At 41.4% G+C, this 228,228-nt stretch overlaps 13 protein-coding genes across 39 annotated transcripts; 6 read left to right on the top strand and 7 right to left on the bottom strand.

The window, feature by feature from the left end:
- Positions 1–604: 604 nt before the first annotated feature.
- On the bottom strand, positions 605–4,157 carry LOC309696369 (uncharacterized protein). 5 transcript variants are annotated; one of them, XM_082517555.1, is made up of 13 exons: positions 3,961–4,157; positions 3,811–3,874; positions 3,665–3,737; positions 3,545–3,572; positions 3,146–3,286; positions 2,927–3,058; positions 2,647–2,827; positions 2,532–2,572; positions 2,381–2,431; positions 2,161–2,294; positions 1,969–2,082; positions 1,630–1,740; positions 607–1,542 (listed from the first exon to the last, which is right to left on the bottom strand). In XM_082517555.1, exons 1-13 carry the CDS (start codon positions 3,970–3,972, stop codon positions 1,437–1,439), a joined length of 1,188 nt encoding a protein of 395 aa, XP_082373681.1. In that variant the 5' UTR covers positions 3,973–4,157; the 3' UTR covers positions 607–1,436. The 5 variants fall into 5 exon arrangements, with proteins under 5 accessions (XP_082373685.1, XP_082373681.1, XP_082373682.1 ...); XM_082517556.1 differs by having other exon boundaries at positions 2,381–2,428; XM_082517557.1 differs by having other exon boundaries at positions 2,662–2,827.
- A 905-nt stretch (positions 4,158–5,062) lies between these two features.
- On the bottom strand, positions 5,063–7,033 carry rpl10a (ribosomal protein L10a). The gene is made up of 6 exons (XM_082518985.1): positions 6,921–7,033; positions 6,419–6,490; positions 6,255–6,335; positions 5,628–5,776; positions 5,368–5,540; positions 5,063–5,272 (listed from the first exon to the last, which is right to left on the bottom strand). The coding sequence occupies exons 1-6, from the start codon at positions 6,923–6,925 to the stop codon at positions 5,102–5,104; spliced, it is 651 nt and encodes a 216-aa protein (XP_082375111.1). The 5' UTR covers positions 6,926–7,033; the 3' UTR covers positions 5,063–5,101.
- A 1,424-nt stretch (positions 7,034–8,457) lies between these two features.
- On the bottom strand, positions 8,458–13,536 carry fance (FA complementation group E). Of its 2 annotated transcripts, none has more exons than XM_082518982.1 (10): positions 13,172–13,536; positions 12,191–12,752; positions 12,013–12,057; positions 11,869–11,925; positions 11,252–11,395; positions 11,051–11,174; positions 9,824–9,899; positions 9,622–9,697; positions 9,406–9,531; positions 8,458–9,313 (listed from the first exon to the last, which is right to left on the bottom strand). In XM_082518982.1, the coding sequence occupies exons 1-10, from the start codon at positions 13,519–13,521 to the stop codon at positions 9,209–9,211; spliced, it is 1,665 nt and encodes a 554-aa protein (XP_082375108.1). In that variant the 5' UTR covers positions 13,522–13,536; the 3' UTR covers positions 8,458–9,208. The 2 variants fall into 2 exon arrangements, with proteins under 2 accessions (XP_082375108.1, XP_082375109.1); XM_082518983.1 differs by having other exon boundaries at positions 9,631–9,697.
- A 421-nt stretch (positions 13,537–13,957) lies between these two features.
- On the bottom strand, positions 13,958–18,421 carry mkrn4 (makorin, ring finger protein, 4). 2 transcript variants are annotated; one of them, XM_082518798.1, is made up of 8 exons: positions 18,252–18,421; positions 17,148–17,276; positions 16,819–17,066; positions 16,682–16,749; positions 16,340–16,593; positions 16,141–16,248; positions 14,868–14,967; positions 13,958–14,765 (listed from the first exon to the last, which is right to left on the bottom strand). In XM_082518798.1, the coding sequence occupies exons 1-8, from the start codon at positions 18,323–18,325 to the stop codon at positions 14,640–14,642; spliced, it is 1,107 nt and encodes a 368-aa protein (XP_082374924.1). In that variant the 5' UTR covers positions 18,326–18,421; the 3' UTR covers positions 13,958–14,639. The 2 variants fall into 2 exon arrangements, with proteins under 2 accessions (XP_082374924.1, XP_082374925.1); XM_082518799.1 differs by having other exon boundaries at positions 14,682–14,765; positions 14,850–14,967.
- ppardb (peroxisome proliferator-activated receptor delta b) lies at positions 18,414–27,517 on the bottom strand. 4 transcript variants are annotated; one of them, XM_082518793.1, is made up of 8 exons: positions 27,117–27,517; positions 23,072–23,467; positions 22,845–22,996; positions 22,599–22,737; positions 21,634–21,836; positions 21,328–21,534; positions 20,995–21,238; positions 18,414–20,528 (listed from the first exon to the last, which is right to left on the bottom strand). In XM_082518793.1, exons 2-8 carry the CDS (start codon positions 23,406–23,408, stop codon positions 20,281–20,283), a joined length of 1,530 nt encoding a protein of 509 aa, XP_082374919.1. In that variant the 5' UTR covers positions 23,409–23,467; positions 27,117–27,517; the 3' UTR covers positions 18,414–20,280. The 4 variants fall into 4 exon arrangements, with proteins under 4 accessions (XP_082374919.1, XP_082374921.1, XP_082374922.1 ...); XM_082518795.1 differs by having other exon boundaries at positions 23,072–23,442; XM_082518796.1 differs by lacking the exon at positions 27,117–27,517 and adding an exon at positions 25,261–25,423 and having other exon boundaries at positions 23,072–23,442.
- A 2,352-nt stretch (positions 27,518–29,869) lies between these two features.
- LOC309697064 (differentially expressed in FDCP 6 homolog) lies at positions 29,870–41,076 on the bottom strand. Of its 5 annotated transcripts, none has more exons than XM_082518700.1 (12): positions 40,970–41,076; positions 39,261–39,504; positions 37,464–37,604; positions 37,164–37,349; positions 36,129–36,356; positions 35,890–36,036; positions 33,080–33,188; positions 32,690–32,988; positions 32,438–32,604; positions 31,931–32,129; positions 31,007–31,097; positions 29,870–30,668 (listed from the first exon to the last, which is right to left on the bottom strand). In XM_082518700.1, exons 2-12 carry the CDS (start codon positions 39,354–39,356, stop codon positions 30,478–30,480), a joined length of 1,854 nt encoding a protein of 617 aa, XP_082374826.1. In that variant the 5' UTR covers positions 39,357–39,504; positions 40,970–41,076; the 3' UTR covers positions 29,870–30,477. The 5 variants fall into 5 exon arrangements, with proteins under 5 accessions (XP_082374826.1, XP_082374829.1, XP_082374828.1 ...); XM_082518703.1 differs by having other exon boundaries at positions 39,261–39,501; positions 40,970–40,984; XM_082518702.1 differs by lacking the exon at positions 40,970–41,076 and adding an exon at positions 40,748–40,815 and having other exon boundaries at positions 39,261–39,501.
- Positions 40,206–51,208, top strand: troap (trophinin associated protein). Its single transcript, XM_082518698.1, has 14 exons — positions 40,206–40,284; positions 41,754–41,852; positions 42,161–42,398; positions 42,491–42,923; positions 43,108–43,226; positions 43,347–43,398; positions 43,706–43,851; positions 43,958–44,012; positions 44,117–44,205; positions 44,301–44,372; positions 46,813–46,908; positions 47,009–47,312; positions 47,633–47,835; positions 50,799–51,208. Exons 2-14 carry the CDS (start codon positions 41,791–41,793, stop codon positions 50,859–50,861), a joined length of 1,932 nt encoding a protein of 643 aa, XP_082374824.1. The 5' UTR covers positions 40,206–40,284; positions 41,754–41,790; the 3' UTR covers positions 50,862–51,208.
- Positions 51,209–53,849: 2,641 nt separating this feature from the next.
- LOC309696800 (ATP-dependent 6-phosphofructokinase, muscle type-like) lies at positions 53,850–70,901 on the top strand. The gene is made up of 23 exons (XM_082518216.1): positions 53,850–54,128; positions 55,614–55,897; positions 56,843–56,916; positions 57,064–57,141; positions 61,616–61,805; positions 62,400–62,565; positions 62,736–62,780; positions 63,103–63,211; positions 63,306–63,401; positions 63,493–63,585; positions 64,322–64,447; positions 64,550–64,614; positions 64,967–65,030; positions 65,138–65,284; positions 66,288–66,358; positions 66,429–66,516; positions 66,630–66,782; positions 66,878–67,042; positions 67,241–67,302; positions 67,821–67,932; positions 68,028–68,127; positions 69,562–69,667; positions 69,757–70,901. Exons 2-23 carry the CDS (start codon positions 55,807–55,809, stop codon positions 69,896–69,898), a joined length of 2,343 nt encoding a protein of 780 aa, XP_082374342.1. The 5' UTR covers positions 53,850–54,128; positions 55,614–55,806; the 3' UTR covers positions 69,899–70,901.
- A 1,751-nt stretch (positions 70,902–72,652) lies between these two features.
- larp4aa (La ribonucleoprotein 4Aa) lies at positions 72,653–85,823 on the top strand. Of its 3 annotated transcripts, none has more exons than XM_082517552.1 (17): positions 72,653–72,724; positions 75,404–75,521; positions 75,871–76,029; positions 76,759–76,843; positions 76,959–77,095; positions 77,194–77,297; positions 77,397–77,507; positions 77,602–77,655; positions 77,750–77,959; positions 78,648–78,751; positions 78,954–78,995; positions 81,164–81,403; positions 82,011–82,062; positions 82,171–82,329; positions 82,433–82,566; positions 82,661–82,862; positions 83,202–85,823. In XM_082517552.1, the coding sequence occupies exons 2-17, from the start codon at positions 75,455–75,457 to the stop codon at positions 83,601–83,603; spliced, it is 2,262 nt and encodes a 753-aa protein (XP_082373678.1). In that variant the 5' UTR covers positions 72,653–72,724; positions 75,404–75,454; the 3' UTR covers positions 83,604–85,823. The 3 variants fall into 3 exon arrangements, with proteins under 3 accessions (XP_082373678.1, XP_082373676.1, XP_082373677.1); XM_082517550.1 differs by having other exon boundaries at positions 72,668–73,226; XM_082517551.1 differs by lacking the exon at positions 78,954–78,995 and having other exon boundaries at positions 72,668–73,226.
- Positions 85,824–87,142: 1,319 nt separating this feature from the next.
- asb8 (ankyrin repeat and SOCS box containing 8) lies at positions 87,143–114,288 on the top strand. Of its 3 annotated transcripts, XM_082520124.1 has the most exons (14): positions 87,392–87,626; positions 88,469–88,645; positions 88,740–88,844; positions 101,413–101,484; positions 104,911–105,007; positions 105,211–105,323; positions 105,740–105,904; positions 106,089–106,237; positions 108,096–108,189; positions 108,292–108,411; positions 109,395–109,538; positions 109,839–110,027; positions 110,486–110,591; positions 111,296–114,288. In XM_082520124.1, the coding sequence occupies exons 2-14, from the start codon at positions 88,517–88,519 to the stop codon at positions 111,526–111,528; spliced, it is 1,716 nt and encodes a 571-aa protein (XP_082376250.1). In that variant the 5' UTR covers positions 87,392–87,626; positions 88,469–88,516; the 3' UTR covers positions 111,529–114,288. The 3 variants fall into 3 exon arrangements, with proteins under 3 accessions (XP_082376249.1, XP_082376250.1, XP_082376248.1); XM_082520122.1 differs by lacking the exons at positions 87,392–87,626; positions 88,469–88,645; positions 88,740–88,844 and adding an exon at positions 94,615–94,685; XM_082520123.1 differs by lacking the exons at positions 101,413–101,484; positions 104,911–105,007; positions 105,211–105,323; ... (6 more) ...; positions 110,486–110,591; positions 111,296–114,288 and adding an exon at positions 89,507–91,799 and having other exon boundaries at positions 87,143–87,626.
- Positions 114,289–118,240: 3,952 nt separating this feature from the next.
- On the top strand, positions 118,241–166,171 carry dip2ba (disco-interacting protein 2 homolog Ba). Its single transcript, XM_082520121.1, has 38 exons — positions 118,241–118,522; positions 145,158–145,229; positions 146,543–146,698; positions 147,223–147,348; positions 147,476–147,712; positions 147,809–147,937; positions 148,741–148,860; positions 149,051–149,248; positions 149,577–149,668; positions 149,748–149,858; positions 150,067–150,190; positions 150,356–150,465; positions 150,649–150,751; positions 150,837–150,901; positions 151,007–151,100; positions 151,296–151,415; positions 151,533–151,647; positions 151,913–152,052; positions 152,206–152,342; positions 152,858–152,938; positions 153,023–153,150; positions 153,402–153,516; positions 153,602–153,803; positions 153,957–154,069; positions 156,005–156,085; positions 156,241–156,364; positions 156,499–156,620; positions 157,284–157,395; positions 157,777–157,886; positions 159,481–159,611; positions 159,700–159,868; positions 160,319–160,489; positions 160,698–160,759; positions 160,873–160,930; positions 161,059–161,133; positions 161,307–161,481; positions 161,719–161,842; positions 161,938–166,171. The coding sequence occupies exons 1-38, from the start codon at positions 118,438–118,440 to the stop codon at positions 162,188–162,190; spliced, it is 4,740 nt and encodes a 1,579-aa protein (XP_082376247.1). The 5' UTR covers positions 118,241–118,437; the 3' UTR covers positions 162,191–166,171.
- A 646-nt stretch (positions 166,172–166,817) lies between these two features.
- Positions 166,818–173,041, bottom strand: LOC309696901 (transmembrane protease serine 12). Of its 2 annotated transcripts, none has more exons than XM_082518422.1 (5): positions 172,983–173,041; positions 170,971–171,154; positions 170,555–170,832; positions 168,083–168,225; positions 166,818–167,993 (listed from the first exon to the last, which is right to left on the bottom strand). In XM_082518422.1, the coding sequence occupies exons 1-5, from the start codon at positions 172,990–172,992 to the stop codon at positions 167,757–167,759; spliced, it is 852 nt and encodes a 283-aa protein (XP_082374548.1). In that variant the 5' UTR covers positions 172,993–173,041; the 3' UTR covers positions 166,818–167,756. The 2 variants fall into 2 exon arrangements, with proteins under 2 accessions (XP_082374548.1, XP_082374547.1); XM_082518421.1 differs by lacking the exon at positions 172,983–173,041 and adding an exon at positions 172,201–172,612.
- Positions 173,010–221,571, top strand: scn8aa (sodium channel, voltage gated, type VIII, alpha subunit a). Of its 9 annotated transcripts, none has more exons than XM_082518415.1 (27): positions 173,012–173,247; positions 176,007–176,340; positions 180,702–180,820; positions 182,041–182,130; positions 182,580–182,708; positions 183,554–183,645; positions 186,493–186,714; positions 186,973–187,036; positions 187,204–187,345; positions 189,505–189,711; positions 189,802–190,083; positions 192,684–192,965; positions 194,538–194,673; positions 194,911–195,149; positions 197,375–197,548; positions 198,085–198,441; positions 199,518–199,991; positions 202,137–202,254; positions 202,816–202,970; positions 203,453–203,626; positions 208,498–208,620; positions 214,249–214,533; positions 214,901–214,954; positions 215,409–215,546; positions 215,635–215,739; positions 215,842–216,112; positions 216,235–221,571. In XM_082518415.1, exons 2-27 carry the CDS (start codon positions 176,062–176,064, stop codon positions 217,389–217,391), a joined length of 5,868 nt encoding a protein of 1,955 aa, XP_082374541.1. In that variant the 5' UTR covers positions 173,012–173,247; positions 176,007–176,061; the 3' UTR covers positions 217,392–221,571. The 9 variants fall into 9 exon arrangements, with proteins under 9 accessions (XP_082374544.1, XP_082374541.1, XP_082374537.1 ...); XM_082518411.1 differs by having other exon boundaries at positions 192,684–192,998; XM_082518416.1 differs by lacking the exon at positions 183,554–183,645 and adding an exon at positions 183,253–183,344.
- Positions 221,572–228,228: the final 6,657 nt, after the last annotated feature.

The raw sequence follows: 228,228 nt of genomic DNA, 5'->3' as shown, positions 1-228,228 counted from the left end.
AAGTTACAAGTACGAATTTTGACCCTATTTTTCTTCCTTTCATCTGATTGGCCAATGTCATGTCAATCACAAATTTAATAATCCAATAGGAGAACAGAGGGGTTTGGCTATTGGAGGGGTGCGTTATGGAGCTTCAGGTCCTAAAATGCATATACTATTATATATTGTACATATATTTATTAGTTTCAGATGTAGCCATTCTTGTATTTTGCTTGTTTACATTCTTGTATTTTGCACAACTCTGTTGCTTGTGAAGCTCGCACACAAGAATTTCACTCACATGTGCTGTACCAATGTACCTGCACATGTGATGTGACAATAAAAGTGATTTGATTTGATTTGAGGGAATAAATGCTTTTACATGCCAGTCCAGCGTTTTCCTTCATCACCTTCATGGAAAACAGTCTGTGGTGATTTTTGTTTCACAGGTTTACCTGCTTAATACAGGGACCTCCAAAGCCTGGGGGGGGCAGTGTTGTGGAAATGACACAGTCTTCACTAGTGGAGATAGTTACAAAGCTTTCTTCATTATGAATTAACGATCCATGTTTTTATTGAACATTTGAAGATAAAAAACAAACAAACAGAAACTCTTGTAGAGGACATAAGGTCAGAGATAGAAACGACAAGGAGCAGGTGCATCTAGTACAGGTAGAGCTGCTGCAAAAACCCACAGAGCTCAGCAGCCAGCGCAACTAATTCTGGATCCTTTGCTATTAGTTAGCATTAGCAGCACATGCTGCATCCGATGTGTAAGGACCTTTATGCTGAGCACTGTGACTCACAGCAGTGGTCCTGGGTCAGCCCTGACTTTGTGTTAAACTAATCCTAAAGTAACAATGGTATTTCTAACCACTGATATACCACAACTTTTTCCTTTCAACAGCTGCTGAAAGTTACGGGACCTAGCTTCTATCGGACATTTATATAGAGATCCTCCAGCTTCAAACTGTATTACCCTTCAAGGACCTGCAGTTTAAAAAAGCGCCCCTCAAACAGCCAAACCCATCTGTTCGCTGATTGGAATGTTAAATTTGTGATTGACATGACATTGACCAATCAGCTGAAAGGAAGAAAAATAGGGTCAAAATTCGTACTTGTAACTTGAAACTTGAGTGCAGAGTTTCACACGTACTTTTTGGCTAAGTCCACACACAAATCTTTTTTACGGACACACAAATTCTTTTTACACACACAAATCATGATTTACAAGTACAAGATATTTATGACCACAATTTGAGCCCATATTTATGACAGCTGAACTGGATGAGCAGCAGAAAATGGATGGATGTTACCAAAATGTATGATTCCCTGTGACAAACACAATGAACGACCAAAAGCAGGGCATCAAAAACCATTTTATGTTTGTTTACAAATAGCCTTCAATTGTCGACGCACTAATTCACGTGAAGCACTGATGACTGTGTTTCATGAAACTACCACAAGAAGTAACTCAGTGTTACGACACAGAAAATCACAAACGTGCACAGGAGAACCAGCCGGCAGCGCTGCAGCCAGTGAGTCAGAGGATGTTGCCTCCACCTGAAGAGAGCAGTCGGTCAGTGTTTATCCAAAGTTATCAGAAATAATACACTTTTGAAAAAGAACAAACATGACGTGTCCACTTACATCCCCACTGTGGAGATCCGTCTGCAGATATTTGCCATCTTTTTCTCCCTTCCTTTGTTGGATAAGACTGCTTTGCCCCTGTGTCTGTGCCGCAAAGTATCCAGAGAGAAGCTGTAAATATAAAAGCACATTCCTCAGTTCCAACTTCTTGAAGCTTGTGATGCTTTTTTGTTGATAAAGTTGCTAATGCTGACTTTAGTAAGAGCTGTATTTGTCAAACTAGACACAGGCCCCAGGGCCAGCAGCAACCAATACTGACACGAAACGCTTCAGAAATTGGTCAATACTGCAGGCTGTTGTGCCTCTCAGTTAGTCCACCTCCTCTGAATAGTGCCATACTTTTTGTTCAGAGTCTTGCTGTTGTTCACTGGTTTTGATGGGGGGCTCTCTGGGGTTAGGATGGGAGCGGGTCCTGGAAGAGCTTCTGATGGAGTTTCATCTGGATTGTGCGGCCTGAAGTAAGACATGTTCGTGATAAATGTTACCATGTAGTTAGGATACCAAAAAATATGCCTGTTGGCTCTAGTTCACCTGTCCTCCACTGAGTATCTGTCGTCCTTGTTCATGAAAGAGCAGCTGGACTCTGAGCTCATGGGAGACGGGCAAAAAGGGACAGCCTTCTTGCTGGAAGAGAGACGCTTTCTGGAGTCTTGCTTTTTCCTATCCTGGAGACAAAGAAGACCCTCCCTGTGGTTTATGGCTGATAACATGAGAAAAAAGCAGGAAGGTTTATTCAGGAAACCTCCCTTACCTGAGTTTGGCTGGAAATTACTGATACACAGACCCTTCTACGGATGTGCTTCTTGTTAAAAAACAAACAAACACACAGATAAAAGGCAGATTCAAGTTCAAAAGATTGCTTAAACCTACATTAGACGTTACAAGTATCCAAATATGCATACCTGCTGAGTATCTTTCTTTATGTTGTCACTTTCCTCTTGATCTACAACAATAAATCCAGCAATTACTCAAACTTTGCACACAACTGCAGAAGAAAACAAGTGACAAGAAACACACCACTGATGCAGAAACCTGTGGAGGCTCTGGGATCTGTGATGTTTCTGCAGGAGCTCTGCTGCTGCTGCTGCATCATCATCCTTCTGGCTTCTTCCAGCTCAGCTAGATTTCTGTCATATCGCTTCCTCAGGTGCTCCACGTGAGCCACCATGAGTTCCACTGCTCTACTCACTCGAGCCTCCTAAACAAAGCAGGAAATAAATAGAAAACTCCTACTCCCAGTGCTGGTCCCAATATAGCAGTAACACTTGTTTTTAACTGAGCCTGACCCATAGTGTACCTGATGCACGGCACCGAGCACCTCTGCTGTGTTAGAGATCCGTTCCACGGTGCCTCCGAGGATGTCCAGGGACAGCTCCAGCTTCTGCAGGATCTCGCTGCGCTTGTTGTCCAAACACAGGCTCTTCAGTATCTGAAATCCCACAGGATTACACTTGTATTTGCAGCCTGCTGGGACCAAAAGGACTCACTACAGATAATAGCCTGCTACGTACAGTACCTCCAGGGTCTCCCTGCCTCTGCTCAGCTCTAGCTGGATGTTCTCCTCAGCCAGGTTACGGGCGTGCTCCTCCGCCTGCAGCCTCTGCTTCAGGGTGTACTGATCACAGCGGAGAGACAAGGCGATCTGAGAGAAAGCTGTCTAGGAGAAGAAACAAAAATATAACAACTTCATTCAAGTTCTCAGCGTCCTCCTGCATTTCAGATACCAGTGGCTCTGCCTGCTGTTGAGATTTAAGGATAAATAAACTTTAATGAAACCGTAGCTGTTCAGAAATACAGAAATCTTGAACTTATAATCAAATAATCCTGTATGTAAATTTTCAAGTGCAGCACATTAAAAAACAAAGTTTAAAACCTACTGAATGGATTTAATGAAGGGGAAGTGTAGACTACTTACCTCCAAATCCTTCTCTGACATCTCTACACTGTTAGGAAACAAGAAGTCTGACAGTTTGATATCACTTCTAATTAAATCTGGCGGTTATCATTTGGTTGTATTTGTACGTATGAATGTTACCTATTGAGGCCGACGCGCTCTATGATGGGCAGCTCACTCCAGCTTGCGATTGGCGGCTCCTCTTGGCTAGTTTCTGTTAAAAAGTTCAAACTGATTTAGAAACTTTTTAGACCTTTTAAAAAAATTATTATTCTTAAGCCATTAACCTTCTCCGCTGTCGTCACTGTCCGGCATGTTGGGCAGGTTGTAGCTGCTTATCTCTGCCTCTGGCTGAAAATATTTGAAAGACATTATCAGCCCTCCGAGGTGTTAAATGACTGATTAAAGGAACGGGTAGGACAGCTGGTTAGACTCACCTCAGCGCTCATTACTGCGTCAGCCTCTTTCACCAGAGTTAATCCAAATGTCAGAGAAAGCCTGATTACAGTATTCAGATTCACTTCAGAGTTCACAGTGGACTCTTCATCATTTGTGAAAGCACAAACATATTCTCACGGGTCAGTGTTTGGCTCATTTGCTCCTCAGCCTTTCTCCAGTCCTGAGAATAGATAATCCTATTAAGAGATCCACAATCAGACCAGAATAGGACGACTGGCCCAAGAGGCTCATGGGAAGCTGTGTTTTTGTATGTGGTAAATTAAAACTAGTGTTGTACCAGTTAATAAATCAAATGCACCAATTCCACAGTTCACCCTGCATCCATACTATATAATACACCATGTTATACTACACTCTATATTCTTGTAGGAGCAAAGGGAGTAGCTTGTTCACTTAATCTCATGAATAAATAATTAGGTTTTAAAGGTTTCAGCAGGACAGGACACAAGGGTACACGGGTCCCATGAGGGGATTACATAGATCAGGAACCGTAGATCTTATTAACACTCCGCTTCCCGTTTTTCACTCTACATACACATTTGTGATCTGCATCAGTCGAATATTAGACCTTTATTTACCCAAGGCCATTGGAGGACAGTTCAAGCTTTTTGCACTGTAGAGGCTGGTGAGAAAAAGTGTTTCATTTCAGGCTGTGTCCATACGAAATGACAACAAACATCTTGAGGTCCAGCTAATGCACGCCAAAGCAGACCGACAGAGACACCTAATGGCCATGCACCAAATATTTGGGATGAATACCCAGGCTCACTGGACTGGGTTGGTGGTTCAATCCCAGGGCACTCTGGTATTCCCGCTGAGCCCTGAGTTGGCCCTGATGTGTTCATAGAAGGGTGCATGTTGAGGGAAGAAGCTTAATGGTAGAATGAGGCATGAAAACCTGAGGCCCTTCCTGTAATTTCTCCCAAAACCTGAATTTCACTACATTATACAGACTAAAGTTAACAGAGTTATGTAACTATGTATTACACCGTTACACACAAGTGAATTTCAGATTATCAGTTAGTGATACAAGACCTCAGTAATGAAATCTAAAAAAATAAATCACTCAGAGCAGCCGACTTTGGAGAATCTCCACTTTTATTAATAGAAAAACTGTATTTAGTAGAGGCGCTGGGGTTTGCCCATGGTGCTCTTGACGTAGAGGGCACGCACGTTCTGCCAGTTCTTCTTCAGCAGCGACACCAGGAAGTTGACAGCCAGGTGGATGTTGTACACAAGTTCGTCTTCTGTCATCTTCACATGTCCTACGGCCACAGCCAGACAAAGCACCTACAACGAGCAGCAAGGTTACTCCACACTGATCAACTTCTTCAAACCAAGTGTTAGATCATGAAACCATAAAGCCAGGAAGCAGCAGAACACACCTTCTTCATCTGGAATTTGATGGTGGACTTGACTTCATCCACCTTTGTGTTCAGGTTCTCATTGTGGGTGAGCAGTGAGGGGAACTTGCCGGCCTTGTTCAGCCCAGGACCCAGGATACGAGGGATCTGCTTGATCAGAGACTCAGAGGCCAGGAAAGCATCATACTTCTTGGCTGGAAGAGGAAGAAACAAGCACGTTAGGAAGACTTGACAGACTTTGGTCACAGATGAGGCAGTTTGTAATCTTGTGGACACCGTACCGAGCTTCTTGACCAGCTTCTTGTTCTTGTTGAGCTTCTTCAGAGCCTCGATGTCCATGTGTGGCATGTCGGCAGCTTTGGCCTCGTCGCAGTGCTGCTGGTCTCCCAGGATGCACACGGAGAACTTTGGCCTGGGCAGAGTCTTCAGCCTGCATGTCAACAAAACATTTTTAGTGACTGTGCTCACAACCACTTTTCAACCTCTGAGAAATAATCAACTCATTCAACATGTGATGATATAATTTGACCCTTTATGAGACCACCTGACTTTACTGTGGAGTAGAAAAAGTCTTACCCATACCACCACAGGGGCTGGCGTCCAGCTGACCTCTTAGGTGATACAAAGCAAAGTGGTCGGCATGAGGGCGTGAACTTAGCAGCTCAACCACTCAAAGCCTCCCCTCATGTTTTAAGACCCAGGGTAGGGGTCCGCCTGCTTCGCCTTCCCCAGCAGAAAGCTGAGTAAGCTCAGTCAGACTACCCAGAGTACTTCTCCATGTCTGCTCCTGGCCTGTCTGGACTTTGATTTTTAATGTACTACATGGCCGTTAAACAGGCCGCTGTGATAATCAGACAGGGCTGGAGACGCACAGGGAAAAGGGTGGGTGAGACAGTAAAAGGTCGAACCTGACAGTGCCGGAGAAACGCTTGTCCTTCTGGGGATCATAGTTTTTCAGGCTGATCTGAAGCTCCACCGACTCCACAAACCTACAAAGAGATGACAGGTTACACACATGTCCGGTATTTTCAGTATTACACTTTGGTTATCACAGCTGTTCGGATCTGCTTACTTCCTCGGCTTGGCCACGGAGCCCTGCAGGACCTCCTTCACGGCTTCATATAAAGTATCCCTGGAGACCTTACTGTAATGTAGAAAACGTCAGGAAAAAAGTTAACGTCACTAGAAATGCCACCAAGAGAAATAAGACGGCTAATGATGCTAAAGCACAGCGCTAAAAATTCACCAAGCAGCCACAAAAGTCGTGAAAAAAATATGTGCCGGTTATTTAAGAGCATTAAACTAAACAGCAGAGATTAGATGAAGACTGTAAATGTATTTTAAATACGCGGATGACGACGGATTACATTTGAGAAACTTAGCGCGCTGACGGTGCACCGGCGATGAACCGGTCCCATGCCGCACCTTTAACGTCAATAAACTACAACATACCATGAAATACAAACAAAGCCGGACAATATTACGACTCTACGTATCTAGAAGAATAACACAGTAGAGAAAAGCGCGTTTAAAATGAGGTTTTTAATCATTTATTGGGAAAAATGCGGCCTGACCTCATCTTGGTAGCTCGTCGCTCTCGTCGTGCTACGCTGGAAAAGGAAGTGACGTCGTACGTTACGCGACATAAAGGCGATCCGTGACGTCATCAGAAAGCGCGAGCTTTTTTCCCAATAGAAATCAACAAAATCTATATCATAAAACAGCAAGCATAAAAATATCTATTTAGTAGTAATTGAAAAATGTGTGCCTGTGAAGAAACATATACATAAAAATAAAATACCTGTAAAACTACATAAAGATTCTTACCTACTTATAAAGCTAAATAGTTACATAATAGCTACATAATTCAGCTGTCTTTGTCAAACTTTGTCATTACAGTTTTTATGCTGTTGTAAATTATAATATCAAAAGTTGAGCTCTGGCTGTTTCAGGTACTTTTTTTTGTTCCAAAATGATAGTCCTGTGAAAAATCCCTGACAATTTCTATAAGGATAAAGAGTGTAAATGACAACCAAGTACTGTTAATCAGATGCATTTGCTTGAACTCCCTTATAAATCAGTTTTCTTGTGTGGAGCATTTAGGTATGTTAAACCAAACAACATATCGGCACAAACACCTCATACCAACTGGTGGAGTGATGATCTGTGCTTGTTTTGCAGCCACAGGAGCCTGGGCACCTTGCAGTCATTGAATCGACAATGAACTTCTCTGTATACCAAAGTATTCTAGAGTTAAATGCGAGGCCATTGGTCTGACAGCTAAAGCTTGTCACAAATTGGGTCATGTGACAGAACAATGAGCCTAAGCACATCAGCTAATCTGTAACAGAATGACTGAAAAAGAGTCAAGATGTTGCAATGGCCCAGTCAAAGTCCAAACTTCAACCTGATTGAGATGCTGTGGCAGGATTTTAAGAGAGCTCAATGAAGTGAAGCAACTTTAAAAAAACAAACAAAAAAACAGTGGGTCAGTATTCCTCCACAATATGAGATTCTGATAAAGCAAAACAAAGCAGAAAGACTTCAAGTTATTGCTGCTACAGGTGGTTCTAGAAGCTACTGAATTATGAGGTGTGTATTAATAGATTTTGAGGCGCTGTAAGACATTTTTTGGGAACCCCGAAATTTGAATAACTTTTTTTAACCTTTAAAAAAATGGAGGCTTTGAGACAGTGTGGTCACCCGAATGCCAATCACTCTCATATCTTTTGGACGTGTACACAATTGACCTCATTTTGGGACAGTATATCCAAGTTAACAGATGACATCATGTCCTATGCATCCCTAAGGATCTCAGGATCTTCCTACTGGGTTTGCTACCCAGTGATTTGATTCTAAAAAAGGAAAGATATATTTTTTAAATCCCGTTGATCGCATTTGAAAAGGCCATAACAAGGAAAATCCTTAAGAAGGATCCTTCCCGAGTAGAGCAAGTGCTAGAGATTATAGAGGAAATACATCTGATGGAGAGACTGACTTTCTTTGTACGACTTAAATGTCATCTTTTTCAACAACTTGGACTAAACGGCATAAATATAAGCACAGGCTTGAAGATTCTGTCACTTAATTCATGATGCTTGGAACAGTGCCCCAATTTGTTCCCCTTTTATTTTTGTTATATTCTTGTCACAATGAAAATTCAAAATAAAAAGTTGCAAAAAAAACCCCTGAGGCTTTGAAAATGAATACAATTAATTGACATTATGATCTAATCCACCCATCCATTCAGCCTAGCTTCTGCTTATCCAAATTCAGGCTGTGGTGGCAGCAGGTTATGCAGGGCCCTTCTTCCCAGCAACACTTTCCACTTCCACACGGGGATTCTGAGGCATCCCCAGGTCTGAAGACAAGAAATACATGCAACAAATTTGAGGTCTACCCCAGGGTCTCCTTCTAGTTGAGTATGCCTGGAAACCATCCAATTGGAAGCCCCCATGAGGCATCCTCACCAGATGTATAAGCCAACTCAATGGAGCCAGTTATAATTTATAATAATTATAAAAATAAATACCATATAAGTAATAATAATGTTTGCTAAATGAGATATTGCAAAAAAAAATTGCAAATATTTGTAAAGACTGACCAATAAAAGTCTGCAGGTTACAGTAATTCAGTATCAACTTTGTCCTAATACTAGATTGAGTTAGATACATGGGTGTGTTGTATTCAGGAGTGCAAGGATTAGCATTTAGGAATCGTTATTGTAGGACCTGTGAACAGTCAGAGTAATAAAAAATAATATCAGCCCTGTCAGACTGGTGAATTAAGATTCTTCATTGTCAGTTTAATTTATTTATACAGGGTTTTTTTTTAATGTAAATTAGTTGAAAAGGTGGTGAGGTCATGTGTCTGCGATTCGTTTTAAAGCAGCTTGTAGAGACTTCTTCAGGAAGGTCTCATTTAACATCAGGCAGCTGGACAAGGAGTGTTTGTGTGCAGCAGTCACCTGGAAATGCAATCATTTATACGCAGAAGGTTATCACACACCATTTCATCCACTGTACAGACGTTATCTGTGATCCCAATCTGCATACTTACATCAGTGCTGTATTTGGTGAGTACTGTGAGCATCATTTTTGCAAACTTCACAGACTTTGTGAAACGAGGAGCCTGACTGACGAGCTGTTCTGTGAACTGTGTGAAAAGTTCTTCATTCAAGACAGGCTGTTGGGGGGAAACAGGCAAAACAGGTGGCTCAGTGGCAGTGAGTATTATGACTAACAGCTCTTGCAGCTCTTTCCCATGAATAATCACCTGGATTACCTTTGAGTCTAGCAAGCTGTGGATAATAGACAGCACTGCCTCACTCCATGCAATCTTCAATGTCATTCTTTAAAAACAAAACATAAAAAAGCAGGAGTGTTAGTCATTTACTACTAACCATGTGTCCGTTATTATGCGAAGCTTCTTTGTCGCAGCAGTTACAAGTGAAAACAGAACGTAACTTTATACTTACTGAACCACCAGCAGTCTGTAGTGAGAATCCAGGCAGCTTTCTATCAGTCTGCTTAGCAGCTCAGCCTGTGGAGGCCCTGAAAACAAAACAATGTTCAAAAGGATTAATTCATGCTGGGAGCAAAGCCTGAGTAAAAGGAGCTCTATCACATCAAAGCATCTGTCCTGTTAATGTGTACTTAAACCAGAGCTCTGAATCCGTGCCTGCTCTGCTGCTCTGCAACTCTCCGATTTCCCTGAAGCAATCAGTGCACATACACGCTCACCAGCTGGGTCATGAGGTACATCTTTTCAACTGCTTGTTAGCATACATTATCAATCAGTATGAGCAATTGTATCCGTAGAGAGATGAACACATGACCCGCTGAAGTTATAACTGAGCATCGGAGTGAAGAAGAAAGGTTATTTTAGTGACTTTGAACGTGACATGGTAGTAGGTGCAAGCTGGTCTTGTCTGAGTATTTCAGAATCTGTTGATCCACTGAAACAGCTGGAATCAGAGGAGAATGGACAGACTGCTTCAAGCTGGGCACGGCAACAGTAATGTAAATAACCACTAATTGCAACCAAGGTATGCAGAAGAGCATCTCTGAATGCACACCACGATGAACTTTGAAGCAGATGGGCTACAGCAGCAGAAGACCACACTGGGTGTCACTCCTGTCAGTAATCTCCAAAAGTTGATTCTGTTCATCTGGACGTAGCGTTTTGTGGGAGAAACGTTTCGTCACTCATCCAAGTGACTTCTTCAGTCTCAGCTGACTGCAGGTTTCCCCAAATCTTATAAACAGTACATTTGCTGTCAGTAATAACAGGAAATGGGCTCAACAACACTGGACAATAGGAGATTGGGAAAAATGTTGCCTGGTCTGATGAGTCTCGATTTCTGCTGCAACATTCAGATGGTAGGGGGAGAATTTGGTGTAAACAACATGAAAACACGGATCCATCCTGTCTCGTATCAACTGGTCAGGCTGGTGGAGATGGTGAAGTGATGCACTTTGCAGAAAAACTGATTGACATGTTGCATCACAGTATTAAGAAAAGTGCAGGACATATTTATCACTTTTGCACATGTCACACTGTTTTAACTGAGTGCTTGTAAACACCAGACCTTATTAAATCACATACCATCTTAGCATCTGACCAAGATCACAAACCCGAATGAAGGACATCATTAAGTCATTTCTGTAGTCACTTTCAGTGAAACGTTTTCCTTTCATCTCACCTATGTTCTCTTTCTCTAGTACTGGTCCGATTAGAGCCTGGCACACTGGTCTGGGATAGCGGCTACACAGTGATGTCACTGCGGTAACCAGACACCTGGAGGCCGGCTCTGACAGGGACAGCACCTGTAAGGTGAAACAATATTCTGTCAAGATGAAACACAGCAACACATGTTGCTTATTTTTCATATTCGGTGTTATACCTTCTCCAGCAGAAGGCTCTTGATGAGCGTTGCAGCAGTGCTGTAGCTGAGGTCAGGAGAGAGGGCCAAAACACTGCTGCACAGTTTAGGCAGCGCCTGGTCAGGTAAGCCCGGCAAATTCAGCATGCTGCATAACACCTCCACCTAAACAGGGCAGGTAAGGACCTGGGTTCAGTCCAATCACAACTGCAGATTATACATAAAATATTGATATATTCTCTGGAACCCAACAGAGACCAATAAGAAAATGCCTCTGATACTCACTTAATGGTCCCAACCACTGGTGGTCCTATATTAAATATCTTTTATTCCTCCTATAAATATGATCTTGTTTATAGGAGTGTGTGCTTAAGATACACCCTCAGCTCAGCCCTAAGGATTTTAAATAGTATAACAGATTTAAAAGATTGCCCTGCACCTTCATTCTTTTTAATGAACAGCAGGGGGCGACTCTTCGGGTTGCAAAAAGCAACTCTGGTTTCATGGAAATGTGTGAAAACAGCTCTTTTGCACTTTAATCGACAGTTTCTATCTTGTTGAATAGTTTTATTTTGTAATTTAAGTCAAATCCACCCGTTTTCGAAGTAAAAGCGCAGGTTAAATTATTGAGGACATACTTGGTTTGAGTCACAGTTGTTCAGCACTTTGAACACATCTGTGGAGCTCTGGTCCCACTGAAACACACAAAAAGAATGACAGTGAGACTAAATGTCACTTACTGTCTGCACTGAATGAGCTAGAAGAAAATAAAATCTTCTTACCTCCGTCTGACTCTCCAACAACTCTTTTATCTGAGGAATACAGACCTAATAAACACAAAAACAGTAAATCAGCTCATCGTTTTACAACTTCTGCTTCTCTAAGGACAAAACAAACATTGGAATTGGCAGAAAGATTTCAGTGTGGAGAGGGTACCCTTCTTTGTATAGTGGTTTTTACCTTTATCTGTTCAGGCAGGCCACCACACGAACTGTCTGAGGCTGGAGTTTCTGCTGCAACATCACTTTCTGGCGCTCCCGACATTTCCTTGGGAACTCTCAGTTCTTCAGCTGTGACACACTCATTATCATCCATCTTTATCCGTTTACTCTGTGATCCCGTTTCTTCACCATCAGACCCCACGCTGACAAAACTGCCCTTTCTCTTCCTCTGTGTCCCCAGCTCAGATAAATCAGATGTACTCTGGGATTCAAATTCTGCCGTTTGACCACTGAAGCACTTGGTCCATCCTCCAGTTTCAGCAGATCCGATCAAACCCTGGGAGAGCTCCTTTAGTCTTTGGCTGCACGGTGTGGTGTACAGAGGCACCTCACGGTGGGTTTCCAGGTCTCTTTCGAGTTGTCTGCACAGAGCAGTCACCCACGGGTTTGGACGAGAGTCCTGGCTGAGACATTTGATCAGATGGAGTACAGCGGTCCGAGGAAGAACAGAATGCACCAGGTGGATGAATGACAGCAGGTTTTGTTTAAATAAAGGTGGAAACAGGCAGACTAGTGGTTTACTAGAAGAGGTAAGGAAAAACCAAAGAAACCGTCAGCTGGTCTCTGAAGTTGTGTAGACAAAGAAAAAGTTCATGTTTAAGAAAAAAGCAGGAGTTAGAAAAAAACATAAAACTGATTTGTGACTATCAGTATTTATGACACTTTTTTTCCACAAATGTAAATCATTTTGGGGGAGATTTGTGCTTGCTAAATACTGATTAAAGGGACTTCTTAGAAAGGAATTTTGTGAATTTTTCTTAATCAGACTGCAATAAAAGCAAGGAAATGTGGCAAAGGACCCCAGATCTAACACAAAAGAGGTTAGGAAACACTGATTTGATCTTCACCCTACTTTTCACACGTGTGTGTGTTTACCCTAGAATATCTATGTGAATACTAAACTAACTCTACACTGTTTTTTTCTGTGTACTTTACTCACACGGTTAGAAACTCAGTGTCAGCCTCGGTGTGGGTTATTTCGTCTCTGCACAGTGTTTCTATGAAGCCACACAGTGAGCTCTCGGGGTTAGCCCGTTGCTGCCTGTGGAAGACGCCCAGCGCTCTCGAGGCCCCGGAGGTTCCGGACATCAGTGACCGAAGCAGCAGCCTCGACTGCCCGTCAAATCCGCTAAGAAACATGCCGGAGTTCAGACAGCTTTGTGCCCCATCTCCGGGTTTGTCCTTGCCGTCTCGCCCAGACACCTGTGGCTTCATCCCAACCTCACTATACCGCCACTGCTGTTTACATTTCTTCTTCGACACCGGTAAAGGGCTAGATGAGTTCAACATCGCCACCTAGTGGTCAGATGTGCCACTGGCGACACAGCACGATTTATCCTGCGGCGTATACTAGTTAAACAAAAGCCAGAAATTCCTGAATAGAACGAGATTGCCATCATCTCTCAGTCGTTTCCACTTTAAGTCTTTATTTGGAGACCACAGTGGAGCTACTCAACAGCATAGATAAATGTATTTTTGTTTGCTTAAAGGTTAGACTCGTCCAACTAGCCCATACTTGCCTTTTTTTTTTTTTTTTAAAATGAAAATTCATTACGTGAATTCATTGTATGGTGTGATTTAGGCACATCCTGACCCCCAGGCCATGTGGGAATACCATTCAGGGAAATGCCCCGAATAGCACAGCACCAATGAAGAAAACAACACTTTAGTGAGACAAAGTGAATCAATGTTTTATTTTTTGTGTACAGGTACAATTTGGTTTAAAAAAAAAAAAAAAAAAAAAGGGACATAAAATCATTTGTTCTTGCCAAAACTGGGAAGTGTGTGACAACTAATCATTTTTATACAGATATCAGACATTAGGACAGTACACTTTTTTTTTTTTTAACCCTTGGGCAATTAAAACTACCATCGACATAACACTTTAAAAATATCTAAATGGCCCAAGCTACTAGGGAAATGTCTACATTGGCACGCTCAGAAGTTGGAAGAGAAGCTGACAGTTGGCTAAACACTTAACACATAACAGCTGTAGTATTTAAAAAAAAAAAAAAAAAAAAAATTATAAACCCCAACTAGAAACAAAGGTGTCTTACGCTGAGACCACTAGCCATGAGTTCTGGAGTGTCCAAGTGTGCACAGACTTGGAGACAGGTTCCTGTCTGAATTTAGGAGTCCTTTAAGTGAGATGTACTTTCCACTCGATGATCCTGAGTCAAAGCTACTCGTAGGCTGTTTCAGTAATAATTTCATGAAGACACAGGTGGTTTTTAAAAAGGAAAGAAGAAGAAGAAGAAAAAAAAAAAAAAAAAAAAAAAAGGCAGCAGCCATGCATTTTCCAGGGACCAATGATGGTTATAGACCCCATTCAGTGGTTTCAAACACTGACCAAAAAAGGGAAAAAAAAATAAAAGGGGGAGGGAGATGAGCACTCAAACTACACTGTTTTAGTAAGGTAAAAAAGTAAATTCAAGGTCGTCATCATCATCATCACCAAGAAGGGTCATGGCTATGAAGAAACTAATTAGATCCACTCCATCATCTTCATCCTCAAAGTCATCTTCTCCAAAATGCTGCAAGGACAAAGAGAGTGAGGGGAGAGTAAATACAACCTTATCTTAGACACACTAAGAGGGAGGAGAACGTAAAACACTCACGGATCACCATGTAGTTACCAGAAAGGACGCGCTGTGTCGACTTTTGTCATGTCGGTAAAGGCACTCGCTTTTGAAGGGGCAGCATTGGTATCGAGAATAGTAGGTGCAGGATTTCTTACTGGAATCAAACAAGAGGCAGCAGGGAGGGGTCAGTTAAATGTTTATACTGGCTTGAGATGACAAGCAATTTTAAAATCTAAAAAATAAAAAAATAGTGTGATTTAAGTGAAATATGCACAGGGCTTTGAGCAGTATATGCATATTTAATTTGTTGTGCATCAGCATTATAGATCCCCTTTCAATTAATACCTAGAGTTCTCCTTTGCTAAATTTTTCGTCATTACTTCTCTTCACACCGATTTCTGTTCCTTTTGCATAAATTTGATTCTAATTGCCATGTTGTAAAAATCTGTGCTGAATCATTCACTCTGTAGCTCCCATTGTTAATTAGTTAGCAATGCTACACACCTGTGTTTCAGTACTCTTCCTTAGATATGACATCTGCTGCACACTCCATACTGTTAATATCAGAATGACCTATGACCTAATGAAAATCTTGAAAACTGGTGAACTGTGCCGAGTCGAGTACGTACTAATGGTAAAGGGACTTAAAGGCGCAATAAGCAAAAACAAAAGCAAGTTTTTGCTGAATGGGAGATCTGTAGCAGCTCAAGAGATTCAATTTATTGGGAGGAGTATATTTATTTAAAAAAACAAAACAAACCTTTAGAAAGCAACTTTGGACCAAGTTACCATGGCCTAACCCATAGGTGTCAAACTCTGGCCCGCGGGCCAAATTTGGCCCGCAGCCTAATTACATTTGGCCCACGAAGCCATACCAAATTACTGTTAGAGCTGGCCTACTGGTATTATACAGCTAATATATATATTGTTTAGTATTAAGCTTTGCTTGTTCCATATTCAGTTTTCCAGCAAAACTTATTTGAGTCCATAAGAAAAGATTCATTCTTATATCTGGAGGAAGATTTTTTTTTTTCAATAAATATTAACATTAGCCCGCGACTTTGTTCCAGTTTTGAATTTTGGCCCACTGTGTATTTGAGTTTGACACCCCTGGCCTAACCAAAGGATTTAGATGAGTAGTTTAATTCAGGAACCTTAATCTACAGCAAGACTCACTATATAATTTTTTTTTTTTTTTTTAAATCTATCTATAGTAAGAAATCTGAAGAAAAGGCTGGACTATTGAAACTAACATCCACACAACATACCCAGGAAGACAGACTCAAAGGATTTTCTAAACTCTGCGGACATGAGATCTATTCCTCACCTGAATTTTTGCTTGAACTCAGTAATTAGATCTTCCTTTTCTTGTCCTTCAACCCAGTATTTGTGCGGCACATAAAAGGCAGACCTCACGCGGCACTGTGGGCAGCGTCTGAGAAGAGGGAAAAAGTCAATCAGAATCACTTCGAGCCCTCTCTGGTTTTGTCAGATCCTGCTGCCTCCTAAATATTACAGAAACCTACTTTATCACATCCAGGCCGAGGTCTTTGGTCTTCCTCCAGGTCATTATGCATTGTAAACAGAAGGAGTGATTGCAGTTGGGCAAGATGCCAAAGACACCGCTTTTCAGATCAGTCTTTTCATACACTTTGTCCATGCAGATCCCACAGGTCACGTCTTTGCTCCTGAGGAAGGCCTCAGTTTCCTCCTCCCTTCCCTGAGAACCAGAAGCTGCAGCGGCAGCCCCATTCTCTGGGGTTTCAGATGGGGAGATCTCCTGAACATTAATAGAAGGCTTTGGGTTCAGCCAAGTTCTCCTGCTGAATGAGCATGCTTAAGATAACGCAGTCAAATTAAATGCAAACCTCATTTCTTCCATCGCAGGCACCTGCTTCAGCAGCTTCTGAGCTTTGAGACGATCCCAGACCAGATTCTGTAGAGGAAAAGCAAATTAATTAGATCAACTTCTACGTTCAGGTCCATCTACAAACTCATGCAATACCTTCTGACTGCTCCTCAGCGATATTCGCTGGCAGGTGCCCAGTGTCGCATTGAGGGTTTGAGGTATCAGCTGCCAACTCTGATCTGCTGCACTCTTGTTCAGATGTCACCTCAGCTTGCAGAACTGCAGGTTCTGACCCTCGCCTATCAGGTGACGCGTGAGCCACACTGGAGGAGGAGACCGTAGGTACTGAAGCCCTTCTTCCTGCAACAGTTGTGCCAGCTTCAGACTGAAGAACATGGAAAAACCTAGCAGAGAAAAAATATAAGGGATTAAATGATGGATTTTCTTAAATAATAAACATGGGGGGAGGGGGGGGGGCAGCTTACCTGCAGCGCTCACCATACCAGCATCCACCTTTCTGATAATACCGACATATTTGGGATGAGTGTATGGTTGGCCATTCATGACGATAATTGCATCTTGAACCAAATCTGCAAGAGCCATTTATGAAACGCCTGCAATGAGGTGAAAACCACAAATCGCAAAGTAAATTTCTGCCACAAACCTTTTTTTTTTTTCTTTTTTTTTTAAGTAGCAAGATTGGTTTTACATGCCGCTCCAGTGATTTGAACTGTGATGACTGCTAGTGTTTATAGGGTTATTTAGAATGCAAGTTCATAACGATGAGCCGCTGGTATTTTATTCTTTATAAGTGAAGATGCTCAGATTTTTATTGAGTGTAACCAGAAAGTATAGGATTAGGAGTGGATCAGACAGCTCAGGCTGAGGTGTTTGGAGACAAAGTTTGAGAAGCAAGGATGAGATGTTTGGACATGTGAGTGAGCTGCTCTGGCCAAGCCTAAAGGAAGAAGCTGAAAAGAGTAGTCGAGCCGTTTTTATAGTTTAGTAAATTCTTACAGGTGGGAGAGAGACTGAAAGCCCTGCCTGACATTAACCAATTTTTTTTATTTTAATTTTTTTGACGTAGTAAAATTAATAATCTGACTTGAGCCTCAACTGCAGAACACATTACAAAGTAAAGAGCGAAAATTTTATACGTTGAAACAACATCGGTACTGTATATGCACATCATTAAACAGCTTCAAAAACCGTATTTGTCAATAATAATCATCGTGTACTGACGCGTTTCTGGATTAACTGACGGAGAAGGGCCAAATCCGACACAGAAGTGCGGTCGTAAATCCCACTTACCAACAGCCACTAACTCAGTTAGCTCAAGTTTTGGCTAACATTTCAACATTATATTTAGTCACCTAGCAACACAAAATTTGTACGAATGTACTCACACAGCAACATGGTCTACCACACTTTCTTCCTAAGTTGATGTAATCAAAAGTCACTATTTCACTTTAACGTGTATATTAGAACGCCACACGAAGGCATTAAACTCTGACAAGCTATTTCTCGGTGCTTGGTCCACACTTTCCTCATTTCTAACCCACTCTGTGGGACTGTGAGGGGCTGCTTACCGACAAATGTTTCTACTACGAGCCGAGTCCATCCTCCGTGTGTTTTGAACGAGCCGCCGCCAAGCCTTCACCATCCACGTTATCTAAATAGTTGACAGCTGGTTCCTCGTACCAATTAACCTGGCAACGAACCAATAGAAACGTGACGCTGACGTCAGCACGTTACGCACTCCATTCAGAGAGTTTATTGAAGGACGCCAATCACAGCAGGGAGCAACTTGAAAGAGTTGTATGATCCACCTCATGATAAAAAAAATTCCAACAAAATAAAAAATAAAATAAAAATAAACCGAGAAAATCACCGTTGCCGCTTCTAATCAAGTTTATAAGTGAGAAATCACTAAACTAAACGTGCAGATAGGTTACATGTGACCATTAAGAAGAAATCATTTCAAGTTTTGAACAAATATGTCAGTCCATCACTTACACAGGCATAGAGGTAGCTTACATCAACTTCTTTTTTTTTCCTTTCTGTTTTTGGTGTAATTGCTCCTTTGCCAACTTGGCACACTGCACACCAGCCAGTAACATCAGGATTTCAATGTGTAGCAGGAATTTAAGGCAAAAATAATATATGTCAAGGATTAGATGAGACAGCGGAATAATGTCACAGATCATACATTAGAGGTAGATAGGGATCAAGACAGAATAAGAGCAAAAGAGGAGACCTGTGCTCACACCAGCAGGGACAGTAACAACAGAAAAGGGGAAGAAATGATTAGAAACGTCTGGATCCTGGCTACTGTATCGCAAGGCTTTTACACTCTATGCCTCACCTTTCAAGACACATCAGCCTGTACATAAAAAGAGCATTAATCTAGGACCGTGTCTATCTCCAATACAAAAGCACCCTACGATATTGGAAGATGTTCAATTTTCATCAAGTATCCCAGTAATAATGACATGGTTAAAAATGCTGGCTTAAGGTAATTCCTGCACATGAAACCATAAAATCCAAACTCCTCATTGGGGAGAGGTTTGATGGTATTCTTGGTGATATATTTGGTACAGTCTAAAACTAAAACAGGCAGGCATGTAATATGAAAGAACACATATGAACTAATATATGAAACAAGTTGATAAATTCATGTTTTGCCCTTAGAAATACAATCAAAAACTACAAATAATTTGTTACAGAATTACAAAGAATAACCTAACAAATATATTTAAATGGTAAATTCATTATATTTTGGATATCAAAAGGAAGAAAGAAAACATGCTGTCCCTTGTACTTCAATGGGTCATGTATGTATGCGTGTATAGTGTCAGATTCAGAAATAAAATCTTTGCAGCATAGTCCAACAGTTCACACTTGGCTAGATGGCTTTAAGACAAAACCTAAATAAACTGGATCTCACATTTATTGACAAATGGCAAAATGGTATTGCACACATTGCTGCATTAAGAGAGAGCTCTACACTGCTGGAGCCAGCCCAGTTTGTGTTCTTTATACCAAATGGCAAAGTGGTGGTCAGTGATAATGATGATGATGATGATGATGATGATGATGATGATGATGATGTAAACAAATACCAGCTGCTGCATCTCTCCCGTCAGTTAAGTCTGAAAACACAATACAATCACTTGTTTGTTTGAACGGTGCCACTGGTGTGAGAATGTGAAATGCTTTCCCTTTGCAGCACAAACACAGAGCTGAGGGGAGCGAGGATGAGCTCCCTCTGCACACTGCTCTGGGGTCAGCTTCGCTAACAGGATGAAACAGGAGCAGCCTCATTGAGAAAACATATCATTCTTCCTGTTACGTGACCGTTGTGGGAAACTGGGACTCGCAGCAAATGATTCCAGATGCTCGTCACATGCACGCGCACACAAACACACGCATAACTGTGCTGAGGGTTACGCTGACACTGCGAAGACTCTGCTGATTGTATTAGCACTACCAGGTGAATTTGCCTCATCTGCACCTTAGAAATCCATCCCGTACTACAGTGCTTGTACTGAATGCAGTGTTTCATTATAAAATTCAGTCTGTAACAGTATTGCTAAAAGCAGTTTGTGCTGGAGACTGCTAATACATGTCCTTGTAGATCTCCTGTAGTAGAGGGTGGAGCGAGGTCTCCGACTCAGTCTTTTTGATCTTTTGGACGAGCTGAGCGTTCTCTGTAACCAGCTGACGGAGGTCAGCCATCTTCTGAAGCAGTTTTGGGAAGAGGTAGACAGAGTCAGAGTGATTTGCGTGGAGGTGAAGGTCCAGGGCCTGAAGGATGTTGTCCTGACTCTGCTCCACCTGCTTCACGTTCATTAGCCCGGGACGATCTAGTGCAAAAAGAGGAAAAAGCCTGTGATGAGTCACAATTTATGCTGGGCAAACAAGACATGCAAAGACAAGTTAAAACCCGTTTTAGAATCTTACTGGCATGTAGCAACATGATAGATAACCAGTAGCTGTTATGTGGCTGGTTATAGACAATTTCTTTCTGGTGGAACCAGCCCCGAAAACAGACACCCTCTCTACTTTTAAGATTAGCCTTAAAACATTGCTGTAGGACAAAGCTTATAGTTACAACTGGATCAGCTGAACAACCCCTTAGTTGTGCTGCTACAGGCTCAGTGATTACTTTTAAATCACTGTCTTATCTTTTTCTGGATGCTATAAGACTCGAACCTTAATTGTACCTTCTAACAGTTTCAATGCAGCACTTTCAAAGAGGTTTCAAGAGCTACAGACACACTTCACAAGATTTGAATCTTCATACTTGATCAGAAAGCTGCTCAGGCTCACCTCCACAGAGAATAATGGCAGCAACAAACAAGGCCAGATCACTGTCATCCAGCTCCAGAGCATTGAACTTAACAGCAAACTCAAACTTTGGCTCCATGATCTCACTGAAGGGCTTCCGTAAGCTGCGCAGAAACTCCCGTGTCACAAAGCCTTTGCCATTGGCCACCAACAGTCCATCTTTGTTCATGAGAGATGGCAGCATGGCAAAAATAGCCTCATGCACACCATACTTTAACAAAGTCACCTGCAGTAAGCACACAAACAGCTGTTTATTTGTGCTTTCCTAAACTTGGATATACTAATAATTCTTTGTTATATGAGACAGCGGCTTACCTGGTCATTAAGGAAGAGGTCCACAAACCCTGGAATGCACTTGGCAAACTCTGTAAGCTCTCGCACGGTCTCCACCGTGGTGCACTGACAGCGGTAGAACACATGAACCCCAATCTCCTTGGCCAGAGGCGCACCTGGAGTTAACTGGCTCCACACCAAACCACTCTCTGCTTTCCAGAGGGTGTCCACATCGTAGATCACAAATGGCTAAAAGGAAAATGTATTAAAGGGAGAAAGGTCTGAGGGAAAAATTCACATAACTGAGTTTTGCATAAAGCCAAGCACGGCTGAAAGACAGGAACATACTGAGGTGCTGCTGGTTTTGCCCATCAAGATGCTGCGGGCTCTCTTCTTGGTCATACTGAGGTTCTTCAGGTAGGCTGTATTGACTTGTTTGGCTAAAGTCTTCAGGTCTGAGCCACCTGGTTTGCTGACGTCCAGCTCCTCTGCGAGTATGCCTGCCACCAGCTTCTTCCTCTCCGCCTCAGGCATTCGTCCATATCTGATTGCTGAGCAAAAACACCCACAGAGACGGTGTTACTCTGAGAGGATATTTGCAACACTAATGAGTTCTGAAACCTCTTTGTGTTTTGGAACAACTCAGAGCATTAACAATGCAACACACCATCTATGTGCTACAAAAGATTGGAAAGGCTTTGACATGAAAACAGCGGATTCGTTTCCTCCTTTAGACACAATAAAACTCTTGGATCTCTCAGGCAGCCCATCTTCAGCTGGTCAAGAACGTAGAAGCTAGACTGGCTTCAGGTGAAATTCAAATTCATTTTAAGATTTTATTACTAGCATATAACGTCCTACATGGCCAGACTCATTCCTGTATAGCAGATATGATGACAGCTTATTCCAGCAGTTGGCCTTTCTGATCGTCTCATCCGGGTCTTTTAACTGATCCATGCTCTTATTTTAAAGCTAGTGATGACCACACTTTTGAGGCTGTCTCCCCTAAACTCTAGAACAGCCTTCGTCAGCACATCAGTTTGGCTGAATCTGTGGTTTGTTTTAAACAACTGCCCATTATTTTTGGCTCTTGTTCTTCTAATGCGTGTATAGAAGTGCACATGCAAGAATGAATGCATGACCACATGTTTGACTTTACATTTCTATGACTGGACATGCACAGTTATCTTTAATGTGCGGTTTTACTCAAACAGTGAAGCACTTTGTAACTGTGTTTTAAAAACTGCTATACAAATAAACTGATCATCATCTTAGTATTTTAAGTGAATCTCAGAAAACACTTAAGCCCTCACCATCGTGGGACATTCCCAAAGACAGGCACTTCTGGAAGCGACAATATTGGCACTTGTTACGATTTTTCTTCTGAATCTTGCAGGAACGCTCACAGCGCTCATATTCCAGTTTCATCCGCACAGTACGCCGGAAAAAGCCCTGCACAAAGCAAAGCACATCTAGTTAAGCAACTCACACAGTTTGGGGGGGGGGCACAGAACTTCCCACTCAATAATCTGTTGTGGGTAAAAGAAAAAATGTTTTACCTTGCATCCTTCACAGGCATGTACGCCGTAGTGGAAGCCAGAGGCCTTGTCCCCGCAGACCTTACACTCCACACTGATCCCGGAGCTTGTGCTGTCCTCTTGGCCCAAACGCAGCTGTTCTGAGAGCGAAGGTGATGAGGTATGGGACAGGTCTGCATATAACAAAAAATAATAGCATTTCAGTTCAAGTACAGCTTCTGAAAATTTAAGAGAGTGGAAAGTCTTACCTGTGTAGCTCGATGATGCGCTGCTGTTTTTCTTGTTGCCACTGTTCTCCTGATCTTCCCCTTCTTTCCGTCTCTTCTTCTGGTCCCTTTTCGGGTATTTAGAAGCAGGGACTACCTCCTTCTCCTCCTTTTCCTCCTCATCTTCACTCTCCTTGCACTTTAACTCTTTCAGATCTGCCACCTCGGAGACGCTTGTCGCACCACAACTGTCTGAGCCTACAGACTCTGCCTGCGGTGGCGTCCACCTGACGTCAGCTGCGTCCTGGGGGCACTTTGGCTCACAGTAGCCGTTCACCCCGTCATGCTCCTCTGGGGCAGTTTGTTGAAACCCGTCCATGGTTCCTGTTGCAGCTGATTCAGCAGCTCATCTCCTGTCACGTAGCCACCATAGTTGCACTATTTAAAAACAGAATCAATCTACTTGAAATACACCTTACTAAAAAAATATATCTGTTAACATGAGGTTTATTTACACAACTAGAAAGAATAGCTAATCACACTTTAGAGCCCACATATCATCAAGGGTTCCATTTAATCCAGGATGCCAGCGGTTAAGAGTCCAGTTTCAGCTTGCCATAACAAACCAACAAAGCCAAAATAGAGCCCTATTTTTTTTAAATAAGCACACGGGTGAAACTCACATAAGTCTTGTATTCAAATTAGTATAGCAATAATAAATGAGATGAATGCTGTTCAGTAATCTTCAACAGAGTTTGTTTAGGTGCCTTTCAGTCAGTTAGGTTTTGTTATAACAGCCAGGGAATGTCTTTTAAAGAAATAAGCTCATGACCTGAGACACAGATGTTATGGAATCACGCTCAGTTACTTCAAAGCCAACGGAACAGACAGACAAGACAATAATAAGGATATATCTACATTTTCAATCCTGATTTAAAATATCACAGAGCACTTTACAGGAATATTAACACAGACACTGTTTGGGGTAACTGTTGCTAGGTTCGGTTAGATTTAAATACTTTATTATAAATGAAAGATTGATTTGCTTATTTGCAGCACTGTCCAGAAAAGCCTGTACATACATCCAGAGATGCCATCTCAGTATTACTCAGTAATTACGTATTAGTTAGCAGCATGTAGAACGAAGCCGTGTCTAACAGTCACACTTAAACAGGGGTTTTCCTGGCTCAAAAAGGGTGGACTGTGCACATAAGGACAAGTTAGAGCTGGGCGATATGAGATTTTTTCATATCACGATATGTTTTTTTCATTTCAGGCGATAACGATATCTATCACGATATAAGCCAAATAACTTGTAAGAATTTGTAAGATTTAAATGTGCTGTTGCTCACAAGTAAAATGTGAAATAATCAGCAGCTTGTTTTTATTTAAATATTTATTTCCCATAATAAGTTCAACAGGGTAGATGTACTTAAGGAACATGAGACTTTTTCAGATAAATAAAGGCAAATATTGCAAACTACACAAAAGGCAGCCGCTAAAGCGTTTAAGTTTCAAAATAGAACAAACGAAACAGACTAAATTGTCAATTCCACTTAGAAACAAAATATTAATTCTAAAAATAAATCTTAGTTTGTTTTACAGAAGAACAGACAAAACTGACTAACTTTTGTCAATATCAAATAAACTGAGAACTAAAAGGAAATTCTCAATCTCTCCTTGTTGTATAGCTGAGCTTTTCAAACAGTTTTAACAGTTACTTTAGTCTGACAAAAGCCGAATGACGAATTAGCGCTTCCAGTCAGAGACTGAGGCTACGTCCACACGTACACGGGTATTTTTGAAAACGGAGATTTTCCGTTTTCGTTTTAAAAAAATAATCCCGTCCACACATAAAGGCAGAAATGAAGGAAAACGCTGCTATGAACATGCCAAAGCAGCAGGTGGCGCTAGATTCCTAACCGTGCAGAAATGTTGGCCAATCAGAAGTCTAGAAGCCTCGGTGGGAAAAAGTAAACAAAGCTGGGGCATAGAAGCAGAACAGAGTCGTATGTGTGGAGGGACAGTAACTGTGTGTATATGTGAGCATTTAAACACTGCAGAGAGTAGAATTAACAGTAACAGTATTGTAGAAATTCATTTCACCGAAACAATAACGTGGCGCACAGTGTGACGCATGCACCAGTTTATTGTATTTCCAGACTTGTTTTCGGCACAATTTACAGTGCACGCTACTCTGTTTTTTGTCAGACTTGAAATAGTCGAAATACCTTCACACTACGGAACTTCTATGGCTCTTCCGTTCGACAATCTCTCCGGCATTGGAACCATCATCTGTTTTCTCTTCGGTCACACTCGGTTGATTTTTCTAGTCATTTCCTCCATTACCCGCTGGCTCCATTACCCGCTGGCTGCTTCCCAAACAAACACACGTGCGGCTTGGCACTTGTGCTGTACTAACAAGTCACGCGACGTGACGCTGCGGCTGTGATTGGTTCAGCTCTGCGCTACTTAATTTGGATTGGCTGACCTTTTTTTTTTTTTAAGAGGACAAGAGCGGCGAGGTCTATCGCGATAGCTTAATTTCTCTATCGAGTAAAAGTTATATCGCGATACATATCGTTATCGTTCTATCGCCCAGCTCTAGGACAAGTGGTCTGCAAATAGTTCAGACGAAAAGTTTTCTGTTACCTGCATTTTCCTGTTATCTTTTGGCCTTTTTATGAACCATAAATGTATTTTTAAATAAAGAAAAATCAAACACCACTTGAATAAACATGTTAAAAATCACAGTCCTGCGAGCTTTCCCTTTATTGGAAGGTCAAAACCTCTTTGGTAACCACTGTAAGTTCAAAGCAAAAAGCTACTTTCAGCTTCTCCCTTATTCATAATAAGTTGCCACAGCGGGTAGCCTCTTCAGCAGTTTTTTTTCCTCCTCCAGATGGCAAAAGGACTGCCACTCATATAGTGCCTTTCTACTTAATTTGAGCCCTCAAAACACTTTCTACTGCAAGTATCATTTGCCTAATAACACACACACATATATATATGTAAAATTTTGCATTACTTCACATAATAAGATGTTTAGTATATGCCTGTGGTACCTTTAACAAAGTTATTTTTTATAGTAGATTATATGGAGATTATCTATTCTTTATGCAGCTGCAACACAATGATTTTCATTGCGGGATAGAGTATCTATCAATTTGTGCACCGGTGTGGAAAAAAAGAAGCTGAAATACTACTTTCAAAATCTTCAGTTTCATAATGAATATTCATTTATTTTGCCCCTGGAACATAACAAAAGCAAGAATTTCACAACCGCTGCATCACTTTTAATCAAAATAAGGGCCCACCGCATTTCCAGCACAGTTCAGCCAGTAGATCGTAATAGTAAGGGCACTAACTTTATCTCTAACCGAGCTTGAAGACATCTGTATTATTGTTTGCCTCACTTGCGATGGGGTGCGGGGGGTATTTGGCGGCTGCTTTTAAAGGAACAGGGTGCATGCACTATGTACACACTGAGCAGTGCAGCTTGCTGATGGAGGCGGTGGGGGAGAGGGCTTTGGGTTGAGGGTTACAATTTTTTTTTCTACCCCGGGGCCCTCTAGCGGATTAAAAAGTCCTTGTTTGTAGCTGTGCCTTAACAAACAGCTACAGTGTTGATATATTAGAAATAAATGTTGTTGTTTTTTTCCATAAAGGACACACTCATTGTAATTCAAAGGCTACGCGCTGTTTTCATAATGCTTAACACCAAATTAGGGGTGTTAGGACTTGTCCAGTAGACAACCTGTCACACTGGTTCTCGGTAGTCTCTGCTAACATTACCGTGTAACTGCATGAGTCACTGACAGGACTGTAACTGGATACAAGCGTTTGAAAAATGAAAGGACAACCGAGTTACAGACATGGCTGCCGCCAAACTTTCTTATCTCACTTAAAGTTTAAACTGTATAGGCTTTAAAACTGAGCTCGTTCAGCCGTCGGCTCGGTTAGCAGCTAGTTAGCCACTACCTTGAATTGTGACTGAGTCCTACTATCAGCTAGCCGTTAGCACGGCTGACCCAAATTCCCGTTTGTGCCTTTAAATCACGTTAGCTATCCTACCAGGTTAACTTACCTCTCCCGGTTGTGCTGCTGCTTCAGAAGATGTTTATGCCTCCCGGCTGAGGTAAACAAGCCACAAAAGCAGTCCCGAGTCCCGTCCCGGATCGATCGGCTGTTGACAAGTTTGTTTGCTTGAAGCTGGAGTTAGCGATCTGACGTTAGCTCTTGCTGTAAGCTAACTACTATAAACTTAGACCGAGTCAGGCCTCCGTCCATGTAGAAACCGGGCTGACGAGACGGGAAAAACAATGTGGAAATCTTTGTGGGCTACCATGTCACATGCAAATAAGTGGAGTTAACTAGTAATCCCTCCCCGAGTCTATCCCTGGCTTTGCTTTTACTCTGCTTTGGTTTGGTTTGCTTCACTCCCCTCTCTCCTCCCCCTCCTTCTCCCTCGTCACATGCCACAGCACAGCGCCCCCGCTGCACACATACACACAGAGCGCACAACCGACTGGATGTAACTACTGCAAACAGAAGAGTCAAGGTCTCGGTTGAGTTGTTTTTGACATGGACATATATTCAGCTTTGACTGACATTGACCGCATCTGCCTTAATGGAGACACACAAAGAGCACGTGGCTGAAATCCGTATGGGAAAATGTGCGATTTATAACTGTAGAGACTGAACTGGGCTGCACGCTTTTGAATCTGAATGAAATGGCTATTGTTACTCTCCACTACCAATCAAAGAGCCTTTGAGGAAATAAACATGCCTTACAACTAGTTTATACATATATAATCAACTTTACGCGAAACCGTAAGTGACCATGTATCGAAGAAGAGGTTTTATTTTTCGTTGGTTTATATTTCTAAATTAATTTCTGTTCAAATAAACATTAAGGCAACATCTAATATTAAGAACGACATAATATAGAAGGAGGGAGGGTAGCAGCTTATTTCTCCTCTCAGCTGACACTGCTTAAAAATGTAACACTCATAAGAAAAATAGGTCGTCTCATCAGCTGTCTCGGAAGCTTTTTTCTGCCACAGATTTATTTTATTCATTATTTATTTATTTATTTTATTTTTGTCAGTTTGGGGGGTTATGAATTCAAAATGTCGAGTTTGGGGTTACTATCTGAAAAAAATGAGTGAGAAATCACAAAATATGTAAGGAATAACTCCAAATTTTGCCCAAAAAAGCAAAAACAGAAAACAAAGCAGTCTTTTATGCAGAAACAAGCTTCCATTTAGCACTGTATGCCAAATGAGAGACACAGCTTAGATTTTGCTCTGCTGCACCAGAAACTGCAGTGAAGAGAGATTTTATATAGATGATATCTCTAAATTAACTGTTGTTTAAATAAACAACTATCAGGCAAATCTAATATTAGGGAAATATTAGAGTGATTATTCAAAAATTGAAAAAAAAAACCCCCCCATAAAATAGTCATCAATTGCTCTCACTGTGCAACCTTTTGGCAACATTTTACTTTAACTTCCTACATTTTTAAACCATTATCGGTACTTTCTACTTGTTACTTTTGGTTTAAGGCATTTGAAGAGAGTTATTATTTTGTCAGCGTGGGCCTTTAAACATCAAACCGAGTCTAAACAGTAACACATGAAAGGCAGTCCTGTTCGTGTAATAATCACCAGGGTATGTGGCACAAAAAGAGAGGAAACAAGCAAAACTGTGTGCCAAAGTCGGAGGTTAAACTGGGCTGGTATTTTTAGTTATTTATTTATTTTTTGGCACAACACGACTGAGGCTGTCCATAAGTTGCGGTTGTGGTACTTCCGGCCCTGCAAAAAAGGAGCGAACATAAAACGAGTAATTTTTTTTTTAAGTGGCAGGTAATTTCAAATGCAATTTTTCTATCCGATTAACAAACAACAGCAAACACACAAGCTCAGTGGTGTTTGATAAACTGGAAGATTAAACAGTGTACTGTCAGTAGAGGATGGAAATCAGCCAAGACAACTCATGAAACATCAGCTAAATTCAGGTGTGTAAATCCACAAGGCGCAGTAAACCTCAGAGCAGCTGCAACAGCACAGGTAAGCAGATCACAGCCTCATTTTTTCTCTGCTTGTGTTCTTCTTAACTGATTCAAGCCGAGCCTTTATTAGAAATAAAATTTTAACAGAAATCAAGCTGGTTTTCCTATCTACTAATATTATTTAATTATTACATTAATATAGCACAGGGTTCAGTAAGATTTGCACAAAAGTAGGTGGAAGAAATGTTCTTCAAAGAGCTGCTTTTTACTCTCTTACTTTGAGAATATTTCAGAGCCAGTACTTTTCCACTTTTACTTGAGTAAAGAAGTGGAAACAGTACTTCTGTACTTTTACTGGAGTATGTTTCAAAACTACTATCTGTGCTTCTACTTGTTGCCACCTCTGCTTAAAACTGTGCATTAGTACACTGGCACATACAGCAGTTGGCATGCAGTTTGCATTACCTGTCAGGGGATGTCTCTGTTTGCTCATGTGAGCCAGCTGAAGGTTTTGTCCCCGGAAGGCGTCAGATTAGTCGGAGATGACACATTTAAGGCCTCAGAAGTGAAGCAGACTCCAACTCAAACCGAAGCGGATGTGCAGTGTGCAACTTCAGCAGTGTCTGCGACTCTTACTTCCACACCGTGTGGTCTTTTGCATTTCTGTCACGTCTGCGTCACTACAACTTGTTTTGCAAACTCTTATTTAGCTTTTCCACTGTGTGAAGCACCAGGTTAAGATTTGAAACAAAAAGTTGCCTTAAAGTTTCTTTGAATTGCACAATGCACTAAGTTTAACACAGTAAAGATGCAGGTACGGCTTCAAACTTCACTCTCTTTATTTACAGTAATGTTAAATGACATTAAAAACAGGAAGGTCATGACAGTTTTTTTTTTTCTTTCACGCCTCTTCTTTCTCTTTCCTGTTTATCAGGAGTGAAATTGTGGTAAACTTTAATACTGAACCAAGTTTCTAGATCAAAAAAACCTAAGCCACCTCCCACAACCTCGAAAATTGTACCAATAGAAATGAAACATTGGTATCCGTCTAAGTTACAGAGCTGCACAAAAATGAGCTTCCTGTGTGCATGTAGGCTTTTCTCTTTGAACACCAGAGCTAACCTTATACTTTCAGGATCTTTCTTACCGCTCATTTTCTTTCCGCTGAGGTATCAGTTATGTTCACGTCAGGCCTCACACAGGCGGCAGAAAAGGATTATTTGAGAAGGGGAGATATTGGAAAACGCACTCTCGTTAAAATGTTTTTAAACTGTTGCTGTCTGTGATACGAGGTCAGTAATATTTCAGCATTTAGTAGACGTGGTAGTACGGTAAATTCAGCTATATCCCCGCCGCTTTCATATTGTTCACAAACATGACAACCATCTCTTGCCCTTCCTGTGACGAGGCAGTCTCTATGACTCATCATTTAGGGGATATCCATGTCGCCATTAGATGCATGAGAGTGACGTTTGTCTAAATCACATCCAGCTCTGCTGTCAACATTTTCTTTGCTCTCCTCCCGATCCCCCGATCCCGAACTCCTGAGACGCAGCCCGGGGTCTCGCTGCGTTGGGATCTGGAAGCTCGTGAAGGAGCTTCCCAGCGATGGTCTCTTCTCTGAAAATGAAAGCAACAAAACGGACAATTGAAATCAGACTTAGGCTGAAACAAAAACCAAAAATAAAAACAGAATTCACAGTTAAAATAAAGTATAGTATCAAATTTAAGGAAGTATATTTGCAGAAGTTCAAAATGAAATATATGAACCACCTATTTTGACCTAAACTTCACAGCCCCTGAGCTAAGCAAATGGTCACATCAGTCCTGGTTGCAACACAACAGGGCTAGAAGTGGTTAACACTTCTCTGCTGGTATAATGCAGCAAGAAACATTTGAAAATCTGGTCTTGAAACGGTGCATGTCTGTCATGTCTCTGAGCAGGCAAGGACACATACCGCCAGGTCCGATCGGCCGCATCAGTCTGTTCATCTGGACATTCCAGTGTTTGACGTTGGTGCTCGCCTGCCGAAGTTTCCTCTGGGCGGCCTGCCGGAGAAGAAGAGCTTAGCGGCTACTGATAAACAAGTGAACTGACAAACGCTTCCCAAAAACCTCGATCTGTTGAAAAGTACCCAGAAGAGCCACTAAGACGTGAACTCGCTTCCTTTTTGCTCTTTGTCTGTGACCTGATAAATAAACAAAGTGCTGCTGGTATTTTAACCACTAAAACTGGTCAATTTATTAAAAAGTTAAACTTTGCATCTCAATAAGGATAAGGTTCACTACTGCCACTCTCAAGGCCAGATTTTGTCAAATAAAATCAAATATAATGAAAGTAATAAAAAGACAGAGTAGCCACCACTCAACAAGAGAAAAAAAATGGTGTCCTGTTTGAATCCTGTTCATAACTGATGTGCTTTTGAGGGACTGATCACGATGGCAGTCTGTTTAGTCTCATTAAAGTCTCTGCCATCTGGCATCCTGTCTTATCATTATGAATTTCAAAGTTATACTTGCAGCACTTCCTGGTTATCTAACTTTATCTGATGACTAGGGACTGTGATGGGTGGGTGGTTGTTTTTTTTGTAGCTCGTGAGATGCTTTCGTGTGTTGTTTTAAGCGCCTATTTTGAACTTAACTTCTGTTTATTGGTTTGGTGTCAGATTGTCAGTGACTCTTGCGACAGGACAGCCTCTCGCTGATCTCATCAACACATTCTGTGGTGATTTATTTAAAAACGACAAGCAGCAGAAGCTCACTTATTTTTTTCCATGTTCAGGGGGTCTGCAGTGGTATTAGGGGCCTGAGGCCTGAGGGGTATTAGCTTCGATAACATGCTGTAACTGAGTCACACGGTCAGTGTCAGGGTTTCTACCTACCACAACGTCCTGGTCAACTCTGTGCCGGTTGGCTCGAACCTCCTCCAGCTGTCTCTGCGCCTCCTCCAGGGCCCGGGATTTGGCCTCCATTTCCTGCTTCAGCTCCTGCTTCTCCCTCTGTGTCTTCGCAATGTACTCCTCCTGTTCCTCCTGCAGGTTCATCAGAGCCTTCATTTTATCCTCCTCCTCAGCCAACAACCTGAGCATGATGTAGAATGCAAAGAAGTTAGACTTTGAATAGATCATTTGTGATAAATGCAGGGGGCTCATCAGCGAGGTACTTTGGACCTGGGATGGGATAAATCGAGAGTGCAATGACAATGGTCTAGGTGGCTGCAGCGTTAAACAACTTCCTCTTTGCAGCTCAACTTCCTCAGGAACATAACGCAATGTGAACTAATTCAGCAACAGAGTTTATTAAATGCTGCTTGTACACAACACAACCTCCACCACCCTGCGCTAAGCTTTTTGCACTGCACACCTGGCTAGCTGCTTAAACAACTTTACCCTGCTTGAGCATAGCGGAAGGCCTCCTCATCAAGCCTGGCTTTAATCTCTTGCTGCAGCGCCTCCTCCAAACGTTTCTGCATCTCCTCCAACTCCAGGATCCTCTTCCTCTGCCTCTCTGCTTCCTCCTCTTTCAAAGCCATCTCTGCCTGCATACTGACTCGGGCCTTGTAACACACAGAAAGAAGCAAGTTAAAGTCGATCTGCATCTTTATGCTTTTAAAATCTTTCATTCTTTGTTTCCATGCTCACCTCCTCAGCCTCACGGAGCTGAATCTCCAGGGCACGCTGAAGCTGTTCGTGTTGCTGGCGCCTCCTCTGCTCATCCTGCTCCAGGAGGGCCTGAGCCTGCTTCTGCGCCTCCTTCAGGAGCTCCAGCTCCGCCAGCTTGCGCTCCCGTTCCTCCTGCAAGGCCCGCAGCCTCTGCAGCTCCTCCTCCTTGGCCTGTCGCCTTTTTTCCCGAAGCTCACGCTGTTCACGTCGCTTAAGCTTCAGATCTTTGTGGAGGGATTTCTTCCCCTCCACATGCAGCCTGATTGCCGTTTGAATGGCTGCAAAGAAGACACTGATGTTTAACATCTAAATAAATAATTAAAGCTTTTAAAAATTGATGTGAATTGATGAATGAGAGTCTCTTTTAACCTGTAGTCCACTCCTGTCGCTGTTTGGTGTCTGACGCACTCATTTCATACGTCTTGGAGAGGGTTTTAAGACAAAACATGCATCTCTTCCCATCTCGGTCTGGCAGCACCTGTTCAAAAAAGGGACACCCAGTTTATCTCTTAATACTGAGTAGTTAACTGTGAATGGTTTTGCAGTTTTTGAGTCTATTTTGTAAAAATAAAGGAGAAAAACATCAATTACAGGAAAAGGACATTTTTCTAACAACTCTGAAAGCTCAAAAAACATCTGCTTCCTACAATATAACACAATTTCAGCAGCTTCCTTTGAAGTATCACATGCTGGGTGAAGTGATGAACTTGTGACTCAATTAGTTATTCATGCAAGAATTTATATTGCCAGGATTTTTGCAATATTGTGGTCTACACTTATTCCAAGTCACCATTGTAATGATCATAATCTGAGCTGTACTTTAAATGTCTTTTATGAACACAATGAGTCATCAGTCACGTTCCAGGCTGGAAACAATATGCAAAACTTTTTGCTCGAGATTTTTCTTAAAAGAATCCTCTTGCAATAAGATGTTCCAGTTAAAGGTGTGACCCATGCTTCGATCACAGTAAATTCCTTAGGGATTTATAAGAAGCATAAAGAGAAGCAAGAAAATGTTACAACAGCTTTGCTAGAGGCCTCAGTATTTAATCAGTCCACAATAAAATACAAGGCAGGGATATTAGGAGTGTTGCTAGTTCCCTGGGGCCTGGCGTGCTGCGGTGATCACAACAAGAGAACAAACCTGAGTATTCAAAGAGGTAAGAAGAGCAGCTAACAGCAAAGCACCTGCACAACTCTCATTTCCTTAGTTAATGTGTCCAATGCAGCATTTACACAAAACCGAAGTAGTGTTAACCCTCTGAGGTCTACATCATCTACACAGGTGATAACCTTAACCGTACCATAACCTTAAATATTAGAGAAGGCCAAAATGGAAATCAATATTTTAAGATAATGACCCTGTATCAGGTAGGCCATCAAGTTTTTGCCAAATCAAACGTGGTTCATCAAGAAGAAGAAAGAAATAGTTAAAGGACTCTATAAAGAAACAAGTGCTAAAACAAATCAAGTCATCGTAATGAGACTTTGTCATGATTACGTTTTGGCTTCATTCATGCTTAATAAAGTTTTTCATGCTTTATTGTATTATTCTGTGAAATAAACCCTCATTAGTCCTCATATGAGGAAATACCTTTTGTTTACAGCTGATTCTTACTGTGTACTCATCAAGTCCAACTAATCTCAAAAACCATCGTAAAGACGAGCTCATGTTTCTTGAGGACCACCTGTGTATTCTGTAATAAACCTGGGGTGACGCTGTGTGGACTGCCGAGACAAACGTGAACTTTCATGCAATGTGGGGGGGAAAGGGCACTGCACACCCACGATGAAACCTCCTCCTAATTGCAAAGCACGGTAGGTGGAGTATCGCTCATCATAGTCATAGTTTGGGGCTGTTCGGCATGCGTACTTCGCCATGATTAACGCCACAATGACTTGCACGCGTGGAAGTCCAGACACCGAATGCGACCAGTCAACAAATGGTCTGTGGCATGAGCTGAAGAGGGCTGATCAATCAAGACGTCCCAGAAATGTTGCAATATTTCACGAACAGCCACAGGAAGCATGTGATGGATGTTGTGACTGCTAAGGGGGGGATCTACAAGTTACTACACTCAGGAATTCACTTACTGCTCTGCGATTAATTACTCAGAGCTGATACAAGAATAGATCTCATTGCGCTTTTAGTCATCTTTGACTGTAACTGGGATGAATTTCAGACCACATTTTATGAGCAATAAATGCAGAGAACCTAATAACAGTTTCCAATTTCCTTCTTGCAAGTGTATTACGCAGTATGATAACTGAGGCTGTGTCCACACGAAAAGTGACCAAGACACCTTAAATAGCAACCGCTGCACTCTTACTTCTGCTTCACTTTCAGCTAGGAGTGAGGCTAGCACACTAATCACCTCAGTTCCCTTGAGCTCTGCGAAATTTGTGAGGAAATCTTGTTTTTAATATGACCCATGGCAAGCTTCAGTTTTCAGTCTTACCTTGTTTCATTATGACACCCAAAATATGAAGCAGTGCCAACACAAGTCAAAGCACTGGAGTAGAAAGATTTTGGATTTTGCAGTTATTTACTTCCTTTTATGAAAGGTAGTTTAGTCATTTGAGAGAGGCTCGGTGTCACCTTTGCTCATCCCGCATCTTAAAAGAAAATCATGAGCCACCGAGTAAAAGTGGGATTATTCAGCAACATTTCACGTTTAAATTTCTTCTCTTTATAGCATGTTTATTAATGTCGACATGACTTGTGCTGATTTAACTGTGAGGGCGGTCTCATTTTCTCTCAGACTCCAAAAAAAATTCTTTGCTCTTGTAAACGTGAAGCAATAATTTTGACTTAAAAGAAACTGAATTATATAAAATTAAAGGTATAAACTGAATGTATGAATTACATTTAATCTGACCAGATTCCAGGGTCTTGCTGGATTTTGTACTTGCTCCCCTTTTTTTGTCTTGTTTAACCTTTGGAGGGACAGGATTTCAAATTTTGTAGTAAGTTACAAGTTAAATCAAAGATGAGGGGCGTGATAAAAAATAAAACTACAAAAAAACCTTAGTGTAGCACCTTGGGGAAGTCCCCGCCCTACACTGAGAACCACTGCCTGAATGTCATTTAAACGCCTGCTTGAGTATTTCTGCTGTGGAGATTTTGTTATTAAGAGTTTCTCTAGCTGTCACAGATGATTATCTCTCCAGCTGTTTACCTCCACGCAGCAGTTCTCATCCAGGGCTATATTGCCTTGGCAGTCCTTGCGGTCCTCTCCAGTGTAGTAGGACAGGTTGCTCGGCTTTAAGGTGAACCACCGTTCCTTCCAGTTTCTCCTCAGCTGGCCTTTTTTCCATAGATAGCCCTGAACGCAGCCAAACCGACACACAGATCACTGAAATAAATCTCACCGGGGAGGAACAAAAACAGCATTCTGGAGGCACATCAGTTTCCTACCTCTTTGAGGACGTCACCAACTATTTCCCTGTACACTTCCTCTATAGCCATGCTGATGATGCTCGCATCAATTCCTCTGGTTACCTTCCCGGAGTTCATCATCTCTAGAAACGTCCAAACAGTAATTCCACTCTGCTGCACTGAGTCTTGAGAGAAGAAGTCCTCTAACTCGACACAGTTGAACTCAATACTCATAGCCATACATATTTTCTTGAGGAGGTACTCCACCTGCATGGAAAGAGACAGGATTAATAACTCAGCTGGACTGTCCCTGCATGCTGTGCTGCACTCAAGCAAGCTATATATTACACCAATCACCTTTGTGTGCAGTTTTAAGGAGTATTTAAAACTGAATTTACCATTTTTAGTGACCATCACCTGCTTATTAAGGACTAATTCACAGTAATGCTTTAATATTACTTTGTTACTACACTTTTATTTGTAGTTTGAATCCTTCTGCTTAAAACACAACTGCAAAAATTGTATCTAATAGTGTAGCTGAAAGCAGCTTTTGCTATTTCCCAATAAGGCTTTCTCTAGTAACAGTATAACCTCACAGTAGCCCTGGCTACACCACAGAGTGCTTTGCACAGTGGCTGATGTGTGAAACACGCTCCAAAATACAACTGGATAATGCTTTCTTAAACCGAGGGCGACAGAAACGACCCTGCCCTTGAAAAATTGGGGCTTTCTCTTGGCAGCGGCTGTGAAGAATACACGACAGGAAACCAAAATGAGACTTTGCAAGTGAGAAACAAGCCCACACTGCTGCGTGACATGAGCACCATGTTCCATGGTGGCAAGAAACAAACTTTCAGCTGGTGTACTCGGTGTTTGTAAAAGATCCAACAGCATTTTTAGGTCAGAGATTACTGAGTGCAATCTCAGACTCAACAACAGAGTAGCTTAGGGTCTAAGTTTGGAAACGGGTTTCTTTTGCCACACACACTTGTGATTTTTTTTCTCTTTCGGTTACATTTTCAATACGATAAACAATGCATCGTACTAATGATAAGAGTTAAGAGTTAAACCCACCTCGTCGGGAACCATAACCAAAGGGTACTTGTCCTCAGAGAGAAAATTAAAAAGGCACCAGAGACGAAAAGCATCTTTGTCTGGTAAAATGGTGCTGCTGCTTCGGTCTGGCTGGTAGTTTTTCTTCGCAGTAAGAGTCCAGCAGAGCTCGTCTACGTTTTCCTTAATAAAAGAACCTTCCACAACCTACAAAGACACAAGACCAGGGGTTTAAAAAAAGCTGTCTGAATTATGAAACACATGGAGCTCGCAATATGCTGAAATAAACTGAGCACACTTGTTTGGGTTTTTTTTAATCACCTTATCCAGGATGTATTTATTGAGGTAAGGCATATAACCCTGACTGGAAACTGGGCCATCATCGTCATCCCTGAAGTGCTCCTCCAAAGCCACGGGGTCATGTGGAATACACAAGACTGTGCACAGGTTGTGAGACAATACCTGAAGGATCACAATATGAGGATGTTTAAAAAAGAAAAACACTGAAGCAGAAAGTCATTTCAGTTCTCGTTGTCCAACACAGGACTGTGCAAACTGTTTTATTTGTTGTCCTGTGAGGCTGCTAACCGCATCCGCCTACAAATTAATAATTAAGTGTCTAAAAAAAGAGATTACACGTCATGAGTTAGGAAGGATGAAACTTTCTGTAGAATAAAAAAGGTAAGTGACATGATGTATAAATATATTTATATAGCTGGCTGCTGAATCAGAGAATGAAGGCCAGGGAAGTGTTTGAGGAACTGAACTTTTAAATTTCTGCTGCATCGTTTTTTCTATTTTAAAAAATGTGTTTGCTCAAACATGGAAAAAAAGAGTCACCAGAGTCAGCAAAAAGCTTTAATTTTCTAGGAAAGCTGCCTGGAAAACTGTTCAGACGCACTAGTTTAAGAGTGGAACGACATCAGTAAAGCAATATGACCGTTTTAAAGTTTAAAAAGATGAAAATCGAGCTCAGGAAAACATCTCCAAGTTCTATTAGAAACTTCAAGTGTTACACTTTACTCTTTGTGAGCAGTGGCATCACTGACAGCATGTGAAAAACAGTTAGATTAAAAAACGCTTTTCCTTCTTGTTCTGTTTCTTCAGCTGAAACCATGCAACATCTTGAGGTATCGTGCATTTTATCAGACAGCTAGGTTCTCTGTGTGTTGAGCCATAACCACATCCTGTCGCCAGTCTCCAACGCTACAACATCTGTCAGTTTTGAGGCCAAAGCATGCAAAGTGTTTGCCTGCGAGTGCCTCTGAGCAGCGCGGCGCCTCAGAGAAGGCTGAAGGCACGAGGGGGGATAAGCCCAGTCATGAGGCTGACTCGCTGAGAGCCAGGAGCGCCGGGCGGCACATTCGCAGGAGCGTGGAGGTGGCTGGAAATGGAGTCTGAGCCACAGCGAGACCGAGTGACATAACAATGAGATCAACGCAACATACAGTAGCCTCGTTTAGGCTCTGTGGAAAGAGACAACGGTCACCAACATGTGTCCACTTTATCCCTGCTCTCCCTGTGACAATGTCCTTTTTGACGTGTTCGGCCTCATGTTGTGAACCTACTCTATTCAACAGGCTGCTCTCTGGCCCGGTGCTGTGCCAGAGGGTCCCTTTGCACTACAAGCTGGTACATGGAGGCCCAATGTGAGCACAGCTTGGAGATGAGGGCTCCCATTCATGTACAGACTGAGAGCAAACTGTTACTCTCGTGCTCGCGTCGGACAGAGGTGCATATTGTGCCCTCTTTCAGCAGCTGAAAGCATTTTATTCAAAATAGGGGGAACAAATTTGTTCCTTGTTGGGCAGTACACGGCTGAAAAAAACGGAGTTTTACACAGGAAATGTTAATGATGATGATGTTTTCTGATAAGTAGTATCAGACGTTGCACACCATTATTTCCTGACACATAAACACATAGTAAAAGTAGTAAACCTTGAGATTTAATTTGCTTTGTTGCTGAAATTGCTTTCACCTCCTTCACAACCAACCCGCATGATGTAAAATGCAACGAGGTAGGAAACGAGGGTAAACGGTAAGAGATGAGTAAGTTCTCGGGCAGGAAAAAAAAAGTTTCTCTAGTTCCATCTTCCAGGTAGACGATCCCTCACTCACCTTCAGCTGAGACTTGGACACTTTCCCGCTCTTCTCCAGATCCAGGGCTGTGAAACCATACCAGATGGATTTAAGCAGCTCAGACCGCAAGTCCATGTCTGCTGCAGCGTTATTTTCTGGTTTCCTCCTCTACGTCTCTTCTTCTTCCCTCTACTGTTGACACGGGTGACAGGCATACACCCACGCTGTGCTGCTGCTTTCAGGCAGGCATGGGGCTTTACTGTTCTGCTGGCAGCGGCACCTGCTGGATTACAGTGGTCAGTGATGAAGAGGGAGGGTCTCGCTGTTTACCGCAGCGTCAGATCTTGCCCTGCAGTGGCAGAAGCGTTTTAATCCTTAGAAAATTTTAAAAGAAAAAACTCCATTATGCATTGCCTAGAAATCTACAAGTGTCTTGCTAGGTTTAGTTATGCGCCTGTGCAAAAAGTGTTGTTATTACAGTTTTATATTTTTAATGTTCTAAAGTTATATCACTGATTTACTGAAAATCTCCATCCCCTTCCTGTGCACCTTGGACAGAAAGTAATTTGCCATTCATTATAAAGGTTTATTATTTAAGTTAGTAATTAGATGGGCTCCTGGCAGTGCTGCTTTTACTTTCATTTCTCTGTGAAGTAATCTTTCAGTTTGTTTTCAAGGTCCTCCTTATTTGGGTGATACCTGCACTGATGTGTGAACATAAATAAGGCATAAAGAGCCAATTAAGTGACAGTGAATGATAATTGGCCTTGCATGTGTATAGCACCTTTCTGTACAGTTGAGCACTCAAAATACTTTTTACTACAAGTCTCATTCACCCAATCACACACGTTGTTACAGTACTTGTATCAATGTCCAAAGGCTTTCTAACATTCACAGCACGCTCACACTGGGATTACACTGGTGGAAACTCGGGGTACCTTCCCCCAAGTGTACTTTGCCACATGGATTGATCCACTGACCTTCCAACTGGTAGAGGACCCACTTTGTTACCTGAGGCCACAGAGCATCTGCAAAACAAGCCCAAATCATCACCCCTCCACTGGTGATGTTACCCGCTGTTCTAGAAATCTTCTGGTTTGTTCAGATATGATTTTGCAATCAAAGCTGTGCTCCCATGTTCTTTTGAGAGGGAAGAGGCCTGGCACCCCTACCAAACAAGCCATACTTGTTCAGTCTTTTTCTAATCGTACTGTGACGAACTTTAATCTTTAACATGCTGACTTAGGCCTGCAGAGTCTGAAATGCAGCTCTTAGGGTTTTTTTTTTTTTGCAGTTTCTCTAACCTTAGGGTGAATTTTCAGGGATGATTAAAAGATTTTTTGGGCAGCACAAATTGTTTCTCTAAGATCACTGCATTAGCTTTATGTTAAGTTAGCTTGTCTCATCGCTACTTTAGCAGCTGTCTGTTAAATGTAGACTTCTTGTTAGCTAAGTTTACCGTATATTGTTTATATTTGCATATAAAATACTAACAAATGCAGAATGGCTTGGTAGCTTGACTTTACCTTAGTGCTGTCCAATGAATTTAAGAACCTCTGACATCAATATTCAAATATGTAAATTAAAAACAACAACAAAACAAAACCATTACGTCAGTAACTGACGTGATCCCATTGATTTAAACAATGTTTATATTAAAATATCTGAAAATAAAATAAAAATAACAAAAAATCTAAAATTCTTCTAATATTCCTCATGATTTGTCAAATAAATCAAACTCCACTTACTTTAGCTCTGGAAGTCTATATCCTTGAAATGGCTCCGCTTTATGTAGATTGTATTATTATTATTATTATTATTATTATTATTATTATTATTATTATTATTATAGGTTTTTCTGAATGTCTGTACTTTGCACATAGGGGGAAGCCGCGGCGACACGCTGTCACGTGGTAAAACAACTTTCGCGTCGTTACCATGGAGTTGTTTATGAAACTCCATTTCTCATTGGTCGAAGACGTTATCCTGACTAAAGCGCACGCGGCCATTGGCTGATACGGATTCTTATTTCGACCAATGGCAAAGCGCGCTTTTTACAAACTCATATGAGTCCAGGAAGTTGACAGCCCACTGTGGTGAGAATAGACGGGGCTAGTGGTTTTTAAATCTGCACAAAACACCCGATAAACCAAAACATTTGGAGCTGTTCCGGTCTGAAATACTTTACTGGATGATCGGAAGGAAGAAACGGATACTCTGTTGAATTATAGGAACACAGAAGGTCCGTATGTAGCCAGGCTTGTGATCGGGGTAAAGCTAGCTTCTCTGGGGTAATTTTCACAAGTCAGCACGATGGTTTGTACTGTGTTACTAACAGGCATGCGCTTTTACGATTAGACAGATTGTTTGAGAACTTTAAATTAGCTCATGTTAACGTTTTAAAGTCTCGTGTTTCTTTTTTGTTGTTGTTTTCATTGCATGCTTGGTGTCTTTTGCCCATCTCCATACTACCCTTGTTAGAAGCCTGTTTGGTATTTTGGTTGCTCAGCTTTAATTTCTTTCTGTCTTTAGTTGCTTCAGTTGCTCCTCACAGCTTTATCTCCTCATCATGGACTCTTCTCCAATCCTTCGTCAACAGAGTCAGAATAAAATCCGCAGTGACTTTATGAGGTGAGACTGATGATTTGAGCCGCAGTTACTGATATAGAATTTCAGAGCTGGGACTTATTTGGTCTGTCTACAGAAGCGTGTTTATTTGTTTGTCTCATAGTAAAATATACCTTTCTAAATCTCAGGTATCAAATCAGTACTGGTATTAAAAATGTCAGGCAGCTTGTTCCTCTCCTGTATCTGCCTCCCATCTTGTCTGGTTTTCTTTGTCCGTGAATCAGTTTTTTCCCCCTTTGCATGCTGCCTCTGGTGATTTCCCAGCCTCGAGCTGGGTTGTGTGACAAAGCTGACCGTTTTTCTTTTTTCAGAATGAAGAATGAACAAAACAAAAAGGTAGCAGACCCAAAGCCTTCCAAACCCATGTCAGGATCTCACCTTTCCAACAAAGATATTGAGAACAAAGATCCAGGAAGCTCAGCCACTGGTAAAAAGGCACCTCTGCAAGCAGGTATAAGCAGGCTTCCGGTGCTTGCAAAGTCCCTCCATCTTCAGACTCCCTCGGACTTCAGTCAGTCCCACTGCAGGTGGGAGGAGAAACCTCTGGCTGTAAGCATCTCCTTTTGATCCTGTAGATTTCCATATTTTTATTTACTCGGGTTAGTCTGATGTGTTTAATAAGCATTTTCCTTTTTCTGCAGCGAAAAGCGCCGAAGAAAAAGCCACTCACTCGGCCTGTACCTTTTAATCTGTCACAGCCCAAAAGCACAAGAACGGCTGCTGAAAACCAACCTCTGGCTGTCCCAAAGCTTTGGACTCATGCAAACACAAAACCGTCTAAACATCCAACCGCTTTAAAGGGCAACAAGGACTCAACCAAAGCTGCAGGGAAGCCTCTCGGAAAGACAACAGAAGATGCTTCCCACCTATCGGGACCAACTGGGCCTTCCAGCACATTTCAGACTTCATCTTTGTCCACCGCTATGTCATCCCGTCCTGATAGTGCTGCTACTTCTGCACAGTCTGCTCCCAGTGCAGAGGTCTATTTGAATAGCATGAACCTGCTCAGTCTAAAAGACCATTCAAAAACAGCATATGCTAGTCGGACCACGCAGTGCAATTCTTCAAAAGGTGGTAAGCTTGTTTATTTATCGCATCTAAGGCACAAACTTCCACCTATATTTTGTGGATAATCACTTAAAGCTTGCAGGCCGTATTTCCCTCACTCCTTTAAATCCATGGAAATCCATTTATTTTGTTTAGTGAAAATGAAGATATTAAGAGAGTTTCTCTTGGGCTTTTTTCTTTTGCATTATAGAAAAGGGGGAGAACTTCCAGCCTGACCATGCGGCTTTGCTTAGCATCCTCCGGAACGAAGGAGTGGGCGTCACAGGTCCGGCGCCTACGACTCCACAGTCCAAACCGTACAACTATTTGGTGAGTTGGATTCACAGCGGTGCATTCTTTATCATGCTTTTTTTTGTTTGCTTGTTTTTAATGCCTATAGTTGCAGCAGGTAAACATTTTTTTAAAGGTGTCCAATGATCATGTGTGCAGCCCCAGCGAGTGTCCGTCATGACGAGCCGACAGAAAGCTGGAGCCCCTGCAGGTCAGTGTAAGATGGAGAACACAGCATGTGCTTGGCACATACATGTGAACATTGTAAAAGACTTATTTTATAGTAGATGGCCGAGCAGTCCCTTTGAAATACTATATAAATATATCTCACTATACGTGTGTGTTCTCTCGCCCTGTTTAAAATCCCCAATAAAAATGCCACAATTATGAGTCTCATTAACTGGAAGCCAATTTTATTCAAACTAAACATCAGGCAGTGTTAGTTGGGTGTTCATAATGTTCAGTATTACACTCACGTCATATTATTTAAATGATTGTTGTCTGTACTTTTCTCACAGGATCAGTGAAGTCTGTGCAGTTCTCTCCAGACCCCGCTGCGCTGCAAAGCATCCTCCAGAACGAGGGAGTGAAAGCCGGAGGGCCCGTGGGCACAACACCCCGAAGTTCAGTCTGTCCACCAAGCAGGGCGACTTCAATCTACACAGTAAATTTGTGTTCACTTCTGTACTTCCTCATACTTGTTACATTGTTGTTATTGCTTTTTTTTGCTTTTTAAGTGCTGCCTTTGAAATAATTTCTTCTGTCTTCAGGCTCAGAGAGTGCCGGTTAGAAAAAATCGTCCAGAAGCGACTGCTGTGCCAGCAAGTAAGATGCAGCATTGCTCCACTCGTTATCTTTATAAAACCCAAAGCACTCTTATCTCGTTGTCCTTTTAATCTGATGTGACGTGGCTTTTTTCTCCTGAGCAGCAGCATCAGCAGCACTCAAAGAGACGGCGCTGAACAAATGGACCCCACAGAGAGTCCGCAACACCAGACATCAGCCCCTGTCTGCTATGGTCAGTATGTATTTATTGTATGTTGGCACTCTGTCCAGGTAGTCTGTTGTGTTGTGCACAATCACCGCGTTAACTCATAATGCTTCTGTTTGCAGAAATGGCATCAGTCGCCATACGGCACTCCTGGATTCAAGAGTTGCAAAACCAACCTTCAGCCCCAACAGGAGGTGAGATGGGAAACCCTGACTTAACCTATTATTTTATACCACTCGTGTGTGTGTGTGTGTGTGTGTGTGTGTGTGTGTGTGTGTGTGTGTGTGTGTGTGTGTGTGTGTGTGTGTGTGTGTGTGTGTGTGTGTGTGTGTGTGTGTGTGTGTGTGTGCCAAAAGATGTTCTTAAGTACGTAAATATTGTTTAACTAGTCACCATAAAAGGGAATCAGGAACTAATCTAAGTGAACACATAAAAAGTTTTAACCAAAAAAGCTTTTTGGTTTTAAAATATTAAGCTACAATGTCAGTATCCCAACTTTGGGAGTGATGAGCGGTGGGGAAGGAGCGAGACATCCTTCATTGCGAACAGGCCTCACTAAGCATCTCTTTATACCTTCTAGTATAACTCTGTTGAACAAATCCAGGTAGGGATGGGTATTGATAAGATTTTCACGATTCCGATTCCATTTTCGATTCTGTTTAACGATTCAATTCTTTATTGATTCTTTTTAAAAAAGGAGAACACTAAGGTCGAATAGCTTAGAACTTTGTTTTATATCTTCTCTTTGAACAAGATAGAAATTTAGGAGTAACATGGCCTCACAAACCCAGCAGTGACATCTTAAGAGATCCACAGCATACGGCTCTTCCAAGGGGTGTCACAGGGTCCCCAGGAAAAAAATTGTAAATGTAAAATAAATATTCTTCTGTAGCAATAACAAAGTTTTAACTAGAAAAAAACTGTCTAAAATTTATGCTTAAATGAAGAAAATTTGACTTATTACAAGGAAAGAGACTGAATTGTTTCTTTCTTGATTGAGTTAAATATAAGAATTAAATCTCAACTCTGAGAACAATAATTAGAAAAAAGTGCTGAGAATAAGACACCATCAAACATACATTTTGCTCTTATTTCACATTTTAATATTTTTAATGATAACATTATTAGGTTTTTAATGTCCCTTACTGCAGAATAAAGATTTCTTATGAAAGTTTTGTTTTGTTTTGGTTTTATCTTTAGCTCCATTCTAAGAAAATGACCAGCTTCAAGTGTCCTCAGTGTAGGACACATACAGGATGCCATGCTGAAATGTAAAGCACTTACAATAGAAGCCACTAGAAACAAATTATTCCAGCCTAATAGATGACATTTATGGCACTTGTTTTCTGTGCTGACTGATATGCTGCTCAGTGCTTTGCTGCCTGCTTTTAAATCAGATGTCACTCTGAACATAAACACAAGCTACATGTGACGTCTCTGATGTGTATCTGTTTCTACCCGTGCTGATGCTACCGTGACTAAAGCTAGCCAAGCAGCAGTAAATATGTGAAGCAAGGCAGAAGGATATACTCATCAAATAAACAGGATCATAAGAATATAAGACCACGAGCACCACAAATGTAACAGAAATATGTTGACATAAAATGGCATGTTATTTGAAATCTACATGAAACAATGACACAACTACTTTTTTTAAATTTTTCTAATTTATTTATTTATTTTTTTACCAATTGTCCAAATTAGTCTGTGATTGGCCTTAGTGTGACAGAAATCATATTTATGTACAACTAAATATGCCTCAGCAAACATGTTTTAAATGGATGATTCCTCACTTGATGACGAATGATCCTTTTCCATATTTGCTGAGTCTTAAATTTGATGTCAGTGAACTTATCAGTGGTTGGTGTTTTTAAAAAAAAAAAAAAAAAAAAAAGCCCCCAAATCCCCTATGAGCAAGCACTTGGCGACAGTGGAGAGGAAAAACTCCCTCTTAATGGGGAGAAACCTCTGACAGAACCGGGCTCAGGAAGGGGTGGCCTTCTGTCTCGACCGAGAGGGGTTCAAATGTTCACTGACAATTTAGTTTGTGCATTTCATTTGCAGCAGTGGAATTTTGTTCTTTGTGCTGCTGTGGGATTTTAAGTGAGGAAGCTTTGGGCTCTTTCAATCTACCTTCAAATCATGAAGGGCCTTGTTGGGGCAGAGCTGGGATTTCAGGTCACTGATTTCCAGGTTGAGTGTCTCCTGCTCCTGCCTATGTTTAACGGCCTGCTCTTCAAGCTGATTTTGAGCTGCTAGGAGCTGTTTCTGGAGCATCTCAATCTGCTCTTGCTGAATCCTACATTTGAGCTCAAATTCAGCCTCCTTAGAGGACTTCAGTCCTACAGAGTCAGTGTGTGAAGCCTCTGTGGTTGGAGTGGCAGACTCCACACACTGCTCTGTGGTAGGGTGGCTGATTTGGTCCTGCAGGGTAACCATGTTGTAAGTTGTAAGAGTAATTTCTAACAGTTTTTTTTTTTAACATGGAATAATGACAGATGCGCTATAGATTTAAAGATAATAATAATAATTTTAAAAATTATTACTTTAAAAAAATCCTGTAACTACAATATATTTTGGGGACAAATGCACATTTTATTTTGTGTCAGTTACAGTTCCTTTAACCTTTCGCAGGAGGTGGTCCAGAGACTGTTTGATGAAGAAGAAGAAGAGCAGAGCGCAAATGTGACAGAAAAAGATTGCGAGCAGCGACCAGTTCAAGCCTCAGCTGTGAGAATTTGAAGCGACCGATCCACATTAAATTAAGTTCTTCTGATTAATGTAGTAGCTTAACAATCAGTGTATTTTTGTTTTCTATTCATGTCTCCAGAGTAAATCTCACTGTGACAAAGAGGAGGAGAAGAGCAGGAGCAACGATGATGATGATGAGGAGAAGTTAGTGGGAGAACAGATGTTCTTGCAGGCCCAGCACAGAGAGTCTGTTATCTTTTTCTCGACTGGCAAAAAGTTGTTCAGAGTGCCGCGTTTAGAGAAGCTGGGGGACTCCGCTCTGCAGGACCAGCGCGCTCCAGTTTCACCAGAAGAGAGAAAGGGGCCGCCAGTGCACGGCGAGGTGCCGGCTGTGCCAGAACCGAGCTGTAAGATCACCCCTGCTGTTCAGCGCCCGCACAGAGGTAACTCTGATCGATCACACTCCCCTTAACCTCTTAAAAGCTGACTCGGAGTAACCATTGAAGCTGTTTTCTGAACCGAGTGGTTTCGTGGTGTGAAAACCACAAGTGTCGTCTTTATGGGGGAAAGGGTTAACAATGTTGTGTGCCTGTTGTGACATTTATTAAAGTGTAGACTAAAAGTGAGTGCCAGGAGAAAAAGAACCACAATATTTGATTTTAAAAGTGACAAAAATTGACACAATTTTCCTGCTATTAAATAATTAGATTCTTTAATTAATTTTTACGAAGGCTGCAGATTTTTTTTTTTTTTCCTGTCGCAGATCTCGTTGGTCAGAAGACTTGCTCTGTGAGTTCTGCAGTGTTGATGTTGCGCAAGCGTTTTCCTCCCCTGGAGGAGCTGCGTTTGGACGAGGAGGTGGCCACCTACACATCAGCGTCTGTCGGGGCTCCCCCTGGGTTTGCTCCCCTTCGACCTTCCTGTGGAAATCCTCTGGCCTCCATTTTGCACTTCGAAGAGTCCACTGTAAGTGTAGCTCTGACAATCTGCAGTGTAACAAACTTTATATCACTGCTTTATGGTTTCTTTTCTTCTTTTTTTTTTATTGAATTGAAAATACCAGCATGCTGTCGCTCTGCCTGAGTGGGTTCTCTCCAGGTTCTCTGGCTTTCTCCCACAGTCTAAAGACGTGTGTGTTAGGTTAAGTGGCAACTTTAAACTGGCCGTAGGTGTGATAGTGAGTGTGTGTGTTTCTCTATCCATGTCAGCTCTGTGATGGACTGGTCACCTGTCCAGGGTGGACCTCATGTTTTGCTCTATGACAGCTGGACTAGAGCAAAAGTGCAACCCTGAACTGGATCAAGGTTGAGTGGATGGATGGAAGTATTCAGTTCAGAGTGTGCTTCTAGAGAAAATGATAGTTGGCAGAACAACACAGGTTCAGATTTTTGATTAATTGTGACTTTTATTCAAATTATTCCATTTTGAAAAGCCAAGAAAAGGGAAACCATGATGGTACAAACATAAAAGAAATAGACCCTGCACAACACAGGTGATGTTGCAGCAGGGATCTGAAGGTGTCATAGGGGATCATCTTATTGTTAGGGTTGTCTGCAGGCTCTTTACCTCACTATCTCAGTATATAAAGCGCCTCGAGGCGACTTGTTGTTGTGCATTGGTGCTGTATAAGAGTGGAAAGGAAACACAGACGCCACAGAGGAGTAGTTGTTCTCTGTGGAGGACACGTGGCCTTGCAGCTCTAGCATCTACACAGATAAGTGGATGTTCTCACAGAGGCACAAAGTCACCTTCTGAATTGACTGAAAAAGTTAAATAAACAGAAAGACCAAAGTAAACGATCGCCCTCTGAACAGACACACTATAAACACAAAAGAAAAGGCGCTTTCAGTCGCACGTTGGCTCTCCAAACTACTGATTATCATAAAAACTCAGAGAAGCCATAATCTGGAAGAAAATTCTGAAAGGAGACACGTTTTGTTTTCATCTGTTCACACAGTGCAGATGCTGTAGTCTCACACTGATCCACACTGCATGCCACTAAACAGGTTTTGGTGTTTGCCTGTAAACAACATTCACCACCTCTTCTTTTGTTTATAGCATAGAATCAACGCATTTTTAAGTATCATCAAAGAGTCACTACGCTTTATTTCAGTGCATTCTTGGTTGGATGCTGTTCTCTGATCATTTATGTGAACATTTCAGCTTAACAGTCAGTTTAATAGACCGACAGCGCGCATGTTTTGGAAATGTGGTGGCACAGAAAAGCTCAAATGAAGACCATCCGGAACATGAATAAAAGTTTTAAAGCAATGTTAATGATCAGTTATAGAAATATATAATATTTGGCAGTTTGATTATTGGGTGTGATAATTATGCACAAATCAGTTGGAGATTTCACCCTCGGTGTACAAATAACTGTTGCAGCAGTGTATGAAGCTCAAGATATCTTAAAGAAGATCAATCCATCTTTATTTCACACTCAGTGGTCCAGGAAAAAACAAAGGTACATTAAACACGTCATTATTTTCTCACAAACAGACAGCTGTACCAGTGCGTCCATATTAAAGATGGTATCATTATTACCATTAGTTTCCACATGAAGAGTGGCGTAAGAAGATGTTTGCTTGTGCATTTGTATCATTTTCCCGTAAACATCTTCATCATCTGTCGTTTGATCTGTAATGACGTGTCTAAGATATGCGAGCTAATTACAGACACTAAAATCAGGTAATCTGATGAGCATGTGTCCTCTGTGGTTTTACACATCATTATAAAACCCCAATTCCCAAAAAATTGGCACGCTGTATAAAATGTAAATAACAACAAAATGCACTGGTTTCCAAGCACAGGCGATGTCAAACATTTAAATTGAGATAATGTCTCTTTTTAAGAAAAATCTTTGCTCATTTTGAATTTGAAGGCAGCAAAACGTCCTAAAAGTTGTGACGAGGCAACAAAAGGCTGGAAAAGTTAGTGGTGTTTAAAAGAAACAGACGTTTAGGTTAATGTGCAACAGGTCAATGACTTGATTGGGTTTAAAAATAACATCTCAGAGAGGCAGAAGTTCAAACTGCATCGACAAATTATGGAACAAATTCAGAAAAATGTTCATCAGCATAAAATGATGAAGACTTTGAATATCTCATCATGTACAGAACTTAATATCATTAAAGGATTCAATGAACCCAGAGAAATCGAGGCTGAAAATCTGTTATTGGATGCCTGCGATCTTCGAACCCTCGGTGCTGTCAAATTTAATAATAAGCTAATATGTTCCTTAAAATGTTGAGTTTTCTTGAGAAATGGAGAGCACCTACTTTGTTGTTCCCTCATAGAAACTTGTGTAGAAACAAATACGAGTCCAATTTATAAGCTTCAGAAGAAAGCTATAAGAATTATAAATGGATTAAGGTTATTATTCACCAATTACACATTACTATTTATTTATTAAACTACATTAATTCACACTTTCTCACCCTGCACACGTGATGTACAAAATGATCTACCTCCAAACTGTATTCACGGGTTGTTTAAACCATATTTGAAAAAAATACAGTTCAGGACGATTTACAGGTGTACGTCTGCAGTACGGACACAGCAAGACGAGGTAAATAAATATTAAACTGTCGACATTTGCTTTATTTTTATTTTGTTTGGTTTTGCTTTAAAGGTGTATAAAGTATGCTGTGTAAATGGAATAAGGTGTAATTTTCTATAGCACGAATTGAACCTTTTAGTCAGTTTGTGCTACTAATTTCAGTTCTATTTGTCTGTTGTTGTTTTTTCCTTCTGTAGCTGATGTAAGATTTAAAGCACTTAACACTGACCACAATAAGACTCTGTGTGATCCGAGTGCTGCACAGAACACTCGGACATCAGGACAGCAGCTTAAATATTCTCTGTGGTCGGATGTGTTTGATGTGCACAACACAGTCAGAATAAATATTTGTCTTGATTTTGTTTTTCAGAGATTTGTCCCAATTGGCTCCGATCTCTCGTCTGGTCCGCCTTCTCCGCTGCAGGACAGTTGACTTGCACCACAGCTGCAGTGTTTGCTTTCACTGTGAAACGCCGCTGACTTCACTTTACAAATATTTGTCGAACACTGACGCCGCCAGGTCAATGGCTGCTCCAAAAAGAAAAAGGGTATATCTAAATTATACTGTTTTTCTTTCATAACTACAGACACTTGTATGTTTTTAATAAAGTAGATTAAAAGTTATCTTTTTGGGACCTAGGTCCAATGTATGTGTTGAAAAAAATATTTTTTTAAAAGGTCAATGAAGAGATCAGTGCTGTTGGCTGTAGTGTACATGTGGATCAATGGTTAGGATCTCTGTGATGTACAGTGTTTATAATAAATAGTTGTTACTGTCTGGCCATGTGTGGTTTGTTTGTTTGTTTTAAGCACATACACAATTTAAGATTTGTTGATTTGGGAAGTAATTTCAGGATTTGACCCCATGATAAAAACGAACTTTGAATAGTGTCAGACAAATATTTGTTTCATGTCTTTACCTTCAGTTATTTCATGTTTGTGAAGATGATGCTTTAAGTTTGGTTAAGATTGACAGGTTTGCACATTCGTTTAATGCCGCAAAGATCCTTAGTTTGGTCCCGGGAGGAGACACAAATCCCTTTGAAGTTGTGTCAGGTAGAATGTAAAAGTCTCCCAAATCACACATCCGGAGCTACCTGCTGTGCTCCTGTGAATAAGAGAGCTGCTGAAATCATCATTGCCCCACTCACATGTAGCACTGAGATATGGAAACGACACTTCAGTGATGCAAAATCTCATACCGTCTTGCATTCTGCACTTTGTTTCTTGGCCAGATATAAAGGTCAACCATTTTTCTTGAAACATGCAAAGCATCCTGTTCAGTCATGTGATGAGGTGTCCTGTTAGGAGTTATGGAGTAATATATGAGAAATGTAGCCAGCTGCTGAATCACCTCTGCTCCCATGGGCTGATTTCATCCCCGTCCAGAGGTTTGCATGAAGCAAGATTTGGTGCTTAGTGAGGTAACATCAAGATTAAAAGCGGTTTTCATGGAGGTACATCTCATGCTGAACTAGACTGCAGACCTAACCTGCACAGGAGCAACAGGAGAAACATTATGGAGGTTATATGTACCTTGTGTAAATTATGCAAAGAAAAATCTACTTAAAGTTGTTTTGTTTTTTTACTTTTCCCCACTTTACTCTCACACCACTGAACACTGCCAGAGTTAAAGCTGAAACCACCCAGCACACATTAACTTAAATTTAATTAGTCCAATCTTTTATTGATCATGAATAAGTCTTGATTGATTCATTACTTGCCAGTTTCCTTGGTGACTTTCAGCTCTTCTGATAAATGCCTAAAGCACAAATACAGGTTCATACAGACCTAATTTGTAGGGCACCGCAAGTGCCAAAATTAAATAAATAAATACACGATTAAATAATTATTAAATAATTTATTTATTTAAATGTTAAATAAATAAATAATGTATTAAAAACATAATTAATTTCTTATATATGCCATTAAATGTGTGTAATGTGAAAGCCATAAATTATTTATTAAATACAGAATTATAATAATAACAATAAATGATGAAATTTGTCATTATTGCATAACATATAAATTCATTTTTCCTAAAAAGAACAATTGATTTATTTCACTATTTAATTATTTTAGGCTTACGAAATTACTTTAACTTTCAGAGCATGTGATTGGTTAGCCAGTACAGTCAAGACAGAAAGAGCCCTGATAATGAGTCAATGCAGTGTCACAGTCAGTTGAATAGGTGGTGTGGACTCTTTGCATTTGAAATGAAATTACCAACAGCAAAGGCAGAGGAAAGCAGCCCAAACTGTAAGTAACATTGGGAAATACTGTTCCTGTTTCACCAAATACACAAGATTTTTTGGGGTAAGAGTGTAGTGGGATCATTTTTAAATATCTTGTTGATTTGTTGAGGTAAAGCTTATTTATTAAAGTGCTCCAATATTTTCCATTACTCCAGAATTAATGTTTTTAATATCGATCCAGCTTAATTCTAAACTCTAGCTGTGAGAATTATGTGTAAATGTATAATGCTTTACAGAGAAATCTACAGAACATTCTGTTGATGAAACAATATTATTTGATATACTGGTGTACCATATTTTTTAATGCCTTTTTCATAATTAGTCCAGTGTTTATGTCCTTTCCAAATCATTACACATTAATGGACCTTTTATTCTTAAACATCTTGCCAGATACATGATATATGTTTTAAAAAGACAAATAAGTAGGTCTGTTCTCTGCTAGTTTCATTTCATTTCATTCAAATATTATTAAATATTTATTCATGCGTACAGTGATTTTTGTGTATTTTGAGGGCTCACGCGCTCATGCTTCACAAGTAAAACTATTTTACAAATGTACATCCAAACCTGAAAAAATCTATGCACAATGTATTCAGTTCAGCTCATGAATCTGATCATTTCTCATTTCAAAATTCTTTCTGTGTGTACAACTGTCTAAAACCACACCTAACATCTTTCACTCAGTTACAAAGCCTTAAATATATGTGGACGAATCGCTTTATACGCACTTACAGGCACGTTGCATGACCACATGGGGTTTTGAGACAAATTTAAAGCAGTACAATCTACAAATGTAAGATGCATTCAAGTCACAGTGTAAATAATTATTTAAATAATTATTTAAAAATAATTTCAATAATTATTTAAATGAATGTTTTCTACGATGTATTTTTGTTATTTCATTTTGGCACTCTTGCCACTCCATACCAATTGAGGGTCATCGCTCCACGCAGCTAATATAATTATGCTTTTAAATCATGCTGCATAAATAAATAAGAGCATATTTGAAACGTTTTGCTAAAAGACAACTTTTTTTTATATAAGTTAAAAATAAATAAATAAATAAATAAAATCTTTGTTTACCTCAAAGCAAATTCTAACCCGTGCGCTTTTATTTGAGGTATAGACTTCTACTTCCGGGTCACGTTCCTTACATTTTTTTCTTCTTTCCATTCTTCTAAGCGAAACACAAATACCCCCAAAGCACAAATTGGTCCTTTTTGATAATTTTGATTTCTTGTTTTCGGTTTGTCGTTATTGTGGAGAAAGACAAAAGCCGGCCCTGAATTTTCCTTCTCGCTTTAAAACGAAAAAAAAAAAACTCTCTCTCTCTCTCTTTTTTTTTTTTTTTTTTTTTTTTCCATTTTTGGCTCTCAGGAAACAAAAAGCGAGCTGCGCGAACATCGGACCAAACCGCTTTTATTCTGAAACTAACTTCTCCACAGGTATTCTGATTAAAGTTTTGTCGGGTTTGGGGAAAAGTTTTTGTGCCTTTACAGTTTAGCGAGGCTTTATTTGAAGAGCTTTTCTGTTATATAGATGCTTTTGAGAAAACTGATGAGAAATGAATGATGTGCGTATTTTTTATTTATTTAGTTTTCGTTTTTTAAAGCAAAAACTAAAGTCATCAAAAATCAAGTAGTTTAATAAGCATCAGGTGCAACTAAGCATAATGTGAGATGAGATCTGTGACCATGCTGTCTCACTGTGCAGAAAAGCTGTTTGGAGAATTTGCAAGCATGCTACTTCTTGTGTGTGTTTCATGTCCACACTTGTATTGGACCAGTCAGAAACTCTGATTTTATTCCTAAACAGTTTCATCTCTGAGGCATTTATTCATGGGGTTGGGTCTATTGTCTCTCCCTCAACGTGGCATGTTGAATAGAAGCAGCAAAGCACCCCCACGACGGATAACCTCCACCTCCATGCATGTTTTCTTTTGGGGGATTCTGTGTTTGGTGGGGGTCGGGACCCCCCACGTCCTCCAAACACTCAAAAGTGTACTGAGTCATAAAGTCAGATAGCTGGCAGTGGTTTTCTTCTTGCTGCAGATAGTAGAGTCATAAACACTGACCTTCGCTAAGGTGAGAGAGGCCTGAGGGACCCTTTGATGGTCACTTGTTGTTGTCTTGCTTTTGGGGGAACTTTGGTAACTTTGCCTGCTGTTTGTAGACAATGGGTTGGTCTGTCTCAAATATTCCGATTTTTAGGTCATTTTCTGCTCACACACCTATGATTTGTCTTAAAATGATTTTTTTTCTCATAAATTTGAACCTTTATAATATTTCCGTTTAAGGTTTAGCTTTGTATACATTTCAGAACTCCTTTTGTTTTTGCACGATTAAATCTGAGGTAATGTTTGAACATGAATCCTGATTCACTTTTATTATACAAATCAGTAAAAATTTCAGGCTTTCATCTTAAATGATTTTTGAGATATTTATGTTTAAACATTGAGTGATATATACATTCAAACTTTGGACCATAACGTTTTAGGCTCATCAGAGATGGGCGAGCAGGAGGCCCATGATGATCTTAGATGGAGGGGCCCTAATGCCTCTTACTGTGGGCATGTGGAGGGTCTCAGTGCCTTACAAATGTCTTTGTAACCTTTCATAGACTGATTATTTTAAATAAAGCTTCCCCCAGTCACTCAGAAATCCCTGTGATTTTTGTCACAATGTGCTACTGGTGAGAACTTCTCACCAGAAGTTGTCTAAAGGGCGTCCTTTTGAAAAAAGTCTGTTTACTGAACAGGGCTGTTACCAGTCAGGCCTGGGTGTGTCTTCCAGCTTAGCTAGTCAAATTAAAACAGGTTGGTAGTATTTTGGATTGAGCAACTAAGTAGGTGTGTGGGTACTTTTTTATTTTTTGTAGTCAAACCGTTTCCTGCCACGTGCAGTGTTTTTCTCTCTTGCTGTTTATTGCAGGTGATCCCTGCACCCGATTATATTTAGTCGAGCTGTGTGAGTGAGCGGTGGAAGGGGGCAGGATCAGGAACAGTAGTCTATAAAACCAGTGGATTTACTCGGGCTCCCATGAGAAGACAGTGAAGGAAGAGCACTCTACTTTTCTTTCCCCCCTCTCATCAAGGCCACCTGTCTGCCCGGTCCCTCTGGAAACATGTCTGAGGACCTCCAACCAACCGTGGACCCCACAAAGATGGGGGTCGGACGATCCATCGCCGTGCTGACGTCAGGAGGAGACGCTCAGGGTAAGCAGAGGAATGAGGCTTTGCTTTATTTTGAGCATAAAATGATTCTCAGTGGAGGGTAGAAGAACGATCAGACAGCATCTTCTCCTGATGTGTCTGATCACTGAATCCCAGCAAGCTGTTGAAGTCCTAGTTTCTCTTTGTCTCGTGGATGCTAATAGAGTATCATTTTATGCTCTCACTGCACAGCATTTTAAATAAGATCAGAAGCCAGAGAATATAAAGGGCTAGCAACATTTTTTCCAGTGCTGAATGACAGCTGTCAGAGGCCGACGGAGTTTTGGCTGCAAGTGCCATTTGAAGTCCAGAACATGATAGGAGGATTACATCTTGGATTAACTATACCATCAATGCCTAATGTTACACTGCTCGTAATGTCTCAGAGTAGAAGTGTGGTGGGGGTTAAAACTGGATGAACTCAGATTGTTTAAAGGTTCAAGTCCAAGGTGTTATTATCATTGCTTTTATTCAAGTAGAATAATGTGGACTACGTGAGGATCACAGTGAATATGAAACACTAATTAAAAACTTTTCTCTTTCTCTCTATTTTTTGTTTTGCTTCTCCTGTGAATCCTTCTGGAGCTTTATCTGCCTCTTCTTCCCCTTGTGTGTTCCCTTATTTTACATATTTGGAGCTAATCTTAGTGGCAGTGACCTTTTTCTGGTATGGACAAGAGAAACACCCCCAACCACAGCTGCTGTCTATTGAAACAAGAGCTGCAACATGCCAACAGCCACAACACAAAGTCCCACAGTGGCCTTTAGTGTGCCAAGATTATGCACAAGATGCACTTTTCCCTTATGGCTATTCTTGGCTTGACATGTGCCTGTGTGCACACTAAGTCACTTAAAGGTTAAGATAAGGCCCGACAGTGTTCGGGTGATATTTGATAGAAAGTTTGAAATGTTCAGTCATCACAGATCAGATCATTTGTGTGTTTTTAGGCATGAATGCAGCCGTGAGAGCCACAGTCAGAGTCGGCATCTACACTGGAGCCAAAGTCTACTTTGTCCATGAGGTATTTGAGCGGCATACAGGTGACATGTTGGCATCAGAATACAGCAATTAAATATAAGATGGAGACACATAGGAGAGAGTTTCCTGTTAAAGTCATGACAGAGGCCATCAGCTCAGGCCTGACGGTGTATGTTGTCATGTGTTGTAGGGCTACCAGGGCCTGGTGGATGGAGGAGAAAACATTTGTCTCGCTACATGGGAGAGTGTGTCTATGATGCTTCAGCTGGTGAGTGATATACAGCTGAATAAAGACCCGTATTTATTGTACCATGGAGAAGACTATTAAAAATGCCTTTTTTAATATATATTGTAGGCTCATTTCTATGTTAAGGATTAATATTTAAAGAGTCACCCTTGACAAAGAAATCAACAATTAACAGGCCAAAATTCATTCTGATCGGTTCATCTTTTGTCAGTTTTTAGGATCCTAAGTCCATCCATCCATCCATCTTCATCCGCTTTGTCCGGGGCCGGGTCGCGGGGGCAGCAGCCTAAGCAAAGAGGCCCAGACCTCCCTCTCCCCAGCCACCTCCTCCAGCTTATCCGGGGGAATACCAAGGCGTTCCCAGGCCAGCCGAGAGATATAATCTCTCCAGCGTGTCCTGGGTCTGCCCCGGGGCCTCCTCCCGGTGGGACATGCCTGGAACACCTCACCCAGGAGGCGCCCAGGGGGCATCCTTGTCAGATGCCCGAACCACCTCAGCTGGCTCCTTTCGATGTGGAGCAGCAGCTGCTCTACTCTGAGCCCCTCCCGGATGGCCGAACTTCTCACCCTATCTCCAAGGGAGAGGCCAGCCACCCTTCGGAGGAAGCTCATTTCTGCCGCTTGTATCCGCGATCTCGTTCTTTCGGTCACTACCCACAGCTCGTGGCCATAGGTGAGGGTAGGGACGTAGATCGACCGGTAAATTGAGAGCTTCGCTTTTACACTCAGCTCCCTCTTCACCACGACGGACCGGTGCAGCGTCCGCATTACTGCAGCTGCAGCCCCAATCCGTCTGTCGATCTCCGGCTCCCTTCTCCCATCACTCGCGAACAAGACCCCGAGATACTTGAACTCCTCCACTTGGGGCAGGAACTCATCCCCGACCCGGAGTGGGCACTCCACCCTTTTCCGGCTGAGAACCATGGCCTCAGATTTGGAGGTGCTGATCATCATTCCCACTGCTTCACACTCGGCTGCGAACCGTTCCAGTGTGAGCTGGAGGCCTTCACCCGATGAAGCCAACAGAACCACATCATCTGCAAAAATCAGAGATGAGATTCTGAGGCCACCAAAGCGAAAGCCCTCCGCCACTTGGCTGCGCCTAGAAATCCTGTCCATAAAAATTATGAACAGAACCGGAGACAAAGGGCAGCCCTGGCGGAGCCCATCACCCACCGGGAACGAGTCCGACTTATTGCCGGCAATGCGAACCAAGCTCTTGCAACGGTTGTATAGGGATCGAATGGCCCGTAGCAATGGGCCAGACACCCCATATTCCCGCAACACCTCCCACAGGACACCCCGAGGGACACGGTCGAATGCCTTCTCCAAGTCCACAAAACACATGTAGACTGGTTGGGCAAACTCCCATGCACCCTCAAGTATCCTTGAGAGGATAAAGAGCTGGTCCAGTGTTCCGCGACCAGGACGAAAACCGCATTGTTCCTCCTGTATCCGAGGTTCGACTAACGGACGAACTCTCCTTTCCAGCACCCTGGCATAGACTTTCCCAGGGAGGCTGAGGAGTGTGATCCCCCTGTAGTTGGAACACACCCTCCGGTCCCCTTTCTTAAAGATGGGGACCACCACCCCGGTCTGCCAGTCCACAGGTACTGCCCCTGATCTCCACGCAACATTGCAGAGGCGTGTCAACCAGGACAGCCCTACAACGTCCAGAGCCTTCAGGAACTCGGGGCGGACCTCATCAACACCAGGGGCTCTGCCACCAAGGAGTTGTTTAACTGCCTCAGTGACCTCGCCCCCGGAAATTGGCGGGTCATTCCCCTCATCCCCAGACTCTGCTTCCTCCTCGGAAGACGTGTCAGTGGGATTAAGGAGGTCCTCGAAGTATTCCTTCCACCGCCTGACAATTTTCTCAGTCGACGTCAGCAGCGCTCCGCCAGCACTATACACAGTGCAGGTAGAGCACCGCTTTCCCCTCCTGAGACGTCTGACGGTTTGCCAGAATCTCTTCGAGGCAGTCCGAAAGTCTTTTTCCATGGCCTCTCCGAACTCCTCCCACACCCGAGTTTTTGCTTCAGCCACTGCCCGAGCCGCATTCCGCTTGGCCTGTCGATACCTGTCGGCTGCCTCCGGAGTCCCACAGGCTAACCAAGCCCGATAGGACTCCTTCTTCAGCCTGGTGGCTCCCTTCACCTCTGGTGTCCACCATTTGGTTCGGGGATTACCACCACGGCAGGCACCAACCACCTTGCGGCCGCAGCTCAATGCAGCAGCTTCGGCAATGGAGACGCTGAACATGGTCCATTCGGACTCAATGTCCCCAGTCTCCCTCGGAATGCTGTTGAAGCTCTGCCGGAGGTGTGCGTTGAAGATCTCGCGGACTGGGGCCTCTGCTAGACGTTCCCAGTACACCCTCACTACGCGTTTAGGTGCACCAGGTCTGTCCAGCGTCTTCCCCCGCCACCTGATCCAACTCACCACCAGGTGGTGATCAGTTGACAGCTCAGCCCCTCTCTTTACCCGAGTGTCCAGAACATATGGTCGCAGGTCTGCTGATACGATTACAAAATCGATCATCGACCTACGGCCTAGAGCGTCCTGGTGCCACGTGCACTTATGGACACTCTTATGTTCAAACAGGGTGTTCGTTATGGCCAAACTGTGATTAGCACAGAAGTCCAATAACAAAGCACCGCTCGGGTTCAGATCAGGGAGGCCGTTCCTCCCAATCACGCCCCTCCAGGTCTCGCTGTCGTTACCCACGTGAGCATTGAAGTCTCCCAGCAGGACAACAGAGTCTCCAGGTGGAGCACCCTCCAGCACCCCGCCCAGGGACTCTAAGAAGGCTGGGTACTCTGAACTGCCACTTGGCGCATATGCGCAGATGACAGTCAGGACCCGTTCCCCGACCCTAAGGCGCAGGGAACAAACCCTCTCGTCCACCGGGAAAAACCCCAACGTACCAGCAGCAAGCCGAGGGGATACTAGGATACCCACCCCAGTCCGCCGCCTCTCACCAGGGGCAACTCCAGACTGAGACAGAGTCCAGCCCCTCTCCAGGAGACTGGTTCCAGAGCCCGAGCCATGTGTAGAGGTAAGCCCGACTATATCTAGCCGGTACCTCTCAACCTCACGCACTAACTCAGGCTCCTTCCCCACCAGAGAGGTGACATTCCATGTCCCTATTGCCAGTCTTGGCAGCCAGGGGTCAGTCCGCCAGGGCCTCCGCTCCTGGCCGCCACCCGGCACACAATGCACCCGACCCCTATGGCGCCTCCTGCGGGTGGTGGGCCTGCGGGAGGATGGGCCCATGTCTCCTCTTCGGGCTGTGCCCGGCCGGGCCCCATGGACTAAGGCCCGGCCACCAGACGCTCGCCCTCGGGCACCCTCCCCGGGCCTGGCTCCAGGGCGGGGCCCCGGTAACCCTATCCCGGGCAGGGTAAACTGTTCCCTCGGTGTCTTTTTCATAAGGGTCTTATGAATCGCTCTTTGTCTGGTCCCTCACCCAGGGCCAATTTGCCATGGGAGACCCTACCAGGGGGCAAAAGCCCCCAGACAACATAGCCCCTGGGATCCCTGTGACACACAAACCCCTCCACCACGATAAGGTAGCGATTCCAGGAGGGGAGGATCCTAAGTTGAGTTTCTAATTACAATCAATGTTTATGCTGATAACAAAAGGAAGCAGATACATACCTAAAAAATGAAGGAGGGAGTTTGTCAGCCTCAGTCTGACTAATCTGCAAAACACTGCATCTACAAATTGTGGAAAAATGTTCCAGCAGCTACAATCCTATGTCAGACAAGAGCGGGACAACTTTCCTCTCCCAGAGGTTCCCCAGCTGGTCTCAGTTCCCAGATGTTTGCAGACTGTTGTTAAAAGAAGAGGGAATGCCACACAGTGGTAAACTTGATCCTGTCCCAACTTTTCTGACATGCTTTGCTGTCATCAAATTCAAAATGAGCTAATATTTTTCTTAAAATATAAAATTTTCCCACTTTAAACATCTGATATATTTTCTGTGTTCTATTGTGAATAAAATATGCATTTATGAGATTTTCTAATCAGTGGATTCTGTTTTTATTTACCTTTTTTTGCAGCATCGCAACTTCTATGGAAGTGGGTTTGTGGTAACAAATGGATGCTTCTGTAAATGCTTCTGATATCACAACAAGCTGAGTGATGACATTAAACAAGTGACTCTGCCCTGTGATTTAAGGATCGTGGTAATACTGAACGGCATCATTCATAGTTATTTGTCTAAATACAGCAGTCTGGCAAGGAGTGACACACTGACATTTATGAAGTGTGTGTGAATGGCAGCAGAGGCTGCGGCAGATTTCTAAGATATCGTCTTTACTCGTGATGCAACCTCACTCCATGGGAATCCAGGCCACCCTAATGAGCTGTTATAAAGCTGACCCGATGATATCTAACTGTTATGGAAAACACTGTTGGGTTAATTGTCTGTCAATGCTGCATTAACGTTTTCAAAGCCAGTTATAAAAGCTTCTCCTCTTCCTGTGTTAGGGTGGTACTGTCATCGGCAGCGCTCGCTGCAAGGACTTCAGAACCAGAGACGGTCGTATGAAGGCCGCCTGCAACCTGGTGAAGCTGGGCATCACCAACCTGTGTGTAATCGGTGGAGACGGCAGTCTGACGGGAGCCAACGAGTTCAGGACCGAGTGGAGCGGGCTGCTGGTTGATCTGGTCCGAGCAGGTAAAGAGACAAACGAGGCTGCGAGAATCGTGAATGTGTCAAATCTTTCAGCCTCGTCTTTTTGTGTCTGACTAAATCTGTCTGTCCTCGTCTCTCTTCCAAGATTAGCTTCTAATTCATCACAAAAAGACGGGGTAGGGGAAAATAATGAAAAGCATGTGCATTCACTAGGAATATACAGTGGTGTGCTTTGTTTTGACCACTAAAAACTAAATTTGGGGACGTTTCCAAAATGCTGCATAAAGTTTAAATTTATAAGTTAAAGCCTCAGTCACACAACTCATACAAGCTCCAGTAAGGGCTAAATAACTGAATTTTACATTTTTTTCCACTCACTATGTGGTTGGCAATAAGCATTTTACCCTAGCAACCAGTAGATACCAAGGGGTTGACAACCAGTCTCTAGGCCTGTGCGTCTGAGGCTGCAAGAAAGAAAGATAAGAATAAACTTTATTGTTCCACTTGGAAATTTGTCTTGGACAAACGGCGCTAAACATAGCTGCATTCGCCTAATGAAAACCATGAAAATTAAAAAGGGGGATAAAAACAAACAAACCAATGTTTGTATCATCAAATTATGTATCATGTCTGCAGGTAAGATCACTGAGGAAGAAGCTAAGAAATCGTCCCACCTCAATATTGTTGGCATGGTCGGCTCAATCGACAATGACTTCTGCGGCACTGACATGACCATCGGTACTGACTCGGCACTGCACCGCATCATTGAGGTGGTGGATGCCATCACCACGACTGCACAGAGGTCAGACCCCACTGTGCATTCAAAAAGTGAATCTGTCAACCAAATTAATAGTTTGCACATATGTACAGGTAGAAAACTCTAGAAAAAAATGGACGTATCGCCTTTCTTATGCCTGTCAGTTTATAGTGGATATACTGATTCTGCATATTCATTTTTTTCAAAATCCACAGCCACCAGAGGACATTTATCCTGGAAGTGATGGGCAGACACTGTGGGTCAGTACTCTATCTGTGTGTGTGTCATTAGACTGAGAGACTATTATATTTGCGTGACTTATTTATTCTCATTCATGTGTGCAACAAGTAGTTACAGTGCATAACATAACGAACTCTCTCCAGTTACAGTCTTCTTATTAATATGATGCTGGTGCACAAATGACCTGAATGCCTCTGTATTGTTTGTGTCAGTGGACTGGTGGGATCTTGTGACTGTCAAAGAGGTTTTGTGATTTAAAAGTACAGCCGAAAAAACATGTTCCTGTGGCTACGTCTATGAATCAGGCTGCTTAACCGTTTGTGTTTGCACACATGCGTGCAGTTACCTGGCCCTGGTGACGGCTCTCGCCTGTGGAGCTGACTGGGTGTTCATTCCCGAGATGCCGCCAGATGATGGCTGGGAGGACCACTTGTGCAGGAGGCTGTCAGACGTAAGTGTTTCTTCATTTGAAGATACCCACATCCTCTCTTTGCATGCATATTTGTACTTTTATCTCTGTTATTATTATTATTTTTTTACTTTAGCAAAGAGCCCGTGGATCTCGACTAAATGTGATCATTGTGGCCGAGGGCGCGATGTGCAAGGATGGCAAACCGATTACATCTGACCAGATCAAAAAGGTAAGCTGTATGGTTCTTACTATTGTGCGAGTATTATTGTAAGCTATGCTGACAGTATACTGAACAAAGAGCTGGATTTGTTTGTGTCCAGTTGGTAACTGACAGACTCGGCTTTGATACCCGCACCACTGTTCTTGGACACGTGCAGAGAGGAGGAACACCCTCTGCCTTCGACAGAATCCTGGTGAGTGTCCCAGTAAAACGCAGAGTAGAATCCACACAGTACACAGCTCTACTTCTGCCTCTACTGAGGCTCCTGACTCCTGAGGAGTGTACTATGAAGTAAGAATTAATGGAGTAGTAAACCATAATGAGCTAAAAGTCTGAGTTTCTTTAAAAAAGTAGCTTTTAAATGGCTAAATCACCATGGTAACTTACCTTGAACACGTAACCTGGTCTGGAGAAGGTTTAAAATCCTCTGGAAATGCAACATTTTTAATACATTTCTTTTATTTACAGCATATAAAGCAGGATATAGAGTCTCTGCTAGGAGAACCTGTTTTATATGTACAAGTTGTACAGAGGGTGCAGTCTGCAATAAAATAAACTTGAATTATTTTACTCCTCTGTGCACTAAATCACCACATTAAGTTTTCTGCAGCATTAATTTCCTGTCTTATTTGTAACAGTGTGTTTACATTTTACTGTAATATTTTATCTTTTTATCTTTATATATTTGTAGTCACCATTTCATTATCATCATCTGATAACATCTGTGAGTGGAGTAGGTGACGCTCATAGGGATCATTTTATACAGAAGAGTCATATAATCCGCGAAGCACCTGTTTTTATTAGATGCGCATGAACGAAGCCTGAAGGGCTGAACTGGGTCAAGAAAGCTAACGGAAAGAAAGCCTAGCTGTGTTGAACTTTCTTCGTAGTACACCCTCTGGTGAACTGGCTCTGTTGGTTTACTCTAGGGCAGCAGGATGGGAGTGGAGGCGGTGATGGCATTGCTGGAGGCCACCCCAGACACTCCCGCCTGTGTGGTCACCCTGTCGGGGAATCAAGCCGTCAGATTGCCGCTCATGGAGTGCGTGCAAGTGGTACGTCAGAGTATTTTCACCCAAGGAAAAAGATGATTAGTGTGTTGCTTTGCCTGTTCTGAGGGATATCCACTAACACTACAATGACTTTACGCTTTACAGACAAAAGAAGTGACTGCTGCCATGGCTCAGGGCAGATTTGACGATGCCATCAAGCTCAGAGGAAAGTACGTGTTTCACAGAGAGTATTAGCAATAAAACATTTAAGTGGTCGACTAACTTTGCATAACTATGGAGCCTGAATTGTGCAGCTTCAGGCTCTGCCAATGTCATCTGCTCTGTGGGCTGAACAAATTAGACATTAGATGGCACATGCAATCAATTAAAAAACTTTAAAGTAAAACTTGCAATACCATTTAAATATTAAGTAATGCCTAATAACAAAAAGGAAAAATCATTAAAATACTGACTACAATAATTTTATATTGTTTATTCTGACTAAACACTGTAAAAGTCTAACAGCTGAGCCGTATTTTTAATCTAGCTAATAACCCACTAACCCTCCTTTATGATGTGTAGGAGTTTTGAAAACAACTGGAATACGTACAAGCTGCTGGCTCACATCAATCCTCCAGATACTAAGGTGAGCGACCTTCACCTTCTAAACCAGACTCGTCCTGACTCCCTGTTGTTACTGAATCATGTTTAAGGACCTTCAGCTGTCTCATTGTGTCCATCTGTCGCTGGCAGAGTAACATCAATGTGGCCATTATGAATATCGGCGCCCCCTGTGCTGGTATGAACGCTGCCGTGCGTGCAGCGGTGAGGATGGGCATCATCCAGGGTCACTCCATGCTGGCAGTCCATGAAGGTTTCGACGGTCTGGCTCAAGGACAGGTAATAATTTTTTTGGTAATCTGTTATCCTTTTAAACCAGAGAACCAGTGTCACACGTGCAAGAATCTTCTTCCTACTTCGGTTACGAAGACTAGAACTGCTTTTTGTTGCCTCTGGTGTTTTGTTCCCTGTCAGATCAAAAAATATGAGCATAAAACATCCATCAAACAGCGACGACAACTGTTATGTTATCACACGTGGTGGTCACAATGGCAAGATATTAAGTATGAATGGCGACATACATGCAAGACATAAAAAGGCTAACAAAGCACTGAAAACACATGTTAGAAGAAAGATCAATGTGTACTTTAATGAGCACCACCAAACTGGGAGGTGGTTCCACAGAAGAGGGCCTGAAAACTAAGGGCTCGGCCTCCCATTCTACTTTTAAATACTCCAAGAATCACAAATAAGCCCCCAGTCTGAGAATAAACTGCTCTTGTAGGATAATTATGGGGCCTGATTATGTATGTGAGGAGAAGGATTTAAAAAAATATCCCTACATTGTTGTTGTTGTTGTTAACTGCTGTTATTAACAACCAGTGTTCTTGCTTGTAGCATCAGAGAGAGAGAGAAGTTGCTGTGGTGAAGTTGTTGACTGGACTCAGTGTGTGTGTGTGTGTGTGTGTGTGTGTGTGTGTGTGTGTGTGTGTGTGTGTGTGGCATTAGTTGGTTCAGTTGTTGTTCAGTTGATTAGCTCGGAATTTATATTGGGAGCAATATAAACGCCCCTGTACCCATGAAATTGGAGCTATTCCCATTGAAGCCCTTTTTGCATCTATGTGTCACGTAAAGAAAAAAAAAACAAAAACGGGCCTTTCAAAATAAAAGACCTCTGCTTCTCTTCTGTTTTTATTGGGTGGGGTCAAATGCAGATACATGCTTTCAAATAATTCAAGTAAGTCATTGCTTTCATGTGTGAGTACTGTACTTTGTCTTCCAATAGTTATAAGTGTTTTACTTTTATTATATAAGCTCAGTTAGATCTTCCTGTTCACTACAGATCGAGCCCATTATCTGGACTTCTGTGAGTGGCTGGACTGGAAAAGGAGGTTCAATGTTGGGCACCAAGAGGTAAAAATATGCATTTTTGTTTCTTTGATTTTATATTTGGAAAATAAACATGTATCCTGTATTCCCGAAGAACTCTTCCAGGCAAAAGGTTGGAGGAGATCAGCCAGAACATCGCCAAATTCAACATCCACGCTTTGGTGATCATTGGCGGCTTTGAGGTAAGAAGTGGCAGAAGGCTTTGTTTCTCTTCTGCTCATTCAAAGTGAGCAGAAGTTCCTGAAACTAGAAGCACAGAAAAAAAAATGAATCTGCGTCTCCTCTTTTGCTGCAGGCGTATGTTGGAGGCCTTGAGCTGGTGCAGGCTAGGGAGAAATATGAGGAAATGTGCATTCCCATTGTGGTTATCCCTGCCACCGTATCCAACAACGTCCCTGGCTCTGACTTTAGCATCGGCGCTGACACTGCCCTGAACACCATCACCTCCGTTAGTGGCTGAACAGCAAATATATATGCACATGCACAAACATAAATTAAAAAGGAAGCAGTTTATCTTTTACTTTCTGGTTTGTTTCTCTGCAGACCTGTGACAGGATCAAGCAGTCTGCAGCAGGCACCAAGCGCCGCGTGTTTATCGTTGAGACTATGGGTGGATACTGTGGCTACTTAGCCACCATGGCAGGTCTGGCTGCTGGGGCTGATGCCGCTTACATCTTTGAGGAAAAATTCGACATTAAAGATCTGGAGGTGAGCTGAAAGTCGGTGAAGAAGAGGGCATGGCCATCAAGTGTGAGTTCATTGCTTGAAGTGACTGTCTTAAGAGGGCAGTTTCTTCCTGAGGACAGAAACATAATGAATTCGTTGTGTTGCACTCTTTTGGTTTCAGTTTTCTGTCTTTAAAGTTTATGGAGTCTGAAAAGTAATTAGGTGAACTTTTGCTCACAGGCGAACGTCCAGCACATGGTGGAGAAGATGAAGACAACAGTGAAGAGAGGTCTGGTGCTCAGGTAGGTTTTGTTCTGGCAGGGAAAAGAAATGAAGTGCAACAGGAAGAAGGTAAATACCTGGTATAAAACCAGTAATCTGGTTAACTGCTACTGAGTAAATCTTCGGAATATCCAGTTGTTGTAACCCTCTAGTCATTGTGAATCACTGATTTAGCAGAGCATCAATCACAAACTCACAGCGAGTGCTTCAATTTTCTGTATACAAACACCAAAAACTCAGGATATTCAAAACAATAAGAACCCAGGAGACGAGTTCTTTTATACAACAGGCAATTTTAACTGAAAGCATGTCATTTCAAAATAGGAAAGTGACGGTTTAAATAATAAAACTAGTAAAGAATTTTATTTATCTGCTCTAGTTTGATTGGCTCACTGTCATAGTTGAATTCAAATGAGCCATTATTACACCTTTACAATGTCTGCTGTGAACAGGACCCATAATTCATGCTCTGAAACCAGATAAAAGTCCATTTATTTTCAGCCAACAGCAGAATAATTTACTGTTCATTGTTCAAAAGGAATGAAAGCTGCAATTCCAACTACACGACTGATTTCATCTTCAACCTGTACTCAGAGGAGGGAAAAGGCATCTTTGACTGCCGTAAGAATGTCCTTGGACACATGCAGCAGGTGTGTTCATGAGGAGAAATGTCCAAACGCAATAATTGGTTTGCTCCTCATTTTTCTGTGATTTATTCTAACTGCGTGTCCTCTACCAACTGCAGGGCGGCACTCCTACACCCTTCGACAGAAACTTTGGCACAAAGATGGGTGCCAAGGCAGTTCTGTGGCTTACTGACAAACTGAAGGAGTGCTATAGGCATGGTATGTGCACTTAAAGCCAAACTCTGTGTTATATATGATGAAATATGCCGTTGTTTAAAGTTTTGAAGTAAAGTTTCTTGAATCTGATATATTTATATGTAGAGTTAATTTCATGTTGTAAAGTCATAGCAAAGAAAAAGTACACCTTCTGTCAGTTATAAGTCTGTACATATCAAAATTAACCTTAAAATTTGGTTAATAAAACATACGATAAACAGCAACTCATGACCTGTTACATCATCTTGGGATTTATTTGACAAATGTGTGAAAAAGAAGGTAAATAGCAGCCAGTTGCTGCCAATCTTGCACTTGATTAACTGATCATCTTTAAGTGTGAGCACTTCTATAAAAGCAGAGCTTTTGGCAGTTTTCTGCTCTGCAGCATTCAAATGTGTGTTAACATGACGCCAAGGAGGAAAGACATCAGCAGAGCTGTTAGAGGAGCAACTGCTGCTGCCCATCAGTCAGATAAAGTCCATCATTCTACAGTGAGGTTTGCTCTCCAGTGGAGATCACTCAGAAAAGCTCCCAGTATTTCCATGAGTGGATGTTCCAGCAAATTCACCCCAAGGTCAGACCATGCAATCCTCAGAGAAACTGCAAAAAACCCAAGTGCTACATTTCAGACTCTATAGGCCTCAGTTAGCACGTTAAATGATGACTTGGATTTGCAAAATTGCTTCTAAACAAACCACAAAACCCCTAGAACAATGTCCTTTTGAAAGACATGACCAAAGAGGGAGATATTTGGCCATAATACCCAGTGCTGTGTTTGGTCAGAAGAGACACTTCATATCAGCGGTCAAGCACGGTGGTGATTTCAGCTTGTTTTGCAGCCACAGGATCAGGGCACCTCTCTATTGAAGTATTCTACAGTTAAATGTGAGGCCATCTGTGTGACAGCTAAAGCTGGGCTGAAACTAGCTCGCACAACAGGACAATGATCTCAGTCACACCAGCTAATCTACAACACAATAGCTGGAAAAGAAAAGAATCAAGGTGGTGCAATAGTCTAGTCAAGGTCCAGAGCTGCCATAAATATGTGGACATTAGAAAGACTGATACAGTGATACATAAAACTGCTGTACAACGGGGTGAGCTTTAGTTTTTCAAACAATGCTTCTGCTTTTTAATTTAGTTTTGGTTAAATAAACAATGAAACTGTGAAATTGTTCACAGAAACTGAAAAGGGTGCTGTTTTTAAAGCTGCTGAAGACCAGATGATTGTTTTTACGTTCAGTGCTCTAATATGTAAAAGCTTCCAAGTAGCCGAGCCAAACATTGACAACAATCGTGTAGCAGATCTACGTCATGTTTTGTCATTCTAAATGTACATTTTTCATACATAATCATATGTTATGAATATTCCTTTCAGTAAGTCATGTGGAATGTGAATCATGAATTAGTTAATCAGTTTGTCTTTGGGGCTTTTAGGTCGTATCTTTGCTAACACAGCAGACTCCGCTTGCGTGCTGGGAATGAGAAAAAGGGCACTCACCTTCCAACCTCTCACTGAATTGAAGGAAGACACAGATTTTGAGTATGATATATATTTTCGAGCTCACATGTTGTAAGAATATAAGTACAATAACAAGCATCCGAGTGAATGATCCCTCCCATCTGTTGCAGGCGCCGCATCCCTAAGATACAGTGGTGGCTGAAAATCAGGCCCATCATGAAGATCTTGGCTAAATATGACATCAAACTGGACACCTCTGAACACGCTGACTTGGAGCATGTGATCAAGAAGAGTAGCTTTCTTGGGAAGTAGACGCCATCTGCTCCCTGTTAGTACGCAGTTGGACAGGGGGATTTTGTTCTTTTCCATAAACAAACTTATGTTTTCTTGTTTAACCATCTGTGTGCCTCAGTAAAAGAGCTGCTATCTTTCCTGTCCTGATTGTTTGCTTCCTCTTTGTAGCCCTCCTCATCCTGAAAAGCTTTTCCTGAATACATAGTGCAGAAGAAAACAAGCCATTAAAGATGACTGATAATCCCCCCAAAACACTGTGTTGTTGGTGATTAATGCCAATTAATGTGATCTGTCCAGAGAAACTAGCAGACTAATTTTTAATTTACACTCTATTTTGGAAATGGTGTCTGATCAAAACCCATACAGCGAACACAGTGATTAAAAGTTTACATATTTAGCAACTGCGTGACCTGATGATCATCTAGACGTCATTTAGTGTTTTTGTTTTGTTTTTCCTTGTAGCCATAGTAAATTGTACTCGTTACACCTATACGTATGAATTTTAGGTCACTGGAAGCGCTGATATAATTACACCTAATGCATCTGAATTAGTAAGCCTCAATCACAAATCTTTAGAAAACGTCCTTTACTCCAAGAGGTTCTTGCCCCCGAAAATTTTGAACCCCAATTGAAAACCATTGATGTCTGGTAAAAGCAGCCAGCTATAATAACGTGATCCATCGGTACACATTCAGCCTCCTTTTCTTTATCCTGATTTTGAACAATACTTGAGCTGGGTGCAGCTAAAGATGGACTCATAGCGATCGGTTTAAATATCCTCTGCACATATTCAAACACAGATATATTATTCTCTGAATAAGCTCTGTTTGTATGGGTTTGTCATAAAAATAAATGTATGTAGAAAAAGCCATAACAAAAAGAGATTACCTATGTTTAACGAAGAACTGTGACTACAACTGAAGCAGCCTCTGTTTTGTTTTATTTGTTTTCAATAAATTTTGGTAAATTTTCTGGTAACAAATGTTATAACATGTTAATAAAAGCTTTGTTTACTGACTTATTCTTTTGAGGCACTTACTAATTTATGGTTTTGCTGAAATTCCCATATCGCTGTGATGATACGTAGACTTGAAAAGAACAAATTTATATAGTGATTTATAGAACCCTGGCCTACTCGCTCGCCACTTTTTTAAGTACACACATTTAACTGCTTTTTAACATAAATAGCTAATCAGCCAGAGAAGCAACTTTAACCTCCTAAGACTTGAGCTCTTCCATGGCATGCATTTTTAATATTTCTTTGATATTTGGGCATATTGGGACCTCATGAATGTAAAAACAAAGAATTGCCAGATCTTTTTTTTTAACCTCATTTTTATTTCTGACAAAAATGAGATCCACATATGAGGACATTTGTTTTAAATTTTGATAGAACAGTGGCAGTAGAATGTCCTCCTAAGTGGATATCAGGCACTTGTAGAGAAATATTAGTGTTTTTAGGTCTAGACAATCCAAAATGTGATGTCCACATATGTGGACACAAGGTCCTAGGAGGTTAAATGTGATGTGGTTGTTTGTGTGGGGCTGTGTATGTCAAGAATTGCTGATCACATGTCTATGGTTTCCAGATAATGGTCTGAAAAAGAGAAAATATAAGTGAGCAGCAGTTCCCTGTGTGAAACTGCTTTGTTGATGTCAGAGGAGAATGGCCGCTTTGAGCTGATAGGAAGGCAACAGTCACTCAAATAACTATAAGTTAAAACCCAAATATGTGAAAGAGCATCTCTGAATGTATAACATGTCAAAACTTGAAGCAGATGGAGGCCACACCGAGTGCCACTCCTGCCAGCTAAGATCAGGAAACTGAGGCTAATTTGATAAAATGCAAGATTGTAAGAATCCTGATTGGTCTGATGAGTCAGAGCATTGATCCATTCTGCTTTGCACCAAGCTGTGTAGTGTGCGTCAAACTCAGGTTAAAATTCAGAAAATTCTGGGTTTTTCAGTAATGATATCTGAAAATCTTAGCAGGTCTCTGTGTCTTTTGTCAAGCACATGTTTGGGGCTGCACACAAATACCCCAAGTCCCTGAGTGCTTTGTTTTGAATGGTACATAAACACTGGAGCCATTCTCATTCACAATGTTGATAATCCAATTATGGATCCTTAATTACCAGCATAATAGAATGTTACCTATCTTTGACAACCCATTTTCGGGTTAATGAAATTTATTTTAATCATCTGTTCCTGATTACATCTAGAGCAGGGTGCCAGGAAATCTGATTACGTCACAGCGCTCTCCTTTTTACTTCTGTTGCTGCCACACAAAAGGTCCCAAATCACTCATTATTCCTGCTGGTAATCAACAAACTGCCTTTTCACAATGTAATCAGCACAGTAACTGAAACTGAAAGCCTATACTTCAGAGAATTGCAGCAGGCTGGTGGCCTGTATATAAAGCTTATGCAGTGCCCAACATAGTGCTGCATTTAAGCTGCATTTATTACAAGAAGTAATAAGAAATAATGAAAACACGCATGAAGGGTGAAATGGCCTACAGCACAAAAAAGGTATGTATCCCAGTGTGTGTCTTATTATTTATGTATTTATGTCATGGATTTCTTATGGTTTAAAGTCAGGAAAATAAGTTCAGATTCTCTGGTACCCGAAAAATAACATTATATGGATTTCACCTCTTGTATTTATTTATTCTTTAAAAAAAAAAGAAAAAAAAAAAGACAGCGACTGGGTCTCGATGTAAGTGCTCTTACTAAAGAAAAACTACAGTGTAAATCCGGAAAAGGAAATAGCGCCGTAGAGGTCACCGAGTTCTCGCGGTGGCAGCCGGGACTTCGGCGGACTGTGTGCCTGCGCTGAGGAAAGGTGCGTGTCCCCAGTGTCCGCTCCGGTCGCCCGGTTAGGAATGCGCCTCACGAACCCGGTGTGTGCTGTAGTATTTGACGAAACGCCAGTGGGGACCGCCGTTTAAGAAGAGTCATGGTTTGGCACTGTTTGTACCATTAGTTTCTCGGCGTGTGAGCTTGATTCATTGAGCTAGCTAGTCGTTAGCCCGCTTCGTTGATTCATACGCACGCTAGCTTCAGTCTGTAGCATACCCGCTAGCCGGTTAGCCAATCCAGAGTCGAGTAGGAGAGAACCAGACTGACTGCTGAACTCAGCCGGCGTTTCGGGGAGAAGCGGCGGCGGTGGTGGTGGCAGGAGGGGGCCGGGAGAACGCGACGGGGTAGAAGTGAGTCAGGAGCGGCTGATGAGTTCAGACCAGAGCGGAGAGCCGCCGCTGCTGCAGGAGGAGGCTGATCCCGGACCGAAGACCGGTGGGAAGGACGAGGCTCCGCTGGGGAGCGAGGGAGGGTCAGGCGGCATGGTGAGTGAGGCCTTCTTTAGCCTGTTAGCTTACTGGCTAAGCGACTGCCGCTTTCTAACAGGGAGACCTGTTAGCACAGTACGCCCCCTCTGCGTAATTAGCTTTGTTATTTATTACACATCTAAAATTAACTCAAACAAGATCAAGAATGAAACTTTGAGCGCGTTTGTGAATGTGTGTGAGTTTTTGCGTGACTGTTTTGTGACTATGTGAGAAAGCGGGACCAGAATCAAAGACTTTCACGACTACTTACTCTACTTGCTGCCAGTACAAGCTTTACTTTTACACACTTGGTGATGGTGGCGGTGTGTGTGTGGGGGTTATAGCAGTAGCTCTACCGCAGCTCATTCAGATAGCTGCTAACTGTAGCTTAGCCGTTGTAACCAGCAAGCTCATTAAGTAGTTTGCTGAGTAATCATTAGCCCGTAAGTTAAGTTTTGACAGAGCTTTAGGATGACTGCGGTGGTATTTGAAGCGGACACGCGCCGAATCAGTTGTTTTCCGTTAGCGGGTGAACGATGCTTCAATTACTGGCCGAATGATAGTGTTCATTCACTCCGTTATCTGTGAGCTAATCGCGGTGCTAGCAGACCTAGCTAGCGCAGTGACATGCGTTGCAAATACCTGGCCTTTGCTGCGCAGCGCAGTCAGCTGACATTGCTTGGCTCGCTGTGGCCTGTAACACAGAAGCGTGCATTGTAACCATGTGTCAAGTTGCACTGCACATAAATGTCCGCGCTTGTCTGAATGGCACAGAGGCCTCTCCTATGGGTATACATCCCGTTCTTATTGTGTGATCGGGGAGGAGAAGTGCCCTGAGCCATACTACCACCGGGAGCTGCTCTTGTCAGGCCAAGTGCTTCTGCAAAAAAGAGCCAGGATCTGTTAGCAGGTGGTGAATGACAATGTGAAGTAAATCTGACAGTTTAGCAGGAAGCTGCCATCCACTTTACACAAGATTAAAAGCACAGTCCACAGTTAGCTCACATCAAGATCACATCGGTGTCTGTAGATCTTAATGTGTCAGTGTGCAATCTATTCTTGGCCACAGATCTTTGCAGGGTCAGGATTTCTTCTGCCAGACCATAGCCGGTTTGGTATGGAGAGTCACATCAGATCTGTGGATAACATACATGGGAAATAAATTTGTGCTGGTGAAGGTAACATGTAACGTGTTCGTTTTATAGTCACCCCTCCTTGAGGTGAACAGGGTAAGGGCTGATTTTGTTGACAGGAGATCACAAGGCCTTATGGGGACATGTGTCACTGGGATGTTCCAGCCATCAGTATAAATTTAATCAATGAAAATCAGCAGACATAGCTGTAGTTGGCTATGACCCATCTACAGCTCCTCTCTTAGTCTATTATGGTGTTGTTGAAGACCATAATTTAGTTTGGCTTTGTTGTCCCCTGGTGTCAGAATCAAAATATTTTATTAATATCAGAGGGAAGTAATTTTCATTCAGATGCACACTTAAAACATAAATGGGGAAAAATACAAATGAAATATAAAATATAAACAAAACTGGATAAAACTAAGGCACTCAAACTGCCATATTAGAACAATACTATAAACATTATAGACAGTGTATTAGTTATAACAGTCTAAGTGTCATAAGGGGGAGTTATAAAGTTTTTTGGCCAATAGTAGGGGTGATTTCATGTGGTGTTTTTGTGGTGTATTGTGGTTGAATGAGTCTTTTGCTGAACATGCTCCTATGGCTGTCCAGCACAAGGTAAAAAGGGTGTGAAGGATTGTTCAATATTAACTGTAACTTGGATTGCATCCTCCTTCCTTAAACCTCTGCTGGAGTAAGGGCAAACATGCCTTGAGACGTGCAGCAGAGGTCTAAAATTTAAAACTCTGTTTCTTAAAAAGGAATAAAAAGCAACCGGGGGAAAAAAAGAAGCAAAACTCAGGTGACAGATGTGTAAATGGTCACACATTTGTTAGTCAAAAGAGCCCTTATTTGAATGCGTCTTACGTTTGAAGAACCACTAAAAGCATTAAACAGATGAAACGTTGTGTGCATTTCAGTGCTTAAATATAAACTCTTAAATTTCAACAGTAAAATTTAGATAACTGACAACTTACCTCTGCTCAAAAATAAACATCACTCTGCTTTCAGTGTTTGTCAGAACCAAATTTGATTGATCCTCCTCTTTCTGTTTTAAAGGTCACCTTCAAGGGTGCTGGTTTGAATCCTAATGCCAAGGTGTGGCAGGAGATGCCCGTGGCCCCCAGCGAGACCGTTACCAGCAACCCTCATTGGTCTCCCTCGGATCTCAATGAGGGTAAGAAATGAAAGAGAATGCTAAACTGATTTTATTGCGCTTTACAGCACGTGTTTGGAAAATAAGTTTGAAGGCTTTTTTGGGAAACTGGACATTGTGACACCCATGTCTACTCATGGGATTATTTCCCCTTTTTGAGTCAACACTCCTAACGTTGTTATTGGTGTTTTAAAATAATTTTGGGGCCTTACTACTTTAAAAAAAATAAATAAATAAAAAATTCTTAGATGGCATCTGTATAAGTCGCAACTTTTTTCATGTACACAAACAAATAGCTAAACCATCAAAGATGTGGGTAAGTTTGAAATAGACTGCTCTTTCTGAATCAGACTCTTTACCTTGTTCACAGGTTATTCTGAGCCTCCGTCTGCTGGGTGCAAGCAGTATACCGTGGGATTCCCGGCCCTGGATAACAGCAGCTCCACAGCAACAGCTGAGATAGCAGTAAATGGAATGGACCCTCCAGAGTTGGGCTTTTCCCCCGCTGAGTCTACAACAGGGACCTCAGGTCAGTCTTGACACAAGAAGTCATCTTCACACACACAGGCTGCAGCTAAAAATTTGTGTTTTTTTTCAATACGTCTGAAAACAGGAAATTATGAACAGCTTGAATGCACTGAGGTGGCAGATTGAGTGATCTGATACCATAAAATGTATCAACAGCTTAAAATACAGGACTTTCATGCAGACGTGTTCACAAAACTCTTTGTTCCACGAGGGAAATTTGTCTGGGAGCCAGATGAAACACTGGCTAAACTGAGAGACTGCTGGGTCACACCTAACCTGTAGAGTTATTTGTATTTAATTACCACCCTGACAAAAACCCTGTCTTAATCACTTGTGTTGCTAAGCATATACTCCACTGTGGAAACTTGGAACCACTGGCCCCTGTGTTAGTTACACCTGTGCAATCTAATGCCCCCCCAAGGTCATAGATAAAGGTGTTGTTGTACACCCTGTATGTGTACAACAACACCTTTATCTGAGTTTGAATGGAGTAGAGTAAAAGTCACCTCAATCTAGCCGCTCTTCCAGTAACTCCAACTTTTCCTGTCGCGCTTATGACACGGATGAATCTGACACTGTTGGAGTCATTTCAGTCACTGCTTATAATGTGACATCAGCATATGTCTTTGAAAAGAAAAAGGTTGTGTTGGAAAAATAATGTCATTAATGCTTTTTAACAGAAAACATTTCAATTTTTTTTTTTAACCATTGATTCTTTAATGTTTTACAGTGGATTCAAAAACGGAAGAACAGCCAATCTCTTCTGAGAATTTGCGAGAGTCTCTGAAGAAAGAACTGGAGTATTATTTCTCCAGGTAAGAAGCCAACACCTAAAGCAAATTTTTTTATGCGCAAAATTTAGAAAATAGTTTTCTCTTGACTGTTTGCAGAAGCTAATCTACGTGAATTTATTTATTTATTTTGATTCAGAGAGAACCTCTCAAAGGATTTGTACCTGATGTCCCAGATGGACAGCGATCAGTTTGTCCCTATTTGGACTATTGCCAGTATGGAGAGCATTAAAGTCCTCACTACAGACATGGACCTCATTCTGGATGTGTTGAGATGTAAGTGAAAAGCTGAGGATGGCTCATGTTTAAAAAGGTGTGTACTGATTGGTCTTTTGCCTCAGCTTAAATATTCTTAAACCCACTCTTCCTTCCAGCCTCTCCTATGGTACAAGTGGATGAGAAAGGGGAGAAAGTGCGTCCTAATCACAAGCGGTGCATTATCATTTTGAGAGAAGTTCCCGAAACCACACCTGTTGAGGTAAAAAAAAAAACAAAAAACGTTTGACTGACAGGCCATTAAAGCACTGAAAACATAGTTATATGCTTGAAGTGAGTATGCATTGTATTCAATTCACAGGAAGTGGAGTCATTGTTCAAAAATGACAACTGTCCAAAGGTTATAAGTGTCGAGTTTGCACACAACAACAACTGGTACATCACATTCCAATCGGACACAGATGCTCAACAGGTACTCAGCTCAACTCTTCTTCATCATGTCTAAAGTATTCAGATGAAATCCAGCATCACTAATAGTCGTTTGACTCTTTTTCTTGCCCCCCTAGGCGTACAAGTACTTGAGAGAAGAAGTAAAAACATTTCAGGGAAAACCCATTATGGTGAGTTAAATTAAAATCTGACATTTTGGAAAGGCCCTTCTGTAAACATCTTGACGTCTGTTGACACATTTTCCCCTCTGATTCATACCAACAGGCCAGAATAAAGGCCATCAACACATTTTTTGCAAAGAACGGCTACCGTAGCATGGACAGCAGCCTGTACGCTCAGCAGTCCCAGAGCCAGTCCCAGTACAGCTCTCCGCTCTACATGCAGCACGTCTACCCCCAGCAGCAGTACCCCCTCTACGGCATCGTACCTCCCACCTGGACACCTTCGCCCACACCGTACTTTGAAACGCCTCTGGTGAGATTGACTGTGCTTTTGCTGCTGTGAGACTAACTAAAACCCTCTGTCAGAGGATCTACAGTCAAAGGGGCGAATTCAGTGTAATCTTAAAAGTGTATTATTAATGTTAATTTATTATTTATAGAAGGGGTTTTTGTCACAGGACTTCAGGGACCATTGCACACCTGCCGACTAATCATCCAAGTTTATTTTGCACTAATCGAAATAACTGCATCTTTACAAATATAGCCAAATACAGTCAGGCATTAATGTCTGTTCTGTGTGATTATTAAAACCCAGAAAACAGAAAGCCACACTTCATGCACCTCAAAGGCTTTTGTCTGCGTTCATCACCAGCATTCAGCACCTAAATATAATGCAGGAAATCAACCGTGAAAAATGTGTTTCGCGCCAGCTGTGGCAGAATCCCTTGTTAGTTATTGCTTCCTTATTTATTGTGATGCTTAAATTCAGATGCTTTGCTTTCTGAAATGTCAATGACATAAATACACAATGTTGCATAAGAATTGGCTGGGATGTTTTTGTTTTTTTTTCTTTTCTAAAGCCGCTCTACAATGAGCTTACCTATTTTCATCTCCTTGGGGAAAGCTAAACAACAGATATATGCAAAAAAGTGTTGCTTTAAGGAGGATTAGTAAATACTGACTTTTTAATTTATTTTTGCCCCCTTCCACCTCTTGAGCAGGCTCCGTTTCCCAACAGTAGCTTTGTGAATGGATTTGGCTCCGCTGGACACTACAAGACCAGCTCCAGTTCTCTTAATATCTCTCGCCCATTCAACAGAAGCCGGTAAGGATTATTGTTGTGAGCTTTTTGTTTGTTTGTTTGGGGGGGGGGTCTCTTTTCTCAAACATATTAGAATGTTTTATCACTTGTGTTCTTGTTTGCATGAAGTTAAACAGTGAACATCGGACCATCTCTGTAATACAGTTTGTCTAAAGTTAAAGAGGGAACTGCTCATCACTCCCTGTCTTCTTTTACTTCCCCACAGTGTACCCCTCTATTCAAGAAAGAATGTAATAAATGCCTTCAGGTACCACTGTTATACTATATAATGAGCTTCATTGCTTCCCTCATTTCTTACCATACCGCAGTAGCCAAATGATTAAATACATAACAGGCCCCATGCCTTCTGCCAGGCAGATTTTTATGGCCATAATCATCCTCGTAGTTGTGATAAATGTTTGGTGCCTTTTTATGAGCGTCCTGGATTTGTCTTTCCTTTGATAAATGCTGGCTGCAATCTGATTTCGAGCAACTGGCTTTATTTATTTATTTTTCCAGTTAAGGCCATCTTGCCCTTCTTTGCATTTACATTATTACATGTGACAGCTTCTCTACATCACAACTAACTATCCATCATGTGTAGTCTTTCTTTTTATTTGTGCTGCTTTCATTCGTGACTGTCATCATATGCTGTAACAAAGAAATGCTGACAGGAGTTGAGTGTAGGTCATCTCTGCTGTCAAGCATCAATTCATACACTGCATTTTTGTGCAAAGAGATGACAACTTTTTCAAGCGTGTTCATCACGTTTGTTCAAAAGAAGCTTCACAAAGACATAAGTCAGACCCAGTGATGAGATCATGATGCGCATAGAGGGAAAGAGGGATGGAAGAACTGACTTTGGTTCTCTCTCTTTCTTCATCTTTTCTCTTTGCTCTTTCTTTCTCTCTCTCTGTTCTCCCTGTGGACTTTTAAAGTCAGGAATTTCAGTCCCAACCCAATGAGCGTTCAGATTATGAGATCTGAGGGTCAAAGACCGGTGGGAAGATAAGTTTATGTGAAATCATGCTAATCATACAACATCTAAAAGGTTTATTTGTGGCACAAATCCTGGCAGGTCTTGCAGGGGTGTTGTCAGCTCTGCTCAGTGAGTTAATGATTGGTTGCAGATAGCCAAACACAGTAATTCTGACATCTGAGTTTTAGCTGCTTCAGCCAATCATGACCTCAGTTGTAGTCCAAAACCACCTGCATGTCTACGTTTACTCTGAAGACACAGCATGTTGTCCCATTTCCCTTGCAAACTGTCAAGTTTAGTGTGGTTGCCACCAGTGTTTCCTTTGAACTGACTGAACCGTTTTAGCTTCTTTTCACTAGAAAATAGTTTATTTCCTTTGAAGACTTCAAATGAAATGATGTGTATAGGCTTCTAATTACCTCAGATTGCAGTGCATGATTTTCAGTGTTTTAACACAAGATTTACTCTTAAGTTCATACAGTGGTTTAGGGCTGTGCGATATGACCAAAATCTCATATCCCGATATAAGACATTTATCGTCCCGACAACGATATTTATCACAAAAGTTTTACATTTTCTGTAACTTCTGTGAATCTCGGGCAACTCGACTTGCACAAAGTGTTTTTCACCTGGGCGTCGTGTACCTGGAATCGAGTTTAAACTGACACAATTTTAACAATTTTTGTGAGTATTACACGGCGTGCTGCTGGGAAAAGCCTGTCTTAAGGTTTTTATTTATTTTTTTAGCACCTGACGGCTCTTTTTAGCTTCTCATCCGTGAACACTCTGCATACTATTTCATGTGATTCAGTTTATTTTGAAAAATCTCAACAGGATCTTAAGCTTTATTGTGAAAGGTTTATGTGGAAAATAAACAAGCGGTTTTACCTTTGTTGTTGCTAACGAAATGCATAAAGCAGTTGTCCGTCCGTAGTGTGGGTATTTTAAATATGAGAGAAATTCTACAGTGACCATCAAAACGATGAAAAACTATTGCTGTAAACAGTTCATTTTGCGACACCACAAAACAAACAATAGCGTAATATGAAACGATAGACGTTTTTATATCGTCATCTGAAATATATAGTTATATCGAACAGCCCTACAGTGGTTTAACATCTTATAGCCAACAAATTGGATTAATGTACTTGTAACAGCTGCTGAACTGCTTTCAAAGGCTCTGGATGTGTATTACACAGATCTGTTTCCTTGGAACACATAAGCATAATGTCTTGTGTATTTTATGACTGCAAAAATACACGACTAAAAGTTGGTAAATGTGTAAAAATATAAATCCTGAACGGAATAATTTATATTACGTGGACTTAAGTGTAAAAGCACCAAGCACCTTAACCGAAAGTTATTAAGTTCAGTAGGAAGCACTGGTTGCCAATTTGTATGCAGAGCATTTTAAATGCATAGTAACCTTGATCTTCACTTTCCCCTCACGACAACAGAAACCACGTGAAGCCCCAGGTGAGGCCAAACGACGTGACCTCAGCATCCGTAACACCGGTCCCACTGGAAAGCCTGACCGGACTGCGAAACCCGCAGCCTCCTGCTCCCAACGCTACTGCCGCCGTCTCCACTACTAACACAGTCCAGACAACCACTGACTTGACCATGGCATTCTCGCATCTACCCCCCTCTTCCTCATTGGACGCCAGCGATGACAGTGGGGTAGCTGGACGTGGAAGGTAAGCCTCATCTGTTTCAAACCTGGTCGATTGTTAGAGCTGCTGCTCGTGGGTTAGATTTGATAGGTTATGATATTTCCATCGATTTAAGCAGGTTAGAGTTGACTTGACTTTAACCAAAAGCCATATTTTGAACTAAATGCAGTTTAAATGAGTAAAAGGGTTTTTAGACCTAGACATGAGTGTCATTTCAGTGGGTAGGTACTACTCAGATTTGATTTTTTTTTTTTTTTTTTGGTAAATGAAACAAACAAAACAGTCAACTTGGGAGTTCAAAATTCCACTTACAGCATTAATCATCAACTTGAAGACTAAAACTAAACTTTTTTTTTGCTTTTTTGGCAAGTCTCATGTACTGCTCCCTGCCAGGAGCATGCCTCACTGTGTCCCCAGTGTCAACAGCAGCATCTGTGCTTGAGCTAGTTGCACATGTTCTTTTTTTTTTTTTGTCTGTTGCTTCAAACATTTTCTTTCTGATTTATATGTAAACATCAAATGATGTCATTGAAATTTGCTTATTGACTGACGCATGCTTAATGGATTTGGCATGCATATGACTTTTGACTGACTTGACTCTTTATTCACACCTTATTTATTTGTATTTCAGACGTACGACCTACAGAGGAACACGGAGGAGGCGAGAAGAAGAAAGGATTGCGGTAAACAGCAATTACCTATGGCCATAAAACTTGTATGTTGTGTTTAAAACCATGAACCATGTAATGATATTTCTGCCCGTTGGCTCTGTTTTTAATTCCTTTTCTCAGAGGCCTGTACCCTTAACAGAGGTCAAGGTTTCACCACCCAAGTTTGACCTGGCTGCTACCAACTTCCCTCCTCTTCCGGGCTGTGTGGTCAGCACACAGGGGGAGCCAGTGTTAGAAAACCGGATGTCGGATGTAGTACGTGGTTTGTACAGGGACAAGGTAAGAAAATGAGTTTGTAAATCTCTTGAACAATGATGCATAGAAAGCATTGTTGAGATGAGGACTGCACAAGTGTAACATTCATGCACTTTGCTTTTTATAGGCAGAACAAGCCAATAAAGAAGCCACTGCGAGTCCAGGTTCAGGTCAAGTCACAGAGGAAGCTGTGGCTGTCATAAGTCCTGCCCCGGCAGCAGCAAAATCTGCTACTCAACCACTTGGACCTTCAGCCTCTGGGTATGATTGTCTCTGCTCTTAATTTGAGCATGTTTTGTTCTTACAATAAAACTTAAAATGTTAGCTTTGCTAACTGAACCTCTTGTCCTGATAGTACTGTTCGTCAGGAGAAGAGAGTCGAACGGGTGGAACCTACGACTCAAAAACCAACTCCACGCACACCTGTCAAAACTCCCGGCAACCCCGCCTCCACACAGCCTGTGCCTAGCTCCAGGCCTCAGACCTCTGCTGCTTCCACACCAGCCACACCCAGCACGGCTGCCCCTGCGACAGCCGCTCTTCCCACCCCTGCACAGGTGAGAATCTGACTTTCCTGTTGTTGCTGCCGCCACATGAGCACAGTTGTCTTCCTGATGATGAGATCTTTTGCGCATAGAGGGAAAGTGAGGTAGTGAATTGACTGGCTTTGGCTCTATCCCTCATCTCTGTCACTCTTTTTTTCTTCTCTCTCTCTCTCATTTCACCCCAACCCCACCCCCCATGCTTTTGTCTCACCAAAAGTCCAGAATTTTCACTCCTACCCCAATGAGCGTCAAGATTATGAGATCTGAGGGTTTGACTGGAAGGGTGCTAAAACTCAGTAAATGAGTGTATGTTTTACCCATCTTAAAAATGTTTTTTCTGTTTTTGTTTAGGAGCCCCGTAAACTCAGCTACGCCGAAGTGTGTCAAAGGCCACCCAAGGACCCTCCCCCTGCATCCCCTGCCCCGGCCACCCCGGCCACCTCTAGCACTGCGTCGGGCCAGCCACTACGTGAATTGCGCGTGAACAAGGCCGAGGAGCCGGGCTCCAGCAGCAGTCCTGGAGACAAGCACGAGAGAAGCCACGACAGGGAGGGGGGATGGGAATGCAAGGAGAGCCGGCCACCGCGTGAACGTGACTCTCAAGGCTACCACCGCAGCAATGGTCCCAGGGGCACCGGGGGCCTCAAGTTCCGGGACCATAGGCGTCCTCCACCACCCCGACGCAGCTCCCCGCAGGGAGGATACAGGCACACTGGAAAAGAGCAGAACATCCCACCAGTATCGCCAAAATAAAAACTTGATATCAATAGAAAAAGATGTATGAATATATACATGGATATATATAATTATATAAAAATGAATAACATAAAAGCAACAACAATTATGGTAGCCACCTTCCCCACCCCCCTGGAACATGTCCAAAGAGAGGCTTTTAAAGTGGCAATGAGACTGACATCCAGGACTTATGGGCAAAATGACACCTGAAGAACTTTGACGAGTGATTGGAAAAGAAACAAAAACGTTGTTTTGGCCTTCAGAAATACGCTTAAAAGAATTTAAGTGTGACTTACCTGAAGGTTGTTGATTCGTTCATGCTCCGCTAGGGAAAGGTGGGATGCTGGGCCTCGTAAATGGCCCTCTACCTTTTTTTTTTTTCTTTTTTTTTTTTAATTAAAGAATAGATGTTGGTCTGCAAGAACAATATGCACTAAGAAAAAAGAACATGCATATATGTCATGTACATATACAAAGATATCACTAACACGCAATGAGACATCAGTTTTTGTTTTGTTTTTTCTCTTGTGTGCTTAGGTTTGCAAGTATGACTGAAGGGTTGACTGATGTCTGTGTATGCATCGATTGTTAAGCTAAATGACTGAAGTGCTGCAGGGTGCTGTCGCACTGATGTAATGATATTGAGAACATTTTGATTTTTACAGCAGAGATTCTGAATCGTCCTGAAACGGGACAATGTGGTCTTCTAATGTATATCAATGAATTGTGTTCTATGGTGGTATTTTGATCCTGGTTCATGATTGGCTTAAACGCTCTCCGTCAGATTATCAGAAGGTGTTGACATGCACCGCGGTCAGATGTGTGATTTTTCTTCAAAGCCCGGATGCTCTGTAGGGGGGGCTCACTGGGCTGTTAGCCACGGTGAACCTGCTAGCCTGGTCCAAAGTTTTTCACGTTGAGTTTTACGTGTTTTGAGTTTAACTGTTCCGATGAATTCAGAATATCGTCATGTTGATTATCAGTCAGGTTCTCTGTTTACATGTTTTGTTGTGGGTTTTGTTTTTTGGGGGGATCGTGTGTTTTCATGAGGAAAAACAAATAGGTTTTTGCTAAGATTTGACTGCTTGGTGCGCCCAGTGGTTTTAGGCAAGGTTTGGCTTTTCTACATCATCATCATCATCATCATCACGGGATATCCAGGTTAAGCTTATCTGTGAATTTGTTCTTAACAATGGCATAATGTCAAAAAAAATAGACTGAGTGCTGTTAGCTAATGATGATAGCTATTTACTATCAGGCAGCCAAGTTGTGGATATAAAGGAAATTGGAATATTTTCACGTGCTACGTGCCAGCTGGCTGCGATTATAGTGTGCTAGGATAAAGTTTAGATTTTTATTGATGAGGTCTGCTAATGTAATCTTTGGGGGAACTCTTTGGCCCAGTGAAACTGGATTTTGAAAAAGCTGTAGAGGTGTAGTAACCTATGCTATATTGTAATAACCCTTCACTAGAAACGTGTGTGGGAGAATGTAATTGTTCTAGTATTGAATTTACGGAGGGAGGCTTTTGACCAGTCAATCCACCAGATTGTTTTGTGCTTTTAGGGTGAGTTTGCTGTTTTGTTTTGTTTTCCTTTTGTTTTGTTTTTCTTCTAAGTTTTGGAAAACAAACAGGTTAACTTAGAATTTGAAGTTTGACTCACTGTATGTATTGCTTTCTTAAATTTATTTATTTTAATTCTAATGCAGCGCTTTTCTCCCAATCTTGGTAGGCTGGTTTCCCCAAAGTTGTGTGAAATCGCATTGGCAAAAATGAAAAAAATCACATATGACATTTCTGTACCGATTAAGATGTCAGCTGAGAGAAAATACTTGTTGCGTTGACTTTGGGATTAGTAATGCAGTAAACGAGTATCCAATCACTGGAGCTGTTTTTTGTTTAGTTTTTTTCATTAATAAGTATGAGCAGCTAGTGATTTAGTATAATTAAAGAAATGCACTAACTTTGTTTTTAAAAAGAATCTTACTCATGAGTAATGTGAAATCATTTTAGAAGCATATGGTTGATGTTGACAGGCTTGCAAAAATACCTACAGGATTTGCTCCCCCCCCCCCCCCCCCCCCCCCCCCCCCAAAAAAAAAAATATGTTTGGGTTATTTTCTGTTAATTTGGGTTGGGGTGGCAAATGGAAATGTAGTCATGAATCAACCAAGTGTTTGAGACACAATCTTAGAACTGTATGAAATGTCACCAAAAATAAATTATTTTGATTTGGCTTCCCAGTGTCACATTTATTACTGTTGTTTTGTTTTAAGCACCTACACGAAACATATGTTTTCTTTCAGTGTATCAAGCTGTTAATAGAACTACAGACTGAATATCCTGCATCTCTGATCATTTGTTACATTGTTTATTTTAATTTTATTGTTTTTAAAACATTTAAAGTCAAAAAGAGCAGACAACATTTTTCCAGTCTTCCACTGTGAAATTGTGTGTATTGCAGCTTCAGTCTTCTCTTCTCAGCTGACAGAAATGTGGTCTTCTGCTGCTGTAGCACATCTGCTTCAAGGTCCAATGTGTTCAGAGAGGCTCTTCCGCATACTTCTGTTGTAGCAAGTGGTTATTTGAGTGACTATTTGCTCGAAGCTGGCTGGCCAATCTGCCACCAACAAGGTATTTTGACACAGACCTGCCACATGGTGAATATCATTTTATCAGACCATTCTCAGTAAATGGCTGTAGGGGGAAATCCCAGTGGATCAGACATTTTGTTGGTCTCAGTTCCACCATCAGGCCAGGGTCTTTCTGTGTGGAGTTTGCATGTTCTTCCCGTGTTTGCGTGGGTTCTCTCCAGGTACTCCGGCTTCCTCACAAATTCCAAAGACATGCAGTTAGTGGGAATAGGTTAATTGGTAACTCTAAATTGCCCATAGGTGTGAATATGAGTGTGAATGGTTGTCTCTTTCTTAGCCCTGCAGCAAACTAGCGACCTGTCCAGAGTGTACCCTGCCTCTCGCTCTGAGACAGCTTGGATAGACTTCAGCCCCCTCCCCAACAAGGATAAGCGGAAGAGAATGGATTCATGCATTTCAGCTGGTACAGGGTCTAGATTTTTCACTGCAATGCCACAGGTGGTGTTAATAAGTATTGTGTCACTCCATAAAAAATTTTCACTGCCTCCCCCCTGAATGACAAATTTCATTTGGCTTCATGCACTCTTATGATGATTCATAATTGCTGGAAAACAACAAAAATAAATAAAATTAGCACATATCTTGTGGGGGAGCTTTCCTCCTGCTGTAGAGCCTTGCCCCCTAAGCTGCCCACCTTGTACAAACTAATTGCTTGTTTGTCTAAAAGCCTCTTATAGCCTTTATTTTCTTAGGAGATAATGATACAATAAATAATTTTTAAGTGTTTTTGTCAATAATTTCTTGATTCTGTTTACGTATAGGGGATTTTGACATATTTTTCTGAAGAGGTATGTACCACCCTGCCTAGACATTTTGCCCCCCCCCCATGTGAAATTTTCTAGATCCGCCGCTGACGTATGGCCTATATGTGGTTCGGCTACCCATTTTTAGGCGCGTATGCTGAGAGTTGATGTCGGCATGGGACTATCAGGTTCAGGATTAGGTTAAACCTTAGGGATAAAGTAAGAAGATGATAAAAACTTCTTATCCTTAGCTAGTACTGTCCTGATCATCGGAGTCCAACTCCCCACCTCCTCTGCTGCTGTTTCTGCTAGCTGAGCCCCTAACATGGACATAAACTGAAAGAATCCGTGGCACGCCGGTGGTAGCCTGCCGTGCCGTCATACATGCTTTTATTGGGATAAGTGAGTACACTTGGCGAGGACGTGGAGTTCTGCCAGGCCCCGTAAACGTCGGTGTTCAGAGAAAATGTCAGGTTATACCAAATTACTGCGGACAGTCAGCGTCCACTCTGCCCGCGTTTAAATACCGAGGTTCGAGACAGAGGGCGTGGCCCTAGTGGTGACGTTTCGTGTTTATGTGAAAGCTAGCAGCGGTCGGTCTATACAGTAACCTGCCAGACCTTCAAGCCGTGGACTGTAAACGGTATGGGTTTTCACCAGCATTGTTTAATTCTTGTTGATTCGTGCGAGCTGTGTTGGAAGGCGAGTTTACAAGTAGTTGGTAATTATGTCAGCGGTTTCTCTCCGTCTGTGAGTGTCGTTTGTTCCTGCATCTCGAAGCTAACATTACCTCACAGCTAGCTAGCCTAGCTAGCAGGATAGTGGGAAGTGTAGCCGGGTATGATTGTTTTTCTTTTGCCTATAAAGTCCTCCGGTCAGCGCGAAGTAACCCTTGTGGTTTCTACGTCAACGTTAAAGCTTTTACTTGATTGTAAACCTTGTGTCATTGTTGCAGACTTTGTTTATTTTTGCAGAGTGAGCTAAGGTTAGCTGTGTGTGTCAGTCATTTGTTAAAAGCAGCGGCGATAGCTGCATATATATATATATATATGGCTGACAAGTGGGTCGTATCTACTTCAGTTAGGTAGCAACAGCAAAATAAAGTTGGGTGTCATCTCCCTGATTACAGCTGAGCCTTGCACCATCTAGATTATACGACAAGACATCGTGTCCAACCCAAACAGATAATAGTCGGGAAAGATAATTTTGAATATTAATTTTGGTATTTTAACAAAGCTGTGTGAAATTTCGGTCTTTAGTTAAACAATTTCTAACACATTCTGTATGTAAACTGAAAATATTTTGTATTTATAGCAAGCATATAACTCATCAAACCAAAGCACTGGTATACTGAATAAAACAGGTCTGCGTGCATACTTAGGCACGATAAACTGTGAAATGTCTGTTTTATATTCTGTTGACTTATTTAAGATTCACTGTGTCTTAGAAGTTGTAATCAAGCAATTTTTAAAAACTGTGTTTCAGTGTGCCATAGCGTCACCCCTGCCTGGGTGCAATGCTCTTCTGTTACACATGAGCTCTACTATGTGGTACATCATGCAAAGCATTCAGAGTAAATATTCCCTGTCTGAGCGGCTCATCCGAACAATTGCAGCCATTCGCTCATTCCCGCACGACAATGTGGAGGATCTTATCCGTAAGGTAGGCTTGCTTATCTTCCAGTCAAAGTGACGTAAACAATCCCCTGTAGTGTCATGAGTGTAATGTTGATATTGTTATTTCCTGGCTGATTAAGGGTGCTGATGTGAATCGGATGCATGGCACTCTCAAACCCCTGCACTGTGCCTGTATGGTTGCTGATGCTGACTGTGTGGAGCTGCTGCTGGAGAAGGGGGCAGAGGTATGTTACAGCTGCACACGGAAGTTTTTCATATTCACTTTAGATTTATTCGGCACCTTTAAAGGTTTTGGCCTTAAGGCGGGTAAGTATGCATGCAAACACAGTCAGTGTAAGTGTGAGCAGGACAAAGGTTAAAAGCTTTCTAAATGTAAAGAAGACACCTAGCATTGTTTACACTGAAGGATTCATGTTGAGTCATGATCTGAAACCACTGGCTGTCTGGAAAGATAGGGAAATTGTATCAGTTTATTTTAGTAGTACTGTGTACATGTGGTGGGGATATGGGAGAATTTAAAGGGTTAATCGTTACAATTATTTGATGGAAACTATCCTCTGTAAATTGAGTTTTACTTTCAGGTCTCACAGCATTCACATTCATTCCCTGTTTCTTTAGATGATCACTGAGCAGTTTTCATTTGGACTATTTGGTAGACTGTCGTTCTTTTGTTTTTGATATAATTTAATGGTGCAAACAATTTCTGAATCATCTGGTTATTCCATTTCACCCTCCTTTTACATCTGTGCTGCAACACATGAGCCAAAATATCTGGCAGGCGTTGAGACGCCTACACAGTCACTTCTCAGGGCACCCTGCAGCTTTGTGCTATTTAATTAAGTCTTGTTGGCATAAGACTGCTCATTATACTGAATTTTCTCATCAGGTAAATGCTTTGGATGGCTATAATCGTACAGCACTGCACTATGCAGCAGAGAAGGATGAGAGCTGTGTGGAGCTGCTGTTGGAATATGGAGCCCAGCCAAATGCCCTGGATGGCAATAAAGACACTCCTCTTCACTGGGCCGCCTTCAAAGATAATCCTGAGTGTGTAAGGGCCCTGCTGGAGAGCGGGGCCTGTCCCAATGCCCGTGACTATAACAATGACACACCTCTTAGCTGGGCAGCAATGAAAGGCAACCTTGAAAGTGTCAAAGTGCTATTAGACTATGGAGCGCAGGTCCATGTAACTAACCTGAAGGGCCAGACCCCTATCTCCCGGCTGGTGGCCCTGTTGGCCCGAGGCCTGGGCACCGAACAAGAGGAAGAGTGTTTGGAGCTACTGTGTCGAGCAGCAGGGAGGTTTGAGATTCGACGGGCCGACGGCACCCTTCCCAGGGAGCTGAGTAAAGATCCCCAGCTGCTGGCGAGGCTGACCAACATGGTGGCTCAGGCGCCCACGCTTCGCTCTCTGGCACGCTGTGCAGTACGGCAAAGTCTCGGAGTGCAATTCCTCCCCACGGCTGTCAAAGAGCTTCCTTTACCAGAGACTATCAAAGACTATCTGCTGTTGAGAGACTGAAAATGAAGCTGTTTCTTCAGACCTCACTGGCTCATTATTAAAGAGCTCATCACACTGCATTGCACACTGCAAGGAAGTGTCTCCACGGTATTAAAGAGTTGTCCAACCTTTCTGCAATTTATTACAATATATGTGATAGGAGGAATGATGAACTTAATGTATTTTTCCTTTACAAAAAATCTAAATAAGCAGTGAGTGAACTGCAGATGAATATATTTTCATTTGTAGAATCAAGTTGGCACCAGTGCATTCTCCTCATGCGTTGAGTATCTCAAAGCCTGTTTTAAGGAAATCTTTCCCACTTTCTTTGCAGAAAGAAAGTATAACATCAGGTTTATTCAGCTCCATCATAGTAACGGTGTATGTATGTGCATCTAATCATCCAGCTGTTTTGGTTCATGAATAGTCAGAAATTAAAGTTATTATCTTGCCTGCTAAATTCACAGGAAGTATGAATGTTACTTTTTAAAATGTAAATATAATTTAAAAGAGTTTGCCACAGACAATGAGGAAAGTCATAAATTACAGAATGAGTATATGCTCGTTATACCTTTTTAGAGTGAAACAAACAGTTGATGAATGAGCACTCATGTCCTGTATTTGTAATAGAGTGTGTCGTGTGAAGGTGGTTTATATGTTGGCGTTGGAGTGGTCATCTTTCTCTCTGACACCCTGAAGAGCTCATGCTGCAGTCATTTTTGATATACCAATAGAAGTAAACACATCAGATTTAAAGAAAGCAGAGTGTGGGGGTTAACACAGCAAGAACGTCCTGGATCACTGGATGGCTGGTGCGAAGTTTTCATGTTCTCCCCATGCCTGCGTGGGTTTTCTCTGGGTTACTCCAGGTTACTCCCACGCTCTGAGAACATGCATGTTAGGTTAACTAGAGAATTGGCTGTGAGTGTTCATTTTTCTCTGTGTTAGCTCTGTGGCCGACTGGCGGCCTGTTGGGGTTGCACCGTTCTTTTTGTCCTGTGACTGCTGGGATGGATAGCCCCACCCCACCAAAAAAAAAAGTGAGGCTCAAAAATGGATAGAAGAAAACACTTGAGCAGATTAGAAATTATGCCAGATGGCAGCAGTTTTATTTATGTCGATGCAGCAGAAGGTTGGTAACTATTACTGGTTTCACATGATGTGCCAGGCACACTAACTTTGCCTCCATAGTCTTTGGAAGTTCTTCTGCTCTGATAGCAAGTCTGCAGTCTTGTGATTTAGTATTTATTTGGTCTATATTTTAATAAAATGAAATAAAAAGTTGCAGTTCCAGTTGCCAATAAGGAATAAAGTTGTTGTTTTTTTGTTTTGTTTTTATTATCAGTGGAAGTTTTCAGTCTTAACTTGCAAAAGTTTGTGTTTCAAGGGTGCTCGCTGGTCCAACATTTTGCAGGATATTTGAAAGTGACTTTATTTTAAATTGTTACGTATTAGGACCATGATATGGCATGATGACTAAGTTTGTGTCTTTGAAGGATTCACTAACTTGCAATTTGTTAAAGCACTTGTCTACAATCTGACAATTTCTGTGCTTGATTATGTTTGCCTTTCTACAAATGTGTAAAAGTTAACCTCTAGATCATGTCTTGTGTACACCAGCAAAGGTGCTTTTTTTCTTCTTTGTAAACATACTGCAAGTAAATGCCTTTATATTCCAGCTCACTCTTTTCTCTCTGCTCTTCACAAAAATCACACATTGATAGCTCATATATATCAAGTCACAATTAATTACATCTAATAGAGAATACTTGATGTCTATACCTGTTATTGACTGCGCTGTGATTGTTTTACAATATGCATATACAACACAGGTTATATCTAATAACAAACTGTTACAGTAAGCACTGTCACTGATGACCAAACATTCACAGTGACAGCGTTTTAAAACACGAGCCATGATGTTTTTTTTAAACTTTGTTCCTGCTTCTGGCATGTCAAATATCTTTCATTAAAGAGACCATATACCAAGTGCAATTATTAAAGCTCAGTGCATGGCTACAGGCTACCATGAACTGAACATAACATAACATATGTAGCTTTGTCAAAATATACACTCATGTGTTACTTTCTTTAGATGCATCTTGCTAGTACTGGGTTGGACCCCTTTTTTACTTCCAGAGCTTCTTTAATTCTTCATAACAAGGTTCGACAGCTGGAAACATTTTTAAGAAATTTTGGGCCATATTGACATGACGACATGACATAGTTGTGCAGATTTGGGGGCCACAGGTCCACCATGTGAAGCACCCGATCCACCACATCCCAAGCATGCTCTAGTGAACTCATTGTCATTGTACAAGAAACCAGTTTGAGATGATTTGAGCTTTGTAACATGGTGCATTTTTCAGCTGCAAGCAGCCACCAAAGATAGCTACACTGTGGTTATGAAGGGACGGACATGTTCAGCAATAACACTCAGACTGTGGCATTTAAATGATGCTTAGTTGTTACTACGTGGTCCAAAGTGTGCCAAGAAAATATCCCTTCACCATTACACCACCGGCAGACAGTTACACGGCAGGATAGATCCGTGCTTTCATGTTGTTTTTTTATTCTGACCCTATGCTCATCAGACCAGAAAGCGTTTTTCGAATCCTTTGTGCTTTGTTTTAGGCAAGCTTCACTTTCCTGTTCTCAGCTGTCAGGAGTAGCATACGGTGTGGTCTGCTGCTGCTGTAGCCCTTATGCTTTGTGGTTCCATGTTCAGAGATGCTCTTTTGCATACCTTGGTTTTAAGGAGTGGTTATTTGAGTTACTGTTCCCTTCCTATTAGGTCTAAGCAGTCCAACTATTCTCCTTTCCCATTCTCATGTGCATTTTGGACTTCATCAGGTCGTCTTCATCTCTAATTGCCAAAATGCATTGAGTTGTTGCCATGTAATTGGCTGATATTTGTGTTAATGTACAGTTGAAAAGTGTACCTAATAAAGTGACCAGTGGGTGTATAACCTAAATTCAGAAGTAATATTCATGATCTGCTGCATCTAACATATTCTCTCAAGGGCATGAATAATAAAAAATAAGAGTTTTAGTACACATGTTGGAGTGGCTCACAGCGGCTACAGCGAGCAGTTCAGAGGAAACGGATAATATATTTATACTTAGTATTTGTGAAGTAATTTCTAATTGTAGTGCAAAAAAATGGCCAGAGTATCGATGGAGTTATGATAGAAGTGCTATTTACAACAGTTAAACAAGGTTTGTATTTAATTTTACATTTTAAAATGCTAAATGCTTTTTTTCTGGGGAAAGCTCTTGACAAACATATTTAAGTCAAAGAAATGACCAATTATACCGTTACTTCAGTGTTTTGGAAAGAATTTGAAAGCTACCATTAGCACCTTCAATTCTCATATTATCCATTGGGGGTCCCTCTAGCCCTGTCTCTAAGTCACCAGCTTGTAAGACTGCCTTTGAAGTAAATGTGACACTTCTATATCGGAGGAAACATTTATTGTTAAGCAACACTGGCTGTAGATTACATCAGCCAGTTTATCTGAATACATTTTTGAATGCATTTTTCAAATGTATAAGAAGAGCTACATTTACATGATCACAAGTTCAGGCATATTCATTTGTGATTTTTTTTAACCAGCTATTTGGGGCTTGTACCTTTACAAAGGGATAAGTTGAGAGTATCAGGAAGGAAACCAAATCAAGAGGGGAACGACCCCACTGTTGACAGCTGTGACATACCATGTAACAAAACTTCAATCAGTGACTTGAAAAAATGAAGATATCATGAAACTAATAACCATATGCACCACAAGTATCATCATTTTAATGTTTTATCATGTTTTTTGAATCACACAGATGCACAGTCAGTAACTTTTTAAATTAATGACATGTTGATGATATCAGACAAAGGAGACATATCTTAAAAATGTAAGTGACAGTTCAAGCTTCCAAAAAGCTTCTACATACGATGCACAGTACTTAAAAGGATGTGTTATATTCGCAAAAGTTTATTGTTCGAAAACCCATCAAATTCATACAGTTATGAGGGGAATTCTTACCCTGCAAAGCCAAATTTACCTCTTTTCACGAGTCAGTTACAATTAATATCTTAATTGCACCCACTGTATAGGTGGACTTGAAGTCAATGTTTCTCTGTTTAAGCTTTAATAAATGACACAGAAAACATAAAGACTGTTTTCCCATCTAGTCATCCTATGCTTAAAGATATATACAAAGGCTGAGGGGGGGGGGGGGGGGAGGGGGAATACAGACACAGAAATAGCAGCAAGAAAAAAAATGTACGAGTAAGGGTTACAATTTCTGATGAGTCAGAAAAATATTCAAAAATTAAGTTTCGTTTCATCATTAAACTGCAGAAAATTTGGGTTGAATTTATATACACAGAACTTTCATTATGATTAAATTAAAACAAAACAAAACAAATAAATGTAGGAGCTTTCTGGTGCATTTCTTTACATGTGGCCAGGCAGAGATAGCTTGTACGAAATCTCGCGATAAGTCCGCGTCGAGGGGAGTGTCAAATTCCAAGAGAGAGGAGAGGGGAGTCAGAGAGAGGGGCGCGAGGGTGAGTTTGTAAACACTTTATTAACCTTTAAATTCACCATAGATTATTCGAGTATAGTAAATGATTACAATGTCGCGCTCGACACGACACTTTTCAGTGTTTGCTGACGTTAAAACGACACGTCTATGTAGTTGTCAAAACTGTTGTGGGAGCTACAACGTTTCATTCGGACCCACTGTGTCTCGCTTTGCACTCAAGTGTCACTCCGCCAACCAACTAAGTGCTAGCCTTTTCGGCTGTTGTTACTCTAAATACCCGAAGTGCACTTTGAAATACAGCAATTCACGTCGGATGTTATTAAATTGATTTTAATATATGTCTATTGTCATGGCAGAAAGTGGTAGCAAGTGCTGCTATCACTCACTTTTTAAGTGTGCGCTCGGCCTGTTGTTAACGCTAGCCACATTAGCTAGCCATTAGTTTTGCGTTGATAGGAAAAAAAAGTTGATTTCGAGATTTTAGCCAATCAGATTCAGCTGTCGGACGTTATTGACAGGGTTCGAACCTATGAGTGCCCTAGAAGTCGCTAACTGACGCTCTCGTGGCCAATTGCTGAATAGAATAGGCGGCATTGTTACGGGAAAAGGCTGGGCTTATGTACCCGTACGTAGCCAGAGGTAATGGAGGCTAAAAAAGACAAACCTTTTCGACACAGTTAGCGGTGTCTTCACAAAGGAACTAAAGTTTGTGGAACTTTGGGAATTCAACTTTAAAATAATCTTCGTTTATATTGCCGAATATGTGGAAAAAAGCGCGCTCGTGTAGATTTTTTGGCGGTAGGATATATTGCGAGAATTTGGGTTTGCAAGAAAACCTTAAAAAAAAAAGTACTAATGATATCCACAGTATTGCAATTTGAACTGCTCAACGCTCCACGATCCATGTCTCCATCCATGTCAACACCTTCCTGAGAAATGTAGGTCATGTTTTTGGCAGAGTTGTGCATCATTCCTTCACTAAGAGAAGTGTTAGAACTGAGAAAACTGCACTATGTCTTGTCCAACCAAATACATGCAATTACTGAAGAGTAATGCGAGATGTTTGGAAGTTGGACCCAACACAAATGTTCTTTGCAGCTTGAAAATGAAACTTTTTTTTTTAAGTGTATATTGCATGCTTTTAGGCATTTCTGTTGATTAGATTAGTTAAGTAATGATTGGCTTGAAAGTGTTGTAGAGCATGGGTAAAAGCTACTGGCTACATTTCAATGTGGTGTTCTTCTTTTTGAATTTATAGTTATAAATCTATATTTGCTTGTTAAAGTTGCAGACCACAATCAAATCTACAAAATGTCTCTGATTTAATTTTAGGAAGCTCCCTTGAGTCCATCCTGTATTGTCCTGCATCAACACTGATTTAGCTTTCAGGCCTTGTTGGTTATGCAGAAGTAGGAATAGGATTTCTTTTGTTCCATTTACTAAATCTTGTGCTCACTTTGCTTACATAAACAAAACACTTTGGTTCTTGCACACACCCAGCCATAAACCTGGATGTCCTGTCTCAAATGCTCACCTCTGATCCCATAATTATCCAAGCACATATTTGATTTGCATTTTTTTCTTTCACGGTTTCTTTTTTTATCCCTCTCCCCTCCAGCCCCCTTTAGTTATTTTTCTCTTTGTGGGGTCTCCCTACCCTCTGGCAATTTAAGCCCCAGATTCCACAGTCATGGCTGCAGTGCAAGCTATTAATACAGTTTGTTTAGTCAGTTTCCTAGCAGGCGGCGTCAAACACTGGATGGCTGTGGCTGATTATAGCTGGGACTTGTTCCCTTACACCTGCTGAGTCGGAGAAATCCAAGTTAATGTTGGGACTTTGGCATCGACTCAATGAGAGAGACAGAAATGAGAACGCTTTGAGTGCTTCCATGTCACCTTGGATGAAAGGAGGTGAAAATACTTGATATCAAAACCTGTAATTGATATCAGTGATGTGCATCAGGACTGATGTAACGAGTTGACTGATTATCTCGCATGAAATTGGGGGTCTGCATGAAGTAGCTATTTGAGGGTATAGGAAAACGTTAGTGAGACACTTCTGACAGTCGCAACATTAATTTAACTGTATAATTTCTACCTGTAAAAAATAAATAAATAAATAAATCTAGGCGGTAATTACGGATGGCTTCTTAATGTGAAGCAAGTAAAAGATGCTGAAGAAAAGACCTTAACACATCTGTTTTAATCAGTTTAAGTAATTGGTTGGGGCAGCTATGAAAACAAATGGTGTTTTCCACCCCTGTCATCTGGAATTTATGGTGGATTTTCCACAAAATCAAATCCCACATTTCATGTTGGTGCCAGCCAGCCAAGTTAATGTCTAGCATGTCTTTAGTAAGATGTAAACTTTGAAATCTGTTCCTACTCCTGATGCCAGATGTGTCCATTTCCTCAAACAGTCCACACCCTCGGTATAACGAGCTAGATGGAGTATCTCGTTTGCAGACACGTCCACCCAAATAGACTCAGTAGATTGGAAGCACTTTGTGAGGGGCCTTGCACTGACCTGTTGCCTGCAAGAAATCAGACTTCTCTGTTTCATGGGTTATTTGACGTGTGCAGAGAGGGGCAGCGTTTGCCTGCAAATATGATGCAGACCCCTTTTCTCATGAAGCAGCGAGACACAACCGTTAGGTTTGTTACAAGCTAAGCTTCACGGGAGAGTGTCTTATTCCAGCGCAAGGCTTCGGTAATCGCGCGCTGGCTCAAGGACTGCAGAGGGAGAGATGGAAGGAGGAAAATATACTGACTTCAACATTGGGAAAACTTTCAGACATTTATGCCTCGCCAAAAAAATGAATAATCTGTCCCACTCAATAATGTTAAATGACATGCACAACACATGTTAGAGGTACAGCCGAGGTTAATGTGGTCAGTAACTCAGAAATAGTGAAATGCTAAACATTTTTAATTTGTCTTTTCTTTCCAGTTTGTCAAAAAACTCTATGTACTAAGCAACTTTTTAATTCACAAACAAATTTTTGCTCAAAAGTAGGGCTGCCACAAACGATTATTTTGATAGTCGACTAGTCACCGATTATTTTTGCGATTAGTCGACTAATCAGATCATCATCCATTGGACGTAAAACTACAGCTTATTGCACCAGCAGCATCTGCTCTTATATAACTATCATTAGCTTACAGCTTTAAGTGTTTAAGGTCTGTGCTAACTAAAAATAAAGACAAGATAATAGTTTATTAAATTTTAATGAAATTTGCAGATTGTTTCGGTGAAGTTTAATAAGTCGTCGACGATTTTGATAATCGACGTAATCGTGACTAGTCGACAAATCGTGGCAGCCCTACTCAAAAGTAATGAGACTGCAATGTTACTACACTCAACAGATTTCTCCTCTTTGGTTTTTGACCCTACCTGTTGAAAATTTGTCTATGCTTGGCTGCAAACAAGATTCAAATCCTTATATCCCAGGTGAACGTGTTCTTTCATAACATCTCTGCCCTGTTGGGCTATTGACCGGGGACGTCTGGGAATGTCTCGTGGCTTCTCATTGGATGACTTTGGCGATGTGATCCCTTGGGCCGTATGGGTAGCTGTGTGGTGTGGTGTTTGCTCCGGTGCATCCCGCAGTTGCTCAATCACCTTAGGATGTTGGAAGTTGTACTCATCAGTTTTTGCATTGTAGTGGCTGCATTGTCCTGCTGAGTGGGGAATCGGGCGAGGACGAGTGACGTTACCATTGTTGTCACACACAAAAAAACCTGCGCTCAAAATTAATATTAAATTAAGATACTCGTTTGCAAGAGTATCAATGCAAACAGTGGTGTCTTTGCATCTTCCAGCTGACACACAACTGCATGCAGCACCATTGTAGTCAGGCCCACAGCTCCTCCCCTCACTAACAGCTGAAGTAGTTATTGTCCATAATACCGAACAACACTTTAGAAGGAATTTCAGAGGTCAGTAAAGCTCTAGTTTCAACAACATTGAAATATTAAAGTTATCTAACCAGCACACATGGTAATGATAGCTGTTTAACTATTAGTAATTGCCCCATAGCCACATTAGTAATATGTTATCATTAACAGATGATAGTCGACTGTAGTTAAACAAAAGATGAATAATTATTGCAGGCTGAATGGGCTATTGAGCTGTAACAGACTGGATTACAGACACATGGAGAACTGGGCATTTTGCTGGCTTTTCAGAGCAGTTGGGGAAGCATAGTTGAACTGAGCAGAGAGTCCAGAGTGTGGAGAACTAATTGGAGCAAATAGAGAGTGAAATCTGGAGCAGTGCAGCAGAATTGGACGGGTTTCAGTCTTGAAGAGCAGAGCTGAGTATGTGAAGAGCTGCAGACTGAGGAGCAGTGTGAACTGTATTCAACATCTGCTGCCGGCAGATGTGGACCAGATGAGAAACCTGAGCTTTTTTTATTTTATTTTTAACAAATGTTTATCAAAATCTGTTTCTTGTTTTGTTGTTGCCAGCTGTGAGGTCAGTTTTAAAATCCAATCAAAGACCGGTTAGGTCTTTCAGTTTTTGTTCGTGAAGATAAATTTCTTTAACCTTCAAAATCTGTAATTTATGGAAAATTAGTGTAAAAAAAAAAAGTTAACTTTTTCACGATATCACTACTTTGACATTATTTAGTTGCAGGACGCAGAAAATCTTGCCTGTGGTATTGAAAAGGGTATCGAATATTTTTCTGTGTACAAGTGTCGAGTTTGAAATTCTAGTATCATGACAACTTTAGACTGCCTCAATGCTTAGTTGGTATGTGTCACAATAACATGTATAAATGCATAATACATAAATACCAGGGGCAAGGATTTTCCAGCAGAATGTTTTGTTGTAATGAAATAATGTATAATGTTATTCACTTTGCCTGCCAGTGGTTGTAAGGTAGTGCTCAACTGGTCTGGTCTTGAAAGACCTGTGATTGGCCCATCGGCTATATTTTCTAAATATATGTTTTCTAAAGCTGGAAAACTTTTGCTTTTTGAATTGCAATAAACTGAAAGATAATTATGGACTGTCAGTTGATGGTAAAAACAGAGAGTCTACCCCGTCTTCAAATCAGCATTTTTTTTAAAGTAAAAGTTTAAGAGGTGAATCACAAAAGACATCCTAGGGCTTGTGTTAAATCACAAAAGTCTGACAACATTTTTGCTCAAGAGCTGGAGAACATTGAGTATAATATATACAGTATATTACATAAATACCAGTGAGTGGCTTTATTTTTCCTTTGTGTACATGTTGGTTGTGTCTGCGTGTGTACATAACAAAGTCCTCGATGCAGTTGGTGTATTTTCAGTGGGACAGTGTTGTGTAATAGCTGCCAGACGTCACTCTGGGCCAGCTGAGAATGCTAAAACATTCATGTCCGTTGCCTCTACCCCCTCCCCCCTCCCCTCCAATTTCCCGATTTAAATTTAATGAGTTATTTTTCTAAACTTCCCAGTTTGTCTCCACGTGCAGTGTTGTTCAGCTGTGCAGAGCAGCGCAGGGTGGGGGTGGGTTGGTGGCATTAGAGATTGAAGCAGTATGCTTGCATTTTTTTGCCACTTCAGAAGAAGAAAACAAATAAAACATGCACGTATTTAACTCTCAACAACAGCATATAATAAGAAGGTGAGAGGGGTGTTGTGTATAACTTTTATTGGAAAGCTTTTTAGGTTTTTTAGTAGATTAGAAGGGCCAACAGTGCTGCCCACATATGCCTCTATTTTTACTTACTTTACAAAATACTGTTAATACTGTGTTAATAGTACACTAAAACTAAAATCCTGGGGCACATTTATTAGAAGTTAAGAAATACAAAACGGCGTGATTATGCCGTGAAATATTTTTGAAATAATGGTTATCTTTTGATGAACTTTTTTATGTTTAATGTGTTTTTCTTGTAAGTCATGTTAACAACCAGCTAGCAAAAGGTAGCTACACTCTAACAATATATACATATTGGTAAAAAAAAACTATACATAATTTAAAGTACTTACTAATATAACAATAAACTGTGGTTAAATGTTCATGTTTCAAAAAACTTGTTAGTTTTAGCTATGTCAAATTACCTTAAAACTCTTCATCCTGCTTCTCAGGAGCTGAACCATCCACCTTAAGATTGCAAAATTTCATAATATTTAAAATATAAGTATCAGATGTTCATTTAGAAGTAGTAAGATGACCTGGAGAACAAAACGCAGCGAGGTCAATGGGAATGTGTCCAGTGCCAGAGATCTGTTGTGTGGAAACACATGAAAACCTTCATAAAGTGAATGAGGAGGTACTTAACCTTAGATTGCATGTGCGTGCACAGAGAAACAGCTGACTCAGAGAGCGGGAAACATTGAATGAGGGGTACGAGAAGGGGAGGGGAGGCAAGGTGGCAGAGAGGTGAGGAGAGAGTAGTAATGAGAGAAGGAGGCATTGGAAGTGAGGAAAAACGAGACAGGGAAAGAGAAGGAGACCGAGATGTCTTTGTGTAAACGGTAGCTGCCGTCCTCTCGTGTAAGCAGGCTCCTCATTGGCCAGCCCGAAGCCCCCGTGTGTGTGAAGGAAGTATCACCAGGGAAACTTCTTCTCGCTGCTACTGTGCGTGTTTTCCTCCTTGCCAGGGTTATTTTTAAATACCATTCGGCTTCCTGCTCAGACTAAAGACTACAAGCCACAGCATCACTGTTTTGTTGTTTTCAGGATTTTGCCAGTACACACACCAACAAAAAAAAAAAAAGCTGCAACAATGTTCTCTTCTTCTCCTCTATCACAGTTACATTGCAGGCTCTTTGCAAAAATGGGGGACGACCGACCTTTTGTGTGCAGTGCTCCTGGATGCGGACAGGTAAGTCCTCTCTTTTCATGTCCTGCTCTCTGTGGTAGTAATCTTTGCCTTTTGTAATTGCTTACCAAAGGTCAGTACTGCACTTCACAGTATTGTACTTCTCAAAGAAAACTATATGAAACCTAAAAATAAATAGACGTTCTTTTTGAGAACGCACTGGTTTTAATGTAGCGCTATATACAACAACCCTGAAAAGATCCGTTCTCACTGCAAGCGTAAACGGACATATTTATGCAACACTTATAATTAACATCACACCGATGACATTCATGCTAGCATGCCGTTTTGTGAGACAATGCTGTCTCCTTTTGCAATGACTCACTGGAAGCTCCAGTGAGTAATCAGCACCGTTATTGTTTCAACCTGTCACTGCTGACTTCTAAGCGCCTGCAGACACAGGTTTGAGCCAAGGCAGTGACTCAGCTGAGTGCCAGTAGTGCACTCACATGCCTGTTACGTGGTGTTTCGACGAGGCTTGGTTTGATATCATAGAATAGAAGAAGGAAGAAATTAAAAAGGAGTCTGTTCTTAGACTCATGATTATTCAACACAGGAAATCATCATGTCTGATGCTGTGTTCATTTGGGTGTGATATCCTTAGAGCTAGTAGTGAAATGGCTCCTGGGAATCTGAAGGAAGAAAGTGTTTATGGGTTTACGCAATACTTGGGATTCTTGGGACTTCTTCCATGCTCTGATCAGAAGAATGGGATTGTGGTTTGAACAGCAGTCATGTAAAGCAGTTGAACATGCATAGTCGATAAATAAGTGATGATGAATTGTTTGGTAATTTTCTTTTCAGAACATCGCAGACATCTAGGGACCCTTCCTTTGTCTTTCTTTACATGTTTTTGTGATGTAAATACTCTGCATATTTCATTGGTTTGATTACTAATTTATTTTACTGCTTAAGCAACAGAGACCTAAAGAGGCAAAGTGATGTGGATGACAGTGCTGGTCTGCAGCTGTGTCACTCTCAAAGCATTGTTTTAGAGCCAGACTGTTGTATAAACAGGTGTGGGATGGCAGAGTGGTGCTAGATGTTTGGGTATGTTGTCAGTATCGCAGTGCCACCTCACTTTAGAGAACCTGTACAAGGTTATAAACAAACAGTTTTCTTTCTTTTGTTTTGGTTGAATCTATGTCAAAGGGCAGAAGAAATGCAAAACAAAAATAATGAGAAAAGAAATCACATTTGCTTAGCACCTTTTTAAGAAACACAGTCACTTTACACACACTATCTGATATCACTGTGTTGGTGTTTCTATGTCATGATAATTATGTTAGAGTAGCATTATCCAAGAATTTGGCTAATGATCATATATTTATTCTATTGTACGAAAAAATAAAGAAAACACTTGAAATTCTTACAATTCTTTCCAGAACAGAATTTTATATAAACAAAGAGGAAAACATGTCTTTTTTCCCCACATTGCAAAGCTACGATAGCACAACTACATGATCGTTCAGTTGCACTGCTGATCCTGATCTAAAGCCTGAACCATGAAATAATTGCCAGAAAATTTAAATTTTTTGGAAATTGAGTGTTTATTGAACTTTCTGATGAGATTTAAAAAAAAAAAAATCATTTGCACGTATTAGCTTTAATTTGTAGAAACTGTGTATCAAATATGATACCATTGGCTCTAAAGCGTTAAGATAATGCAGGAACTACACCAACACGGGGGTATCAGATGCACTTGCTTTACACACACACACACACACACACACACACACACACACACAAAGTCAAAGGCATCAGTGAAATTAAAAAAAAAAAAAAACAGGTGAAATTGAATAAAGTTGTCATGGTACACATGTAACAACTTCTCGCTGGTTAAGATTACAGAATTTTTTGGGGAGTCATGTTTGTGATCACTTAACTGTAATATTACTTTCTTTTAGCTTGGTTTTCATCTCTGCCTACTCCTGAGAGAAAAATGTGGCTCTGTAGTTGATAATGAATCCACTTTGTTAACAAGCTAAGTGAATTGTTTCTTCAGTTAGTGATGGAGCCACATCATCAGATTTTTGGTAACCAGGGTTGAGGTTTTTTTTTTTTTTTTTTTTTTCCTTCTTAAACCAAAACAACAAAAGACAAAATCTGTTTAGTGCTCTGCAGGGTTCTTACCACAAGTGGTCCAGCTCACATGCCACAGCAGTTAAAACAGGAGTAATATACAAATATTGATATACACAGGCTTGGTGTTATCTTAACAAGCAAGTAATGCATGTAAATGAAAATGCAGTCTAAAATTGGCAGCAATCAAATTTCCGTTTATAATACTGACAAGGCATTCGATTTGATGGTTTCCACTACTCTGCGGTAGTGGTCGGTATTAAAGGCATTGAGGTTCAGTACTCTATCCTGTACATTTGCCAGCACCTTCATTATATGTTTATACATTTTCTGGCCTTTAATTGCGATTTGCTGCTAATTATTGTATCCTTTATGTCCAAATACTGTTTTAATGCTGCCCTTTTAAATGCAACAGTTCTCTACTGGGAAAGTCTGAATCATGCCCATAATAGAACAAGGATGATTGATTCCTGGCTTTGCTCAGGATTTTCCTTCTACCAAGTTAACAACAACAAAAACAACAACAGCAGCTCCCCTATTATATGATGTCCAGTATTTATTGCGTGGGGAGGAGTAATCCTAGCTGCCATTTTCTCATACATGGAGATTAGTTGGAGATAGTTTTTCTCCACAAGACCTAGCTGCCTTGTTCAGAGGAATGAGACAGATGGGACACGTATTGGTGATGCTCCTGGTCGGGCTAAAAATAAGCCCCCCGACACTTGACTGTGTTTCCACTTCACTCTCACGACTGAACTCGCAACTGCAACACGGGACCCTAAAATAGGCCTCAGTGAATGGTGAATAGGCTGGTGCCAGAGCCAAGATTATTTCTCCTACGTCTCTCGAGTGAATCACCTCACCACTTCTCAAAAGAAGTTCCATGTCTCCGAGGACGGCTGTTAATGCCGTCTGTGCGGTTGATTTGAGCTAACGCCAGGCTGCTTGTAGCTTAAGCTGCAAGCAGCCAAAAGGAAGTAACAGAATTCAGACTTTCTTTTATCATTACAGACTCACAGTTCATACATGTGTTTTACACACTAATTCATTGGACAACACCAAGTTACGTGTGCAGCTATTTCTGCAGCTTTTGTGGTCAGTTCTGTCGATATTTTTTTTCTCCCTCTTCCTTTATTTTTATTTATATATACTTCTCTATCAAGTTGTTGACATTTTCACCTTTTTGTCACATACTGCGTGCTCCACAGACTGCATGTGTTGGCCACAAAAGATTATCTATCGCTGATTTTAGCAATACAAAAAACAGGATGTCTCTTCAGAACGCAGTTGCCGTTTCTTGTTGGCTAATTCATATAATGTTCTCTTTTGTCTTGTTCGCTTTTCCAGAGGTTTACCAACGAGGACCACTTGGCAGTACACAAACACAAACATGAGATGACGCTGAAATTCGGACCAGCCAGGACTGATTCGGTCATTATTGCAGGTACTCTCGTCCGTGTGAGACAGACGTTCATCTTCACTGTGTTTTTAAATGTCCTCATGCAGCATTCAGATGGACAATATTTACCCTAACGTCAGCGTGCTCCAACACTAGATATCACATGGGGTTTTACATTCAGTGTAAGTGTGAACTAACTGTGGTGTTGTTACTTTGAATAGTTATATCTGCTCATTACATTTTCCTAGACCAGACACCTACTCCCACTCGTTTCCTAAAGAACTGCGAGGAGGTTGGCCTGTTCAATGAGCTGGCCAGTTCCTTTGAACAAGATGATGATGAGAAGAGGGCCAAGAACTCTGTAAGCAACACTTGCGGTTGATGATTTTATCTTCTTTTATCTCTGCGCTTGTGCATGACCGTGTGCATTACAGTGTACAGTAACCGAAGAAATTTTCTACAGAGACTCGACATGACCAGAAAGAATTACATTTTACTTCCTTCTTTTTTATCTCAAGTATTAATTCAGTCAAAAAATTTACAAACTTGAACTTCGTGCCTTGCACACAGTCTGTGTGTCATTTACATTTCAGTTTTTGCAGCAATTTCTTTTTAAACTGTTTGGTGTTTTATTGCACTTTATATGCGTTTCAGAGCTGGGGTTGTGGCTGTTTAGTTTGTGATGAATGCCCACTTCCCTTTTTTTTTTCTTTTTTTAATATACTTTGATCTATATGTAGTGTAAGATTATTCTCTTTATCTGTAACTCATTTTCAGCTCCCTGCTTCCAACTCAGTGGCTTTGGACATGAGCCTGCAGACACCATCAGAGGTGAAGGTGAAACAGGAGGCACCTGTAGAAGTCGACTCTTCACCCCCAGACAGCCCTGACTCCACATCTGGGAAGTCGGACAGCTACAGGGAGCCTCTAGTTAAAGGAAAGGTACAAGAAAACTTGATAAGGGGGATTGCATAGGTGTGTAGAGAGGAGGGGAGTATCGCTAAGTGATGTTGCAAGTAATTCATGATACATTGTGGCTGCAGTGGTTGCAGAAATTTGTTTGGGGGTACAAATGATGTGTGACATAAAAGCCTAATTTATTTTATTTTTTGTTTTAATCTTGTAGGACACACCACCCAGGAATTCAGCCCCTACCCCGACTATTGTGCGTCCAGGTTCCCTCCCACTACATTTGGGCTTTGATGCTCTGCAGCCCACCATGCCATCACCCACTTCCGTCATCACACAGGCTCCACCCTCAAATCGTACTTTGGGGTAAGTTAAGTTCCAAATCCTTTGGTTGGTCTTTGCTAAACTCTTTAAGCTTAATCTTCAACTTAAAATAAATTCTAGCTTAAAAAACATGTTTTGCAAACAATGTGACAACATCTCATGTTCTTGCAAGTGAACCTTTAATATCAAAGATGCCATCATGTTCTTTCTTTTTTCTTTTCTTCTTTTTTTGTGGTCCCGACGGGTCAGCCACAGTCAAAAACAACCAAAAGCTGTGCTCTGACCAAAAATTATGCCAGTTTTGATCTTGTGAAATAGGATGTGAAGTTTTGCGAAGTATTCATGATTAATAAGAAAGATACGCAGCTTTAAAGGGAACTATTGAATTTGTTTTTCCTGTTACAGACACTATAAAATAGGTGTTAGGATTACCAGCTGTTGCAGTTTTCCCCTGTTAACACAAGTCTTTATTTTCATATACAGATGTATGTAAAGTAACACAGCAGCAATTTAGATGTTATCTTGGGATAATGGAAAAGATGATCATGGTTCACATAAAATCTGTAACATTTCACTGAAAACAAGTACACGCTAATAAGAGAAAGTTTATAGCATATCAGTTTATTTGCATTCTAAACTCATGCATTTTATAATTGGGTATAACTTATCAAAATGTTTCTCATTTATGGACATTAATGTGTTGCATAAAAGCCCAACGATGTGTAGTACGTCAATTACTGTACGGGAAGCTACAGCTTGCAATATCCTGCACAAAACTCAGCCCATGAACCTGTAACATGATTCTTCCTTATGTCTGCAGCAATATTATATGCATAGGATTTATAACCATTATAAATAATAAAAAATGATAAATTAATGTTTATATTTGCTGTTGAATCAGTCAAGTTAAGCACGGACGCTGCACAGTGTTTCAGACAAAAGTCGACAACTTCACACATTTGTGAAAATGGCTGCAGAGAGGGTAAAAATCCCTTGCTTGTCACACTCAAGGTTTCGAAGGAAGTCATAATATAAATCTTAACTTTTTATCTTTGGACATGTAAAATGTGAAACAGCATTAAACTGGTTAAAAACTGGTATTAGAGGGAATGCATATATGTTAAATCATAATTTGGAGTGTTTGCATTCAGATAAATTTATATTTGACAGAATTACATATTTAAGCTAAGATCAAACAATTTCACGTCATTAATATCAGAACTACTATAGTCTTTTTTTCCCCCCATTTTGATGTTTTGTTTTTCATTCAGTTTAGTTTCAGTTTGTTTCCACTCTGGGGTTTCTTGTCTCAGTTTTGTTTCTATTGTTTGAAAATGTTTAGTTTTAGTCTAGTTTGTATTATTTTCAATTTTTTAGTAGATGGATGAATAAATATAATAATAACACAAAACTATACAAAGTCTCAGTAAAGATGACCATCATTGCCTTATCAGGGAGGTTGTAATAGTTTTGTTTTTTGGCCAAACTAGCAAACAGTAAAATTCTGTTTTAATTTGAGCTTAGTTTAAATATTCATATTTATTTTTCAAGTGTAGTTTTCATTTTTATTTTAACTATCTAAAATGTGTTTTCCACACTGGTTTTAGTTTTTAGTTCAGTTTTTAGCAAGTCACAATAACCTTGAACAACTCAAATAAAATTGTATTTTTTACTGGATTATAATATTGTGTTACACACATCAACCCAGGTTTGTCATTTGATTGTGGCTGACCCTGAGAGGAACAAAATACAGTTTAGTTCATGAATCTATGAAATATTTTCTCATCATTAAGCAATGGACTGCATGTTCTATTTCTTAAAAAGCATAATTTAAAATTCATTAACAAACACAAGAGTGAATCTCCTCTTCTTATTTGTCGTCTGCTGTCTGTCTCTCCAGTTCACCGACGAGCCATTACCCTATGATGATGCTTCCCTCTGGTCAGGCAGTGCCTGTGCTGCCTGGTCCTGTTCAGATGCCTTCTGTCATTAATGTAAGGCAGACTAACAGTCTAAGTATGTTGTAACTTTACTTTATAACTTAGAAGTTGGTTTAGTTTTAACCCATGCATTTGTGTCTCATATTTGATCACCAGCTGGCTCGACCCATGTGCATGGTACCCAACATTCCTGGGATCCCTGGTCCTCCTCTGGGAGGCAGCAGCAGCGGCTCCAACTCCCCCTCTGGCTACAGCATCCACTCAGAGGCCAAGATGGTCAGCACTAGATTAGCTCTCTATTTTTATCTATTTATCTGTTCTTTTTGTCTCCATCTTCACCCTCCAGCCTTCCGCTGCACAGGCTTAGGTCCTTCGTCATATGATCTTTTACTGTGGTTGCTTGTTTATGTAACCCTTTCACCTGACAACACAGTTTGCACTCATTTTATGATAGTGCAATGCACACACAGAGATTCATGCACAGTTTCCACCTTGCAGCTATGTCCCAGATGAAACTGAGAGAGTGCAGTCATTGTTTATGGTATTTAAAACATATAAAGTATCCCCTTTAGCACATTCCTCTGTTTACCCTAGCCCCTCACTCCTTCAGTCGTAAGAAGATGATCATCGTTGTAATTAAAGACAAACTTTAGTTTGGGTTTTTTGTTTTTATTTGGGGTTGGGGGGGTTTCGGGCTGATCTGCAGAATCTTTTTGTTCATGGCGCTTCTAATACGATATGATCATTATCGAGGTTGCTTTATATATATATATACACATGCATATATAACATTTGACTGCTTGTGTACCTTCAGGGCTGCAATCACTTTTTTTAATCATCACGGCTGAATTAGTCACAACTTAAATCAAACATGATCAAAATCCGAGAACTGCTGCGGGAGCATATAAAGCCTCCAGATCTGACTGAAGGAGGTCACATGAATCTGTTGCTGAAAACAGTTCAGAGAGAGCACATCTGTAAATGTTCTCCTCGGAGAGAATCAGGCTTCTCCATGTTTTAAACAACTTTAAAACATGCCAAAAATTGGTAACTAGGGTCTTGTCCAGGTTGTTATTGCAAAGTGTGAATCAGTTAATGTAGACGCAGCACAGTGAAGTTGTAGACATGCTGTTGGCACTGATTCAGACACGCTTTGATTATGACTTTCTACAAAGTTACAATGAAGTTTTTCATGATTTTTTTTTTTTTTAATTCCTGTGGCTGTTATTGATGTTGCTTATTTGACTGTTGTTCTGTAGCGTCTGAAGGCTGCGCTGCAAAGCCCGTCAGGACAGAGTATGGGGATCATGGCCATGGGCAGCAGCCCCATGGTACCTCAGAAGGCAGAACAGAGTCAGCTGCTGGTCCAGCAGCCAGACGCACCATCACCTGCACAACCTCAGGTACTCAATGTTAAGTATAAATTCCTGACTGTAACATGTTTTTTTTCATCCATACAAAATATGCTTTAAACTTGGATTAAAGATGATCACATCTAAGTCATCTAAACTTTCTTTATTATATATCACATCACTTGTTTTAGTTAACAGAAAATTGGGGATATTCTTGTTGTGCCGAGATGACTCTGGTGTGTGCTGGCTAAAATGAAACTGTGACTCATACTTCCCTTTTCTCGTCTTTTTTCCACTCATCTCGTCTGTCTGTGTGTTTCCTTCTGACCTTTACCCTGCTTCTCCCTCCAGGTATCTCCAGCACAGCCTACAGGTGGGCGTCGACGGCGGACGACAGACGATGACCCCGACGAACGAAGGCAGCGTTTCCTCGAGAGGAACCGGGCGGCAGCATCCCGTTGCAGACAGAAACGCAAACTGTGGGTCAGCTCCCTAGAGAAGAAAGCCGAGGAGCTCAGCACTTTGAACGTCTCACTGTCGGTGAGTGGGTCTCCAGTGGGTGGATGCTGGTGATGGGGCTTCTAACTACTTGTAAAAGTTTGAGAGGTGGATTCCAGATAAGATAAATGAGTTTGCATTAGTATTGAGTAAATTCTTTTTGCAAATGAACATAGCTGATAGATTTGAAACAATGGAAACCACTACATCTTGTTTCATATCTTTATTTTGTCAAATGGAAATTTTAGGTAATATTTACACCTTACGCCTTGTGGGAAATGTACGCTGCTCTGCAGTGGAAGCAAAACCATTTCAACTTTTTTGTTTCTACCGGAAAATCCATTAGGGAAGAAAAATATGGGAAGTCTGTATTTTAAATTACATAACCAAGCATTACTTTTTTTCCTTATTGGTTTGGGAAGTGTAATGTAATTTCTGAAATTTAGTATTGTAGTACTAATCAGTCTGATTTTTTTTCTTTTTCTTTTCCATCCTCTCAGAATGAAGTGTCTCTGTTGCGTAATGAGGTGGCTCATTTAAAGCAGCTGCTGCTGGCCCACAAGGACTGTCCTGTAACCACCTTACAAAAGAAGACTGCCTACTTAGGTGAGCCCTGCACAGCTATGCCCTGTTCACACGGTTCTATTTAAAGTTAGAGGAAACTTGAGTCTGAATTGCATGTCTTAGATATGTAGAAATATAGTAGATGTATTGCGCAAAGCATAAAGAGCTAAAATGAAATTTGAACCTCAAAGTCGCTCTCACATTTTAATCGAAACACACGGCTTTGGTGTGTAGCTCTCTACTTGTGATTGCAAGAAGAAATGAGCAGGCCTGGGTTACAATATAGCCATGCTGCTGTGGCTTTAGTATCTTCATGTGAGCTGTAGTTTTCTTCAGTGCCCACAAAGTAATTGTAATTTTGTTGAAATAATTAGGGTTCAGTTTGTTATGGCAACGGCCACAGTGGACAATAATGTGTCCAAAAATTATTAATAGAGTTGGATAAAAAAAGCAACATTTGCAATTTAGATATTGCTAAGGGCTGATGGTAACATTAAAATAATAAAACAAGAACTATAATTAAGTAGCAAAATCTTTGTTCCAGTACTTCTTGTTTTATTTATAGTATTTTTTGGGGCATTTCCTTGATTTTGGACGGGATAAAGTTACTGAATATAGCTTGATTTTCACTCGAATAAAAATTAACATAATGTCCAAAGATTTTCAGCAATGAAAACTGTGGAATGTGCTCAATATAAATGAGATAAATATCTTTGCCTGTGTTGCCTTTTTATTTTTTTGTATAGCTGCAGACGAGAGCATGAAAGACATGTCAGAGCCTACAGGTTCCCCTGCCCCGGTGATTCAGCACAGCTCTTTGGCGCCTAGCCCTTCTACGGGGCAAAACGGCCTGAGCTCAAGGGCAGCAGCTGAGGCTATGGCCATGTCAGTGCTGGCAGGAATGGGCCAGCAGCAGAGAGCTGAGAGCGGACCCTCTCACATTATCATGGCTGCACAGTCTCAATCTGCTGCCAGATGATGAGCGATGCCACCAAGGCCCACACTTGGCTCGTCACCCAGGGTAGAAAAGACTCCCACCTCCCAGGTTCCCTCATTTTTAAATTCAGAATTTCACATCTTCTCCTCTGCCCCCCCTCCCCTCTGTGGTCTTTCTAACCCTCCTGGGGAGCCATCTTGCTGGGGCCTGGAGCTCATCAGCAGCCTTCTGGGAAAGGACTGAGACTTTTAAGAGAGCTTCCTGTTAACTTTGCCATAGACTACAGGGGCTGGACTCCAATACCCCCTCCCCCCTGTTTCCTCCTGTGCGTCCCTACTCAACTGTCCTCACCCTCAGTAATAAGGACTCTTCATTGGACTGTAGGACTGCGTCAAGTATACTGCCATAACGATCTTCCCACGTGGACACGTGCCGCACAGGTGTTTCGTAAACTTTTTTTTTTTGTGTGTGTGAATTAAATCCGATATAAACAGCACACAGGGCTCTACACTTTTTCCAGCAGGGAACAGTGCCTTGTTCTCCTCGTCACTTTAGCCTTGCACGCACACCCACACATGCCATCACAGAATGCCTCCCTATACATCCTCGGCTCCAAAGATGCGATAGTTGTCTAGAATTCTCTGACTCACATCTCAATTATTCACTCAGACCTTTAGTAAATGGTTCTCAGCCACAACACGATCTCAACCTAGACCCAAAAACCTTACCTCATGTACACCCCTTTATGATAAAGTGTATTAACTGTGTGTGTGTGTGATTGTATATTTATGTACATCAGAACATAGCAGTTTGCCTACTCCTGATCTGATGCATTATTAGCTAGATTGTTAGCATGTGACTTTTCTAATAGGGTTTTTGATACAGTATGCGCAGCTATATTTCTTTTAACTAATTGGCACGTCCTCCCAGATTGACCCATGTAACCAAAATTATGTTAGATTGCGATTTAAAAATAAGTTTGTTGGAGCAGATTTTTTTTTTTTTCCTGACCTGAAGGGAATTGAACTTTTTCCACCTTTTCATATTTCCTGAAACAGGCAGGTGGTTTATTGGTGTGTAAATGGATGCCTCTTTCCATTTTTACATGTAACTGTTCTGGTGACTGTGTTTTCTTCGTGTGTGGGCCCTGCTGGACTTACTGTAACTGTTATTTTCACACTTTTCAGGATGGTTGCACATCCTTTGCTGCTCGTTTGAAAATGCGATGAACCCCTTGTTCTGTATGCTCTCTACCAAACCGAAACTAAGCCATAATGGATCTCTCCAAAGACTATCTGGTACTTGTCCTGGGACAGAAGTGAATACCCTGACTGTTATTTTGTGATTCAGAGGTTGCAGTGGCACTATGACAGTATATCACTGCTTGTAACTTGCACTTACACACAGTCTTTCACACAGTGTTTGATCATTTTGCCTTAAGATCACATTTGTGCCTCCGATACCCCCCCTCACATAAATATATACAGATTTGCTTGTATGGGGGCAAAAAACGGCTCTAGAGAATTATATTAGTCAGTGTATATAAATTGGGAAAAAATGAACATCAATAAATATAACATTTAATTAATAAACAAAGCTTTTTGAGGCCTTTAAGTAAATAAAAAGTGTCTTTTTAGAATATTGTTAAAATATTGAAGTACTTGTCTGTCATCTGGTGGAGAGACGGAGCAAAGACATCTCCAGTGGTCAGAGCTTTAAGGGCAGAAGACGAGCGGTCTTGTGACTGTTTCTGAAAGGCTCTAGTTCTTTTACAATATCCCCCAGATGTTTTATCCAGATATCGATATATTTTTACATGAATGCTCAAAGTGGGTTTGCTTTTTTTTTTTTTTCCCCCCCCTGTCCCTCTTTTGCCCTCTTTCTTAATATTTTCGCGAGATATGATATTTCAAAAACAGGATATGACTTATTAACACAAGGACATTTATGCACTAAAGTAATGCAGGTTAACTATTGCTTTGTATTTCTGTTCAATTTACTTTTTTTTTTTCAGAGATATCAGAATGTTTTTTTGTTTTTTCTTTAATGATGGTTTTCTGTTATCTGTACTGTATACACAAATGGGAATTTGCTGAGCAACTTTAATACCTTTTCCCTTTTGACTGAACCTCTCCTCCTACAGTCTCAACGGCGACCTCGGCAATTTGTGTAAGTTGCTGGCAGTCAAATAGACGATTGTTCATTTGAAATGAAAATTCAAACTGCATTTAGCTTTTATGTTTTCTTGTATTATTTTGTTGCGTGCTGTCTTTAGCACCACACTCTTCATCATAACGCTTCTGATTGCGCTGATGAATATAGACTAATTTCTTTAACACAACGATTTGTGTTTTTGTTGGTTTGTTTTCTCAACAGAAAAATGGACTTGTGCTTTTTGTTCTTTTTTTTCCTTTTAAAAGAAATTTTACCCCCTCTTTTTCTTTTCTTCTTTTTTTTTAATACCTTTTAACAATTGGTCGTGTCTTTTGAGCTTCGTTGTCTAACTTATTGTTTAAATTGGTCAAATAACAATAATCTTTACAGTCTTTGGCCTGTTAACGATGGGCCAGACTTGTTCTAAACATAGCAATTTAGTGGGAAATACAGTAATGTGAAAATTACACATAGTGTATTGATGGTTTTTCACACTCCCTTTGTTGGACTGATAATTTCTAAAATTGTCCTTGTATTGTACATATCTGTACTATATGAATATATTTACTTTTCCATGCATGTTCAAGAGGAATACCATGAACACTTACAGTGCTGCAGTTTTAATTAAAGAAACTACATCATAATGAACATTTATACTGTTTTATCTGTGTTCAGTTATCATATCAAAACATGTTTTCTATTGTAATGTAATTATTAATATGAATGATTAAAGTGGAGACTTAGTTTGATTAAAAAGAGATATGAAAGGAAATGATGTATACAAAGGCATTGAATAATACTCTTTCAAGTACTTCTGCAATTTTGTCCAAAGATTTTGAGCCCCTCCTCACTTTTTAAATATTGTGCTTGGAAAATGGGAAATTGATGCATGGATTTATTGAAGCATGCAGACATATGTGGATCTTTAAGGCAAAAACAACAACAACAACAGTTTGTACAATTCTAATGAGCTTGAAAGTCAATATTTGGTATGACCACTTCTATTCTTCAGCACAGTGTGAACTCTGTGACATAAGATTCCCCGTTATTTCTTTAAATAATCTTCAGGATTAATTCTCCAGGCTTCTTGAAGGACATTCAAAGCTCTTCTTTAGCTGATAGCTGCCTTTAGATGATCCCACACTGCTTCAATAATGTTGAGGTCTGGACTCCGAGGAGGCCAATCCATGACTGACAGTGTCTCACATTTCCCTTTCTTAAGCATGTCTTCTTGACAGCCAGCCTTCCACTGAGACTATTTTGATGAAGCTTCAGCAAACAGTTTTTTAAGTACATGAATTTCAGACACTTTCATATGTATTAGATATTTTTTAGGCCGACCGTGTCTACCGATCTACTTTTGTCCTTTACTTGTCCATACCAAATTACACTAGTGTGCAAAAGTGTTTACCCCTTCCCAATTTCCTACTTTGTATGTTTGTCACACTTAAATGTTTCAGATCATCAAACAGATTTAAATATTAGACAAAGATAACACAATTAAACACACAATGCAGTTTCTAAATGAAGGTGTTTATTATTAAGGGGAAAATAAAATCCAAACCCGCATGGCCCTGTGTGAAAAGGTGATCGCCCCCTGAACCTAATAACTGGTTGGGTCACCCTTAGCAGCAACCAGTGTACAATCAAGAATTTGCGATAACTGGCAATGAGTTGGTTCGCTCATCTTTGCACAATTGTTGTAATTTAGCCATGTTAGAGGAATTTCAAGCATGAACCAACTTTTTAAGGTCATGCCACAGCATCTCAATCGGATTCAGGTCAGGACTTTGACTAGGCCATGTCGTTTTGCTTAAGCCATTCAGAGGTGGATTTGCTGGTGTGTTGTGGATCGCTGTCTTGCTGTAGAACCCACGTGCGCTTCAGCTTGAGGTAATGAACAGGTGGCCTGACATTCTCCTTCAGGATGTTTTGGTAGACAGCAGAATTCATAGTTCCATTTACCACAGCAAGTCTTCCAGGTCCAGAGGCAGCAAAACAGCCCCAGACCATCACACTACCACCACCCTCTTTTACTGCTGGTATGATGTTCCTTTTCTGAAACACTGCGTTAGTTTAATACGAGACCACAAAGTATTTTCCCAAAAGTCTTGGGAATCATCAAGGTGTTTTTTGGCAAATGTGAGACAAGCTTTTACGCTCTCTTTAGTCAGTAGTGGTTTCCTCCTTGAACTCTCTCATGGATGCCATTTTTGCTCAGTCTCTTTCTTATTATTGAATCATGAACTCTGACCTTAACTGACACGTGAAGAATCCGGTTCTTTAATGCCGTTCTGGTTTCTTTTGTGACCTGCTGTTGCTGTGCTCGTGGAGTAATTTTGGTTGGTGCAAAAATATGTTTTATTCGTCAGCTAGATGTAAAAGGCTGATGGAGTATTGTCCGCCTGCCAGGCTAGCAGGTGGACAGGCGGCATGGACATCCAAGTTTGTGAATGTGATAACTCAAGAACGAGGGGATGTAAGATTTTGAAATTCATATCATGGTTTAATCTGCTAAAAATCTTGGTGACCTCGATTTCAAGGTCAAGTTTTTCTCAAAATATAGTGAATGTGATAAGTCAAGAAGGAACAAACAAACAAAAATAATAAAACATTTTCTTCTGAAATGCTCAGGTACAAGGACTGGACTAAAAAAACAGTAAATGTTTAAACCATCCTGTACATTTACAGTCCATATACTTAGACATTTAACTCAAAATCCAAATGGTTAAAGAATTATAACTACCTGTGACATTACGGGTGTGTGAAGGGGTTCTTGTTGGCCTAGAAAATGCTCGCTGTGGCCCTGCTTTTAAGCTGTGTTTTGCTGTCCAGTAATCCAGTATTTTTGGAAATGCAGAGTGACAGCAGTCTGCAATTAAGTTGTTATGTTCAGTTTGCTTTGAAGCTTGTTTTCCTCGCAAGACAATGTCCATGTTTCCTAGAAGAAGAAAAAAACATTAACAGAACTTTTTGGAGAAGTCCTAAACTGCTGCGGGAGTGGCTGAAGGGAATATTTATTTTTAGCGTGGTTACAGTGAAGATGCCACACTGATGATCGTAAGTGCTCAAGGTCACTTTATGAGCTTATGCAGAGGCAGTTTTCAGCACTGCAACTGTGTGTTACATGAACTTTGCAAAGACTGACTTAAAGTCAAATTCTTCTCAACTCATGTCAGAGCCAGAGAAATGTGCTGTGGCTTTTTCAAATATCTGACTCTCTGCATTATATAGGCCTGTGTGGCACTTCCTGTTTGTTCTTTACAAGAACAGAAAAAACCCTCCAGTAATTTCTTAACAGGAAATTACTGGGCAATGTTATAAATTATTAATATTATACCTTTGCATATTTGTCACACGTACATGTTTCACCCATCTTTGTCCCTAAGCATAATAACTGGTTATTAATAATTAATAATTGGCCACCTTTGGCAGCAAGAACTGCAATCAAGCATTTCTCATAACTAGCACTGAGTCTTTCACTCTGCTATTGAGGAATTGTTTTAATTCAACCACACCGGATGGTTTTTGAGCATTAACAGCCGGTTTAAGGTCATGCCAAAACAACACATTGTGATCTAAGCATGGACTTTCACTAGACCACAACAAAACTTTCATTTCGTTATTGTTGGGTTTTTTTAGCCATTCAGAAATGTGGTTTTGTGGTAGTGAGCAGAATTCATGTGTCCATCACTTAGGGCAAGTCGTTTTGAAGCAACTAAGCATCACATTCTGACCTTAACTGAGGCAAATGAGCCCTGCAGTTCTTTAGATGCTGTTCTGTGTTCTTTTGTGATCTCCTAGATGAATCTCGAGCCTTGGAGTATTTTTGGTAGGCCGGCCACTCCCGGGAAGGTTCACCCCTGTTCCATGTTTTCTCCATAAGTGGCTAATGGCTCTCACCGTGGATCCTTAGAAAAGCCTTTTAATTCATGATTTAACAAAGGGGGTAGTTACCTTTTTATGCAGGTTTGATTGCTAAACATAATCAATACTTAAAAAATGCATTTTGCATTTACTCAGGTTATGTTTGCCTAATATCAAAGTTTGCTTGATGATCCAAAGCATTTAAGTGTGACAAATATACACTATTTTTGGTCTCCAGCAAAGTTTCTCTCCCTGATCTCTCTGGAAATTGACTATTGTTGCACCTCTGTAGTGTAAATCGGCCATTAGGTTATCTTCTGAGTCCCAGAAAGCTGCTAACAGCAGGAATCAGATGCTGCACCAGTTTCAGTTTTTGTGGTTTAGTTTTTTTAGTAAGTCGAGTACGTTTTAATTGATTTATACATGCACAGTTAAGTAAACGATCACACAAAACATGTGCATTTCGTGCGTGAAACCTGTATTCCCCCCCCCCAAAAAAAACAAAAACAAACCTTCAGTCATCTTTATAAAGAAGTTTTAATCTTTTCTTTTAACCCTCTTGAACTCAATGAAGGGCGGGGACTGTGTGTCCGTGTCTCCCTGTGTGTGTCTGTTCGCCACTGAAACGCCAGGGGGAGCAGCGGTGTCGGTGAGACCCTCACCTCCTTCACCTCCACCTCCTCCTCCCTTCTCGGATGCGGCGAATCAACACACGCAGGCGAGGTAAATGCAGTCACGTGACCGCCCGTTGCCGTTGGTGAGTTTCCCCCATTATGGCGGAAGGGCCAGCCGTGCGGATGGACTGTCTCTCCCACTCCGGTGCTTGTTTTGTGTCTTGAGGGAGGGGTTTTGTTTTTAATTTTTTAACGTTTCCTCGCAACAGCCCGGTTTCTTTTCAACTAGACGCCACTCGAGTTTATCGGCGAAGCCATGGCGGACCGGGGCGTGGATTTGTCCGCCCTGCCTAAAGAGGTTAGAGACCAGTTGGCTGAGTTGGATCTGGAGCTGTCTGAAGGTAAAGGAGGGGCGGGGGGCTGATGGGGGGGATGCTGTAGCAGATTGTCAGGCTAGCTGTGTATGTCTCAGCTGTCTGGGCTGACCGGCATAGGTTATACCAGAGGTTCATCCTCATCGTCTACTTTCCCTTTATGAAAAATTTGAATGAGAGCATGCTTCAGGCTCTCAGGCTCTGCCACCTAGCTTATTTTGTGCTAGTACAGGATGTGGGCATTTGAGCTAGCAGTGCATGGCAAGCAGCATTGTACATGAGGAAGAGAAAGGCTTCCATCCATTTCCCCTTGTTTCTGTTTATTTTGTTATATTCCTCTTTTTCTCGAAGCTCATTTAAAACTGAAGGTTGATTAACAAGATCAGAAGTCCTCTCGTTTGCTGTGTGAATGTGTGTCTTTAAACACCACTACGTGTGTGTGTGTGTGTGTGGCTTGGTTGAAAGGCGTTCAGGGCTGTACCCCTTTTCTTGTTATCCAGTTGTACTTCTTCATATTGTATTGATTTTATTCAGCTGTAACCACATGGCTCCCAGTTAGACGTAATTGAAACCTCAACTTTCATCTGGGAAAAAAATCCGGCTGATTGCTATAAAAGTGTGAGTCACTGTGAGTGGTGTTGAAATCAGATGAGCAGGCCTATAGTCATCATCCGCTCGTGGTGTCATATGAAGATACAGTCTGTCATGTATGACTGCCCGTAGTTACCACACGTAGTTTGTGACCTCAGTGATATTCACCGGAGTGATAACGTAGAGTTTACCGAGCCTTGCACACCTGTGCAGCCCTGTTATTACTGGAATCATGGGTTTACCTGCCTATGCTCCTCCTCATATACTACACTGCCCTGTGCCTGTGGTCACAGTGATGTGAGGCTTGTTGTCACGTGTGTATGCACCCCAATATTGGGACCATTCATTTATCCAAAGCAGGGCTGATATCAACCCCTCCCCCAGAGCAGCTGCTTGCCCCACTACCCCACCAATGACACACTGTCACACATCCGTGACAGTACCCCCTCCTTTTCCCCTGCTTTGTGGCCCCCATACATGCAGCTAAATCTAATCCTCCTGTGCAGTGACCCCTCTAGTTATCCACAGCGTCCATAGCATTTTGTTATTGTTTTTTCTAAATATAGCATCATATATAGCTACCCTCCTATAATTGGTTATGCATGCGTTTTGATGTAAATACATGATGATTTCATATCTGGGAGTAATAAAGGCTTAAAAAGGGGGTTATGACACTGTGTAAAAAGATACTGACTGCAATAAAAATACCAAAGTGTTCGATCAGAGTTTAATAATGATATTAGTCCATTACTCAAAGGTGTTTTCAGCTGTAGATTTAAAAAGGATTTAGTGTGCTGACCTGACCTGCTGATGAATCTCAGCAGTTGTTCTGTTTTGGTTACTGTAGCCCATTAGTGGTATATACAGTACATCCACTCCATGGAGGCAGGAGACGTTCACTGGGTGAGAGGCTGGGTACAACCTGTATGTGGAAATTTCTCATTAGTCTCGCAGTGATATGTCACATTTTTAAACAACACGCCATTAAAGGAAGTGAAGTTGTCTTCAATAGCGCGTTCAAAATTAGATGGAGGGCTGTGAGTACTACTTTCACGTTAACAGATTAAAACATCCATATATAGTAAAACGCAGTTATGTGGACTAAACATGCTGGGCCTCTGTAGGTTAGCACGAGCTCTCGTTGCACCACAGCGATGAAACGGGACTAGAGGGACTCTTGTTGGAAGGGAGTCATTTTGGGCCAACACCTTTAGATGCCCCAGGGGGAGACTGAGGTCTATAAGATCGCTATGTTATATTAGATCACAGGTTATTTAAGAAAGGTTTGCCAATTATTCCTTCATCTTTATGCTCATTTTCTATAAATGGACACGTGGTACAAAAATTAACACAAGCAGTTGGAGTCAGGTTTGGCGAATTACAGGCTGATTTTCATCTGCCCCTCTGGTTCCTTGGTAGCATTTATATAAACAATAAAAGTACAGATAAGAACCAGATACATCAGACAGATAAAACAAAGACATAACATATAATATTAAACAAGCGTTAAAATCTCAGGGTGTATTGTGGGTTAAATTTGTTTGTTGTTTTGCATCATAGCAATATGATATATGATAAATATAGCAAATTACACTGATATTTATGACTTACTAAGAGTAAAAATGCAAATATGTTTTGCCTGTGTTTGCCGTACATGTTTTAGAGTTATTTCTGATTATTTACCGGAATCGGAACTTGCTTGTGGTTAATCTTTGTGGTTAACAGCATGTCACCATTATTTTTGGTCTGTTACGCACTTGCACAGTAATGCACTTCTTGCAAACAGGAACTGCTTTTAAAACTCTGCATTTCTGTTGTTGTTGACGAGCGCCCGTCAGAAACACGAGGTTCAAAAACCGGTTGGTACAAGAAGCGGGCAAATTCCCAGTATTCTGGTGTTGACACTTAGACTTCAACACATGCTCGTGTGACATCATGGCTTATGAATGCAATGCTTTTTAAATTCTAGCTGCGAGACACTGAGTGTAGTGGAAAGAGTGGGTTGGGGGCGGTGGTATAAAGTCCGTTTCACGTCCATGTATGTATAAGTTTGTTAGTCCCTTTGTGACTGGATGCGTGCCTCATGGGCCGTCTTTCTTGAGTCCATAACAAGCCCTCATCTGAAGCAAGTGGAAATGCCTGTTCCTGTGTTGCTCGGATAAGAACACTGGCCTGCCAAATGGCCTCTTAGAAAACAACTCATTTCTGCGAGCCCCCTGTGACTGTGGTGGACACAATGAGGACCATTCAGCTGGTCTGAGCCGCTGTGGCCAGGAGCTTCTGCTGCCATTTAGGCCATTCAGCTGAACCCGATCTTTGTGTGTACGTTGGAATGAGCCGCCTCCATATGAAGAGAAGGGAACGGCCGCTGACTGGTCATACACACAAGAAGATGACACCCAGTGTGTATTTCCACTGGGAGTGCACGCCCTCCCATCTCTCTACTGGGCCAGAGGTAAAAGTTCATGTCTTGTTCATCCCTGTGTCCAGCCTACCTGCTTTATATCACCTTCCGTCTGTCAAGTTTGCTTGAGAGAAATCGCTGACCCAAGCAAAATTCTGCACAGATGAGTTCTGGTTTGTCGGCTAATGCTGATGCTCCGTGCCGAGGTGCTGTTTTGACATTGCAATACAACTGGAAATGATTGGCAGTTCCTCCCAATCTGCTTCTGAGCGCTTTCTAGTGCATGGAGTGCACTTGTTGATATGTGTGTGGGGTCGCTGTCTGTTTGCATCTCTGATCAGTATGCAGAGAGTCTTCTTTTCTGGGCCAATCCTTCAGATGTAGCAGAAGTAGGCTGTGTTCATTTGTGTATGAAGGAGAGAAGGCCCACAGCAGAGCATGTCAGCACTAATATGGACTAAGCCTTTCTTAGCTACCTGCTTTCCTGACCTTAGTCATCAGTGACAGCATGTAGGGCGAAGTCTGATGAATCGTCAAGGAGGACTCTCCTCCCACCCTTTAAACTCTTTCATTTTTACCCGCAGTCCAGCGCTCTTTGAATGACTGTAACTCCATTACCACTTTTGCTAGAGACAAAATTCAGACAGTTCCGGTAAGAGGAGAAGGCGAGCTTTACGGGGATATTTGGTGTATCACCGTAGCACAAAGCATTCACAACGTAACGCTGTCTGAACACAGACAGAAAAATCAGCTCCGCCTAGATTTTACAGTGTGGGCTTCATGTTACCTGAACTACTCGACCATTTTTGGGCTAGATGCAAAAAATCTCTAAATTCCTGAAAGATGAGAATTATTTTGTAATTTTATAGTCAAAATGAAAAAATATTTCCAGCTGTTCTGTACGATACTTAGGTCATAAAGGTTTTCACAATGTCTCTGAGCTGTTTTTATTATTTCTCAGTGTGTTAAACAGCAAACAGTTGTTTTTGTTACAGTCAAAACAGTGCTAAATTTAAGGCAGATTGGAGACATGTGATGGACACTTCCTCAAACGGAAGAACATGTGTTGCAGTGCGTGCGTTTTTAAGGTGCCTTTTGCTCTGGTGTAAAATGAGGAATAAGAGGCTCCTTACACTGACTGGAAAGATGAAATCTTTACCCAGATTTCATTTCTCAACTTCTTACTCTAACAGGCCTCTTACTACATGCTTCTTACAGATGTTCCAATGATCTCTTGCGAATAGCAGGTGGAAATGTGGTAAAATTGATATCATAAAGCATTCGCAGCATGATGTCATCAGTATTTCAGCCCCAATACTTTGATTTTGTTTGTCTTTATTGTGTATTTGATTATCTAGATTAAACCGAGGGAGAGAGGAGGTAATGACATGCGACAAATCTCCCCATCAACTCAGCTAATGGAGTCATTTTTTTTAACTTCATTTATGGAAGTGTATGACATGTATTTAAAAGCTGTGTTTATCCCATCGAGTGAAATGGTTTAGTCTTGTTTTATTTGCGTACATGTGTAAAAATCAGAACCAGTACGGCGTTTGCTCTCACTGTATTTTACAAACGTTTGTCAGAACAGAATTGGAGGGGAGAAGGTTTTCTTTTCTTTCCTCTAACCCCCTTTTTTGTGGAATAATCTACAGAAAGAGCTGAAATTGTTAGAAGTGTGGGGGAGTTTGTCCATTTTAAAGGATCGAGAAAATGGCTCTCTTCAGTGTGAGTGTGATTTGTTTTGATGCTCTTGTTCTTGATATGTTGTTGCATATGATCCGAGTCCATGTTACTGTTTGTGTTCTGTACTGAATATCACTTGTACTCATTTCTTATATTTACATTTGATGGATCTCTCTTGAAAAAGAGATTTGTTTTCAATCTTGATGAGATTTTCCATCTGCTTTAATAAAGGGCATATTATATAGAACAGAATGGTAACATTTCTTGTATCGCTGACAGATTTTGTTTAACAGAGCCTGGACAAATTTAGCTTGTTTTGTTGTGGAAACCTCCTCTTGGACTTGCACTGCTTTCCATTAATCTGATCACATCTAAATTCACCAGTTTCCAGATGTGAAACAACACCCCTTTCAGATTTTCACACAAATTGCAAAAGCAATCTTGGCAGGTCTCTTTTAGCACCTTTCAGTCTAATTTTTGTCCATTTGCATGAGTGAGCAGGCATGCGCAGCATTACAGCTGCTCATGACATAAACAGTACATTAAAACGATGTCTGTTCACAAAGTACAATAAGCCTGAGATATTTGTCCGTCCCAATCCAGAGGAGAAAGCTGTCTCTGTGCACAGTGAATAGGGTGTAGCTTTCTCTCAGCTTCAGGATGGTGCACACACATTCAGAAGTACAACCGACAATGCTCGTTGCCACAAAGCATGACAACTCTTTTGCACATATGTAAAATATCACTGCTTTCTCTGTCACTGCTGTGTGTGCACGTTTAAACATGTCTGAATAAAGCTCTAAAAGTGTGACCGAGAAAGCGACTGTTGTCTGACAGATTTCTATCTCTTTTAAGAGATTAATGAAGCCACTAAAGTGTCTAAAAAGGACACATTGCACTCCGGTGTAATTATATTAAAGACGGATTATAAACGACAAAGATGGTTTATTTTCCAGCGCTGTTTGCGAGACTGCTTAAGTCATTCGTCTTGTATTTCTTACGGCATTTGAATTGGATTTGAGCAGTCTTGTGATTTTTCTTACCATGCTATAATTTTTGTGTTTACATATTGTAGTGGATATTGTACAAGTTTGTGCTTGTGTCTGATCTCTGTAGAGGACCCAGAAGGTCAGAATCCCAAAAGCTTTCATCTCCCCGCTTGTAGATTCAGAGCCGGGGCATTTCATCTGGTAAGGGTCTTGTTGTGTTTGTGTGTAAACAGTATATTTGCACATGTGAGTTTGACGTAATACAGCTTCTGTGAATAGTTAATGATGGCTGGAGTCCCTTTCCCTCCTCTGAGCCTATAGTTGGCTGAATTATTCAAACGGTCTCATTAAGTACCAGGACACTGAGTGGTGTGGGTGTGTGCGGTAAGTCAGCTTGACTTTTTTATGTTCCCCAGGTACATGTTGAGGCATGCCAAAAAAACACAAGATCGTATTAAAATTTATGCCAGGGGCTATATTGACATCCCACTCATCAGCTCGTAAGACCTGCAGATCTTTGGTGTGAGAAAGTCACTTTATATTGTCAAAGATGCTGAACTTGTTGAGCGAGTTCACTCGTGATGTGAGGTTGGATTGAGAAATCAACGACTGAATTATGCATGTGAGTTTGAGACTGAAATAACAAGATGATACTTGAAACATTCAATTTGATGTTCCTTGGAAATGATTAACAGTTAGGAACCCAACTATAGCTCAGAAACAATGAATAACACATTCACTTCATTTTTAATATTGTATTCATTGCCTTATTAATATGTTATAATATATTAATAATATATAATAATAAAAGTACAGTGCTAATATTTGGCTGAAATATCACTAACGTGGTCCTGTTAAATGACAGTATTGTGAAAAAGTCTTGAGTATCTGCTCATTTCTTTATATTTCGTTAATAACATGGGAAACAGACAAAAACAGAGTTTGTAATTTTTAACAAGCTTGAAAGTCAGTATTTATTTTTCTGAGCCTGAGCTTTCTCTCCTTTGAGTAGTTCTCCGGGATTCTTGAAGGACATTTAAAGCCCTTCTTTGGATACTGGCTTCCTTTAGATGATCCCATGTTTTTAGATGTTTTTACTGCATTGACGGCGTGTTTAGGATCATTGTCATTCTGAAAAATGAAGCCGTTGCCAATCAGGGCTTTCCAGATGGCACTGATCAAAATCTGATGGTACTTCATCTGATGGTAGATTCAACAAGACCACTGTTTGAAATGTAGCTCTAAACCACGACACAGCCTCCACTGTAGATGCCTGTAGACACTCAATGATGCACTGCTCCTTTGGCTAATAGCTCTTTAGAAATCAAGCTGTGTTGTCAGCCTGTGCTATCTTTGGTAGCTTTGGTAGATTTAACAAAAGAAACGGGAACAAATGATGCGTTACAACAGTCTGTTATTCTCATATTTTACATAGATTCTTTGCTAAGTTGTCTGTGTAGACATAAAATGATTTAGTATCTGCCTTAAAGAGCTTATATCTGGGCTGGACTTTGGCAGAAGTACTTTGATCAGCGAAAGGCATCAATAAATATATAGTGATAGCAGCAGAGAAAAAGGCTATTACCAAAAGATGGATGGAAAATGTAGTATCTACCATAAATAACTGGATTGATGTGACAGTGGAAATGCACAACGTGGAAAAGACGACTCTCTGTGTTAACCTAAAGATGGACATCTTTAAACAGCACCTGCAACTATTTCATCTCGTCAAGATGTGTCATCTATTATTATTGTGTATTCTTGTGATAATATAAGAATTTAAGACCGAACTAGTTGAAATTTATTTCTCCCTGGGTGTATACAGGTGTGAGAGGACTCTGTTATCTTTTATTTCTATAATTTGTTGGAAAACTTGAAGTATAATGGTTGATCTTACCTTGTTTAAGGTATATGGATAAGGGTTAACACTACATAATATCCACCCATTTATGTGATAAGTAGCTTGTTTATGTATGTCAAGTTAAACCAACAGTATTTAGATAACGTGTTTACAGACTAGGCTTGCCTGTTGATTTGTGAGTCACTGCTATTAGGCGTGTCCTCTACTTCAGGGCATAACAATCCGCTGCAAAGTGAGTGAACCTGTTCAAGCTTTGGCTTTTATAGACGTGATGCCAACTCTGAGTCATCATAAGGAAAGAATGACTGTTGATTTTATCATATCAGGCCATTTATCACAGCTTTCCAATGCACCCACCTTCATTTACCACTCAACCAACTTTATCTAACTGAAAGTGATGGTCAGGGACTTTTTCCCCTACTGTGCTTTTTGTGCCCCGCAGAGCCAGTGCTGTGACACACCTGGTATTGCTCAGTGATACACTCTCTGATCTGTGTCTGATAGGCTCATGGAAATTAAAGTTGTTTCTTTTCTATGGTGGTGTCAGTTTGAGAGTTAATGCAGAGCCCCTCTAATCTATCGCTAGTATATACCCACTGCCCAGTGAGCCACGTGACCGTGCCAATGCTCTTGTGAATATAAATAGACCTGGCTGGCAAGACAAATTCTCTTTCATGCCTGAGGAGGAGAAAACAAGCATCTCTTTGACACAAAAGCTCCCCCATTATTGCAGTGGAGGCCACCCTCTCGAAATCCTTCGGAGTCAGTCCTAATTTTGTGTGTGTGTGTGAGTGTGAGTATGTGAGTGTCTTTGGCGCTGAGGCTGAGTTTCCTGGCTAGTAGACATCAGCCAGTGGCAAACTCATCCACGAGCGACCAACTAGCTGGTTGGCTGCTACATGTGGGTCACTTCTACGCCCGTGGGTTGTGTGTGAAATACCAGAGCCTCTTCGGGGCTGTCCTCTTTAGGCCAATCACCTACTTTCTGACTCCCTTGGAAAGTTGTTAAAAGCGTGATAATTGTTAACCCCAGTGATTTTAGTTGTCTTGTTGTCCGTTACCTGCTAATGTTTAACAGTAAAGCTGAGCAAGTGCAAGTTTATTGGTATGTATGTATGTATGTATGTATGTATGTATGTATATATATATATATGTGTATATATATATATATATATATATATATATATATATATATATATATATGTGTGTGTGTATATATATATATATATATATATATATATATATATTAGAGATGGCACGATACCACTTTTTTATGTCCGATACCGATATCATAAATTTGGATATCTGCCGATACCAATATGAATCCGATATAGTGTTTTTTAATCAACAAAACTGTTTTTTTTAATATCTTGCTGCATTTTGTGTAAGTTCATACTCAAGTTTAAAACAACAACTACACTAAAGTTATTCTGTTATACCTGTATGCAAAAAAAAAAATATTTCATAGTTCAGCAATACTGATCAATCTAATAAACTTAAACCTGCTCCATCCAGTGTGTGAATGTGTGTGTGAATGGGTGGATGACTGGATATGTAAAGCGCTTTGGGGTCCTTAGGGACTAGTAAAGCGCTATATAAATACAGGCCATTTACCATTTACCAATTTACCATCCTCCCTATTCTGGTATTTTAAAGAGTACTTAGCATAAATATTAAGCAACCTAACTAATAGGGTTCCAACTCCCAGCAACAACAAAAATAAATAAATAAAAAATAGGGAACCACCCCTCACGCTCCACCTCATGATGCTTAATCGACGTAATCAACCTTAATTTGATGCAGTGTGGAAAAAAAATGCACAGAAATCAATTATTTTTCAAGAAATATTAAATAGATTCAACATCTTTCTTCAACAAAATTGCAGACTGCACAGATGGTACCTTTCCAAAGGAAAAAGTACTATAGCTTACTAGGGTATATATATATTAGACTTAATAGTCACTATATACAGTAATTGACTTCTATTCATTTTACATCAAATTAAAACTTTGGGTGTCAGATAATTATTTATTAAAAGCTCGACATTTTAAATGAGAATAAGAAAGAAAAGTATGTCTTTGTGCCCCCTTTTCCCTGTTAATGCCCTATCGGCCCCCCTGGCTAAACTTTGCTAGATCCGCCCCTGCACAGTTACCAGCGTCAGCTACGTAGAAAAAGATCCTGGAGTAGAAAGTAATATTAAATAAATTCTAACAACAGCTTATCAAGCTTAAACGTGCTGCTATTGTTCAGCCGCTGGTTTCCTCTTTCTGGTGCAAAGTGGGCCAAAAGCAAACTAGAGACACGGACTCGCAACAGAAAAGCCGATCAGCTGATCATTAAGCAGTTTCATGATTGAAGTAGCAGCAAGAAGAGGCAGTCGCTTGTTAAGCTTAACGCAGGAATGCTTTACAAACATTCAGAGATGGACTTACACACTTGCTTTACTTCTCTCGGGGATAACTTTGTCGGAGATGAAATGCCGGGTTGCTAGCGAAGCTCCACATGCTATCCAGACCACCGACAGGTCCCGCATGCCACAGCCACTCTATCACGTGATGCATACTGCTCCGAGTGCTAACGTTCTGAGGTGAGTTACGGCGTGTTGCAAGTTTTGTGAGGTGCTTTTGTGATATTTAATGGATCGGATTACATTTTTTATTTTTCTCCGATATCCGATCCAGTAATTTAGGTCAGTATCGGACCGATACGTAATATCGGATCGGTCCATCTCTAATATATATATATATATATATATATATATATATATATATATATATATATATATATTAGGGCTGCCACGATTTGTCGACTAGTCACGATTACGTCGACTATCAAAATCGTCGACGACTGATTTAATAGTCGACGTGTCGTTTGAAGCTTTGTAAGATCGCAAAAGACGCAGGAATAATAGCAGGATTTAAGAGTGTAATGACGGACTGAAACAGAAGATGGCAGCACAGCATGTACAAGGATGCCAGCTGCCGTTAAACCCCGAAGAAGAAGAAGCAGCTGTGTCCCAGAATTCATAGCGCGGCCCAGCTTAGTTTCCAACAATGGCGGTAGCTAGTTAGTTTTAATATTACTCTTATTATTCTTTCTGGGTCACAAAATAAACGTTTAACATATTTTCAGGCGAGAATGTAGCTGTGTAAACCTCAAATATCGGCTCAGTTTATCAGGACACCACATATTTTCAAAAGCGCTCCGACGTTTTCGGAGACGTCTGTTACCCACTAGCTCGATAGCTAGCCGGGGGCTAGGTCACTAGCGCCGTGAGAACACCGGACTCCCGGCAAATTGTTTTCAAACCCACCGCCGTCTTTCGCGACTCAGGTTAAATATATATATAAGTCACTTAGATAACTTAAAATGTTATTGTTTGGCTTTTTTTTTTTTTTTTTTTTTTTTTTTGTATTTTATTTGTTCCTGAGTAAATCGGTTTGGCTGAGATTAAAGTTATAGTTTTTACACAGCTGAATAAACGTCAAGCAGACAGCTGATTATCAGAAGTGTGAGATGCTGGAGAATATACTCCGGTGTCCTGTTATATTTTAGATAGCAAGGAGTTTATTAAACTTCACCGAAACAATCTGCAAATTTCATTAAAATTGAATAAACTATCATCTTGTCTTTATTTTTAGTTAGCACCTTAAAAGCTTAAAGCTGTAAGCTAATGATAGTTATATAAGAGCAGATGCTGCTGGTGCAATAAGCTGTAGTTTTACGTCCAGTGATGGTTGCTGCATTTTATTTTTGAAGGACTTTTTGTTTATTTTGGATGATGATGATGATCTGATTAGTCGACTAATCGCATAAATAATCGGTGACTAGTCGACTATCAAAATAATCGTTTGTGGCAGCCCTAATATATATATATATATATATATATATATATATATATATATATATATATATATATATATATATATATATATATATATATAATATATATATATATATAAGGGGTGCAACGATACACAAAATTCACGGTTCGGTTCGATACTTTGGTGTCACGGTTCGATATTTTTTCGATACAAAAAAATGTTCATGCCTTTTTAATTTGTCATTTATTAAAATTATAAATATATATTTTAACTCAAAAGTACAGTTTTTAAATTTAACCCTAACCCTTGTGCGTGTTTTTTATTTTGACAGCGAATGCGCACCTGCGGACCACTTATGTGCAGCCCTGGTTATTTAGCTCGTCATATTGCAGCCACAGAAATTCTTTTGTCCATGAAACCATAAAGCTGCACTTTCTTTTTGCCTTATAGTCTGATTTGTCATAACTTCTCCGTTTTGTGGTAAGCTTTTCTTTGGCTGTCACTTCTTCACCCTGACCTGTCTTATTTGGCTCAGCAGAACTGAAATGCTTTTACACGCGCACTCACATAAGCTCAGCGATTCTCTGCGCGATCAACCTCTCACATGTTTAAGCTGCGGGAGGTTTCACTTGTCATGTTTGCATAGTAAGCTAACGATTAATAAGACGATGTCAGAGGAATTGGTGCACAAATTATCATCACTCACAGATCAGTGCTGTCGCTCTCTATACACAGTTCGCACGATTGCAAAGTGAAAGCAAAAAAACAAGCGCAAATTCAAACGTGACTTCAATATGTCACATATTGACAGTGGCTCACCGATGCCAATGACATAATTACCCAGCTACATTTCTGAAAGAATGCAAAAGCATTGACATATATTTTTCCTACAATAGCCCGACGGGCAGGGAAGAGAAAGATTTTGGTAGCCCGACTGAAAAAAATCGCTAGCTCCAGGACGTCGGGCTAGCGATATTGCGAGCCCTGTATCTGATTGAGGAATCACTCATCTTTGGAAAAGAGAGTTTATTACAGAGAAATGGCTCTTTCCAAAATAAAAGCTATACTATCCGCTTCTTCTGGGCTATATTCTCAGCAGCATAAGGAGAATCATGTGCTAACAGCTGTCTAAATGACTCGGCTAAAGTTAGTAGCATGCTTGCTTTTTTTTGTCTGCTTCCACTTGTCTTTGCACTAGGATGATGTCGGCGTAAATGTGCAGTCATATTCGTTGTGTTCCCACTAGTGCTTTCAGGTTAATCTCGTTGAAATGACCTTAACGCCACAACACGGCAAATCTCCGTTAACGAGCTACCGCCGATCGCTCCGTGCATGGGGCTAGACGGCCAACACGTTAACGAGCTAACACACTAGTTCACACCAATGTAATTGAGCATTGCATGGCACATCCAACATACTGTTTTACTTTAGTCCATGACTCGCTTACCTTCAGGGTCATACGTCACATGAAAACCAAAATAATTCCAAACGCCAGATCTGAATGAGGTTCAATTTGCCTGTTGCAACTTCTGTCTCGCTAGCTTGCCCTGCGCTCTTCCTTCTGACGATGCTGTCTGTGTTGAGCGCTCAGTGGATCTGCGCTCGACAGTGCAGCCTAGGCGGAGTAGTCGAACACAGATTCACTGAGCGCTCAACACAGACAGCATCGTCAGAAGGAAAATTGATAAAATAAATTACAAATGTTGTATTGTTCGATACATATGCGTACCGAACCGAAAGCACTGTATCGAACGGTTCAATATTGATACGAATATCGTTGCACCCCTAAAATATATATATATATATATATATATACACACACACACACACATGTACATGTGTATACATATACGTGTATATACACGTGTATGTATATACATGTGTGTATGTGTGTATATACATATACATGTACATGTGTGTATATATATATATGTACATGTGTGTGTATATATATATATACATGTACGTGTGTATATATATATATACACGTGTATATATATATACACGTGTGTATATATATACACGTGTATACGTGTATATATATACACGTGTATACGTGTATATATACACATGTATACACATGTATATATAAATTTAAAAAAAAAAACACCCAGCACGCCCCTGCGGGCGGTTTATCCTTCAAGCTCGGGTCCTCTACCAGAGGCCTGGGAGCTTGAGGGTCCTGCGCAGTATCTTAGCTGTTCCCAGGACTGCGCTCTTCTGGACAGAGATCTCCGATGTTGTTCCCGGGATCTGCTGGAGCCACTCGCCTAGCTTGGGAGTCACCGCACCTAGTGCTCCGATTACCACGGGGACCGAACCGCTACATCGATCACTACGGCCGTCTTCTTCTGTTTGTCTACCACCACTATGTCCGGTTGGTTAGCCACCACCATTTTGTCCGTCTGTATCTGGAAGTCCCACAGGATCTTAGCTCGGTCATTCTCCACCACCCTTGGGGGCATCTCCCATTTTGACCTCGGGACTTCCAGGTTATACTCGGCACAGATGTTCCTGTACACTATGCCGGCCACTTGGTTATGGCGTTCCATGTATGCCTTGCCTGCTAGCATCTTGCACCCTGCTGTTATGTGCTGGATTGTCTCTGGGGCATCTTTACACAGCCTGCACCTGGGGTCTTGCCTGGTGTGATAGACCCCAGCCTCTATGGAGATATATATATATATATATATATATATATATATATATATATATATATATATATATATATATATATATATATATATATATATATATATATATACATACACACACACACACACACACACACACACACACACACACACACACACACACATAGCATGTTGGCATGTTGTAAGATCCAAAAACACAAAATGTGAAGAAAATTACTATTTGATATGCTTTAAAAAAAAAAAAAAAAAAAGGCTTTCCAAAAGTTGCTGTGAAGCCAGTAGCTGCTCGCAAGATACGAACACACACCAATAAACTTGGTGTATATATATACACACACACACACACACACACACACACACACACACACACACACACACACACACACACAAGGATGCTTATAAGCCTGCATATTTTATTATCTGGCAACACGTTTATGCTGTAGTCAACAACAAGCACCAGGGAAATATTCACAGCCTGATATCAAGTGCTATGAAGTGTGAACCGCAGTGGACAGTAACATTTTCTTTAATAATGTAGCTTACATATTTTTGGCTTACTGTAGTCATGGATGCTAAAGGATCACTTTGGATATCCTCGAAGGTTTGCGTTCTTCTGTCACTATTAAAAACTGTGACTAATAATGGGACAGTCACATGATTGTTGGTTGGAAATGGTAACAAAGTACGGTATTATTAACTCATTAAACATCCAGACCACTCTGACCACAAACCCGGTGCTTCTTGTTATCCAGTATCTCGCCATTTCTGTCTCATTGACTCTGTCTTTCACTGTGGCTCTTCAGCTGATCAGCCACAGCTGATCATTGGAGCCCTTTGAAGTGGGTGTGAGGAACACGAGGTATTTTCTCAGCAGCTGACCAGTTTCTATATATGAAATCGCAGGCCTGCGTCACAGGAAGGGCTGATGGGAAACCAGAGTTCAGTGGTAATCCAGTCCTGCTGTAAATGTACAATGAAAGTTTCCAAAAGGTCAGTTGCCATGTTTTTTTTGTTCTTTTGGAAATGTGCCTCACCTTCCTAATACTCGAGCAGAGCCAAAGGGTTATCAAAAATTCCCAAAGAGTAAAAGTGCTCAGGAAGCCTCCTCAACAACCTGATGATTATCTCCCCTCTTGGCCCCACAGCACACATTGTGCTAGAGCTTGGCCTGTAGTCATAGACCCCTTTAATTCAAGTCTCGAGAGAGCGAGGTAAAACAAAGGCCCTGAAAACACACTGAACATTGTGGGTGTGGCTTAGGCCTCTTAATCCCTGACTGTCAATAGCACCGTTGGTCCCGTAAGTCCATATATTACCTTTTATTGTCTTGAAAGGAAGCGCCAGGTTTATATTTTGAAACAGCTGCTGTTCTGGCAAGTCTGACCTTAGTCATTTCCTGGAGATGAGCTAAAATTGCTTGTGAGTCTTGAAGCATTGAACCCACGTTGCTGAGAGCCTCTTATGTGAATATTGGACCATATTTTGGAATGTTAGAGTTGAGACTGCCGCATAACACTGAGTAATATTTTTCAAACATTGATCCCAGTAGGTAGCCTGGTTTTAAAGTGTCTTTGTGTCACGTGTTGCATACTCCCACAGAGTGACAACGCACTGATGACTGTTGTGATTGTGGTGATACAGTATTCCCACAATAACCAATAAAACGTCTCTTTTAGACTCTGGTCATGTGCAGACTTGATGGCGTACACACCTCGAGGCAGCAGAGTTTTTGTCAGACGGGGGGTGTCATTAAAGTTTGAGCGTCATGTCTGGTTCGTCCCTGCTGATGCATGTGTTGAAAATCTTCAGCTGTGATATAACAAAATTAAGGCGGCTTTTTGAGTATCACCACCATCAAGTCAGACTAATGTTTTCAGTGTAGTCATTTTGGCCTTGGTGGCTGAGATCAGCCCATCTGCCAATAAAATCACTGGCCACTGACTTTGTTCAGTGTCTGCCTGCTGCGACACATCACTTTCACGCTGACTATATTTTCTAAGAGAGTGTAATGTTGAGCCTAAAGACTTTAAAGCAATAAAGTGAGGTTTTATAATTCAGAAAGCCTTTAAAATATTCTGTTTTTGTTGGCTGAGCTTGAGGAGTGTGGTGGTGTTTCAGATGCTGTTTAGAGGAATCGGAACCACATCAGTTTCAGTTGCTGCTCTTTTCCTTCACTGACAACACTTTAATCCCATACCTGCCCTTGGTTTTGGTGAGTGGTTTATTGCACGCACACACAGCGCCCCACAGCCCTTCCTCTGTGACCTTCCACTTTTAGTTGCTTGTGAAGTGAGTTGTTGTCATTGCTTTTTTTTTTTTGTTGTTGTGGATTTTAGAGCTCGACAGGCGTTTAGACAACCTGTTTTCATCACAGTGTGTGCGCCTCTTTTACACAAGTGTTGCCCATTTGTTGAGCGCCTTCCACAGACTGAGAGCCATGATCTTCAGAGCGGCGATAGATTCGCATCTTGACGACAGCCTGTTTAATGATTGCGAGTGGTGGGTGGTATGAGGTCAGGACCGTGAGCTGTCCAGAGAGTGGAACGTAAGCAATAAGGTCTGCGGTTTCAGTGTCAACGGCGGACTCAGCACCCAGAATCAAAGCGTTTCTCAAAGGCCGCTCATGGCTTTTTATGAGATTATAATATTGATTTAAAGAGGCTGTTTCCTGCCTAACATTACTCCTCCTGCATTAACGTCCTCCTTTAAACCATGAGCTATTAGGCATAGTCGATGAGCAAATTCTGCACGTGTCATAGAGGTAGGTGCAACATAAAGAGTATATTGCTGAGCAATATTTCTATATGTGTAGGTGAACAGAAGACTCGGATGATACTTGAGCTGATGTGCTCAGTGACCCTCGGGTCAGGTCCGTCCCACACTTCTGACCCCTGTTTATCTTCACTACGACACTGCTGCAGTGAAACCTGATACCTCTACATTCACTTTCACCACTCAATACCCTGTGGTTACCCAGCAATGCTGAAACACTAGTCTATTATGCAGTTTGCTAGCCAGGATGCCTCTGTCTAAATACGCTTCTTTTCTCTTTTTATTCTCTTCACAGTGGACTGAATTTAGGCGGAGTCAAGCTGCTGACTTGATCGCACTCACTTCATGGTGCTATCAAAATTTCTACCACTGACTCGGTCCTTTTCACGGCAGACTCATTATGACTTGTTGCACTAGAAAAAGCTGGCTTTCTTTAGACTGTTCAAGTAATTCATGTCAGTGTGAGAAAGAATTAGTGTGATCAGACACAAGGTATTCTTTTTAAAAAGGCTGAAAGTAAACCATATGCTGTAGTGCTAGCTTACAGGCGTGACTTGTTACTTTAGATTTGCTGTTTAGGTGCCCGTTATTTATTGTAGGCTCGTTGTATGTTGGGTTTTGTTTTCAAAAGTTTGCTTTCTTGCTCGCGGTTAAGTCGAAACATAAAACGTGAAGTTGGAGCCAAAGAGCGACCTAATGTAAAGACTGGATGTTGGGTAACTTCTTGCTGGTTCTCTCAAAAACGTCTGAAATCAACCATTTCTCACTTGAGCCGGAGTTTATTTTGTAGACCTGTCTGAGCGTATAGTGAGTATTGCTAAACCTTACATAGTCGACTTAAGGTATCAGCTTATAATCCCTACCCAAAGCATCATAGCCGTCATGGCACACGAATGGCTGGAATTTGTGCATCACATAACAGCATGAATTGCCACGACTTATCCTCTGTAATGTGGGAAAAAGAAATGGGACAGCTGTGTGGTGGTTGGCAAAAAAGTCTTGGATTCAAAGTGTTTACATGTTGTCCATGTGACTGTGTGGGTTCTCTTTGGGTACTTTGGTTTCCTCCCACATACACGTTAGGTTAATTGGTGACTGTAAATTGGCCATAGGTATGAATCTGAGCGTGAATGGTCTGTTTCTCTGAGTTAGCCATTTGATAGAGTGGGAAAATACAGCCAGACCACAGGGTGTATCGAATGTTTGTGATTGGAATGATTAAAGCTCAACCTAAGATCACAACTTGTTTTCATACGTTTCTGGATTATATGCTGATTAAACAAAGGAAGTGCAAATTAATTCGTGTATAAGCTTGGCACAGCACCCATTTTAACTTGTCATAGCCAGGGAACTACAGGTCTATATCTTTCATTAAGCCGGCCCGCAACAATGACACCCTGAAAGCGTCTGCTGTAAATGAAAAGCAGCCATTGAAGCACAGATGCTATAAAACTTCTTTATTAACTTGTGACAAGTCTGCCTATAAAACTGTTTATTAATAAATGATTAAGCTAGTATTCATCCACCTGCGTAGTTGCTGTAGGGGATACAGTTCATGGCAGGGGTAGCAAGCTAATCTGACCAGAAATCAGCCTGGGATGTGGCCTTGGTCTCACTCAGTTATGCAAACATAGACCTGTTAGTTGAACGCTCATTGCAGTTGTAGTCTGCCGTACAGTCTCAGTGAGGACAACCTGCATTAACCTTTGCTGCTTACTAACAAACAGCTCACTTGTACTTGCCTGACGTCAGTTTCTCTGACTCCACAATCTGTCCTCTCAGTTGTTTGCCAGCCTTATCACTTTGATGAAGTAACGTGATATGAATTTATCTATACAGCAACTGTTTGTCACTGCCAAGATTATACAGCTGGCCTGTGATGATCTAGAGGGAAATGGCGTTACCCAAATTAGTGTGCGTAGTACATTAACAGTAGTAAGATTAAAGTGAAGAAGAAGCCGTCTTGCTTATGGAGAAGAATAAAAGCAAATGTTCCGTCTTTTTTGTTTCATTGTGGTTTTCTGATAACTTTTATTGTTGCAGCAGTTCCCAGCTCAAAACTCACAGCTGGCTCTAGAACGCTTGATATAATAATAATAATAGAAGTAATGGAGGAAGTAGGGCTCTAAACTCAAGCACAAGATGAATGCTTAAAAAGCTCGAAGGAAACACTTGTTTTATTTCTTTGGATAAATTAAGTTTCGGATGCTGACTGTCCAGTGTTATTGTTTCTTCTGTTTTTATCTTAATCGTGCCAGCACTTTTTGTTGTTGCTGTCCTGTACAGGAAGGTCTGACTTCACTGAATGTTTCGGTACTTGACTCGGGTGTGGTTGAACTGGTCGTTTGCATATGTGTGGGTGTGTTTCTTCGCATGTTATGTGTTTCTCAGGTATTACGTTTAAAAGGTGGGATTGCCCCACATTTGTTCCACTAAGATGCGTGTCCACATTAAGAGCTGCTGAATCTTTATTTTATCATTTTTTCTTTGCCCTTCTCTGTAATTTCCTGTGAGGCATACCTGTGTTAAACATGTCACTACAGTGGTTTCACTTCTAGTTCTCAGTATGACGCACTTCTTCCGTTACATCCTCTTTGCTGGGCATTGCTTCATTATTTATTGGAAAATGGGTTTAACACATTGTTGATCTCTGAAAGCCACGCACAAATTGTTCATTTGAACTAATCTGGGCCAAGCACAGCCCTTGGACTTCTTTTATGTCTCACATTCGTTTTATTGAGATTTTTATAAGAGTATGCCTTAGAAATGAAAAGGGAGGCATAATTAGATCTGTCTTCACAGACTGGAGCAGGCTGAAAGGCAATAAATAAAATATAAAATGAAACATTTTTCAAATAATAGTGTTGATAGCTCTAATCTGTAGTGGCTATTGCATTCACCTTACACACAATAGATTGGAAATCAGGCAGAGGCACAGACCCAGCTTATAACACAGGGACTTACAAGCTAGTGTGCTCCAAGTGCCAGTGCTAAGCCCGGATAATTGGAAGTGTTGCGTCAGCGAGGGCATCCGGCGTGATTTCTGTGCCAAATCAAAACATGTGGATCCATCCGCTGTGGTGATCCTTTGGGTGGGGGGGGGGCACTGTATACTAAACTGTGTTACATCGTCTGTTCTTGTCACATATTACACAATATAATAATATAATATATATATTATTAACTTTGCTGTTGTATTTTTTTAGGGTGTAATTTTCAGAAGTCGTTCCCATACCTTTTGTCGAATTTTTATCTGTAAGTTCACTTCATTAGGGACAGCTAGATAAGACTAAAGTGACCTAATACAACACCCCTGCCAGGAATGTTGAGCTTTTGTTGAAACAGTTTTAGTGAAGTGTTGAGTCAACTGTATCTATAATCATGCTATAACCGTGCTATGTTCACTGGCCACTGTACTGGGTTGGAGGTTTTGCTTCAAAGCTTTTTTTCTTCGTGGCACAGATTCAACACAGGGCTGAGATTTTGACATGATAGCATCACTTAGTTGCTGCGGTGACCAATGAGTTTTTGGTGCTATTGTTGGATTTTTCTAAAAAGTTTTTGTGCTTCCATTTTATGTCACTGGGAGATCTTGTATTAGAATTTAATAAGTTATACCTAATAAAAGAGCTTGAGCACTTATTTTCTGCATCATTCATTATTGGAAAGATGTACATAAAAATCGTTCAGAAGGTTAAAGTGACAAATGGTAACTAGCCATATTTTGGGCACTGTTGCTCAATCGTGACTAGGCTGGGCTGTCAGAGTTGCGTTTTCCATCCAACCAAACACAAACCGAATCCAATGGAGATTTTTGACAAGAGAAAGTACACTTACTCAGACCCTTACTTACGGTATCTGGCCAGCAGTTCCCTTTAGCCGTCCAGAGATCACTTCATCCTCCCTGTCTGCCTCAAAACCCCCACGTGGACTCCCAGGGTCCCAGAGGAATTTTTGGCCTGGATTTGAAGTGGAAAAACATTGTGCTGGACGCAGGAGGTTTATGTATTAGTGTTTTTGAATCACTATTCAGACATGAACCAAGTATTTCCTGAGTGATAACTGATTGGTTTTAATACTCAAAACCTGATTTAACTGCTAGTAAACTGAGGGAAACCCCCACATTTAGTCAAGGATGCTTGTCGACTTTCTAGATGAACAAACTTTACTGCCTTAAAGTTTTTCTTTCTCCCTCCGTCTATGGATGGATGGATGGATATATAGCTAGCTAGATATTTTAAAGGATAAATAGTGACCTATAAATATTTCCCATGTTAATATATAGTTGTGTAACATTGCCTTGAATGCTTAAGAAAAATGAAGTCACACTCCCTCTTTTGTGTGTAATGTAATCCAAGTTTCTCTCCTCTGTTGTGGTAGAGAGTCCAGCTGTGTGTCTGTGTGTGTTTGTTTTGGTGTGTGGGAGATGACGCTGGTGCTCTAGTGTCACATCCAGTGGTTCTGCATGTTTCATATGTTTATGTCTATTTTGAATGTTTATATAAACAGTATAGAAATCTTTGATAAATAATCACGCATACATAGCTGTGTCACAAGTTGAGCTTTCATAAATCTAATGATAAGGGGCCTCAGGTTGTTTTTAATGCTCCAAAACTTAGAGATATTTCATTTGTGATCAGTGAAAAGCAGCAGATCCACACAGCTAACAAGCTGGATCGAGGGATGTTTTCAGTTTTCTTAAAAGAGTAAGTTAAATGATTTCCCGGTCATCAAACAACACTGTTTACTGTCAGTCAACCAGATCAATTAAAATGATAATCATTTCAAACCCAGTTAACAGTATTGAAATGAAATTAGTTTCATGGTATGCAAAAGCACAGCAGTGGAACGTTTGTACTTGCCACACTGCTTCCCTTTTAGAGCATGCTCTATGGAAATAAGCTTCTTACATCTGCTTTAACTAATGACCAGGTGCCATTAAATGGCCTTGGTGTCATACTCATTCGTTTGCATTTCCTGTCAAGTGCTATTTATCCATGTTCTCGGCACAGTCTGCCCATTGTTTTTGTGTCACTGCTCAGAGTCTCTATAAATAAGATCTTGTGGGTGACGTTAGTTCCTCCTTTCTCAGCCCCTGTGTTTATGTGTGTATTTATATGTAAATGTGCAGGCTGTGGCTGTTTTCCATGTTTTTTCTAGTTATCCTGTTTATCTCACAGTCATTTCCTCATGGTGGATTTATAGAACAGCAACTTTTTGCCCTGGTATGTATTTCTTGTGATATAGGGTAGTAACGGTGTTCTAGATTAGCATCACTCTTGTCACCAAACTGTAACCCACAGGCAAACAAAGACACTTTTATGCAGAGCAAACTGGTATCGCTGGCTAGAAGCACCACGCTTAGAAAACAGTCCTGCACTGTACAGAGCCTTGTTTCAGACATTTGTGCCCCCGTCTACACAAACGTCCAGACGGAGAGATATAATCTGTTAGGTTAGATGTAATCTCAGATTACAGATTAGGATAGAGACCAAAATGTGAGCACTGGATGGCTTTCAAGATGTAAAAGCAGGGTTTTATTTACAGCTTTCTGTGTAATCCAGCCAGTTATCCTGTTTGAGTTTCATGGTTGTGTGCATTTATGGGTTGACAGGAAACCTGTCACATGCAGGTCTCTGTGTGCAAAAGACAGTCAGGCAAGCGGAAATTGTGGGTGACAGTCATGTCACTTGCTAATCTGCTCAAAGTAATTATAGAGATCTCTCGGTTGGGGAGGGGGCTTGAATACATATGCGTAAACAGGAGAGGGTCCTTGGAGTTTGCATTCACTGTGACACAATCCATGTTTGCTGAGATTACATCAGATTGTTGCAACATCCTCTACAGAGAAGTGAAAGAAAACTAAGGAAAAATGCTGTCTCAGTGCCTTTTGTTCATATATCATGTGGATGCCAGGAGGCTTTTCAGCTCTAATGGTGTGTGTGTGTGTGTGTGTGTGTGTGTGTGTGTGTGTGTGTGTGTGTGTGTGTGTGTGTGTGTGTGTGTGTGTGGATCAGGCTGATGGATGGGTGGGTGTTAACTGTTAAACAGAGATCCATAGATCAGCTGGTATCTCAGGGTTGAAGCTCAAGGCCAAGATTTGGATTTTTCATTCAGGAGAACTGTGCAGTGATTCCAGGACTGAGGGAAATCACTGGCATTAAAAAACGCTTCACTGAGCCTCTCAGTTTTTCATGACCTAATGAATATCATTTAAAGAGAAGAAATCTTGGCAGCAGTTGTGGCACTGATTGAAAGACACTGACCTCGTTGCTTTAGTTTTATATAAATATCTCAAATGCAGTGCTGTTTCTGGGTATTGGCAGCTGGAATTAAACTGCTTCCAATACAAATTTCAGCTCTTCCCGATTGGCAATGGAGCAATGAAGAATGGTAAAGGAACAGCACAGACATAGTGGGTTGGGAGGGACAGAGTAAGGTGTGCATAGAAGATCACACTGAATTAAGGTAAAGACAATAAAACACACAAACCGAGACAAATCGCAACCAAAAACAACCTCGTGTATACGTCCAGGTCATGTGCTGACCATTAAGCGTTCTCTTTAACAGCTTTTTTCCCCTTTGTATTTGGGAAAACAAAAAGGGGTGCCGTTCATGGGTAATAGTAATCCAAGAAGCGAAATTTTAGCTGTATCAGCTACAGCCAGTCCGATGATTCAACATTTGAGCTGCTTGGAAAACCACAGGGAGCAAATGTTATGTCATGAATGCTTAATGCCCAGCCATGTCGTCAGAGAGAAATTCACTGTTCACGATGGTTTCAGTTCTTGGATTTGATTTGACACGGTTACGGGGCACACAGTGCTGTAGGCGTCCATTGACTTTATCCTCTTTCACAGGTTCATAAAAATATCTTTTTTCTGCTTTTTCGAGCGTATGTCACGCCACATATAAGTCGAAATCACAACCAGGGTGTTCTCCTGTGGCCTCCTCCCAGGGAGGCTTTAGCAAAGAACCCACAGGAAAGTAATCATCGTTGTAACAGTTTGAGGTTTTATTCACAAATGATCAGAAATAACTAGAAAGAAAATTTCCTTTGTGTGTTGCTACCTGTCTAAGACCCAATCGGAGCCTCCAGGAAAACACCCTGACAACAAGATCAAGATGTGTACGCGTGGAGTGATGCACAGTGCACACATAAACAGTTAATCTCCAAAACCTCAAATGGCTCTAATGTGCCGGATCATAGTGGAGAATGCCAGTGCAGATTAAATCTGAAGTGCTCCGTAATCCCCTACTGTGTCAGAAAAAGTTGTAGCCCTCCGCAGTTATCAGTGTGGCTGGGAATGCCGTTCATGTGAGTGTGTTTATCCCCTCTGTGACCCTGCGCTGCCAGCTATTAGGAGATCAGTCCACTGTATGACTTGTCTTGAAGTATGAGGTCAACATCGGATATTTTAAAAGAAGCCTCACAGGGTCACTGTCATCTGGTCTTGAATGAGCTCTGAAAATGTCACAAACAGCACGATTAACACAAAAAAACAGTCAGTTAGAAGGTCTGGCTGCCAAGGAGAAGGACTGATAATTGCTTATAGATGTGAGATTTGTCACACATTTTTAATATGCTCTTAAAGATGATGATTGGTGATACTGTGCCTCTATCACAGCATGCTGGGCAGGTTCAGCCGATCCTTGGACGAAGTACGCATTCCTGGTTTGACATACTGACACACATCTCACAGGGAAGGCCTGTAGTGCCAGTACACCTCAGGCCCTGTCAGCATTCATTCTCTTGTGTGCTGAAGCGCCCTTTAACCTGCCCCAGCTGTGTATACACACATACACATGCACAGATACATTAGCTTCCTGCACCTCAGGGACATTTTTGGAACTATGAGCATTCTCTCTTGGCCAGTTGGCCCTCTCTGTTAGTATGGTGTTTTCCAATCAGCACATTCCTCTTTCTCTAGACAGACACAGTGAGACGATTTTGGCAGCACACACACAGGGTGGGGTAATGCTCATATCCTGTCCCCTGACCTCAGATTACACACAGTTACTGTACTGTTTTTGTTCATGCTCACACTCAAAAACACCACATTCTTGCACTTAACACATACAGCTTTTTCTCTGTTTTGAACCAGCTGTCACAGTCAGTCTTTAAACCCAGAGCCTTTCAGTGTCTTTCTTCCCACTGCCAGCCACATAGCTGGTGTGCCTGTGCCAATCCGTGTCTGTTGTACTTGCCCGACACCAGCACAGACTCTCTTCTGTCTGCGTTAATGACCGACGGCGCTCCGTCCATCTTTCCATCTCTTCCCCTTCTTCCCTCCCGGCACCAATTGGGCACCAGGACTGGGCTTGGCGTAACCTTGTCTCCAACAACAATAACTGCTCCAGTCCACTACAATCAAGTTGCTGCTGATTGTCTCGCTTGCATGTCTGCCTATGAGTGTTTTCCTGTGTATAAACAAGTCTGTAGCATGCTAGAGAGATGGAGAAACAAAGACTGCAACAAGCTGCTGTGTCTGAATTTCAGCCTAGTGTGTGAACCCAGGCATGAACTCCAAGCTGAATGCTTGCCATCCCCATTTTTTTCTTTTTGCTCCCCTGCACAGAGGGAAAGACAAAGCACTCGGCACTCAGTCACACACTGCCTTTCACTCTAAAACTGTTCAACTTTGTTTTGTTGGCTTTTTCTCTACGAAGGTTATTCACTTTTACTCTGCTTCTCTTAATATGAGTGTTGTGAAACCTACAAATTGTATCGGAAGGATTAAAAAAAAAGAAGTCTCATATTTAACTCATTCTGGCAGGCACACACACAATCATAGAGGGGACTTCCTTTCTGATTCTCTTGTTTATACAAGCAAATCCTACACTCCACTGGATAGTGACCAGAGTGTGAGAAAACTTTAAGAAAAAACACACTCTATCTCAGTCACACACGAAACTCCCCACCCAGCCCCGGCTTATCCAGCACACCTCCCTCCGGTCTCCCTGCTGAACCTTGGCTCACCGTTTCTCTCCTTATTTTCTTTCATTGTTGCTTAATGCACACACTGGTCTGCATTCCCTGTTGCTGCTAGTGACTCTCAGCCCCCCCCCCCCCCCCCCCCCCCCGGTAGGTCCCCCCCATTGTCACTGGTCAGTGTGGAGGAGGTGTCAGGAGATTGAGGTTAAGCAGCCGTTTGGCGATTGGCACTTGACATAGCATGCGGTGTTATCGCTGCACACAAAAGAAGGCGACTAACAGAGAGAGTGTGGGAGATTGTAGCATTAGGATTGTTTGTGTTTTCAAGGGGAGTGTGTGTATGTAAGGGTGTGTCTTTCATGCATGTTTGCAGTGAGCAGACTGTGTGTTTTGGGGTCCCAGTTTAATGGACTTTGTCAGGCCTGTGCGGCTCTCTAGCACACTCTAGTATCACTGGGAATCCTGCCAGGCCGAGGCCGAATGAGGAAGGGGTGGTGCTGGGTCTACAGTGGGAAAAGGTCGGGACAGATAAATGACCGAGTCCCATGTGAAACTGGCTCACATGGCTTCCTTTTTTGCTCTGCTTACCATCCCAACTATTCCCAATGTTTTGGCACTGTTCTCTGCCTGGTTACATGCGGCTCAGTGGAATCATACTTGGGTTTTATAGCCAGCAGGCATGTTTATTCACTGGGGCTAATGTAAGGCCAAACAATGGCGTTATCTCTTCGCCTTGTTGTAAATGGACTTAGCTGTCAGCATGTGGAGTTCAGTGGATTTGGTTTAAAGTGGATTATTATTATTATTATGACTCAACCCTCTGAAAATGTATTAGTGAAAGCAGAGGCTGTACATGTGTGTGTCTGTGTGTACGTAGTTGTCTGGAGTTTGTGTGGTAATTATGACTAACCTAACAGTTTGGTGTTGCTGTCCTCTCTCCTAGGTGACATCACGCAGAAGGGCTATGAGAAGAAGAGAGCCAAGCTGCTGGCCTCCTACATCTCCCATTTGCCAAGTAAGACCAGTTCTTCTTCTGCTCTTGGAATTTTTTCATGTTGCCTTCCTTCTTCTTTTTCTCCATTTGTGTTTTTTTTTTTCCGCCTCCCCTGTCAGCAATGTTATTGTTGTTCAGGCTGAAAAGCAAAACGAGGCTAGATTGCATAAGAAGATTCCTCAAATTTACATTTGAGCTGATTATTCTTTCACATGTGAAAAGAACAACGGAGGCAAAAAATGGATTCTTTATGTCGTATTGTACTTTTTTCCTTTTTTCATTTCTTTGAGAAGAAACTTGACTGACTTCTCAGTGTGAGTGTTGATTGTCTTTGTCCAAGTTAGCAACATAATTTCTGGCTTTCTGTGGCACTCTAGTGGCCAAAATGAGAATTGCACATAAGGTAACCAGTGATGCACAAATATCTTTAATAACTGCATCACCACAGGTAAGCCACGGATGCACAAACCCATAGTTCCTGTCAGACTTTCTGCTGTATTTAGTGCGTACCCAGTAAATGTGATACATTCTGAAACTGGTTTCAGTTTACAGCTGTGGGGAAGTACTAAAGCTTCTCTGTGTTACTATGTGACAGACAAACTGATTTGTCTGTCAGTTTCCTCAAGCAAGGGTGTGGTGTTTCCTTCGGAAAGTATTGCACCATGCTAGCAGCGGCATGAAAAAAACATCGTTCTCGATGTGTCACTTTAAGCTATTTAAAAAAAAGAGAGCACCACTACACTTCCCTTTCCTCTAGTTTAACCTTTGTTTTGACTTGTGCTGCCAAAACATTTATGTGATTACACGCAAAGATCGTATATTAATCTAGATTTCAGTCCCGTTGTTTTTAGTGATTTTTGCTTTCGTTTGACTTTTGCTGGCAGCTTGCTTTGAATGTCAGAGCATACACCAGAAAGCTTTGAATCTCCAGGGGTGACCGTGTGCTCCTTCACTCGTCCTGTTATCCCTCAAAACCATCATCTCCTCAGGGACTCAGTTACCCAGTTCCCTCCGGGACGAAAAGACAGTTGACTAAAAATATAAATGTAACCCAGTTTCATGTACTCTGTTAGCAGTATAACTTGCATCAGTCAAGTACATGTCCTTATTTCACTGTTCACAGGCTCTGTATGAGGCTAAATTTGGAGAGCTTCAGAGAAGGTCATATAATATTTATGCCTACACGTTGCTGTAATAGCATTATGTAAAGCAACGTGTGCTCTGTTTGTCTGAATTTCCTGGATCTCATGTTAGATTGTTTGTTTTGCTTTTATTAATGGTCCCCTAAATATAGACTTTTATTGACTTTTCACATGCTGGGCTCTGTTCTGTAGATGTGGATCTGCCTCTACCAGATGTGCAGCTTTCCCCGAGCCGCAGTGCCGACCCTAGCCCCAGTCCTGAGGCCCCGGGCCCCTCCACCTCTTCAGCCTCCAGACACCATCGTTCACACCGCAGCGGAGGCGCCAGGGACGAGCGCTACAGATCAGGTATGCAGCACAAAATTCACTACAAAAGCACACAGGTACAGTTGGGGTCAAAAGTTTACATCACGGAGTTTACCTTTAAATAGTTTCTTTGATTTGGAATGAAGGTACAACAAGAGTGGAATGAATGCAAACAATTCAAGTCATTGTTTTAACTTTAATTGTTAAAACAATTATAGAATTTCATTTATTTGGGAGCTATATCCTCACAAACTTTCAACGGGGTTTAACGTTGGCGCGCTAATGGCATAACCTGGTGCTCCAGCAATTTCCACTTCATGGCAGGCGCGAGCCTCGGTGGTTCCTGGGTTGTTCCTAAACATCCTTATCATCTGAGGGTGACAGAAATTTCTCCAAGAGACCTTATCAACCTCTGTAAATCTATAATTCTCCTTGGATATAATCACTGAGTTAGTTGGATTTTTTCATTGTCCAGAGAATTGATCATGATCACTAACCTGAAGTTCACAGGTTTTGTCCTTGTTGTTTTTCTCACTCGGGTTATTCTCTATTCTATATTTATGTAGACATCCATACAGAAGCTGTCCAGGCAGCACTGGCCAAACATAAAGAGGAGAAAATGGCTCTTCCCATGCCAACCAAGAGGCGCTCAGCCTTTGTCCAGTCTCCCATAGATACCTGCACACCTCCAGGTAAGCTTGGTTCCACCCACTCTGAGATCAGATGGTTGCTGGTGATTGTAGCTCCTAAAAAATACCCTCACCAAAACATTAAAAGTTATTGAATTATAATTTCTTTCACGTTTTCTCTTACTCTTAGACACATCTTCTGCATCAGAGGATGAAGGCTCACTGCGCAGAAAGGCAGCACTCAGTGCAGCACTAGCTCAGACCCTGCAGAGCCCCGACTACTGGATCAACCGCTCCGTCCAAAGCTCTTCCACATCCTCATCTGCTTCCTCCACCCTCTCCCATGGAGAGCCCAAGAGTCAGCCCCAGCCCCAGCCTCAGCCTGCTGCTTCCTTGTTAGCTGACGTGCTAGCCCACACACGCATTGGTAAACTGTCCTGGTGGAGAACTCCCAGCGTTGATCCATAAATCTCAGTGATGGTGTCACTGCCATTGATGATGCTATTTTTCTCCGCCCTAACAGAAAACAGTGTCCCCCCAGATGTGACGTCCTCTGCTTCTCAAGACAGAGGGTCCAGGGTGGATCTTCCCCCAGCAGTCAGGGGCATGAGCCGTGGACAGAGCCGCTCCAGCATGCTGGATACTGCTGACGGTACACTCACTTAAGCCAGAATGTCTGTTAACGTCTGGCTGTGGTACAAATATGTATAAAGTTTTATGTGGGGAGAAAAACCTCTAAAGTATTCTTCATTTTCTGAAATATTTGGAATCTGGGTGACTGTCTTTTGGTTCTTTCCTCATTTCAAGCAGTTCAGTCATTTTGGTATTCTAATCATGACATCGGACGATGTTTTACTGTTTTGCATTGACTGTGTGGTTCAAAGCATTGCAGTGAGAAAAGTGATTGAATGTGTTCCAATCAACATACAATCTACCCATGTTCATCCTCGATCACCTTCAACATCATCCTCATGTCACTGTGTGGTGAATGCTGCTAACGACCGATATTTTGTGTTCTTTCTTTTGGGTCCATTAATCCTGTCCCTGTCTTGACTTTGATTTAAAAAAGGAAAAAGAAAAGGTAATATACATCGAACCTGGGGAAGGGGAGGGATGCCGAAGAGGCCCCAAGTAGCTTGCTTTCCATCCTGATATCTACCTCTCTTTACGTTTGTCTCATGCTGTAGGTGTAGAAGTAGAAATCTTCCTTTATAGTATTTTCCTGAAAGAATTGTCCACTCTGTGTCTCCTTGTGTGCAAATTTCCCTTTCAAATTTTTCCTGCTGCTGATTCTGTTCCTGACTGTGCTAGTGCGTAGGTTACTGCCTGTGTGAGCGAGAGAGCGTGTGTTAAAGTAGAGATTCATGTTTGAATAAACTTGCATGTGTGGGTGTCTGTGTGTCATTGTTTGTTTGCATATGTTGGTGACGGCGGCTGCTCTCGGTGTTTGTCCAGGCGTGCCTGTCAGCAGCAGGGTGTCCACTAAGATCCAGCAGCTGTTGAACACACTCAAACGACCCAAAAGACCGCCGCTCAGCGAATTCTTCCTCGATGACTCTGAGGAAATCGTAGAAGGTGTGGCACATAACACAATATGTCATGCTTGATTTTCACCGTTGTGTGTACTGCAGCACAGAAATCCTCTTGGTTGTTTTGAAAAGGGTTTTCACTTCTTTAGGAAGTCACCCAGAGTGTTGTGACACCACAGTGTTACAGCGTTACACCCAGTACTCACAGTTTCTTGCTTGCCGATTCTCATGCCTAGTTCCCCAACCGGACCCCAACACCCCGAAGCCTGAGGGACGTCAAATCATCCCAGTGAAGGGGGAGCCCCTTGGGGTGGTCAGTAACTGGCCTCCTGCCCTGCAGGCTGCCCTTGCCCGCTGGGGGGCCACTCAGGCCAAGAGCCCTGCCCTCACTGCCCTGGACATCACTGGCAAACCACTCTACACACTCACATATGGTGAGCGACACGTTGCCTCGTAGGAATATTAAAGTCGATTTTGAGCACAAATATGGGTGTCTGTATTGTTGTGTCCACTCTATAAATGTCAGGTATATTTTTTGCATATGAGCTGGATCAAAGGAAGAAATATTTGTTGGCCCGAGTAGAACAACTCCCACATTACATTGCCTCCAGTGTGGACCCATAGTGGGTTGGGAAGTTAAGCGATCATGGAACAGTTATGCAACAATAATACACATCAATTTAACAGCAAGAAATCTGGCCTGTGGAAAACAAGATGACATTTTTCTTTTCTTTTTTTTCTTTTCTTTTTTAACCTGTATAGGTAAACTGTGGAGTCGCAGTCTGAAACTGGCCTATACCCTTCTGAATAAACTGGGCACAAAGACTGAGCCTGTCCTTCAACCTGGAGATCGAGTAAGAGTTTGTCAGTCATTTCTTCCTAAGTAAATTGTAAAGTAGCACGACGAGGAAAATCATTTCCTCTGCTTCTTAGGTGGCGTTGGTGTATCCAAACAGTGATCCTGGCATGTTCTGGGTGGCCTTTTATGGCTGTCTGTTAGCTGAAGTCATCCCTGTGCCTATTGAGGTGCCGCTGTCCCGACAGGTAAATATACCTGTTTTCATAGCAGTTCTTCTGTGGGATTTCTGAAAAATGCTCCACATGTTTAGGACCAAATGCATGGTTTATGATAATGAGAGCCTCACCAGTATAATATTATTATTATTATTATTATTTCTTTTAGTTGTCACAGTTTTGTCTGCTTGCCTGTCCTTGTGAGTTGAAGTTTCCTGACCTAAGCCTCTTTTCATAGGATGCAGGGAGCCAGCAGATTGGCTTCCTGTTGGGCAGCTGTGGTGTGAGTTTGGCGTTGACCAGTGAGGTGTGTCTCAAAGGGCTGCCCAAGACACAAAATGGAGAGATCATCCAGTTCAAAGGTCAGCAAGACTAAACTGCCTCTGCTAATGCTGCTGGCTCATCAGGAATCATCTCTGGATGCTTTCATTTTATTGCAAAATTAGTGTAATTAGTGCAGCTTTTTTCCTAATGACAGCTGTAATAGTTTTTGTGTGCTCCATGCTCTTTGTGTCTGCGTGTTGCAGGTTGGCCAAGGATGAAATGGGTAGTGACCGACACTAAGTACCTGACCAAACCATCCAAAGACTGGCAGCCTCACATTCCCACTGCCAACACAGACACTGCCTACATAGAGGTAGGCAGTTCAATGCATTTCTAATTTCTGCATTCTAATTTAGATTCAGTTTATCTTTAGTAAACTGTTATATATTCAATTATGTATCTTCTGTAACTCGCACACTATTATTTGACTCTGATATTAATTTTGACACGTTGTTGACATCTGTGTGTTTGTCTGTGTGTTTGTTTCTCGCTGAAGTACAAAGCGAGTAAGGAGGGAACAGTGATGGGAGTCGCTGTGTCCAAGATCGCCATGCTGACTCACTGTCAAGCTTTGACACAAGCCTGTAACTACTGTGAAGGTCAGAGACTATAAAACACTGCATGTAACTTTGTGGACTTGAAGCTGGTGAACGCACTCATTTGCTCATGTGTTTTCTATCTTAGGGGAGACACTGGTCAATGTGTTGGACTGTAAGAAAGATATGGGCTTGTGGCATGGCGTCTTAACGGTGAGACTGGATGTTTCTGCTGCTGACTAGATGCCCTTTATTTGGTGTGTGGTACAGTATGTTATTGACACTGTTGGTTTTTATATATTTTTTCCTTCCCTGCAGAGTGTCATGAACAGAATTCACACCATTACTGTGCCATATGCTGTCATGAAGGCCTGTCCCATGTCCTGGGTGCAAAGGGTTCACATTCACAAAGGTTGAGCCAAATGTTCTTTCTTTTATACTCCATATTCTTATAATTTTACTATGTTTGCTTAGTTAATAAGCAAACAATATTAATAAGACAGAGTATTTTACAGACTGCTAGGATAATAATAATGTTAGAAAAAAAGTTTTAATAAGAAAACAGTAGAGAAATGATGCTTAAGGGCTTTTTCTTACCCTCTCATAGCACGTGTGGCCTTGGTGAAGTGCCGTGACCTCCATTGGGCCATGATGGCCCATAAAGAACAGAAAGACATCAACTTGTCTTCAATACGCATGCTTATAGTAGCTGATGGAGCCAACCCATGTGAGTAACTAATGTAATAAACAGTCACTATACATGGCCATTTTAAAATGTTGTGCTGTGGGTTTAAGCTGCTTTTACCTACTTTTGTTAATGTTTTCACCCTTTGTTTACCTTCAGGGTCTGTGTCCTCGTGTGATGCTTTCCTGAATGTGTTCCAGTCTCATGGTCTGAAGCCTGAGGTCATCTGTCCGTGTGCCACCTCTCCCGAGGCCCTGACTGTGGCCATCCGCAGGTACAACGTGAACCACACGAGCAAAGAGATAAACAGAGAGACATGTGCTTTTCACACATACAGGGATAAATTTGTTCATCTCTGTGAGAACAAAATTTATACAGTTAAATTTAACCGAGACGTCCTTTATTGAAAATGCATGAAATCTGTAAATATTCATAGGGATGCAGCAATTACTCGCAAATAGTATGGGTCATGAAAATGGAAAAATACACTTTTCAGAATAAAAAGTTAAAAGCATGTACATTTTTTTTACCTTGTACAGGCCAGGTGCGCGAGGTGCTCCACTGCCAGCCAGGGCCATCCTGTCCATGGGCGGGCTGAGCCACGGAGTGATCCGGGTGAACACAGAAGACAAGAACTCTGCTCTGACTGTACAGGATGTGGGTCACATTATGCCTGGAGGTTAGCCACAACTGTTAGGTGTAATTGGCAGTGCAGAAGTGCAGCAGCTGTCACATCTTTACTGTACATTCTGACTGTATGGCCTTTCTTTTAGAATACAGAAGCTCAAGTCTACATAATTCTAATGTTTTGACCTGTTTTTGTTTGTTTCAGCTCTGATGTGCATTGTGAAGCCAGAGGGATCTCCTCAGCTGTGCAAGACGGACGAGATAGGAGAGATCGTGATCAACTCACGTGCTGGAGGCACCATGTACTACGGCCTACCGGGTGTCACCAAAAACACATTTGAGGTCTGTCACAGGTTTAATGTTGTCACACAAATTACAGCTTTGTACCAACATTTACTTTTAAAATGGTAAATGTTGATGGCTTAAAAAGGTACAACATGCTGTGGCTTTTGAATTAGTGGAATGAGACATGATATGAAGTTTACATCAGTCTCCGTACGTCCCCTCTCTGCTATAATGAGCTCCGTCCCTTCTTGTTTGACCTTGTGTATTTAAAATATGGACTCATGGAAAAGGAGTACTAGTTTTAAATTACCCACTAGATGGAGCCACAGACGTCACTGAATAATTGCTTTATTTCTATTTCCTTATTTACTAATAAAATGCTTTATAGACTTCATGGTTTAAATATTGTCCCATTATTTTTATTAATAGAACCCACTAAGTGTTTCTTTTGGCTTATACTATGTTGTACTACTACAACTGCAGTATTTTGGGGTATGCAGTATATTTACCCTTGAAATGCAATCTGTGCTGTGTTTATGACACTTGTCTCTCTCATCTGTGCTAATTTCTAGGTGATTCCAGTAAATCAAGCCGGAGCGCCCGTTGGAGAAATTCCCTTCACTCGAACTGGCCTGCTTGGATTCGTGGGACCGGTAGGTCGCTCATGCACAATTACAGTAGTTCCAGTACTCTGCAATTGGGATGTCTGTGCTGAGTTAAATATGTCTGCTCCACAGGGGAGTCTGGTATTTGTTGTGGGAAAGATTGAGGGGCTCCTGATGGTGAGCGGGCGACGGCACAATGCAGACGACCTGGTGGCCACGGCGCTAGCAGTGGAGCCGGTCAAAACAGTTTACAGGGGGAGGTGAGACACTGACAGGCCGCTGTGAACCACAGTGAGGTTCCACTGTGCTCCCAGCGTGTGTGTTCATGCATTACATTACTTCATAATGCACACTGAGTAAGAATGTTCTAGCGACGCACACATGTGAGCAGGGATAATTTAGTGATATTTAATTGGTAATTAGTAAAAATCCCTTCAGCATCCTGCAGCTTCTGCTGGTTTCTTTGTCTAGCTGTGTGTTTGCACTCACTTCTCTGTTGGCATCTGTGCAGGATCGCAGTGTTTTCTGTGACGGTGTTTTATGATGAGAGGATAGTGATTGTGGCAGAGCAGAGGCCCGATGCCAGTGAAGAAGACAGCTTCCAGTGGATGAGTCGAGTGCTGCAGGTGAATCACACATCTGCTCATATCATCTTGATTAATATTATGTTATTCTGTATTAACGTGTACTTGATGCATGTTCCATCTTTAGGCCATTGACAGTATCCACCAGGTTGGCCTGTACTGTCTCGCGCTCGTCCAAGCCAACACCCTCCCAAAGACGCCTCTGGGAGGCATCCACATCTGTGAAACCAAGCAGAACTTTTTGGAGGGAAACCTTCACCCCTGTAATATCCTCATGTGCCCACACACCTGTGTTACAAACCTGCCCAAGCCCCGGCAGAAGCAGCCAGGTGGGTTGTCTTAGACATTATGGAATCATGCTTGTATACAATATAAAGCTGTAGCATGAAGAGGGAGCTAGAAATAATGAGGATGTGCCATCAGCTGGCAGTTGAAAGTTTGTCGTTGTGTAACCGACTCTTGATTGTTTCTGATTTCCTCAGTGGACGTTGGTCCAGCTTCTATGCTGGTTGGCAACTTGGTGGCAGGGAAACGGATTGCCCAGGCTATAGGGAGAGAGCTGGGCGTGGTGGAGGACCAGGATCTCATTCGAAAGGTACTGCCACACAGACCAAACTCCACTGATTTCATATATATGAGGTCTAGTAGTGGATTTAGCAGAGTGCAGCACAGTTTTTCACCAGTTTAGTTTGTAGGAATTTGAATTGCCTTAATATCTAAAGGAGTCAGTGTCTATGATGTGTACAACACCTGCACAGTGAGACCATTAATAAAAGATTTGCACGCTATAGCAAAACTGCAATGGTTGCTTTATAGATGGCAGAAGATTAATGAGCAAGTGTTTTGTTCAGATTGCTGTATTGACATTATTATAAGCTTGAACTTGTTTGGATTTTGGATTAAAAAAAAAAGCTTATTTAATGTAGTAACTGGAAAATTATCAAATTCTTTAATCATTTTAATGTCATACAAACCTGTTCAAATTAAGCTGGTAAGGTAAACTGATGTGTAAACATGCCATGAATGCAGGTTTAATGAGATGAGCCTGCGTCTGTCAGGCAGTATGACTGCTGATGCCTTATCCTAAATCTCTGTTGTTGTTCTGCCTTTACTTTGCTTGGGTTGGGCTTTAGCTCTGTATGTGGCCCACCATGATGGTAAGGCTCTAGTCTGGCCTCCCCTCCCCCCTGCATCCCTCCCACCCGCCTCTTTGCTCATGCTGCTTCTGTCAGTCAGCTGTGATAACCTGACGGCCACCAGGTACAGCTTAGCCCGGCGAGATGACCGTGCAGGCTAGCTTCCTTGTCCAGCAGAGGTCCACACATTAAAACTAATATACAGCAGCACATTACAAATGAGGTCACATCCTACATTCATCCGGGCCTTATTTAATAGTCCCACGTCGCCATCTTATTTTAAGCCTGGAGTTGGCCAGCAGTCTGCTGCAGCTTTGCCAGACCAAAAAGTCAGCAATGAATTAAAAGACATTGATCTCCTCTGAGTGAGAAGAAGTTTCTTATCTTTTACAAAATGTGCAAGTGCAAGGCTTAAGCAATTATAATCTGTCACTTAGCATATATAACTGCAGAAGATGTTCTAATAATATACTGTGATGCACTATACGTATATCCTGCGCATTAGTACGAATTAGAATATTAGAAGTATTTTGACGTGCACCTCTGCTCCCACGTGCAGCATGGCTTTATGAGTTGCCAGGGCAGCTGGTCTGCATGATGTGACTCCTCACTCATTGTTGACCAGAGCACGACGCACAAACGATTACTTTTCCAGTGTCTGACGGTGCGATACTGCTGAATATCCCTGTACGTCTAGCTGGTGTTATCTTTACTTGTTTTTTTTAATGTTTGTTTTTTACGTGCTTCCTAGTGGTCACCTGGCTTCTGTCTTGTAAAGGGATTCTTTACTTTCAGGTCCTGTCCTTGTGTGTCTGGTGCACTGCTTCCTCGGCTTTTTGACACCACAGATTGAGATGCTAATGACATTAATATATTAATAGTTCTATTAATACTCATTTATGTAACTGCGTAAATCTTGTGAAGTGCCTTTATTTAAGAAACAGCATTCTGAGGGACTAGCAGAAACTTTTTGTTTTTAATCAAAGTTGTCATGACCCCTTTGTTTTAAAGGCCCACAGATTGTGAGCTTGTGGCTCCAGTTTGCCTCCTTCCTGGTGCAGATGGTCCCAGCATGACCTTTCACAACTTAAAAAACCCAAATACTCTGGACACCTCTGTGCTCCTGTTGCGTCACACTGTGTCCTTGACGTACTTTAAAGTGTTTTCTGTTTAAAATGAACAAATCTGTCACAGAGAGGACTGATTATATATTTATTTGTTATTTTGAAGACAGGCTTTAAAATATTTTTCTCTTTAATCACTTTCAAATAAGTTATTATTTGCCAACAGTGCCGCTTTGTGTAATTTATCTGTGCATTAAAACATTGTTTGTGTGTTTAATCATCCATCTGTGATGCGTATGTAATGAGCGATTCCTTTCTTTGCCTTTTCAGCACCAGTTCTTGTCTGAAGCTCTGCAGTGGAGAGCCCAAATGGACCCTGACCATGTTTTATACGTGCTGCTCAATGCTAAGGTAGGCTAAACATGAGCATACAGTAAACATAAGAAACGTGCGCATACGTGGCGTGCACCATTACCTTTCTTTTACCTCGGAAATGGTGCCACTCTGTAAATGGTGATCCATTTTGTTGTATGAGATCATCTGTACCAGCACTGTTTTTGCTCTAGGGGGTAGCAGTGTGCACAGCAACTTGTGCTCAGCTACACAAGAGAGCAGAGAAAATCACAGCTACCCTGATGGAGAGAGGAGGTCTCAACACAGGAGACAACGTGGTGCTGCTTTATCCCCCGGGTATGCACGCCGTTATTATACGTTTCAACTCTTCCTAGTTTTTCATATCAAATAATATGTAAAAGTGCTGTTGTTTAATGTAGTATTTTAACGGCGTCGTAGTTCAACCAGGTTCCCGTCTCCTCCTCCTGCAGGTATCGACCTGATAGCCGCCTTCTATGGCTGTCTCTACGCGGGGGTCATCCCTGTGACTGTGAGGCCGCCCCACCCACAGAATCTGGCTGCTACTCTCCCCACTGTCCGCATGATCATTGACGTGAGTGCACTTCACCACAGCTTTTTTTTTTTTTTTACTCGAGTATTTCCACAGTATAATGGAGTAATGTATGTGGAATTATTTGAGTACATTGAGTAGTATTTAAACTGTTTTTGTACTTATTCTACGCTCATTTTTCATTTTCAGTTTAATTTTTTTTCACTTAATTTTGTAATGATTTATCCAAAACTAGTAGTTCACAATGAGAACACAGTTCTGTGAGTCTTCTCTAATGCAAATACATCATTTTTCTTTGTTTTTGTTTTTAAGTGATCCACAATCACAGCTAGGGTTCCTTATTCCCAATTTCCCTGAAAATCGAGCTGTTTGAATAGACAGACAAACAGCAACGGAGACAAAAGCACAGTTATGACATTGCACTGTCCATACTGGATCACTTTCATGTACTGAAATATGCATCGCTGACCTTAAAACAAATATGAAGCTTTTTTAGCCGCCACTTTAATAAACTATCACATCAACGGAAGTGCCCTTCACTAATGAAATGAATACTTCTGTTGGCCACTATAACTGATTTCCCTGAGGCAAAGCAAATGAAATTGGGCTTTACTTTGGAGATCAATGAAATATCAATAACTGAATGCTTCACATTAATCTGTGGCTCTAAACGACCGCGTCTGTGCTCTGTGTTGTGTGCCACAGGTGAGCAAAGCAGCCTGCATCCTCACCACACAGCCTCTCATGAGGATCCTCAGGTCCAGGGAGGCGGCTGCCAGCGTCAATGTCAAAACGTGGCCCACGATCATTGATACAGGTGACTGAATTAGGAAAGCCTTTAGAGTAACGTGCAGCAGCTGGGTGTCGCTGCGTTTGTGCACGTATTTAGATGCTAGCAGGTTTGGCTTGAAATAGACACTGTTTGTGCTTTGACTAACTTCAGACATGTACAGTACGTTTCAGTTATTTTAAGCTCTCATTTCTGAAGATAAGAGTGTTGCAGTGAGTTAAAAGTAAAAGTATGGATTTTTAATATGTGCATTGAAAGGATAAAATTACACGTGAAATGATATCACCTTCCCTTTCAACCAGACTATTATCAGACTGTAGCATTAAGAGCAAGATGTATTAGCAAGAAGTATTTGATTTATTTTGTCCAATAAAGACATAACATAAATTCACTTCGCTCGCATTACAGATGATCTTCCAAGAAAGCGGCCTCCACACATCTACAAACCTCCTACAGCTGAGATGCTAGCCTATCTGGACTTCAGTGTGTCCACCACAGGCATGCTGACTGGAGTCAAGGTAGATTACTCCCACAAATCCTGTACATACTCCAAAAATAATAATAACAAACAAACAGAAATGATTGTGATTTCATTTTTTTTTTTTTTAATATGAATTTCTCTAGCCAGAAAATGTTTAATTTTCTGCTTCTGTGTCTTCTCTTGGATGTTTGACCTTCACCCAGCTGGTCTAGTTCAGTGTATTGACAACAGAATTATGACACAGAGATTAAATATTTTCATATTTACACAGACATGGCCAAAAATATTTGGTAGTTGCACAAATTGTCTATTTAACATACTTTGTTTGTTTTTATGATATAGTGAAGGACATTTGTGCAGTTAAAATGACATTCAAATTTTTTTATTGGTTAATAAATCAAATTTATGCCTACAGTCAGTATTTACAGTGTGCTGACATTTTGGGATGCTGACTGTCCGTCTCCTAAGCTGATTCACTCCTGCCTCATTGGTATTGAGGTTGTTTGTGGGCTTCTGCTTATTCATGCACTTTTTTAGGGCTGACCATAGATTCTTGATCGCATGAACATCTGGGGAATTTCCTGGCTGTGGCTCTGAAATGTTAATTTGATGATCTCAGAGCCACTAAGTTATCACTTTTGCCTTGAGACGTGGTGCTGGAGACATCCATCATGCTGGAAAATGCACAAAGCATTAAAGTGCTCCTTTGGTGGAGGAAGAAGTTATTCTTTGAGGAAGCTTTTAGTGTGGTCAGGCAGAAGCCCACAAACTGCAGTCAGCTTTGAGCATTGCTAAAGCGGGAATTGGCCCAGAAGCTGATGTCCAACTTGCCACAGAGAACGGCAGAACTTATTAGAAGAAGGACCTCTAAACACTGTTTGCATAAATCTGATTTATTTGCCAATAAAAGTTGTTGAAATTTCTTATGATTGTTTTTCACTGTATCGTAGAAATGAAAAGAAAAACTTGTGCGATTTGCCAAATCTTTAGTACGAGCCTGTTGATTTTATGAGGTTAAAAGACATGTAAGAAATGGTTAATTTAGATCAGATTTTATATACAACAGAGGAGTGGAGATATTGAAGGTATATGAGTTTAAATACCTGAGGGTAAACCATGCAAAGCAAGAAAGAGCGGTGAAGATGAGAGTGCAGGCAGGGTAGAGTGGGTGGAGATGACACTGAATAATTACGCACACCCCACTTTGCAGCTATTTATTTGTAAAAACTGTTTGGAATCATTTATGATTTTCGTTCCACTTCTCACGTGTACACCACTTTGTGTTGGTCTTTCACCTGGAATTCCAATAAAATTGATTCATGTTTGTGGCTGTAATGTGACAAAATGTGGAAAAGTTCAAGGGGGACGAATACTTTTGCAAGCCCCTGCATATGAGAGGGGAGGATGCTAGAGAATAGGGTGAGATGGAGAAAGATGTTCTGCTGTGGTGACCCCTAGAACGAGCAGCTGAAAGAAGAATACACATTTTTAACTCTAACATGCTACCTGTTCTAATGGTCATCAAACTACGTCTTTATTGATACATATTGAGGTATTAAAATCATACTAATGAGGTGAAGTTTAATGGAGTGAGTCTGGTGGATTTCTTAAAAGTTTCTCTGCTTCTTCAGATGTCTCACGCTGCGGTCAGCACTCTGTGCCGCTCCATTAAACTGCAGTGTGAGCTCTACTCCTCACGCCAAGTAGCCATCTGCCTGGACCCATACTGTGGCCTGGGCTTCGTCCTGTGGTGCCTCTCCAGGTAATTCCAACACAAACATAAAGACAGAATGCCATTATTCTTGTAACACACAGCTTTGCTGTTGCTGACAGTTTTCTCTCGTTTCCAGTGTTTACTCAGGTCACCAGTCCATCCTTATCCCTCCCCTGGAGCTGGAGAGCTCGCTGCCTGTGTGGCTGAGCACGCTCAGTCAGTACAAGATCAGAGACACCTTTTGCTCGTATTCTGTCATGGAGCTCTGCACCAAAGGCCTGGGCACCCAGACGGAGATGCTGAAGGTCACAAACACACTCACATAATCTCCCAGATGTGGTTCCTCCTCTCAGATTACCGTGCTGTCATTTCTGTTGTTACTCTGACAAACAACACAGTGATAAATTACTTTATGACAGAAAATATTACTGCTGTGAAGCAGAGTAATAAACACCTGTCTCAGGCTTAAAAAATGATTCACCTATTCATTCAGACAGATCACCTGCCAGCGAGCTAGCATGCTAATTAAGTAGATTGTATGTTTACAGCGTTATGGGCCTTACATGTATCATATCTGTTTTAAAATCACTATCTGTCTCTGTCTGTGCTCATCTTCATTTTATCCTTTATCTGTCCTCATTCGGTTTTCCTTCTGCTTTGGATGAAAATGTTCAGTAATGCAGAGTCCATGTTTGCGTCAAGCTACCGTCTACACCTGTTAAAAGTGAGTGACCTTTAGCCGCTCGTGTCTGCAGGCGCGCGGTCTGAACCTGTCGTGCGTGCGGAGCTGTGTGGTGATAGCAGAGGAGCGTCCTCGCCTCGCTCTCACGCAGTCCTTCTCCAAGCTCTTCAAAGACCTCGGCCTTTCACCTCGCGCCGTCAGCACCGCCTTTGGCTCGAGGGTCAACCTAGCCATCTGCCTTCAGGTTGGTTTCGCAAATATGCAGTCTTATGAGGACATTTTGACCCAAATCAGGCTTTTTTTTTTGGTTCTGCTCAACAAAAATAAAAAACCATGTCATCTGAGCTGCACAAGGAGATGTACTGAATGTTAATAACTTATGATAATAACTTATTCATGTTCTGTAAGCTAAAAAACTTTATTTTTAATGTATTACCCCCCCGTGTCACTAGGGCACTGCTGGACCAGACCCCTCCACTGTCTATGTTGACATGAAGTCCCTGCGTCACGACAGGTAAGGCTGAAGACTCTCATAAAGCAGCACAAAGGCAACCACATTAGTCACGTGGTGCAGCTGGTGGACAACAACAGAAAGACTGACAGGCTTGTCTTTTCTGTGTCCCTCAGGGTGAGGCTAGTGGAAAGAGGAGCGCCACAGAGTCTTCCACTCATGGAGTCGGGCACTGTAAGTATTGATCACTGACTGGTAAAACTCACTTATGTGATGCTCACTGTGGCCACAGAACCAGAGCACTAAAAGAGTTGGTTAAAGGAGTCTTAAAGTGAAATTCTCCTCTCATTTCCTTCTCGAAGATCCTACCAGGAGTGAGAGTCATCATAGTCAACCCAGAGACCAGAGGCCCACTGGGGGACTCGCATCTTGGTGAGGTGAGTGCGCAAACATGTGCCACAAACCGTCCGATTTCACTGGCACGGAGTAAAAGAGGGCGACAGTGAAAAGATTTATTTTATGTTGATTTTTAGTCAAATTTCTCTCTTCTTGTCAAAATTTAGCAGCCAAAGTAATTCAGAAAGTCTTTTTTTTTTTTTTTTTTGTGCAGATTTGGGTGAACAGCCCACACAATGCCAGTGGCTACTACACCATTTATGGGGAGGAGAGCCTGCAGGCAGACCACTTCAACACCAGGCTCAGCTTTGGGGAGCCCCAAACTCTGTGGGCCAGGACCAGTTACTTGGGTTTCATCAAGAGAACAGAGCTGCTGGATGCAAGTGGAGGTGAGAGGACATTTGATATTTGGTGACATTGTAATAATGTAATAATGACTTGGAGAAGCAATTGGTGTTGAACCCTTTAAAATGTAAATGCTTGGTTGTACTGAAAGTTCTCATCACAAATGCATCACAACATTGGACCCTAATCTACAGGTTGCACAGTTGTAGCCAGATCTTTAAAACAAGACACTTTATATTGTTGGAACTGTAAATAATCAAATAGTTTTGTCCCCGCCACAGATCGCCATGATGCCTTGTTTGTGGTGGGATCCCTGGATGAAACGCTGGAGTTGAGGGGGCTGCGTTATCACCCCATCGACATCGAGACGTCCGTGTCCCGCGCCCACCGCAGCATCGCAGAGAGGTAAGGAGCAGCAGATGTGCACTTAACGTGGCGTTGTTGATCCTCGTAGCGAACAGTAGCAGAAACCTGAACTTTTCCCACTTCTCGCTTCGCAGTGCCGTGTTTACATGGACCAACCTGCTGGTGGTGGTGGCGGAGCTTAGCGGCTCGGAGCAGGAGGCCTTGGACCTGGTGCCACTCGTCACCAACGTGGTCCTGGAGGAGCACCACCTCATCGTCGGAGTGGTGGTCATCGTGGACCCGGGGGTGATCCCCATCAACTCCCGGGGAGAGAAGCAGAGGATGCATCTACGAGACTCCTTCCTGGCTGACCAACTGGACCCCATCTACGTGGCCTACAACATGTGAACACCCTTCACCAACTGATGCAGAAACCTGAGCCAGGCTCCGAGAACAGACAACGAGGGAGAAGGACTTTGGGGACGTGTACAGTAGCAGCCCCGAAGTTAAAACCTCAGACACACTCATTGGAAATGCCAAACGGCGTGGGAACGCGAGAAACGACTCAAGTACTGTAACGACAACATGCTTCCCTCTCAGAAACTGTTCTGTCTTTACTTCCACCTGCTCGATTGCTGCAGTCCAGGTTCACTGAGATTTCTACTGTGGGGCCTGACACTTTCTCTGCTCCTGAAAGGTAGATGCACGTGTCGACTGGGAGAAATCCCATCATCCTTTTTTTTCTGCACCCACCTCTCCCTCGTCAATCAAACTCATGTTTTTAGGATATTTTAATTACTCCCAGAAAGAGAAGAATGGAATTCTCCCCTCATTTTTCTATCCTTTTGCTTTCCTCCTGAACCATGCATGCTCATGTGTCAGATTTTTCAGTTTTTTTTTAAACCCGTCTAATCTTGAAGGTGCACTGGAACTTCTCCCCTTGCACTTTACGTCCTCGCACCTCGATTTCCTGTCTCCTGCCTCCCCCACCCCTCATGCCTGCTGCTGTCAAAAAGAGCAAATCCACATCAGTATTAAAAGCGCCACAAGCAAGCACAGCCCACAGCGGGCAGTCCTGACACAATTGCCCACCAGGTGCACAGTGGCGTCCACTTTCCATCACACGCGATGTTTGCTGGCAGACTTAGTGTCAACAATGACGAAACAAAAAAATATCTTAAAAAAATGCTTGAATTACTTGTTGGTGTGGGAAAAGAAAGACTTCATGAACCCGAGTAGTAAAGATGAAACAGATTCTTCATCTTCGGTGTGAGTAGGAGTCGGTGGGGTAGATAGCTCGTATGATTGTGATAGTACTAATCTATTTTTAAAAAGCGCCAATTTCCAGAACAACTTTCGAAACTATAGTCTGTGTTTAGGTGTGCATGCCAGCTGGGAGTGCAGGTGACGTCTACATGCGGGCTCGAAACAAAACGAAAACAAGCTTCGCGAGCCAAGGATTCTCACAGCAGTTATTTCGCTGCCTATGCTGAATGTTCAGGCTTTGTCACAGTTTTTGTGCCTCTCATGTAAAAGCATTCACAGCCTCCCGGCGCTCAACAAGAGCTGCTCTTAAAGAGGAAATAAGTACCCGGTGTTAATGAGGGAGACCAAGAATGTTCTGAAGTTATTCCCAGACAACCTTCTGTTTCTCTTCTCCTTTTAACCCATGTTTGCAGTTAACTCTCTTTACTCTTTATCTGTCAGCTAAAATGTTGTAAAGAAATAAATACGTGTGACTATAAATGACAGCACTGTTTGTGTTGTACAAATGTAGCTATAGCCAGTATAGATGAGCGTTTGGTTCATCTAAAGGTTTTGTTTTTTAAGGAAATATCTTGAGAACGTTGGTGTCTCTGTGTGAATGTGTAGTTTTTCTCACCGGGTATTTATTTTCTTTACAAAAATCTCACAAAGTAACATCAACAAACTTTTGTGACTTCACCCATGAGAAGAACTAACCGGAAGTGATTTGAAATTTGTCCGATCACACCTTCAATGTGGTCTCCTTGTGCACCCCAGAACAGCTAATGCACCTCTCACTGGTGCGTTAGACTGAACACATTTCAGACTGGATTTAGTTTTGCTGAAGAGGAAAACACCTCAGGGATACAAATCTGGCACAGCAAGTGCAACAGGGAGGCTTTACAGTAGAATTTGGCCTGGATCCTGTGGACTCATGAGCTGAAAACTATTGTTTGTTCTTTGGGTTGTACATGACAACCAGCTTGCTCAGTCTGACAGTTTTGCAGGGACATTTTTGTAACCTTAGGAAAGTAGGAGAGATAGCAAAGGCCAATTTAATCCAGGCTCTTGCAGCTGAGCTCCAGCATCACCCGACATGTATGGGGAACTTCCAGGGAGAGATTCAAATTAGAAAGTTGAGGGAAGTTTTTAAGGTTTTCTTTTCGTGGGTGAAGTCGCCAAATTTCTTTATAAAGTCAAATGTTTAGCTCTAATGTGGCTTTAATGTGATGTTAATACATCGGAGGCTTAATCTGGAGTTTGGCACTCTAGGCTCTGAAAACCATAGCAGACCAAAAAACCGCTAAACAAAATTTAAGGTCCAACTTCTCTGTGTTCAAGGGCCGTTTTGTTCGGCTTCGCCTGGCTTGGTCTGAGGTTCTGAAGTGAGCTGCTAGCTTTCAGTCTGTGTGTAGTTTTCCACCTTATATCAAAGAACGTGTTTCATTTAGTGTCACAGCTGATTAGATAAATGTAGAAAATCTGAAGGCAAGTCGGTGCCTTTTACCATGGTGACATTTACGATAATGGACCATTGAATTTAAAAAAAAAAAAAAAAAAAAGCAAAACAAAGAAATCAAGAATGAGGAGCTTTGCCTTATTAAACCTGTGGAACTTCTGTACTTTTATTGCTTATTTAAAGAACTGTTTCACCGAATCTAAGCGAGAAATCGGAAACCAGTTTGTAGCTCAAAACTCACACATACATTTTAAAAAAAAGAAGGTTTTTTTAAGAGGAAGGCTGGTGTTTTATGTTCGTGCTCATACCTTTCTGATTTTAACATAACCGTCATCACTCAGATCCATTAATTCTGAATGTGGGCAACACTTAAAAAAAAAAAAGAAAATGAACTGGGAACAATCCGCAACAAACCTGTGATTCAAAAGATTTTTTAAAAATTGCAGAACCCTCCTTTAAAAAGTGAAGTAATAAAGATGTCTGTATACTGTATTTTAGAGGTCAAATACTGTATTACTGGTGTTAATGTGTACATGAAAATGAATCTGTAGATAAAAAAAACCAAAACAAAAAAACTTGACTTGATCTTTCATACTTGACAGCATTTTCTGCATTGTTATTATTTTAAGGTTACCACATCGCAAGCAACAAAAAAGGTTTCAGTGGGCAGGAACAAACGTGCACTTTCCCAATATCATTTTATGTGTGTGTGTGAGTGTGTGTGCGCGCGTGTGTTCAGCAGTGATATTTGGCTTCTATGGTGCAACAAGTTTTGTCTTTTGTAAGAATTTTCCCAAAATGGTAAACCTGTTATTTTGTTTTTTTTATTTCTTCTGGTTTTTTTTAATGTCGCCTCCACTGTATTTTTACTCTTTCCATCCAAAATTGGAATTTTAATATATTTTCTAGGGATTTCATCAATATTTTCCTGATGCAATCTTTATCTGCAAGCAGCTGGTTTGATGTAGGAGCGGCTTTGTCGCGCGTCGATTAAACCACTTTTCAATCGGTGAACGACACCGACGGCGTGTGTGCGTGCCAGTGAAATTGGAGTCACGCGTCTTCTGAGGTTTCTGAGGCTGCTGTGTGATTATTGCTTTGTCGCTACTGTTTCACTCTGACAAGTTTTAATAAAGTTTTATAATTTCATGTTGGCCTTCAAGCCTTTTCAATAGACATTGGTGCTATTCAATAAGGGAAAGTTGACAGTTTTGTTCTCCAGTGTCATTACAAGAAGATGCCCTTTTGTGTGAAACCAAGTCATTCTTTTTCCATGCCAACATGTCTTCAGTCACTCCATACTTGCATCATCATCGGTTCGGGATCTGATGGACAATGCGCTCTGAATATATAGAGTTTTCATATTGTGTTGTGACGAATGGCGAACATTTCAAACCTCCAAAGTTATCCTAAGCACAAAATGTAAATGTACCTGCGAGGTAATGAAATTAGGATCTTTTACTCGTACACGCAAACGCAAAACCCCACAAACTCAAGGGCCCACAATGTATACCTCAGCAACTGTCTGTTCACTATGCATCGTCGAGCTGCAGCAAAGACATTCTCAACTGGTTAATGGTGCGATAACTTCTAACAACAACAACAACATGTCTTACTTGACAAAAACACTGTCACTCTGTCATTGGATGTGTTTCATGTCAAATAATAAAAAAATTGCTTTGTCAGACTTGTCTTGTACTTCTTCTTTTCTCATCTATCTGCAACCAGCTGCTGTTACAAGAAAGAAAATGGCATCTTCCCTCCAGCAGGTGTCAGTGTTTCTGCTCTGTGTGTTTGTGTTGGGGGTGTTAAGATGCCACACTTCAGTTTTGCTTAGCGTTTCTTACAAATATTCACATCTAATAAAATAAGATATTTCTTTACTTGAACCAACAGATAGTTAATAGTTGATTGATGATCAACTAATTGCAACAAAGGTCCCGTCAAACCACTTTATATTCTACGGTAAAGTCCCGACAATATATAAGGGAAATTCCAATAATCGCACGACTTCCTACTGGCAAACATTTGGCGACAGTGGGAAGGAAAAACTCCCTTTTAACAGGAAGAAACCTCTGGTTGGCTCAGGGAAGGGCAGATTTCTGCTACGCCCGTTTGGGAGTGAGGGGCAGGGGGAGCGATAAAACCACACTGTGGAAGAGAGCCAGAGATTGATAATAAGTCATGATTAAATGCAGAGTGGAGAACACAAAGAAAGCGAAAAAGAAACAATGCATCATGGGAAGACCCCAGCAGTCTAGGCCTGTTGCAGTGTAACAAAGTAGTATCAGAAAGGAAGAAGCTGTGTATTTAGTTACTTTTTTTTTTAAAATTCATTTATTTTTTTATATATATTAATGCAAGAATAATTCGATTTCTGAAACAGACTAATTTAGTTTTATTTGACACTGGAAATGTGTTTCTTAAAAGAAAAGCTTTCTTAAAAACACCATCTAGAAACTCTAGATCAGGCTAATCAGTTAAAATCAGGCTGTTAATACATTTATATAATCACCTACAGACATGCCATTAATCCAGGAATTAAACTTAAGCCTTTTAACATCTTAATACAATCTGTTGCTCTTAATAAAGTTTTTTTCTGGATGTTTTAAAGCTTTTATTAGGAAAAAAAGGGAAACTTCTGGTCTTCCTAATAAATAAAAGCTCTGACATCTTTTTTGTACCCACTCAGGTAGCTCTTCTCTTCTCTCTTCTGCTGAGTGCCTTAAAAACTCTATGAGATAATCTAAGCAAGCTAAGTTGTTGTGGAAATGTCGCCAATAAAGTGAATTCCAAGGAAGCAGCTGCCTTTCAGTCATATTACAGCTTTTGTATTTCTAATGGACTCGTCTCTCCAAAGGAAACAACTCCTTGCAGCAGAGAAATAAAAACCATCCATTATTAGCACGTCTTAACCCTCCTTCTATTACTGATAACAAAAGCAACGTGTTAGAAAATGTGAGCTCATTTTAAGACGAAGCACATGTCATCACATACATGTGTCTCTGTCTGTATTTACATGCTGTACAAAGAAAATTAATAAACACAGATATCATGTGAAACAATCAGAGCATTTCTGGCTTGACAACAAGTTACACCATCACTCCAAAGTAAGCTGCTGAATAAGAAATGTGGCTCTCCTGTGCCTTTAAAAAAGCTCTGACAGCTCTAACAGGGTTGTTGTTATGAACTGTATATGAAAAAATAAGCGTGTGGCGTTCAGAGCTGTTTGCTTTAGTTTGGATGTTTATTGCTGCCAGTCTGGATGTTTCAGAGCAGCGTCAAAGCAGCAGCGAGCAGAGCTGCGATGACTCCCGTGCTCGCTCTGTGGACAGATGCTGCTACCGCTGTCTGACTCGCAGTCAGCCACTTTGAAAAAATGCTGACTCGTGCGTACACCCCAGGCTTGAGAGGAAGTCCACACTCGTCTCCGAAGCTCGTCACGCCAACCTGATAAAACCTATCCTGATTCTCGCTGTAGCACTGCAGCGGGCCCCCGCTGTCACCCTGAAGCAGACACAAACAGCGTGAAGTTTTCTTTCAACCAGCCCGTAGTGACTTAATAAAAAACAAAAACAAAACCCAAGGATCAGCACCTGACAGGAATCGGCTGCTCCGCTCTCCAGTCCTGCGCAGATCATCTTCTCAGTGATGATGCCGTTATACCAGGTGACCCGGTTACATGTTTGTCTGTCGATGAGCTCCACCTCAGCTTCCTGCAGTTTGTTCGTCAGCGGGCCTGCAGTTCACACACCAAAGATGCTTTGAAAAAACTTTATTAATATATGTGACGTAATGTGAGAGTGACATTTAAAAACAGAGGAAAATAATCATGCTTTCAGTATCTACATGATATAATATATTCAAAAACAGGTCACTAGCAGCCCATTGTGACTCAGTTGTAGATTAGACTGTGATAGCCACACTTGTGCGACCTGCCCTAGAAATGACAGTTTTCCACATCTGTTGCGCTGAGTGACCGCCCAACTCGAAGCTGATGTGCCACCTTATTTGCGAGGCCCTGTAATCTGGTCAACAAATGCCTTGCGCAGCATGAACACCTGATTTGACAACTCTGCACTTCTCAGGTTTCAGAGTGCATCCCAGTGATCTCCATATGGCGTTTCACTGATTCTTTCTTTCTATTCAGTGTGATCTTTTCTGTTTCCAGGAGTTGTTGTAGAGATATAAGAGCCTGACCTGATACCCGACTTTTCCTAGTTTTCTTGAGTGCTTTCTATGGCTCATCCATTGAAATGGATATACACAGCCGAGCTCTAACTGGGACTTGAAGTTGTGTTAAAGAGGTTCTAAAACTGTTCCTTTCATCACTCAGTGGTGTCCTTCATATCTCCTGTCAGATGTCACATCATGTGGATACCACAGTTTGCCTTCAGTGCAGCAAACAAGCCTTGGGAGTCGTTCTTATCTGACAGAATCTGCAATTCTTCTCCTTCTTTTTGTAGCATCAGGAACTCCAAGTGTTTCTTTCTTCTTTCTTTCTTTCTGCGTTTTGGTCTTTACTGTGAGGAAGGCTGGTTCTGACTTTCTAGAAGTTTCTGGATTTCTACACAATCCTCTGAAAACCAGCCGGCTGTATTTTGAGTAGCAGCCTTCAAGATCTCAAGATGTTCTTGAGAATCTTCAAGAGCCAGTTCAACTGCCCTGGCAAATCTTTTTGGTAATCAGCACATGCCAGCTTCACAACATCAAGTTTTCTAGCTTTCATCTTATGAGGTAGGCTTCAAGGCTAAGACAAGCTCAGCAACGTGCATTATCTCTGTTGATAAGAACTTATGTAAGGCAGCATTGCAAGCCACATAATAGTCAAGTAGATGTTGAGTTCACTTGCCAGTGGAGTTCATTTCACCTTTACTAAAATTTCTCATCGTTCTCTTTGTAAACTTTTCCTGCTCTCACATTAAACTTCCAGAGGATGAGAAGTTTGTCTGATGCACTGATGACTTCTAAAACCGGACATACAGATAATACAGCTGCAGCTGCAGACAGGAAAGTACTGCAGAGGGTCATCAACACAGCCCAGAAGATCACTGGCTGCTCTCTGCCCAGCCTGGAGGTCACTGCAAACTCTCGGTACCTCAGCAGAGCTGGCAATATCATCAAGGACCACTCTCACCCCAGCAACCAACTGTTTGAACTATTACCGTCAGGCCGACGGTACAGGTCACATAAAACCAGGACAAACAGATTCAGGGATAGCTTCTTTCCCAGAGCTATCACCGTAGTAAATAAGCACAAAAACAATTGAACCTATTCCATACCGTCACTGTCATTATATTAATGCTGCTATCCTGTATATATTGTACATACTATTGTTTGAGTACTTACGATTGTTTTTTTTTTGTACTTTTTATATTTTACATTTATATTTATTATTGAAACTTGCACCAAGGGAGTGGCACTCCAATTTCGTTGTACTCTGTACAATGACAATAAAGGCTATTCTATTCTACAGCTGCAAATACTTCAGAACCCCTTCACTTTTTGCATGCTTTGGTTGACATCAATAAACTCAGCTATTTCAATCATTTTCTTAACCTTTCATCTGACTTGTGTTGCCAGGAGCTGCCAGAGCCCACATTCAGATGTGTTAATAAAAGATAAAAAGATCAGTAGTAAATCTGTTTCTCTACCTGATAAATGTGTAAAATTGAAGAAAAAGTTCTGCTATCTCACTCTCCTATTTCCTATTTACAAAAACAACAAACAGGTTTTATTAATTTTCCAAAATGTTCTTTTGTTGAACTAAAATTTCTATGGTAGAAAATGGAAAACAAACTTTTTTGTCATTTACTTGTTTATCTATTACTTAGCTCCTTTGATATAGTATAAATGGGTGTGGCTGTTGGTCTTTGTCAGCATGTAAAGTTGTAAAACTTATAAAAATAAGTTTAAAAGTCCAAAATTTTTAAATTCACTTTTTCCAAAAATGTAAAATGGGCCATATTGGCTCCAATTTTGCCCCCCAGACCTTATGTTTGACATCCCTGCCCTAAACTAAATACTAATTTTTCTTATTTTAAAATAGTAACTCTGGCCTTTCCCACCTTTGTAATAGGTGCTTCCCCATCCACTGACGAAGCAGTGGCTGAGGTTGAGCATGGCCTCGTGGATCACATCACCAGGAAGGCAAATAGGCTGGATGTAGTTGGTGAACTTAAAGGGCGAGCTGAGCAGCAACAGCGTCACATCGTTATCGGATGTGAAAATGTTGTAACCATCGTGCATTTTCACTCCCCTGATGGAGCGGACCTGGGCGTAATTTCCTGGAGAAGATAGCGTATTTAGTCCTGCCACCACACGAAAATAGCTCAGGCCGATCCGTCTGGACACAAAAGAAAAGAGTGTAAAAAAACCCAAACATATACATATACGTCAGCGTTTACCTTCACGCCAATAACGTTGCGGTAAAGACCCCCCCCCCTGTGCAAAGTGCCCTAACTGTTACTTTTAAGGGACTCACAGGTGGTGGTAGAAGCAGTGTGTGGCAGTGAGCACCCAGACGCTGCTGAGGAGAGTGCCACCACAGTGGTGTCTGTATTGGATCTGGATGCTGACCTGCCATGGCCACGCCCCCTCGGGAGCCTCCCGGCCACCCACGATCCGAGAAGCACCTGGAGGACCAAAAAGAGGCCGTTCCCCACAACCTAATAAAGATTAAAAAAAAGGTTTTAAGTTGACTTGTACGTAAACTTTAAATGTGTTTCTCATTTTAATGTGAAAAACACATTAAAGCTCCTTTCTAGTGTTACTCACCACTCAAACATACAGGTCATATTGGTCGTAGTCTCACAATAATATTGTAGTTTGTAGGTAGACGCTTTAACATATTAGGATACTATTACCATATAATGATAATAGCATTAACCTTAATTACTTGGACATTACTTGGATACTAGTAATATCGCCTTAACTGGATTATTGAGAGGGATCCAACATTAACTTTCTGGGGTAATAACCTGCTATTTTTATACTGTTACCTGCTTGTTTCTTCCTGTTCACCCCCCTATTACCCCATTCTTGCCGAGCTGTACTAAAAAGTGCTACCGAATATTTTTCAAATCGCAACAGACATCCAAAATAGCCAATGATTATATAGGTTTTGGTGACAGCAGTCGTGATAGAAACCAAACGAATATATATAAAATATAAAAATTTGAATAAAGTAGTATTAGTTGTTTTTGTCTGCTTTTGTGATAACACATAATAGTGGGTGAATGGTTTAATTTTTCTTAAAGTGCAAAACTGCGGGTGATGTGCTAATTAATCTTTCTGTTAGTAAAGAAACAAAGAAAGTACATTTTCAGCGAGGAAGTGAACTGAGTGTATCACTGAGACTTCATCATATCATAACACAAATAAAATGTTTATCAGGTAAAGTGCTGAGTCACAGTCAGCACATGGACCCAGTAAAGTTAGCTGCTCAATATTAGCCAAAAAGCTGAACTGAGACACCTGTTTAAAACAAAACAAAACAAAACTTATATTAGTTCATTAGAAAATTAGAAAAATTCACCTAAATAACACTCGGGTCCAAGAAAGAGGGGCTTTGCTAAAAAACAACAACAAAAAAACGCCAAAACCCCCCCGCAAAACAGGATCTGAAGTTACTGATAATCAAAAACTGGCTGAATACTTTACTAAAAAGTGGAGGAAAAGAAGAAATAACACTAAAACTTCTGCAGGTACTCACTCTTCTGTGGCGAAGTGGATAATGCGGTCAAATAGCAGACGTTCAGACACAGGAGAAAACCTTTTAACTCCATTTAGTTTCAACTCTTTTCCTTCATTAATGTAAATATAAATATATATGTGTGTATTTTTGATCGCAAACAGAAACTGTTCCGACCACCGATGACGTCAGGTGCACGTTCAGCTCTTTTGATCTGCGTAAAAAAAGTTTTAACGGAAAAGCAGCTACTCTACAGAAACGTGAAAGCTCTTGATATATTTTGAGGCTCCGTTTGCATTGATTCACACGCGAGCTCGCGCATTACGTAACAACAAAAAGACAGAGGGCAGGTTACCGGATTAAGAGCTGCCTATTTGCATTTAAATTTGTGCTATTAAAGGGCGAAGTGCTGGAGGAGGCCTGTAAGTGAAAACAGTCATTTGGAGATGAGGTGCTCGGCTTAAATAATATATTTGCAAGTATGTGACGATAAGTGAACAAATGTTTATAACACTGAACATGTGAGAAAGAGAAACAATTAAGGCGTTAGTTGTGTGTTCGCGCGCGCGTGTGCGTAACTGTCTTTTCATTCACTCATCAGCTTTAATGTCTTTCAAGAAACTATTATTTTCTTCCCATATCTCAGACATGTAGTGGCCTCCCCTATTTGAATGCCTACACATGATAAATTCCTGCATTACACACACATTACACACACACTGCACACACACAGTGCTCACACAGTGAGCCAATGCGTTTTGTCAGAAAAACCTTGAGCGTGTTTTCTGCGCACAGTCTCTCACCATGGATCATCCCTGATCCTGTGCTGTGAGGCGCTCACTGGGGGGGTTTGGAGTCTGCGGGCCTAAATGACCTTTACGATTTTACGAAACGCGCTCTCCGACACTCCCTCACATTCTGCTGAGAGTCATCAATTATGCAGGAAAACCGCTCGCGCTGAGGGGGAAGGTAGCAGCAACAATATGGCGACAACCGCAGTTTCTCCCCAAGCTTTTTCACATCTGCAGTCCTGCAACGGCTCTCTGGATTCATTGTAACGCTTACGAAGTGAGTATCCTTCGCTTGTAACCGTTGGGGAAAGCCTGGCGCGCGTCGGTAGGTGAGGGCAGATTTTCTCTCCGTCGGTAGGCTATCCCTGCGTAGCCTAAATGTCGCAGAGCTGCACACTGCCCCGCATCTTTTTTTGGGGGAGCGAGCGCGACGAAACAGGGTGTCTGCGCTCGATGGGCATCTACCGGCTGAACCAGTGCGAAGAGGGAGGGAAATATATTTAACAGCCAGTTGTTGTCGGAATTTATCAGATTAACCATTTCACCGAGGATCGGAGGTACTGATTAGAAAACAGGGGAGGGAGGAGAAAATGTCTCATAGGTTAGGCTTCAGGCAGGGCGCCGTCTGACTTCTTCGAAGCCCAGAAAACTTTGTAGGTTTTTATTTTTAATTTGGGCTTTTTTCTTTATATCCTCCGGACTAAAGGATGATGCACTTGAAACCCCACAAGGCTTCAAGAAGGGGCTGATGCTATGTAAGTAGCCCAATCTTCTTTCCATCACCAACAGACGGGAAATTTGCATTCCTCCAGGTGATTTTGGCGTGACATGAGCATTGCTGTTTTCTAATCGTCGTGTTTAACGCCGTGGTGCAGACTGTGTGTTACTTTTAGCTTCGCAGCCTGGGTTATTTGTGCACAGATAGAGCCTTATTGATTTGGCAGTCGACATGGCTTCACGGGTGTGGTGCAGATCCTTGAAGACAACGCGCAAAAGCGCACAGAACATCCCGGAGAGGACAAAAAACCCCAAGAAAAACAAAACCGTGTTTGCTGTTTCACAGGGAGGACAAAATGTACCTGATTGTTATTTTTACATCGACATCACACTCGTGACTTTGATCCACGGTTGTGCTTACCTCAGCGTGACAATTTTTAACATGTAAACCTCCCACTGCAGCAATACAGCTTTGGCCAATTTGGTTGTAGCGGGCCACTTCACTGCGCAGTATAACCCACAGCTTCTCTGTGAAGCTCAGCACAGGAATAGATTGGAAACGCAGTGGCTCTCTGATTCAAACCTTTAGGAAACAAGTTGATTTGACCGAGAAGATGCCAGAATGTTCTCCGTTTCTGTGTGACACTGATCGCACTGCTAGGCTTAGATGTAAGCAGCAGCCGATGGGACAGATAACGAGACGAGTGTTGCCACCACGACTTAATAATCGAGGAGATTTGAAGGATAAACTACAGGCCTGAAGGTGTCGGGGAAGAAAAAGAAAAAAGAAAAGAACGGAGGGTTGTGTGCACCCCCCCGCACCTTTTTTGTAGGCACTCACGTGCGCGCGCACGTGTATGAATATGAGCTCGTGCAGTGCTGAAGCGGACAGCGCCAGCCTCGCAGCAGAAGGCTCCGAGGTTCTGGTGTCCATTTTAAAACAGACCTCTCGCCTCACCTGCTTCACGTCTCCTGTGCTTTTTCCACCGAGTGTCGGGACACGCAGAGTGGAGTCTTTCCCGTGTGATGCCAGCTTTAACGCGTCGAACATTTCAATTAGACGCTGTTATGTAAGAGGGAGGCAGGGAAGTGACGGGGCCCGCTGACTCAAATATGGCCGCCTGTCCTGTTCAGGCTGCAGACACCTTGCTCCTGTTGAAATGAAAGGATTTTGCGCTGCAGCAGCAGGTGGAACACAGGGCGAAGAGAGGGGAGGGCGATGTTTTAGAAATCCTCCAAAAATTCTAATGATTTCGTTAATTTTTCAAGTCTGGCTTAACTGAACTCTAATTTCAGCTCCTTCCTCTTTGCTTCAGCACTGCCCGGTGTTCCTGCAGCTTGAACATTTGTCATGTTACCCTCTTTGCGTTTTGGAGAAAGCCTTTACTGTAAGGCCTTTTATTCTCAGCCTTTTTGTTTAACAGAGTCATGAGGGGTGAGACTTTTAAACCTGTGGTTTGATTTTTTGTGCAGGTGGAACTTGGTCTTCATTCAATTAATTATAAAATACATCTTCTTTAATATTTACATATTTGTTTGTTAACCTGTGCAACATCTGATTTACCATGGCAACGCAAATATATGTAACCAATAAAACAACACAACGTGAGTTGAAATGGCAAAACCGACCATGTTCATCAACTGAAGCATATACCACTGGTTTGGAGTTCTTTCTTGGTAAAACAGGTCCTCAAAGGTTGGAAATGACTGAATATGCATGTTTTTATATAAACCTACACATTTGCCTGTGTAGGTTCACAGTCATCCAGGTCATGGTTGACTAGAAAGCTTGAAATAAGAATGCAACTGGGCTTCTTTAGGCTTGTGAAAACTTCTCATCCAAAAGGCTTCCTCAGTATATTATCTGATATTTCCCCCATCTTATGAGAATAACCATTATGCGTTGCTCTTTAACACTCTTATCTAAAATATTCTCTTTATTTAAGTCAACCACACACTCTGCTGCTTCAGAGGATCATTTAACAAATGTCTGTTAATGGTTCTCTTCAGCTCACTTCCTTAATGGAGATAAACTAGATGGAGGAGATCTGTTAGCCTGCAAATGCTTATACACACACACACACACACACACACACACACACACACACACACACACACACACACATATATATATATATTTAACATTACAAGATCTCAACATTTTCTTGTTCTTTTGGTGCATAAAATAACATTTTGCAGCTGTATTGTCTCCTTTTTCTGTAATCTTTCTAAATGGGCACCCAGCTAACTGTTAATTTCAGGCCACCATTTTTGTAGTACGTCATTTCATGTTATATTCCCCCCTCCTGCTTCCCGCAGAGCTGCTACCGTGGATGGTACAAACCTAAAGACTAAGTAGCTGCAGGATGAAAACATGGCCGCACCCCTTCTTGCACCGCCAGGACCTGACAGCTTCAGGAAGTTTACTCCAGAATCTTTGGTGGTCCTTGAGCAGCGCATCCAAGAGGAGAAGAACAAAAAGCCACCCAAGCAGGACAGCAGCTACCGTGACGACGATGACGAGAACAAGCCCAAACCCAACAGTGACCTGGAGGCTGGGAAGAGCCTGCCCTACATCTATGGGGACATCCCTAAGGGAATGGCGGCGGTACCACTGGAGGATCTGGACCCATTCTACGTGAATTCTCAAAAAGTGAGTATTCACACACACACACACACACACACACACACACACACACAACAATGATTTTAGTCAAATTGAGCGCTGGCTTTATTCTAAAACAAAGTATCTGACTGTCATTGCTGCAAATATTGGTGCAGTGCAATGTTTCTGATGTTTGTCCCTCGCTCTCAGGCTTCCAAAATGCTCAAAATATTCCTCCCAAAAACCTTTAATATTGCATTTGGCAAGTGAAAATGTGACCCTGTAACATCATTGTTACCTTTCCATCCTTGTGCTTGGCCTGATTTGTGTTTGCACTCTTTTTTTTTCATAAAACACTTTTCTTTTGATCTTTTTCAGTGTTGTTTTTCATATTGAGAGATTTGATTGTGATCAGTTGAGCTCAGTTTAAAACTAAAATCCAAGGCTTGCGTGGCATCTGGAAGAAATAGTTGTAGCATCTGACTGTAGTGGTTGTAGTAAATTTTAACCTGAGACATTGTGATTGTGTTGTTATCCTTCTGACGTTGTGTTACATCAGATAAACTCAGACATTCATAATTTTAGTACATAATTGGTTTGGACAGCATTCAGTAGATAAGAAACTTCATTATGTTGAAGTGAGTTACAAGTTATGACCGGAAATGACGCAGACAGCAGAGTCACTGTGGGGTTTTTTAGGGGTTTTTTGACACTTGACTTTCAGGGGTGCTATGTTTACAGTTATTTTTAATTTTATAATTAGGCTGCGGGAGGTAATTACGTTTTCCTCCTCGAAGACCTTTGGGGAGTGTTGGAGCCGAGCTCTCGAGCTGTTGAGTGGGCCGTTGCTGTATCTCCAATGTGCTCACAGGGCTTTGGGGAAAAGGTCAGAAGCAGTTACTGTTGAAAGACCGTTGTTCCACATGACAGACTTTCCTAATTGTTGAAAAATTAATCTGTGGCAGGAGAGAGAAGCAGCAGCAGGCTGAGAGGACTCTGGTCGTCTTAAAGGAGACACGTGTCTCTCTGGGGTTTCTGTCATGTCTGACGTCTGGTCGTCCTCAGTGTGAGGACAAACAGGTGACCTTGACAGTCTTTTAATGTGCACCTGTTAGCCTAAACTGTTGGAGACTGCATTTGTTTCACTCAACTGTTTTTGTTGTGCAAAAGCCTCCGAACTTAAAGAACAGAAGACACGGCTTGCAGATATTGAAAAAGGGAGAATTAGAGGCTCAAAATTGAAAACTATAAAGAAACTGTATTGTGGAAAGCTGTAGAGCTAAAGATGCTTCTAAGAGTTCTACATTTTTACTCGTAGGAGTGCGAGAATAATTTATCATAAAATGGCTGTTCTCTCCTTTCCTTAAGCATCAGTGCAAATGCAAGGTGTACTGTGGTGAGTTCAATGCTCGTGTGTTCATAATAGGACCGAGCAGTGAAGGCTAAAACCTTCTACCATGGTAGCGTTGTTTGTTGTCTATTTATAGTCAAAAAAAAAGTTATATAACAAAATTTGCATTTTCGTTCAAGACAGTCTCCTTCGATCATATATTCATTTCAAAACTGCTGCACGTTTTGACAACAGCGTTGTGTAAACCTCGGTCCACACAGAGTATCTCAAAATATAGCAAACCCTCCCTGACAAAACAGGAGGGTAATGGCGTGTTTAGTCATCGTCGTTACCTGAACAGATTTGTTTAGATATTGTGCGTGTGTGCGTTTGGCTGCACAGCATCAGCATCAGCGTTCCTCTCCGTCTGTCTCCGTGTTATACCTCTCTGTCTTTACACCGTGCACACTGACTGTTATGTAACGCACCAGTCCGGCGCACAAGGAGACACGATTCAGATGACACGTGGCAAACATGTCCAGGGATCCACGGCACTGTTGATTGTTCACTTGCTTACATGCAGCTCACCTGTCTATTTCCCCCCACGTGTTCCATATTAATGACACACATGCGCGTGAGCCGTGCAGCCTCGCTTCTGCTCTTGCTTCTTGTCTTTGCTTCTTGGCTTCAGGCAAATCTAATTACGGCCCCTAATCTAGTGTCATTCTGATACCAAAGGGAGCCGATGCTGCAGTGACACCAGATCAGGTGGTGACCTTGATTGGAGAACTTTTGCCCTGTGTGTCTTTGTCATTTGAGAGGTGGCAGGTTGCATCTGGATAGCTCCCTTGCAGGAAGGAGGTGCAGAAAGATGAGGGGGAATATATGTAAAGGAAGGTTGCTCCTCATCTTTCAGATAAATCTAGATTCGTGGCTCTTTTAGGCCATCTTATAGCTGAGACAGAAGGCCGGGAGGCTAGCTAGGTGATGACGCAGCAACGGCCCTCCCCGCCTGGTTGGTGGCCCGAGCAGGGCTGTGCCACGCTGAGCTGAGCTAGGCCGGGTCGTGGTTGCCATCACTGTTCAAGGCCGGCGAAAGATTTCAAGGAGAGGACATAGAAGGAAGGGAGGGAGGGAGAGATGAAGAGAGGACAGAGATGAAACAGACAACATGTGCAAGGATGCATGAGCACATTTGCTGTCCTTCATGCTGCAGCCAAGATAACCAAAACATGTTTTGCTGAGGACAAAGATCTGCCACAGACACAGCAGAGCGTCTCAAAAATAAGATGACTGAAGTCACCCCGTCACAAGTTCTTGCCCCATCATATCAGTGGATGTATATCGGAGAAAACGCAGCATTTTGTCTTGTGTGGACTGGTTAAAGATGTTTACAGTAATATTACCTTACAGTAATGGTTTAATTTTCATCTATTTTAATAACATTGTCAGGAATATTTCAGCATGCCTCTAGAGACAATGCAAAAATATATTTTTTTGCACACCAAATGGCATAAACAGGGCGAAAGCACGGCAAGGAATGCATGGGCATCTCATAGGAAGGCCTTATAGCATTCATATATTAATGTCTCTGTGACTGTGGGGCTTTCGGGCTAAAGGCGCCATAAACGCAGCCCATTTATCGCTTGCCACAAGGGTCAAAAAAGGGGGTCGCCGAATGGCTGTTGAGGCCCTCACGGATGCAGATGCTGCAGCCCTGCCTGCTGGATCGAGCTTCTGTGTCGAAGCCGCTCTTGGTTTCTCTCTCCCACCCATCCCCCCCTCCCGTCCTCCTCTTCGTCTTCCGCCCAGCTTCCCCGTTCTGGCTCCTCGTGCCCTGCTTCTCCTCAGCCTGCTGTTGCCACAGTTGCTCCCTGCCTGCCTGCTTCATTCGCTCTCCACCCCCCGCCTTCTCTGCCTCTCCTCCTCGTTCAGCTCTAGATTATGAAATTTTCAGTAGCTTTGCAGCAGCACTTTTGTCATGTGTTACCCAAAAAAAAGCGCTTCATGGATAGCTGTGGAGGACATGTGTGTCAGGGTGACAGTGGTGGTTATTGATTGTGCTGTGGTGCTGCTGCTGCTGCTGCATGTGATGTGTGTAATTATGCATTTGTTTGTGAGTCATGGATGTGTACCCTGCATATGTGCACGATGGCTGTGTTTAAGAGAAATGTCATGATGGGACATTTCCAAGCGTGTGATTGTCTTGACTGGTAGATGACAGTGTTAATGATGAGGGAGATGCACTGACCTATAATTATAATAAGAGAGGAAGGTTGGAGGAAGGAAGTGGGTCCAGTCATTTGAAACTGTGCTGACGTCTCCCTTCATTTAGGTAATATTGACATCAGGGGTGATCCGTCTTATTTGTAAGTGGACGCATTCGTCATTTTGTTTTTTTCAGACGTTTATGTCATAGTAAGAACTCGGGCACACACCTTATTTCTGTCCAAAACGCACAAAATACACGCGGTCATGTGACGCCACCGCCGTGAGGCGCCTTGCTTCCCACCTCCCCACCCATCCGCCCCGCTTCTCCTCTTTCCTCCTCCTCTCCCTCCCTCCTGACTCCGCTGTCGGTGTCTCTTCAGAGGCTTAGCGTGGAGTGAGAGATGCCTTGTTAAAAGCACAAGGGCCCCGTATCACTTGTGCAAATGCACAGTTCCATGAATGTTTCATGCAAATCGCCATGTTTTATTTAAACAATTATGAGGTTATCCACAGAAAGTGGCTCGCATTCTCCTCTCGGTTTTGCCCGTTTCCTTCCCCTTAAAGACGCCACAGTGGGCGGTGCAGCACTGAGATTCTGGGACAACACACAGTCATCCTGCCAGCAGTTCTCACTTTATTTGCATTTGTTTAAAAGCAGCATTTTACTTAAATGACCAAATGCACGTTGTTTATTTATCGTCCGCATACTGGCCGTGTATGCCTTGCAGAAAATGTTTTCACAATGTTTCAAATAGGATGACATATACATTTTTAAATATTCCTTGCTATTGTTCTTTGTCTATTTATAATCTTTCTGATTGTTAACTGTCTCCCTCTCTCTCTCTCTCTCTGTTTCTTCTCTCCACAGACATTTATAGTGCTAAATAGAGGGAAGACAATCTTCCGTTTTAGTGCCACACCTGCCTTGTACTTAATAAGTCCTTTTAATCCGGTTAGGCGATTAGCTATTAAAATTTTGATACATTCATATCCTTTGAAATGGTTTCTAAACTGCTGGGACTGAAAAGGTTTCCTGTTTATGTGTATTATTCATGATGTGTTCTGTCTCTCTGCTCGCGCTGCTATCGACGTTTCCTGTGAGTGGAGGTACAGGAGAGAGTCGGTTTGTTACAGTCAAGAAAGAGCACAGAGGATGCCATGCAGTAGCCATTTTATCACTGAAGGGAAAGGCTAGCACAAATGATGAGTCATCCTTAACAGTCAGCCAAGCTAGACCTCTCGGTAAGCACATTATCGGTGCATTATCTACGAATCCAGAAGGAACAGTTGGAGGATGCACCCTCGATTTGAAGCACTGTTAAAGACATAAAAGGAAACTTGTTTTAGGACCTCAGCTGATCAGAGCTGCATGTTAATATTTTATGTGATTTTTGAAATATATTTTATTTGACTTGTTTTATCTTATCTATTTGCACAAGTTAAGGGAAGTGAGCCAGCTGTGTGTCATGTGACACACGACTGTTTGGGCATCTGGTTTAAAAATGAAGCAGACTGTGCCCCACTGTGCCTCCTTCCTGCAGCAATGCAACCTGTGAGTTAGTGGTGCCCGCAGATACACGTGGTTTATTTAAAGATCTGTCCATAGATACTAAATGAGGCAAGGTGCATAATTAAAGGTTTTCCAGTTTAGGCACAAATTAATTATTTTTATAGATATATATAAAAAAGTAAGTAAAATAAAACAGAGAAGCAGTAATGTGAGTGGCATTTTATTTTGCCCACCTAAATCTACATTTGTGTAGAGTGCACTGTGTAGGTCTTTGCAACTGCTGGTTAATGCTGTACAGAAATATTGTTCAAATATTTCAAGGCACAACTAATACTGACCTCTGCAGGCATTTAAAGCCAAGTCTGAAGTTTCCCTGGTTTCCTTTGAGTGTCAGCCTCTCTGCACTGAAAGCTTTGCACCTTTAAAATGTACTGTAGTTTTGCATTTCCCCTAAATATATACTGTTTAAATATTTAATAGTAGTGGCTACGTTTAACCACCTTCAGTTAAGTGCTTTGGGTTCATGTCTTGACTTTAACTGTTTAAATATTGCTGGCTGTTTATGCGTACTCGACTGTAGGACATACGTTACCTACTGCAAGCTGTATTTTTTATTCTTATGTTTTACATGTCATGGAGGCTTGATGATGTATGTGATTACCACTACAGTCTGCGTTTTCCTTAACATGCTCCTCACTCTTTTCAGCATGATCATTATGTGTACTATTTTGACCAACTGTATATTCATGACCTTTAGTGATCCTCCTGAGTGGTCAAAACAAGTAGAGTAAGTACACTTTATCTGTTTTCATATATAAATGGGTGATAAATGTTTGTGTCCCTATGTTGGCACTACATCTGAGTCACAGATGGTCAAATTCTGTGAAATTTTAAATTTGAATTTTCTCTTTAAACCCTCTGCACAATAACCATACTATATATTTTTCACACAAGAATCAAGATTTCAGAAGAAAACACTGATGGGGCTGTATGCTGCAGTGTATTTGAAAACCTCTGTTTTCTGGAAATTTGTGTGGCTCAAATGTAACGAAGCAACATTCTAATAAAACATTAGACCGACAGAAAAGTGTTTTATCTGATTTTGCATGATTCTAATTTTATCTAACGTCGGCATTTCCTGGGTGTCTTAACAGTTAATGAAGGTGCAGGCACTTAGAAATGAGCGAGCTTTGATCTAGCGCGGTGAACTGATTCTGTCAACGCTTTGTCTTCCAGGTACACGTTCACGGGAATTTATACGTTCGAGTCTCTTGTAAAGATCACTGCGCGAGGCTTCTGTATAGATGGGTTTACATTCCTAAGAGATCCATGGAACTGGCTGGATTTCATGGTCATTTCGATGGCGTAAGTATTTTAATTTCGATCGAGCTCTGAGTAAATAGGATGTTAAATTGGACACAAATACGTTGCGTATTTGGGTTGGGTTAAAGTAAACTGATGTTTTAGTTATTATCTTTTGCCTGTTTCCTATCTGATAACCCGTCTTCTGTGTTTCCTCATTTGAGCCGAGACTTCTCTGGTTTTCTCTTTGGGAATCGAAGATCTCCATCTGACACTGCTCGGCCTCCTTGACAACACCCACACCTCACTGTCATTCAGTCTGATTCATCTCCCTCTCGCCATCCAACTCTTGTCATTCACATTTTCTCTCTCAGTCGTCAGGAGCCTGCAAAATCCAATTTAATGCTCAGTGTCTTCCCAGCGACTATAAGTCACCTAGTTTACTTATTTCCATATGAGCAAATACAGCCCCCACCCCTCCCCCCAAAAAGACCATCATACAAAATGTCATTGTTTCTCACAAAGCCCATCTTTGTCTGAATTGATCTTTTCACCGTTTATCTGCATGTAAATAATAAGCTGTTGTAACTGTGGTTTGATCCTGCAGGTATATAACAGAGTTTGTAAACCTAGGCAATGTCTCAGCTCTGCGCACGTTCAGGGTGTTGAGGGCATTGAAAACTATTTCTGTAATTCCAGGTAAGACAGGATGGTGCGGGGTGGGGGCAGTGGGGCGGGGTCGGTGTTAGGTGTGTGTGTCTTTCTTTCCTTTTACCTTCCACCCTTCTCCTCAGTGGACAGGCTCTGTGAGTGGCGTCGTTTCCTCCTGGTTCGGTGGTGTTGTGCTCTTGGCGTGTGTGGTTTTTGTCATCGTGTTTGTTCTGTGTGTGATCCTTCCCCTATTTCAGATATATAACAGAGTTTGTGGACCTGGGCAATGTATCTGCGCTGAGAACATTCAGAGTTCTCCGAGCATTGAAAACTATCTCTGTCATTCCAGGTGAGACTCAGTTTAAACACTAAGGCTGATCCTCTCACCCTTTCCTTTCTACTCACTATTATTATAATTACTATTATGATTTTAGCGATATTAAAAAAAAAAAATTGGAGAAAACCATTTTTTGATTTATTTTTCCTCCAAAATTATCAAAAATGGTACTAATACATTTTTGATAGGCTTTGCAGTCTCCTCTAGGGCCCTTCAAAGTGTCTGCACTCTCTTCTGCCCCGGTAGCGCTCTTGTTTCCAAGGCAGCTTTTGTCTTTAAGGAGAAATAGCTTCAACTCACTCAACTTCAAATAGCTTTTCAGAAGAAGCAAATGCCGTTACTTATGGCAAAGAAATGTGTTGTTAGAACACTGTAAACTTACAATATGCATGTTATGTTTTATGAGAAAAGAAAAATCAGACAGCTTTAATCCCTGTAGTTGTTCCTAATTGGAAATTTGAGAGGATTCCTAGTAATGGGGTCCAAAACAAACCTGTGAGCTGTATTTTATGAGAAAAGGTATAGCTCTTATACAGATCTTATAGAACATACCCATTACTTATGTATGAAGACTGCCAAGCCTAGTTTGTGAACATACCTCTTATGCTGCATGATGCTTTTCGGTCACTTGCTTTTATAATATTAGCCTACCAAGAGCTTGGCTGATTAATGGCATTGAAAGTTTGATTTGCCCTCTTTTTTGTTTTTTAGCTTGTTGATTGATTTTTTTTCTCTGTTTTTACGACCTCCTTGAATGATATATCACAAAAAAAAAAAAGATATTTGGGAATGCAGATGGAATGGTAACGCTGACCGGACATCTGACCGGAGAACATTAAACACATGTTGCAAAACAGCCACTAAAGATTGCTTTCTTTTTCAAATTACACATTCATGCTGAAATTTGAAAAAGTCTTCTTTGAGTGCAGACGATTTAGATATCAGTTTGGCATTTTGGGAAATATGCTTGTTTGTTTTTGGGCTCAAAGTTGGATGAGAAAATTGATACCATTCTCATGCCAGTACCTAAAGTTACTGCGAGCATCTGGTTAACTTAAAGACTGCAAACAGACTTCCTGGCTCTGTCCAAAGACAGCAGCCACCTAAAAGCAGCTCCAAACATCCTTATTTAACACATCGTATCTGCTTTTTTAAAATCTGACGAAACACTGGTTGGTAGGATGTATTGATCTTCTAATGTAGCGTTCAGCCACAAAATTAATAACATATTTCCCCCAAATTCTGGACTCTCTGTTAAAATGCTGGTACAGAAGTAATGAAATTGGAGCTTTTATTGATTTTTATAGATTTGTTTAATAAAGCAAACAGTAATCCATGTGAATGGGAGGGCTTTTTCCAGGGAAACATAGATCTGTTAGTTTGATTGGATAATTTTTTTCATGTGCTTGTAAATAAGATGTATGGTGATTTAAAGTGGACCTGCTATGCTTATTTCTAGCTCCACGCTTTAATTGTTGGACTCTGAGTTCTAGTTTAAGTCTTTACTGCTTTTTTAGATTATGCTGGGGCTTTGTGCGACCCCCGAATGCATCAAGCTGTTGCATTCCCCCCGTTATACAAGCTTTCTTTTGATTGGCTGTCCTTTGCAAACAAAAGGTGGGTGGAGCTTCTGTGCATTTAGATATCTTGAAATCCTTGAAAAAAACTGCCAGAAACGGAGCATTTACCTGCTTTAAGCCTGAGGTTTTTGCTCTTACATAGCATGAACATCAGCTGCTGTAACAGCACATGAGGAAATAAAGAAATTATAATAGGTCCCTTTAAACACGAGCAGCTCCTTACATGTCTGGTTTGACGGAGCTTTTAGTAAGATTATTTGAAAGTCTAAATTAAGATCATAATTTATCGAAAGCTTGTAGCAGGTCAAGCCTGCTGTACGTGTAGTGGGTGAACAGTAAAAATGGGGCGTGGGCGATCCTGCCTCCATCTTTGAGTTCCTCGTGGATCTGTGCGAATGCTGCCAGAGGAGGCTGGTCTGGAAGTTAAAGCGATTTTGTCTTTAGTGGATGAGACAGACTACAGGGTCGCGGTATGGGGAGTCAGTGCTTTCCTAATGACACCTTACACAAGACAGTTCAAGAAAGTGCCCACACCGGCACTGGCATTGAATTGCTTCTGTTCAGCCTTGGAGTTTAAATGACCTGCATGTGGTTTAATGCCCCCCTGCCTGTGCCTCTGTCCCTCTCATGGCCTCTCGTTGTGCTGCTGTGCTCTTTTCCTTATGGATTTCCTCTCACTTATAGAAAGTCTTCCCCCTCTTTTTTACTTCATCCGTCATTGGCAATGAAATGCTAATTTCTTCTGTTGAAGAGCCCATTATTTGGATTTGAGATCTGTTGCAATAATCTGAAAAGAGTGGGAAGGCTCCTGAATATTTCCTGTTTGTTGTTTCTAGAGATGTTCTGTATGTAAACTCCCAGTTTTGTCCAAAATGTATTACTACCCATATCTAAAATTTATAGTATTTTACCAGTTCAGATTTTTATTTATAAAATGATCCCTTTTGTTTTGATGTTGAATTTAGTTAAAAATGAACATTTAGTTGTATATTCAAGTCGATGACAATACATCTATTATTTCTATTTATAATTAAATTCAGTGGGAAGGTTTTCAAATGTAGTCTCAGCCAGATTTTTATGAACATCTTAAGATGCAGGGATTTACGGGCTTCATCCCAGTGACAAATTTAAAAAGATGAGCTCTAGTAGCAGCTGACACTCCAGAGATTAACACATGGGACATGAGGAGCTCCTGCATCACCTGTGTGGTTTGTGAATGTGTGTGTGTGTGTGTGTGTGTTTGTGTGCGTGCGCATGTGTGATTGTGGCTGGCCTGCAGGCCTGAAGACCATTGTGGGTGCCCTGATCCAATCTGTGAAGAAGCTTTCGGATGTGATGATCCTGACCGTCTTCTGTTTGAGCGTCTTTGCCCTCATTGGTCTCCAGCTCTTCATGGGTAACCTGCGCCACAAGTGTGTGTTCTGGCCAATCAACACCAACGAGAGTTACCTAGCCAATGGCAGTAAGGGCTTTGACTGGGACGAATACATCACGAACGACAGTAAGTAGAGTCAAGGCGTCACCAACGGTGACCTGGCACGGAGGTCAGAGTATGAGTCAACCCATATGCTTGAATGGGGAAACAATATGTCGTTTTGGCACTTAAAGGAATTTGTTTCAAATGAACTGAAGTCAAAATTTCTGAGTGAGCTGGAGTCAGAAATGCGCTGAATGGAGTAAATTTAGTAAATCTCGACAGAATGTGAGCGAAATGACTCAGTTTGGCAGTTTTTCTTTCTTGCTTTTTTCCCCCTCTCAGCCAACTTCTACTTCCTGCCTGGCCAGTTGGACGCTCTGCTCTGTGGGAACAGCTCAGACTCTGGGTGAGTTGCCTTCTCCACCCTTCAAAAAGAGTTCCAAGATTTGCTGTAGCTCCTCTGTGTGCTTATAGTCAGACTACATTATCAGTAAATAGTGCTGACTCATTTTTGGGCTGAATGCCCTGTTCTGTCTCTATGTGTCTCTCTCTCGCTCTCTCTCCACCCCTCAGCCGCTGCCCGGAGGGCTACACATGCATGAAAGCTGGGAGGAATCCAAACTACGGCTACACCAGCTTTGACAGCTTCGGCTGGGCCTTCCTGGCTCTCTTCCGACTCATGACACAGGACTTCTGGGAGAACCTTTACATGCTGGTAAAGCAGATGTGTCCACACCTTCAGCTTGTTTCACCATGTAACAGCCCTCAGTGCTGAAATCTGATTGATATTTGGCCTTTGGACAGATTTTATCGAGGCTTCAAAGGTGTTAATTTTGATGAACATATATTATAATTCAAACAAAGTCACCAAAAGCATAGATAAATAAATAATGCTAGCCTGAAGTGCAATAGAGTGGCAGCCTGCCCAGAGTGTATCACACCTCTTGCCATGTGACAGCTGGGATAGGCTCCGCCCCCAATAGTACAACCCTTAACTGGATAAATCAATGAAATGATTAAAAAAGGATGGTGCGATGGATGGTTTGTTTCTCATCCATTATTAGTGACAGCAGCTTTTTAAAGATTTCTTTTGCCTTTACTGGTTAGTTCACTGGTGAAGATTAGACAGGAAGAGAGGAAGAAATACAGCAGTCAAGGTCAAGGTCAAGGTAACTTTATTTATACCCAAAGGCAAGGTAAATTTGCTTTACAGAAAAATGACAGCATTTGGCATCCCTTTAAAAACACACATACCTAGTAAATATATATGTTCAGCTGTGTGTGTGGGCACCTGCTCAACCAGTGAGCTAAACTGGTGCCTGATGACAGCAGTCTTCAACTGCACCACTAAAGCTGAAAAACTCGCCTCAAACGGTGAATGAACTGATTTTGGATAAAAATGTGACCTCACATGTCCAATTTTGCAAAAACATTTTTTAAGCGATCCAGTTGACAGACAAACCAATCGCATGGTGGAGGTGGTTATCAGCTGTCTAGTGATTTTATTACACTGCAGCACAAATGCCAATAAAAAATTGTGTACCAAACATCCTGTAATTATTCAAATTACATTATTCAAAAACTGGTGGTGGCTTCTGCATTCAGCTCTAGTTCACCTCCAAGTTTATCCCCTGTTCTCAGTCTCATGTGGATACTGTGGCCCCGTCACCGCCATCTGGTCTGTCTTGCAGGCTGTTCCACATTAAGCTTCCCTGAAATGGTGGAGACAGCCCTGCCTCCACGTACAAGTGGAAGGAAGGAAGCATGAAATATTAAGGGCTGAGGATTACAGTATGACCAATGAGAGCGATGAGACCTGATGAGAGCATCCTGGCACATATTTCTATTTTCGCTCTCATCTTTGAAATTCAGCTTCCAACTGCAGGCTCTCGCTCATACTGTACGCCGTATGTGTAGAATAATCATTACGTAGCCGCTTTTGGTTTGGTGTAAGGACATTAAGTAATAAAACGCCTTCCTATGGATCATATTTGTTTCTCAGTACTGAGCATTTTATTATATATGTAAGATTTAGTTTTGTGCCACTAAAATAGAACGTTTGAGCCAAATGTCCTGCACGCACTTCTCAGCATCACGTCAACTGCATGCATAATTGATGGGTGAGGATATTTCACTTCTCTACCTGCTAGAGTCCTTTTTCTCTCCTTTTTGCTGCCTGAAGACGTATTTCATTTTTTGATGAGGTGCATGAGCGAGAACATTTTTAGTCAAATTTGGGATCCTTTCATGATGACTATTCGTTTGCTGGTTTATCTAAACCTAAAAATATAACAGCGCGAGAATGACTTTAACAATTGTATGTTAGCATGAAGACAAAGTGACACCAATGAGCTTTCTCCTTTGTGTGTTCATCTGTTCAGCTGTACCTCTGCTGCTCAGTCTCCTCACTTCTCATCTCCAGTGGGCATAGCGTCCAAATCTGTAGAAATAGTTTGGCTATTCACAGTGAGCGTGCAAAGTAGGTCAGTTCTTTCTGATGAACAATACAGTCTCACATGGAGGGTTTTAATGAGCACAAAGTATAAAATCATTTACTCAATTTATTTCCACACATTATTTTCACATCAGAAACAGACAAATGAAATCATGTGAGCTGTTTTAAGTTAAGATTTGACTCTTCTGTCCTCAGAAGGTGAGAGACATTTACCCTCCTCACTTGAGGCTTGCATTCATTTTTGCCCCCAGGAATGCTCAGACCAGTGTACGTCTTCTATTTCTTTCTGATGAGTCATATTAAGAGATGAGCAGTGAGGCTGACGTTGATTGTGGCGTTGAAGTCATGTATCAGATCTCACGGGTCTGCTGTTTTCTTCCTCTCTCTCCCCGGACCTCTGTGGCACTGCCTCCTAACAGACCCTCAGGGCGGCAGGGAAGACCTACATGATTTTCTTTGTCTTGGTGATCTTTGTGGGTTCTTTCTACTTGGTGAATCTGATCTTGGCTGTGGTAGCCATGGCCTATGAGGAGCAGAATCAGGCCACCATGGAAGAGGCCGCGCAGAAGGAAGAAGAATTCAAGGCGATGCTGGAGCAGCTAAAGAAGCAGCAAGAAGATGCTCAGGTGAGTCCTCTGCAAGTTGAAAGCAAAACTTTTTCATGGATTGTGTCAAAATATCGTTCTGACTTCACTCGCGTGCTCGTTTCTCGGTAGACGGCTGCAATGGCAACCTCTGCAGGCACAGTGTCGGAGGATGCGGTTGAAGACGATGGAGGAGGGCGTCTTTCCTGCAGTTCGTCCGAGATGTCGAAGCTCAGCTCCAAGAGCGCTAAAGAGCGCCGCAACCGTAAGAAGAAGTGGCGGCAGAAGGAGCAGGAGAAGGAGAAAGGCGACAGCGAGAAGTTTGTCAAGTCAGAGTCGGACGATGGCAGCAAAAGGAGCCGCTTCAGATTCCCCGATAACCGCCTGGGCCGAAAGTCTTCCATCATGAACCAGGTGAGGAAGATATTCCCTTTTGTTAGCAATGATCAGATGCTGACATTTTGATTGAAAGGAAAATTTAAGCTAAATTATAACAAGATATAAACTGTTAGTAATTTTACACGATAAACAGAATTTGCAGCTCAAGAATAAAAACACTGAATTTGACAAACTCTTCTCTGGGGATGAGTATTTCACTCATGATCATGCTGTGATGTAGATTTTTTCACACATGTTGGGGATGGTACTAGAAGTCTTGCAGGAAAAAGAAAATCTAAAATCACCAACATATAAGAAAATATCTACATGGCTAGCGTAAAGCTGTATGAGGCCTTTTGTGCCAAAATGAGACCAAATGAAACTCAAACAACACACAGAATTAGAACAGATACCTTTTCATGTCTATGAATAGAATATAGACGTCAGTAAGTCACATGGCTGCAGGGACGGCATTCTTACTACTTTTCATTTTCAGTGTGTGAAATATAAGATTGCACTTACAGAGCAGCGTGTAGTGAAGCACATGTCCAGGGGCCTCAGTAGTGGTTAAGACTAGGCATAGATAGTGTGCAAATTCTACTATAAATGGTTGATGCAAAGGGCCTTATAATTGGCTAAATCAGAAATGAGCGACCTTATTTATTTGTGATTTGCATCCATACATTCCCAGCAGGTCCCTGAGGTCATGTGACCAGGGCTTGCTGGTTGTCAAACACACGAGGCGACAGAGCTTTTGTAACTGTGGCCCCCAAACTGTGGAACTCTCTCCCTTTGAGCCTGAGATCTGTGGACCCAGTGGTCGCTTTTAAAAAACAGCTAAAAAATCATCTTTTTAAACTTGCTTTTGGTTGATTTTTATTTTTATGTTTTAGCTTCTGTGGCGCACTTAGTGATATTTTTTATCTTGATAGGTGCTATATAAATACAATTTTACTTTTTTTTTTTTACTAATTGCTTGGTTTTCCAGTCAAACATTCCTCTGGGATTACCTGAGCATTCATTGCAGCTCTATGTGTCGCAGCAGCATTTATTTGTTTTACAGGAATCAAGCTGACTGATTTAAAGCTTGTCAAAATGATTGTGATACCACTTGCCTGAGGATGTCATTTAAGGGTAGAAATTGATCTTTTCTTGTCTGAACTTGGCCTGCAGTATGATTGAGGCTCTGGTGAGGGTACGCATCGGCTTTATTCACAGACAACAAATTTACGTAGTCAATAAATGAGACAACCGGAGGAGGCTTTATGGCACTCACTAACTTGGTGATACGGTGGACTACTGACTCTTCTGCGGTTCTCTAATTTTGTATCATCTGTCTTAGATCTCGACAAGCAATGACATTCATGAAAATCTGGTAGTCTGATTAATGGGAGGTAAAACTATCAATGAAAGGAAGCCAGACGTCCTTTAACAGTTTGGCTCAGTCTTCTGTGAGCGAAGTTTTTAGTTTAGAGATTTTAGTTACAGCTGCAACTTAAGGGCGCTCACAGAACAACTTAAAATAACACTGCTAAATACTTGGATCACTTCATTGAAGTTAATATGTGTGTTAGTGAAAAAGTGCATCATGAAGTCAGACTAACAATTGTGGTTGCTTCAGCTTAGGAGGTAATGCAGGTCATCTGTTAGTTTGATGGTTCGATTCCTTGCTTCTCCAGTGTGCATGGGTAAGATGCTCATCCCGAGTTCGCCAGTGGATACATCGGCATATAACTGTGTGGTTAGATAGAAAGTGTTTGTGTCAGTGGATGATTGAGGCATGTCGTATTGGAGTGTTCAGATAGAATAGATAGGTGTGATATAAGAACCGGTCTATCTGCATCATTACAGATAAAAAGATTCCTCTCATTGACCACCTCACCATCAGCTTCCATTTCCTCTTTCTTGCACACGTCTCATAGGTCAACGGTTCCACAGAGATGCTCGCATTTTCCTGGCCACTTGTTCTGGATATCAACTTTTGTGCTGGAAGTAGTGTGCGCCTCATTTTGGCCTGTTTTTGTGTGTACCCAACGTTGATGTATGAGGCCTCATTTTCAGAATTATTTACACAAATCTGTAACAGGGAGCAGTCCTGCTGCTGTGCTTAGACCGTGCTCGAGCTTCGCTGACTTTTAATTTTTTTGTGTTCTATGGAGAAGTATTCAGCTGACGAGTTAACGAGGCCTACGGGCCTTATGTAACGCTTTTCTGTGAAAATCCTTCATGTGACATGCAATGGATCCTTTGCGCTTTTCACTCATCTTCTACACAACCAGAGGGCTATTGTCAAAACATTTGATTTCCCGTGAGCTAGCATACTTTGTGTAGAGCCAGATTGTTGCTGTCGTGACTGATGTTCAGATTGCACTTGTCTCAGACGCCTGTATCTCTGTCCTGTGTGTGTGTGTGTGTGTGACCTTGACACTGAAGCATATCACTAACCTAATTATCTAGTTCTTGTTTATTTAGTCAGAAGAATATGGCTCCTCGTGGGAAGGAGCCCTTGCTGCATTAAATTTCCCACAGATGTTGGCTTTCATCTTGTCCTCTGGAGTTGATGGGCCCAGAAGGGCCCAGGGCTCCATCACACAAATATCTCCTCTTCTCATCCTTTTTCTATTTCCTTCCTCCAGTCTCTCCTGAGTATACCGGGCTCACCCTTCCTCTCACGCCACAACAGCAAGAGCAGCATCTTCAGTTTTAAGGGCCGCAGCAAGGACGTGGGCTCGGAGAACGAATTCGCCGACGATGAGCACAGCACCGTCGAGGAGTGCGAGGAGCGGCGAGGCTCCCTGTTCAGCCCGTACCGGCGGAGCAGCTACACTGGCTTCCATGGCAAGAGGAACAGCACGGTGGACTGCAATGGCGTGGTGTCGCTCATTGGCCCCGGGCCCGGTGGACGCCTTCTGCCTGAGGTGAAAATAGATAAGGCAGCTACTGACGAAAGTGTAAGGAAGTCAATGAGTAGACCTATCTAGGCATGGCCCCCCTCTCGTCCGTTACGTTTCTTTCTGGCTCTCTATCCTCTACTGTCATCTTTGCAAGTCCGTATGTATCTCTTGGCTAAGCGCTCGCGCCTCCCCTCCCCCAGCCCCTGCAGTGTATGCTGCCCTCCAACTGTAGGCAAAGGATGGGAAAATAAACGTGATTATAGCATTTATACTTAAACCAACCTTTCACAAGTTAGCTTCATACTTGGTCTATCAGTGACTTCCAGGCAATTTTACTGTTTGAAATGAATGATGACTGTTAATGTTTTGAATATGTCAGCATCAAACTTATAACTCATAAAGTACCTGCACTCAAAATCATTCAGCTGCTCACTGACCCGTTAGTGTACAGATCAGAGAAAGAAGTAACACACAGTTTTGTGTTTTAAGTTCCCGTTCACACACTAGCAGTAATGAAACACAGTTTTTGTTAACAAATGGCATATAATGATTGGTTAACATGCTCCAGTGTGTTGATGTGTTCCTCCAGGCATCCGGGTCCTCTGCTAGCCTGTGTGGGTAGATCTGCAATAGAAGCCGGAGGAAACAGAGGGGACCAGCTTTATAGAGCCACAGACAATTTTATCTGCTTCCCTAATTCCCTGATTCCATCCCAGAGTATATGTATCTAGCTATCTACATAAATATATATGTATAAATATATACACACCATCCTATTAGGCTTTCGAAAAATACTTTAAGAAATGAAGGAGGGCTGCTGTCCTTGTCTGTCTATACCTTTCTATGTTTTCCAGTCTCTCCCTGGTCAGCATTAGCAAATTAGTTGTGCGTCATTCTAGTTAGCATGGTAGATTTAAACCCCAAATTAGAACAAGCATGATGTAGACAAACCAAACTTTGGTTATGATGTCTGTTATTTCCTCTCCTTCTCTTTGACTTGGAGCATGCTCATGCATGACAACTGGATGAATTTGAACTACCTGCCTTCATATGACCTATTTACAATGCTCTTGACTTGATGGTTGCAATATAAGTTGTATGGTTTCAAAATAGGAAGATACAGTAGCATCAATTTGCAAGTTTGTGTTAAAAATGGCCAGATTTGGGAGACATTTTGTAAAATAACCTCATGATTATATTGCAATGGCAGCAAAGCCTCCATTATTGCATGACGGGACTGAGAATGCATTCATGCAGAAGCAGTTCTCCTCGCACAGTGTCTCACAATCCATTTTTTATCTAATTGGGATGAGCTAATTACATTCAAACACAATTAGGTCAAGTAGCCCTAGACCACTGCTCCCACTTTGGCTGAAACCTGCATGCATTTACAGCATACACACATCTTCCTTGAAACCAGCATACAAGTAGAGGAGAATGAAACGTGCCCTGCCCCCCACCCCCAAAATTCTGATCCTCGACTACTTTTTCCTGCCGTTGCTGTCGTGCACTTCCCTCCGCCGGCCACCGGTGGTGATGTGGGATGGTGTTCATGTCCTCTCCATGGGTGCTTGATTCTTCCTCTCCTCCTGACAGCCGACTACTGAGGTTGAGGTGAAGAAGAAGCTGTCGGGCTCCCTGATGGTGTCTGTGGACCAGCTCAATACCTCCTTTGGGCGGAAAGAGCGGGCCAACAGTGTCATGAGCGTCATTACCAACACACTAGTGGAGGGTACTGCCACTTTAACCCAGCTATTTAACCTGCTCTCTCATTATTCTTTAACTAGGGCTGCTCTTCATTGTTTGATTAGTTTGACATGAATTTCCTGCTTATCTGCTTTGCATATTCAAAAGTACCAGATACATACATTGCATAAAATTTTTTTCTATCCTATTATACCATTGCATGCAGTTTGCTGAGCACGCAAGTATGTTTGGTTTTGATGTATGATCCGCGCTATGTCTTCAGAACTGGAGGAGTCTCAGCGCAAGTGTCCCCCATGCTGGTATAAGTTTGCTAACACATTCCTGATCTGGGAGTGCAGCCCCAAGTGGATTAAGATCAAGGAGATTGTGAACCTTATAGTCATGGATCCCTTTGTGGACCTGGCCATCACCATCTGTATCGTCCTAAACACCCTCTTCATGGCTATGGAGCATTACCCCATGACCCCTGACTTTGAAGATATGCTGTCTGTAGGAAATCTGGTGAGTGGATTTTTGTTGTTATTTTTATCTGGTATTCTTGTAAATGATCTTCTCTGCTTCTTCTCAGTAGCTCACAGAAAGGTGTTATTTATGGGACTGTAATTGACAGGGAAAAAAAACATTCCCAAACCCCGAGCTGCTTCTTAGTATTCGTGGATTTTTCTTTACATACATGCACACACATGTTCCATTCTTCTTCTCCCGTCTCTCTCGCTGTACTCTGGTTCAGTGGATGCACCTGCTTCTCTGCTGGTTGGCTGACTGGTTGGAGGGCGGTGTTAATAATTCATGAAGGCTGATCGATGAGCTCTTCTAAAATGGTGCCTAAATAATTTCTGAGACCTGGTTGTTTTCATTTAAAGCTTTGTTTTTCTTTAAGAAACGGAGTAAATCAGAGTACTGGCACCATTTCACATAAGTTAACACATATTGTTGTACGCTCTTTTATATACAGTTTTGTGTGTATGTCTGTTTCGTATTAATTTACAATTGAAAAAGCAGTGAAATGTGTTCTTTCCAGTTGTGGTTCATAAAAATCTAGTTGAAAAGACTAATGGGTGGTACAGGTGGAGGTTTCTAGGTCACCTTGATGCAATATGAGTCATCATCCTGCGCGCCAATGAACACGCAGTCTGACAAACTCACGAGGGTGTATACAGGTCGATTTGAGTTCGAGTTCATACCACCCGAGTGGATTAAATTCAGAGAATCAAGATGTCATGGAAGTGCAGACTTTCAGCTTTAATTCAAGGGGTTTGACTAAAGAACTACATTAACTGTTCAGGAATTACATTTTTATACACAGCTCAAAAGTAATTGGACAACTATGTGGCAAATAATTTCATGGCCGCATGAGGCTTGTTCCCTCGCTATGTATGATTATTTGAATTAAGCACACACAAGATCAGGAGTTGATTCCAAGTGTTGAACTTGCATTTTGTAGCTGTTTGCTGTTATCCTCAGTATGAGGTTGATGTTTGTGAAAGAAAACAACCCATAAAAATCTAGTAAGAATGAATGCAGTGTCAACTCAGCAACACCAAAAGACCACAGAAGATAACCGAAGTGCATGATGACAGAATTATTTCCATGATTAAAAACAACTTCACAACGTTTATTTCAATTAAAACAAAAACTCTCGAGGTAGCATGTGTATCACACTTGAGGTCTACAATCAACCCAAGTCTTCATGAAGGGGAATACAGAGAGTTCACAGCAAGGTGTAAACCACAGGTTACACTCGGGACCAGGAAGGAAAGATGCCAGAAAACGTCTAAGAGTTCAGAATTTTATTTTATTGTTTTGACAAATAAACTGAGTGCAGGAGAGAAACACCTCATGATCTGAAGTACGCTACACAACCTGTCAAACATGGTGGAGGCAGTGTTATGGCATAAGCATGCACGGTTGTTAGTGGAACTGGGTCACTAGTGTTTGTTGATGATGCGACTGCAGATAGAAGTCGCATGCTGAATTCTGAAATGTTGCAGAACTGATCAGGCAGCACTTCAGCGTGTAAACCGATAAAGCAAGAGTTTCTCAAAACAAAGAAATGGGATATTCTTCAGTCAAATCAGCAACCAGATCTCAGCCCAATAAATCAAAGGAAAAAAATAATGCAGAAAGAGCCACAAACCCACCTGGTCTAACAGAACATCTGAAGAGAGAAAACACAGCATTTGGTCATATCCATGATTTATAGACTAAATCCAATTAATTTGAAATCTCTGAAAACAGGGGACTATAAACATAAAGATATCTGTCATTTCTTAAAAAGCAATATTTGATCTAAAGCTGAAAGTCTACACTTCAGTCACATCTTTGTTGTTTTATTTAAAATTTACTGTGGTGGTTGTGCTGAGGCAAAATGACAGAATAAGTGTCATTGTCCAAAAACATGTATGGCCTACATGACTGTATGTTCGCTATGTGGTCTGTGTGATTGAAGGCAGCCATCAGTGATCTATTAAAGATGAGAACAAACAAGTGCCGTCTTATCCTCAGTGACTGCAGAGCAGCTGACACATGCACGGACATTAACTAGATGTGCTTCCTCTGTAAATAATCTATTTGTGTTTAAGTTCAATTGCAGTAGCTGAGAGTACTAACCTAATGCATTTTTCTGCAGAACCAATATGTCGGTTCTTTTACTACTCATTATGCTTTACATTCTGTTATATATGTTTAGAAGCCAAGTTAAATTTGTCCTCCTTCTCGCATGTCAGGTTTTCACGGGGATCTTCGCAGGAGAGATGCTTTTCAAGCTTGTAGCTATGGATCCGTACTACTACTTTCAGGAGGCCTGGAACTGTTTCGATGGATTCATTGTGACTCTGAGCTTAGTGGAGCTTGCTCTGGCTGACGTTGAGGGCCTCTCAGTCCTGCGGTCATTCCGATTGGTAAATATCTATCTTTGCCTAGAAAAGTAGAGTTGAGATTGTATCATTGCATCATGTTGTTGTGTGTTATCATGCACATTCTGCACATCGAACAATACTTCTCCACTGATGCAGTGTCAGTGTTTAATCTAGAGCTGTTTGCACATATTTAACTCTTCCAAAAAAACAAAAACAAAAAAACCTCCCAAAAACTGGCGTATGTGTCAAAAACTCACAGCATCGCAAATTCTCTGTAGAAGTCGGAACCACTGATGTGGATATTTTAGGAGTTACTGCAAGATAAACCAGGCTGGCAGATCTCAAACAGGTTCTCAAACCTGTCAGAAAGTGGGTTGTTTTTCGATAAGCACGAAGACAAAACCGGCTCTGCACTGGTACTGCATCTGAGGCAAACGAGGCAAAAGTAAAATCTGTGTTTATTTAAACATTGCTGTATATTTATGCTATTTGTACTCTGCTGAATCGAAGCAACAAGTTCGTAAAGATGGGATGTTATGACTAAAACATAATCCTCCTACTCTTTCCTCCCACTTCAGCTCAGAGTGTTTAAGCTGGCCAAGTCGTGGCCCACTCTCAACATGCTGATCAAGATCATTGGTAACTCAGTGGGAGCCTTGGGAAATCTGACTCTGGTGCTGGCCATCATAGTCTTTATCTTTGCTGTGGTGGGCATGCAGCTGTTTGGGAAGAATTACAAAGACTGTGTGTGTAAGATCTCTGCTGAATGTGAGCTGCCCCGCTGGCACATGAATGACTTCTTCCACTCCTTCCTCATCGTCTTTCGTGTCCTGTGTGGTGAGTGGATCGAGACCATGTGGGACTGCATGGAGGTGGCCGGCCAGGCCATGTGCCTAATCGTCTTCATGATGGTCATGGTCATCGGTAACCTGGTGGTGAGTGTCCCATGTTGTTAGCTGGAAACTGTTAATGGGAGTTCACACATGACTCAGGTGCACTGTTCTTGACACAGTTTGAGAGACGTCCAGAAGGTAGAGCAAAGCGAGTGGACGTTTCAAAACTTCAGGCAGAATTCAGTAAAGTGTTTGGTATGAAAACTGCACTTCTATTCTATTTTTTGTTACTTTAATGATGAAGGTTTAGAAGCTCTGTAGAGTTACAGGGGAGGAAGACAACAAGCCTAAACCTTTTACACATGACTTTCACTGCCAATAACTAGCTGTGTGACTGTTAAAACACACGTAAGTCTACTTAGACAGGGCTTTCCGCTCAGGATCCCAATACAAACTCACATCACTGTTGCATAATTCATAGCGTTTGGACCATAAATAAGGTCTATGACTGCGACATATGACATCAACTTTTCTTCCATTTTTGCTTTATTGGATTTATTTGTACCGCCCACTTGAATCACAGTTATCTCACTGACTAAAGTTAATCAATGGAAATAATGGAATTCAAGGTGCCCAATGAAAAAATGCCCCTTTTAGCTCTCTAATGTAATGCGGTCAGAAATTGAGAATTTAGCAACAACATCCGATTACTTGTTTCCTTTTTTCTTTTTCACACGTATATGAATTTAAAAAAAGTTCATTAGCATCACAAGTAAAACAGGAAGAAACAATGTGTATGGAATATTTGATATTCATAGCATATTACACTGTATGTAATGGGGGAACCCAATGTGGAAGACCCGCATGCTATCACTTGACCAGCAGGGGGCGACTCCTCCAGTTGTAAAATAAGAAATGAACGTATAGAAGTTTATTTATAAAAAGACCCCCCTTTTCACTTTATTCATAGATTCATTACCTAATAGAGCTCATAATGTCAGTGTGTAATTTAATCTTCAATACAGTAAATGTTAAATCAGAACATGGCATGATTTAGGGTGTGGCTTGTAAATCACAAGGTGCTACCTTACAAGTGTGCAGTTGGTTACTCGGATTCCCTCCTGCTTCCTTCAAAACTGCCACTTTTTATGTATTTGTTTTTCATTTACTCTTTAAAGGTTTTGAACCTGTTCCTTGCCTTGTTGCTGAGCTCATTCAGTGCTGACAACTTGGCGGCGACAGATGATGACGGTGAGCCGAACAACCTGCAGATTTCTGTCATGCGCATCAAGAAAGGCATCGCATGGATAAAAGCCAAGATGCGATTACTGATGGCCAGTCTGCTGAGGAAACCACCGATGGAAGATGAGCAGAAGCCTTTGGAAGACATGTACGACAAGAAACTGAACTGTATCGCTAATCACACTGGGGTGGACATTAACCGTGACCTGGACTATGCCAAAAATGGTAACGGCACTACCAGTGGTATTGGCAGCAGCGTGGGCAAGTACATGATCGACGAAGACCACATGTCCTTTATCCACAACCCGAATCTGACCGTTTGCGTACCAATAGCTGTGGGAGAGTCCGACTTTGAGAACCTCAACACAGAGGACTTCAGCAGCGAGTCAGACAATGAGAACAGCAAAGAGGTGAGTGTAAACAGCTAGGACAGGGTCACATGAAAAAGAAAGCACGTCCTCTTGCAATTCTGTGATCCAGGTTCATCAAGTACATACAACCTGATTACAAAACATGACATATTAAACTGTTCCATTGTTTAACATAGATTAAGCAAAATGCAGAAGCACTGTGTGAAAAACTAAGTGCACCCTTACTGCTTTCATAGAAATTAAGAGGATAAGCAGCAGCTGGGTGCAGCAGGAGTTTGCTGGTCTGGAGCATTCAGGTGTTTGTTCAAGGGGGAAAGACATCATCGTTACATCATTACAGATCTCAGAGTAGCAACTGTTGCTGCCCATCAGTCTGGGAAGAATATTTGCCATTTTAAAGGCCTTGCATCCAACCCTACAGTAAGAAAGCATTCAAGTGAATTGCTAATCTTGCCAGGAGTGGATTTCCCAGCATATTTAACACACGGTCAGACTGTGGAATACTAAAACTGCATAAAGCCCAAGAGCCACATCTCAGACTCTACAGATCTAATGTATGTTAAATGTTAAAGTTTATGGGATTAAAATTGGGAAAAGACTAAACAAATATGGTGGTTTGGAAGGTTTGCCAGGAGAAAGCCTTTTCTCTCTACGTGAACATGGAAACACAGCTTAGGTTAGCAAAGTCAAATCTAAACAAACAAAATGACAATTGGACAGATAAGACCACATGACCCGGGCTCCTTGCAGTCACTGAATCAACCATAAACTCATATACTGAAGTATTCTGGAGTAAAATGTGCGGCTGTCTGTCTGACAGCTAAGGCTTGGGTGATATTGGGTCATGGAATAGGACGATGATCTCAAGCATAGCAGCACCTCTGCAACCAAAAGGCTGAAAAATCTGCAAAACAAGGCCCACTCAAGTCCAGACCTCAACTGCATTGCAGTGCTGAGGCAGGATCTTAAGAGAGCTGTGCATAAATGAACCCATGCAGACCTCAGTGAACTGATGTAAGATGATATGCCTCATATTACAACGACGTGAACGACTGATGAAGTCATTCAGAAAGCAATTACTTCAGCTTTAAAGTTATTATGACTATTGAATTGTGGGGTCTACTTAGTTTTTCACAGGACTGCTTAGTTTGTATCAAATAAATACTGACATGCTGTAATCTTTTATATGTATGCATCACAGGTTGTATTTAAATAATGATTAAACCTGGTTACGGCTAATTTTTCCCATCATGTCCTGATATATAAAACTGTGAAAATGAAAGAAGGTGTACTTTCTTTTTTAACATGACTGCATATCTTATTCAGGGAGATTTTACTGAAAGAAAGAACGGCATACAAAGAAATATGTCCATGATATTCAGGCCCTTTCACTGCTTCCTAATTACATTGTCAATTTGTAAAAACTGATGCTCCACGTGTTGTTTTTGTTGTGTATAATCCTCAGCTATCCAGCACTGTGCCAGTCTGGGTGTGGCTGGCCACTCTATGTTGCTCAGACACTAATACAACCCCATTACTCAATAGAGCCATCTAGACTGGCTTGAGCAGGCAGGCACTGCGGATGAATGGACGCTCTCTGACTTATGTGTTTTGATGAAATGCATTTAGAAGACTTTCAGAGCAGATTATCTGACATTTGATATTCCATTTCAGTGTTCAAACGGATGATAGGTGATGTTCAAGGTTGTTACGAAGTCCATTACAATATGAAGAAAAAAAACACAGAAAAAAAAGAAACAAAGATCAAAGATTTTCCATTTAAAGATAGAGCTGATGTAATTTAGAAATAACATTTCCTCAGGCTCTAAGAGGCATTATGAGTCCATCGCTTCTTGGTACCGAAATAAAACGTGAAAAGTTTCTGTATTTTGCATTTTTGTATGTTTGTTTCTATGCTTGTGAGATTGTTTTTCCACATGTGTCTGTTTCTTAATGTCAGTGTGAATTTTATTTCTGTAGCACATTTAAAAGCAATGAGGTTGATCAAAGTTCTTTGCAAAGCAAACGAGATCAAATCAATAGATCAATAAAGTAAATAAAACAAAAGAAAATATTTAAAAAACCCAAAACAAATAGAATAAACTATGATTAAAAACATAAATATAAAAAAAACAAGACACCACCACATTAACAAAATGTGTTTATGCGTCTGCTTTTCTTTAGCTGGATGACACCAGTTCTTCGGAGGGCAGCACCATCGACATCAAACCAGACGTGGAGGAGGTGGTTGTGGTGGAGACGGTTGAGGAATACATGGAACCAGAGTCCTGTTGGACAGATGGTGAGACCACTGCTTCCACACCACCCATTACCTCGACTCCCCAGGGGCTGGGTGGAAACTGTAGGGCACCAGGGTTGAAGGGGAGCTTTATTATAAAATATTATTTAACCATCTGTCTATAAATCTAAGGTTTTAATAAACTAAAGTGCATTTATAGGTACATTTTATATTGAACAAGAAAACAAAATGCTGGTTATTTTTGTTATTTACAGTTCATCCAGAAAGTAATCACTGTGCTTCATCGAGGTGAATTAAATTCATTTTTACCTCAAAATTCTTTGCAAATGTATTAAAAAAATGAAAAACACAAATATAATGTGTTTGCACCCTATGTTAGATAAATCTAAATGTGAAGGCTCAACTTGGGCAAAGTTCCTTGGGTGGGCAAAATGAAAACAAAGACGTGCATTGTGGGAATTGCAGTTTGAAAATGTAAAAGCTCTTTTAAGATTTTACCAGGAAAACATGTTGAAACCTCAGACTTGAATCTCAGGGCTGGTTCATTCCATCTTGTTTTGGCTCAGTACATCTGCTGTTGTTTCTTCTCCTGTGCGTCCTCAGCGTGCGTGGCCAAGTATAAATGCTGTGATGTTGACATCACTATGGGATGGGGGAAGAGCTGGTGGTTCCTGAGAAAAACCTGCTACCTGATTGTGGAACACAACTGGTTTGAGACGCTCATCATCTTCATGATTCTCCTCAGCAGTGGCGCTCTGGTAAGGAGGCCTACGTTAGCATTTGCTCACACTTAAGCTAACTGTACAGTTGAATAAAAAGAGAAAATGTTAAATTCAAGATTCCACATACTTGAACCGATGAGTGAAGTATATATTTTAGCGACTGGGGGAAATTGGAGCAAAAATAAAAAATGAATAGAAATCAAAACCAGAGTGTTTGTGACATTAAGGAGGTAACACAAGCCTATCAGTGGTGTGGTTAAATGGGATGGGAGAGGACACAGGGGATTTGGTGAGTTTGTTAAATGTGCCAAATACAAAGCACGGGTCGGATGCAGACATATAATTCTTGTGGACTTATTTACAATTTTCTTTCTTCCTGTAAATCACAGTTAGGATTCAGCCGTCGGCTGGGCTGTGGTGCCATATACAGTTTCATTAGAAGCATCGTTAATCATCTCGTGTAATATTTCTGTCACCGTCTTCTCTCTGTAACTAATGCGTTTCCTGTTTCTCCGTAGGCCTTCGAGGATGTGTACATTGAGCAGAGGAAGACCATTCGGATCATTTTGGAGTATGCTGACCGGGTGTTCACCTACATTTTTATCCTGGAGATGTTGCTGAAGTGGGTCGCCTATGGTTTTGTCAAGTATTTCACCAATGCCTGGTGCTGGCTGGACTTCTTCATTGTGGATGTAAGTCTGGCTCTTGTTCCCTCCTGTGTGAGCTGCAGACTAGAGTAGTCACTTGCTCGGCAGCCACACCCTGGTTCAACAGCGATAGGGTGCAACAGAAACTCATGCAGGCTCTTGATCAGCAGTATCAGTATCAGATAACATATACACCAACCAGCCAAAACATTAAAACCGACAGGCTGCAACAACCATGTGATCTGCAACGCTGTTTAGGTGAGGGGAATATGTCAAAGTGCCGTCCCCCTGAATGATCAGTGTTACTCACCTCACCTAGCTTGCTTTTTAATGTCCAGACTGGTCAGCGTATGGCTTGTACCCTTTTGTTGTTGACCGGGTGTGGTTAGGTTTGTAGGGTCAGGGTATTAACTGAATATCTGCTTCATGGATTGCAGCATGTGAGCGGGCATCTCTTTTAACAGTAATTCCATTATACAAGGACAGTGTTTTACAAGGCTGCACTGGAGTCTGTCCATATTGAAGGCACACATGCCCGAGCCACCTTTTACCACTCCATCAAGCAGCTATTCACATATTTTACTTGGTTTATCACTGAAATGCTTGAATATGTGGAATAATTTTCTGCTTCTCAAACAAAAAACTGCTCACGCTTAGCGCCGCAAACCTGCCCGCATGTTTTTTTTCACATGCAATAAAGTGAAGTCACACACAGATATTTGGGTGTATTGATGACAATTCAAATTAGAATCAAATCAGAGCACACCTAACGACTACAATAGGTGTGTAGTCACCTATTGTAATGATTACAATCATATTCAAGTCATGCTCAGAGCAATGGGAAGTGTCAAAGATGTGTTTTTGTTAAGCTGTCTCTGCCTGTGTTTCTGACCTTTATCCTCTCTCTCTGTGTACTGCTGTGCTCCTCGTGTCACTCAAGACTGAAAGTCCAGAACAGGAATGATTCTCCGGTCTATTCTGTGGAAGCTACACATATAAATAAGATTTAAAGGGGACCTATTTATCCTAATGTCCTACTCATTCGTTTTTAATATTAGACTCTTATGGAGCAGCTGTGCATGAGTCACAGAATAATCTTTTTTTCTTTTTATACAGGGCCTAACACAGCCCTTCAGTTTATCTTCCATCTGAAACTAGCAGTTTGGTGCTGCTTTCCTCTTAAAGCCATTTTCCTCTCGATTGGCTGCCCCTCACAAACAGAAGGTATAAACAGTAGGCGTGCGGGGGCTGCTGTACTCACAGCCAGAGCTGTGTGCCTATGCTTACAGTCACATTGGGCCAAGACTAGAAAAGGTCTGAAAATGAGTGTTTAGAGCAGTCACAGGGATTACTTCCACATAATCTCATTTTCTGAAACTTTGGCCATGTTCAATATGAGCTTTCATCATTATGAAATAGGGAAAACATAACAGGTCTGCTCTAATTTCAATGCTTTCAATTTTATATAAGATAATATTAGATGCTTCTGAGTTTCCAAATTCAGTCTAATGGGGGATAAATAAGGGTAAACATCTGGATGTAAGATGCCTGAATGATTTGAATTTTACATGTTGATTCAGGAATTAGTCAGCACCAGGTAGCAGAGCAGGATAGAAAAAGAATTTCCTGACTTCTGACTTTCTGCTTGAACTAACCACCTCTCCACAGTGTCCAACACCTCAGCCCCCGTGAATGGACTCGTATCAGAGGTTGCCATTATAAGCTTGTGTTATTCAGACCCCCTACAGCAAATACACACATATTATATGTATCACATCCTCTAGGAAATCCACATTAAGCCTAAACAAAGCATTTCATGTTTGTACAGTTTAAAACAGCATTCAGAAAAACAACAGAAGCTATTTATTATTGATATGTTTAATGTTGACACATAAAGCTCACACAGATCTTGTATTGATAGTATTGATTATAATCATACCACGCCGTACTGATTGTGGTTCTCGCCACTTTAGACTCCCTACCTGTAAGTGTGTTGTCTCATCACACACTCTGGGCAATGTGAGGTGCTATGTTTCCCAAGTTGTGACCATGTTTCAGAGAAGTGATGTCCCTCCTCCCTTCTTTCCCCCCATCCTCCTTTTATTCCCTCTTGAAAGTGTAACCTCAGGAATGTGGTGATATTGTGCTGAGATGTAATGATGGTGGGTGACAGGCAGCCGATGGTAAGTTTGGTCTTCACTAGCGCTCCCCCTCCAAAGAAATAAACAAAAGAAAAAAGAAAAAAGAACCAAAGAACTTGTGCTTGATGAGTCTGGGCTGTGTCATGGCCTCCATGTGCCTCTGCCGTCCTGTGTTGTTGGGTGAAACCATCGCCATGGACTCAGAAAGCAGGGGTGGTGGTGGGGAGGGCACCATCATTAGACCAGCCTGTGACTTTTAAGAGTGTGGATGTGCTTGGCTCTTTCTATGAGTGTGTCCCTCTTCATTTCCCTCTTATGTATCTTTCTGTTTTTCATTTGATTTGTGTTTTACTGATTTTCATTCAAAATGTGTTTTGTATTTTTATTATGTGTTTATTATTATATTACGGCCACATTAAGTCAGTCTGCAGCATCGTCATCATTCATTTACTCAACTCGTTTTTCGGAAATCACAGAAGCAGATGTTTAATATTTGAGTACACATTAATATACCTTTTTGTCTTAAATAATCTGTTTATCATACGACAGTAAAATTAGGCTAGATAACTGACACTGGGGTGTGTGAGCATCAGGGTGACAGGGGTCATACTTCATTCATCTTTCTTTTTCACTCAGATTATTATCATTGTTTTGTTGTGTTTTTCCCTTTGTTTTCAGTTGGTTTTATTTCTGTTTGGTTTGTGCTGTCGTCATCATGGGATCACAGCCCCAGATGTCATTGGCCTTGCCTTGCAGAGCTCTCTGAGAAGGACGTTGAGACACTGAGGCCGCTACCACACAGCTGGCCCAGCAGGTGGGCCAGAGGCCAGGCACCCCAAATGGGGGCTCTCCAAGGGGTCAGGCTGAAGGTGACAATTACCCCAAACACTGTAGTGCAGACTAAGGCAAAATCTTTATTTTACTGTCTCCCCCTGAGTATAGATGCTAATTCATTCAAGAGGCAAGGTTAACGATTTTTTAAAAAGTAAGTACCACAAAGTAAGCGCTTGGAGAAATGTCAATTTCTCTGTCTATTTATTTTGGTTTATTCATTTTATATATAGTAAGAAGAAAATCTGAATACAAGCCGATACTTTTCCTGGTGTTTTTTTCCTGTAGCTTTTATAGACTTTTAAGTCTCATGTCGTCTGTGTTGATGATGGCATCAGTCAAAATGAAGATTTTGCCTGTTATAAACCTCCCTCCGTGATTTTGGTAAGCTTTGGATGTTGTGTACTTCTTGCGGTGAGTTTGACCGGTTGGTGTCGGTGGCTGGTTGGAGGTGCTTTCACATGTGTTTACTGTTGATATTTTTCCTTATTTGTAAGGAACTGGTGCGCCCCCTGTTTTAGACCCTTCAGCATCACGGAAATTGCATTTATGGAAAGAAAAGACTTCCTGAGGGTACAATTCCTGCAAAAAAAGGCCAGATTCTTATACAGCTGGATACGTTGGTTCCATCTTGAAAAATGTGCATCCATCCAAGCGATCCTTTTATCTTTGCGATGCTTTCCTGTGCTGAAGACAGGCTATAATGGCGGCTAGGGCCTTTAAGGCAACTTCATCAAGGCGCTGTCAATACTGCACTTCTGAGCACTCAAAGAACGTGAGTGCAGCTTATTGACCACACTTTCCATAGTCCATTTCCTCCTTGCTTAGCAAAACAATGCTGTTTATGTGCTTAGCTTAGAATGGCTATACCACTCAGTGCTTTAAATGATTCTGTTACCAGAGTAAAATTGTATAGACATGATCTAAATTTCACAGTGATTTATTGCTACGATAAGAGTTCTGTACATTTACCACTGCTGAGCATGTGCGCACAGTTTTGTGAAGTAGTTAGTTAACTTGAGGATTAATTGCTCTTCAGCTGTGGCGATCTCTTCCTGACTGCTGCTGGGCACAATAAGGGCCCTCACCAGTTCCTTTGAGGTTGTGTGCCGTTATTGTTAACCATTGTTAACTGTGTGTAACTCGACTGTACTCTGTGTATTTTTGTCCTTTCAGTGCCATCCAGTGCTAATAACTATATCTGATGTGCCCTTAACCTCCATCCCTGTTTCTTGTGTGTGTTTCGTGTGACTGTGGCTCTCCTTTATGACTCTAAATGCTGTGTAGCAAATATGATTTGATGTCTGAGAAAGAAAATGGTAAAATGACACACTTGTACATGTTCACTTGTATTCTTTCTCTTAGGTTCCGTTAGTTTGTCTGTCTTAAATTATATGGGATTTTATGCCTCAGCCCAAGAGCGACATGGAGAGACAGTGTTAGAGGGGCAAGGGTAAGGCTCTCAAGTCTGTTGGGTTTTTAACAGGATAACCTCTCTCCTTCCCTCCCTCCCCAAATCCTCTTCCTCTGCTCTTCCAGTCCCTTCGCTTGTATCTTTACTAGATCATGTAGCACTCTTTTCTGTCTAATTGACCCTCTATTTGAGTCTTATGTCTCTACCTCCTCTCTCTCTCTCTCAACCACAAATTTCTTTGCAGGTACAAAGGACTTTTCACATCTCGTCAACTGCCCAAAAATAACAAACAATCCCTCTGGCCTACTGCTTCTAAAAATACTACGCACATAAAACCTATACTAAACACTGATCTTCTCTCTCAGTGTATATACATGTATAAATGCAATATTATACATGCATATACATGCATAGATTTATGTGTGTATGTCAAGCAACTCTCCGCCTATACCAGGGCCGTCTCTCTTCCCTAGTGAATATTCTCACTTCTAACAGTTTGGAACCTCTTTTGCTTCTCTGTTTTTGTGTAGGTGTCTATAGTCAGCCTTGTAGCTAATGCGCTGGGCTACTCCGATCTAGGGCCCATTAAATCACTCAGGACACTAAGGGCCTTGAGACCCCTCAGAGCCTTGTCACGTTTTGAAGGGATGAGGGTAAGATCCAAAGCTAAGCAGCTGATCCTTCCGCATGCCCATTCAACAGTTTAAAGCATGCTAGAACTGATCTAAAAGCAAACTAAGAAGACAAAAAAACAAAAACAAAAACAAAACAAATTAAAAAAAACCTCCAAAATATTGGGAGATTGTTTTTTTTAAAAGAACAGGAAATGAAATCCAAAAAGTCACCCTTCCATGCGCAATCCTGTACCATGCCTTTGTTAGAGCGAAATAAGAAGTCATGATGCAGCTGGGAGATTGAGTAAAGTAACACTAAAGTTGTATTACTAGTAGAATAACGTGTATTTCAATTGAATTTCTTTAACAACAGCAACCAAAAAAAGAAAAAGAAAAAAAGCATAAATTGATTTGTTTCATCATTAAAATTGCCCAAAGAGCAACTGAAATCTTATTCACAAAGCTGCCTCATCACACGAGTGACAAATTGCAATTTCCGATGACTTCATTTTACTTTGTTTCTTCTTGATTGGCCAAAGTGAATGCCAAATTGGTCAAAGCTAACCAGACTTACATGCCATCTCATAGAGCATTCAAATCAACAATTAGCTGTTCATTTGGCCTGATTCTCAACCACTGCTTTCAATTGAGAACCCCTCTCCCCTCCACATGCCCCGCTCCCTCTTGCTCCCATAACCTCCCCTCTTCCTCAGCTCACACCATCCCTCAATGCATCTGGCATCGAGAACAACCAGCAGGAACCGAGGAGCTGCGGGACACCAAAATCTCTGCCTAACCAGTCACACCAAAAACTCAGTGTGCAGGACGACTGCCAAACAACCGCTCAGAGGAGCGTGTCTTATTTGTAAGAACAAACTGAGTCGGTTTGCAGAGCAGAAATTATTTGCTGCTACAGTACCTCTGGTTGCTTGGGCTGTCTCTTCCTATGATACAAAGATCTGATTGGTCATCTTTGTGACTGGCGGTAGTAGTAGGTTGCACCTGGTTGTTGTCACCCGTAGTCCCTTCTGTCGCTTTCTCTTTCTTACTCTCTCTGTCTCCTGATCTCATTCGTCTTTACCTCTCTTTATACTGGGACTGGTTGCCTTGTCTTCTAGTTTGAGCTTCTCCTCTTCACCTCAGACTCTCCCCACCTTTTCCTCAGCCCCACATATGCGGCACTGTGCAGCACCCACCTTTCCTCCCCCCTTCTCCCCTTCCTTCGCACCCTTACCCCTTCACTACTCACTCCACCTCGACCCGGTTCAGCTGGGCCAGACTGCTGGAGGGTCACCACACTCTCTCTTGCTTGTCCAGGATCTTTCTGCATCAGGGACTGAGACAGAAACCACACACTCACAGTGCTGTGGCTTTGGGAGGAAAGTATTTGTTAAGCTTCTGCCAGTGTCAGCACTTTGAGTTCTACTGTTAAAGTAAACGATCTGCTAACAGTTCATTCTGGTGGCAGCTTCTTAATGCAAATGCTTCTCAAAACTGTGCATATTAATGTATGTATAACGAGTCTTAATGCCTTCCTTTGGGAATGCAGGCAGAAGCTTTGCAAATATGTTAGGCTGCCATTTCACACAAGGCATTACTGCTGTCATGTCATGGCACCGCATTCTGTAGCGCATACAGCAGGCCCTAGCTTTCTGTTGCCTTCCACTCCCACAGGAAGTGAAACTGGGAGGCAACAACAGGCCCAGTTAAACTCTGACTTTGAGTTCTGGGTGGACGGTACCCCGTTGGTTCGCTAGCACTACAGCGTTCGAGCAACACTCTCAACCCTAGACAGACAATGTGTCGTCCTTCTTAAGCATGTCCCAAAAATGACAGACCAGCAGATAAAAGACAAAAGGCCTAGGTGGTTATTTTAAGGGCAGATTGACCATAAGTGGATTCAATCTTCAAATTTGACTCGTAGTGAAATTTCATTCATACTACATATCCAGCGACTAAAATATGATGCCGTTGCACAAGAGCAGACATCAGCGCTTTTAGGCCCTGGATAGGCTTTATGGATGTTGTCATAAACGTTTCACTGAAATTTCTTTGGTTTAATTGTGCAGTTTGAGTTTGAGCTGCACAAAGATAAGTTGTCATTTTTGGGTTTGGCACATTTGCCTAAATATAGTGAACGGCTGCCAAAACCAATGCCCCTATGAATTAACTCATTCACTGGGAGTATGTGGTAAGAGAGGTGAGGGTGGCCCAGTAATGTGAAAGGAAACAAACTTGAGGAATTTAATCCTGCTGTATCAGTTTTTTACGATAATGTCTATGTTCATCAATCGAGTTACCATTTTGTTTGAACTGGAAATGAAAAAAAATTGAGGTCAAAACAATAAATAAATGAATAGAGAATCAAATGAATAGAGAGATGACACCAAATACAGGAGATTATGGGGAGTTATAACAATTACATCTTTTAAAAAAACAGTCACTGGCTGAGTCCTGATGCAACTGAGCCGATCCGAGTGAGCAGTGAAGCTACAGTGAAATGCATTGCACTACCTAACACGCAATGGCTCTGACCTTGTACTTGGCTCTCTTTTTTTTTCGTAATTCTGCCCTGCAATTTCAGTTCCAGCTTTTTGACAAATGCATTTCACAGGAATGCAGCTTCAGTACATGCCCTTTTTTCTTTACAAATCCACTAAAGTTGAAGTTGTAGTAACCTGGCAGATTTAGCTTTTCTAGCTTTTCTAGCCTTAAATGTTATGGGGTCTTTGTATGTAACCTCTGAACCCCATTGACATTAATTTCCTGCATACACTATGGTCAAGCTATGGTCGTTCACCTCTGCTACATTAGGCTGTAGATGCTTTCCACATATCATAATGGTTTCAGCCTTGATCTCTTTAGCTGCTATCTCTCTATCCACACACTTCTCTGTTTATTTATGTATTGATTTGAGCAGTTCTTGAGATTGCACAATGCCATGTAACACGCATGTATTTTGCATTTTTGAAAGCCATTTTCCCTCTTTTGAGAATGCTTTCCACACAGCATGGCCTAATTTTTTTTTTTTTTCAAAACATTGAATTTTTGGGAGCGGTTAAATTGTTTCTTAGCTCAATCAAAAAGAGTCATTCTCTCAGCACGTGCATTGGCGCCACTGTGAAGGGAAATCTGGTATTTTGTGAATTGCATGCCTTTTAGTCCTTTAATGTTACTTGAAAAACTCTTGTTGTTTTTTATCAGTTTGCATTTAACAATAAAAAACAATATTTGAATAGTGTACCCTTTGCATCCCCGCTGATTCAGCTCAAGTCAGCGGGTGAAGGTCGTGCACACGCTGAGAGAATCCTGCTCTAGAGCTCCTCCCTATCTGTTTGCAATGAGGAGGGAATATGGCTCCACAAAACGAGTCTGCCAAAGACATGCATGCTCAGCTGTCTGCCTGAGAGCTGCTGGTCGGCCTGCCTAACACTGGTAGTGAGCGGTTCACTATGTGCTGAGCTTAGTACTGGCAATGACAAATACATTGGATATTGGATTTGATTGCTAGATTTTGGGGTGGTGGTGGGAAAAATGTATTACTGCTATAATGTTATATTATTTAATGGGCTAGTTGTGGGAACAAAAGTAAGCTGTATTAGAAATATTGACTGTCTACGGTTGGGGTGGTAATAGGGGACACTTCATAATGCTATGGCATTAAAACACTTTAAATTTTTTTACTGACAACCAAAGCTCTTTGATGTAAACTTACACACATCAAGTAGTCAAAAATATTGCAGATTGTATTGATGCATGCTCATCCAGGTAAGCAAATCCCAAAAAGTTGATTCTGTTAATCTGGACGTAGCGTTTTCAGTTGGAGAAATGTTTTGTCACTCATCCAAGTGACTTCTTCAGCCTTAGCTAACTGCAGGTTTCCCCAACCTTATAAAGAGTACATTTGCACAACGACTGAAACTAGAACCACTGGCGAAGAATGGCCTGTGAGGTCAGTTTCTTGATCAATGCATATTGTCATGACCATCGATCAACAACGATCATTGACCTCACAGCCCATTGTTTGTCAGTGGTGCTAGTTTCAGTCATTATGCGAGTGTACTCTTTATAAGTTTGACCTGTATAGGTCATTTGGATGAGTGACAAAAGATTTCTCCAAATGAAAACGCTACGTCCAGATGAACAGAATCAACTTTTCAGGAAATTGTATTTCACACTTGCAAAACTGTCAAATTTTTCTTTTATTATTTGATCTTTATTAGTTTTTTGTAAATTGATATAAAAAATTAATTTACGTACATGTAAAATAATAACAGGAACACTTGGCAATTTTGTGAGTCTTAACAGAGATAAACCTTGGGAAGTGTGTTTATGTGTATGTGTGGGTGCTTGTGAGTGCTACCTACAACCTAATAGGACCAAATATATTGCAGTGTATAAATAGTCTAATTAAAATGTAACAGTCACTTTAAGAAATTAACTTACTTAACTTGTGTTTTTTAATATAGAAACTGTCATTGAAAATTCTGCCATAATGTGGTTGTTTAATACTCCACGTGTAAAAGTCATGCCATGCACCAAATAATAGAAACTATCATATTAAAAAAGTGGCTTTTTATAGTGATTTTTTTTTTAAAGTACCATGTATATCGTAAATATGCGATTCTTAAATATATTTGTAAGGTTGGTGCCTTAGAACATGTGTTTGTGTTTGGATGCCTATTACCGATCTACAACCTAACAGAACCAAATATATTGTAGTGTATAAATAGTCAAGCCAGATCAACATGTTACAGTCACTTACAGACATTAAATGACTTTTATTTATAGTAACTGTTATAACATTTTCTGCCATACTGTGGTAGTTTAATACTAGACATCACATGTGAAAGTCATGTACATGTCACGTACTAAATATGAGAAAAGATCATTATAAAAATAAAATTGGTTTTTATTTTTTAAGTACCATTTATACTGTAAATATGCAATTCTAAAATATATTTGTAAGGTTGGTGCCTTGGAACATGTGTTTGTGTGCGGATGCTTATTACCTATTTACAACCTAATAGAACCAAATATACTGTAGTGTATAAATAGTCAAGCCAAATTAACATGCTACCATTACTTGCAGATATTAACTTACAATCTGGTTTTGTTTTAATAAATGCATCCACATCACATGTGAAAGCCATGTGCAAAATAGTAAAAATGATAACATCAAAAATAAAAATGACTTTTATTTTTAAAAATGTACCATTTTTATCATAAACATACGACTCTTAAAGGTATTTATATGGGTGGCACTATAGAGCTATAGTGTGTGTGTGTGTGTGTGTGTGTGTGTGTGTGTGTGTGTGTGTATGTGTGTGTGTGTGCTTGAGTGTCCCTTAAGCAGCTCTAGCTGCATGCTTCAGCAGATCAAAGAGCATATCAGAGTCGCATCAGTGCTGCTCTAATTAGGCTGGGACTGATACAACTCTCCTTCTTAGTAATTGCCCACACTTCAGTATGCACCACACAGTGCTGTGTTTTCATCTACATGAAGCCATAGTGGAATTTCACAGCTCCTCTTAACACACCTGTATCAAATGGTTGAATTTTACCTGTAAAGCCATAACAATATGTAGCGTCACAGGGGTGGAGTGATGTGTGTTCGTTATTACGGTTCTGACATTGTCATGTCCTGTCTCCCCTGGTCTGGTCTAGGTGGTAGTCAACGCCTTGGTGGGTGCCATCCCTTCCATTATGAATGTGTTGCTGGTTTGCCTCATCTTTTGGCTGATTTTCAGTATCATGGGGGTCAATCTCTTTGCGGGCAAGTACTACTACTGTTTCAATGAGACATCCGAGGAATATTTTCCCACCAGCGTGGTCGACAACAAGACCCAGTGCTTCGAACTCATTAACCAAAACTATTCTGAGGTCAGGTGGAAGAATGTCAAAATCAACTTTGACAATGTGGGCGCCGGCTATCTTGCGCTGCTGCAAGTGGTGAGAGCATCACACCTAGTCGCTCACAGAATCCATTTCCTTTTTCTTCCGCCTTTTTTCCCCTTTCTCATTTACTTTCATTTTTTGTGTTTCTTCGTGTTCTACACTTAAAGATCTGTTGTTACTTCACAATCCATTTGTTTTTTGCTTTTCACAGTACTATGATGCCTGTTGTTCATATTCATGGTGTATATTGGCTCGTCTCTTCATATACCTTTTTTCTTTGTTCACTCGCTTCTTTCTGTGCACAAGCTGTACCACAGGATGTACTTCAGTTTCGGTTTGCCATGATTGCAATTTATAATTTTCTTTTTATTATTTTCTTAGTTTATGCAAAAATATTTAACCATGTCTCTCTTTTTAAAAGGCCACATTCAAAGGGTGGATGGACATTATGTATGCAGCTGTGGATTCAAGAGAGGTATATCTATATATCTGTCTGAGTCTAATTTGGGATACATAACTTTGTGCAAGTGTGCAAATTGCTCTTAAAAAAGTAGTTCAACATTTTGTTTATTTAATTTGTTACATTTTGGCTAAAAACCTTCTGCTGAATTGTGATAAAGTGGCAAAAAAATTATAACTTTTTAGGGGAAATAGCCCAATTCCATGAAATGATGATTTCAGTTTTTATGTTTCTTACATAAAATAAATTACTGTTTATTATTAGTATTTAGAAGTGCTGAGAGGCAGATTTCATTACCTTTGGGCGGAGCCACCCGATCTATTTCTTGTTTCCAGTCTTGATAGTGAATTTGGAGAATTAAATTGTAACTCTTCCTTTAACTCTTGGCAAGATGGTCTTAAACTGTTCCTTTACATGTTGTGTTAATAAAATACAAAACTGCTTTCACACATGATTTCCTTTCTCCAAGGTGGAGAAACAGCCTGACTATGAAGTCAATATCTACATGTACATCTACTTTGTTGTCTTCATCATATTTGGCTCCTTCTTTACCCTGAACCTCTTCATTGGTGTGATCATTGACAACTTCAACCAGCAAAAGAAAAAGATAAGAAAATTTTAATTTCCTGTTTTGTACAGCGAGTTTCCATTTTGTTGGGATATGATTATAACCAAATCTGTCTTTGTCCCTTTACTTTGGAGGTCAGGACATCTTCATGACAGAGGAACAGAAGAAGTACTACAACGCCATGAAAAAACTGGGATCCAAAAAGCCACAGAAACCTATTCCTCGACCGCAGGTAGTATTTTTTCATTAGACAAATGTGTTAGCTTATTCAGCATATAACATGTTTGGCTAAAACCTGATTATATGTCTATCTCCTTGTCCTCTGACCATTTAGAATAAAATCCAAGGGATGGTGTTTGACTTTGTGACGCAGCAAGTCTTTGACATCTCCATCATGATACTAATCTGCCTCAACATGGTCACCATGATGGTGGAAACGGACGATCAGTCAGATGAAACCGAGATCGTCCTCTACTGGGTCAACTTCATCTTTATTGTAATCTTTACCACGGAGTTCTTGCTGAAGCTTTTTGCGCTCCGCCACTATTACTTCACCAACGGCTGGAATATCTTTGACGTTGTGGTGGTCATCCTGTCCATTGTTGGTGAGTGAGAGACATGAAAGATGAAGTAGAGAGCACATGATTTAGAAATATCACCTCAAGAAGTTAAATACTGATTATACTCTCTTCCTTTCTTCCTTTTTTCCCCTTTTCCTTTTTCTCAGGTATGTTCCTGGCTGACCTTATTGAGAAGTACTTTGTGTCACCGACCTTGTTTAGGGTAATCAGGTTGGCTCGCATTGGCCGTATTCTTCGTCTGATCAAAGGAGCAAAGGGCATCCGGACTTTACTCTTTGCTTTGATGATGTCACTGCCAGCTCTTTTCAATATTGGCCTACTGCTCTTCCTCGTCATGTTCATCTTCTCCATATTTGGCATGTCTAACTTTGGCTACGTAAAACATGGAGCGGGGATTGATGACTTGTACAACTTTGAGACCTTTGGCAACAGCATGATCATCCTGTTCATGATCACCACATCGGCTGGCTGGGATGGCTTGCTACTGCCGATCCTCAACTACCCGCCAGACTGTGATCCCAACTTGGAGAACCCTGGGACTTCAGTGAAAGGTGACTGTGGTAACCCGTCAGTGGGGATCTTCTTTTTTGTCATGTATATCATCATATCTTTCCTGATTGTGGTTAACATGTACATCGCCATCATCCTGGAGAACTTCAGCGTGGCTACAGAGGAAAGTGCTGATCCCCTCAGCGAGGACGACTTTGAGACCTTCTATGAGATCTGGGAGAAGTTCGATCCCACTGCCTCTCAGTTCATTTCTTTTGCCAAGCTACCTGACTTTGCCGATGCTTTGGAGCACCCACTTCGTGTGCCAAAGCCCAACACTATAGAACTAATTGCCATGGACATGCCCATGGTGAGTGGCGATCGCATACACTGCCTGGACATCTTGTTTGCCTTCACAAAGCGTGTGCTGGGTGACAGCGGTGAGTTGGACATGCTGAGGCAGCAGATGGAGGAGCGTTTCGTGGCAGCCAACCCCTCCAAAGTGTCGTATGAACCCATCACCACCACCCTCCGCCGCAAACAGGAGGATGTCTCTGCCAGAACTATCCAGAATGCCTACCGCGCTCACCTCATCAGGCGCGGCATCATCTTCAAGCGCATTTTTGCTAACAATAAGCTGGAGAACGGTGGGACCAATCAGGAGAAGAAGGAGAGCACACCATCCACAGCCTCTCTGCCGTCTTATGACAGCGTGACCAAACCCGAAAAGGAGAAACAGGATGATAACAAGGAGGAGTGGGCCAGGAAAGAGAAGGACAAAAACCAAAAAGATGAGTGGGAATCCAAGTGTTAGGATTCAGTGACTCTTAAAACCCAATAAACACAGTCAGATGAGACTCTGAGCCTGAACCCAACAAATGTCAAAAAAGTGATGATCATTTGCAAGCAAGAGAAATATAACAAAAAAAAAAACCCAACAAAAAAAAAAATGTTTACATATTCAAATACTGCTGAGGCAATGTGGTTTCCTATGTCGTCAAAGACAGCTGAACCAAACACAATCAGTTTACTGCTGAACTTTTTCTGCATTGAGACCAAGCTCATAGAAATGAGGAATTAAAAAAAACAATGCTGAAAAACAGTAACTCACAGTGTGCTGGCCATTGGCACACTATTTCTTTGGGGACCAACTGCCAAGGTACAGAAATCTCTGCAAGATTATTGGACAATTGCGAAATACCTGCCACCACCGAGTGTGGAACCCGGAGCTTTGCTGCGGGACTGGATCATGCCGATCCCAAGAGAACTGTATTAGCAGTCTAAAGGAGGGTCTTAAATGCTGAGTTTACCATCTTTATCGAGGAGAAAACAGTGATCAACCAAGCAAGTTTAGCTTTGAAAGAAACACTAGTGAGGGAGGGGGAACCCAGAACCGTAGACAAAGATTTTTGTTTGTTTGTGCCGAGTATACTTGCATCTTTACATTATTTGAGCAGCAAAAAAAAAAAAAAAGGAAAGAAAAAAAAGATAACATTTAGCCCATGTCACTGGTCTTTCCATCTTCTCTTTGTTATACTGACATTGAAAAAGACATTTTCTACATGGGCTTTCACACTCACTGGGTAGGGGTCATTAGTCATCGTTTTGACTTGGGCTGAAGGAGACTTGCTCAGACCGAGTTCCAGATAAATAATAATTATTGTGCTCGTTCAATGCATAGAAATGACTTGCATGAAGGCATGTTTTGACCAGGAATCATGCATGAGTAATCATAGTCCACAAGACACTAATTCTCAGACCACTGCAGTGGCTTGACTACAAGTTAGAGGCTGTCCACGCGGGAAATTACAAGAACTTTAGATGGAAAACAAAGAGTATTGGGGGAATGATATTCCTATGATCCCTGTCACCCTTCACTAGTTTTCCTTTTTGAACTGACAGATCTTCTGATTCAGCTCCTAATTATTTTTGTTTTTAATGTGAATGAAAGATGTAAGTACTCAGATGCAAAGTCTCAGTCGGATCAGCCAACAACACGAAGTCGAAGCGTTTTTTTGCCGCTTTGGATGTTTATCAACAATAAAGAGTATTATGAAGCAGAATATCCTCATGTTGAGGCTGCACAGATTTAGAGGGCCAAATCTGGGGCATACATCTCTTTGTTTACTCACCATGGAGTCACTTTTGTTGTTTCCTGTGGTCCTTATTAGGGCAGCAAGAGGAGGTGATGTTTCACGCCAAGGAATCCATATATGGCACTAGTGCTCGTGCATCAGTTGGTGTTCCCTTTACTGCTGTAGTTCCTGCAGAGGGGACAGAAATATGGTTGTGGTTTTAGTTTTTTCTTTCCCGTTGGTTCTTTTATTTTGTGTGTGTGAGTGTATAGGGCTAGTGGGAGAACTCAAAATTGTTTGGGTAAAAACATTGAACACTTTTACTGATTCAGAATTTCCCAGTGAATGATTTCTTAGGCAGTGCTTTTCAAACATGTTGAGTTGCCAGCTTCAGGAAAAAGCCTTGAAGTCCTTCTCTGATGTCCTTTTAATGGCTTTTATCAGTGGGAATGACACTGGCCATCTGATACCTCAGAGTTAGCAGCAGAATTATCACCAGGACACGCCCAGCGTATAAGTAAGGTGGATAGCGATAGGGCTTAAGGTTTTCAGCTGTAGTGTTGAATGGATGCTGTTTGGTATTTCAGGGAGGTTGCTGTGTGATAAGCGTCACCAGATAACGGTGGACCAATAAATAGTTCGAGATCTTCCCTTCAGAGTTAAAGACTGACTGCCATGAGAAGATGAATGCAGATGAACAGAGTAGTGCTTTGGTCTGAGTCGGAGTGCTGAAAGTCCCATGTTTGTCAGTGTATCAATGTGCTTTTGTGGGACCTCTCAAAACACTGTGTGGTGTTGGACCCAGACTCGCACCATCTTTTCACATATTTGCAGCCTTTCAAAACGCTGTCACCTGCTTCAGAAGTAATTAGCCAGGAATGGAGTTAGGAGGGCTAACACTCGCCGAAAAAATACATCAGCAGGCCTCTCATCGACGCAGTTATGTTGTATAATAAGCTTTGTGGGTGTTTTTCATATTAAAAAACAAACAAACAAAAAAAAAACAAAGACAAAAAACTGAGGCTTTGTCTGTTTCTAGACAAGACGCAACTGCCTCCATAGGTGTTCTGCCATTTGTTTTCTACACAGGAGTGATGGTCCTATTTATAAGTGGATGACCGGACTTAAATCCGGCATCCATCATCACACCACTAATGCCATTTGGTGTGTTTAACACTGCCTATACCAGAATCCCCTGTACAACAATGACTGAGGTTTGTTTACAATATGAGGTCTCTGAATCAGTTTGGCTGCTGCACACTGAAACCAAATACATTCCCAACGAGAACCACAGGAGGTGTAGGTAACGTCATCAGATTTACCCATGCTCATCTTGGATGTAATGTTTTAGAATGATGCATTCACACTTGAAAAAAGAAAAAAGAAAAACAAAGAAAAACGAGCAAAACGAAAAAAGACAAAAAATAAAAAGAACACAAAAACATATATATGTACAGTGCAGGCTCTGATGTAAATGGCACAATCGCTGAAAAAGAATGAACTTTTTGAGAGAAACTATAAATATTGTATTATATTCTTTTATTTTATCGGCATGCTTTGTTGTGTTTTTTTGTAAATACGGAATTTTAAAAATGTTACTACTAATAATCGAAAAAAAAAGAGAATAATAACAACAATATAGAATGGCTTCCAGCTATGCCCTTTGTCACATTTGTTACCTTTTGGATTTTTTGAGACACTTTTCACTTTGTTGACGGAAATTGAATGAAATATAGATATTATATAATACAAAAGATATATACATGTATACATATATGTCTATATGTATATACGTAAAACAGAAGAACACTGTTTGTCACATTTAATTTATGTGCAACACGTTCAGTGGATGTCTAAAACTGGTTGTTTCCAGCACCCTTCTATGTTGGGGAATATCTCATGTGCGATGTTACTGGATGTAGCCTAAACATGACAAACGGATAATGTTACCAGCACATTTCTCACTTAACTGTCATATCTCTCACGGTCAGAGTATACAGGACGCACCCACAGTCACAGACACACGAAGGTGACTTTTCCTCACTGCCCACCAACATCACCGGTGATCTCTTCCAAGAAGGACGTCAGCTGGTGTGACTGACTGCCTCACGCACCCTGAGACAATTCCTACCACGGGGACTTTTTAAAAAAATGTTTTCCTCACATGCCCACACATCAGTGCCATTGCAGCTCAACACACAGAGTCGCGTACTTGCTTCTCATTCTCACGTTATTTTCGTTGAATGGTTTCTTTCTAGTGTTCCACTCTATGGCATGTGCCTTTTTTCTGCTTTTTCTGCAAATTTGGATGTCAATGCCACACTGAAAAAAAATGTTAAAGAGAGCGAGAGAGAGAAAGAAACCAAAACATATTTCAAAACTGTGGAGGGTAGGAGGTTTTGGGGGGTGAGCACAACATTAATCAGGGATGTCGGCTTAGAAATACTGCCAGAGGATGATCCAGACACCCCACTTCATCTTAATATTCAACAGTGTGTGATGTTAACAGAAAAACAGCTAACTCAAAAAAAAAAGTCCTGTTCTTAGTGCTATGTGTGTCACCCACTTGGCTTGTGAAAAAGCAGCTTGCCTTCTATATTTTGGTTTTCTTTCTTCTATATATTTCTGTTTCCATCTGAAATTTATTTTTGTATCAATATTTGATTATAGGACTCATTCTTTTTTTTTTAAAGCATGGTTTATTATGGGCGTTTTTTTTCTTCCTTTTTTTTGCTGAAAAATTAAAAAAAGTGCTTTTCAAACTGTTGTTATCATTTGACACCGTGATAAAAGAGGTTATACAGTACAATATGATGGTGTGTTGCACAACCACTTGGACTCTTGGTAAGAATATATGAAAGATTGTCTTCATTTGAGCACGAACCTTTTTATTACCAATAAAGCAGCCTTCCAGTTACACCTCCTGTGCTGTTGTTGTTTCTAAATGAGACGTTTATTTCTTTTTGACTAGAGTGCCATGTCTGACTTCCTTTCACATTCACTGTGTGCACTTCATGTGGTCACCATTTTGTGTAGTTTACTTTTGTGGTGCTGGGTATGGATGGAGGAGAATCGCAGAGCATCCTGTGAAATGGAGCTGGCTTCTTGAAAGGCAGCCTTTCAAACGTAATGGACTTATTGAGTTTGTTAAGAGCCCGTGTCAACACCCCCTTGCAGGCAGAAGATGGACTATAGCCCCATCATTATGTAGTCCATTTGTGCGGTGACGCTCTTATTTGTGGTCCACTATAAAGTAAATCGCCCAGAGGTATGATATCAAAGTCTCCACCCCACAACCTCACAGTATACCGCATGAGAAAGGCACGCCAGGGGGATATTGATCATGTTTGTGTTTCCCATTAGTTAGACAGACGAGAGAAAACACTGTATGGAGCAGGTGGAGGTGGAGGCTATGTAAATGATGCTTTGAGTTGTCCTCACACTGAAAAGATGGCCAGTTCTCCGTGGAGAACCTCCCTCTGCTCTTTTTTCCCTTTTTTTTTGTCACGTTACAAAATTCCGTCTTGCTGGTTCCCAGCTCCTCCAAGTCACGTGGACTCTTCACTTTAAGCATCCCCCTCCCTCCCTCTCTCTTTCTCCCCCGCACTTCCTCGGACTCACCCTCCCTTTTCCCCTGTTTTTTGGTCTTTTACGTGCGCATATGCATTTTTACAAAATCTTGTTATCGCTGACAATCCTCCAGCTCTTTCTCTTCTAAACGCTGCATTACCACATACACCAGGGCAGACTGTGAGAGAGAGGAAGAGAGAGAGAGAGGGGAAGAGGAGGGAGCCAGAAAAGGGAGATGGGAGGTGCTGGAGCACTGCAGTGCAGATAAATTAATGCAGCAGTCGAGGCTGACTCAGCAGCGCGCTCCTAATTTGGCCCAATGCCTCCGTGAGCAGCCTGGTCACACTGGCTCCCCCGCGAAACAAAAAAATCACACTATAATAAAGGCATTTCATCTTAAATTAGACTCACTAAGCACATCTGAGAGCAGCAATTCCCCCTGACGGCAGCGGGCGTTGCTGCTCGCTCTGCGGAGGAGCTGTCCTTGGTGCCGGAGGTGGAACCAGGCGGACGAGCATCCTCTGCACGGGATGTGAAGCTTTCTGGGTGGGGCTGCACGGAAGAAGCGCAACCGACTAAGCCCACTGTTAAAAAAAAAGTGTTTAGTGGAGCTTCGTATAGGTCCACACCCACCCCACTCTCTCTCCCTCCTTCTCATTGCCCCCCCCACCTTCTGAAATAGGCTAGGTTGCCACATAGCATGTGGTTTCTCCGTGGGAAAACCTGAGTAGCTAAATTTAAACGTGCCACGGCTGGGCTTCATAGACAAGTTTGGCTTTTTATAACCGACACAGTCACGAGTGTTATTGTTTGTGTAATCATGTTACAGCTGCACTGAAACTGGTGTTGTCCGCTTTTTGAGCTTTTAGTCCCTTCTGCCTCATCCTTCACTTCCCTGATGTTCAACGTAAAAATGCGAATAGCCAGGAGTTAAAAGGGGGTGTGTTCATACTATCTGATCAACCCTTGACTAAGATCAGAGGATGATGCTCCCTCCTTCTCCCCTCCTCCCCCCCCCTGTTCTCCCCTGAGGAGGGAGAACGGAAACCAGAGAAGAAGTGAGTCTCATAAAACGTGAAAAGCCCCTCCCTCGATTTATTCCCAACATTACAGAGGCTCGTATGGATGAAAACCTGCACCACCATCCTCCAGTAGCTTTGGCCTACTGTTTCTCTCCACCGGTATGAAATCTGCCAGCACCTCCTTGTCAACGAAATATTGACTATATAGGCAAGTGATTTCATAACCTTGTTGTGCAACAGTGCAAATGTGTATTGAAAAAACAAAACATATGCCTTTATTTTTTATATTGATTTATTTAATTCCCAAATCAACCTGTCCTGTGCATGAACTGCGTGATTCCTTCGATTTCCTTCGATTCCTTCGAACAACAGCACCCACCCGTGGTCTCTGTCGTGTATAAATAGATACGAGCAGATAAAAGGCTGTCAAAGTTCTCATGACTGATTTCCAATTTAGGGAGACGGTATAAGACTGTGTCTGTTCAGAGCATCGTGCTTCAACTTGCTAATTGTTATTTTAGTGCTGGTTTGTTTTCTTTAATTGTTAAACAAGTTTAACAAATAGATTCAATCATTTTTTGACAACAGATAGATTTTTCTAATCACTGGAAAGGTTTGGTCTGATATAACTGCGAAAATAAAAATAAGAAAATGTTCCTTCAGTCTGTGCTGATCACTCCATGATATCAACGGTGGATAAATAAAGAGTATAGTGGTGGATTCTTTCCTTGTCGTCCTCATAGAGCTCCTTAAACATATGTAAAGACTAGCATCTGCTTGCAGGTCTCACTTTGGGAACACTATGTGGTCCTTTCCTTCATTCCTTTTTCATTCCATTTATTCAATACTTATTTATTCCATTTATAGTACCTGTGATCGGTCTACAGTGTCAGTACAAAACATCCCTTTAAAAGATTTAATCCTAAAATGTGTTACACAACATGAAATGCATACAAGTGAATTCATAGTGCTTTGGAAAAGATCCCAAATTCAAGTTTTTTTCCTTTTCATTTGGCATCTCGGTTTATTCATACTGCAGAGATTTGTTTAAGAAAGCAGAACAAAACAAACCACACATCCTTTTCTCCCCATTTCCTTATGGAAATAATAAAAAATAATGAAGCCGAGATAAAATGTTAAATGTCCACTTTATCTTAGGATACCGGCATTGTGTTGTTTAATGCAGACTCATTGTCATTTTTTAAAAATGGTGCTAGATGATGTAACGCAGTGATGGGAACATGTTTTATCCTGGTGGTTTCATACTTCTGCCGCAATGTCGAGCAGAGCTTCACAACATCTGTGAAACATATATGTAAAAGCAAATAATTGCAATTAACATTCAACTGTGGATAAAAACTGACTAACATAGACGAATTCAAGCGAGTGACTTCTACGAAACCCTCATGAAATCCAAACAGCGTCCAAACAAATGTTACTTCCCAGCTCACCCTTCTTGTTTGGGGTCGGTCAGCCACTCCACAAAGTCTTTAGCCTTAATCTTATCAAGATAGTGTGTGAAATCACTGGTGAATGTTCCATCTGAATGCCTTTTGAGCTTTCGGACCATATGATGTCCCTTTTCCATCCGATACGAGAGCCATCTAGGAGAAGAAGTGTTGAAGAGAACGAAGAATGTTTAACTGACAAACGTATTTCAGAACTGGAGCTAATAATCCAAACATGAAACTGGACACTACATAATACCTTGATGGCCCGGATTTGTCCAAAACCACCTGCTGAGTATCTGAAAAAATACAAAGGAGCAGCAAACACAGCACAGGCAGATTCATCCTCAGGTCACCTAGTTAAAAAAACAAAAAAAACAAAAGCAAAGATACAAACAGGTTGTTTATCCTAAATCATTTGAACAGATTTTTATTTTTTTTAAATTTATTTTTATTTTTCAAGTTTAGGTCTGAATGAATCAGCTCACCTCAGAGAAACCTAACACCTCTCCAGTGAAGAGCTGTGCTTTCCTGGCTGCTGCAAGTGTAGTGATGAAGAAGCCACGGAAAAAGCCCCTTCACACCTTGAAGATACACTAAACTACAAGTACTGATTACCTCTGTCACTTTATAAAGACAGCAGGTGTCCTAGTGTGACATACAGGCCACCTCCTACAGCTGATGAGCCTGTTAGTCATTATGGTGGTGTGGATCATGGCTCATCTCAACAAGAATTGTGTGTATTCTCCAGAAAGGTCAAAAGTCAGAGCGCACTCTGACTAACACAGACAGAAGCAGGTGCGAAGAAATTGTTCTGGTGTCTGACAACGACCACGTGATTCCTAAATCGTGTCGCTCGCTTCTGAAAATTTGGAATTCTAGTCAGCTTGCTGTTTAGTTGCAGTTCTGCAATCATCCGGTTGGATTTTTTGTGCTGTCTTTGAAGAGTAGAAAGCTAATCATTGTTTGTAGGTACAAGATTATTTAAAATAAATATACCAGATATGACCATATTTGGACAAGGGTCAAGCTGACAACAACAAACCAACATAAACATGTAAACTCCACGACATCTTTTCCTAACTTATTGCAACCAACTGGACCTTCTTTTACAAGTCCGAATATGTTAGAAGTTGCTGCTCTACTCATATTTTCCACAACTATCTCTGAGGTTTACAGAGGATGGTCTGAAAAACAGAAAATATCCAGTGAGCGTTAGTTCTCTGGGTGAAAATGCCATGTTGAGGCAAAAAGTCAATGGAGAATCAGCACACTGGAAGTCAGCTGTTACTCAAATACCCACTCCTTACATGCAGAAGGGCTACAGCAGCAGCCCACGGTGCCATGTGCTGCTCCTGTCAGTTAAGAAGAGAAAATCAAGACTTTCCGATGTTTTTATGTCTAATATCTTTACTTACATTAGTAAATAGACTTTAGTGAAGATGATTTATGAAGGGGTTATTTATAAAATGAGGTATTTTTATGAGCAACATTAAAACCATTCTACTTTTTATTTAAAGTATCTTTATAGAACTGTGATGTCATATTTGTTGCTATTTCTGCTCCCCTCGTGACCAGAGAAAGACAGAAAATGTAACAGCAGTGTTTGCAGCAGAGGTGAGAGTATGGATCCAAACATCCACAGTATCGATACCAGCGGAGGTATTGGTATGACCAAGATGGGATCGATACTTTGTTTCTATTAGTTCTGCATGTCGCTTGAAAAATTGTGTTAAATAATTTGCTTGGAAATGAAAAAATACACCTCGAACATGCACTGTGAAAAAAGATGTCTGAACCTTTCCCTGTTGACTGCCGTGTCTGTTTGATTTGTAGCCTATTTAAACAACAGAAGTTGTCCTGAAGAGCTTTAGAGACAGGAACAATTACATTTCAGGTCTTCAAAAAAAAAGCCAACTCACTCACTGCTCTCCTACATGAGCTGCTTTTATAGGTCACAGGTATCGGTATTGATATCGGCAATATTGGCTCTGTATTTACTTGGTATCACACAGGACTAGTTTGCGACCATGACTGCAATTAAATAGGCCTCAATTAACCCAATCGCAGCCACTAGATAACAGCAAGTCTGAGGCACACAAAAACCTCTCACACATTAGCGTCTATTTCCCACAGCACACACGGAGGTGAGCTAACATGCGCTCTGTTATGGGAGATTAACATAAAACTGCAGATATTGGACTCAAATTGCTGAGAGCAGCAAAACAAACTTCAGCTCCAGTTAACATTTTATCTAACCAGGATTATTTACTAGATTTATTTACAAGTAGGGGAGACCGGGGATAGTTGTAACGTGGGTCAGTTGTAACACTTCCAATTTCTCCAATCAGGGCTAAGTTTCAAATGATGTGACTCATCCTGTGCATGCCCAATTCAGTTCTGCTATCACATGTGAAAAATCAGCACATTTTGTCAAACACAGACAATTTAACATGAACAAAAGTCATTTGTATGCCAAAAAGTAAGTTTTTCTACTTTTTTCAATGTTTAATAGCATTATCTGCTTTGCAGTTAAACTCATCAAATTTAAATTATGTTATTTGTATGTCTATGGGGATATATTCTGTGTAGGTCTTTAGTGCTAATGTTTTAGCCGTTGGCTGTAATGTTAGCGAGTTCATGGCTATAGGAGTCTGGGTCAGTTGTAACAGCAACAGTCTGGGTTAGTTGTAACAATAATGCAGATGTTACAACTTACCACACTATTACTTTAACTTATATTAAACAAGTTGGGGCAACGACATCAGCAGAGAGAGGTTCACTGGTCACTTTTGTATATGCGGTTAATGCCATTGGCAACACAATTCCTCCACTGTTTGTGTTCCCCACACATACATTATGCAGACCACTGCATCAGAGATGGACCAGTAGGAAGTACTGGTAGTGGAAATAAATCAGGATGGGTGCAAGAAACAGATTTCCTCATCTTTCTGAAGCACTTTGCAAACCACACCAAGGTAAGCCAGGATAAAAAGTAATGGAATTGCGATGCTGGTGAACAACTACATTTTTTCAGCTTCATTGTTATGTTCAAAATTGGTGCAAGAGTTGTAGGTTATAATGCCCACTGAGCCAATGAGGCCAAACTCAAGGAAGACCAATCAAAATTAATGAACTATTCAGTTGCAGAAAATTCCATAATTTGTCTTTTTTGGGGGGGTTGGAATATGTTCAAAAGCTAGATTTCTGCATTCTGTCACACACACACACAGCTACATAAATGGCTCTAAGTGCATTCATGTGTTGAATAAACAAAGATTACATGTTAATATTTTGTTAGTACCCTTATTTCATTGTGTTACATTTCACCCCGGGATATGTTACAACTAACCCAGACTATGGGGTTAATTGTAACATTTCACTCTTTGTGTTTGAGGCCATACCATGCAATGGGTAATTGTGCTGCAGAGAAAATAGCTGCACTATTTAATAGCAGAGACATGTAAATACTTTGCATTACATTTTGAATCCACTACCTTAAACGAGCTCCAATTTACAGACAGAAATGTCAAAAA

Source organism: Aulonocara stuartgranti (genome assembly GCF_965226115.1).
Source record: "Aulonocara stuartgranti genome assembly, chromosome: 20".
In the NCBI taxonomy this organism is placed as follows: domain Eukaryota; kingdom Metazoa; phylum Chordata; class Actinopteri; order Cichliformes; family Cichlidae; genus Aulonocara; species Aulonocara stuartgranti.
This window is presented reverse-complemented; position numbering and strand designations above follow the sequence as displayed.

What these genes read in the sequence shown, in the direction of transcription:
- LOC309696369 (XM_082517555.1), bottom strand. An exon ending in TGCTCGGTGCCGTGCATCAG is followed by an intron (nt 2,828 to 2,926) that starts GTACACTATGGG and finishes TGCTTTGTTTAG; the next exon opens with GAGGCTCGAGTGAGTAGAGC. An exon ending in TAAAGAAAGATACTCAGCAG is followed by an intron (nt 2,432 to 2,531) that starts GTATGCATATTT and finishes TTTTTTAACAAG; the next exon opens with AAGCACATCCGTAGAAGGGT.
- rpl10a (XM_082518985.1), bottom strand. An exon ending in CGTTTCTCCGGCACTGTCAG is followed by an intron (nt 5,777 to 6,254) that starts GTTCGACCTTTT and finishes GTTGACATGCAG; the next exon opens with GCTGAAGACTCTGCCCAGGC. An exon ending in TCAAATTCCAGATGAAGAAG is followed by an intron (nt 5,273 to 5,367) that starts GTGTGTTCTGCT and finishes TGCTCGTTGTAG; the next exon opens with GTGCTTTGTCTGGCTGTGGC.
- fance (XM_082518982.1), bottom strand. Translation starts at nt 13,521, where the DNA reads ATGTTGAACTCATCTAGCCCTTTACCGGTGTCGAAGAAGAAATGTAAA. An exon ending in ACAACTGTGACTCAAACCAA is followed by an intron (nt 11,396 to 11,868) that starts GTATGTCCTCAA and finishes TGCCCTGTTTAG; the next exon opens with GTGGAGGTGTTATGCAGCAT. An exon ending in TAGACTCAAAGGTAATCCAG is followed by an intron (nt 9,532 to 9,621) that starts GTGATTATTCAT and finishes TCCCCCCAACAG; the next exon opens with CCTGTCTTGAATGAAGAACT.
- mkrn4 (XM_082518798.1), bottom strand. Translation starts at nt 18,325, where the DNA reads ATGGTGAAGGCTTGGCGGCGGCTCGTTCAAAACACACGGAGGATGGAC. An exon ending in TGGTATGGTGAGCGCTGCAG is followed by an intron (nt 17,067 to 17,147) that starts GTAAGCTGCCCC and finishes TTTCTCTGCTAG; the next exon opens with GTTTTTCCATGTTCTTCAGT. An exon ending in CTCGGCCTGGATGTGATAAA is followed by an intron (nt 16,249 to 16,339) that starts GTAGGTTTCTGT and finishes CCCTCTTCTCAG; the next exon opens with ACGCTGCCCACAGTGCCGCG.
- ppardb (XM_082518793.1), bottom strand. Translation starts at nt 23,408, where the DNA reads ATGGACGGGTTTCAACAAACTGCCCCAGAGGAGCATGACGGGGTGAAC. An exon ending in TTTGGGAATGTCCCACGATG is followed by an intron (nt 21,837 to 22,598) that starts GTGAGGGCTTAA and finishes GTTTTTGCTCAG; the next exon opens with CAATCAGATATGGACGAATG. An exon ending in ACCTCTTCCTTAATGACCAG is followed by an intron (nt 21,239 to 21,327) that starts GTAAGCCGCTGT and finishes TGCTTACTGCAG; the next exon opens with GTGACTTTGTTAAAGTATGG.
- LOC309697064 (XM_082518700.1), bottom strand. Translation starts at nt 39,356, where the DNA reads ATGGACTTGCGGTCTGAGCTGCTTAAATCCATCTGGTATGGTTTCACA. An exon ending in TTGGTGACGTCCTCAAAGAG is followed by an intron (nt 36,037 to 36,128) that starts GTAGGAAACTGA and finishes GGCTGCGTTCAG; the next exon opens with GGCTATCTATGGAAAAAAGG. An exon ending in AGCTCCGTGAGGCTGAGGAG is followed by an intron (nt 32,605 to 32,689) that starts GTGAGCATGGAA and finishes GTGTGTTACAAG; the next exon opens with GCCCGAGTCAGTATGCAGGC.
- troap (XM_082518698.1), top strand. Translation starts at nt 41,791, where the DNA reads ATGGACTCTTCTCCAATCCTTCGTCAACAGAGTCAGAATAAAATCCGC. An exon ending in ATCCGCAGTGACTTTATGAG is followed by an intron (nt 41,853 to 42,160) that starts GTGAGACTGATG and finishes TTCTTTTTTCAG; the next exon opens with AATGAAGAATGAACAAAACA. An exon ending in GACCAGTTCAAGCCTCAGCT is followed by an intron (nt 46,909 to 47,008) that starts GTGAGAATTTGA and finishes TCATGTCTCCAG; the next exon opens with AGTAAATCTCACTGTGACAA.
- LOC309696800 (XM_082518216.1), top strand. Translation starts at nt 55,807, where the DNA reads ATGTCTGAGGACCTCCAACCAACCGTGGACCCCACAAAGATGGGGGTC. An exon ending in ACGGTCTGGCTCAAGGACAG is followed by an intron (nt 65,285 to 66,287) that starts GTAATAATTTTT and finishes TGTTCACTACAG; the next exon opens with ATCGAGCCCATTATCTGGAC. An exon ending in AAGGAAGACACAGATTTTGA is followed by an intron (nt 69,668 to 69,756) that starts GTATGATATATA and finishes CATCTGTTGCAG; the next exon opens with GCGCCGCATCCCTAAGATAC.
- larp4aa (XM_082517550.1), top strand. Translation starts at nt 73,110, where the DNA reads ATGAGTTCAGACCAGAGCGGAGAGCCGCCGCTGCTGCAGGAGGAGGCT. An exon ending in GTCTACAACAGGGACCTCAG is followed by an intron (nt 76,030 to 76,758) that starts GTCAGTCTTGAC and finishes AATGTTTTACAG; the next exon opens with TGGATTCAAAAACGGAAGAA. An exon ending in CATTCTGGATGTGTTGAGAT is followed by an intron (nt 77,096 to 77,193) that starts GTAAGTGAAAAG and finishes TCTTCCTTCCAG; the next exon opens with CCTCTCCTATGGTACAAGTG.
- asb8 (XM_082520124.1), top strand. Translation starts at nt 88,517, where the DNA reads ATGAGCTCTACTATGTGGTACATCATGCAAAGCATTCAGAGTAAATAT. An exon ending in CCCTCAAATCGTACTTTGGG is followed by an intron (nt 106,238 to 108,095) that starts GTAAGTTAAGTT and finishes CTGTCTCTCCAG; the next exon opens with TTCACCGACGAGCCATTACC. An exon ending in AAAGAAGACTGCCTACTTAG is followed by an intron (nt 110,592 to 111,295) that starts GTGAGCCCTGCA and finishes TTTTTTGTATAG; the next exon opens with CTGCAGACGAGAGCATGAAA.
- dip2ba (XM_082520121.1), top strand. Translation starts at nt 118,438, where the DNA reads ATGGCGGACCGGGGCGTGGATTTGTCCGCCCTGCCTAAAGAGGTTAGA. An exon ending in GGGTCACATTATGCCTGGAG is followed by an intron (nt 152,053 to 152,205) that starts GTTAGCCACAAC and finishes TGTTTGTTTCAG; the next exon opens with CTCTGATGTGCATTGTGAAG. An exon ending in GGGACTCGCATCTTGGTGAG is followed by an intron (nt 161,134 to 161,306) that starts GTGAGTGCGCAA and finishes TTTTTTGTGCAG; the next exon opens with ATTTGGGTGAACAGCCCACA.
- LOC309696901 (XM_082518421.1), bottom strand. Translation starts at nt 172,273, where the DNA reads ATGGAGTTAAAAGGTTTTCTCCTGTGTCTGAACGTCTGCTATTTGACC. An exon ending in CACTGCTTCTACCACCACCT is followed by an intron (nt 170,833 to 170,970) that starts GTGAGTCCCTTA and finishes TTTTGTGTCCAG; the next exon opens with ACGGATCGGCCTGAGCTATT. An exon ending in GGGAAGCACCTATTACAAAG is followed by an intron (nt 168,226 to 170,554) that starts GTGGGAAAGGCC and finishes TGTGAACTGCAG; the next exon opens with GCCCGCTGACGAACAAACTG.
- scn8aa (XM_082518411.1), top strand. Translation starts at nt 176,062, where the DNA reads ATGGCCGCACCCCTTCTTGCACCGCCAGGACCTGACAGCTTCAGGAAG. An exon ending in TCAACCAGCAAAAGAAAAAG is followed by an intron (nt 215,547 to 215,634) that starts ATAAGAAAATTT and finishes TTGTCCCTTTAC; the next exon opens with TTTGGAGGTCAGGACATCTT. An exon ending in AACCTATTCCTCGACCGCAG is followed by an intron (nt 215,740 to 215,841) that starts GTAGTATTTTTT and finishes CTGACCATTTAG; the next exon opens with AATAAAATCCAAGGGATGGT.